Raw genomic sequence first — 263,668 nt, forward strand, 5'->3', positions numbered from 1 at the left:
GGTAGCACCCACTCACCAGTTATTCTACCGCCAAATAACAGTACTCAGTATTGTTGTGTTCCGGTTTGAAGGGTGAGTGAGCCAGTGTAACTACAGGCACAAGGGACATAACATCTTAGTTCCCAAGGTTGGTGGCACATTGACGATGTAAAGAATAGTTAATATTTCTTACAGCGTCATCTAAAAATTAATTAGTTTTGTAATATCCTGTAAACTACAGACTAACGTCTGTATATATTTTTTTAACGTTTTCATGGATCCTGTTATAAAAACATACAAAAAGTATTAACCATCCGTAATCGGACAATAAAAGTTACAAGCTTATACCTCGCCTTACTAACCAGTTCGTCTTACCAGTCCTACATCGAAAATACTTTTAAATTTTATGTTACAATTTCTGGATAAGTTTTTACATTTTTGTGTACAAACAAACTATTAAATATACTAAGAAAATATAGTCATTATTTCAATTTCTATTAATGGACATCTTCATTAATATTTTGGGTCCCAATTATTAATTATACCAATAGCCCCATTTTGAGAACAAAAATCGTATTTGCATCAGTTTACTCTTCTTATGCCTGCCTAAAACCGAAATACAACAATACTAATTGTTGCTAAGTGAAAGTATATGTGTTGTTTGGATGATGACCTACACAGACACTAAGGCTTGAGAGCAACTTTTCTGGCTAAAAAATAACCTTTGGGCCCTTTTTTTGCACGCATTTAACATTTGTTAATTAATTATTTTTTAATTCATAAATTTAAATGAATTGATATTTAATCCATGTTACATTTAGTATAGAAAAAGTAAATTTAATTTGAACAGGTTTCAAAGAACAAAGGCTAGGTTTGTTTTATTGTCGCTTTGCGTGTTGAGATGCAGTTAAATAAATTAGTTACCGTAAGTACGGACCGTACAACGTTTTAAACACTTAAAAATAAATTGTCATAAGACAAATCAGTTTTTAAATTAAGAACAGAACATGTTCTATTTTGTAATTATTTAAACACCAATTAAATATCAATCGTATATTTTTATTCCAATTATTTTCATAGTATTAATTTGATACTCGAAATTATAATTAAGTACTTTAAAAATCAATACAGTTATTAATTTTAATCTAACTTTATTTCGAGTAAGGATTTTTTTTTTAATTATTATTTTTGCCAATCACTTGTGTTTATTATATTTATGTGTTTCAATGTCATAAGCACATATATTAATAAACATTCCTGTAGTTCCGTTAATTTCGAGAGCAAATAAGTACCAATGAAGAGCATAAGCTGCGTTTACGCATGTACACGAAGGAGCGCGTATGTTCGAGCAAACGCGTTGTCCATTATCTCGTGCTTTTACTTGCTTTTTACGTCTCTATTCCTTTCAAAACTTTTATGTTTACAATTTTCATGTTCTAGTTGTAACCATACCTTTGGTTACTTTTAGGTTTATATTCTAATCTAGATTCAACACAGTACTCATCGGCGCCGTGGCTTAGTTGGTTAAAGCGCCTGTCTAGTAAACAGGAGATCGTGAGTTCGAATCTCACCGGTGCCTTGTAACCTTCTCAATTCGATAGTAAAATTTATTTTGTTAAAGAATGGTTCAACTTATGTTTCCTAAAATTTTTACATAATGATACGAAATTTGTACTTTGGAAAAGCAACATTGGAGCTCACCATATTTCTATTAAATGTATATTAATAGAGTAAGTCGATTTTCGTGAACCAGTGATTATGAAATAGCACATAAAAAATCGGTTAAAGTCTCATTTTAAAAAGCTCCAGCCGTAGATTTGCAGAAAATTGATGAGGATTCTTCATTGTAACTTACTTAATTGTTACAGTTTAACAAAGAATTTAATTATTTTTTATTTTAGAGAGAAGGAGAACGGTACGAAAGTCCTCAAAAAACTATATATAAACAAGATGTTTCGAGGGAAATTTTCATCATTAGTTTCTATTAAGTATAACTCTCTTTATTTAGAAAAAAAGGAAGAAGTATTATTCCACAGAGTTTCTTTTGTCAGTTCTGTTAGATATTCATTCCGAAGTGCTTGCAGAGTTTTGAGAGTGAATAAAAAGTGTAGTGCATTTATATTGAACAAGTTGTCACCCCCTAAGGGGGTAAAAAGTTGTCGTATCTTGTTAAAGCTTGCTTTAACAAATTCTATCAAATCGTTTAACTGGTTTGACTATGCGTGATAGACAAATAAACAGGCGGAATTACTTTCACAATATTAGTATACACTAGTAGATTTAAGCTCTGCTTTATACTTTATATATCTAGGAATAGTTTTAAAAATGTGTGATATAATACCACTTACTATTAAAGTTATATTATAGTCACAAGGGAAATTTTAGTTGGCAATTTTGATGGCACTTCGGCGACATCTAAGCGGTGGTAACCTTATGACACCATTTGGACCATTTGCTCATTTGTTTCTCTTTCAAACAAGACGGGACGAATTCCCAATTTTATTTCAAGAAATTATTTACAATCAAGTTTTGAACCAGGAAGCGAACACGACACACAACTTTTCTATATTTAATTAAATAACAAAACTAAACCCTAAAGATCCATCCCTTGGATAAGATAAACAATAATAAATGCTTAAAATCCACCCTAAGATAAGCCCTATTATAATTGGAAATATTGGGTATTGTAACAATTAATTCAACTTGATCCAGTAAACAGTTACAATTTTCCAGTAAACATTCGATATTTAAAAAAAAGTTTTTTTTAATTTATTTTAAATAGTATAAAGCAGACAGTTCTTACATCCAAATAAACAAGTATTCAAGATATAATAAGATGCTAATTGAAATAGTATATTAACAGTAGCATGAAGAATCAGTGAAACGTAAAATTGCATCAATCACTGGTAACGATTTTCTTATCAGCATTGATAAGAAAAATGCCCCTAAATGGGTTAAAGACTTAATTAGGGCTTGGCCTTATCTATTCTGAAAACTATTTAAAATTATAGCTTCTTGTGCGATAATTGTTGTAGCACTAAACAACATTGTTGCGATCGTTAAAATTAAATAAGGCTGGTACACACTTTTGAAAATACCTTTATAATGACACAATTGTATTATTTCAATTACTGAATCTGAAACAAAACTAGTCGCCCTTATTTTCATCCCTTAGTACATCGGCGCCGTGGCTTAGTTGGTTAAAGCGCCTGTCTAGTAAACAGGAGATCGTGAGTTCGAATCTCACCGGGGCCTTAAACTTTTATTTTCTATATTTATATATTGATTATATGGAATTCATTTTTTCTGAGATAACCAATAGCTACAATAGTAAGTTTCGAAGATTAAGAGTTGATTCTATCAAGTTACTTTGCAAAAAAATAAGCAAGAATGCAAGAAACAGGCAGGTGTCCTCACATTCTTACCAACGAGGAAGTAATGAATAACCATCGTAAATAACTCCATAAAATTACTTGTCGATTATACATTGCAATTTTTATTTGAAGTTGTAAGTGGAAGCTATTGAGTTCCAATATTGGGACTACATTTAATTAATTGCTTATCTATTCAGTGTTCGACAGTGAAGGAATACATCGTGAGGAAGCCTGCATGTGTCTAATGTCACGTGTGGATCCACCAATGTGCATACATGTTGCATGGAGTAACGTGATGAAATAACCTCTAAAATAACCTCAAATGGGAGTGGATGTATATGTGATATTGATACAATATTGGACATTCTAAATAATAACAAGAAACGTTACATGTTTTAGTATTAGTTTTATTAGATTTTCACTTATAGTTAACCCTTACTAACATTAGTAAAGCAATGTTGTTGATTGCTAGAAACTACAAATTCCGCCCCACTTTTCTTTCCTTAAGTAGTAATAAAGAATACTAAGCTATGTAAACTGAGTATAATAGATGCCCACAATTAAGCAAATTTCTAGTTTTCTGTGAAGTTCCTTGTATTTTTGTCTGTATGCCGCTCTTTCACGACCAAACCCATGAACCGAATTTCATGAATTTTGGTTGGAAGCAAACTTGAACTTCAATGAAGGACATAGGCTACGTTTTTTGCCTAACACGTGATATCCAACCCCTAAAACGCGAGCGTAGCCAAGGACGACAACTAGTATTAATTAATAATTAAAAAAATTATCAAATATCTTATATCAACAGTTTAATAACTTCAATACAAGCGTCACATTTAAAATAATAACATGCTAGGATTATCATAAAAACTAACTTTTAAAACCTATGTATAATCATGTATAGTACAAAAAAAATATATGGCATTATGACATATAAAACGACGATTCCTTTTTATTATATAAATTCTGTAACATACGTCACGCGCCCTTTCGTCGGCGGCACAAACAGCGTCGTAAAATGATAAACATATAATCCGCTTTCCAGCAACAGACGCACGATTGACTCTACACAATAAATGAGATATTCGATAGAGAGATATGAACACTGTGTGACACGGTGTTTTATAGTGTTTCACGTTGATCGTGCCCCATACCCATAACAATAACAAGGGCAATCAAAGTAATAAATGACGACCCGGAGCGGATCGCTTTTTGTTCCCAATTATTTTTAGTGATGTTCGGTTAATTAGATTCTTTGGCGAAAGCCGAGCGCGAGTTTAAGGGAACTCTCTTACTTATACACTCAAAACTGTATATTTGCTAATATTATACAGAATATTTTCATAGATAATATACAGATCAACATACTACACAAAATAAATTTTTTATTAATCACCACTTTCCATCCGTGACTTCAACCGTTTGTTAAAGGACTTAAGGTACGTTTTTCTAAGATAAAAAGTAATATATGTACAATTCCAAACTACAATCTATCTTTGTGCAAAGTTTTATTCAGATCCTTTCAGCCGTTCTAGAGTTATTGAGCAACAAACATATATCTAAACTTTCGCATTTCCAATGTTAGTAAGATTAAAATTAATTTACAAGTATTAATTATAAAAACTAACTGCCACGAAATGACTTTGCATTTATTTTTAATTAATTCTACATATTGTGCACAAATACTATTTAAATATTCATAAGTGTTTAAAAGTAAATGTTACAATTATTATTTATTACATAAAAACATTTTTATTCGATCACCTTTACCGAAAACGTAATAACAGCCGTTTAAGGCAGGAACGCACTGATCGCGCCCTTGCGTCAAATAATAATTCTGTTGGAGCCTTCGACACGCAATTCTCATAAACACACGGTCATACTACATGCTATACTATACTATATAATAAAATAAATCTATCTAAATCAGCAGAAAATAAATTCAATTCAAAAGATTTTTATGATCTTTTTGACCCATTGATTATTATATTGGTAACTAAGCTGTGTTGCTTGTCATGTGTTAGGCAAAAAAATAGCCTAAGTCCTTTCAAATTTATTTGTTTTTTCAAGTTTAAATCATACCAAATAACATCAAATTCGGTTCAGACAGACAGAGTTACTTTCACATTTATAATATTGATATTGATAATTAATTACAATGAGACTGTTTTACTTTATATTTTATATTTATATGTCATGCTTGTATCTGTGGTGTGGCTTATTCTCTATGAAAATAGAGTCTCAGACAATATTAATCAGGGTTTTAAATAAGTTTTAATCTCGTCTATAAGTTTACGTTCTATCACTAGCTTATTATTAAATACATTAACTTGTACATAAGATACAAAATGCACTATTAACAATTTTAATTTCATCTCAAGACGCATTTACGTTTAACGAGGCGAACTTAACACCCAACTATTGCAATATTATACGTAAATATATAATCAAAATATTTTAATAATAACTATTAAGATTTGGACTATAAGCTAGCCGATTAAAGATGAGTTAAATATTAGTAGCATCGCTATAGCTTCGAACCTATAATGCAGTGTCGCACATTCCTATTCAATTGAGATACAGCGTTGCACTTAAAGATCCCTTTGCGGCGTCTGATGATTAAAGCAGTTATGATCTTAAGTTGTTATTAAAAATTATTTTCTACCTAATTATCTAATTATAACTTCTTGCTATTCGATAAATGCTCATTGCAGTTGCGATGTTGTTTTCCGTTATTTAACGTTTTATGTAATTAACTTAGGGTAAAAACGGTCTTGTTTTTGCCCTAAGTTAATACCGGGCAAGTTTGTATCACACAGCTTAAAGTTAATTATCACAAACTGACGAGATGGATCAGTGGTCAGTTGTGGAAAGTGTGTTCAAGTTTTGGAATGGCCTCAGATAGTTAAGTCTATTTCATTATTTGTTACTTATTCTATTGCATTGTTTATTACTATAATATGTCTTATATAGGTGACTAGCGGCCTGTCCTGACTTCGCACCTGACTTACTGACTGGATTTTACCCGTTATTTATATATTTTTTTGCTTTTTTTCGACATGTTGGACAATTGTCGTACTATTTAAACTGTTCTTAAAAACATTAATAATATTATATACCTAAACCTTCCTTAGGAATCCCTCTATCTATTAGTGAAAACCGCATGAAAATCCGCTCTATAGTTTTGGAGTTAATTGCGAACATACAGACAGACGACGCGGTGACTTTGTTTTATAATATGTAGTAATGAAAATTATCACAAGGAAGGTATGAGCTGGAAGAAGTTATGACGCTTTACATAAACCCATGTAGTAGACCAGGTTGATGACCAGTTCAGTGTTCTTTACCTTTAACTTGGAATATACACCTATATACGTAAGTACTTATATAAAATTCTAATCAGAACTATCTTTATAAAGTAAAAGCCTTAAAAAGCTCGTCAAGTCTCTTGAGAGCTAACTCCACCAATACGATTTATTGGATCTTTCTATTTCCTCTATGATTTCAGCTTAAACGAATCCTGATTGAGAGAATTACAAAAATGGATATGAGTTTCTAATATATACATACACATATCCCCAAGTTCAATCAACATAGACGTTATCGAGGCAACAGACTCCTCGTAAATATTGTATCGTTAATTGACTGGCGCCATTTACGGATTGATTTAATTACGTACGGTATTCTAATACACCATGAAATACCATCATATCGAATTCAAAGTCATTAGATTGATACCTTAACGAAGGGAATCGTTTGATTATATGAAGGAACAAATTTTATTAAGTGGCCTTATTCGATTCGACGAGATGATGTAATTGTAGTATTTTATTTGATAAATATAATTAAGCGAGGTTTATTGCTTAATATAATTGAATTTGAATTTGGAAAATATGTAATATGTATAATAAGTTGATTTCTCTTTGCAATGTTTTTCAAATTTTGTTTTTGGAAAATTATTTGTCCGATGCCATAAAATGAAATTAAAACCTATTACTGCTGGTTTTCACGACCAATAGAAATAGCTCCCTATCGCACTATTCGACGCTATTCGTCGCTATAGATTCCCGCGTCAGTACAACCCGAGACAGGAAGTGCATGTAAATCGACGTGTCAAATTGACAAATATATTAGGTCATATAATATTACAAGTTTTGTGTAAAGATCATATTCACATAAGAAATAAATATTGATAATTTGGGATAGCGTACTCAATTCGGATGTGATCGGTTTTACGAATTTAGCCGATGCTACATCTAAGTTATGTAGTACTATACATATATAATCGTACAATATTTCTATCTGCGTATGTTTTGAGGTCCAATAGGATAGGTTTCCAATATCAGAAATTCCCAGAAATAATTATGTATGTGTTCATAAATATTATATCATAAAATTGATATAGATGAAATCGCCTTGGAAATGAAATGATCCCCTTCAGGCTTATTACATATAAAATATTTATTTTATAATTTCAATGAAATCGATAATTTTTATTCGTTCGACAGTCCTTCTCGGATTCGTTGTATTTATTTCCGAACTTCAGATATTTGGCGAGAGCTGATTGGCCCAGTGGTTAGAACGCGTGCATCTTAAAAGATGGTTGCGGATTCAAACCCAGGCAAGCAACACTACGTATATGTGCTTAATTTGTGTTTGTAATTCATCTCGTGCTCGGCGGCGAAAGAAAACATCGTGAGGAAATCTGCATGTGTCTAATTTCATCGAAATTCTGCCACATGTGAATTCCACCAACCCGCATTGGAACAGCATAGTAGAATATGTTCCAAGCCCTCTCCTTAATGGAAGAGGAGGCGTTATCCCAGCAGTGGGAAATTTACAGGATGTTACTTTTTACTTTTTTACTAGATATTGGGCGAGCAATAAGCAAGTGTAACTTTGACTGAGATCGTTCAGTTTGTTTGTAATATTTAAATTTCAACCCTTCTTGAATGTAAAATAAGTAAAAAATATAGATATTCATTTCAAAATCAAAATATTCATTAGACAAGTAGGCTCATACGCTTTTATTAGCATACACGAATATTTCGTTCAATTAAAATGGTCATGTTACAGTATTGAATTAATTTTAAAGCTACCAACGTTTCGGAAAGTATATTCTACCAGAAGAACCGACAAGAAACTAAGTAGATGAAAGTCTAAATAATACCTACATATAATACGACACAAGTCGCTTGTGTCGTATTATATGTAGGTATTATTTAGTAGCTTTTTTTCAACGAATGATTTAAATTTATGAATCGGCGAAGAAAAAAAATAAATATGTATCGCATTGAGTCTCAAAACTCCATCTATACTAATATTATCAATGCAAAAGTAAATGTCTGTTATCTCTTTATGCTTAAATCGCTGAACCGATTATGATGTGATTTGATATGGCGATAGTTTCAGTTACGGGATAAGGAAGTTTATTTTATTCATTTTCGAGTGGGTAAAATTGAAGATAACAGTTTGCATGCCATTGGTTTTATAAATTACACGGCTAAAGCCGCAGGATCAGTTAGTAAAATACAATTTTAAATAATTATTAATGTTATTAATTTCGAGATATTTACCATGTTATTTATTTTTGTTCGGTAGAGTCTCGTAAACAAGACATTCGTAGACAATGTCGAAATATCGAGCTCCCGAAATTAATAACTTTAATAATAAAAATAACAATGTTAATTTAAAATCTTATAATTTAAATGACATTGATAACAATTAATTTTCTCAAATTTCTTATATTGAAACCTAAAATATTATGTAAGTAATCATCAGAACGATTGACATCCAACAAAGCAACCGTTTCATCCAATTAGGAGACTATAAAATTAATAATAAACTCATTTCAAAATTATTCTCCAAACTTGTTATATTTTATATACCTTATTTATATATAATTAAAGTTTAAAATAGAATGAATCAATTTATGAGCCGTAATACATTTTTGTAGTAGGCAATAGTAATACGTAGCGTTGTCCTCATTAGGAAAAACAAATCACAATAATTAGACTATAAAACCGGCCATATCCCCATTGTGATATAATTTCATAGATTGAGTTTTATTACCGATTTGATTGTTACAAATTTGTTTATGGGCGCGGCGTTTTGTGAATGTGTTTTTATACTTAATGCCCTCTAATTTCGTGTTCTTCGGATTTCGGAGATGGGAATATGTCGCTTTTGATTTTTTTTGTGCTGAACTATACTTAGTTATAATTTATAATTATTTGATATAATTTTTTTTTAATTCATACCAAAAAAAAATTAGTAGATTCTAGTTCTAGATTCGTTACTTTAAAAATATTATTTGTATTAAATAAATAAAACGATATATCTTATTGTAGGACCCCAGGTACCACCCACTCATCAGATACATATTTGTTTTTCGGTTTGAATTTCGGATGAGTGAGCCAGTGTAACTAGGGGCATAATGGACATAACATCTTTGTTCACAAGGTTGGTGGCGCATGTAAGGAATGGTCAATATTTCTTATAGCGTTTTTTTAGGGGTAGTGGTGACCACTTGCCATCGGGTGGCTCACTTGCTATTTAAAAAAAATAGTATTTCATTTTTTAATGATTGAATAAAATTAAGCATTTGGAAAGTAATCGTTATAAAACAAAACAATTTGAAGTAGTTAGCTACACGCTTTCAATAGTTGTTTCTTAATGACAAGATAACAGTTTATATCTACTAGTATAATTTAAAGTCAAAACATTTCTTCTATTTCAACACTGTGTGTGTTAAAATGTGGCCTAAAATATACATTTCAAGGCCAATATTGTTGATCTGCTAAGTATAGGCTTTCATGTTAAGCTTAAGTATTAGTATTAGTATTTTCAACGCGATGCTACACTGCTATTTGGTACACATTACAAAACAGAACTTCATTCAACATATTTAAGTTCAATTAAATTGCTTTTTCTTGCAGCCCAGAATGATATCAATAATTTATGCAAATTAATCAGGAAATTAAAAATATTTATTAAGTCTAGTATTATACGAGGATATTTATTTTGCTTCCGTTTTCTCAGATACATTACTACGGATCGATAAAGAAGTATAACAAACTACTTGAAGTTGTAAAAAATCATTATTATCATTTTGATTAAGAATATATAATAATTAAATCGGGCTAAATGTGATTGCATCTATGTACTCTTAAACTCAATTAATTATCGAGTATTATATAACTTTCACAGATTTGTAAGCACGATTTACCATTATAACTGAACTATTACGACTTACGTCTGTAATAATGAATTAAATCACAACGATTATTTTTTAGAATGTATAACAGGTGCTGCCTAATTATAGTAAATAAATAACTACTAGTAACCTACTCGCGTTTAGTCAAAACATTTTTTTAGGAATTTCGTAACCTATTGTTTTATAATTACTTTGTATGGGTCACTCACCTTTTGTTTCGCCATCGTATGAATTCGTATTAAAATGAAAATTTTCAATCAAACATCATAAATTTGTCGTTCTTTAATTTATTTTTTTACAGCCGCAGAACTGCTCTCTAACCGGCCAGTAACTTTGTTCCGGTCTCTAAAATTAATTATCTGTTAAATTGTAGCAATTTCGTAAATTACACTTGAGAATACACTTTAATTTTCTGCACGTCCAAAGCTGAAGGTCTTCAAAATGAGACCATAACCGATTTTTATGTGCAACTATCGTCCGATAATCAGTGGGATAAAAATCGGCTTACTCTATTAATAAATAATTCAAATATAACTAGAATCAAATAGCTTATATATGTGTCAAAATGCTTAATTAAATTCGTTAATTGACGATGTAAGGACTACTTAATATTTCCTACAGCGTCATTGTGTACGGGTGATGGTGACCACTTACCATCAGGTGGCCCATATGTTCGTCCGCCAACTTATCCCATAAAAAAGGGTGTGTTCAGACAAAAGTGCCACGTGATAATAAGTGATTACACAGCCAATGCGCTAACAACCTAGGGAAATAGGATGTTATGTATTGTGTCTTTAGTTACATCGGCTTACTCACCCTTTATACCGGAACGATACAAATGTAAGTATCGCTGTTTAATATTTTGAAATATTACTAGAATCAAATAGCTTATATATGTGTCAAAATGCTTAATTAAATTCGTTGATTGTCAATGCAAGGCGTCCCGCCCAGTACGCCGCCCATCCGCCCACCGCCTCCAGCGACTCATTTTATTAATTCAAAAAGTATTATTGCGTCCGGAAGTGGTTTTTATAAAACTTTTTATATAGTGATGTATCTATGAATCGGTATTTGAAAAAATATGCAAGTTTTTTTAAGACTGTTTTGTAGCATTTTATAAATATTAAGTAATTATATTAATAAAAAAATTAAAAAAAGAAATAACGAGAAATAAAATTTAACAATAGGATGTAAGTACATAAGATAACTTTATAAAACTAAATTAATTATATACAGGTATTGAATTAATTAACATTTACTTGATAGTAGCGCTTCCAGCCTGAGTAGGTTTATTGGGGCATTTAGACATTTGCGGTGTCAGAAATGGTTATTTTTTTGTCAAACTATTATAAGTATACGTTACGTTAACATATTTTCTCAGTGTTTCATGTATTAATTATTACTGAATATGAAAAATATTTTCTTCTAAACACAAAATGAATTAAGTAGATAAAGCAATGATAATATATTATGAATTATTATAAAATTAATCTAACTGAATTAGGTACATTATACATAACAACAACAGCCTGTAAATTCCCACTGCTGGGCTAAAGGCCTCCTCTCCCTTTGAGGAGAAGGTTTAGAACATATTCCACCACGCTGTTCCAATGCGGGTTGGTGGAATACACATGTGGCAGAATTTCTATGAAATTTGTCACATGCAGGTTTCCTCACGATGTTTTCCTTCACCGCTGAGCACGAGATGAATCATAAAGACAAATTAAGCACATGAATCAGCGGTGCTTGCCTGGGTTTGAACCCGCAATCATCGGTTAAGATGCACGCTTTCTAACCACTGGGCCATCTCGACTCTATCTATCACGTGTGTTTCACATTATACATGCTAGCCAGAAATTACACACAAATTAAACCTTACTAAACTATTAAAACAAATGTTAGCTTCGTGTAGCCATTGCTATAGCGCGTTATTGCCACAACTGTACCGAGGTGCCACACTCGTATTTCAGGTCGCGTCTGATTGTGGTTCCGTAATGAGGGGCTTATTAAACAATTATTAATCGCCGGCGACCCGCTGAGCGCTCCGATTGCATCCTCCGAGTATCGCTTACGATCCACGAATCATCTCAGCGATCTTTTGACACGAAAACGTTATTGATGCTGTGTGTAAAATGTTAAGGCGCGCTGATATACCTGTTACTTGTACCGTTTTTAGTGATATATGTTAACATAAACATAATAAGTAATTAGCTAGTAATAGCTGGACTAACAATATTGTTTTTATTTTTAAATAAAATTTGGATCATATTTTGAACCAATAATATTTCAAATAAAATGTTACGTATTGCGAACATAACAAATTAAAAAAAAGAATCAGTCTTGAAAAACAAAATTACTGGCAAGTAATAAATACTAAAATTTATTCTTTATCTGGATTACGCGTAGTTAGTTGTAGGTACATATGTAGGTATATACAGTTTCATAAACTTGTTTTAAATTGTCGAATATAAATAACTCCTGATAAAAATCGACATCGATTCTCGCTAGAGAAATATAATTTAATATGTTTTAGTTAACAAAGAATACTTATTACATTTAAATATGTATTATGCATATAGTTTGAAACTATATGTAGAGTATACATAGAAACCATTAGTTTCTAGACATTTAAGAGCTGTTTGACAGTGACAGTTAAAATGTTTGTGATATCTTTTTATTTTTTCGATTTGAATTGAACAATTGGTAATGCCCTTATTATGAATTGAACAGTTTCCAGTTCAATTAAAAATTCTGGGTCTAACATTATTTTTTGGAGTGTTTTAACAATACTATTACAATTTTATATTACCTGTGTTTACTGTTAATGAATGTATCCGCTCCATAATAATGCCTCTTTGGGCATTCCTTGATACCTAGTAAATTATGGCCGTACATTCATACACAATACAAACCAAAATATGTATCACCCATTACAGTCATACACACAAAAGCAGACACTCACACACATAGACAATCTATATCCACTATTTAGATTGAGTAGCAATAACCTTTTTCACACATTGTAATACAATCTACATCTTCTTTTATAATACCAATTCAAATGTTTCTATTTCTCCTTTGGTGAAGTCGTTAAGTCGTGAAGTCGTTTGGTGTAGTCGTTGAAGGTACCGTTAAGTTAGACATCTTATGCTCAGTGGTAGGCTTTGAGCAAGCCTGGCTGGTTCGGTACCACCAACTCATCATACTCTACCGCCAAGCAGTGATACTTAGATTTGTATTGTTCCGGTATGAAGGGTGAGTAAGACAATGTAACTAAAGTCATAAGACATAACATCCTAGTTCCCAAGATTTTTATCGCACTGGCTGTTTATAATGTTTGTTTGTTTTCATTGTATATGCACTAGAAGTAAGGATAAGCTTATAATGCCAAGTTTCCGACACCGCAAAGTCAATAAATCTTTCTTGGGGCAAGGTATCCATTTCTATAATAAAATTCCGCAGACATTTTTAACTTTGCCGTCTCGTAAATTCAAATCGTTTATAAAAAATACATTGGTAAAAAAGGCGTATTATTCGATACAAGATTTTGTAGATGATAAAAAAGCGTGGAATTAATACGTGTTGACTTCCAGGCAGGACATATTAATTTAAATAATTGTATTAACTAACATGACTGTACTTTTTTTTAAATGTTGAAAAAGAGTAACTACTGAGTTTCTTGCCGGTTCTTCTCGGTGGAATTTACTTTCCGAACCTGTGGTAGCTTCACTTAATTGTTATATGACCATTCAAAAGTGCTTGGAAAAGCCCACTTGAATAAAGTACATTTTGATTTTGATTTTGATTTTGATTGGTGGTGAGTCCACCAATAAAAAAAATTAAAAAATCCTACGTAAAACGATCTACGTTAGCCTTTATTCCCTCTCGTAAGTTTTCATCTGCATAAATATTAATGATATTAATTTAACACGTACGATTCTTTGTGTAAAGATCAACTGTAATTAGATGTTGATGAATTTAAAAATTACTATCAAATAATCGCGACGAACGATCATTTTCATCTGAAATTTAAATATATTTTTATATTTATTTAATTTCTCTTACTTTTAACACTCTGAGTGATATTTATGTGCATCATTCATTTCGTAGAAGTAATAACTTTTTGAATGTTTTTTTTTTAATTAACGTTTTAATAATAATTAGTTCTATACAGCCAGTGTGAAGTCTATTTGTTACGGTTAACTTGCTTGGTCATATCGTAGGTGTGGTCGTAGCGCTAATTCCGCAGTGCCTAATTAAAAATGTCTATTATACATTGAAATTTGTGTACTCATGTACCCGATAAAATAAGTAGTGAAACTTTTTAGTTATATATTTTTAGACAGGATGTTGGTAGAAATTTTGTCGCAGTGACGTATAGAATCTTGTTCCGCGATTTTCCCTAAAAAATAATCCATAAGACTTAGTTACTTAATCAAAAATTTTCAACAATTTTGTAAACAATAAAGATTTTAACTACTTTCGTTACAATCTTGTCCTCTAGTGTAGAAGCAGTCTTTGTCCAACAGTACTTGGTGGTAGGACTTTGTCTAGCCCGTCTGGGTAGGTACCACCCACTCATAAGTTATTCTTCCGCTAAATAACAAAACTCAATATTGTTGTGTTCCGTTTTGAAGGGTGAGTGAGCCAGTGTAACTACAGGCACAAGGGACATAATATCTTAGTTCCCAAGGTTGGTGGCACATTGACGATGTAAAGAATAGTTAATATTTCTTACAGCATCATTGTCTATGGGTGATGGTGACCATTTAACATCAGGTGGCCCATATGCTCGTCCGACAACCTATACCATAAAAAAGTGGGTTTTAGCGTACTGTTACTATACTTAAGATATTCTTACCTCACATTCTAAATTGAATGGTTTAAAAACATTTATAACGTAAACCGTTTTAAGTTTCGTAACAAATCTGAATACTAAGAATAAAACACGCGTCAATTATCTTTCGAATTAACGACGAAGCAGATTCAAACAAATAATTTAAACCAACAAACCCGATAAGTTTTAAAGATGACATGTGTGCTCTTAAAATAGGGCTGGCACTTACAACAATACATAAAAAAAACAAATAATATCGCTCCTTAATTAAAGAAAAAGTTATATGTATAAGGAGGACATTATTTCATTAATTAGGTACCATTTGTTTGGAATTATATACAATTTTTAAAATTTAAGTGCAGTTATAAGTTTCTATAGATGTTCAATTAAATTTAAATTAAAGATTATCAATTTAATTTTTTTGGTTTTATAAATTATAATCAATTTTTTTATGATAATTGGCAACCCTATTGAGGCGAGTTCTCAAGTAAGGTATTGGCCGTCCGAGCAGACGCCATTTTGTATTGAAATTTAACCACAATATATTACGTTTGTTTGTTAAGTTAATTGCTAAATGGAGTTCGTTGTATCAAGCATATTTTATTGTGTCGGCGCTTGCGAGTCGAATAAATTCTTTGATTGTGAAGGATGCGCCCGCTACGAATATACTCACAGCCTCCGGCCATGTGCCGGACACGGGTTCATTCTTTTTCATTACTTATACAAATTATATTTAGAATATTGTAAAATAACGAATTTTCTATTTTGAATAATGATTCGAGTTTATAAATATCTGTGATTGCCCCTGAGGCGATAACGGAATTGAAATTCAATAATGAAGCGAGGCATTCGTTAATTATATTTTTATTAATGTGCGTAATATATCTTTTGATTTAATATACAAATACAAATTGGTAACTTTGCCGATTCTCAACAGAATTTTTCAATGAATATTTCTTTGAAGCGTTAATGAAACTTGGGTTATTTTCGTTCTAGATTTAATAATTAATTCCTTTGAACAATGTAGTTTGTATATGTGCGTAACCTTTTACATTTGTAATGTTGTCTTAAATTTTCGCGATTACACATTGAAATAAAACTAGCTATAACGGATTTGAATCGCGTATATTAATTATTATTAACATCCCCGTTTCGAGCACTTTACAGCGTTCGTGGTCACGGGTAGACTTTTACATTTGTTTTTTATGATATCTGTATTTATATTATTAATCTACGTAGTGTTACAACGCGCAAATCTCAAGAAATACCAGTGTGATTTGACTAATTCACAGTACGTTAAATAGTCCGTTTATTGAACAAGTTACAGGCTACATAACGCCACGATACGAGCATTATTAGCGAAGCTGTAACCACAAACGTCATCCAATCTAGCAAACTCCAGGAAAGTACTTATTACGTGTTCTATCATCTCGTGTAAAACCGCGTGGCACATGTTATACTATATGTATAGCAAACATATACATTTAAACGAAATAAGCAAGATAAATAATGTATTGTAATAAATGTGAATTTGTTACGGTCTATAGAATTAAAAAAACTAACTTCCTAATCACATAAAACATTTACAAATAGTATCCAAGCAATACGCCCGAGGCACTTGTTTAATTATTTCTTAAACTCGCTTCGTATCATTTGCATAAAACAACAATAATTTATCTATATAAGAAAATTAACCTCTTACCTCAGACTCTATTAGGGTTAACCGACACCGCATACTAAAAGAGCTTAATGCTTTATGCTTTTTTTTCAATATATAATCATTTGTCAAACTATCAGTTAGTCAAAACAACTGCTGAAAACTTCATGCATTTATTATTGATAAAACTTATTGAAATAACTTCTTTACAAAGCCATTATTTATATACAATATTGAATATTGAATTATTGACTTAATAATGAGACATCATTCAATGAATAAAACTGATCTTCTTAATTAAGATCGAGGTTTAATATCTAACAATTTTAACCTATAATTAGTTTTTTTTCAAGTAACGTTATTCTCAGCTACTGAAAAACATGAAATGAATTGTTATTATAGACAATAGTTTCCTATTATTAATAATATATCACGTTACGTTATTAGACGAAATTAATGATTACTAATTTAAAATATAATTTCAAACATATCTCAGAACGAAATACCGATATGATTTTTGCACCGAATACAATATAAGTATTTGTGTTTTATCAACTTAATTGAGTTGAAATGCAATTAATATGTAATAAACAATTAATAAGTAATACTGAAGAATCATATGAAATATGTATGATAATAATGTTTAAATTTTAAATGAATACAAAAATATGATCAATAAATAAATTAGCAAGGACTCAAAACAAATTTTATTTAAAAAAAAAAACCTTTAAGAGCATATGTCTAGTATCAATGCATATTGTTGCTGTGTTGGGCTATTAGTGAATGCGGCGACTTTGCCCGTACGATTTGAAGTGGAAACGTAATTGGAAAGGCCCGAGGCACGTTATTTATGAGGCAATACATCAGGTGCGGAAAACAAACAGAACAATCACGATGCAAATGTGCCGAATGCGCTTGCGCAGCTTGTGTTGTCTTCATACGATACAATTGTAAGTTAGACAAATTCATTGCATTACTTATAAATGATAAATGTTTCAATTTAATTCAACTTGGATGTTATGCTGAGTGAATTTGATACGGAGCAGTATGTAGCCTAAATGATGTACGTATAGATACGCACTTAGGGTACGTATGTGTGTGTATCTTTTAAATATATTGATACAAATACATTTGCATATTTTAATGATTTTGTCAGCAACAGCATGTTGGTGATGTTTTCTTTCAATGGTCAGGACCGAAAGTACTACGTATTCATTTTCAAATTTATTTTGTTTGTACATGTATTACATTTAAAATGCAAATGGTGATTTCCTATTCGTTCAGCGTTAATAGCAAGGGATATTTAGGCCACGAAATAAATATAGAAATGATTGAAGTATAAAATGATAAAAAACATCGAATATAGTTTTTAAATATCTGTAATAATTTTTAATAGATGACGTTTATCAGGATGTATTATGACATTTTTCATCAAAAGTTAGTTGCTGAACTTTGAGCCTCTCTCATCTAGAGAAAATTTAGCAATAAAATAGCTTTTTAATAATATTTATTTATGTAAAATAGAACAAATATACCTGCGTCATCCTAACGCCTAGGCGTTAGAATCTAAGTTCGAAATTAGAGAAACAGCTATACAGCATTTATGGTCTGCTGGATATCCTTCTGCAGATGTTGATAAAACGCAGAAAGTTTTGGGACCACTCGGATGTTTTAAATAGAGCTGGATTCATGTAATTTAACGTGGAACAAATATTTCACCACGGTGACAATTATTCCATAGCAGCTAACCCAAATGAAATGTTATTTGTAGCCGGCATCAGATTTTCTGTTAGTCTTTTGTATATAGGCTTACCCAAACTAGTAAATACTCGCTACGGGTCACAGCTTGAGGATGAGGATCAAGTTTATCAGGTCACTTCAGGCTTAAGGCGGGTCGTTTTAGAACAGCCAGAAGGCCCGTCTGTTCAGAGTAATAGTCAGACTAATAGGGCATTTTAGAAACGTTATACTGTGACATATGTTTTGCTAAGCATTATTTACTCAATTATTTAAACTACAGTTGTCGTTCGAACTTAAAAATAACTTAAATGTAAATTATTTATTTAAACACAAGTACGCACCGACAAAGGAGTTTATTATTAAGATAATTGATCAGTTATGCATATGTGTCGTTGTATCTATTAACATATTAAATAAAATCATCCAGCAGCGACAAGTTTAATGGAATTTAACTTAAATGTCGCGACCCACGTATGGTAATTGTGACAATAGGAGTGCGCGAGCGACGCGGCTCCACGCTGGGTGCGCGTGCGCAGATCAATGAAGTTATGGCCATTTTAAGGGTGACTGTAAATGTGTCCTTATTTTAATATTATAAACATCTTCAATTTATATCGAAAATTAAATAAACATAATGTTTTAATTTTATTATTTAAATTAACGTCTGTTTTAACTTTTTTTAATTTTTATGACATTATCATACCGCATCAACATATTAAAATTAACTACTAAGTCTCATAAAAATGACAGCATTATTAAATGTAAAATAATATTAAATATAACAACTATGTTTGAATTAAATCAAGAAAAAGCACTTATATATAAGAGTTCGTTAATCTATTTTTATGCAAATGTTTGTGCACACAGATCCGCTCTCTATTTCCTCAATGAGAGTAATCAAATCCGAAGAGACTAGTTTTACGTGTTATCTCATACAAAAGAGTTTCCATACAAGAGCATGAATGTACGACTAAAATCCCCTACTAACATTTTAACCTAATACTGATAAGGTCGTATCAGAAAATTCCAGTAAACTATTATGTGCCCGATTTGTACGTAATTTTTATACAATTTACAATATGCTCACCTCCAAGACTTGTGTACTTATAAGTTATAATAAATATATATATTTTATTAAATCCTGTATCGTAAAATGTTGTCACAATAACTAGACAGTCCATATTGTGGCAACAACCGAGACATACCCTTTTATCTCCTACATTGAATAAGCAATCGTTTGCAGGAATTGTATTATTTGTGTTGTGTTATAATTTAACAAATTTATAACTCATATAATTTCTAAATACAATAAAGTTATATCTAAAGGTGGACAGGCAATAAAATTGCTTGACGCTTGTATTCTAAATCGAACGATTATTTCTTTAATTTATTAGTCAGGCATACCTTAATAAAATTTTAGTTAAGTAATTCTATTTTAGGTATTAAACATATGTAAATAAAAATCAAAAAAAGTATTTACGGATATTTAATTAAAGTCTTGATTTTGATTCCTTAAACTATTTGTAGCTTATTTCATAGTGGTTTTATCTTTATTCAGTATATTTAGTTTTTATTCATACTGAGAAGCTTACTAACTTCTTCGTAGTAAATAGTCAGCTTAGTGCATTTATACAGTAAGAAATATAATATATGAGGAACAGATGAAATGCCAATATGCTATCAAATATAAGATCTAAGATGTTACGATTACTGGCGTGTGTTATTACAATGGGTCAATAACCTTTCCGTACATAGAAATGCAAATTATTTATATAATATATAAGACTAACTGATCATTAGTGATACGAGAGAAGTCCGTAGGAAACCCTTTTAAATGGAATTTTCTACGTTTTTAATTACATCGACAGCTGAAGTTTTATCCGAGTTCCAATGTTAAAGCAGGATATATTAATAAATAGTTGTATTTAACTAACTTTGTATTTTTTAAATATTGAAAAAGAATAACTACTGAGTTTATTGCCGGTTCTTCTCGGTAGAATACTTTCCAAACCTTACCTAATTGTAAAAAGACGATTAAAAAGTGCTTGTACAAGCCTACTTGAATAAAGTTTATTTTGATTTGATTTAAAAAAATTACGTCATACTAACATATATTCGTAAGTATATAGAGCTCTAGTTCTTGTATTTGGTGGTGTTGGACTATTTTATTGGTCTGAGATTTGATTAATTTAGTGAAAATAAAGCAACACCAATAGATAATTTAATTTGAAACTATAGGCAGCTTCATTAGAGTAGCTTGCACACACTACTCAGACTAAACCGCATGTTTTTTTATTCATGGGTAAATATATTTTCTATACCTTCTTTGTATGCACTACATTACCTACTATATGTAAGTACTATGAGATAAAATCATTAGATAAGTTTGGACGATACTTAGTTAAAGATATCCTTTTAACGAAATCGTTTCCGTCACATCGTTAAAATAGAACATGGTCATTAGACAAAGGTAATTACTATGCGCCATAAAACTTTAACGCCCTCGTTCAAGCAACCCCATAGAGAAATAAGCAATTTTCCGCTCGATTTATCGAAATATAAGCCCTATCAAGAATCTCCACGTCACGGTAAAGCGGACAAAAAACCGAAGCAGTCGATTCCACCGTCGCTCATTGTGTTTAATTAATTACTTGTAAACAAGGGCGATGATTTTCGAAAAGTAAATAATAATCGTAGAAAGCTAACCGGTATCGAAATAACAATGGAGGTTGATTCTACGCCTTATTTTTGCTTTCGATGGTGAATGAACGTATTGTCCTGTTTAGGTAACTGGATGTTTCCTTTATGAAAGTTTAATACATTTTTCGAGTCAAGTAATTATGTGTTGTGGTTGAATGGACCCGGTATATCAATACAGGTAGCTGTGTTGCTTATGAAATTTTGTATTGGTAATTTTGTGGTTAATTGTTTTATTTTGATTTATTTATTTAGAAAATTACGACGTTTTTCTTAAATGTTTGTGTAAGAAATTTATTGAGATTCTGTTAAACTATTCTCATCGGTAGTTACCTAATTGTAAGACTTCTTTAGTTCTTTATATTAATGTTTGCGAAAACCTAACCTTCTCTTCAAACGGAGGGAACGCCATTAGTCCAGCAGCGGGAAATTTACAGGCTGTTGTTGTTTTCTGCGAAATACTTATACATAGGTATAATATTCTGAAAAAAAATCGTATGTAATGAAGCAAATTAACATTAACCGTTTTAATTGATACTCCTGAAAATATTGAGTAAGATAAAATGTATAAGAATTCAAGGAAATGATATAATTACACGTATTTTTTCAAGCCAAAATCTATTTATGTACTCAATATAAGTATAAACTTTCTTATTATATTATTTGGTCCTAGAATAAAGTATTTTATTATTAGGTAAAGTTTTATTACGAAAATACGTCTTAGTCTTGACTGTAGGCTTTTTTGGGGCAGTTAATATAAGAAATAACAACCATAAACTTTACTTGATTTAACAATTTTTGAACACATTATATTTTGTTCAACAATTTCTTGGGACCTATTTTTTACAGCTTACAAATAAATTCGATAATTTGATTTCCTGCCTTATAACAGTAACGGGCTTATGAAAGTCATAGCTCCTTATAATTTCTTTAAATCAATGATAACTAAAAGGTTACATCGAATAGATACAATAAACAATTTGAATGTTAACAGAAAAACCACCTGGCGCCAAGCATAATCACCCAGAGGAGAGGGCGTAGCTCCCAACTTGCTAGTCAGCGGCCACCGATTACACGCGCCCCGCCCGCCCATTTCAATGCATATAATATTGGATTACATGCAGATTTTTAATATATTTTTGTTTTCGTCATGTTGGTACTGTTTGAACGCTTCCGTCTTTGGTTCTTTGTTATGTGTAATTTAAATTATGTTACGCCTACTTGGTTATAGGTAAGACTCGAGACGGCATCGGATTACAATTTTAATAGGAAATATTTTATTTGATTTTCTATCAGACGCTTTTAGAAGTAACTATTTTCGATAACAATGCGATCGTTTTAACGAATTCGTTCAATATAATTGTGAACAAAGCAATTGAACCAAATTTAACAACCTATGTATTTCGATACCTACATTTTTTTAAAATATCTTTTTGTAATATTCATTAAATCGTTTTTGTTGAATTATTTATTTTGAATGTAAGTAACCGGTAAAGTATTATGAGCTCAAAGGCGTAATGCCGCATGCTGTACGTTCATCCATTTTATTGTGATGATATAACTATACTTTTTATAATAACCTATACTAATATTATAAACGTGAAAGTAACTCTGTCTGTGTGTCTATCTCTCGCTCTTTCACTGTGAACTCAATGAACCGAATTTGATGAAATTTGTTTTGAAGCAAATCTGAATTCCAAGAAAGATTTTTTTTTATGGTATAGGTTGGCGGACGAGCATTTGGGCCACCTAATGATAAGTGGTCATAAACAATGACGCTGTAAGAAATATTAACTATTCCTTACATCGTCAATGTGCCTCCAACCTTGGGAACTAAGATGTTATGTCCCTTGTGCCTGTAGTTATACTGGCTCAGTCACCCTTCAAACCGGAACACAACAATACTGAGTACTGTTATTTGGCGGTAGAATAACTGACGAATGGGTGGTACCTACCCAGACGGGGTTGCACAAAGCCCTACCACCAAGTAAAAAATATAGGCTACTTTTTTGCCTAACACATGACAAGCAACCCCCAAATGCAAGCGAAGCCGCGGACAACAATTAGTATATTATAAAATTAATTTGTTTGCTTTCCGGTCAACTACATACAACACATCAGTATTTTCATTTTAGAAAAGTAAATTGATATGTAAACGAATGCCTTGTTTTTAAGGAGGACTGTTATAAGAATATATAACAGATGAGAAATATTTTTTTCTTCTATTAGTTATATTATGTTAAACCTTTTTTTTCCTCGCTGGAAAAACGCTTTACGCGCTTCCCATACGTGATGGAAAGTGGGGGTAGGGTTTGGTTCTCCCCGGAGCTTGGACGCCGAATGCGCCCAAATACGTCGGATTTACCCACTAAAAAACCAGCGGAACCCTCTCCGTCTTTCGGCGGACGCCACGGGATCGCTTACACATGCTACCGTGATATTATGTTAAACCTAAAAAACCATAATAGCATACATATATATTTGTTTTTTTTTGTTTTAATAGTTATATTATGTTAAAATTTAAAAATCATAGTGGCTTGCATACGTATTTCTATATCATCATTATTATAAAAAAAAAAACTTTTCGAATCACAGCATCCTAAAAGTACATAAATGTTTTAGCAGAGCAAAACCATGTCTTATTCGTGCAGCGGATTCAAACAAAACCCAGCCGTCTCAAGTTGGGATCGCCTCGTTGATAATTATCAGGTCTAAGACCATCATTAAAACGGCCGAGAAAGTCTAAAAATCTTTTTGAAGTGACTCATTATCAAGCGCTAACACACTGTGTGTTGGCGCTTGATGTGCTTAAAACAGGGCTGATAACAAAAATTGTATATATATGTATATATGTTTTAACTTATAATATTGTATTGAACGTTTTACCTAAAGGGGCAGACTCTCTAAATTAAATAAATAATATACACAATCCTTAGCTTTACATTTTCTATATGATTACTATTAATAGCTATAATATGCTAATAGTTATAATACGCACTACAAACAATTTCTGAAAAAGAAATAATTCTTCACTGGTAGAATAAAGGCTATTTTTATTTTTATTTTATTTATTTTTATTTGTACCTCCAGTGTATGGATGGGCTTCGTTAATTCAAAATTGGAATCTATTGGACTATTTGATTATTTATGATCAATCAATAACCACAGATAATCTAACTATAAACAGTTAACTAATCTTAATAGTGACAATCAAAATATATGTTTAGCTAATTTCTTTAACCTTACATAAGTTCATACTCATTCCCTTTATGGGAAATTATAACTCACCGAGATTAAGTTAATAAAAGATTCGCTTCCATTGTCAATAAAATATTCCTCATGTAAATTCTAAAAATGAAAAAAATAAAACAATTATCTAAAATGTATAAGTATACTTTTATTTGTATCTACATATAAACACGTGGGTACGATACGATATTGCTACATCATACTTAAACTAAGAGACCAGTGCATTACACGGAAAATTTACTATTTTACAATTAAAAAAAAAAACCTTCAACCATAGTCTTTGGCACATTATCTTTGAAAAGGACAAAGACTCGACTCTACATTTCATCTCCTTTATAGTTTCAGTTCTTTTCCTAACTACTTTATACACACCAATTTTCAATACACAGGTGATAAATGAACATAATTCTTTTTAATATGCACAAACATTTATAGTGCTAATATAGAAAAAAATAATTGAAATAATGTTATACATGATGAGTACACAACATTGATATTTTTTTTTAAAGTTGATATTCTGATGAAAAATCAATAATCATAAACATTCTGTATTACATATAATATGTAAAAAATATTAACGCGATATGGTAACACCATTATAAAGTATATCATTAAAGTAAAACCTACATTGTGATGATAAATCATTAAATTAAAATTACATAGATATCATATAAACTAAAAGCACTTGTCCAGCTTATATTACAATCACAAAATAACACAAAATAATCACATTCAAATAATTTATATTACTATCGAATTGACTATATTTATAATGACGAGAATAAAATTTATCCTAATTACAAGAATACAAAATAATTATGAGTATTATCTCAAATCACCGAAACGGTGGTGAGTTATGAATTATAATAAAATGTGTGTATTTTCTTAATATATACAAATATAGTTTAAGTATCGAACGCCCGAATAAAAATTGCTCATAGATGATAGAGTGCGTTATATGACATGTCTTGTCTATAGTAGGAAATATTGACATAATCTATGCTTTTATCGTTCTAGTAGAACTAAATATCATGGTCATTTGAGAGGCAAGCGTGCACTCAAATGATTTTAAATGAAACAGTTATTCATTTATATATCTGAAAAATGATTATGATTGGCACAAAGAAGTATATTTTTAAATAAAATATGATTCAACATTTATTAATAAAATCTTGATGAATAAATATGAGCACAAGCTTTCTATTTAATATTTTGTCATGGTAATCGTAAAGCTTAAAAATTACTATCGAAGTAATTTTAAACACGATCATATTCGTGTTACAGATTGTCAATATTTTCACGGTCATGGACTTTCAGAGTTAAAGATAATACCTGTTTAGTGTGACAGGGTATCACGTGCACCTAATATAGGACGTACAATCTTTTTTTTTCCAGAGTGAGTTTTGTGAGAAAATGCATACTGCATCGGCAGACTTTACTTGCAAATATTGTTGCAAAATAATTGGTATCTCATGTTAAAATATTCGCACAATTAACCTAATAGATACACTATATAAAATATAGCTTTTTGCAAATGGTCTGAGTCAAACACTCATAAGGTACACTTAATGTGAAAAAAACTACTTCTACCTTCATATCTAAAAAGCTCATAATTGTTGGCTGGTTCTAATTTGACCATATTTGATTGAAGTATCAATGAGTCTAAATTATTGACAAAAATGGCACTATTTTTTTTACGATGAAGCACGTAATATCAGTCTCAAGATCCTATCAAATCGACATTCTAATAAACTTGTAAGCTATCACAAAACCTTTCTTACTTCTTATCCTCAAAGTTTTTATTTAAGTTGATCAACTATTTCATCAATTTCTCGTATATTTCAACCAGTTTAGAATAGTGAACTTTATTGCAAGGCACTACAGATGTTTATTTGAAATTAGTGCTGGATGTTCTTATGACGTTTTAGTCTATCTATAAAAATACGAATTAAAGCATATCAATGGCGTTTGTGCGCTTTGTGAAGCTTCGACGCACAACTATGGTCCATACATCCAAACTCGATGAAAAACGAGATTACGTGAGAATTAAGGCAACGTGAAGTGATGTCTAGATTATTACGACAAAAAGTCCTAAGTGCCTATAACTAACGTGTGTAAATGTACCGAAAAACTCACTAATATTAAATTCGTGATTTGCGTAAAGCACTGGATGGTATATGACATTTATGACATTTACTTTCAAAATTATTTTTTTACTATTCCTGTGATATTTAATTAAATATTGCTGGTTTGTCATTGCTATAGTTGTGTTATTAATATCGTGCATAAATGCAGACAACTTGTACTTCAAAAAATTAAACAATCACAGCAATTCATTACAGTAACTAATGCGATAACAATTATTTTGTGTAAGAGTGCATTAAATAGAGAATATACTATAATCCAATTTGTTAAGTGATTTTCATTAAACACCAATCACACTTATAATAATCAAAAAATTGTGATAAAAATACAACAACATTAAATTTTAGTATGTGCGCAAACTTCACTACAGTTAGTTAACTGCAACTCGTCCAACATTAATCAATGTTAAGGACTAATTAAATTATAATTAATTTGTATCTAAAGCCTAATTATTTAAGTGCATTACGAATTTCAAATTTTTTTTATTTCAATTTAGAACATGTTTCAAGGAAAGTGCATTTACGGTTATAACGACAAAATAAATCAACATGATTAGTTGCTGAAATAAGTTGGAATTTTTTTTTGCAATACATCGGAAACTTATTTTCATTTATTTTCACTACTCGGAAGACGTTTCAATCAATCATCTTATTCATTCATCGCTATAAATGCATGACATACGTTGCCGTCGTAAGTGACCGCACCACGCAGTACCAAATATAATATCAGTATTTCTATTGACTAGTAATAACATTTACCGATCATTAACGTACGAACTTAGGTAGCACGAATATGAATCACTCGTCAAAAACCGACCTCCCCGGAAAGTTTACAAATGCTCGCTTCGAGAGACAGCATGTACAAGTCAAGCACAGAACAGTACAGCACACGTCACCGGCAGACGGAACATCGGTCAAATCGGACATGGTCCTTCGAGCCGGATGAGCCCGGGCGGTCTACAGAGTGAGCGAGAGCGGCGCGAGTGCGAGCGGGCGGCGCTAGGTGGCGGCGGGGGGCGCGGGGGCCGCGGGGGGCGCGGGGGGCCCGGGGGCGGGGGCGTCGCGCAGCGCGTTCTGTCGGCGCTGCAGCTCCGTCACCGTGATGGCCACTTGCACAGTGCCCTTGCCTTCCAGCACGTCAGCCGCGCAGCACATCAGCTTCTGAGCACAAAGTAAAGTAAAGTAAAGTAACAGCCTGTAAATTTCCCACTGCTGAGATAAGGCCTCCTCTTCCATTAAGGAGAGGGTTTGGAACGTATTCCACCACGCTGCTCCAATGCGGGTTGGTGGAATGCACATGTGGCAGAATTTCGATGAAATTAGACACATGCAGGTTTCCTCACGATGTTTTCCTTCACCGCCGAGCATGAGATGAATTATAAACACAATTAAGCACATATATATAGTGGTAATTGCCTGGGTTTGAACCCGCAATCATCGGTTAAGATGCACGCGTTCTAACCACTGGGCCATCTGTCTGAGCACAGGGGAATGTCAATTGTACTCCAAGTCTATAGTCACCTTCGACGACGATTCACTATGTAAATTAGTAATACTTGGGGTCATGGACGTATGGGATTCGAGACACGAGGTCCGCTGGAGGAAATTAAGGGTTCAATAAAACGAGTGTGATGCCAATGAGAAATTTATTTTAATATTCAGAAAAAACATTGTAAGTACATACAAAAGAAGTACATTTCGTAAATACTTTAGCCGAAAATATATCGAAACGCATTCATACACTAAACACAATAAAACATTTTAAAAGTACTGTAGTAACTAATAAAAAAATATTACCCACGATACAGTGTGCTTATTAAAATTATAAACCAATCGAACAACATAAAATAATTAATAATTTAAATAAACGTCTTATATTTGTAATGGAATTGATCGGCAGACTGGTTTTAATGGAACTAAATAGGCAAGAAATTACTAAAGCCAATACACAACATGCTGCCGACCCGCGGCGCACTGTCTTTTTACAATCAGTCATATAATGCCATGAGCTTACAACGAACCATCTACAATTTGCAATTAAATCATTAAAACCAGCCATATGATAAACATATACCCAAGCACCACAAGCTAATAAATATATTATATTTATGGATAAATTATATATTAATCTATATAATAGTATGTATGTACTTAAGTATATAAAAATGTTGTACTTGAAAATTTAAAGCTCAATAATAATTAATTTTTAAAAAGCTTTCCAAAATATTATATAGAAAGATCAAATATGAAAAGTCTGAAAATAATTATAAGTTAATCTAGTATATATAACACGGCTATCAATGTATATAATGCGAAAGAATTATTAATAACTGTGCGTTACACACTTAAATATTGTAATTAAAGAAAAATTATAAAATAAATGGTTTAAATAATAATTGATGTGGCAGCTCTAACTTTTCTTAGTAAATGCATTAAGTATACACACTTGAAAGCTAATTGAAATGAATATACTTAGTCTAGCTTTATTGTAAAGGATATATTGATAGCCATCTTTAAAAATAAACCTTTCATACATATACACAAAAATAATGAACAATAAGATATAGAAACAAAATTTAGAATCAAAACATACAAATACTATTTATATAATACAAAGACTATAGTCTTTTAAAATATTAAAACATCTTTGGAATGCAAGTTGTTGACTCGAACGACCAAAAATGTAGAAATCTACTTTATATTGCATTAAAAATAATTGTAATAGTAGTAATGGTTTCGAAAAAACTGTAAATTTGGCAACATTTTTAAAAACACAGTCGCACAATTATTTACTCTGTGTTCTTAAAAAGTGTAAGTGTGAGCGAGCAGCGCCCCTAGCTGTTGCATTACGAACTTCAAACAAACTTAGAAATTGAAACCAAACATTATAATTTACGATTAATATTTGCACTAGAGGAATAAGATTTACATTGAAAGTCGCCAAGTCACAAATATGTAAGTACATACATTTAAAACACCTCATAAATGCAAAATCACCGAAGTTGTTGGCAACACAGGTTAGGTTGGCATGTTTAGGAATATACGTTAGTATTGATTGAATTATAAAAATGTCTTTTTAGATTATCTTTTATCCAATAGTTATACGAAAAAAAGCCTCAAAATATAAGTCTAAATATCACTACGCACTAAAGAGAACCGTTTACAGTCGAAAGAATAATAAAACCCTGCTATTGTGTATATTTTTAATGGATGGGCGAACTGTCAAGTTTCCTACCTTGTGGTAAGAAGTCAGAACCGTCCATAGATATTAGCGCTGTTATAAATATTAACCATTGTTTACATCGCCTACTATAATGGGGATAGCATAAGAAGATTAGATATGATATCCCTTTTGCCTGTAGTTACACTGGCTCACTCACCATAACCCGTCACAACAATACTACGTATTGGTGTTCGGCGGTAGAGTATGTTATAAGTAAGCTTAAGTCATACTACCAAAGAAATTGCAACAGAAATTTAGTTACGAAATAAAATATGAATTGTAAGCTTGTTGCTAAATATTTCGAAACTGTAAACGGCCCACGAATAAATATTATAATTACGCGTTTGCATTAAAAATACAATAACGATATGAAATTTCGATTAAGGCATACGATTCTTATTTTATAAGAAATATTCGACTGGGTAGCACTACGTTTTAAATTAATTCGTACGTTACAATTAAGATCTTAATTATTAATAAGATTAATGCACCAATATTTTCGTGAAACATTGTACTTTCGAACTGATTTTATTATCATTTTCACAAACTTCATATATCTTTACGCATTGCACCGCAGTATTTCATCTACGTCTTAAGACTATTCCACGTGGTGTCGTAATATATCAATATATTGAAAACAAAGTACGAAATAATTTACATGTGTGCAATGACACACAATTACATTTTTACATACGTATAGTACGACACAACTTAGATGTCGCATCGGCAAAATTCGTAAAACCGATCACATCCGAATTGAGTACGCTATCCCAAATTATCAATATTTATTTCTCATGCGAATATGATCTTTGCATAAACGTAATAACTTGTAATATCATATGACCTAATATATTCGTCAATTTGACGGGTGGATTTACATGCGCTTGCTTTCTCTGACGCGTGAATCTATAGCGACGAATAGCGTCGAATGGCGCGATAGGGAGCTATTTCTATTGGTTGTGTAAATCGGCAGTAATCGGTTTTAATTTCATTCCATTGCATTTTCCAATGCTACATCTAATTTGTGTCCTACTATATTTAACTTCATTTTACACAAATAAAGTTACAATACAATTTCGAATATAACTACACTATAATTTAAAAAAAAAAGATTATAATATCTAAGCGTTATATTAATAAGTGCAATAGTTATTAAGTCATTGTGATACACAAAACTTAATGCAATATAATCTTAACGGTATTTATACAACTGAAATATTATTTCGGTACAACGCAAGAATACCATTGGCACTACAAATGATCAATTTAAAAATTTTCAATATTCATATAAAAATACGGTTTTAGGAAGACAGTCACATACAAAAGTAGTTATTGTTTGGTATAATTACATCGGATTATGAGGCTAGGAATAAGGAAATCAAAATGACAGCTGTATCAATACCGCGCTTGACTTATTCTTAGATAATAAATTTTTTTTAAATAAATTAATTTATAAAATAAAACGTAAATACGTATCTATAATCATATTACATAGCAAACAAAAACTGAGATCTTCTGTAATTATATAAAAAATATAAAACACACATCAATCAACACATATTAACGAAAAAGAAAATCATCAAATAAATAGTACTTAATTTAAGCCTGAAACCTATATAACCTCACCTAAGTAATATACAATTCTTTTTTTAAAATATCAAGAAGAAAAAAGCGGAAAAAAATGAGACGCTAAACAGAACCATTCCCTTGTACTTAATAATATATTTTTAAATTGTTTGGCAGTTTATTTGGAGTGTTAGTGATTTAATGGAAATTCAAAAATATAAATTCTCTTTAGAATGCTACCCATCTAATTTAGGAGAAAGGAAATTGTTCAACATAAGTCTATCAATAACTTTAAATATAAAAAAAAAAAAAATTATATACAAAAACCATCGTAATAATTACTGGAACGCATCTTTTCATTTTAAGAACATTGGCTCGTATTAAAAATTTTGTAAATCACACCGTATTTGGTCCATCATAACATACTCCTCTAAACTCGTCTATGAAAACGACTTGTACCATAAGACAGCTGAATTTATCAACGTATACAATTCCTTAAATGTTTCAAATACTTTCAATTTCCTTTCATCAGTCTTAACAGATATAAGGAAAGCGGCACTTTTTCTATCATTTATGGATGTAAATATTCAAAAAAATATTATTAAAAATAGACAGTAATAAACGAATTTTGCTATTCAATTCCATCATTTTTAAACGACACAAGATAAGGATTACTTTTACATACAGACAGAAAAATTGTTAGAGTGACTTTAAAATAGATAATATTTTATTTTCACTACAGCTCTCAAGTAGTTTATATTACTTTGGGTTTATATTTTGTGCATATTATCAAATAGAAATATATAAAGTACCGCATTCCATCGTAAACAGCAGCCTCAATTAATTTTCGATCACAGTTTTACTGTTACATTATACAATTATAAGGCATTGTGTGCACTAACTGGAAATAACCGTGTATTTCATTACAATTAATAACAACTATTCATTTCTACAGCCTTAATTATACGACAGGGTTTTCTTTTTGCAGCGATACCGTCGCGTTACACACGAAGTCTTCTTGTATTGCATTTGCATACACAAACAAGTACATTTTTATGCGATGTCTCTAGACGATAATCCTTATTTCATGAAGTCAGTCGCCATTAACTCAATATAATGCGTGTTTATTCCTCATTCGTCTGCAACCAAGTCACTTCAAGTGAATCGGTATTGTCGCGAATTTGATATTCAGTATATAGCTGCAAAAAGTATCTGTATACATAGGGTCTTACTCTTATCATGTATCAGATCAAATATGAAAGGCAGTGGTGAATATTTAGGTATAAAGTTACCGTGTATTCACAGAGGATAGAGAATAAGCGCAATCGTAGACACGATAAAACTTCCGAGGCATAAACAAGTATAGAAAATTCTATTCTCTCTGTCTCTCGCCGTTTCCGTTTCAACTGGCGTCGTGTTAGATTCGTAATTGCCTCGTATGTCGAGATTCATCTTGCCCCTGTCGTATCTGTCCGAATCGATCGCCTCGGTCAAATCGATCGGAAAATCGACCTCGTCCGTGTCATATATTTCGAGGTGATCGCTCCTGAACACGCCGTCGCCCTTGCAGAACGGCGTCACGAACTGAATCCTATTCTTCTGGTAGTACGGGCCCCGGGCCCTCGTCTCCTCGGCGTACACCGGCGAATACGGGGGCGAGTCGGCGTCGTCGTCGAGACCGAGCTGATGCTCGTCCGCTTCGTCGAAGGTGTAGTCCTGGTCGCTGTAGTTGAAGTTGCTGATGCAGCGGTCGTCGGCGTACCGGTGTCGCGGTCGCTCGTAGTTGAGCTCGATGGCGTGTGGGGGCGGCCGGGGGGGGCGGGGCGCGGCGGGCGGGGAGGCGGCGTGTGCCAGGAGCGCGCGCACGGTGCGCACGAGTGCGGCGCGCTCGCCGGACGCGCTCAGCACGTCTGCGGGCGCGCACACGTCCTCCTGGAACACACGCCACCCCTCGCTTAGTTTTTTTTTTTTTTTATGGTATAGGTTGGCGGACGAGCATATGGGCCACCTGATGGTAAGTCACCATCACCCATAGACAATGACGCTGTGAGAAATATTAACTATTCCTTACATCGTCACTGCGCCACTAACCTTGGGAACTAAGATGTTATGTCCCTTGTGCCTGAGTGATGAATGGGTGGTACCTACCCAGACGGGCTCGCACAAAGCCCTACCACCAAGTTACAGTACATCGCCGCGCCCACTACACCCAACCACAACCGGGTTACGCGCACGCGCCACTCAAACCGACAGATCACATGTGACGTCAAGTGACGTTTTAAATACATTGAAAGTTTCCCCCGATTCGTATGTAAACATTTAGGGTTATTGATACGAGTTTTAAAAGCATTCAGTACTTAGTATATTAAAAACATAAACAAATACAACATTGAGATAATACGTAACTACGAGCAATCGATTTTAGTATATATAATAAAAAATACTAATATTTTCATACAAATACGTAATTATAGATATATATACGTATATAAAATTTAACATACCTCTTCGACTCCTATTTTCCGACACGCCTCCAGGAAGTTGTCCACGTTTCTTCTACACCTTGCCATCGTTAATTTTGGCTGAAAAAAAAAATCATAAAAATTAACATATATTTCCCATATTATCGAACATATATCCATTATCTCAGTGTTTAAGGAAATAATATCATAATAACACAAATTTTCCTTCTTCTTCGAATTCTTGATAAAGTATGTACAACATAAGGACTGTTCAAGTGTACAACATGTTCGCAAACATATTATAAGATTATATGATATCTTACATAATCAATAATATAATCAACACTATGATATAATGAGAACATTATAGGTAATTGAAAACTAAGAAATTATTATTCATTATGATTTCCCAATATAAAAAAAGCTTATTAAATTATTTTTTGTAACCTTATGAGGTTCCTACAAGAGAACAAACAATGTTGTCGCAGTAGGGTATTATAAGTGTGCGGTCACACCTGCGCGGGGGAGGGCACGTGCACGGAGGCGACAGAGCGCGGTCGCACGTGGTTGGCGAGGTGGCAGAGCACCACGCCGTCAGCCAGTACGGCCGGCAGATGCTCCGGCAGCGACATCTTCAGCCGGCTCTCGATTATCTGAATTGAAATAATTGTATTTAATTAACATGACATTGTATTTTTTAAATGTTAAAAAAGAGTAACTACTGAGTTTCTTGCCGGTTCTTCTCGGTATAATCTACTTTCCGAACCGGTGGTAGCTTCACTTAATTGTAAAATGACGATTCAAAAGTGCTTATAAAAGCCTACTTGAATAAAGTTTATTTTGATTTTGATTTTGAAAAACATTACATTTAGATACTACCATAGACAAAAATGTTTAATACATTGATATCCAACATCACATACAGTACTCTGAGCCCAATGTAAGTAGCTAAAGAACTTGTGTTGTGGCAAATCAGAAGTAAAGGCGGTACCACAAACACGCAGACGCAAGACAACATAGAAAATTATCGGAGTGGCGTATCAATGAGCATTTAGATACTACTATAGACAAAAATGTTTAATACATTGATATCCAACAACATCACATACAGTACTTTGAGCCCAATGTAAGTAGCTAAAGCACTTGTGTTGTGTAAAATCAGAAGTAAAGGCGGTACCACAATAACCCAGACGCAAGAAAACATAGAAAATTATTTTCTACATTGACTCGGCCGAGAATCGAACCCGGGACCTCGGAGTGGCATATCATGAGAAAAGGAATTAGTGTCATTTAGTTCATATTTTGGATACTGCGATACAGAATTTGATTTTGATTTAGGTATACTTTTTTGCCGTCTACATATAATGCAATATGGTGTGACATAAAATTACTTAGCATTATTAGTATGTAGAGTTTATTTTAAACGTAGATACATAACACAATTAAATGAAATAATTCAAATAATAAATGAAAGATCATTCAACTCAGTAACCGTGTCAACTCGTTATTAATAGTTTTTTATCAAAAAGTAAACGATCAGATAGAACTCTTGCAAAAAAATCGACCTAAAACATAACGTCGTATTGACTAACATAATTCTTGGTGGTAGGGCTTTGTTGCAAGCCCGTCTGGGTAGGTACCACCCACTCATCAGTTATTCTACCGCCAAATAACAATACTCGGTATTGTTGTGTTCCGGTCTGAAGGGTGAGTGAGCCAGTGTAACTACAGGCACAAGGGACATAACATCTTAGTTTCCAAGGTTTGTGGCGCATTGACGATTTAAGGAATACTTAATATTTCTTACAGCGTCATTGTCTATGGGCGATGATGACCACTTACCATCAGGTGGCCCATATGCTCGTCCGCCAAACTATACCATAAAAAAAAAAAAATTACCGTCCTCAGCTGCTGTAGTAACTCCGTTTCCTCCTTCTGCTTATCAAACTCCCTCTTCATGGTGAAGCTGAGCTTGTCCGGGGGCGTGTCCTTGTTCCAGGGTATCTTGGCCGGCTTGGCGCCCGCTCCTTTCAAGTACGACACCGTCGTCGTTAGCAGCTTCGCGTCGCCGTTGACCGTGCGCGGTATATTCGACTTGAGACTGTTCGCATAGCCCATCGTATTCGTCGGGGACTTGTTTGGTGAGGTCGGTTTGGAGTACGAATCCGTGCCGTTCAGTCGCGTGTAGTCGACGTTTCCGTTGACGGACGCGTACATTTTGTTGACGTTTCGTGACGGAACGACTTTTTGGACGGGCCGCTTCGTTTCCTCCACTTTTTCCTGATTGCCGTTCTGTGCTTGAAACCTCCGGGGCGTCGAGTGCAGGACGGGCGAGTTGGGCGAGACGATTGAAGCGTTGGGTGAGGTCGTTGAATTCGAAGACAGGGATCGGTTGTAGGGAGATATGTTACTGTATCCGTTGATGGGCGAGTGGGGGGACTTCTGGAAGTGCACGGGGCTCTGGTTGAGGGAGTGCGAGTTGGAGTCCAGCTCGGGGGAGGGGGAGGGCTGGTCGCAGCGCGGCCGGTACACGTCCTGCTGACGCTGCTGTCTTAGGGCTTCTTTGTATTGTCTGGAATTTTCGAAAATATTTCCATTAGTTTAAAGAAAATTACGAATTACTTGCGTGGTTAAATTTCTTTCTATTCAATGTTAACATTTTACTGGCAGTGTACTGAAGCTCGTGCAAAATTTTAGTAGAAGCATTTCACAAAGCTGACATAATAGCGGTATTAGTACGGTTAAAAGCCTCCCATAGATTTGCAAAGAGCCCTTATCAAATATGTGAAGGTTAAAAGAGCGATTTCAATTACAGCCCCATTCAATCCACGCAAGTGTCGGTTAAGTCGGCGTTTACAACTGGAAGCGTACACAGAGCTTTGATCACATTCACATGGTCAAATGTCTATAAAGTGCACCATCATTATTAACAATGCATAGGTAGGCAGACTGGTTAACGAGCCACCTGACGCTGAGTGGTCACCATCACCCATTAAACACTATTCCTTATATTCTTATGCACTATCGATAAATAGATCTATTTATCTAAGAACGCCCCTCCCCCCTACCTAACAGAAATAATCTAATTTACTTTGGCTGTTTTATTCTTTCATCAGTCATCTCACACACACTAAGACATCAATCTTGTAAACACGAGCACACTAACATAATCCGACAATTTAGAGTGGGGGGGCGCACTTTTGTTAGTAATAGATCTTTATCAACATTTTGAACTTAGCTTCGATGTACCACACAGTTACACTGGCTCACTCGCACTTCAAGCCGGAAACACCAATACTCAGTAATTCTTAATATATAATGAGGTATGGTTCCACCCAGATTAGCACAAAGCCCTACCACCAAGTATACGAAGTAACAAACATTTAGGTGCATTTTACATCCATTATGATACATTACAAATAAAGCAAATACATGCGACGTAGCCGGTCGGACGTCACAATAAACATATAAACATATAGTGCCGTATGTCCGTGAATGTGTATGATGTACCTGTATGTTTGCTGATGAGCTAATTTACTCTTATCCTCGCCATTTGAAATGTTCCCTTCAGGTGATATACGGAGGCTGAAAGGGACAACACCGGGGTTAATATAAAAGGGGGCGGAGTATGAGGGGTGATGATGTGAGGACGAGCCAAAACTTTTGTTTACCTCTGCATCGGCCGACGTGATAGATATAAAAAAAAAAATTAAAAATTCATATAAGCAACTAGATATATACTAGAAGAGGTCTATTAGTGTCCAAGTGTGTGAAGTGTCCAAATCAAGCGTTACGCAAGTCCCGAAATTATAAACATACTGTTCGCTTTCATGATGAAATAGTTTACATACTTAAAAAAAATAAAATTATTATGTCACATTATCTCTATGAAAATGCTCCAAACTTTTTTATTGGTCTTCTACTCGTGAGACGTTTATATGAGATTTAAATTTCGTAATAAAATGTGAAAATTATTATTTCAAACACATTCTTACTCAGATTAGAAAAGATAGTGTAGAATAGATATTTTTATTACAAACAGACAGAAAAAAATATATGGGCGAGTAGGTGTTATTTAAAATCCACCAACCATTTAACAATGAATAAAATTTAATATAATTGGAATTGACTAATAGAGTATTTCCATACGAGCCTTATTTAGAAACCCATACAACTTTATTAGTAATATTTCATCATGAAAATAAACAGCACATTGTCCGTTCAATATTAATTCAGATGACCTTTTAGACTTGTCGAACTGAATACGATATAAAGTAAATAGCATTGAATACATTCGAAGACAAAATTAAACAGGACTTTGTAACGTTCAAACTACGTAAACCCTTATCGTTTCGAAACCCTCGACTAAATATTACAAACATGTGAGAATCTATATCACAGAAGAAAATCCTTATATAATCTAATTTTGCAAAGATGAAACTTCTATAATGTTCCATATACTACAACACCCTGTGTAATTAGTTACGTACCCTGTGAGTATAGGCGTTAGGGGGGCCAGGGGAGTTTCGCTGGAGAGGGACTGCGCCCGCGACAGTGCGGCGCCGGGCGACAGCGTCGACGGAGTGCTGGGTGTGGAGCGGCCCGACCCGCCCGCCTCGCCACACGCTACACGCAAAAGATATCTTCAAGAAAACATCGCTACACAGATTGGGAAAGTGATAGATATATACAACAACAGCCTGTAAATACCCACTGCTGGGCTAAAGGCCTCCTCTCCCATTGAGAAGGTTTGGAACATATTTGGGCTGTTCCAATGCGGGTTGGTGGAATACACGTGTGGCAGAATTTCTATGAAATTTGTCACATGCAAGTTTCCTCACGATGTTTTCCTTCACCGCAGAGCATGAGATAAATTATAAATACAAATTAAGCAAATGAATCAGCGTTGCTTGCCTGGGTTTGAACCCGCAATCATCGGTTAAGATGCACGCGTTCAAATCACTGGGCCATCTCAACTCAGAAAGTAGATATATAAACTTCAATATCGCAAAGAAAAAGTGCTGATATTACGTTAAAAATTCTGCAGAATTATTTTTTCCCTAATAGTAACAAAATTATTTCCAGCATTGTAACCTTAATGAATTCAACTATGAGTGGCTTCATTATCATCTTTACATAGTATAAAAACAAAGTCGCTTACCGCTGTCTGTCCGTATGTATGCTTAGATCTTTAAAATGACGCAACGGATTTTGACGCTGTTTTTTTTTATTAATAGCGTGATTCGAGAGGAGCGTATTTGTATATAATGCATGGACAATATAGTAAAGAAACACTGGTTATTTCAGAAGTTTCTAATGTGATATCGCAAATAAACAAATTATAATATATTTAGTATCAGTATTGCACCCTTGCGAAGCCAGGGTATATACGCTAGTAAGTGTATATTTGTTTTTTATTCACCTTCCAACGGTTAAGAAACAATCTATATACCATCAATGATCTCAAGACTTACCATCGTTCGACCACCTCTTCTCGACCCCATCGGTGCAGTAGCCGCTGTCCACGACATGCCTCGGCTTGTGCCTCAAACAGTCGATGGTCGCGTTACCCGACGTGATCTGATGCGTCCCACTGTTCGGCGAGCTAATGTATGACGTGTGTTTCGCCGTCCGCCTTGTTTCGTCCACTCTTCTATGTGCCGGCAAGGAATCCTTTATTGCCATATTCTCGAGATATTTGAATATGTGCACGCGCCCGCGCATGCAAATCTGTTACGATAAAAGAAACATATATAATAGAAAAAATATCTATATTAATACTATAAACAACAACAACAACAATAACAGCCTGTAAATTCCCACTGCTGGGCTAAAGGCCTCCTCTCCCGTTGAGGAGAAGGTTTTTGGAACATATTCCACCACGCTGTTCCAATGCGGGTTGGAGGAATACACATGCGGCAGACTTTCTATGAAATTTGTCACGATGTTTTCCTTCACCGCTGAGCACGAGATGAATTATAAAGGCAAATTAAGCACATGAATCAGCGGTGCTTGCCTGGGTTTGAACCCGCTATCATAGGTTAAGATGCTCGCGTTCTAACTACTGGGCCATCTCGACAATATTATAAAACGCGCAAGTAAATCTGTTTGTTTGTCCGTTTGTTACGTTTTTACAGTCAAATCACTTAACATATTCGATGAATATGCTTTGATTGGTATGGAAAAAGCTTGAACCCCAAGAATCTAAGCACTATGTTTTATACATAACGCCTGACGACCAACATATGAAGAGGAAAACCCCGGTCGACAACTAGTATCATATTTTTATTTTCGTTACTTTATTACAATCAGTTAAACTAAAAACAATGGTTGATCACAAGTAGTCCAGTAATAATTGAGATTGAAAGAAATTCAAACATTAATTTAATAAACGAAATATACCAATTTGTAATTTTACATACAACACACATTAAGCTCTATTTACTGTTAATTCACAAACATAAAATATCCTTCAGAAGTAACATTTCGAAATATCAACTCTCAAAATCTTTGCATCACTAACGTTAAGAAATATAATTAACAAAATTATTTTTACTGTCTATTGCTTTTGTAATATTAATAACCTCATTTTCAACTTTATATCATATCTTTTAATTACAAGGATTTATAAATATCTTAGAAAGTGTAGATATAACGGGAATCTGCCCGGACGATAAATGAGTCAATATTTGCTTTTGCCTTTCACTTGGTGATAACGAGATAGCTATGAAGGAACTTACACACATGCTTGACGCAAGTCCACCTGCTCTTTTTCATATAATAAGATAACGATTCGGATAATTGGTCACAAATTCAAAAGTCCTGGGTTCAAGCCGCGAATCAGACCAATAACAAGGTCTAATTTATTGAGAAATTTTAAGGAGCAGCCCGGTGTTGTTGTGTTATGTATTTTAGGGGGCAATTTAGTTAGCATAAGGTTTTCAGGTTTTAATGATAATAACCGCTGGCTCCACGCCTTAACTCCTTCCGGTCGTGTCGAACTTGCTGTCTCATCGGATTATGGAAGTAAGAAAAGAGATACACTTATGTTCGTGCACATAATACGTTCTGCGCAGTTGTTTAGGCTCTTAAGACCGAAATCGGCTAGCAGATCGGTAAATTACACTAACGTTTTTGTTTTAATTGTTCTTAATCTATATGAATATTGTAAATGTGAAAGTAACTCTGTCTGTCTGACTGACTGTCGCTCTTTCACGGGCAAACCGCTGAACCGAATTTGATAAAATTTAGTATGAAGCAAACTTGAACTCCGAGAAAGGACTTAGGATCCTTTTTTTCTTTACACATGACAACCAACACCCTTAAACGAGAGCAAAACCACGGGCTTTCTTTTTATATATTCAAAACGCCAACAAACAAATCTGTTTTCTAATAATTTACACTTAGATATCGGATGTCCAGACCACTTCTAAAGCCGACCAATTACCAACTGTGGGGACATAATTGGCAGCTAACAAATAAGAATATAAAACATTTAAACATTAATTACTATTAATCGATACTCACTGTTGTAGGAGGGGATACGAGAGGATTATTGTCTAAATTCAATGTGATTATCGTGCTCATATTGCGGAGTTCTAATGGAAGCGACGATATACAATTACAGCTCACGTCTAAGTGCTCGAGTCGGAGGTATGTGATCTCTGAAAATATAAAAATAATTGATTAACTTAACTACTTCATCTTCGAAGACATTTGATGAATTACATACATTAATTGTTATTTTTTCTTCGGATTAAATATACCGTACATATAATAAATTCTTGAATTGTTAATGATATCCTCTAGTTTTTGAAATGGATAATCAAAGTCAATCTGAATGATCATTGGTCGGGATCAACCGATTACTATATAAGCAGCCAATCAACGATTAGATTAACACCAAATTGGTCAATGTAACTTTGACCAACGTATCAAAAACCAGGTTTAAATGTGGACGGATAACAGGCATACATAAATTCCCCCTTAACTAACTACAGGGAAATACTGGCTTCTGAGAAAAACGCGTCAGACATTGTTATGACTAAGCAAAAATTATTTTATCATTCACAAAACATTTTAACCGTAAATCAATTTACAACCGAGGTTAAGATATTATTGAAAAGTTATTTTTATTTGCTGTAATTATTTAATTCATTGATATTAATCGTATAGTATAATATTCATGGTTTTTATATGCGATCGCTTTTGAATAGATTCATTGCACTTTTGTGACAGTTCTAGGTAAAGCTACCGGTTCGGAATTTTGATTCTACCAAGAACAGATGACAAGAAACTTAGTACTCCATTAAACTCATTATAGTAACGATATACAGTAATCATATTGTAAGAATCTAACCGTAGAGTACGACCGTGTAATGTAAGAAGGTCATATGCGACATTGACTGAAATAATTGTTTATAAAGCATACAAATTAAAAACGATACATACAAATAATGTTACGAAAATGTATATAAAAGCTTAGTAACATAGTAACAGTCTGTAAATTTCCCACTTCTGGGATAGGCCTACTATTCCTTTGGGGAGAATATTTGGAGCTTTTGTTACCACATGAATACTCAATACTACGATATTCCAACGCAGGTTTCCTAAGGATGTATTCCTTCACCGAAGAACGTCAGACGTAAATTATACACAAAAACTAAGCACATCAAAATAAAGTAGTGCTTGTCTGATTTTGAACCCTCAATCATGAATTAAGAGTACGAGTTCCAACCACTAAGCCATCTCGGCTATAAGAGCTTATATGAATTAAAAATGTTTTAATTATTAGGTATAAATTTATTTCTGGTTATAATTCTTTTACTACTGTTTATATATAAGAGAAAGTATATTTTACTAATTTCACGATTATTGCTTAAGGCAAGACTGTATATCCTTCATCAATAACTTGTCATTTCTTCATACTAAGTATGTTTATATTTATCTTTAATACTTGAGTCACAATCGAGATGATTCGTGAATGTATAATGTCGTAAATACATTGAGTTCACAGTAATGACAGGCCTAGGAGGCATTACAACTCCATCTCGTGGTTGGAGGTGCATTAGCAATGCTAGAAACGACTAATGCCTTCTATATTACTTTCATTGACGAAGGTATTTAGGCTATCATTTTATATAGAAATTCTAGCCGATTATCATCGAATATTTTAAAATAATTTATAAATATTTATTATTATTTTAAATAAAAATGTACGTGTATATACATATGTATTGGTACTATTTCTCATTCGTCTCTAGAAAGATTTTTTTTTAGTTTTAACGTCGTACGAATAGGCGTAATAAATCTATGACTACATTTAATATAAAATTATTGTAAAAAGTACGTTTGTTATCTATATATTAACAAACAAAGACAATAAACCGATTAACCTGTTACAGAAAAACACGACTGCTTTTGCTCGGTAGTAGAATTAAAAAAAAAGTACAAAAAATACAAATTAATATTATGTTTTCCTCAAATTGACCACGTACCAGTGCAATTGTCATTACATAACAATCATTTTAAACAATTCATAAGCATACAATATACATATATTATTTGTATAGCACCCTATTCACTCACGAGGGCGTGCCCCTCCACTTAAAAATCTAATAAAAAATTTTATTTACTGTTTTAATTCTTACATATGTCATCTCACACATACTAAGACATTACGAAAGCAAAATTTCACTCGATTACTACATATTGAATTTATGGTGGAGAGGCGCGCCTTCGTGTATGAACAGATGTGTGTTTATGAAAACAATATGAAACTCACGTAATGGCAGCAACCCTAGCTGGTTATTACTAAGGTTCAAACATCGAAGACCAGCACAGTCTCCAAGGTTCATTGGAACTTGTGTAAGCCTATTATTTGACGCATCCAATTCCGCTAAAGATGTCATCTTTCCGATCTCCTTGGGTAGACTCGTCAGGAGATTGTCCGGTAGAAGAAGAACTTGTAACGGCATCATACATACCTCACGGGGCAATTCTGTTAGCTGGTTTGAACTGTGGACAAATAAATATACTTTAATCATTGAAACAACAACGATAAAACAACAAACTTAACTAGACATCATACAATATTTTAAATACATATAAATAAAATATTAATATTCTAAATGCTAAGACTACAAAGATATCTGATTCGAACTCTAATACTTTAATTCCAACATTTTAATTATAAATAGTGAAGTTACCATCATCATTTGGAATGTAGATGATACCGAGAAGAGACAGACAAAGAAATTAATAGTTACTCTATTAAATGCAATTAATTACATACCTATGTAAATATAATTATAGTATTGTATGACTATATAATTATAATTATTTATCATTTATACATATATAGGCATCATGCAGAAATCATGTATATGTACATGTATAAAGTAAAGGCATGTACTTACATACCTTTACACAAAATCACTATATAAATTTTTAAATAGGTAACCATATTTTAGATGAAATTTGTTCGTATAAAGTCTGCGTTGTTGCGTTTTGTTTTGTAAACGTGTCGAAAACATGTGTGAACGCACCGATCAATCCAAGCAAACTATTTTTAATCAAAGAACCTACTTTAACGTACGCTTGCGTGTAATAACACGACTTCAAACATAAATCGTTCCTCGCCTAACCTAATAGTTCGGTCGCTGCTGCTAAAATGGATCGTGTAAATATTGATGCTTTAGGGACCTTTCATACACGTGGATCACTGATAACGTTAAATGTTATCGATTTCATATTAACTAATTTCACTTTAATCTTAATAGTCACCTTTTTGTTAGGGTTTAGTGTATAATATTTTTCACTACACTATATACCTAATTCCTGATAACATCTGATATACGATATCGCATCACCACATAGATCGAAATTTACGGCGCAAGCATTCGAGACATCTACGTTTTACTGACTATTACTATGACAAAACGATGGAGCAATATTAAACTTTTTATTTTTACTAATAAACAAATGACGTCATAGAGTTCAAACGTTTCTTCAGGATATTCGGTTGAGATCCACTGGACTATTTTTGCTGTTATCTAGTAGTTGCTATCATTAACACAGTACATCCATTCTATACGAATATTGCTTAACGTACCGCAAAAAATTGTATTTCCGCTGTTTTAACATTAACAAAACATAAAAAAGCTTTCACATTTGTTGTCCGACCGTCATGTTTATCTAATTGGCATTTAACTGGAGCAGAAAAAAATGATTCCCTAATACGATAATACTGCTTAGTAAGTACTATATTGTGTTTAAAGCCGAATATGTTTCAAGGCAATTTCAAGAAACCGCGAGATCCATTACAACTTCCAATCCAGTGAATACAAAACGACCACAATCGCGGATTAGGTGACAAACCTGTCGCAGAGTTTGATTGTATCAAATACCGACATATAATGAAATAACATTCTAGAATTTCTGTAAATCCTAACGAGACTGGTTACGCACTTATGCGAGAGGTGCTGGTTTTTTTCCCGAAGACCCCATACCTCGTCTAGACGCCTAGACGTGCTTTGAAACTGGATTCAACTACGGTAGGCCGGGATTAATAATAGACGGGGTCGATGGACGATGCATTGAAAGAAATTGATACAAGAAGCCAAGCAGATCTTGTAACATTTGGAACTATCGGTAGACGGTAAAACAATGTCCATAGAAGTGTTTTATTATACAAGGTATATGTACGACACAACTTAGATGTCGCATCGGCAAAATTCGTAAAACCGATCACATCCGAATTGAGTACGCTATCCCAAATTATCAATATTTATTTCTCATGCGAATATGATCTTTGCACAAACGTAATAACTTGTAATATCATATGACCTAATATATTCGTCAATTTGACGCGTCGGTTTACATGCATTTACTTTCTCTGACGCGTGATTCTATAGCGACGAATAGCGTCGAATGGCGCGATAGGGAGCTATTTCTATTGGTTGTGAAAATCGGCAGTAATCGGTTTTATTATCATTCCATTGCATTTTCCGATGCTACATCTAATTTGTGTCGTACTATACTTGGATTGGTAATAGAATATTACATTGGCGTGTGCTTGTTATTGTAGGACCTTCATTGCACTTTTACAATCACTATGTATCATTAACAAAATCCGCGTCCACCCGCCTCTGTCTGTCTTACGTGTCAAATATGAAAAGTTCCGAACTTATTTTTGTCAATAGACGAAATTCATGAGAAATGTTTACGTGAATTTTGTTTAAAATGGTAAATTGATTGGAATATGAAAATGTTCGCTGACTACGTGGGGGAAAATTGTCGACTTAGAACTTTACTCCGTACCGTTTAAACTAATGAAGTTATGTGTACTACGATATAATTTTGTTTAACACCAATCAACAAACTCTAGCTACGATCACATAATATAACTTATAATTAATTTTCAAACAGATGTTACTTAATTTTAACAAATCCCTGACATCCTATTATCATGAATGAATTTGCAAATCGATCCCATCTTGAGGCAATAACAATATTTCTCATCGACCAATAAACGGCCGTTATCAAGAACCGTAAAAGGCTAACAATGGAGTTTCACCAGATTCTGAAGACGAACGGTATGGACGATTGCAATGTAAATACGCTTTCTACACGCGAGAAACCAGTCAAGTTTCGTTGATACTTTTATCTTCGTATACGTTTTTAATAGTATCAGATCATCGGGCAATGATATTGAACGATTACGTCATAGTTTTTTTTTTTTAAATCTCTTCTCACAATGAAACAATGGACATTATAAAATTGTATTGTAGTTTTATTTACTATTCATTTCATTCAATTGTTTAAATCGTCATCTATTTATCATTATCAGTTGCTACTTATTTTGTTTTTTTAATAAAAATGTCACAAAATCAATGTAAACTCTTGAGAAATACGATCGTAGCTATCCGTTAATCATTATGCAATTTACAATCACATTTTGTTTCCTATCTCGTTATGTAATAGGTACTGGTCTTCAACATGCAATAGGGTTTTAAAACCTGTATTACTCTGAAGTACAATTACTGTTACTGACTGGTACTCTAAACGGTTAAAATTGTTAAATTATTGAAAAGTGCGCCCACATATGATAACACTTAAGTGTGAAAAAAATACAGTAAGGTCATAGCTTCGTAGATTACCTTAGAACATCAGCTATGAGGTTTTGGAAACAATTTCGGAAGCCAAATGGCCCAATTAAGACACGATTACTATTTATTATCGCTTATCAAATATCTTTTTTGTTGTGTTATATTTTATAGATTAAGTAGAATATACTTTTCTTTTTGTATTTTTTTAATACTTTTATTAACTGTGACGTGTCCTAAATAGACCTTTTTTTCTCTTAAGTTTATATTACGGAGGTTTGGATCATGCAGGTTTCTTTCCAATTTTTTCCGTCATCACCGAACACGAGACAACATACAAATTGAACACTTCATTCATTTTATTAATTTAATTATTTAAATTATAACTGCCTTCAGCCTTAAAAGGGTATATAAAAAACAATATTTTGCATATCAGTATTTCCGATATTAACATAAATACAATATTACAAAATTTTCTCATGGATTTAACTAAACAATCTAAATATGCTGGATCCCATAGCTGATAATAAGAGATACTAAGATAAGTTACAGTTATAGCTCAGCAGACCGGAACCCTTGATTGCAAAAAGCGTTAAACACGTCAACATACCGACATAATATAATTAAGAATCATACACCTGTTCATTATACATAATCATAAAACATGCATCTTATATTACTGATATTAAATTAATCACAATAAATATTACTCAGCAATTATTATATCCGTTACAATTTTAATCAAGTTTTTATTATCCAACTTATTATGTTTGGTATGTTAGGTACATCTTTCACGCAAAAATTATTGAATATATTTTTATAAAACTTTTTAATCATAACGCATATTGAAATACGATCAAAACCGCGGGCAAAAACGAGTTTTTTATTTGTTTTAGAAGACAATAATTTTTATGGAATTAATATAATGCTGATGCTACACACAAGTCAAGAACTAACTTAAAAAAAAAACTCTTAAGAAAGTTATGTTTAATCTCTTACAGAAAAAGAATGTTAATATTTTTTTCATTTGACGAGTAAATTGATACGATAGCCAGATATTTAATGTATTAGACATTTTGAAATATTCTATACATTCATAGTTACCTCATTATTCTAGTACATGCTGTATCTGTGGTTAAATATGACCCCTACGTCTGGGTAAGCTACATTTCGCCGCAAGACAAGTATCAGGGGTGGCACCCCGAAGTGTAAACAAACCCCTAGTAAATAAATTACCATTTGATGTTTTAATTGAGAGGCCGTGTCTGTGTTTGTAGTCGTTTAATTGCATTAATTTTAATGGTTAATTTATGACAGATGTATACGTTACACTAACCAACCGCCTCACATGCCACTTTTTAAAGCATTTTTGAGAGCTACTAGTATACTTTCTCCGTGAATAACATAATTTTTTGCGTGAATTTGACAAAAAATAATAATTTATTTTTTGAAAATTTAAAGCGTACACAGGTAGCCTTATTTCTTTAAGCAATTACACCCAAACCTTCAACTAAAGAACATAAATAAGTAGGAATAGTGCAATTGCTGTAGGTACCTATTCAGTGCCGTGATAATTATTTAGTCTTACACTCAGATCACAAATTAGAACAAAAAGCAGATAGGACATAAAAGTGAAGCAACAAAAGAGGATACAAATCACGGTTTCGCACCACCTGAATTCTACAATCGCTCTTGATTTATAATTATATTGAATATTGGCTTCGGAGTCGATATTATCAACTGAATTGTTTTAAATTTGTGATAAGAAGAAGAATCACACTGGTCATATTTTTCACTGTATATTATGTAATTTGATGTCCTTCCGGCCGATTTTCCCCACGGAAGCCGACATATTAAATTGCACAAACACAGACGCAAAGGCTAGCCATCCAGGCCATTACTATCCATAATACGATAATACGGCAATACGACACAACCGTAAAGTTCCAGCGTATCATCAATAGCTTTATATGCTGATCCATACTTTATAAACACTGTCTTTCAAAGTCTGGAAAGATAAAAAAAAGTACTTGATGGAAAATTGATATCTATGATTTGAAACCACTCCTTGATGATCTAATAAGCGAGCCATTGGACCAGAAGGCAGTCAAAATTAATTCAAAAGTTCATTAAACAAAAAAATGAAATATTTTATTGTTAAATTTTCTTCTCTCAAAAATAATGATAAAAATATTTATCATCTGTTGTACGTGGATCGCGTCCCCTTTGCAAATTATTCCAGCGTTACGGTCGGACGGATCAAGGTCGATGTTATTATTGATTATTCCAAGTTTAGTTCGAGGGGTGCCATGACACGTGGAACGGTGTTAATGGGGATCGAATCACATGTTTTGATGAACATAGCTCTAGCAACACCTACACTGTGTTATCTATACAATATTAAAAATTCGAAAGTAACTCTGTTGCTCTGTGTACAAACAGCTGACGATCAGATCCTTAAACAACAGCGAAGGACGCGGTGACAACTTTCCTATATATATTGACTAAGCTGCTGATTTCCTACAGCTTACATATTAAAATAGGCGATTCCACAATAATGAGTCGCTTCATTATAATAAATATTAAATAAAAGGAAATTCATTTAGCTTTCGTTAAAGAAGGTTAGTATACATTATGCAAAATGGTATTTACTACTTTAAATTGAATGAATGTATGTATGTATGTGTGTGTGGTATATATATATTTTCTTCTAATTATAAATGTTACTTTCCAATGTTACCTTCTACTATCAGTGTTATATTTTTGAAAATTATAAAATAATATAAATAATGAACAATATATGACCTCAAATAAATAAATATACTATAATACTATAATCATGGCATGTCTATAAAAAAAGAATAAATATATATATATATATATATATATATATATATGAAAATCACCAGATTTTGATTTGTTTACTGGCTGAAGTATTTGCATTGAAGTTAAATAAATATTTTTTATTGACTCCTTTTCTCTTAGAAAGAAGTCTTGCAAGCATGAAAACTGTATGGCACTTATTTGATAAAAAGGCCGTAACTTTCTGTTACGTTATGTATCTGTTATATTTTACCCACGGTACCATCACGGCTCGATTTAATATGTAAAGATATTTAAATAATTTAAAGGTAAGATATGTACCGTATGTATTAAGAAATTAGTTTGATTGCTGGAATAGCTTTTGAGACTAAACATCGCGCTACGAGTAGTTAAGGCTATATATGTCTATGTCAATATATACCAACCCAATTACTTAAATAGTAGATTCACGGTTATTTCTGTTATACATGCAAAAACGCCTCACAGGGCTAATGTCCCAAGGTTAGTGGCAACCTTGGGAACTAAGATGTTATGTCCCTTGTGCCTGTAGTTACACTGGCTCACGCGACATTCAAACCGGAACACAACAATACTGTTGTTAGGCAGTAAAATATCTGATGAGTAGGTGGTACCTTACCAAATGAGCTTGCATAAAACCTTAACACAGAATAAACGGTACGGTTATAACATACTAGCAGTTCGTACTGGCTTTTGAGGATGTTTGACAGTTTACGCAGTGCACGCAACGGAAACTCTTAAAAGACAATTTTTCCCCGTTTTACAACAATTTTCATTTCATCGATACTCCGCTGCTTTTTTATTCGTAGTGTGTAGTAATTTAGCGTTCGTGAATTGATACTAAATCATAAAACATGGCCGAATTTTGATGATATAACCGATGTTTTAATAAATTATAGAAATAGCTTTTTTTCAATAGTACTCTACTAAACGTGAAAGTCGACTTCTATGCCAAGTTTTGTTAAAATCCGTCCAGCCGTTAAATCGTGAACGAATAACAAAAATCCAAACAAAAGTTTAGCATTCATAATATTAGAAAAAAACCAAATAAAACTGCCGTAACGTACAGGCTCCATCAAATTTGTCGATTACGCAAGTATAATTACAATAGTTTTTGGCACGCGTTCTAATTTCGAGGTACAGTACGACACAACTTAGATGTAGCATCGACAAAATTCGTAAAACTGATCACACCTGAATTAAGTACGCTATCCCAAATTATCAATATTTACTTCCTGTGCGAATATAACCTTTACACAAACGTAATTACTTGTAATATCATATGACCTAATATATTCGCCAATTGGACACGTCGATTTACATGCACTTGCTTTCTCTGGTCGAACTGACGCGAGAATCTAAAGCAACGAATAGAGTCCGCGATAGGGAGTTATATCTATTGGTTGTTTATATCGGCAGTAATCGGTTTTAATGAATTTGCCGATGCTACGTCAAAGTTGTGTCGTACTGTACCTATTATTTGTTATGGCGTCACGGATAATGCATTTACGACAATGCGTACGCACGAGTTACGGATAGAGGTTTCACGGCTGTGTTTTGCTTACTTGTTGGACCTTAACCGTGTTATGATCGGATAAATTATTTAGATTGAAGATAACATTCGGATTTCGCGTGTTGGCATTGAATGATTGACAGTGGTGACTTACATTCCTTTTAACAGTGGCAACGAGGTTTTTTATAGATGAAAATTATATTACTGCCCAATACGGCGTCACGGCTTTCATCTGCAATGTAATATTATAAGAAGGACATAATACCTTATTAGATTGACCCAAAGACCTCAAGGAACAACGGCCTACCCCCGTAGTTATTACACTCATTTTTTTTAATTTGTTAAACATTTTTTATTATATGTCTATATTCAATCAGACTTGATTAGAACATGAAATAGACGAAACTTTAGCACACTTTTTTTTTTGTCACGTGACACATTTTTTTGTCACATGATGTTTACAACGTAAATCACAAACAAATCCAAACCGTTTATTTTAAATAGTTATGTACTCGTTTTCCTTTTAACTTGTGTCACAATTAATAAGCGAGGGCTTAGATTTGATAATTACAATTAAGTAATTAATTCCACAATTATCGTAGAAGATATTGAACACCGAATGTGAGCCAGACAGTTCTATAAAAGCATGTTGACGTATACTAATGGTACATTGTTTTTCTTCGCGGAATAACGGGCTCCCACCGAGCACTTCGGACTGGGCTAAATCGATTTGCTCTGTGTAATTTTAAAGTCGAGATGGCTCAGTAGTTAGAACGCGTGCATCTTAACCGATGATTGCGGGTTCAAACCCAGGCAAGCACCGCTGATTCATGTGCTTAATTTGTCTTTATAATTCATCTCGTGCTAAGCGGTGAAGGAAAACATTGTGAGGAAACCTGCATGTGACAAATTTCATAGAAATTCTGCCACATGTGTATTCCACCGCATTGGAACAGCGTGGTGGAATATGTTCCAAACCTTCTCCTCTAAGGGAGAAGAGGCATTTAGCCCAGCAGTGGGAATTTACAGGCTGTTGTTGTAATTTTAAAGACATACACTTACAACGTAACGATGAACGTAACGATTCAGAAAACGTGATTTCAATTTCACGCAAATGTAACCGAAATATACATTCCAATCGAAGATAAAAATGTTTTTGATATGCGAATATCTCTGCAATGATGCACTTCAAACATAAACACATGATCTTGATTGTATTATCTTTATTTAAAACTGATACTCAAAACGCAATTTTTTCACGTATCCATAATGAATATCATAGATAACTTGCTCAAAATTTTTACCTTTAATTAGTAAAGGCATTTATTAATATTAATCGTACTTTTTAAAAATATGTATGTGGTTGTCCTGATAGTCCTAGTTGGAGTAAACAGTCCATAATTTTTTCGTTTTGTTCATTGATTGGTCCAATCGCTAAAGCACGTGAATATTTTCTATTGTACAAACTGTTATTTCCATATATTCCAATATGTTATGCATATTATATACATAGAACGGACTATAGTATTTAATATAACATTACAATAATTCAATAAGGTTAGACGTCACTTAAAAAAAATGAAATTTTTTAAATAATTTCGTGTCGGTCAAGCTGAGTTGTAGACAAGTGCCTTTGCCTGGAACCAATACTGGTGTAGAATCAAGTCATGATTACCACGGTTTTAAAAAACATTGTCATTCAAAAAGAACCGACGTGTAATACTCCATGGGATACCAGAAAGCGGGTATAATTCATCTTTTTTATTAAAAAAAAGTTAAATAAATAAATAAACAAACGATTACAAATACATTGCAAGTTAAGACAGTTTTAATAAAGTCGGTGCCTTTTCAACGCGACAGGTTTATCCGAGTCAAAAGCCACGTATTTACTTGCGTTTATATGATGTTTATATGACCTATTTACTTGAGTCCTGAGCCTTTGCAAATTGAGGGGTACAGCACTCTACTTAAAACGAAAATTTAAGGAGAGAAAATTTACATTAGACAGAGGTTTCCTGCAAAAATTAAATTAAATTTGCCTTGAGTTATTAAGCCATGGATATATTTATTTGTGTCTCTCAACTAATTGGAAAATCCAAGCATGTTTTGCTGGAATATTGAAAAAATATATATCTATTACACAACTCTTAATATACAGTCAATAATAATAAGTAACTTACTATATTTTGGTGACCCATATATCAGACAGTAAATTATTATCAGCGTGACACAAATAAAACGAAGATTAAATAATAAAACCAAGCAAACTTCCTTATAATACACATACATTTTACTAGACTATGTTATGTATACATACATAATATATCTAAATTATATATAACTTTTAAGTAAGTCTAAGTGGTTAGATCATAAGGCTGCTTGATTACGCTGTCTTGGGTTCGTGTCGGGTTAATGTTGGGTCGGGCCTGTCACAATATATTGGATTTATTTATCAATAAATTGTTACGTTAGAGTGGTAAAAAAATCGCGTGTGAAGCGAATGGGGATCTTTTTTTGTAATGATTGTTTAGTTAAGACGTAAACAGCAAAACAAATGTATACAGTAACACTCTGTAAATTTCCCATTGCTGAGCTAAGGCATCTTTTCCCTTTGAGGAGAAGCTTATAAACATATTCTACCACATCGCACCAATACGCGTAGATGGATTCACATGTGGCAGAATTTCATTGAAATTAGACAAACGCAGGTTTCCACACGCTGTTTTCCTTCACCGCCGAGCACGAGATGAATTATAAACACAAATTATGCACATGAAAATTTAGTAGTGCTTGCCTGGGTTTGAACCCGCAATCGTCGGTTAAGATACACGCTTTCGAACCACTCATCACTGTTCTTGGGGATTTACAATTCAAATGAAACGCAGTCAAAACTACGAAACGCAGCTAGTAAAAATTATATTAGTGGGAACTTACTTTAGATTCAATAAATTATATTTTTACGTTATGTAGCCTGTTAGACGTGAAGTTATAAATCAAAAATATACACAACTTCACGCTAAACAGTTCCGGTTATGTAGCTGAGTTGACATAAACGTCACTCAATCTAGTTTCCTATAATCATATATTTATCACAAATATTACGTAAACATATAATCAGAAGTGTACCAATATTCAAATGAAATTCCGGTGAAACCGCAGTCACAGGTATTTATAATATCATTTAAATTATGAATATTTTATTGCTCTATTTTTAAAGAGCATTCATTCATTCAATAAACCGTATTTTCTTGTTACTATTTTTTAACTAGATACTATTAGTTAGATAGGCATATTTATATACCTACATACGTACATACGTTTAAATAGAAAGGTTTACCGGCAAACAGTAAACACGAAAACAATAACTATAATATTGAATATTTAATACAATACCTACATACAAATTTATACGAATAAATATTTATAGTTGTATTATTTTTTTTTAATTTATCAAAAGCATTTCATACTCAAACCCGATTAGTCGTTGAAAAAAATATTTTTAAACATGGAACGTGCTAAAATAAATTCATAGCAAGGCTATGTTAACTCACAGCGTTCATTCCACATATAACATGGGACCGTGACATCTCGGTCGTTCACCCCGCCCACTGATCTTTATACCGACCTACAAAACGGTCCACTATCACAATGCACTCTTTTTGTTACAGGAATAAAGGTGGCAGTCACGGCTTTAATGATAAAACAACATCATTGGCTTATATAGCAATTTCGGCTTTATGGCTCAAACTAGACATAAATGGAATTAAAAAAAAGTTACGACTAGGAACTATTTTGAAAACTTTTTAATGTCGTTAAATTATTTTTGATTGAAAGATTTTAATCCTATAACTAATTATAATAATTATATTAGAAATCTTTTCCTAGATAGTGAGATACGTCTGCAATTTAATGCGGTTTGCGCTGCAGCCAGTAACTAACAATAGCAACATATATAATATAATGACACTTTCTATAAATTATCGATGCGGTAACAGCGAAAGGAGGACGTTATTGCATTAACGCAGAACATCGAAGAATGTCCATTTATTTTGATATATTATCACTTCACACGCGACAGACGAGACGGAGGTGTGGTCGAATATTTAGCGCCAAACATGGTACAAGTCAATAGCGACCTAGTTTTATAATTACATAATAAATTAAAAATAATCGCGTATACTAATAAAATATATAACGATGAAAATTTCGATTACTAGACAATAAAGCTCGTCCTATATCCATGATATATTGGACATGTCCAATCCTTACAATTTTACATTACTATTTTATTTTATCATCGTCAATGTGCCACCAACCTCGGGATCTAAGATGTTATGTCCCTTGTGCCTGTAGTTACACTGGCTCACTCACCCTTTAAATCGGAACACAACAATACTAAGTACTGTTATTTGGCGGAAGAATAACTGATGAGTGGGTGGTACCTACCCAGACGGGCTATCACAAAGCCCTACCACCGCATAAACTATAGATATACAATTGTATAACAATGACACAGATTATATACATATATAAAAAACTATTAGTCGCCCGCGGATTCGCTCGCGTCTAAGTGTGTTGGTTTTCATATGTTAGGAAAAAAAGAAAACCGCGTCCTTTCTTGGACTTCAAGTTTGCTTCATACAAAAAATTCATCAAATTAGACAGACAGAGTTACTTTCACATTCATGATATTAATATCGACTTTATTTAGCTCGGATTTAAAATCGATTTACGCGATTTTAAGGTTCACGTTTTCATCTCTGTTTAAAATATCTCTTAGTTTAATATAACTCGAGGTGTAGTCCGCAATAAAAAAACGTATGATATTACAAAGGCAAAAAGTGCTTCGCTTCAATGAACACTTACGTCTCTCTCTATTCGACGATAAGTTCACGGTCAAATATATTGCGTGGAATTAATATTCAATAACAGGCTACACGCTATATCGCAGAAGTTATATAACGAGATCGCATAGGCGATAAATCAAATAAGAATTGGGCTAGCTTTCGTAATATAATTACTGTAACGTTAATTTTAGTTAACGGTTAATTTTCACTTACGCTACACTATGATGTTTCAATTAAATACAGTCAAATATGAAGTATATGATTGATTTCACTTAGTGTATGATATATTCCGAAGAGTTTTTATTAGTATCTCAGTAATATATCATATAAAATACAATTATCAGAAAAATTGATCAGTTGATTGATTGATCATCCTTGACAACCATTAGAATACACAACAGGCGAAACTGTTGTGTAAAACTTTAAACGTAAAGTAACACATGAGTTTATCAATATAATGTTATTATAATATTAATAAAATTCTATCCTTTCAGGATACACTAATTAATTTGTAATGTCAGTAGTAGCTGTCGCTTTGGCAAGCATTTTAAGAGTGGTCGTCAAGAATAAAATATTTATTATGTCTATGTAATATTTCATCAAGTGTCGTTCAGTGATTTATTTATTTATTTACTTAGGACAACCGATGCTGTAGATGCAATAACACATTGAATACATACAATATAAGAACTTGAATCAAGGAAAATGTTCTACTAATTATTATACTTACTAATTTGATAGAGATACTTTCGCATTTACAACATTAGTATAGGAACAGTGCCGTATCAATTATTAATATTATATTAGACATTTCAAAACACGTACTGCGAGCTATAATGTTACGTATTTAATCCCAAGTGTCATCATTTGAAATTTGCCAGCGTTGCTGCTATTTCTGTCTAAAAGGGCAACGCCTTCCTGTCACTCGGATCTCAGTAAACGCTTGTAAAACACCATAAAATACATTCGTTAATTGTGTTTGTCGAATAGGCAAGGTTATATCCAGACCTTGAGTTTAATAGAAAAATCACCGTTTCTCCGAAAAAACATATTTCGTAGTCTCAATATAATGGTTAAACTCGGTCAACTTTCTATCATATTAAGTATATTATTTAAACAAACCTAATTTCATTAATTTGTTTTACAAATTAATTTCGGAGGCGTTTAAGAAATTGTATTTTTTATTCTTCTTAAAACTAAAAAATAACTTTAAATATATCAAAAATATACATTATAATTTATAATACAATAAGATACATAATTTATTGAAATATTCTAAAACTTTCTTAAATAAAAATTGTTGTAAAAATGAAAATTAAATTACCTATTAAAAAAAATTAATGATGACAAAATTTTTTTCCTGCTTTGACTACAACTCTAGTCAAAGATTAAAGCTTAAATATATATATTATATTTAATTAACCTAGTTACATACCAAACTAAATACTTAGACATAGAACAATATTAAAAATAGCTTCAAATCACGACCACTAAGAATGGTAACAAGAATGCTAACAGCATTTAGCCGTTGAATAGCAGTTCTGATTCTTTGGCCAGAAATGTCTGCCCGACATTCCTGACACCATGGGATTCAATAACACAGGGTTGTTATTATAATAATGTGTAAGCATTATTATGTATATATATAGACTATACACTAGAGAGTATCCCGTGAAACTCCTACGATTATTTTTTTGCATTTTTTTTTTTATAAATATGAAATAACATCACATACATTACTCTGATCCCAATGTAAGTAGCTAATGCACTTGTGTTAAGGAAAATCAGAGGTAACGACGGTACCACAAACACCCAGACCCAAGACAACATAGAAAAGTAATGATAATCTACATCGACTCGACAGGGAATCGAACCCGGGACCTCGGAGTGGCGTATCCATGAAAACCGATGTACACACCACTGAGGTCATCATTAAAAGATATTTTTAGGAATTTCGAGACTTAGGACACCTAATGACTTTATTTCATTGTAAACTGCAAGTCACTACAGTCGCATCTACATTTCGCGCCTAATTTATAAAACACTAATTAACATACATATTTAATGTCAATTAGTACTTATTCAGTTAGAATTGGAGTTAGTCGATAAGAATTTAATTTAGTTTACGTTTGTAATATTTTTTATTAACTGTTTTCCTCTCTCTTAAATTAGATATTTATTAAATTGCAATTTAGTAAATCAACCAAGAATCCACTTAATTTTCTGCACATCAACAACTAGAGCTCTTCAAAATAAGAACATAAACGATTTCTTATGTGCTATCCTACAATTACTGGAACAAAAGTCGGCCTACGCAATTAATAATATAAGAATTTGGGTATAATATATCGTAAACCTAAACATAATTATAAAAGATATAATAAATATATGGTAAAAATAATTATAACTAAATGATATATTTAATTAGTAAACGTTTGCGACCCAGTAAATTAACCAGCACAATTACATACAAAATGATAATGATTATTTTTAAAACGTTTTTGGTAACTAGTTACGAATGATATATATTTATCGTTATAACCGGTAATTAAACAAAGTAATATTAACGTCAACGATTATTATCATAACAATTAGTACGATAAAAACCAATCGAGTAATACCAATCAAAACAATCAAACACACATTTGATTAAAATTATGATTTATTAGATTATTTAAAATTAAGAATATTTTATATTCCTCGATACCTCGTCCTACGATACCTCTATAAGAGTCGAATTACTATTTAATATATTTCAATAATATAATATAATCTTAAGTGATAGTGTTTTTTTATGAAGCACGGTCTTTGGGACAAGGTTTGAAGCCCACTAAACATGAATTAAGATGGGATGACTTTATCCTATGCCGCCGTAACTACCCATTATACCAACCTTACATTGCTCTGTAGGGTTATTTGTTATGATTGCATATTATAAAATAAATTCTCCCGCTGCGCCTGTACTATTTACGTCAAAACTTCCTAAGGATACAGGGGTTTCACTAATGGAAGGAGTAACTTGTGAGAAAGGTGTTTAATGCATTAAGATTTTGTGCAAATTGGCTGAAATATGATGATGAATTTCTGTGCAAAATTTCCTCCTTTTACACCACGAATTGTATCATGTATGCTAGTGCCATGTCAGTTTATTTACGTACTAAATTTAAAATTTAGTAAGTAAATAAAATAATGATAAATAATGATAAAACTAAAATAATTAACAATGTAAATACTCAAATATTGTTTCTTATATTATATTAATATTTTACGTTAATTCGTTAGATTAGTACGATAAATAATATGATGTCCAACTGACCAATTTAGGTCACGACATCCGATCTTAACAGAGACTACCCAAATGTTTCTACGTACATTATTTTCTTAATTAATTTATTGACGGACGGCTTAATAGATCAACAGAAGGTAAATGATCATTACTTCACCATCTTCTTTTACAACGTCATCGCCTATGCGCCAACTTGGGACTAAGATGTCGTGCCCCTTGTAACTCAAGTTACACTGACTCACTGTTCAAACCGGAACACAATACAAGTACTAATATAACTGTTTGGCAATAGAATATCTAATACGGTTGTATCTACTCAGACGGGGCTACCACCTACCACAAAGTAAACATTCGCTCTCTATTTGATGATTTTAAAAGATTATTAATACTTTTATTACATTTACGCCAATCGAATCCGACGGATAACAGCTGCGAGTATTATATTAATAACCAGGGAAATATGTCGGTTTCACTTAAAATTATTAAAATACTATAACGTTAGGTGGTTCAATGAATCGTGTCACATATATAACCTACTTTATCAAGAGCATCATAAATAAAACTTACCGAAAATAAATCGCTGATAAGTGTTATCGTACTTCACGAATCACATAATACTTTTATTTCCAGACTTGTTTATGTACATTGATAAGTAATTAGTCTGTAAATAAGCGTGTAAAGACTACTTTTCCTTTTAAAGATAAGTTACTTACACCACACTATCCCAAAGCGGTATATATAACAAAAAATAATCGTACCCAAAAGTAATACACTTATGTCACAAATTTTTCGTCACCAATGGCCTCTATTATACTTAACGCGAACTTAAGGAAAATTCAGTGGTACTTGTTCAAGTTTGAATTTGCGATCTTTGATTGAGATCCATGTTTTCAAATCACTGGATCATAACGATACGACGACGATATTATATGTGTTAACATTTTGCTTGTTTGTTATTATTACACACTTATAGTATACCTAGCTATATACGCAATTAAAGGTTTCCGTATACAGATCAATGTGGCACATCTAGTAAGTAATTGTCCCTACGCTAGGCATAGACCTGTTCAGCGATCCCGTGGCGCCCACCGGACGTAGGAGAGGGTACCGCTGGTTTGACGGTGGACCTGGCCGGTGGACCTGGGCGCACTAGGTGTCCAGAAAACCGGGGAGTCCCACACACCCCCCACCTCCCATCACGTGGCGGAAGCGCGTAAAGAATTTTTCCAGCGAAAAAAAGGCATAGACCTGCACCTCTATTGGAAATTTCTATACAATTATTTATTTCCATTAACTGTTCGTATACGTAACAAAACGCACTGAAGTCAAATCATTAATTGCAATTGAGTTAGTTAAAAGCAGTGAAGATCCATTAGTATATAGACGAGAGTCAATAAGAAAATGATGCGCTGAATTAACAACTGGTTTATCAGCTTCGTTAATGACAACCGAGTATTCCAAATAAGGGTAGCAATGCTTCAAGTTTTATAAATACATTTTGTTGAAAATTAAAATACCAACTAGATATTTAAGTGTGCAATAATTTCTTGCTAAAGTTTATAATGTACTAGTAACCCACCCCGGATTCGCACGGTTGCAATGCTGGTACTAAATATACTACATAATTTATTTATCGACACCACATTAGAAACTTCTAAAGTTATCAGTGTTTCTTTACTATAATGTCCATGTATTTAAAATATAACCTTCCTTTCGAATCACTGTATTTATTAAAAAGAACCGCATTAAAATTCGTTGCGTAATTTGATAAACCTAAGCATACATAGGGTAAACAGTTGTAAGAACTGTGTTGTATACAATGTAAAGATAAAGATGTATTATTAGTCAAGCGGCTAGGCTTTGGATTCAAATCCATTATTAATCAATTATCACACTTTTAAAACACACATATCCTATTATCCTATATGGGTATATTAACTATATGATTATGGGAGTTCACCTGTGTATGTGAACAAACTTGTGCACCAATATTTACAACGTAGTTGCGTTATTTCCGTTGAGAATAGACGCGGTGCGTGTTCACAATTACTCATGAAGATATCATCATCATCAAGCTTAATTACGTATGCATATATTATTCTTATAACTAAATATTTATTAAAGTTAAATGAACACGTGAAAAAATATCTTTGCAACAACAGCAACAACCCACTGCTGGGATAAGGCCTCCTCTTCCATTAAGCAGAGGGTTTCGAACATATTCCATCACGCTGTTCCAATGCGGGTTGTTGGAATACATATGTGGCAGAATTTCTAGGATATTAGACACATGCAGCGTTTTCCTCACGATGTTTTCCTTTACCGCCAAGAAGATGAATTATAAACACAAATTTAGCACATGAATATTCAGTGGTGCTTACCTAGGTTTGAACCCTCATGGGTAAAGATGCACGCGTTCTAACCACTGGGCCATATCTTTGCAATGATTATTTTAATTAATGGAAGGAAATGAAATTACTTTTAACAAGAGATCAGCGTAAAATGCGATGTATTTTTGTAGATGAATGTAGCGTTTTTATTCGTAACAACGGCAGCGTTTGATGCGGTCGACCGCCGCGAATCCGCTCGTTCCCCCCGCCGCCGGGGTCACGCCGCGTCGCTCGATAGATACGAAACCACTACGATAGCGTGTCCACACGTATTCACGTTCCCGGGACAGAATATATACTTTATTCGTTCATAACAAGATCACCTAGGTTCATTTATATTAGAATTTTTCAAGCTATTTCAAAGAGTGTTATCTAAGATGGCGTCATTTTATAAAAGTATATGAATCATTATATAGATAACTTATTACAATTAGATTTAATGAATGATGGGACGTTATCCGAAAATCTGTTTTACTTTTTTAAGCTGAACCTAATCTATGTATATTTGCTACTAGACTTGCGTTCAGACTTGTACTGCGTGCATGAGCGTGTGTGTGTTTACCCCATCTTGCATTGAAATATTCGAAACTGCCTGGTTTTGTCGTGTAAATCACTTCAAATGTAATGGCTTGTGGAATTAATAAATAATAAAATGATTTTTAAACCATCGTATTTCTAGAGAGTACTCAAACGAATTCATTTTAGCGTAAAAATCAGCTTGAGTTATCGATTACATTAAATACCTGTGTATAATGGTGTTGTTATTCATATTAATATTTATTAAAACTATATGTAAGAGTAACGTAGTCCTGTTCTGTTTCGCAAGCGTTGGCTAACCTAGCAGTACACAGGCGCCATTTTGAAACACACTGCGCGTTCCCCCGCCGCGCGTCAGTCGCCCGGCGCACGCTGCTCGTATAGACAGCCAACGTTCGCACGCCCAAACACGCCGTTCAACCGAGGTCACAATGACCACTGTGCAGTTCGAATATGACCCGGAACGTCTAATCGAAGAGGTAAAAAAACGACCGGGTATATGGGACTTCGAGAATTTAGAATACAGAACGAAAAACTTAAGACACAAACTATGGACGGAGGTCGTTAACGAACTAATGACGAGCGACGTGAAGGTTTCAAAGAGCGAGATGAGAGAACTAGGTAATAACAGCATTTTGCATAAGCGTATTGTATTTTTGCTAAACTAGCATTATATGCGAACAAAATAGCTATTTGTTTCATCTAGCTAATATGGATCTCATATGAAATCATAAAAATATGGGTCAACTTTTCTAAAAACGTTTATTGGTATTTAAAATATTTAAGTTGTCAATTACTTGGTAAATAATTAAAAACATTGTTTAAAAATAAATTACTTATTTTAACAAGTATCGGATATCAATACAAATAAGAATTGTTTGTTTACTATAAAACGCAACCGTCTTAAACATAGTAGTAAAATATAATAATAAGTACGTCTTTTTTATTAAGTCCAGAAATATAGGCAACTATTACAATAACGTCTTTCGTTGAAAACCTCGCTTGGATAATATTTAATTATTCTAGGAAATCTAATATAAATTTATCAATTTCAGAACTTCAACTTCAGAAGAAATGGAAGAGCATCAGGGATTGCTTTCAAAAGTACGTCAGTCATCCTAATCGAACGAGACGTCCTTATTTATATAGTAAACAATTACAGTTCCTCTTAAAGAAACGAATAGAACAACCAGAAACTGCTTCGAGTGAATCGGACGACGGAAGAAACAAAAGACGAGCATGGAGACCTAAGAAAAAGTTAAAACTTACCAAAGAAAGTTCAGAAGAAGACAATGACAACGATAACAACGACGATTATCAACTAAATGAAGATATATCAATAGATGTGCCACAGAAACATAATATTATAAATAAATCGAACGTTATCGATGAATTTGCATTCGCAAACGTCGATTCACAGGTCAGAAGCGAATTAGAAGATCCGGATAAATTATTTCTCCTGTCACTACTTCCACATTTTAAATCGATACCCGAAGAAATGCGTCTAAACGTTAAAATGGATATGATGCAAGTTTTGAGAAATGCAAATTATCATACAGCAATAGAACATAAAATAATATAGTTATCTATCAAATGATATTAGTTTATATTTACTTAATTATATCGTTCAACGGATTTATTTATAAATGCTGTTTCGTGGAGTTGAACAATGCTCTGTCTTCTTCTATTATATGTCAAAACAGTGGTAACAGAAAGAGAAATCGGTGTTTAACCAATTAAACGCTAAACATCATTTATAAATAAGGTCGTAAATCTTTTTAACATAAATATACTCCGTTAAGCCCTATTAATATTTTATTTGTGTACTAACCTGAGATCTAAGTATGTAAGTGACTGTAAACCACCGACTGCATCTGGTATTGTTCTGATGACATTTTGTGACAACACTAACTTTTCTAAATATATATACGTGGTCACTTCCTCCGGCAATTCGCTGAACCGATTTTTTGACAAATCTGTAACAAGAGAAGCATTGTTTTAATAACATGATCCGCTAGACTTATTTTTTCTTCAAGCTCGCAAGTATTTTTAGGGTGTAATTTAAGAGTTGTTATTCTATAATAAGAAGGGGACGTAAAGGATAACGATACTTCCTTTCACGAGCATAAATTCGTTATAGCTCCACATAAATTAAATGCTTAGTACTTTGACATGCATATTTATTAGTTAGTATATAAACGATTGTCAAAGTTAAATACCCAACTGAAACAGTTAAACATTTATTTAAAACACACTTAAGAAAAGACGATATCATACAAACGACAAATATACAGATGGGTGTTAGAATCATCAAGGTCATTATAGCTTTTAACTAGAGACAATATGTTTTTTTAATTAGTAACAGAAGCTATAGATGTCCCACTGATTGTCAAAGATATCTCCTCTCGAGATTGCTTAGAGCTTATTTCACAACGCTGCTCTATTGCGGATTGGTGGACAGTGGATACACATGTGGCTCAATTTATTCCAACACATTGTAAAAACAGGTTTGACAAAACAATGTTTATGGTTGAGGTTTCCTTTTGAGTAAATATTGCTTGTTTTAGGAGACTGTAAATGTAGGTTAAGATTTATGTGTAAAATCACTTCATAATAACAGATGAAAGACATTAATTTTGAACAAAATGCAATCTTCATCAAATTATATAACTAAAAACTTGAATTAATCAAACCAATAGATAACACAAAAGTTACGAAAAGTTCGAACGCCGTATATTCTTACGGAAACCGGTTAATAGGTTCGTTGGCACCGGCTCAGCTGAGGGTTTGTTGTGGTGAGATTATATTACTCTAAGGTCTAAGCGTAACTGCAAATAGAGACTGTTTAGATATCGACTCAATAAGAGAAACAAACATATCATCATTACTAGAACATTACGTTATATTTTGGTACAAATATACCAATGGACCAGGTGAAGACGTGGACACTGTTGGCTTTTGCTATTCTTAGTCTTAGAAATTTATATCCTACTATAATATTAATAATTTCAGCATATTTCGATTTCACGGAACATTGTATCCTAAGTGATGATGATGAAATGATCGTAAAACTTAACATTTAAGACATATCCTATTAGTAACATTGAAAATAATTATAATTGTATATTTTATATAGATTTATATAATCATATTGTAATTCATGGGTATATGATTCTAAAAACTACAGCAAAACCTTTTCTTAAGTCCGAATATAATAGATGTAATATAAAATAACAACAGTGCAAATTTTAGTTCCAATAAAACTCCTCTGTGACTTTAATTCATTGCGAAGTATCTATTACGTAAAGCTCCCAAGTGGCAACTCTGGGAGGCTTTAGACAATGGAGTTCACTGCTCGAGACACGATGAGTGTTTCAAGAGAGAAATTAAATGCTGAAACTTAGTTTAAAGTTAGCGGCTTTATAGATTTAGTTCCTGTTCAACAACATTGGACGGCGTGAACGAACGTGTAATTTACTGAGACTGTGTCAATCTAGTGTCGAAATGGCCCAGTGGTTAGAATGCGTGTATCATAGCCGATGACTGCGGGTTCGAACCCAAGAAGGCACCACTGAATATTTATGTGCTGAATTTGTGTTTATAATTCATCTCGTGCTCGTCTGCGACGGAAAACATCATTAGGAAACTTGCATTTCTCTAATTTCATAGAAATTCTTCCTCATTTGTATTCCACTAACACGCATTGGAACAACGAGGAGGAATATGTTCCGAACCTTATCCTCAAAGGTAGAGGAGGCCTTAGCCCAGCAGTGGGAAATTTACAGACAGTTGTTGTTGCGTCAATCTAATTCCGAGTAAACGTACTCGGGACAAAACTCAAGACCTCGCCTTACAATAATTACACACTATAGTTTCCGCTGCGTAACGTAAATACAAGCCGGCGTTGCGAGAGACGTGACTCACATCAGACCAAGCTGAATAACCTCTTGATATGCCTGCTTGTGCATCAACTATAAACAATTCGCTTAAGGAAATCGTGTTAAGTATATTATGATAGTTAATATGCGTGGGTCATTTTAAATGGAATAAAGATGATCTACTAAACACTATATTAATATGTACACTTCAGAGATTTCTACTGTCTATCAGTATTATAGATTTTGAACCATGAACATTTTGCCAGCAGAAGCTATGTATGTGGCCTTTATAGGTGAATCAGTGAATAATAATGATTAGTTTTTCTCACAAGGCTTACGGATTAGTCCATGGTAATCACAAACAAAGCCGATTAAATTAGGCGCTATCAGTATAAAAGACCAGATTGAAAAAATATTATGTACTTCTAATCAATATAATATCATTATACAAATATAGCTGTATATTTTTTTCCTAGATTTTAAAGTAATCAGTGATCTGATGATGTAAATTGAAGTTTGGAAATTTTTATCTCAAATTTGAAGATTTTCATAACTGAATGTGACAATTACAAAGATTATATTAAATTAAGGCATCGTATAGGGAAGAGTTTACTTAACGTTTTAATACCCATTTGTAAAATAATATACGTGACCCCAAAACAAATTTCTAAATATATAATGGTTAAACGATAAATGAAAGCAGACAAAAACATTAAATAACCAAAAAAGCTGCAATTTTGATGATATAACGAAACCAGGCCCGACCGATCGTTAATCTCGGCGGTCTCAGCTATGTAAACTAACATCGTTTAGTTTTATTTTCACGTAAATTTCAGATACTATGATAAGAATATACTTAACGTAAGTGGATACATTAATGTTTCAATTAATGATGCTGATAATTATTAATATTAGAACTTCCGAGATACAAAAAAGTTATAATAAACGTCAGTGACGATTTCATCTATTGAATATCGAAACAAACCAAATTGCATTATTTTCACATACTTTTTTATTTTCCAAATCTGACAGGTTTAGTATTATAGCAAAAAATTTAATATTCAACACTGGATTAAAGTCACTGGAGTTAATGCCTCATCCTCTGATATTAATTATTATTTATTTATAATAATGTCAGATATTTTTACTTAATAGACGAAGGGCAGAAGAGGATCGGTAAAGGGCGAACAATGACAATGAACAAATGATTGGCTCGGCGAAAAGGTTAGATGGATCGAAATAGATGGCATCTAACGTGACATTATCTTAATTTTTTCAATAGACTTAGGCAGCAATTAATAAATACTTTATCGCAATGAAATTGCAAGGAAATTTAATAATAATAATCATGTTATTAAGTTTGCTTGTCAGTGTTGATGGATTTTATCTAAATATTTTTATTGATCCGACCGTTGAATGATAGATAGTTGCTGATAACTGCGAACCTATTTATGAACAAAATCTGGACATAAAACTAACAATGTGCATTTGCTCATTGACTCATTGTTTTACATCTTAATTGAGCAATAGAACGATTTAAGACTGCATTCGAGGATTATGTAAATATGAGAAAAGCAATAACAGCATTCACGTCTGCTTTGTTACTCCACAGCCTACCAGTCTATTCAATATTTTGCAAAGTTGTTGTTGAATGTTTTTCAAGCTGAAAATGGTCATAGATGATTTTCAGTTTACGGGAACCTAATCATTTGCTACTTATATCATTTAATTACAATAACAAATATTCACAGCGTAATTCTTCTGTTCAATTAAAATACTTTGCAAAACTGAACGCATCGAAATCTAAACAATCGCAATCATACTTAAAACAAAGTAACGAATTAATTCCGAAAAAAATAACTCTTATACTACACTAATAAATGATAATAGTAATTATCGCACGTACCTATAGTAAAACTGGCTTGAACAAATGATTTAAAAACAAGTCCGAGCGCTACTTTTTATGTTTGAAACGTCCTCGAAAAATAACCGCCACAAACACATGACATTAACGAATTTATTTTCAACGTTACTAGTTGACTTATCCTGTTCTAAATGTGCGACGGCCTATTTGTTAAATAGTGAATACTCAACATCTTCCTATGACTATTAAATATTAACCTACTCACGCGAGAAGTTTCCAATTTGTTGTTTTCACGGTGTCATTTTTATTAGTTTATGCATTCCTTGATTATTACGACGTATCCTAGGAATTATTTCAATGCGCAACACCAGTCGAAGTCGTGCCAAGTCCACTGCGGACTGCGGGCCTCCGAAAACCTTGACCGACGTAAATCTGATATAACGAAAATCTGCACCCAATAAATTCAAGTTTCGAGCATCTCTAAATTATACATGGCCATAAGCCGTTTTATTCATTCGCATTCAAGAACAATAACGTGAGTTAATAATAGTTCTAAATTGCGATGACCGAATTCGTCGTAATATATCTTCGTCAACGGCGTGAATTTAATTCCTTACGATATTAATGTATTGTTTGAGCATTTTGAAAATATTAAACCTCACAATTTCAGATCTAGTATCTCTTTGTAATGAACAAAAACAACATAGTACTATCCAGTATGTACTACAATGGTTTAAGAAACTGCAGAACAAAGTTTAAATGATAGTTTAAACATTGAACTACCTGATTATTCAGACTCTAGAAAGTTTTTAATTCCTAAAGTTGTAGTTCGTTTCGAAATAAAGCAAATTGAAAATAAACTGAAAACTTTTGGTACATTTCAACTTTTCCGAGATTTGTTTTTACTGTTTTTTCTTCATCGGTTTCTATACTTTAATCACCTTCATGCCAGTAACTATAAAATGACGCATATAATTAATAGTAAGTAGGCATTTAATGAAATAATTAAATCATAGAACAAATTTATGTATCATAAATGAGATGTTCATACTTTCACTGATGTATGAAAGTATAACTCAGTAGTCTTTCCTTATTAATAAATTTAAATCTTATCTTAAAAAACCACGTTAATAAAGATAAGGTTTAATAAACCATAACACATAGATGATAAAATAGCGTGACTGGTATTCGTTACGTTTCTTGTATGTTCCAAAAAAGAATTGGATATATTTTTTAATTTTGAATTTCGATAGATTAGTACACATTGATCTATTTATTCTGATTATAAAAATAATATTAATTACAATGGCAACATCTGTTTCAAAGGATCAACGTATTCCAAGAATGTCGGCAATCGACATTAACATTAAACATACGTCCACACGTCATAAAACGCTGCATGTGTGTCAGCCTTATAAAAATGTTGGTACGATTCAATTTGAGCTCGTCTGAGTGCGTAACGGTACTTTAACGTACTTCGTTGATCATAGAATCATTTAACATAGAAAGTTTGTTGATTTGATAACTATTTATTATTAATTCATTTAATGGTATATTATTTTATAGTATTAATTAATAGTCCAATAACATAAAAAATGTTATATAAGAATGTTGTTAATAATAATTTATTTTGATGATTAGAGAAATTATTACTTTTCAAAATACGTTCAACATTAAATCATTTGAAATATCAATTGTCTTTCCGCAGCTTTAGACGTTATAGCACAGACGAACAATTTTTACGTATCATTGCGACAATTGGCACGACTCGCAAAACCGCCTACGGGAGATAAGTAGCGTAAAAGTCGTTTGATGTCTTGTTATGAAAACACTGTTTATAAAAATAAATTATTATTTACGCTATAAATTAAGTAATGTTAGCAGGAAAAAGCTACATATAATGATTATTATATGTGTGTATTACTGACTACATAATATAATTATCAATAGAATTTATTCAAGCTATTCTTAGTCAAAGGAATTCGTTCCTTTTATTGGAACTTATACAGTGTTGCCAAGAAAACCTGACGGTAATTAAATATCGTCATTGTATTGCTTATTCGTACAAACATTTAGTACAAGGGGAAAATTTTCCGGAAACCTACATAATAAAATAAGTTCCACGTGCCGTCTGATCAATACGCTAGTCGGGACGTCGACCGGCGGTGTATCACCCTAAACACAGCTGATTTTACCACCCTCGCCCTCAGCTGGTGCGTTCCCTTCACCCCACACTCTCATATACCCTCGCTTTCTTTGATGCTCGGAATAACATTCGCAAGGGTCCCACACTTTTAAAAGGAAATCGTTATTTTCTTCGAATATTTGCCATTCCGTAAATGCGACAATCTGGTTGGTTACGGCGTAATAACGTCAATGACAACATGACAACAAAAAGTTCAAACAAAACGTATGGTACATTTAAAAAAGAAATGTCTTATAAACTAGCCGCTCAATCAACTTCCACGGAAGTGCGTGATGGTTACACGGAACAACAACAGCAAACATACAGAAAATATCTGCAACAACTCAAAAATGAATTCGATCAAAGATGGTGTAAGAAACAAAACTTTAACATCGAATTTTCCGACTTAGAACGTGTCCGAACGCTCGGTACCGGCGCTTTTGGAAGAGTTGTTTTATTAAAATATACTAAAACACAAAAATTCTATGCCATGAAGGTTTTAGAAAAAGAAAAGGTTATAAAGATGAAACAAGTCGATCACACGCTCTACGAGAAACGAATTCTCGAAGCGATACGATTTCCTTTTACTGTTTCGATGGAATTCAGTTTTAAAGATAATAGTTATATTTATTTTGTTATGCCATTCGTACCTGGAGGCGAAATGTTTAGTCACCTGCGGCGAATGGGAAAGTTTGAGGAACCGTTAGCGAAATTTTATGCAAGTCAAGTTATTTTAGCTCTAGAATACCTGCATTTTACAAACTTAGTATATCGAGATTTAAAACCAGAAAATATATTAATAGATAGAAACGGCTACTTAAAGATAACCGATTTTGGATTTTGTAAAGTATTACAGGGAAGGACTTGGACACTATGTGGTACACCAGAATATTTGGCCCCGGAGTTAATTTTAAGCAAAGGATATGGTTTTTCCGTAGACTGGTGGTCGTTTGGTGTTTTATTGTATGAAATGAATGCAGGTTATCCTCCGTTTTATGCAAATGATCCAATGAAAACATATGAAAAAATTGTTGCTGGAAAATACCGTTGTCCTTCGAGCTTCAACGCTGATTTACGAGATATTGTTCGCAATACACTTCAAGTTGATATAACCAAGAGATTCGGAGTAATGAGAAACGGTGTAATGGATTTCAAAAACCACAGATGGTTCAAGGGAATCGAATGGGAAGCGATTCTAAACTGTCGTTGGACACCACCGTATATCCCGAAATGCAAGCACCCTGGAGATTCAACTAATTTCGAACGATACGATGAAGAGGCAATAAAACCATCTTCACACTGTCGATTTGAATCTGAATTTCTAGACTTTTAGAATTTACTAAAACTTCAGTTAACAGTAGCTCTATCTTTCATTTTCTACTCTTTAAAATGAATGTCAAGCAGTTTGCCATTAATAAAATAATACATACAAACACACACAACTAAATTTCATTTGTAAATAGTATTATATGAGTTATTAAGGAAAAGCTTAAAAATAAATATATTTATAATTCTTGATCATATGTCTCAGTATCAATATCGTTTTGTTTGTACACGATTAGAATATGTGATTGAGCACGTGCGAGGGGCTCCGCAATATGCGCCGGCGCAAAGAGGGAACACTTAATAACTGGTGGGGGCTTGCAACGTTACTATTTTTAGACACGACTAGATATAAAAAAAATTCTATGACATGATACAAAACGAGGAATAGGAGCGTGCCTGTTCTTTTTTTTTGTCATATTAATTGACAGAGCAGTTTTTCATAACTGTTTTTAGCTAAGGCAAAGATATTCAAACTCATAGAATAGATTATAAACATACATTAAACACATTTACAAAGCATATTGGATAATCGTGTGAATACGAAAATCATGTGCGACCTAAATGCGATTCGTGTTACCAGTTTTAGCATGGATAATGAAACATCAAGTACACGTTTATAGCAATCGAACGGTAGTCTCGTCCAAATAGTTTAGAATAAATAATATGATAAATTTAGGTTAAGGTATAGATAGTCCAACATTTGTTTTTTTATTATCTATATATAATATATAAATCTTTTGTAATTTAAACTGAACTCATAAAATATTTAATCGATATCGATAAAAAAAAATGTGTGTTTGAGTAGAGTAGGTAGGTAGGTACTTTATACTGGTAGGTGGCGCAACGATAGGGAAGTAAATGAATTCTTACGCGAAGTCGGGACGGGGAGCTATCATAGTCTATCTGTAAAACATGATATGCCTCAAGGTATTCTATGAGAATAAAGATAATTAGATAGATAAGTGATCAGAATCAAGATGAATGACTCAAGACAATAGTGACCTCGCAGTCATGCAACTAAAGGGTTGTGAAAACCAACCAAGTGTAAAATGAAGGAAGCGGAGTTCCGTTTCACGTACGACGGGACATCCTCATGACGTATAGACTAACGTCTTTTAAATTACTTTTTTTATAATATTGAAAGTGATCGCAACTGAGCCCAGCAAAGATTATGTATATATTTATTTCTAAAAGAAACTTAACTGTATAATACGCATAAATCGATTTTGATCGAGTTTTGGCTTAACTCATTTTTGTTTTTTTTTATGTCAGCTAGCCGACCCACTCCAGCTTTGCATTACTAACTACATCACTTTAAAAATCTCTAAAATTATCATTGTTTTCCCTAATATATCGTGCATGTACCATACACATGAAACTTCCTCTTGAATCAATGTATATATTGAAAAAAAAATCAAAAAACGCATCAAAATCCGTTGTGTAATTTCAAAGATTTAAGCTTACATAGGGACAGCGACTACGACAGGTGTAAGCGACTTTCATACTATGTAATGATTTCGAAGACTTTATACAAGACCTTCCTAGCAAATTCAAGATCAGAGTTTCTTAACCGGAGTCCAGTTTAGACGTTGGCTGTGTTAACAAGGAGTATACATATAGCTCGGATAGTAAGTAGAGCCGTTAGTCCTGTATACGAAGTCTTTCCGGTCGTATTTAATTTACCGTCTAATCAGATTTTGTGCGAGGGAATTGAAAATTCACTTGCGTTCGCAAACATACGAAATCGATTACGGAGGACATCAGTGTGTAATAAAAAATAATACTTTAGTTTATCCGTGTTTTAATTATAATGCAGGCGTAGCATGTTGTCATCTAAATAACACCAAGCAAAAGAATTAAGATAACAAGGCGAACTTGTTATAAGTTTTGAAGTTTATTGCTGTTAACGTTTTGAAAGCTACGCCACGATGCAGTAACACTCTTTAGTGTTAGCTGATGCATAGTCACTTCAAATTATTCTGCAACATAAAATAAGTAATAAGCAATAATTTCAGTTTATCGGCTTTTTGGACATAAATTAATTTTTACGATTCAGAAATACACAATCATCATGAACACTCGTGAACTAATTCGCAGATAATGTCGAAATATCGAGCTCCAACGGATAAAAATGAAAAACATGGTAAATATCGTAGTTAATAACTGTAATAATTACACAATAATCGTTTTGAATGTGTATGTACCAATACTTAAAAACTTATAAACCTTATTACTTATTAGTTGAACCTAGGCTTTACTCGAGCGAAATTTATCAAACACATATTTCCAACCCCGTTTTACTCCCTTAGGGGTGAAGTTTCGTAAAGTCCGTTCTTAGCGGATTTACAAGTCCTTAGCTGTCGCTTTCTTAGGTTTTGTAATTAATAATTGAGTGTTATGTTGCTTTTACATGTATATACACATTAATCATTAATGTTAAATTTGAATTCACTACAATGAATAGGAAACAGATAAAAAACCGTAAAATACGTTAACAAAAGACAAACTACACAATTTCAAGTAACTCAGATTGGTATTATGTGGGAGTGCTATTTATGAGCTGGTCGAAGAATAATTTACTCGCCATTACATAATAAATCACTATATGGACCGTTTCGTTATCCTAGGAATTATTCGAAATAGCTTTTGTCTATGTGCCAATATCAAAAGGAACTTTATCGCTGGAATAGTATCGGTGGGTCTTAGGTTTAAACCTCGGACCAGGCTAATAAATAGTTTTGGGCAATTCATCGAGCAATTATCAGTGAGACTACCAAAGATTGGTTTTGACAGTGTTTACACTTCGAGTCTCATATAGTACGTAAGGACGTTATAGTGAGCCAGAACACTCTCAATTCGTGATCTCAGATCGAGTTGCATCCTGTTGGGCTTATGTAAGTGATAGAATAGATTAGATAACAGTCCTCACATTTGTGTTTACACACACTTATCTTGCAATCTTGGCCAGTCATCTTGGGGATTGGAGCCGTGACGAAAATCGGTCACCAAAAGAAAACCAACAATACATAATTGAAACAAAAAAATACGTTCATTCCCACGTGAAATTCATACTAAGCCATAAAAAGTTCTTACAGTACAAAACATATTTCAGTTATATAAAAGCCTTGCGCGAATAATTAAACAACACTTGTTAAAGCTCAGGCTATAACAATGAGGTTATATGAAAGGGGCAATATAATAATATACTTCTTTTAAGTTTTATTTGTAATTGATCCTATTTCATTTATGGTTTTAGTACCTATAATACATACCTTTAAAACCTATTTAAGATGTAGGTAATATTATTCGGCACATTTTTTATTTATTTTTAGTAATAGAAATGAACAAATGTAGAAAATAATCAGAGAATATGTGCTTCCTAATACCACTGTAAGAACTATAAAACCCTTCTTACATCATAAAGGCGCTTCCAAGTTGTCAATTGTCCTTGAGATCTAGCTCACTCACCACAAATACTGCAGTAATTATATCGTCGTTTGCCGGTAGCAAATCTGGTGAGTTTGTGATATCACACACCCGGACAGTATTATACAAACCAAATAAGCTTAAATCTAAGTTAACAGTATGAAAAACAAACAAATGGTATAATGTTTTGCTTTCAAATATACCCAAAATATATTTACTACCGTTTAAGAAGGGGGAAAAAATATTATGGAAATTAATGACACTATTAAACCATATATGTCCTCAACTTTTCCTTTCTAAAAGTTTATTTTTTGGTGTAGTAGACGAAAACGACTTAACACGTTCACTGCCACCTAAATTTTTCCTATGCTTATAGCGATGCCGGCATACATAATGCCGCGAACACGCTAAGCGTGTCCCCGGCATCGCAAGATAAATTGTATGGACAAGCGTAGCGTGTCCACTGGCACAGGAACAAAAAAATGATTATTTTTTTGTTAAAACGGTCTTTTTTAGTTAATATTTCTTGTGTTATGCAATAATTAAGGTGTTTAGAATGATGTTGTCAGTGTTTTATCCCGGAATTATGACAAAAAACCGCTTTTATGGTAACTAAACATCATAATGAATCAGTGGTTGTAAAACTTTTTAATAAATTCCCACATATCATATTTACATTGGTGTCGAATTTGATATATACTTTTTATCGCGTTATGATTTAGTTCGTATTTCAATAAAAAAATTGTTCATGATATATACTGTTATCTGTTATCTACTGTTGTATCCCTGCAAAGGACGCGGGTCAGTTTGAAATTAGAACTTTCAATACAAATTAAAACAGAGTTTAAATTTCGCTTCATAAAGTGTCCATAAAAATCCACCTTCTTTTTTTTTCTCAAATACATACTTATTAATTTCTAAAATCAATTTTTATCTCACTTGTTTCGTTCACTTTCTTTTTAGTTGCTAGAAATGTTCAAAGGTCATAGGATATCGATTCGGTGCACATGTCTTGATATAATAATAAACAAAAATTAAATAAGTAATAATTAATAAACAAATAATTAAAAAATAATCAAGCTTCTTGTAAGCTAAACTCGTTTTATTGTTTCATTACTTCAATTCTTGTAACACGAATTTGAAGTTGACATGTGTTTACATTTTTAAGGTAAATCAGCCTTATTTAGTGTTTGATTTTATATATTTGGTGTATGTATGTGGTAGTTAATGATTAATCGAACTAACATATAGGTACTTGTAATACATAATCAGTATCAGTATCAACATAACACAAAGTAAGACAATTTAGTATAAACTTTGTCATTAAATAGGAATGGCAGAATTACGGCTTATATAGTTTTACTACAAAGGTGTATAAATTTTTATAATAATAGATATTTGTACAAAAAAAAATGTAACAAAGTTCCTCAAATTTGAGAAAACAATAACAAAATTAGTTCAATTGTCAACAAATTGGTAATAAGCCATTAATAAAATGTGGTTTGTTGAAAAAACAGTTTGACAATCTATGATTATCCTTAATAAGTGAACAAGCCTAGCGTGTCGCCGGCATTACAAAAGACATTTTTTTCTAAAATAAAAAAAAAATATTATTTTTAACGGGCCACTTAAAAACTCAGTAGCTTATCGCTTGAAGATTGCACACAATTAGTTTGAATGAATAATTTAGCCTAGTTTTTAAGATATCACTGAAATTCTTAGAACAAGCCTAGCGTGTTCGCGGCGTGGCTATAGAAATTCGCATGAACACGCTAGGCTTGTCGCTGGCACTGAACGTGTTAATTAACATAAGTCTCTGCGGTTTTAATTAATTTATTAATACTCTTGCTATAAAAGAGAATCGATCAGAGGATTGCCCAACGAGTGAACATAAACACAATTACACAACAGTAAAGTGCTATGAAAGCCGACGAACACGCTTGAAGAGCCATCAAGCTATTGATAGACCACCGTGAACGGCTTATGCGATGATAGGGTTACTAACTCAATTGCTTTCATCTATAAAATATCGGATAAAAATACAGATAACAGATGTGACAAAGATAGAATTGAATATATTCGTTTATTTTTCAGCTAAACTCATCTTAGGAAACAGATACCAATTTACTTATTTATTTAATGACTGTTCGAGTATAAATGGACTTCAATAAACTGGAGTTCATCCTGTCATTAAATTTTCTCAGTTCTTTATTCAAGCTTCCTGGTCATCGTCTCGCTAATGGCGGTTATTTCTTGCGTTTATTGCAAAAATATACTATTATTGAAACAGCGAACATTTCAGAAGCGCTAAATTGCTGAGACAATCTTAAGGAAGTATATAACACAATATTGTTGTAGATGCTTTTAAGGAGATCGTAGTCCAAAGGGTATTCGTTCATAACATATCGATTGACCTTTAACATATATTGTCCATACAATTTCCAAAACACTTCTTTATTTCCATATATACTGTTTAATATTGACTTAATGGACAAGTAATATGATTAGTCTTATAGAACTACTTAATTATTAAGTTATAAGAAATCTATGTTTAACTCTTTACTTGATTGCATCTAATAATTTGCCTTCTTTCTCTTAATTTTATTCTGCCTTTGTTTTAAAAAAAAATATAAAATATATATTTATTGGTCGAGAAACTTATGAAGGGATTAAAAAGGGAAAGAGACACGGAAGGAAGAGTAAGCTGAACCAGGTCCTGATTTGAGAAATTCAAAAAAAAATCTAATAGCAATGAAAGCAAAATGGTTTAAATCCAGCTGCTTTTGAAGTTGTTAAGTACCGAGCAGTTGTTAAGCCTAATGTGGGTCACTGACGATGCAAAGGCAGCAGTACGCGATGAAGTGAAACGTTGAGGGCGAGATAAGAGTGCCGGTTATAATGGCAAACGTCACTGTATCGATCTAGATACATTTACTAGGTAGTTACTATTGATTACTTCACAAGTTCTAGTAACTACCTTGAAAATATTAATTACGAATTAAGTTTAGTACTTGTAAAACTATAATATTGAGGTGATTGTATATATGTTCATATTGATAAGTATTCATAAACCACGATAAGTAATAGACGATATAATGGCATTGTAAAATGCTTTTTCTTATAACTAACGCGTTGTATTATTATTATTCCTTTTAAATAAAATAAACATTTTCCTTCTCTTACTTAGTCTGAAACAGCTTTACAAAACCAAAACATTTCCTACACTCATCTTACATCTATTTTTATAAGTCATTACATAATTCTAACATGTCAATTAAACGTGTAAGCTCCCGCCGGTCCGGTATGTGGATTCTACTAAGAAAAATATTACCGTTTGACAGTAGAATAGCTGATGAGTATTTCGTAATGGGGTCACCGCTGGGCCTAACTACAAAAGCCAGACTCGAAAGTCGACTAGACTGGACATTTTGCCTAAAAGCTGAATATCGCTACATTGTAATCACTACATGGTATAAAACAAAGTTGCATTCTGTCATTATATCCCTTTGTATTAAATCTTTAAAAGTACGCAACAGATTATGATGCGATTTTTTATAATAGATGGAGTGATTCAAGAGGAAGGCTTTTGTATATAATACATGGTCAATACAGTAAAGAAACACTGATAATTTTGGAAGTTTCTAATGTGATGTCGTAAATAAACAAATGCTGTAGTATATTTAGTATCAGTATTGCACCCGTGCAAAGCCGGGGCGGGTCGCTAGGTATATTCTTAAAGCCGTAAAAGGTAGCTAGTTGGCAGTCTTTAAAAACATCTTTAAAGCTAGATTTAAACTTTTGTTAATATTAGTCACTGCCTCGCTCTTCCTGTTAGCGTTGTGTGCACTCAGTGTAATATGATGACAAAAAGCCTAACAAAATCCGGACAGACCGGACACGACCGAAAAAAGCCAAACATGTCTATTTTAAGCCGGATACCTGACAACCCTAGACCTACCAGTTAAAATTTTATTACGAGTACTATAGAGTCCCTACTTATGCAATTTAAAATCAAATTGGCGAAAGGGATGCGCTACTTAGATTCAGTTCATTAATTCGATATACTAGACATAAATCTTGGTTACTTATATATTTGTGTTATTATAACTTGAATGGAATAAGTGTTAAATATAAAAAATAAAAAAACTATTTCTAAAGGGGAAAAAGGAACATGTGTGTAGTAAGCTATATAATACCCGCAGACTGTAACACTGTATATAATATGTGGACATACAATTTAATAATCTGGACTGTGTAGCTTAATCTGTTAAAGGCAATATAATTGAAACTACTAACCATTTATCGGTGTGGTACGATCTGCAATGCAAACTGTTCTAAAATATAAGAAAATTAGCAGAGCAGAAAAGAGAAGACTTCCTAATCAGCGCGCCAGGCCGAAGTGATAATTCCAAACATAAGTTTTACAACTTTACCTATACACTCGTACATGTAAATTCTAGAGGACATGACCAGACAATCGACGCGAAGGAAGCTCGTACCAACCTGCATACTAATTTAATACAATAATAGTATAACCCGTACAAGTGAAAGAGCTTCGAGGCTAAAAGATTCATCATCGTGTGACAGTCTACTTTAATCGTCGGGGTAACATTATCAATATTCTCGGGACAATACCTGTCTATGAGGTGAATAAAAATGACGCGCCTATTGTTACAAACTGGCCTCGCCAAAAGTATGGTCGTGTGTAGACTTTGTTCACGTAACCGAATTAACTTCACGACTTTTATCTATTCTGGTTTTCGATTAATTAAATATTGTTACCCTTTTGTGGGTAACCTTCGGATGTAAGCCAACGAAGCGGTAAAATGGAAATATAAAGAGAGTAATTTAGATTCGCCGGCCTTAAACCCCTATTAAAAATACAGAGAGGCTGTGCACGAGAACTCAATAAAGGGTTATAATTAATTCAAGCGTTTTTCAGCTTCCCGCGAATATGGCTAACCAGGTGGAAATTATAAATAGGCATTTACCATATGTTAGCCTACAAACAGGAGAATAAGTTAAACGTGTCAAGGTTTTATGTCGTGGTCTCATTCTTTGGTTTAAGAGCACGAGTGAAGCCATAACAAGAAAACAGTTCATCTGTTGTAAGTTACAAGGAGCAGCAATCCGATAAGCCGCATTAGCGCCAACCACACGACATACGATACAACTTTCGTATTAACTCCATCACTCGTAATACCGTTTATTTAGAAGTCTAATCATTCTGAAACTTACCAATCTCGGAAACAAATTGACTTAATTGGAAAAATAGTTTTTGAGGAATGTATGTATATGACTCATAAAAAAGCACAATAAGTTGATTAAAATGAAAAGTTTCATCAACTAGTTCAGCAAATTTTAGGGGTTCTGCTAAATCTGGCCCATATCATTCAAATTTAACTCGAGTGAAACCGCGAGATGCAGCTAGTTAAACTACAACGATGGATGCATTTATCTACGATCTGTTTACATTTCTGGGACTACGCCCACAGTCCGACCACACAAAAAACAGGTTCGGTGTACCTGCGCAGTGTCACATATTGAATGGGGAGTTTCTACTTCACTCGTTACTTTCAATGGCGCCTATCATTAAAAACTATCATTTTTAATGACTTACTCTGACAATTCAGTTTTTTATAATGGGCGATAAATAAAGGTTTTTATTTGCATCTTATTGACATATTTAAGTATAATAAAGAATATTTTATATCTAAATCTCGAGATACTTAAACAGTAACGAAGATACGATATAAATACTACTACAGTAAATGATGCAGAGCTATTTGCTTTGATGGTATCGTAAAGATATTTGATTAGGATCCAATTTATTTAGTCAATATTCTATATATATAAATGCAAATAAGAATGAAGTATGCAAAGTGGTATCGATGGTGTGATCGTCCCCATACATCCGGAGTTGCAACGCTCGAGCGAGCACGGCTGTGCACCTGTCGCCATCATTGTGTGCCTTTTGTATAGAAAAGTTTCGAGAAACGACTGACGTGAATACATCTGAACAAAGTTCATGGACTATACTTTCAAAGGATATCAAACTTCAGAGCTGTTCTAATTAAAACAGATATAAAATATAACAAACAAAAGTTGAATATTTTATATGCAGTTTAATAACACATGAGCGTCGAGATGGCCCAGTGCGCAGGGCATGAATCTTATCCGACAATCGTGAGAGTTCATAATTCATCTCGTGCTCGGCGGTGAAGGTAACCTGCATGTATCTAATTTCAATGATATTTTATCACATGTGAATCCACTAACACGTATTGGAACAGTGCAGTGGAACTAGATACAAAAACATTTCTCGAAGAGAAAAGAAGCTTTAGGGCATCGGTAGGACATTTAATGGCTGTTAATTTTTTTTTTTTTTTTGTTGAACAATATTTCTACTCTTGTAAAAACGGGTATATGTCATGTCCACTATGATGACACTGCATTATTCTCGTTCGAAAATGTTGACTTGAAAAAAAAGATTGCTTTTTCTTTGTGATATTGTAAAATAAATACCTATTTTTTTTCAAAATTTGCACATGGCGGCACATTGCGGCACAGTTTTAATAAGTTCGATAAATTAAAATAGCGGAGCCAACCGGACATAAAAAAAGGACCTTCTCATAAAAAGGACCTTCTCATAATCTTGCATTTTTTGAGTAAATTTTTAAGCAGCACATCTTACCACGTACTGAGCACATTTTAGTACATCTATTCTTTTAAAAAAAATTGATTATATTTTCGAAATTATTCTTTTATACTTGTAAAATAGTAAAAAAATATTTTATTTATTTACATCTTCGTCGTAAATCGCATAACAGCACATATCGAGCACATTACGGCACAATTTTAATAAATTCAATAAAGTAAAATAGCGGAGCTAACAGGACTTGAAAAAAGGAACACCTCATAAAAATGATATTTTTTGAGTAAATTTTTTTTCAAGGGGCACATCATTGCACATACTGAGTACATTTCAGCAACTTTTTTTTTTAATGGAAATTCAAAAATTGCGGTATCGTCGCAATGGACATGTTTATTTCAATTTCCATGTTTAATATGTGTCCAAAATCTTTTCTGGAACATTCTCTTTACACGAAAATATTTTCTCATTTTACTTTGAATTAAACTTCCAGTGTCCTTGTTTAAACTACGAAGCTGAAAAATGTTTACTCCTTTTTAAAAGCACTCTATTCACCTTGTGGCTTATGCTGCATTAAAAAATTGTTTCAGCGCTTGAAATATTCTTTGTTAATTAAAAAAAAGAACGAAAAGTTTTAATTAGAATTTCGTTTAGTCACTAATTGAATTAAACATCAACTCAAGTTAATGTGCGTTTCGTAACAATTGCACCGACACAAAGTGGGACAGGCAAAAATAGACAAAAAAAAACCTTTAAAAGTTGCGTCTTTGTATTTCGATAAGTTGCATATTAAAAATACTGATTATAATTTAATGCAAACCGTTCTGTAATAAAATAAATAATAGGAAAACTGCAATAGTAATTGAAAGTGTATCGATAATACATATCGAATGGATTGTTTGCGCTGGAGCTGGTGCAAGACCAACGGCGTTACGTGATAGTTAAAGCAAAGTATCATACAACTTTGGCCTGCTGAGATTTTCTTAACAGGAAACTTATAATTGGCCCAACTTTTATTTGGAACTAGGACCTCGAAACATCCGCTTGCACGACAAAGAATTACAGATTACAAAACGTGGAAATACGGCTAAAACAAAAGCAAAGTCGAACTTCTAGGAGTGATGACATACCAAAAAACCCATTAACCCCTAAAATGCGAACAAAACCCCGAACGACTACTAGTTTATATTTGTATTATATGACTATTGTTTCATTTCAATTGTTTTATTATTCCTTTGCACACCTACATAGGTACTTTCCAGCACTTAAGGTTTACTGCTAGAAAATGCTTTTAGTTGTAAGCCAGAAATTTGTAACATTTATTATATACATATATTGTGTTTTGCAAAAAAGTTTAATAGATAGTTATTTTCCAAGAACCATCGAGAATGACTTCCAATAAGTTTCCCAGACGTAGTTACAAGATTGATACATAATCCATATCAGTAAATGTATATAAAATGAATGTATCTTTGTTAGTCCCGTAATGTTCCTATACCATTGGTCCGTTTACGATAAACTTATCGCATAATATGCCTGCGAAAGTTTCGGACTTACGTCTTACAATACGCAAACAGGTGAACACTTTCAACGAATTGAAATCACGCGAACCTATGTGAACCTGGCACCCTAATTAAGAAAATCGCATTTTTTTTAACGCATTATCGAAGAGCTTGGTATGTAGTTGATTGTAGTGAAAAAAAATTTGTTTGTAGTTTGACCAAAAAAAAAATATGGGTCATCCAAAAATAGCCATCCCCCGGATATGCAAAAAATAACTTCTAACGGTTGATTCCTATAGGAAATCGTTAGTAGCTGATTGTAGTGAACGAATTTTCGTTTGTAGTTATTTGTTGAATTTTTTTTTTTTTATTAATAATTTTTTTTTTTTTTTTTTTCGATAAAGTTAATCGTTATTGAAGCTTTTGCCTAAATTGTGCTTCAAAGTAAAAGAATTTTCGATTGTGGTAAAACAGCAGTTGATAAGGAGCAATCAACTTGAGTCAAACTCGCTTCGAAGTGATGAAGATTGAATTACTCCGGTTGTGAACACTAGACGACTACTACAAACGTCGAAAATGACTCAAAGATACTCGTTGAGGTTTGTAGTAAAGGAATTGTTGATTGTAGTTGAACGGAAGTTCATAAAAAGCGACCAATTTGAGTCTAACTCGCTTTGGAGTGATTCCGAGTGAATTACTCCTATTGTGAAGATTAGACGACTACTACAAACGTCAAAAACGACTCAAAGATACTCGTTGAGGTTTGTAGTAAAGGAATTGTTGATTGTAGTAGAACGGAAGTTCATAAATAGCGACCAATTTGAGTCTAACTCGCTTTGGAGTGATTCCGAGTGAATTACTCCGATTGTGAAGATTAGACGACTACTACAAACGTCAAAAACGACTCAAAGATACTCGTTGAGGTTTGTAGTAAAGGAATTGTTGATTGTAGTAGAACGGAAGTTCATAAATAGCGACCAATTTGAGTCTAACTCGCTTTGGAGTGATTCCGAGTGAATTACTCCGATTGTGAAGATTAGACGACTACTACAAACGTCAAAAACGACTCAAAGATACTCGTTGAGGTTTGTAGTAAAGGAATTGTTGATTGTAGTAGAACGGAAGTTCATAAATAGCGACCAATTTGAGTCTAACTCGCTTTGGAGTGATTCCGAGTGAATTACTCCGATTGTGAAGATTAGACGACTACTACAAACGTCAAAAACGACTCAAAGATACTCGTTGAGGTTTGTAGTAAAGGAATTGTTGATTGTAGTAGAACGGAAGTTCATAAATAGCGACCAATTTGAGTCTAACTCGCTTTGGAGTGATTCCGAGTGAATTACTCCGATTGTGAAGATTAGACGACTACTACAAACGTCAAAAACGACTCAAAGATACTCGTTGAGGTTTGTAGTAAAGGAATTGTTGATTGTAGTAGAACGGAAGTTCATAAAAAGCGACCAATTTGAGTCTAACTCGCTTTGGAGTGATTCCGAGTGAATTACTCCGATTGTGAAGATTAGACGACTACTACAAACGTCAAAAACGACTCAAAAATACTCGTTGAGGTTTGTAGTAAAGGAATTGTTGATTGTAGTAGAACGGAAGTTCATAAATAGCGACCAATTTGAGTCTAACTCGCTTTGGAGTGATTCCGAGTGAATTACTCCGATTGTGAAGATTAGACGACTACTACAAACGTCAAAAATGACTCAAAGATAATCGTTGAGGTTTGTAGTAAAGGAATTGTTGATTGTAGTAGAACGGAAGTTCATAAATAGCGACCAATTTGAGTCTAACTCGCTTTGGAGTGATTCCGAGTGAATTACTCCGATTGTGAAGATTAGATGACTACTACAAACGTCAAAAACGACTCAAAGATAATCGTTGAGGTTTGTAGTAAAGGAATTGTTGATTGTAGTAGAACGGAAGTTCATAAAAAGCGACCAATTTGAGTCTAACTCGCTTTGGAGTGATTCCGAGTGAATTACTCCTATTGTGAAGATAAGACGACTACTACAAACGTCAAAAACGACTCAAAAATACTCGTTGAGGTTTGTAGTAAAGGAATTGTTGATTGTAGTAGAACGGAAGTTCATAAATAGCGACCAATGAACTTTTTATGAACTTCCGTTCTACTACAATCAACAATTCCTTTACTACAAACCTCAACGATTATCTTTGAGTCGTTTTTGACGTTTGTAGTAGTCGTCTAATCTTCACAATAGGAGTAATTCACTCGGAATCACTCCAAAGCGAGTTAGACTCAAATTGGTCGCTTTTTATGAACTTCCGTTCAACTACAATCAACAATTCCTTTACTACAAACCTCAACGAGTATCTTTGAGTCGTTTTTGACGTTTGTAGTAGTCGTCTAATCTTCACAATAGGAGTAATTCACTCGGAATCACTCCAAAGCGAGTTAGACTCAAATTGGTCGCTATTTATGAACTTCCGTTCTACTACAATCAACAATTCCTTTACTACAAACCTCAACGAGTATCTTTGAGTCGTTTTTGACGTTTGTAGTAGTCGTCTAATCTTCACAATCGGAGTAATTCACTCGGAATCACTCCAAAGCGAGTTAGACTCAAATTGGTCGCTATTTATGAACTTCCGTTCTACTACAATCAACAATTCCTTTACTACAAACCTCAACGAGTATCTTTGAGTCGTTTTTGACGTTTGTAGTAGTCGTCTAATCTTCACAATCGGAGTAATTCACTCGGAATCACTCCAAAGCGAGTTAGACTCAAATTGGTCGCTATTTATGAACTTCCGTTCTACTACAATCAACAATTCCTTTACTACAAACCTCAACGAGTATCTTTGAGTCGTTTTTGACGTTTGTAGTAGTCGTCTAATCTTCACAATCGGAGTAATTCACTCGGAATCACTCCAAAGCGAGTTAGACTCAAATTGGTCGCTTTTTATGAACTTCCGTTCTACTACAATCAACAATTCCTTTACTACAAACCTCAACGAGTATCTTTGAGTCGTTTTTGACGTTTGTAGTAGTCGTCTAATCTTCACAATCGGAGTAATTCACTCGGGATCACTCCAAAGCGAGTTAGACTCAAATTGGTCGCTTTTTATGAACTTCCGTTCAACTACAATCAACAATTCCTTTACTACAAACCTCAACGAGTATCTCTGACTCGTTTTTGACGTTTGTAGTAGTCGTCTAATCTTCACAATCGGAGTAATTCACTCGGAATCACTCCAAAGCGAGTTAGACTCAAATTGGTCGCTTTTTATGAACTTCCGTTCAACTACAATCAACAATTCCTTTACTACAAACCTCAACGAGTATCTTTGAGTCGTTTTTGACGTTTGTAGTAGTCGTCTAATCTTCACAATCGGAATAATTCACCCGGAATGACTCCAAAGCGAGTTAGACTCAAATTGGTCGCTATTTATGAACTTCCGTTCTACTACAATCAACAATTCCTTTACTACAAACCTCAACGAGTATCTTTGAGTCGTTTTTGACGTTTGTAGTAGTCGTCTAATCTTCACAATCGGAGTAATTCACTCGGAATCACTCCAAAGCGAGTTAGACTCAAATTGGTCGCTTTTTATGAACTTCCGTTCTACTACAATCAACAATTCCTTTACTACAAACCTCAACGAGTATCTTTGAGTCGTTTTTGACGTTTGTAGTAGTCGTCTAATCTTCACAATCGGAGTAATTCACTCGGAATCACTCCAAAGCGAGTTAGACTCAAATTGGTCGCTTTTTATGAACTTCCGTTCTACTACAATCAACAATTCCTTTACTACAAACCTCAACGAGTATCTTTGAGTCGTTTTTGACGTTTGTAGTAGTCGTCTAATCTTCACAATCGGAGTAATTCACTCGGAATCACTCCAAAGCGAGTTAGACTCAAATTGGTCGCTATTTATGAACTTCCGTTCTACTACAATCAACAATTCCTTTACTACAAACCTCAACGAGTATCTTTGAGTCGTTTTTGACGTTTGTAGTAGTCGTCTAATCTTCACAATCGGAGTAATTCACTCGGAATCACTCCAAAGCGAGTTAGACTCAAATTGGTCGCTATTTATGAACTTCCGTTCTACTACAATCAACAATTCCTTTACTACAAACCTCAACGAGTATCTTTGAGTCGTTTTTGACGTTTGTAGTAGTCGTCTAATCTTCACAATCGGAGTAATTCACTCGGAATCACTCCAAAGCGAGTTAGACTCAAATTGGTCGCTATTTATGAACTTCCGTTCTACTACAATCAACAATTCCTTTACTACAAACCTCAACGAGTATCTTTGAGTCGTTTTTGACGTTTGTAGTAGTCGTCTAATCTTCACAATCGGAGTAATTCACTCGGAATCACTCCAAAGCGAGTTAGACTCAAATTGGTCGCTATTTATGAACTTCCGTTCTACTACAATCAACAATTCCTTTACTACAAACCTCAACGAGTATCTTTGAGTCGTTTTTGACGTTTGTAGTAGTCGTCTAATCTTCACAATAGGAGTAATTCACTCGGAATCACTCCAAAGCGAGTTAGACTCAAATTGGTCGCTTTTTATGAACTTCCGTTCAACTACAATCAACAATTCCTTTACTACAAACCTCAACGAGTATCTTTGAGTCATTTTCGACGTTTGTAGTAGTCGTCTAGTATTCACAACCGGAGTAATTCAATCTTCATCACTTCGAAGCGAGTTTGACTCAAGTTGATTGCTCCTTATCAACTGCTGTTTTACCACAATCGAAAATTCTTTTACTTTGAAGCACAATTTAGGCAAAAGCTTCAATAACGATTAACTTAAACGAAAAAAAAAAAAAAAAAAAAATTATTAATAAAAAAAAAAATTCAACAAATAACTACAAACGAAAATTCGTTCACTACAATCAGCTACTAACGATTTCCTATAGGAATCAACCGTTAGAAGTTATTTTTTGCATATCCGGGGGATGGCTATTTTTGGATGACCCATATTTTTTTTTCGGTCAAACTACAAACAAATTTTTTTTCACTACAATCAACTACATACCAAGCTCTTCGATAATGCGTTAAAAAAAATGCGATTTTCTTAATTAGGGTGCCAGGTTCACATAGGTATCACGCGAGCGTATTCTCGTCCAACAACTAATGTATATCAAATCGCATTTACATAACATATGAAAATTAGTTAGAATTCCTACACATACAATTCAAAAACGTCACACAAAACGCCTTTTTAGGCATGTTTTCTCTTTTTATGTGAATTGGATTGAACGGTTACGATGTTGTCTTACAAGTTGTAACGAAATTGGAAATCTTTTAAAGCATCGATAGAAGTTCTAGAAATCGAGTAATTGAAAGTGCAACTATTCATCGATTCGAGTGGTACCAAAGATTACCTCTTAGTATATATACGCCATCCATTCATCATTTATTTAACCCTTGAACATCGATACTTATTAGCCGGAGTTAAACAAGGATTTTAAGAGTTGACATGGATGGAACATTGGCGATGTTATAATTACCTTTTACTTCATACATCGGGTGGCCATTGTAAGCTTAGATTACAAAATGGATGCATCTGGACTAAGTATGTGAATCGTCATCTAGTAATATTATAAATGCGAATGTAACCATAAGGCCATGGATTTAAGTCAAGAGATTTCGAAATAATAGTTTTGATTAAGATACCAACATATATTATTTACATATCACATTAAAGGCAAACAACGACAACATTGTCGCGCAATCCGCTTTTACATAGATTAATGATTAATTTATTGTGCACTGTGCAAGGTGAGAATCTTACGTATTGTTATCTAATCTTTATTTCCACTTAAAAATATCATCGATATTAAATTTATTTTTAAATTTGACGTTCGATCAACAAAAAACAACAAAACACTAACACAGCTATACCTAGATATCCAATGGAAGTTGGAAAAAATATAAACAAGCCTTATATTTATGTATTTCATGCGATTTGCTAATAACTCAGCTATATTGTCCAACACAAAGAGTTTAAGTATAATATATATTTGTATGAAATATAGTATAATACAACTATATTACACTAACTACTTAATCCACTTTATTATTATTTTTTTAATTCCGATAATAATCATTTCGTCCATATTCAAAATCATAGTGAATATCATAGATTAATCAAGTTCTCAACCAATGCGATATCATTCGTTAATTTGCTGTCAAATTTTGTTTACTTGGCTTTTATGCCTGTTATGGTTGGAATAGAGCATACATACAATACATAAACGGATATGTCGCGTGAGGATAAATTGAGTTAATGCTATCGTGGTTTTTCATGTGATTAGATATATCACGCAATCATCAACGACGTTTGAGAATATAGAAATCGTAATATCATTACTTTCGCCTCATTTCACGGCAATTTATTTTCTACTTGTCTGTATGTGTTATGATACCTTTCTACTGAAATGAGCAGAACTAAAATTTACATTATATGTGGTTCCTTAGTAGGATTTTATTGTTCATGTAATTATTATATCAAGACGTTTGTAGTTAAACTATTTTTATTGTGATTCAAATTGCAAAAAGAGGTTAATTGATATTTGAAGATTGATATTTGATAGGTGAATTCATATTTAAAAAACAGATTTTAATATCAAATATGAAATTTTGTTTTAATTTATAATTTTTATGTCAAAAAATTACAATAGTTCTTCTTTAATAATTTAAAAAAATAATTTACTTAAGAAGATGAAAATTTAATATATTTTTAATAGTTGTATTATACATAATTATAAAGATAATTATAATAACAAATTAAAAATCTAGTTTAATTTATTATCTTAAAAATTTCACACAACTTACCCACACAATAAAGTAGGTTATTTAGTCTGAAAAACATCTACGCTTAAGCGGTATCTATTATATTTTTTACTAATATGTTTAAAATATTTGAATAATTAAAACTTAATTTTATTATAATTCACATTTTAGCATTAATTAACGGCATAATAAAAATTTCTGAGAGTTAAGGATTACTTTAAAGTAATTCTATGATATTTTAAAACCTTAAAAAGTTGGCTACGTATTACTTCCTCAAACTATAATTTCGATTTATCAAATTTTACTTTTCATGATAATTTTTTTTTAAGTTATTAATGTATTCATTCTTATTAACATAAGAATTAATAACATTTAATGCTTCAATATATACAAATATGAATTAAAAATGTTATTGTATAAATCTTGACCGCGTGGAATGGTGGCAAGAATGCTAGCAGCATTTCCCCGTTGAATCTCATTTCCGATCCTCTCGGCAAAAAACGAACCAGCATTTCCTCTTTACGAAGGAAATTTACTAAGATGATAATGTGTTAGATACTCAATGAGGTATTACATTCGTTTTAATTTTATACAAACTAGGTATGAGTCCAGGCTTTGCATATTTACGTAGGTACATGAGGGTCTACGAATAGTGTACATATCGTAATACATATAACTATTGGTTTACGAGGCGCATACCAGTAAAGCTTTCGGTCGACATGACGGATGATGGCTACAACAGCTGGCAATTTTTTTCCTCATTAAAGCCTCCATTGCTAACAACACTGCTGAACAATTTTGTTTTTCCTATTTATATGGGAAACATTATATTACATTCAATAGATTTATACGCATAATTTAACACTTTATCATATTAATATTTGAAAAACCCTTATTGATATATCAGATGCTGTCAATAACGTTGCCTTATCCCCGTACTGTTATCTGAGATAACTTAATATTTAGATTAACGAATGTAAGAATAGATCATAAGTCAAATAACAAAAAACAAACCAATGTTTGTTAACTTAGGCATAAACGTAAACAGCTTGGACCAAGAAAAACAAAATCCACTTATAACGATCGTAGCTCATAACTAAACTCAGAAAAGTAGCATTTCAACGATTCCGATATGTTGACGTGGATGTGTGTGGGTGTGTTAGTTTAGTATGCACTACGAGCCTGTTTCCACTACCACTGGTGTCGGACCTCTCTGAGTATCTCCGCCAGTGGTAGTGTTTACCAGTGATAGAATAATTTACCCAGAAAAAAATATTTTATGTTTTAATTGGGACACCGATAATTATTTTAGTCGTCGTTGTTTTTTCTACTATGGACTAATTATATAATATAAAATAAAGTTATCAGCGAAAAACAAATATACATATGTGTAGTCCGACTACAATTGTATCCGATATCTTACTTATTTATCTCACTGGAAAAACGCATTACGTGTTCTCTCCACGTGAAGTGGAGGAGAGCCCAAGACACTTAAATGCCAGCTATACCCTTTATTCTACATCTTTTTCTTCTTTCACTTGCTATGCTAAGATTGCATGTCTTGCTTTTCCGAACAGAACGCGACGGCGATATCCGATACAAAGACGGATCCGATAAATGGGCACGGACCATTACTGTAGAAATAGATTCGAAACGAACTCATTAGGAATCTATTTTAATTCATTACTTCCACTTCGGTCTGTCGATATTAGCTTTTATTCGTGTTAACAAGTCCTTAGCAAACAGATAGGATCGCACTTGACGGATAACATTTCATTAAAAATATAAGTAGAAGATCTCATTTCATTATTAATCTGTCTAATTAATTTATCGAATTAGCAGCAGGTGTAAAAATTTCGGAATAATCTAGACTCTAAAGCAACTCCAAAATAATTTGATAATTTTGATTGAAAATTTGATTTGAAAAATTAATTTAATAAAAATAGTAAATAAAAGCCGATAAACGTACAACTGAGCTAAACTTAAAAAAAAAAAAACAGTTTCGAACACAAAATTTAAATTGGTTAGTTGTGAAGTAGTTGCGAATACGTTACCGTAAAGTTCATTAATCGTTTTAGTATTTCTCTTTTTTTTTCTTTACTCGAGGACGCAGTTATTAATTTCAAATTAAAAAAATATATATTTCACAATTAGAGGTACAAAGTTCAAATTCTAAATTCAAAAATTCTTTACGGAGAATCACAAAAGCGTTGCCAAGAAACATTTCACGACAGCTGCTGTAAAATGAAAACATTTATAGAATCTCGCCTTTATAGCTGCGCCATAATAGTAAAATATGCCGAATATAGACGAGGAACGCAAGTTTATTGTGCTCAAATTTGGAACAATAGTTTAAGATAGACATAACACTGAACCGAAAAATTGTGTAAGACAGGTATTGGAGGCACAAAATCCGAAATGTAAATATACTACGGCGCGTCTTCATGATCCGGGGGATGCAAATTATCAGACGTAATATTAAATAACTTGGGCATGTGCAAGACATAGCTGCATCTTATCATGACGGTCAGAAGAAAGAAAGGCATATCACAACTAAACAAAAGTTGCAACTGAGGAATATGACAAAATGAACTGACTATCTGCAGAGTAATTAAGACAGAGGTGATTGTCTTAAGATTTTTTGCTCCAGTGAAGAAGAGATTCAAAAAATTGCAGACTCTCAGTAGAAAAGAAATGATACCTAATTGTTCCTCTACTACTTGTATAAAAAGTAAGTATAGTAAAATATTATTGATATATGATTTACACCAATAAGGTAAAATTGGTTGGTGTGTATGTAAAGGGTAATCACTGGAACTAATGATCCAATTAAAAAAAAATCTTTATAGGAAGCTACAGAATTATATATATGACTTTCTTTATTAATAAACTACAACCATGCATAGCCAGGGCAGGTTGCTAGTATGTTATAAGTATAATTTAAAACTATCTACTTCAATATCATCACATTACCATAAATAATATAATGTCATATTTCACGAAACACAACACAATATATAAAGTCCACATTCATAAATGGCTCCCAACCATTAGCTTCATGGCACTCCCAAATTAATTAGGTTATCAGTTAATGCAATATTTTTCAATAAACACACCTACTCCTACGGCCCTATTTATTTAATACAGATCTCAACCTACTTATTTGATATTTATAAAAGATTATTAGGTATATAGAAACAAGAAATTTCATGTCATTCAACAGACAATATTTATTTATTAAGATTATTATTTTTACTATTCATTATGTATAAATGACAAATATCAAATATAACTCAAAATAAAGTGTTTTGATATATTTTTTTATATAACTAAAATATAAACAAAGAAATAGTACTCAACAAACTTCATATTTTTGATGTAATGTTGTCTCTTTATCAGCATTTTTATCAATTGGCATTACCAAGAAAGTGCTATCTTTTATGTTGACTGACACAAAAAACTTCAACTTTCAATATAAAGTGATTAATACAATATAAAGATTCAAATAACATACCTAATTTTAATTTGGAAATAATTTAAGGTATTTACGAAATGTTTGTGTATATATTCAAGTCTTAATAACAAGTTTCCCTAACTTAATTCCAATAAGATAAAAACTCAAAAATGCATAACACTTGTAGTGTCTACGTTTTCCCTACCTAAAGGTGTGTTATAAAAGGCTCTTTTAGGGCAGGCTTTAAATTATATGAGGGGAAACTTTTCGTGCTTTTCATACATGGGATAGGGGATAAGGGTTAAGGGTCAGAATTAAGTAATAAAGAGTTGTTTCATTATGAAGATAAAATAATTAACGATGAATAAACAACAGTGTGTCTTATTTAAATATTAATAATTATTTATGTATCTTCATTGCACAAAAAGCGTTGTATTATTTTATAAAGCTTTAATTTCAGTTGTTTTGTTGTGAAAAATGTGATTCAGTAAATAAATAGTATAAATTTAATTACGATTTATTTTTTATTGTAGAATCGAAATGAATAAGTACCGTCAAAAGTGAGATAATAATTCAAGAACGAAAAAGTTTTTTGTACTTATCTACTCCGATCGATCTTACGACCACGCCGGCGAGCGAGACGCAGTGCCGGTAAATAAACAAAAATAACACTTCGAACAGTCTGACACAGTTACGGGATGACATAAAATACATATAAAACAAAATATTGAACACATATCGCATGCAAATGCAGCATGATTTATTTATAAATTCCAACTTACCAGCAACAACTGTATCACTCAAGTCATATTTCACTGGTTTCGGGAAATCTCTTAACTTACGTCCGCTTAATTTTAATTCACCACTCAAATACGCATCTTCTAAAATTCTCTCTAAAGATTTTGTTAACTGACTATGAATATTACTATGACCATTCATATTTACACTCACATTTGGCCCTAACACGGCCATATTCTTTTTAAACTGAAACTAAACTGACAAATTTTAGCCGTGAAGTTGTCGATACTTCTATTTCACCTTTTACCAACATAACGTAATTAAATCTGACTTCATAGTGGATCTATATTATGTTGTCTATAGCTATTAGCAATTATAAAAGTAGATGATAATCGAGAAAAACCTAAAAATAAGCAGATTTTATATTTTTTATATGTTACAGAAAGTTAGCTTACATTAGCCATTAGGTTATATTACTTAAAAACAAAAAAATAATCGAAGAGTGGTCTTTTATTCATGTATTTACTTATTTTTATGACAACACAATTTGATGTTAATTTATCATATTAAAGCCTTTTTGTATATCATTACACTTTGTACATATTACACTTAAAACTTTTCATGTTATTACTAATCTACATTAGTAGTGTCTATAGACTACAAAAAAATGAGACAAGGAACTAAGGGAGTGAGATTGACAATGACATTTCAGTAACCTATAAGTTTAGGAAATTTAGTTTTTATGTTTTAATTAAATTAAAATTATTATATCATGACGTTACTAAATTTATTCCGAATAGGTTCATTATCTAGTATTGCTAAAAAGTCTGCTACACTTCAAATTCAGGTAGATAAAATACAAATCTTCGTAGAATAGTTTTTACAGATATTTCATAATTTACGTAATTGAATCGCCGGAGGAATATTTCTTTTATATTCATGATAAGTGAATAATAGTAGAGATATAAAAATATATTATAGCTTAAATCATATCACGTACATAAATACAAAAAACAGGCACAAGTGATATCTTATTTAAGTATAACTTTTTTCTAGAATTTTTCTTCCTACGTTAAATATGCCGAACACAAGCAATTGGAAAAAATTAGAAACATCGGTATATCTGCTCACATTGACTCGGGCAAGACCACACTCACGGAAAGAGTATTATTCTACACAGGCAGGATAGATCAAATGCATGAGGTTAGTATTATGTTTGAATTAAATTTAACGTTTAAATAAAAGTTAATTAAAAAGTATCATGTAGACGATGAATTGTATTTTGAAGGAGAAATGAGGTTTTAATTAATTTTTATCCTATAACTTGTAAGTTAAAACAATTAAATTACTCATAAGGTACTACATTGGATTCAAGTGCACTGATTGAATAATCAAAATTCACTATAGTGTTTGTTTAAAAAATTAAAAAGTAATTTTCCTTAATATAAGTTAAATATATGGACAAATTTTAACAATTTTTTTTTATGTATTTAATAATCGTACACACATTTTTCTGTTGTAAATAAATGTTACGCAATATTTATTATAATTTTTATTTGTTTTTAAATAGTAAGTATGCCATATAAAAAAAGTGATGAAAAATTAATTTATTTTAAAATATTAATTAATTGATATTGTTTCCAGGTTAAAGGCAAAGATAATGTTGGTGCTGTTATGGATTCCATGGAGCTAGAAAGACAGCGAGGAATTACGATACAATCTGCCGCTACATATACAATTTGGAAGGATCATAACATCAATATTATTGACACGCCTGGCCATGTTGACTTTACGGTAGAAGTAGAGAGAGCATTGAGGGTGTTAGATGGAGCTGTCTTAGTACTTTGTGCTGTTGGTGGTGTCCAGAGTCAAACATTAACGGTGAACAGGCAAATGAAACGTTACAATGTCCCATGTTTAGCTTTTATAAACAAATTGGATAGGTTAGGTGCAAATCCTGAAAGGTAATTATGAGTAAAGTATTATGTATTCATTATAATACAATGTGTTAGCATGATGGCTGTTACATTGATATAATCTGTGTATGATACACACGTCATAATAACATAATAGGAGTAGCAATACTTTGTATTGTTGTACAAACTACAGATAACTGTGGTGTAGACTGTTTAGTTATTTGAAATAGCGAAAGGATTCTGATATCAGTTGTATTTTTTATTGATTAGTTATGATCAATAGTTCTTTCCAAAATTTCCTTCTTCTGTTGGATGTTATTAAGATATATAAAAGGAAAATATTTTAATAGTAACAGTAACTGTTGTATTAGATCTAACTATTGTTAAAACTTAACTTATTTATATTATTTTAGATATTTGATGCAATTTTATTAAGATATTGCATCAACTACTTATAAAATATTTTTTACCATTTGGTATATTTTATTTTTATTACAGGGTTTTGAAACAGATGCGTTCCAAAATGCATCATAATGCTGCATTCATACAGTTACCAATAGGTTTAGAGAAAGAATGCCAAGGAATATTAGATCTTATCGAAGAGAAGGCTATGTACTTTGAAGGAGATTATGGTGAAAACATTAGGTTAGATGAAATACCTCAAGACAGGAGAGCCGAAGTGAAGGAAAAGAGGCATGAACTTATCGAACATTTGTCAAATGTTGATGAAAACTTAGGTGAGAATTATTAAGCCATGTCATACACATTTGTTTTATATGTAAAAGGTGACAAAAGATCTGTATCTTATTTATGAATGGTGTAAACTCATTTTTTGTGTTTGCCCCAGTAATTTTGGGATGAGTGTATATAGAAAGTCAGTCATGGTTATTTTGATGGACACCAAAAAATCTTGACTGATGTGTTTTGCGATATAACGAAGATTTAATATTAGATAGCGGAAAAAAGTTAAACCTTTTAAAAAAACAAAAAAGTGTTATTGACAAACTCCAATAGGGAATATGCGATATTTTTATTTTTGTGTTTATTTTAAATAAATCCATATTGGATAGACCACAAGTATATTAAAAATCTAAAACATTGTATTTTACAGCAAAAAATACGGTTTAAAAATGTCAATTTAAATTTTCGCGCGGATATATATTTCGTACGACGTCCCTTCTGTTTATCACTGGCACACTGATCGTACTTGTCCTCACTGTCTTTCATACTTATGCATTTTTTTTTCTCGACCTTTGGGATACTTGGAAAAATTTAAAATGGACTATTGATACTTTGAAAAAAGGCGTTATTGACGTATGTTTTGTGCCAATGTGTTCATATACTTCAACAAAGTTTTCAAATAAATGGTTTTGTGACATGACAAATGACAGGACACTTCTGACACAAAACTGAGATAAAAGTGGTTTCAAGCTGAAAAAAGTCATCTGGAGTCTGCTTTGACAAACCTAACTTCCTTTTTAATTCGAAAAAAGCAATTAATTTTCGTTTCAATGTTCTCTTTTTTTACAACTATAACCTAAAATTAGTAGCCATAACAGGAGTGACGTCACGTCGTTTCACGTTACTTCAACTCGTAATCATTGTTAAAAAAGAAAATTATATGAAATGTAAACCTTGCAGTGGCTATTCTCTTATGTTTTTTTAATAGCAACATTTTCATAAATATTATATTTGCATGTTCCCTATTCTAACTGAACTTATGTATACTATTTGACATTAAATCAATTAAAAATTAACACAATGGCACCAATATGAGTTACTTGTACTTAAACCTGTCATACATTTCGAAATTTCTAAATATATATATATACTATGGAACTGTACCTGCCCAAATAGTAAATATATGTAGTTATAAAACTTTATCATTAACATAAATTATTTCCCATTTACTTTGAGTGGGAGTCAATGATGTTTTAGTAAACAGATATGTTATTAACGCGCAAAAAGTGAAGACTAGAAAACGTCTTAATTGGGACGTTTGCCTTTAGTCGTTTTACGCTGTAATACGTTTTAATACGTATTATACGTTATATTACGTAGTATATCATACATACGTAGTAACATCATAATTACGTAGTAATACGTTTTGCGTAATTAACACATCTAGTTATCCCTTTTACTTATTGTTTTTATCAAGCTATCCTTTTTACTTTTAACGAAATGTATAAATAAACTAAAATAAACGGTCCCCGGCGCGGCACACTTTTTTCTGTTGTTTAGTAAGGATATAACATATCTGTTTATTAGAATATCATTGGTGGGAGTTAAACATTAAAAATTAATATTAATGAAATACATATATGATAAATAGTAGTTAATAATTTAATTGCAATTGGTTTCAGGTGAATTATTCTTAGAGGAAAAAACACCAACAATCGATCAATTGAAACAGGCCATACGACGTGTTACATTAAAGAGAACGTTTACACCAGTTTTGGTAGGCACAGCATTGAAGAACAAGGGGGTGCAACCTTTACTGGATGCGGTGTTAGATTATCTGCCACATCCTGGAGAAGTTGAGAACACAGCCCTCATTGATGAGAAGAAGGGAGCAGAGGGTCAAACCATTGTCTTAGATCCGGCTAGAGATGGTTCGAAACCGTTTGTAGGTTTAGCGTTTAAGTTGGAAGTTAACAAGTTTGGTCAACTTACATATCTGAGATGTTATCAAGGAATGTTGAAGAGAGGTGATAATATCTTCAATGCTCGAACTGGTAAAAAGGTAAGATTATTTATTATTTTTATTAGACTACAACTAGAGCGTACACTTTCATCCATATAAATAGAACAAAACATATATATATCTTTTTATAATTAGTTATTTATTTTATTTATCTTTTTTTTTATCGCTACCTACGACGTGACGTAAGTAGTTACTGGCGACCACAGAATACCAGCGTTGAAGCTTATTTAACAATGGTTTCAACACAAGCTGAGTGGTTTACCAATTTGGGCATCACATTATTTTTGTCTTTTGTTATTTTATATAATTTTGTTAATGATTTGTACAACGTGTATGTCTAAATAAAGATTTATTTCATTTGATTTGATCTAATTTTTATTTACAATTAGCTATGTCAGTGACTTTGTGGACTATGAATTTATTTTTCAGTTGATTTTGTATTAGGGACTTGGCTTTTGAGATATTAAGTTGTTGGTAGAGACACCCAATGTGACATTGGAGTGGAGGCATGCGACAGTAGACATTTGCATAATTTTGAATATTTAAGTGTGGGATGTTAATAAGTCTGTAAAGCTACAAGTATATATTCATCCGTTAATCGGGCGTATATAAATTTTAAGTAATTGCTGCTTTTGCTAATGAAAACGTTTAAAAAATATTCAATAGGCTATTTGACAATGCGAAAAATAAATTGTGAATTATTGTAATCAGTTTATATTATGATTGGTTATTTACTAATGAAACTTGAAAAAATGCTTAATTTATTCAAAAATCAATAATTAAAAATGCATTTTTTCAAATATTTGTCACGTGACACAAAACGCTCCTGATTAGGCCGGGCTTATGATGAAGTCACTTTCTTGAAAAAAATCAACTTTTACTGGGTTCCTTAACCTCTACTAAATAATATAAAATGGATTTTAAAAACCAGTCCAATAGCCTATTAGTAATATCGCGCAATACATTATAAATATTTGAATTAAAAAAAATCTGCTTATAAATATGAATATATAGGAGTGAATTGGGGTGAGATGGACCTAATTTAAATTTTCTTCTTTTTTTTCAGGTTAAAATATCGCGCTTGGTGCGCATGCACTCAAACAATATGGAAGAAGTAAACGAAGTTCTCTCCGGTGATATATTCGCGTTGTTCGGTGTAGATTGCGCGTCAGGAGACACTTTCGTCAACGACGGTAAACTGCAATTAGCAATGGAGTCGATACATGTCCCAGATCCCGTTGTGTCGATGTCCATCAAGCCCAAGAACAATAAGGATAGAGATAACTTCTCTAAGGCTGTTGCGAGGTACAGTTATATGGAAAAAAAAAATTATTATAAATTTTTTTTGTATGTGTTCATTGATGCAATCATTCATACATTACATACAAAGCTATGCATGTTGATTTTATATAGGTAAAGTTAAAGAGCCAAGATGGCCCAGTGGTTACAGGTGGAACGCGTGCATCTTGACCAAATATTGCGGGTTCAAACCCAGGCAAGCACCGCTGAATATTCATATGCTTAATTTGTATTTATAATTCATCTCGTGCCCGCGGTGGTTTTCTGCCACATGGACATTCCACCAACATGGCACAGTGTGATGGAATATGTTCCAAAACTTATCCTCAAAATGAGAGGAGTCCTTAGCCCAGCAGTGGGAAAATTATAGGATGTTGTTGTGTTTTGTTGTTGAAGGTAAATTTCATACAGCTACCCCTCCCTTCTAATAAATATTTATATATAAGCTTCGAAAGGACTAACTATACTAAATTTAAAATCAATCAGATAGTTTCGGAAATTTTGTTATGACTTATGCTTCGGGCCTAAATTGTATGCTATCTTTACACATTACAGTTTTTCCTTAAGTGATGAGCATCCCTTTTTTCTTACTGAAAAAACGCATTATCCCCACATCCGTATAAAATATTACTGTTATTATCGATTTATTTGTCTGTCTAACTAAAATCAGTAATAGTTACAAATATATATGTTATGTTATTTTATCGATTCAGATTCACGAAAGAAGACCCGACATTCCATTTCCGTTACGACAGCGACAACAAAGAGACGGTCGTGTCCGGTATGGGCGAACTGCACTTGGAGATATACGCTCAGCGCATGGAGAGGGAATACAATTGTCCCGTCGATTTGGGCAAACCGAAGGTCGCATTCAGGTAAGTTAATGTACCTTGTGGTAAAACTGCCTTAATTAATATGAGACAATATCACATACATTACTCTGATCCCAATGTAAGTAGCTGAAGCACTTGTGTTATGGAAATCAGAAGTAACGACGGTACCACAAACACCCAGACCCAAGACAACATAGAAAACTAATGGTAATCTACATCGACTCGGCCGGGATTCGAACCCGGGACCTCAGAGTGGCGTACCCATGAAAACCGGTGTACACACCACTCGACCACGGAGGTCGTCAATTACCCGAACGTAATTACTCGAATTGGTTTGCAGAAAATCCTACCATCTATAGTACGACACAACTTAGATGTCGCATCGGCAAAATTCGTAAAACCGATCACATCCGAATTGAGTACGCTATCCCAAATTATCAATATTTATTTCTCACGCGAATATGATCTTTGCCCAAACGTAATGACTTGTAATATCATATGACCTAATATATTCGTCGATTTGACGCGTCGATTTACATGCACTTGCTTTCTCTGACGGGAGAATCTATGGCGACGAATAGCGTCGAATGGCGCGATAGGGAGCTATTTCTATTGGTTGTGTAAATCGGCAGTAATCGGTTTTATTTTCATTCCATTGCATTTTCCGATGCTACATCTAATTTGTGTCTTACTATACGTATGTAGCATGTATAATTGTTTGTTTGATCGCAGGCTATAGTAGTAGTAGTATAAAAAAACTAAAAATGATTTATGGTTTTTAATCTTAACGACTGGATCTGTGACTACGAATTGTTGTATGTCATTTATTTTATATTAATGTTAGTAGTCGCCCGTGGTTCGCGTTGTAGGTTGTTGTCATGTGATACGCAAAAAGTAGCCTATGTCCTTTCTTAATAAATAATAGTAATAATAAATATGAGACAACATCACATACATTACTCTGATCCCAATGTAAGTGGCTAAAGCACTTGCATTATGGAAAATCAGAAGTAACGACGGTACCACAAATACCCAGACCCAAGCGACATAGAAAACTATTGGTAATCTTCATCGACTCGGCCGGGAATCGAACCCGGGACCTGTGAAGTACCCATGAAACCGGTTTACACCCCACTCGACCACGGAGGTCTTTCTTGGAGTTCAAGTTTACTTCATAAGTTCATACCAAATTTCATCAAATTCGGTTCGGTCGTGAAAGAGCGTCAGACAGACAGAGCTACTTTCACAATTATAATATTAATATAGATGACCTTTGAAAGAAATTATGCCTAAGTGCGTAACATTTCAAGGTCAAATTAGCTTGAAACGTTCCTACATGTCGAGATGTCGAGATGAGATGGTCGAGTTAGAACGCGTGCATCTTAACTGATGATTGCGGGTTCAAACCCAGGCAAGCACCGCTGATTCATGTGCTTAATTTGTCTTTATAATTCATCTCGGGCTCAGCGGTGAAGGAAAACATCGTGAGGTAACCTGCATGTGTTAAATTTCATAGAAATTCTGCCACATGTGCATTTCACCAACCCGCATTGGAACAGCGTCGTGGAATATGTTCCAGACCTTCTCCTCAAAGGGAGGGGAGACCTTTAGCCCAACAATGGGATTTTTTTTAATATTTAATTTACAACATCCACAGGCTCGCAGATGCCCATGCCTTTTTTTACATTTTATATTAAATTAGATTTTGGCGTTTTATATTTTATACTAAACATCAGCAGATCTTCGCTGGAAATCATTTTTGTTGTCTGCTTGGGAGACGTGGCCCACACTGATATATATATTTCTTTTTAATTTTTTTTTTAAATAATATATAATAAATAATATATGATTAACAAAACAAAATTACTTTTATAACAAATTTATTGCAAGGATATAAAATAATAATAATTAACAACAAAATACTTCAATCAATTTCTGGTTTTCTAATAATATTACAAAACAGTAAAACAATGATACGCCTGACCGTATTTCGCGCCACCTCTCGCCAGTCCCGCCAAAAAGAGAAAGAATTTTAAAAGACATCTGTCAGCTTGACGCGTGGCGTTCGGAAAGTCACACTAATTGTCCTTATAATATAATAATTATTATATAATAACAGTAATATTAAATTCTTAAATATAATAATAACAAATATTTTATTAATATTTTTATTTTATTAATTTTGCATAATTACAATAATAACAGTGGGGATTTATACGCTGTTGTTGTTGTTGTTCCTACATGTAACGTGTTTTCATTAAACCGTGCTAACGTCGTGTATCTGCGCATGCGCAGGGAGACGCTGATGTCTGCGTGCTCGTTCGACTACCTGCACAAGAAGCAGTCGGGCGGCGCGGGGCAGTACGCGCGCGTCGTGGGCGTGCTCGAGCCGCTGCCGCCGCACCAGAACACCGGTGCGACCTCCCGACACATTAGGCCAATATGTTCAAGCGTCCCCATGGCCCATTCGTGCTTTAAGGAAAAAATAATTTGACTTACCTTAGGGACTAAGATTTTTTGTCTTCTGTAGTTATGCCTCAATATATATAAGAGCGAAGATGGCCCAGTGTCCGATTACGGGTTCAAACTCAGACAAGTACCACTGAAAATTCATGTGCTTAATTTGTGTTTATAATTCATCTCGTACTCGGCGGTGAAGTGACCACTTTTCGATATGGAAAATATTCCGGACCTTCTCCTCAAAACGGAGAGGAGGCCAGCAGTGAGAAATTTACAAAGTTTTCATGTTGTTCTTGTAATATTGTATGGCTCATTAATTTACTGTCGTTTTCTTTATTTAAATTCTAATACGTTCACGCCTCGAGCTGTTAAGTATTAAATTCTAATAAATAGTGTCAGTCTCTTGTAGGGTCTTACGAATGTTTCTACTTACTTTTAATGAAGGTTTTCTTTACGATGACCTTCAAGGACTACCTGTTCTATCTTTTTAGACGTCTAACTTGCTCCATCCGAGTTTTCAGTTATTGAATGATGAAACAAAATATGTAATAATTCTTTTACCATTTTCAGTATTGGAATTTATCGATGAGACGATAGGAACAAACGTCCCCAAACAGTTCATACCCGGCGTCGAGCGAGGCTTCATAGACACGTGCCAGAAAGGTTACCTGTCTGGACACAAAATATCCGGCGTCAAGTTCCGGTTACAAGATGGCGCTCATCACATCGTGGATTCTAGTGAATTGGCCTTCTTCTTAGCTGCGAAGGGAGCCGTCAAAGAAGGTGTGTTTGCCTCCATATAGTAACTAATATTATATATATGTAGATGATGTAATGAGATAAGTGAATTTTTAAATGAAAAAAAATTTTTTTTTTTTTTGAGAACGAAAACTAATGATTTTTTTTTTGTGTTTATTTATGTTAAATATACTGGAATAATTATGAGTTCTATTATTAGGAAGTATTTTAAAATATACTTAAACTTGATATAATTTTATTATTGATAGAACTTTAATAAAATAAAATAACATTTCATTTAAAATCATCTACATCAAATGCAGCTAGGTTATTAAATAATAGTGTTTCTAAATGCGTTATTGATTTTTCATTTGAAACGGTTTCTGCAATAGATGTCATAAAAGTATTTAAAACTGTAAATATTAAAAAAACTAACGATATATGGGGCATTTCGGTAAATTTTTTTAATAACATCATATACGATATTGCTCCGTATATAGCAGTAATTTTTAACAAGAGTTTGGACACGGGTTCATTTCCTAACTTGTTAAAATGTAGTAAAGTTTTACCACTTTTTAAAACTGGAAACAGAAGCGATCCCGGTAATTACAGGCCTATTTCAATACTCCCATCCTTAAGTAAAATCTTCGAAAAAATTATTTTAAATCAACTTCTCGTCCATTTCGGTACAAATGCTATTTTTCATGGTGAGCAATTCGGTTTTAGAAGAGGTCGCTCGACAACTGATGCGGGAATTGCGCTTCTCAAACATATTTACGATGCTTGGGAGAAATCACAGAACGCTATTGGAGTATTCTGTGATTTATCTAAAGCATTCGACTGTGTAGAACACGAAACGCTTCTTTATAAGCTCAAATATTACGGTGTTAAAGGTAAAGCTCTTGATCTCATCGCTTCATATTTAAGTCAAAGAATCCAGCAAGTTTTCATTAATGGAATAAAGTCTTCTGGATCTACGTTAAAAATGGGAGTTCCACAAGGTTCAATTTTGGGTCCCTTTCTATTCCTAGTATATATAAATGATCTTCCTTTCTATGTTAAGGGTATTTGTGATATAGTGTTGTTTGCTGACGATACTTCGCTGATTTTTAAGGTTGACAGGAAAAAAAATGACTATGACGATGTGAACGGTGCATTATCACAGATACACAATTGGTTTACGGTAAATAATTTAGTTTTGAATGCTCAAAAAACAAAATGTGTAGTTTTTACCCTACCTAATGTTAGCAAGCAAAATTATAATATATCTTTAAATGGTGACCGTCTTGAAGTAGCTGATACTACGGTGTTTTTAGGAATAGAATTGGATTCCAGACTTCAGTGGACTTCTCATTTATCATCCCTAACAGGAAGACTCAGCTCCGCAACATACGCGGTTAGAAAAGTTAGACAACTAACTGATATTGATACCGCTCGTTTAGTTTATTTTGGTTACTTTCACAGTATTATGTCATATGGCATATTACTCTGGGGTAACGCTGCAGATATTGAATCTGTCTTTATTTTACAAAAGAGAGCAATTCGGTTTATTTATAATCTTGGAGCTAGAGACTCTCTTCGGGATGTTTTTAACAGAGTACGAATACTTACTGTTGCGTCGCAATATATTTACAACAATATCATGTATATTCACAGTAACATTGATCCCTTTGATAAAATCAGTGATAATCATTGTATATGCACTAGAAGTAAGGATAAACTTATAACGCCAAGTTTCCGACTCCGCAAAGTCAATGGATCCTTCTTGGGGCAAGGTATCCGTTTCTATAATAAAATTCCGCAGAAATTTTTAACTTTGCCGTTTAGTAAATTCAAATCGTTTGTTAAAAATACATTGGTAGAAAAAGCATACTATTCGATACAAGATTTTGTAGATGATAAAAAAGCGTGGAGCTAATACCTGCTGACTTCCACGCAGGATATATTAATTTAAATAATTGTATTTAACTAACATGACTTTGTATTTTTAAATGTTAAAAAAGAGTAACTACTGAGTTTCTTGCCGGTTCTTCTCGGTAGAATCTACTTTCCGAACCGGTGGTAGCTTCACTTAATTGTAAAATGACGATTCAAAAGTGCTTATAAAAGCCTACTTGAATAAAGTTTATTTTGATTTTGATTTTGAATATAAAATAAGCGAAATGCTAGAAAATAAATAAATAGAAATATCATATTTTTATAAAAAAAAAATAATTACTAACCTACTCTTTATTAAGATTATTTTTAAAATTGAAATTTACGAATAAGTTTGTTTCATAATAAATTAATCAAATATCAAATCTATCTGAGTCAATAATGCCCCCCCCCTCCACATAACAAACAAGAGTATTAATACAAGTATACCAATCGTCAGTGTTCGACGACGGCGCCTGGCAGATATTGGAGCCGATAATGTACGTGGAGGTGACGATGCCGGACGAGTTCCACGGCACCGTCATCGGCCAGCTCAACAAGCGCGGCGGCATCGTCACGGGCACCGAGGGTGCGGAAGGTTGGACCACAATATGCGCGGAGGTGCCGCTCAACAACATGTTCGGCTATGCTGGCGAGCTCAGGTCGGTATAGTACTTGATCATCCTATAATAGCTCGCGTCATGTAAAAAGAACGCTAGCAGTCAACCTGCGCACTAGACTATTTATCGGTCTATTTGGTGGTATGACGTGCGGCGGGTCAAGCGTCGCAAATTGCCGGTGCGCTATTGGTTCGTCAGTCGCCCTTTGCTATCCACGCTGTGTCCACGTTACGTTTGTTCTCAAAATACAATCACGCAAAGAAGTTTTTATTACGAAATGTTTTTACATAGGAAAGAAAGAAATAATATTTATGACGTAAATTGTTTTACGAAGAGAGAGGATGATATTAATGCAGTTGATAATAATTTATAACAATCTATAAAATGGTGGTCCGTTTTATAGATTGGCACAAAATGGTTCGAATCTAAATATTAAAAGGTTCAAAAGATTCGGAATTTCTTACTGTCTTTCTAACTAGCGGCAAAAATAAAAGAACTGAACAAAGCCTGCCTATGGTGTGCCTATCAAAATTTAATTTGTAAACCCGCGAGCGAGGCTACTTTAAAAATAAACAATATGCCTAGTACTTTCTTGCTCGATAGTACACATGCGCAAGCACACCCCCTCCGCATTCTTCCAGCGTTCTTTTTACACGACGCGGTCTATATATATACTATTATAAAGGCGAAAGTTTGTATGTATGGATGTATGGATGTTTGTTACTCTTTCACGTTAAAACTACTGAATGGATTTGAATGAAACTTTACCACAATATAGCTTATACCTACATCAGATTAACACATAGGCTACAATTTTTGATGTTTCTAATGTGAGGTCGTAAAAAAACACATTTTTTGTGCTTACATTGCAAACGCTCACTGAATCCTACAAGATAGATCAAAACAATGTACTACAGTATTGTACAACTTAAAAAGGTCTACAAAAAAGTCCGTGATGGTATGTGTTTATCTCTTAGGAATAACCCACAATAACCATTTTTTATCCTTTACTTTGTACGAAAAGTAATGACTTATTTACGAAGCGATTTTAAGCGATTACTAGACTAGACGGGACGAACCTGATTTCCACGCGAACGAAGTCGCGGGCAAAAGCTAGTTATGTTATATGAACATGCTCATCTTATAACGGTATCTAGTACTGTTACTTCTATTGTAATATTATTTACTAAAACTTAATCCAAATTATTTATTGGTATTGTTTTGGTAGAAGTAAAAAGGTAAAAGTCTATTTTTGTTTAGTACCGTCAGTTAGGCTTTGCAAATAAATATTTCTTCTCATTTTATTTTTTTAATGTTATGTAATAATTTTTTAAAGGATCGTTTTAATAGTAATGAAATTAAAATGTACTTATTTAAATAAGATAAGAGTCGAGATGGCCAAGTGGTTAGAACGCGTGCATCTTAACCGATGATTGCGGGTTCAAACCCAGGGAAGCGCCGCTGATTCATGTGCTTAATATGTCTTTATAATGCATCTCGTGCTCAGCGGTGAAGGAAAACATCGTTAGAAAACCTGCATGTGACAAATTTCATAGAAATTCTGCCACATGTGTATTCCACCAACCCGCATTGGAACAGCGTGATGGAATATGTTCCAAACCTTCTCCTCAAAGGGAGAGAAGGCCTTTAGCCCAACAGTGGGAATTTACAGGCTGTTGTTGTGGTATTTAAATAATGGTGAAATATTAAGCAACATGATTATACTTATGTTATTATTATGTCACTCTACATGAAATCCTAGCTAATGTTAATTCTCTTTACCATGAATAAGCGGTTACTACGGACTCTGGACAATTTGTTAGTGACAAAAACAGTGTATGCCTTGGACTTCCATATGTAAAAGTAAAGTAACAGCCTGTAAATTTCCCACTGCTGGGATAAGGCCTCCTCTTCCATTAACGAGAGGGTTTGGAACATATTCCTTCCATATGTACAACAATAGTATTATTATGATAATAACTGTGTTAATCAATCTGACGAATTTAGACCACTGCAACTTCTTTTATATAATTAAATAATTTGCAAATCCAGAATCATATATAAAATTGAATTTTAAATAGGTCTTGTTTTTAAAGTGAAAAGAAAAACAATGGAATCCTAAGTAACATACAAATATTTTTCCACAGGTCAATGACCCAGGGTAAAGGCGAGTTCAGTATGGAGTACAGTCGATACTCTCCCTGCCTTCCGGACGTGCAAGAACAGTTGATACGGAAATACCAAGAAGAAATGGGCCTCCTGCCCGATCAGAAGAAGAAAAAGAACTAACCGCCTAGACAATTATTAGAATTATAATTTATTATTTAAGGTCGAATATTTAATTATACAAATAAATAAAAAAAACATTTTGTTTTATTTCTATAGTAGACTAATCGAAAATGTCAAATCAAACCAAATCCAAATATATTTGTTTAAGTAAACTCTTATATGAATCTTTTTAAACATCCCTTATGATTTTACTTTAAATTTCCTCTTTTCTGTTAATCTATGCAGATGTTATTAAGAGGAATCGTAAGAAACTACATACTATAATTATATTTGTTAATATCTAAGGATAATAAACAAAAGATAATGTTTATAAAAATCCATTTATTCATAACACTCCACAAAGATCTCCAAATACAATACAAATCGAGTAACAAACATATCCCACCAGGTACAATAATAATTGTTTTCCATTACAATAATACTAAACATTTATTTAGACATTCAGACTACATTGCGACTATATTTCACTAATTTAGGCAATTTAGTGTAAATTACGAATAACGAACCCGATACCCATTCTGTTTTAAATGAGCGAAACATTATTGAAACGGTAAAATAAAAATTATCAATATATAATAATATATCAATCAAATATTAGAAATTAAAAAAAAAAGAAAGAAAAATAATATGGCAACTTAAAAATCGAACGCGTTCGTTTAAACATAAAATGTAACTAATTTTTACATTTTTTATTTTATTTTTTCAAACTGGTAAGTATAATAAAATATTAATTAAGCATACGCTTACACGTGTGTCGGGTTCTTTAAAAATATAATAGTTTATAGCTATAATGGGACGACTATATTTACTACAGTTATGGGTCATAGACAATAATTATACTAAGTATGACACAGGAATTAGATTTGAATCAAGTATTATTAAATAGGAGGCAGTACAATTGCTAATTTACAAAATATTTCTAAGATAGAATGAATACACATTATTTAAAAAAAAAAACAAATATCGTGTGACGTATTTGACGTCGAAATGACACACAAAAGTAAACAAACGGATTACATTAAAACGAACCTACTTGGAAGTGAATCCAAATTAATACAGTCCAAGAGGAGATTACAGTTGGTATGACACATAAATATACTAATTATAATTAATTAATGATTGATTATTAAGTATGAATAAAGATGAAAAAATAAGTTTATTGGAGTACTATATATCATACGATTGGCATAAATGACAATTACTTCTTAAAAATATACACAAAAATATATTCTTAATAATTATAATATATTTCATTAATTATATATAATCTTATTATGGCGGAATTAACATTTGTAACTAAATATGCAGTTATTTTAACATACAACCCTAAAAATGGTGTTATGCTATTGGCACTTGGTTTTATGTAGTGGTTATTTTTTTATTAGCATCACTACTCCGTTTTTGTTATCCAAATCCATACACGATTTGATTAAATGAGTTATGTATCCTTATTTTATTACAATTAAATCGTTTAAAAAGCACTATTGTTAACATTTATTTTCGAAATTATTAAGCCTACGATATAATAGTGTTAATGGTAAGGATTATTATCACATAGGTATACTAAGATTTATTTCGGCTATTATGCTAGTAATTTTGTTACGGGAAATAATTTAAGTTTGCCTTTTTTATGTGTCAGTAAACGGCATCGCGATATTTTTGATTTTTTTTAATCGAAGGTGAAGCGTAAGGTAACGTTTGTCATAAAGTTAATTCTTTTTTATATTTTTTCCCCCTTATCTAGCTTGATTCTCAGTATTTGGCTCTTGAATAGCAGTTGTTGTTTTTCCGTTATTTAATCATGTAAATAAATAGGTGAACAAAAACAAATATAATCTCATTGAAATAAAACTAGCTACGACTAGTGCTAGTGACCACGAACGCTGTAAAGTGCTCGAAACGTCGGGATGTTAAAAATATTTAATATACGCGATTCAAATCCGTTATAGCTAGTTTTATTTCAATGTGTAATGGCGAAAATATAAGACAACATTAAATATAATCTCATTTTAATTTATATCTAAGTCAATCATTGAAAATAAAATTGATCAATAATTAATTAAGATACGCAACATGAGACTTTTCTTGAATGTCAAAGTGATAGCACTTTTATAATAAAAGTTTTATTTTTATTTTATTTAACTACTGATTTGGTATGGACCTATTAATTAAAACATCATTAACATCATCATTTCAGCAGCGACCAATTTTGAGATATTTGAATTTGTTCATGTTTTAAGCACTACAATGGAAGTATTTTAACGTCATAATAGAATTGCAATAACTGACATATATATCTAAATTAAAATGTTCATCGGATCCTGATTACACTAAACATAGACACCTCTCATTAGAATTACGTACATAAATATTATCCTAAAGTTTTGGCTATTTCTCTCTATAAAGTCGGAATCAATGGTATCATGTGAATTGATAAAATATGATACGCTGAACGCAGACCTCCTTTTATTGGAGCTTTCTCCGATATGTTGCTGAATGCGGCTTCCTGGATCCGACTGGCCGTTTATTTACGATATTTTCCTTCATCATCGAGCAAGGGATGAATACGTACGGTTTAAGCTTTGAGATCAACGAGTGAAGCCACTGGACTGATTTAAATTATCACTTATTTAACAAAAAACCGTTAACATTAAAACGTTTTCAAAATAAATTAATCTTTTTTTTTCATAAATACTGTGTTACGTTCAATTAAAATTAATCATGTGATTCAAATACCGTTAAGACTATCTTAATACATCTATGTTTTATTTGTGCCAATTGACTTTTAAAAAAAAGTCAACATTAAGGGACAATAGATATATATTAAAGAAATTAATTACTTTTTAAATATATCAAACATTTATAGGTTAGGATTTTTACACGTTAACAACTAATTACAGCACAATTCCTTTGATTGACACAATTTTATTATTTTAGGAGGTAAGTTAAAATAGTAACCACTAATTTAAAAATAACCCGAAAGCATCATATAAAAAATAACTAACGAATCTGTTTTTAATAAAACTATTTCTTGAATCCATTTTGTTGACACAAAATAAAGATAAAGAGGACTTATTAATTAGGTCTTAGACCAAACAGATGAATTAAAAAAAAAACAAAACTTAAACTGAAGTTTCAGCAGATGAATTCTTTTTAAATCCGCTACTCCACGAATCCTTGCGCCTTAGGAGGTCACTCTGAAAATCGTCCATGGGAAAAAAAGTAAGCTATTACAAAAATATAGATATCCACGTAATGATGAATTAAATTCGTGAATCTGTAGCGTACGTAAACTAGATGGAACTATTAATACATGTAGCGTAACATATTTATGATATAAACAGGATATAAAACTAATTTAATAATAAATGCAGCTTAAACAGCATGCTTAGGTTAATGTTGGTAACACTGAATTCATGCAGATATTTTTGCTTATAAATATTTTAATTTAAAAGTGACATTAAAAGCAGATAGGAAAAAATTAATATAAACTCACAATAATATTTGAAAATACAAAAAAAATACAACAACCTTCTATAGTCTATTCCAATCGAAGAAGGAATTAATGGAAACAAACCTTAGATTGACGTATTTCTTGTAATTTGCTAACAATTCTTGTTTAATAAATATTTTTTTAAATACAACGCTATTCCACTTAACTACTTACATCCACTTTAATTGTACTCCCAAAGTTCCGTTAGAAATTTCGCCGACGTTCTAACCGCCATTTTATGGAAATCCTTAATGAATATAATTTAAAAACATAGATTATACAGGCTCTAAAGTTCTAGACCAATGATGTCAATTTGCTTTCAAATGTTGTTTGTTTGGCCTTTGTCCTCTTGTGGTTGGAATAGACTATACAAATAATACTTACTAACTTAAATTGTACTTATCATTAATTTGGCTTTCCAACTCACAACAATGATTGTACTTTGAGTGTTATAATAGTGAATTTGTAATTATATAGTTTAATGACATTAATAACGACACAACCAGCCTATTTTTTTTAAATGTAGATACACAAATTCACAATACACAAACGTTTAGTTGAGAAAATTTTAAAACAATGTTGAAGTTTTTTACTGTTTTTTTCGATAAAGTATAATGTTATAAATGTAGCGTGTATTTCAAGTGACTACGTTTTTTAGCTTTGTAATGATCTAAGGAGATACAACACTGTTACTTGAATTATAATCTACGATGGTGAACTACATCTAAGGATTGCACCAGACGCCTCTTTTTCTGAACGGTTGGCTGACGAAAAAATCCTAAACACAATGTATTTGTATAAGAGTTATAAGGTAGCGATTATTTGAATACGATAAAATTATATACAAGATTTTAACGCTGGCGGCCTGACGACAACCTTTTCTTATTGTTCCCGTTACTACTCTGCTGGTTGAGGCGCTTATGTATTCGATTTGTTCACCCACAAACCCACGGCTTGAAAAGGGGCTGACTCTAATTTACTTTAGCAGACGGCACCATCCATTGAAACATAATCCATAGAACGTCCCTTCGTGGACTCATTATCAAATAAGATTGAGTCGAGTCCACGACCCAGTAATATTATAATCAAGTATATTATTATAAATATTTGTGTATTATAAGCATTCCAAACGTTTATCTCCGAAAAAAGTAAAATATCTTTGATGCATAAATAAATAAAACCACATTGAGAAATGATTGTAAATTATGATATACCCTTTGGATCTGTTTTTGGCATATTTGCAGTTGTAAAAAGTTCAGAGAAAAAAGCGCCTCATGCGTTGTGTCGGATGCGTGCCATGCCGTGCTCCTTCAGGTCATATAATGTGGTCAGATTAGAATTTTGTATCTCTGATGCACACCTTCATCGAAGGATCGTCTTCTTCTACCTCGTCCATCGTAGACAGACGTCTTTCTATTTCGGATTGTGCGTTCTTTGATATTAGTTTTTTGTGTTTAATACTGTAATGTCAATAGAAGAGTCAACGTTTTCTTTAAAATATAATGCGACACGTGAATTTGTAAAAAAATATAACAGATATGAATGTGGTAGTGCGGATTTCTTAAATATTTTTTAATCATGTTTCTACGAGGAAATTGTACTCTTCAGTTTTATGGGTATGTTTATTTTATGATCTGATATGTGATTCATGTATATTTCGTCTCTTTGGGGTTTTCTTAGACTAGCCGATGCCTGATACTTACGTCTTTTTTCCAGATTTTGTTTTCATTTCCTTACTTTCAAGTCGAGCTTTTACTTTATTGCTATTATTGACCTGTTTCCATATACCCGTTTTGTTAACTTCCTCGGATATGTTTATCGATGCCAAAGGTATATTCATAATATTGCCGTTGATAAGGGGGATTTGTAGATTTTCTTGAAACGCTGGTGGATTACTCTTGTTGTTATCCTACAATGGAACAGCCTAAGAGTTTTGTATAGTTAAAAATATTCCTGAAAACTGGTCATTTCTTTACGTTTCTATATAAATTCGCTTTCACCTTTACAAATATGTTTTTTTATTACTAGCGATATAAATTCCTAAGTATGTTTGTATAAAAAACCTACGTTATATAATTAATTATATGTCAAGACCCTTGAAACACTGCTTTTATTGGTTCCTATTTTTTACACCAAAAATATATTATTTTCGAAAAGCATCCCACCTCGACATCCCCGAGTTCGCGAAGTTCGTCTTGATTCCTTTTGGTCATTTCTGGCATGACATCATCTAATATCTTCATTTCACGTCTTGTAAAGAATATATCTAAAGATTTTCTAATGCCTATCATTACCACAAGCATGAGCGGAAACAGAATGGACGTCATCGAAAAAGATTTTATCACCCAGAGACAGACGAGGCAGGTCAATTGTATTGCAGTGAATACGTGAACACGACGAATCGGTACCTTAAAAAGGAATGCCATTAAATTGATTATACCTACATATATACATTATATTTATGATTTTATCGTTTTAGAAATACTTACTTGACGTAGAAACATGTGATCCGGCTGATATTTCTGGGGCATAAACATTATCAGGATCCTATCAAAGAACTGAAGTCCTTTTAGTGACGCTACTCCCATGTAAAGAAATACACCAAACAATACTGGCATCGGTATATGTCTTAATACTGGAGTTAAGACAACTGAGCATCCTATTGTTAGGAATATGAGGATATGTGTTACTCTCTGTTCTCTCACACCTAAAAATTGGGGTTTCTCTCCTGGTGCGGCACATTCTGATTCAACTTTCAAAGAATTTACGTGGTTAATACTCAGCACTGTAGCAGCAACGAACCACGGTAACCCCATAATGGAACATATTTGTATTAAAATCGCCAAGATGAAAAGGTCAAGATGGTAGCCGCAACCTTTCTTTAGTTTATTCTCTTTGCGATTTACTATAACCGCTGTGATTTGTTGGTCCATAAATATCAGAATTGTCCCTAGAAGAGCCGGTAGTATGGCTACTAAGGCGGACCATACAGGGTTGCCATTAAATGGGGTAATGACCCAATCCCGTGTTGGAAGGGTGGGCTTAAATTCAGAGGGAACTTCTAATTTTGGAGTCTTTATTCCAACTTTGAAATCTAGAAATGACATAGACAAAATGGCAATAATGACGGAAAAGTCACTTATTATTTGTCTGACCTGAAATATAAAAATATTTAATAGTTATAATATCGGTTATAAGACGTGGGAAATTAAGTATGGGTAACCGGAATGCTGTAGATATCAGAAAAGCTTTACCTTGGATGGGAAGAAAAGAGAATTTTTAAAGTCCTTTAAAATAATAGAAATAGTGAATGTCCCGAGAAATAAAATTATCGACATCAAAAATACATCCGGCACATACACTTTTGTATCACATCCCCCGCCAGCTAAGGTCCCATTGTATAACTGAAAATAATTTTCATTAAAGGATATCTTTCATGACCTTAACAACTAACTATGAGTAATTTGAGGTAACTATCAATTTAAGTAGTGCGTAGTTGTAACGAAATTATCAAATCAACAATGTCAATGAAAACCTATTAACATTACCTGACATGACTCCTTATCAACGGACGTCCAATTAAACTGTTCCGGTACTCGTGAGTAATTGCTCGGTAAACAATAGCACTCATAATTGAGAACTTCATCAGGGCGTGTCTTTATTGGGTTCTTTTTGCCGATGGAAATAACATTTTCCACAGCCTGTAAAATTCGCATCGTTATTAGGTTAATGGTTTTATTTTATAGAAAAAAAAAACACCATTAGTCCCTGTTAATTACCTTGTAAATGAAAATAAACGCGATCAATGTTGCAAAATTTTCTTCCGTGAATCGTGTTATGTAGCATACCAAAGCACTTGCATCAATCGCCACTAGAATGATGAGTATTATAGTTGTCCATGTACCGATACAAAATCGAAATGACATGTAATTCCATCCTATTTGTTTACAGAATTCAAAGACAATTGTTTCAAATACTAGAACCGGACCGGTTGAACCTAAAATAGTTAGCGGTTGGCCTGAAAAAAATCCGTATCCCATTCCACATACGAATCCAGATACCAATGATTCCATTGCAGCCATATTTTTTCCAGTCGCTTCACCTAATAATCCTCCAAAAGTAATTATGGGTGATAAACATGCGAAATATAAAAAAATCCAGGACGCAATACACTGCAAAGCTAATGCGTCTTTGAAATCTGACCAATACCACGGCATTTTTCGTTTTAAGTCATTTATTAATCCTCCGAAAAGTCTTCCACTTCTCGCCAAGCCAGACTCTTCTCTTTGTCTTTGTTCTTCTTCCTCCTCATCGGGTTCTTCCTTAAGATTGTTATCGGTCGGACGTTTGCGGGGATCTTGAGAGGGTATTGCAGCGGGTGGTTCAATACGAATAGCAGGATCCCATTCACCAGGCGGTAATACTGTAACTGCATCTAAGAATTCGTCTATACCTGCTAATAGATGATCACGTTTCTTAGCTCGGTAGGCTACTTCATGAAATATTTCATCGGACATTAGGGTTGCCATCGCTCGACCGATTTCATGGAAGCTTGAATTACTATTCGGTGGTCCAAGTAAGACAAACATGAATCGTGTAGGAACGGGAACTTCAGTCAAGTCTCCCATGATGGTACCAGTTTTCAGCCTAACAAAGGCAGACAATGTTTTTTCTAGGAAATCGACTTCACCGACGAGAATGTTAGATGCTTCGGCTCCAGGTGGTATTTTGCGCATAAAATGCGTATTGCTCTTATGATTAACGTCGCCATTCATTGGTAGATCACCAGAGCTATGGTTACGATGCATTGATAAGCTGCTTGGACTTTTTATCATTCCTTCATCTGGTGCAGAACCTGAAATAATAATAATTATAAAAAAATAGGCCGAGAATAATTGTCTAACACAATATAAAAGAATTAACATTGATAACATATAAGGTACATCAAACTGTGCGACATTTGAGCTAGTGTAAAAAATGTGATTCATCAAATATTAGTTTTGATGATTAATTTTATATTTCAGTTTATAAAATTACTAATTATAAATTTGTAATAAAAAAACGTGTAAATACTAAAGTAATTTAATAATAAGCCAGAGCAAAAGCCAAAAAGTAACAAGTAAATTTCAAAGATTTCGAAATCATTTAGATCAGTAGTGAAATATAAACGGACAAGAACACTGATATGAATATCTTAAACAAATAATAAAATTCAAAATGAATAGAGCGCTAAAAATATAAAACACCAACGAAGAGAGATTAATGATAAGCGGTTACCCGCACTAGAGATGCCTAGGAATCGACCGAAATCTCCTTTGTGAGAATGTCCACTTGTTGTACTGCCCTCTTCCACTGTAATATAACGCCAATTTTTCACAAGGAAGTAAGATTTTGCAGTCCAGATAGGACTAAGTGCCATATTAAATTACAAAGGAATCACACAACAACACAATAAATAAACATATATTATTATAAATTAGCTTAAAAGTGCTAGCGTGTCGAGTGTCAGTCAAAGAGCGTGATTGTAGTGAGCCTATGCACACACGTTACCGTTACACGCTTTGCTGACCTGGAACAGCTAGATAAGAGCCCCTTGAATCAGCTGCAGGAAGAAGAGCCGTGTTGAGAGATGAGGTGGGCCCCCGACAACTCCTCGGACTGGAGCGTCGAGAGCCACCATCCTGGAAATCTGGTATAATATCGCCACAATATCCATATAGTTTGACCTATTGGCGCATAAATATAGTCAAGGAGATAAGATATTTTTAAATAGGTTCAACATTAGTTGGTACTCACTTTTACAGGACGAATGATTCCTTCCGATATCTGCCAAAGACCTTATTAAAGGTAGACGTGACATGTTGTTATGGTTCCTTTTCTCGTATTGATGTCTATGTCTTCTCAACAACGCGTCTTTAACCTTTTCTCGCCTATCATACGCGAGGCCACCTTCGACAATCATATTATCCAGTACGCTTTCAGCAACTTGTTCCAGAGAATTGGCTTCTAAATCTAAAATTACTGATCCATTTAAAATGAGACTTCGAAGTTCAAACAACGAGTGTAAGGAAAGCGTGGCAACATGTGGCTTAGACCATCTATTGCCACCTTCTTCAACGTCTTCTTCAAATTTAATCCATCGTGCTGTTTCTTTCCATTCTAACTCATCTCCATCTTTAACAAGCTCTTCCATTTCAGAGAAAAGTGGATGTGATTCGAGGGTTGTGTCATCAACATCTTCCCCCAGAATGAACTGTACTCTCTGTGCGGGTGGGGTCACTGAAAGTAAACACGAATTAACTGATTTTATGGAATTTATGAAAACGCATTGATACATATATATGAGATGTCAAATGGATGTGTGAGAGGAAGTAACAGAATGACAAGACAGTCGATGCTATAAGAAATCATCTGAAACATTGATGGAGAAAGTAAAAACGGCGTCGTCAACGAATGATATTACACAGTCATGCTTGATTTGAGTTGCAAATGAGAGTAAAAAGTTTAAATAATAATTTGGAAAAAATCAAACTATGATGAGTCGCGATTTTCATCTTACATGTTTCTCCATCATCCGTTACGCTAAGTCTTCTAACTCGAGCCATTATCGCTGGGCCTACGGATCCGAATTATCAAATTTATACAAGTTTTATCAGGAAAATAAATGACTAATTTATCTATACATATAATAAAATTGGAGTGTCTGTTTGTAATATTAAAATAGCCCTTTTTACTCAATGCATACTCAAACTATACACGGTACATATACCAAAGTAACATATTTTACAATTTTTGTCTGTCTATCTGTTTGTTTCGGCTAATCTCTGGAACGGCTGGACCGATTTTGACGAGACTTTCACTGGCAGAAAACTGATATGATAAGGAGTAACTTAGGTTACAATAATATATTTTTTTGTTAAATTCAAACGCGTACAAGGTCGCAGGCACAGCTAGTAAAATAGAAATGATTATGTCACTTCGTAACATTCGGTTACGTCCATTTAGTAACATTAACGAGAATATGATTAAGATTGTCAACATTTTCCATCTGAGTCAAAGCATAATTCAAAAGACGAGTCTCATTAGCTTGTAACAACGTAAACTATTCCATCTGCTTTCATCTCAGCTAACGAGTCATTTCATAATATTTTCTTTGAATATTATCAATTTGCGAGAAAATTATAGTTATAAATGATCAATCAAGTGAGGCGAGTAATATAATCAAACGTATATTTCTGAAGAAATGTAAATCTTTTCATCTGAAATTCATCTATAAATAAAACAAACATTAAATATAGAATATGCTAATAATACTCACACATATATGAAATATAATAAACAAGATTCAATTAGTATAAGAATATATTTGACGAAATTACTTACAACGTAGCTTCAACTTTAAGTGCTAAAGTTAAAATACATTCACTTCTATAATAGTGCTCTTATATTTTCGAACTAAGTGACTATATTAAGTTTGCTAGGCAATCTTTATTAGACATATAAGTGGAAGTTTATGAGTTATATTATGTTAAGTATATATAATATGCTATATGTAAATGTACGACTGTTAAATTATTTATGAGATGGCTCATTGTTAACTCATATTGATGGATATGTATCTGTTAACAAAATATAAGGTTTAAAATTAATAGTTCAACTAGTTTTTTCGTATAAAGTATTCTTGATGAAAATAGATCAATAAGAATTCGTTGCAATAGACAAATGTATCCACTATTTCAAAATTTATAATCTATATTATTTATGATTATAAATGTAATAGTAACTTTGTCTGTCTGTTTGTCGCTCTTTCACGATGAAACCACTAAACCGAATTTGATGAAATTTGTTATGAAGCTAACTTGAACTGCAAGAAATTACAAAGGCCACTTTTTTGCCTAACCAACAAAATAAAACGCGAGCGAAACCGCGAGGGAGTACTAGTTAACAATATATTAATTAATATCGACTGTCGTTTATTAAATTTTTCAACTCACTAGGTTTCTCCGGATCTTTGCCTCCGTTGCGATGGTGATGCTTGTGTTTCCGATGTGAGTGCCGACGTGCTGGCACGTGCACGCCTACGAACACCGTGTGGGCTCGGTGACCTGTGGAAATAAACGTGTTGTAACTAAAGTTACCATTACATAGTAATAATTTTAACATTATCAATACATAGTAACATCAAACATTAAATAAAACAACGGAATTTGATGCCTTTTAATCATCATTATCATTATCATTACATAATATAAAACAACGTCGCTTACCGCTGTCTGTTCTATGTATGCTTAGATCTTTAAAATGACACAACAAATTTTGATGCGATTTTGTAATAGATAAATAGATTTAAGAGCAAGATTTATATTTATAACATTACATAGTATATAAAACCCCATTTGATGCCTTTTAATCATCATTATTATTATCAATACATAGTATAAAACAACGTCGCTTACCGCTGTCTGTTCTATGTATGCTTAGATCTTTAAAATGACACAACGGATTTTGATGCGATTTTGTAATAGATAAATAGATTTAAGAGCAATGTTTATATTTATAATACATAATATAATTAGAGAAATACTGATAATTTTAGGGGTTTCTGAAGGGATGTCGTTGTGAATTTAATATAGATTGATATGGACATTCCAGTTTTAATATTTCCGAACATATTACGAATTTAAAACGTAAGGCCATAGCGGTTTATCTTGTCTAATATCTGAAAAACTGTGAACCTTGTCAATAATTCTGTAGTGTATTTAGTATCGCGGAGGGTCGTTAGTGTATATTAATATTATAAATAGGAAAGTTACTCTGACCGTTTGTTTATCTGTCGCTCTTTCACGATCAAACCGCTGATTCGAATTTCATGCAATATTGCATGAAGCAAACATGAACTCTAAGAAAGGTCCACTTGGTGGTAGGGCTTTGTGCAAGCCGGTCTGGGTAGGTACCACCCACTCATCAGTTATTCTACCGCCAAATAACAGTACTCAGTATTGTTGTGTTCCGATTTGAAGGGTGAGTGAGCCAGTGTGAATACAGGCACAAGTGACATAACATCTTAGTTCCCAAGGTTGGTGGCACATTGACGATGTAAGGAATAGTTAATATTTTTTATAGCTTCATTGTCTTTGGGCGATGGTGACCACTTAACATCAGGTGGCCCATATGCTCGTCCGTCAACCTATACCATAAAAAAGGGCATAGGTTACTTTTTTGCCTAACACATGACAACCTTCATCCTAAAACACAAGCGAGGCCGCGAGCGACTCCTAGTATCAAAATCAAAATAAACTTTATTCACGTAGGTTATAAGCAGGTACTTTGAAGCGTCATTTACAACTTGCAAGTTAAGCCACCTGTTGGAGTTATTAACTTTTCAATGGATGAACATTTACAGTACATTGGAGTACTGAAGTAACTTATATTTACAATTAACGTTTGATACATTTGATTAAAATTACTCAATTGCGACTATGAATCGGCTGGAGAAAGTGTATTATGAACATATTCATATATACACTTGAAAATAATTCAAGTATTATTATAATTGTTACTGATATTATGAATAGATAAAATCCTGAAGAATCCATCCTAATACTATGAACGCGAAATACCTCTGTCTCAATGATGTTTTAGTAAACATATATGTTATTAACGCGCAAAAAGTGAAGACTAGAAAACGGTCTAATTGGAACATTTGCCTTTAGTCGTTTTACGTAGTAATACGTTATAATACATCATAATTACGTAGTAATACGTTTTGCGTAATTAAAACATCTAGTTATCCCTTTTTCTTATTGTTTTTATCAAGCTATCCTTTTTACTTTTAACGAAATGTAAAAATAAACTAAAATAAACGGTCCCCGGCGCGGCACACTTTTTTCTGTTGTTTAGTATGGGTATAACATATTTGTTTATTAAAATATCATTGCCTCTGTCTGCTCATGCTGAAAGCGCTTAACCGATTAAGATGTAATTTATTTAATCAATCAATATTTGTGTGCTCTAGTTTTATAAATATCACACGGATAACGGCGTGGGTTCGTCACATACATAACTTGTTAAGACAATCAAACTAAGTTTTACTTTGCTTTGTTAGTCAAAGAAATAAGTAGGGATAAGACTCGGTTAATTAGGTATATTTGTCAAGACAGACTGTCATAGCGAAGTAAGTATGAAAGTGTACAGGTTAGTTCAGAAAAATTTTGTCTCCATGTGTTAAATGTGAGCCGAGATGGCCCAGGGGTTAGAACACGCGCATCTTATCCGATGATTGTGGGTTCAAATCCAGGCAAGCACTACTGATTTTTCACGTGTTTAATTTGTGTTTATAATTTATCTCGAGCTCGATTGAAGAAAAACATCGTCTTGAAACCTGCATGTGTCTAATTACTTAGAAATTCTGCCACATATATATTCCACCATGATGGAATATATTCGACCATGGTGGAATATATTCGCCTTACGCATTGGCCTAGCAGTGGCTGTAGAATTCCTTGACGAAGTGAGATATTTCCTGTTACTTTTCGAACATTTTTATCAACAATTTTTTTGTATAAGTGTGTTGTTTGTGCTTGTAATTACAGATCCTCGTTACTATTCATGCTTGAACATAGTTATATATAGCATCGTTGATTAACTGTGGATTACCTGGCGTTCAGACGTGCCCGTACAGACAGACAGGCGTAATTAAACAATAATATTAAAACGAACTATTCGCCAGTGAGGGATTTTGGCGTAATCCCGCAATACATAGTAGCGAGGGCGGCGTTGTTTGATGGCCGTTGATTTTTTTATGTATATAGTATTTTTAAAAATGGTTTGTATGGAGGCAAATCCTTTGGGCTAATGATTCAAAGATCAAAGGTTGAGCTGGTAAAAGAGTCATTGAGTGTCTGTCAAACTAAATCATGTAAACTAAAATTGTTTTATACTAAATAGCACCATTGCACTTATTGATATCCAAAATATAGAAAAGAAAAAAAATCTAAAATTTGAATTAAATTCTGCGAAATACTGACGAAAGAAATTCTTCTTCAATTTTCGAAAAGTATGGTATCTTATCTCTGTACATGGCTGACAGATAGAGTTGAGAATGAGGATGTCATCATGAGTAATCCGTGTTTGTGCACATATACATTGTTCCAAATAAAATCTTCCTTCACTGAAATCCGTGGAATATTGTTATTTAAAACATCTTACTGAAATTCGACAGTTATTTCTTCAAGTTTCTAGAATTTATTTTTTATTACCACAAAGCTTGTCGATATTCTGCCAATAAATGTATGATATGATAACTTAATTTATAAATCCTGCCCTATCAGCTTATTAATGTATCACTTTCTTGTTTCACTCGAAGTGAGGTTTGATTAAATATATTTTTAATATATTCTGTTCACGTCTTGGAACAAGACTTGGGCATTAACTCTTTGATGGAATACTATTTAATAGATAATTGTTGCTAAGCATTTTAAAGGGGTTGTTAATTTAAATTTCAATAAGATGTATTTAAATTTATTTGGTCGCAATTTTGGCGTCTTAAATAGAAATATTTAGCCAAAACATTGTTTTAGAGCCTAAAGATTTATTTTATTTAAGTTTATTATTTTACTTATATGTATATATTTTCATAAACGGTTTGCATTGAGACTGTAATATGAATATGTTATTATTATGTAAGTTATTATTGAAAATGAATATCGTACTTGAATTGATAGTAAAAGTTATTTTTACTTAAATTACAAAGTTGAATAGAATAGAGTTTGTGCTAGTTTTTTGTATAAAACGGACGTTGACAAATCGGCTAAGTTAGTTGTGAATTCGACAACGATTTCATGTTTGTAAATGAAAAATGAACGAATCCATGGATTTTATTTCTAGTATTTATCAAGTATTAATCTAGTATTAATCATCATACCCTAATGTTTAATATTAGGATCGGTATAATGTTTAATGTTAGGATCGGTATTGCGATTCAACGGGGAAATACTGCTAGCATTCTTGCCACCATTCCATGCGGTCAAGATTTATACAGCAACTAGTTTTAGTTCACATTTGTATAAATTTAAGCATTTAATGTTACTAACAATAAAAAAAATTCATAGAATCTTAATCAAGCCCAATTATTACTAAAATCAGTTTTGATCGGTCCTCTTCCCGACCAGAAAGTGGTTTCAAAGCAGATCCTCGGGCAACAGGAGATGAGAAGGGTGAAGGGGTAGTTCACTTATATCCGAGGAAGTACTAACAGCACTCGGGATGGATTGAATCAAGTGTAAGAGTAAACTTGTAGTTAGATGTTGACCTACTGTTAAGTGGATACTTATTCAGGCCGTTTGAAAACATTTACCGATATTCTTTACTATACTTTATTTTATTATGTATCTTAAAAACGATTGAAATTCGTTCGAAATTGGTATTTTTTTTGTATAATCACGACTGATCGCCAAAATTTAAAAAAAAAAACTTGATGAGAGATTTCTCAAGATATTTTCATAATTTTTCGCTCATTAGATTCATAATTACTTTCTCAAATTCCTTTTGAGAGCAAAGGTTAATTAGATAGCTTCAGGCATTAAAGTCTTTTTGTTTGGTATAAATTGAACAAATCTGTATTTCTTTTTGGTTAATAAACATAAAGTTACTGTATATTATAATTTAAATATAACTACAAACGAAGTTGGCTTCGCTCGCCTTTTAGGCTGTCATGTGTAAAGCAAAGAAGTTATTAACAATAAAAAATCTTATTATTATTATTTTTACCTTTCTTTCTTGTCCTTTCTTGGAGTTCAAGTTTGCTTCACATCAAAATTTCTCAAATTCGGTTATCAGTTTGGTCGTGAAAGAGCGACAGACAGACAGACAGAGTTACTTTCACATTTATACTCAAACTCAAACTCAAATTCCTTTATTCAATATAAAAGCATTACACTTACTTATTGATTGTCAAATAAACACTACCACCGGTTCGGAAAAAGGAACACCCTGACCTGAGAAGAACCGGCGAAAGAAACTCAGCGGGTCAATAATTTGAATATAGATTTCCGTGACGTCACAATTTTGATAAAGGCATATTATACTGTTGCAAATTACATATGATGATCCAAGGGTTGCCTCTGATAGTAAACATTAAACGGTATCTCCAAAACACGAAATAAACAAAAGACGGATACAGTTTCGCGTTAAAATATCTCAACAGCTGAAGTATTGAATAGTAGGTCAAGTTCATGCCGGGAACTCCACTTGTTATTTTGAAATATTCTCACTTCTATTGGATGTATAAATTTTGTAAATTGTTACTATTTATTGAGTAGTTATATTTAAATATGTTGTTAAGTATTTTATACTGAACTACCTTTTGTAAAATAGCGTAAATGTGTTGTCATTTCGTTTGCTTTCTTCCTATTACTACTTACATTATCCACATGTACAAAACAAACGCCCAAAGCCTTCAAACTTAACTTATACTTGGCCTTTTTGTTACGGCTTCAATTAAGTTGACGTTTATATAAATTTTTATAAATTAAAAAAAACCGCCTTCAAAAATGAACTAAAAAGAAAAAAATAATCAGTTACATCCATATCCAATTTACGATTTTTTAATCACCTCTCAAAGTCGGTGCCAACATTGCTATATATGCATATAGGTACATAATACATACATACAAAAACTAAATCTATTTATTGTATACATGACACCATTAGACAAACCTTACTATCGATACAAATTAAATGATTTCAATATAGGAATTTATTTACTTTGTTGGCACCGCCTTCAAAAGGTGATTAAAAAATCGTAAATTGGATATGGATGTAACTGATTATTTTTTTCTTTTTAGTTCATTTTTGAAGGCGGTTTTTTTTAATTTATAAAAAATTATTTACTGCTTTTCATTGTTGTTTTGTTATTTATAATTACAATTGGTAGTGTTTGTCATTCACTTTAATGCCGTTAATCATTGAGGAGTTCTCCTGGTAGTCCACCATCAGCTAGACTTCATCATAGGCATGTTTACTAACATCAATTGCTTGACGACTATCTTAAAGAAATAGAACTAAGCGCGTAAAATAGTTACTTACTAATAGGTTCTGATTACTAGTTGTGGTCTTCATCATCAGTTCCACTTCATCAAATGTCACTTTTCGTGAGCATATGACCAAGGCACTTTGAATAAAACCGAAATCACTATAGGTGTGCCTATAAAATTTGAGGAGTTCCCTCGATTTCTCCAGGATCCCATCATCAGATCCTGATCTCCTGACAATGGGACCACCTGTAAAACATGCCCTTTCAAACAAAAAAGAATTGTCAAAATCGGCCCAGCCATCTTCGAGTAATTCGGTAACATACATAAATAAAAAAAAAAAAAAAAAGGCCCCGACGAATTGAGAACCTCCTCCTTTTTTTGAAGTCGGTTAAAAAATGCTTCATTTAAGTAACTTGTTGATACGTATAGTTTAATGTAGATTAACTGAATGGTTTAATTTCATACATATTTGTTCTTTATTCTTTGCTATATTTGCCTGTCAGGGTATTTAGTACCTAGTACCCAAAACAGCAACACTTTATATGAGTAAACTAATAAAATCCAATAACACGTTGACTGCGGAATTACTTTTTTTTCATTTCTGCGGTACGGGGAATTTAAGACGATATATAATCGACTCTTATTTCTTCAATGCAGTACATGGTCAAAGAAACCCCACATAAAATAAAATAGGTTTCTTCATAGCTTTCTGTTTTCAATAGGCTTTATATAAATATATCACTTTCCTACAATATATCAAATAGATGTTACGACCTCAACGCGACAGAGAAATATATGTTTTTCTTAGCCGTACCGTAAAGGAGATACATACAAGGCTTGATAGAACTCGCTCCGCATTGAACGTGTTAAACTATAGCTTTTCTGACATGTTAAACAACTATTGCTTAGAAAATTCTCAGCTCTTCCGTTTGGGTAAAGGATCGAACTTTGACCGCATGCTATTCTAGTTTCATTTAAATACTTTTTGTTAAAAACCTCCTTAACGGATATCGACACGACGTATCGTGACGATGGAAATGGCTGCGGTTTTCCTAGAAAATAACAAGGTTTTCTTGATAAATTAAAAATAGCAAAATTGATATTGTTATTTATATTTTGAAATATTTACATTCCATCCTTTTTATTGTTGTCTTTATTCTGAAAGAAAAAGGCTTGAAACTATTTAATTTAATTTAATATTTGTGAGTGTGGAATTGAACATGATTAAATGTTATCCGTATAAAAACTTTTTCATAAAAGACTCCTTCAAAAACTTTCTACACTGAAAGAGTTTAGAAAGATAACATTTATGTTCAGTACACAAAAACCACATTAATACTGTCAATGGTAACGTTTCAAACTGAAACACAAAAAAACGCAATTTTATCGAAGATTATACGTTTTCATTCAAGTTTTCGTATTAATATATACTCGGTATAATTCCGTGGAAAAGAAAATAAAATATAAAATGTTTTAGAATTGTCTCTCATTGCAGTTGAAAACAACATATCTTATAATTGTATGTAGTGAAATCAAATTTTTATTACTAAAGAATTAGGGTCGAATTTTGTTCAGTGGGCAATTAGTAGTTACAATAAATACCATATCTAATCTACTTACTTAAGATGTCCAATTATAAAATTTAAATATCCCTTTGGCACATAACTAGGAGGCATCGATTAGACACGCCTGGGATTCGCGCGACTTACTGAAATATGAGCTATAAATGTTAAGCTCAGCTTAAACATCGTAGTCCTACTAACCTGTGATTTATTATTCAATTAAAACGCACGACTATAATTTAATTATACCGATTATACGTTACAATAAAATTATGTTTCGAAATTTAAAAATAATGTATAATTTTTTGTATCGTTTATGTATTGTGTTATAGTTTGAAGCAAGTCCTAAGGATAGTGGCACATTTTTTAAAATTACTTATTTTCTTTTTTAAAAAAAGTAAATATTCTGAAAATCTTTGGACGTAGCTAACGTCCCTTACATTTTTGCCACGAATGTATACAAAGCCGACTTTATACGACTAAAATTAAGATTTCACTTCACGGGATTTCCAACGTAAATCATAAGATGAGTAAGTCGCGTTTTCTAAAAGAAAAAAAAGCTAGCAATGTCACTGAAAATACCTGAATATAACCATATGGATATAACCAAAGATCTTAAATAAACCAGTGTCAACAACAACAGCCTGTAAATTCCCACAGCTGGGCTAAAGGCCTCCTCTCCCTTAAAGGAGAGGTTTGGAACATATTCCACCACGCTGTTCCAATGCGGGTTGGTGGAATACACATGTGGCAGAATTTCTTTGAAATTTGTCACATGCAGGTTTCCTCACGATGTTTTCCTTCACCGCCGAGTACGAGATGAATTATAAAGACAAATTAAGCACATGAATCAGCGGTGCTTGCCTGGGTTTGAACCCGCAATCATCGGTTAAGATGCACGCGTTCTAACCACTGGGCCATTTCGACTCAGCATCAACGATTTTTTTTAAATATATCGAGAAGCATTTGTTATAAATGCCTTTACTAATAAAATATGTACTAAACGTAAAAGAAAAATACTACGGTAAAGGTAAAATCATCTCAATATGTCGAGCTGCTAACAGTATTTAAATATAGTTCCTTAAAAAAAAATAAGTCACTTCGTACAAATGAAATGATACCAGTGGCGTTGGAATTCGATACACACAGCTAAATTTTCCAACCCTTGTTGCGTCTCTCGCCTCCCCTCTTGACCTATTTACGAAACGCTAATTTATAAAGATTCCGGCAATTCGTGATGTGTTAAATTGTTTTTTTTTTTTTCGAGAAAGCTTACAAGTTACTCAATTTAGGTAATTTAGGTTGTGTCGTTAAAAGCAGTGTAATATGTATGAAACAAAGGAATTAAATAGTTAATGGTTTTCTTATATATTTCTTTGAATTAGATTGTTAACAAAGTTTTTCTCAGGGTCCATCCAATCAAGGAAATATGCAAATTTTCATATTTTAGTATATTTTTTCGTTTCATGTAGTACTCAGATAAACTTTACTCAAGTGGGGCCTTTAGTCTGGTTAAAATACTTGACATATACATGTGAAAAATGGTATCATTGTGAACAGACCTTAAGATACGTTTAGATTTAGCTACCAAAATCACCGATCACGTATTTAATTTGGATTTTAAATTTATAAAAATAAACTTTAACTACTAATAGCGTTTTGATTTCGCTTTGAGTGAATACAACAACGAATATCTTAACAAAAGTTAGAACGGTCGTTCAAAAATCTGTAGTGAGACTTCATAAGACTTCACAAGACTTCATTTCGTATGTATCCTACTTACAGTGATTTGTACATTTCAGCGAAATTAATCATTAATGTACACTGTATCAAAAACTATTTTTGCTTAAATTCATGTTGTAGGTAATCATTATTGATTATATATATAATATATTGTTCCAAATTATAGTGAATAACTCATTTGATGGTATTGATAGGGCTTTGTGCAAGCCAGGCTAGGTAGGTACCATGCTCTGCTACCAAAGAGAAATTGTATATTGTTTGAACTTAGTTTGAAGGGTGAGTAAACTGGGGTAACTACAGGCACAAAAGAGGTAACATTTTATTCTCAAAGGTTGGTGGCAAAACAAGGTGGAGTCTGGTAAGGTAGGCGGTGTAAAATTCTTGGATTAAACGAAGATACAGATTTATATTGTTATTTTTGTTATTGTTAATATACCTTCGAAATCTTGTTCGGTGTAATCATGGTGAGTGTGCTTCCTTGCCGCTGGGTCCGTGGGAGCCTCATCCTCATCAGCTCTGGTGTCCATCTTCCACGACCTATCGACAAAAAAATAAAGACTCTTTATTATACTATTATATTTCAGAGTAGTAATATTAATAACAGCCTGTAAATGCTGCTACGACTCGGCTAAGGCTCTCTCCCTCCATTGGGGGATAAAACTTGAAGCATATTCCACCATACCGCTCCAGTACATGGTAGGTGTATACATGCGAGTATATAGTAGAACACCCAAAACATGCAGTTTTTCTTAATATGTTATTCTTCACACTAAGCACAAGATAAACAAAATAGTACTTGGAACTCAGCTGTGGTTGAATAAGTTTGAACCCAAAATCATCGAATAAGATACAGGAGTTCTATTCTACGAAATGTTATGTTAATTGCTTATGAAAAACTAATCATTCAACTTTTTTGACTTTCATAATTGCTTAATTTCTTATTATAATTTATTAAATTACAAACTAGCCGGAGAAAGACCACAGTCGCGTGCACTTGGAGAGGCTTATGTCCAGCAGTGGACAAAAACGGGCTGATGATGATGATGATGATGAAATGACAAACAATATAAACATATTTTTAAATATAAAAAGCTATATTTACTTATTTGTGATATATTTTAAAGCCAGCAAATAAACTAAGCCCGCAATCTACACACGTAAAGCTCCACTAATATTCGATTCAAAGCGCGTTTCTAGTTCAGCTCTACCTCGTATAAAGTCAACAACCGGTTCAATTACACGACTATTACACAGCCAGCGAAGGCTTTTAAGCCTGCTCATCAAAGGTTATTTATCTCACTAGAAATCTAGTACTTTAATTGTTAGCCACGTTCAAACGATTGTCAGTTCATAATTTTAACTAGTTGTGTAGAAACCTTCCTGCCAATCAATCAATCAAAATACACTTCATTCAAGTAGGTTTTTACAAGCACTTTTGAATCGTCATTTAACAAATATATGAAGTGAAGCTACCACAAGTTCGGAAAGTAGATTCTACTTTACGCCTTCACGGCTACACCACTGCACCGATTTTGATTAAATTTGGTTTGAAGCAAGATTGACATCCAATAAAGACATTTACATAAGGCCATAAGGTACTTTTTGTACTTAAAAAGCAAATATTCGAGCGTATTTTACAAACGCGAAATTTTCCCATTCATATAAAAAAAAATCACATGTCGTAGAAATATAGCAGACGACTACGTGTTATGTGATATTAGAAGTGGAGGCACGTTTCCGATTTAAAGTAACCTTTTTTAAAATAGATCGCAACTTTTATTTTAACACCAGCAGTACCCGTTAATTTTGATTTTACAAAAAAAATTGTTGTAGCCTAAGTTACTCCTTATTAAATTAGTCCTCTGACGATGAAAGTCCCGTCAATATCGGTCCAGCCATTCCATAGATAAAACGGAACAAACAGACTGACAGATAGATCGTATGTGATGTTGTCTCATATTTATTATTATTAAAATGGTACATACATCAACTTTTTTTAACAGTCAGGCGAGATTTTGTTCGTGGTTATTTAAAAAAGATTAATTATACCGACACTATATATTTAATTTTACGGGTGTTTTCATTTTAAGAACCTTAAAACATACATACATATGTAACAGGTAATATATAAAAAATACTTGACGTTTCAATTCCGATTAGGTATGTCTATCGATGTCTCAATTGTCACGATGATCGCTTGTGCTATATAAGTATACGTGCTATATAAGTTGCAGTACTACCACGTTATCATGTGGTGAATTACAGAAAAGTAAGTAGCATAATATCATGAGCAATGGGCTCGTTTAAATATGTTTAATTCTTTTTCATCTCAATCAGATGTAACCAACCTCAATTTTGTATATGATATTTATTTATGTTTCGTTTTTACATACATTTGACCTATAAAAGCTGACATTTTTAAGCAAAAGCGTAGAAAATCAACTGTAGTCGAATTTACTTTATAAAATACTTGATTAAGTTACTGTCGCGACTGACGACCCTCTTTCAAGATAGTGATCTTTAAGGGTCGAATGAGGGTTTTTACGTTACACCTGGAATAAACTTAATTTATTTAAAAATGTATCTAAATATAGAGATCTTTATTACAGCACTTCTCTTTTAGAATATAAATTAAGTCTAATTTTGGTATGATTGCTTTAATAAAGAAACGAGATGGCCCAGTGGTTAGAACGCGTGCATCTTAATCGATGTCTGTGAGTACAATCCCAGGTAAGCACCACTAGATATTTGTGTGAAGGAAAACACCGTGAGGAAACCTGCATGTGCCTTATTTTATAGAAATTCTACCACATGTGTCATCAACCAACCCGCATTGGAACAGCGTGGTAGAATATGTTCCAAACCTTCTCATCAAACGGAGGAACAATAGTGGGAAAATTTCAGGCTGTTGTTGTTATTGTTGTTGCTTTAATGAATAGAAAAAATGAATATCGTGAATAAAAGCACTTTTAAAAGTAATTTTACGAGTTAATTGAACGTGAAGTTACATTTGAAATTGCAAAACGTAAATTCTACAGAGGAGAACTAGAGAAAAACAAAAGTTTTATTCGACTATGTTGAAGCAAAATATGAGGATTATAATTTTAGTAGTTTTACCCCGTGGTAGAGTTGTACGGAGGCTTGTTTGTGTGGGTTACCTTACTTGATAATTATATTTTAATCTAATATCGATATTTTGTATTATTTAGACAGGGTAAAGGTTAAGTGAATCAGTGTAATTACAGTCTCTGTGATCCTGAACAAGTCGTAACGAGGTCTAATACGCCTCTTATGTGTCTCCCTTGCGTCGCGGCTAAGAAAAACAATACTACAATATTGTAGGAAAGTGATAAACATATTTATAATATGATGCCTATTAAAAAAAAAGAAAACGCTATGGTATATATACCTTAATTGGGATCTCTTTGAGAAAGTCCGCACTGAAGAAATAAAATTCGATCACATCACATAGAGTCTTAGTTTCTTGAATATTACGGGGTATAATATGCCCCGTACCGTTATGATTGTTTTCATATGAGCTCTTAAACGCCCCGTACCGCAAGAATGGAAATGATTGAAGTTACATACTCTATCCCAAAAACTATTATTTCCAATGCTAGCTTTAAAAAAAGGACCCTATGTCCTATCCCAGGATTCTAACTAAGTTACAATTTCATCTAAATCGATTCAGTATTCTAAGCGAAAAGAGGTAGTATGCAAAGTTACTTTCGCATTCATAATATTGGTACACATTTACAATTTAATATATTTACCTGCCAGTATAATTGCATTAGCGATGTATTTGACAAATCTTGTTATGGATGTAGGCGTTAAATCCGTTTATTGGTAGCAATAAAACAGAAATTGCCTATTTGCATCTTATTGGGTTGATTGAAGCACATATACACTCGATACTCTATATGTGGAATGCTAATACTTAACATATTGTTATATAAAGCTTTTAATTAAGCTGTTTATTTGTATTTATTAGTAGTGTACTAATTTTTTTGGGCATTTATATATACCTATACTAGATCTCGATCGCAGCTACGATGGCGTTTTGGGTTGATTTTTAGAAATTGGGCATTAAAAACCTATCTTCTCACTAGAAGATCAAGCTCGGTTCATAATAAGATTCATCAAATTCGGTTCAGTATTGTAAAAGTGATCAAGCGAAAGATAGATTGATTGACATTAAAAATTTTAGTATCGATGTTGCCATTTTTTTTTTCAAAAATAATCAATATTCTTATTATCGTCTCTGTATAAAAAAAATTGAAAACCAGTTTCGATTATTTATAATTATTGTCATTAAATTAGTAATTTTGTGATTAACTACTATTTTTTATTGACATTCCACTTGCCTAAGTATATAGACACGATTGTAACTCTGATATAAAAATAATGTTTGATTTATTTCGTATTCAATGCGTTCACTCATCGTTTTAAAAATTCGAAATAAAAATATTCAAAATTAAATTCGAAATCGTGTGCAGTTATTGGCACTCGCGCGTTTAATAAAAATTGAATAACAGTCAAAACTATACATATATATCGTTCCATATCTTTTAATTAAAACCTCTTTGCAGACTTAATTTTATTACATATTATGTAGAGCAATTAAAACAGAAAATTTGTAGTAGAGATTACTCAGAGAGATACATACTCATGTAACTTTTTAACATATTATATTGTGTATATTAAACATATATGTATAAATAAATCAAAATGCTAATTTAATTTAAATTGTATCTTAATTGATGCTGTTTAATAAATTAAGAGAATGCTAGCGTGAACCTATATCAAAGAAACGTATGTATTCGTTGGAAGTTTATGATTAAAATGTCATTATAATAATATATTATAAAAAAAACATTAAAATGTTACGAATCTATATAAAGAGGATTCATTTTTTTGAAATCGATAAACCTATAATATAATAAAAATATAGTTTTCAAATAAATAACAACATTAGTAAATATATTTTAGTTTATATAATAGGATATGCTTTTAGGTAAGTATACACTTCTACAAAAACAATTTGATTTCTTCATTGTTCTAGAAATAAAGGTATAATGTCACAATAAAACAATGTTATAAAATATCTGCTTATAGATTGTAAAAAGATTTCCTAGCTACGTTCATATTCGTAAGTAGATTGGTTAGAGGAAGCTAAAATAGGTCGCCCAATAATCTAACGTTACAAATGGTATAATAATTGAATAAGTTTGGGAAAGCCTTCATACAATATGACAGCACGAATAGGCGTACTTTATATCATATTTAGTATAAATATTTTCTTCCAGAGGACAAGTCTACTTATATCAGTTACTGGCAACCCAGCCTGGCTTCGCACGGGTGCAATTCTGATACTAAATATACACATAACAGAATGTCTTCATATACAGGATTTAAATCTGTTATAACTTCGAAAATATTTACTTGAATTGCATGCTGTAAAGGACCATACGGACCTACAATTATATTAAAGGTAATAAAATGTAGGCATCATCTTAAATAGATCAAAAATTACCACCAGTATTTATCTAGTAAACTATCATGTATAATTAAAACCTTCCTCTTCAATCACTCTATGGAAAAAACTGCATCAAAATCTGTTGTTTACCTTTAAACATTTAAGTTTACACAATGACGAACGAGTCAGTAATTTCGTTTTATACAATGTAGTGATGATAATATTCAGATTATATTTCTATACATCTTCATCCCAACCGTAACTGTATCGTTTTTAGTGGAATAGGAAAACACCAACGCTATCGTTTCGATTAGTTTTCATTTGTTAGTTGAATCGCCGCCCAGCTTCGTCGACATTCAAAACGAATAAATAGTATTCACAAATCTACAGTGACTGTCATATATTATTCAAACGCTCGACCGATGAATGACATAGCGGAAGATCGAAGCTAATTTTATTTATTTGACTTTAATCTGTGGCTATGAGCAGATATGTGTTTAATTTGTGTTTATAATTTATCTCGTGCTCGGCGGTGAAGGAAAACATCGTGAGGAAACCTGCATATGTCTAATTTCATCGAAATTCTGCCACATGTGCATTCCACCAACCCGCATTGGAACAGCTTGGTGGAATATATTCCAAACCCTCTCCTTAATGGGAGTGGAGGCCTTATCCCAGCAGCGGGTAATCTACAGGCTGTTACTGTCCTGTACTTTACTGTGGCTGGCTATTTACTCCAGTAAGGATACCTACCTATCCTTATTTCATGCTGAAACTTAGCGAATAGCCCATCGTTGCCATCCGTCTACTGCCTTTTGTACTGAAATTCTTGTGGCTTACTAAAATATATTATATATGTGTGTTAATTTTAATCAGATTTATTATAGGGGTATTAAATTGAATAGCTCATCATAATCCTCCAACCTAATATTGTGTAATACAATCTTCAATGAAGTAGTTAACCCGGCTTAATTTCCGCTAATCTAAATTTTGAAGGAATATTTGGTTAATATATTATTAATCTATTTGACACAAATTAAGCTGAATTTATGTGATATCTAATAATTCAGAATTTAGGTTATGTTTAAATTTGCACTTCATTACTTGATTTGTTATTGTTAAGCACCATTTAATATCAAATAAAAGTTTAATGATTTTATAGAGAGTGTGTGTGGTTTTGTATTAAAACTTGTTTCTTGCCTGTAACTACATATGTAAATGATCAATCAATTCGCTGTTCATTTCAATTTATAAAAGGAACAGACGACCTCCGTGGACGAGTGGTGTGTACGCCATTAATGGGTACGCCACTCCTAGGTCCCGGGTTCGATTTCCGGCCGAGTCGATGTAGAAAAAGTCCATCAATTTTGTATGCTATCTTTGGTCTGGGTGTTTGTGGTACCGTCGTTACTTCTGATTTTCCATAACATAAGTGATTAAGCTACTTTCATTGGGATCAGTGTGTAAGTGATGTTGTCTCATATTTATTTATTTAAACGGTTCGTAATATAAAATGTTTTATATATTTTGTACCCATAATTACACAGGCTCACTGACTCATTCACCTTTCAGACACAGCAATATAGCGTATTCATTTTTGCGACAAAAATAGCTAGAAAAACTATTTTAATTTTAGTAGAAAAATATTCTTAAATAACGACTTTATAAAACTTATAATGAAGAAGGGGTGAAGGGGTGGGGGAGTGGGTGACATAAAGGTTTCGCGCCTCGTAATAAGATGAAGTCTTTAATCAAGGTCTTAATGACGCTTAGCGTGGGATTATAACACTTTCATAGATAAAAAACTTTTGATTGATACAGAATATATAATATGTGATATAAAAGAGCCGATATCGCCCTGTGGTTAGTACCCGCACATCTTAATCGACGATTGCGGGTTCAAACCCAAACAAGCACCGTTGAATTTTCATGTGCTTAATTTGCGTTTATAATTCATCTCGAGCTCGGCGGTGGAGAAAAACATCGTGAGGAAACCTGCATGTGTCTAATTTCAACGAAATTGTGCCATGTGAATGCACTAACCATCATTGGAGCAGCGATGTGGAATATGCTCCTTACCTTCAGGTGAAGAGGCTTATCCCAGTAGTGGGAATTTTACAGGCTGTTACTGTACTGTACTGATATAATTATTGGATTTCTCTAACAAACATTAGTGTTAATTAAAAATACATCATATACATCATGTAATAAGTTATTAATGAGTAAGTTTCCACTGACACTTCCTCTCTGAAATGCAATGTAATAGAAAACAAGATGAAGACAGGGCTCTAGAATGAACAATCAAAGTAATGGATTAAAATGAATGAATGAATGAATGTCTTTTTAGTTCCGTGACGTTCCGTTTATCATAAAGGCAAACGTTGACGCTTACAGGTAAATAGTAATAAATTATTTTTATCTTCTGTCATAACGTAAACCGATAATAAAAATCCCGTACGACAATAATAAAAGGGATTATGACATAACGTCTACGTAGCACTAGTTGTTGTACGCGGTTTTGCTCGCTTTTTAAGAGTTGGTCGTTAGACATTAGGTATAAAAATCATCTACCCTTCCTTCAAGTTTACAGTACTATGGATAGTAGAAGTAGTAGTCCATAGAGAGTGGAGATGGCCCAGTGGTTAGAACGCGTGCATCTTAACTGATGATTGCGGGTTCAAACCCAGGCAAGCACCGCTGATTCATGTGCTTAATTTGTCTTTATAATTCATCTCGTGCTCGGCGGTGAAGGAAAACGTCGTGAGGAAACCTGCATGTGACAAATTTCATTGGTGGAATATGTTCCAAACCTTCTCCTCAAAGGGAGAGGAGGGCTTTAGCCCAACAGTGGGAATTTACAGGCTGTTGGTGGTGGTGTATACAGTAGTTAGTAGCCAAAAGTTTGTATAATTTCATGTGTATTCATCAGCTTTCATTGAAACAGCGCGGTAGAATGGGCTCAAGACCTTCTTAAAAGGAATTAGGCCCAGCAGAGGGACATTTAGAGACAGTGACGTTACTTTAGAACAGTTATAGTCCACTTTGTATAATTGGCATTCTGATGCATTTCAAGGCACCAAGACAGATGTGATACTACAGATTCTTATTTCAGGCGTTTAGTTTTCATAAATAAATTAGATCATGATCATACTCCTATGACAGAGGAAGCAGACTCACTACCCATTCTACACCCATATTGATGGGAGCCGTGTATACTATATATTTCATTGCTATACCTAAGATCTAGATCCCGATGTTCTGATTCTCACACACACTTCTAACTTAAAGCCGTTGCTTCTGCATTTGAAGTCATTCTGGTTATATTGGATTCGAAGTCGAGAACAGTTAAGATGGCACGAGTCGGATCAAACGTACAGTAACAAAAAAAGGAAGGGTGCTTGCGAAATATATATTAATATATTGATATGCGTTGGTCGTTTGCAGTGTGGCTGCAGATTTCGAGGTCTGAGGTTTTAGATGTCAGGTTGGGCTGATAAAAAGTTTTTCTCAGTGACGTTTTGTCATCCTGGAATTAGAAAGTTGGAATAGTATACTCCCGTGCCCGAGGCACGTACGTTAAAGCCTTCGGTCCCAAACTCTTTTCGGTCGTGTCGGATTTGCCGCCCATCGTCTTTTGAGATTGAGGGCATAGCAGTGCGCATGTATTCATGGACACATTCGGCAGCTATAATATGTCTTGCGTAGTTTTGTGGGATTTATATATACCTAAATGTTAATTATAATTAAATATTGAAAAAGAGTAGCTATTGAGTTTTTTTCCGCTTCTTTTTGTTATCTGCATTCCGGTGGTAGCTTTACTTAATATAGTTTATTTTGATTCAAAAGTGTTTTTAAAAGGCTACTTGAATAAAGTATATTTTAATTTAGATATCTTAAAATTGGTCGCTATGATCGAAATCAATATGGACGATACAATCATATAATAAACAGAAAAAATATATTGATTAGATTTATGTATACTTATTTGTTTTTCTTTAATTAATGTTAGTCCCCAAAGTTTTATTCATTCATTTCATCAGTTTGGTTCACTTTTAATACGCCAATCAGATATAATACACAAACGAATGCAGTCTATGAAGGGAGTGAATCTATGTGTATTTTATGTTCATTATATTTAAGATTTTATTTAACGTATCGGCTCACAAAAATAGGACAATGTAATACATACGTATTTCATTCTTCAATAACAAGGAAAATTGATAAAAAAAACACATGAGGTCTTATTCCTATAACATAAATTTCTTTCCAATCTGAACAAACATTTGTGTAGAGTACTTCATATTGTAGTGTTTTTGGGGTATAGTATTATTAAATATTAACCAACTTCTTCCCTTTTTTACTACCCGTTCTGGCTTCGCACGGGTAGAATAAGGACTGTTATTAATAATTGAATATAAGGTTTAATTTTAACAAAGAGTAAAGTTATTGGTCAATGCTTTTTTTGTTTTTGCTAATAATTAATGCCTCTGTTACACGTGAATAACTTCAGCAAAATTAGATCGGATGAACAATTTAGGAATACATAAAGGAAAAACAAAAATAAACATTAATATTAATTTAACTAAATATTTATCATAATAATGACATACATACTTGTGGGACTCCTGAGAATTTCGCGTTTATTTCAAATACTTTTTAGGAATTTAGAAATCTATGTCAGATTACGTTTTGATTTCATTTCATATCAAAAGATATATATGTAAATATACTTTACTTCAGTTAGGATGTTTATGCTGGCAATTTTTTTTCTCATACAGCCGTACCACTCTCTGAGCGGCCAGTAACTTTTTTCCGCTAACTAAAATTAATTTTTAATTAAATCTTAATAATTTAGTAAATTGAAATAAATAATTATTTTTATTTTTCTACATGTCTACGGCTGGAGCTCATAAAAATGAGACCATAAACTATTTTTTACTATCGTTGTATAATCACTGGGACAAAAATTGGCTTACACTATTAACATAAAAGATTTAGACATTGTGGAAGTGTAATACTAGAAAAAAGAAATCACCCAAGCAAAGTCAAGAAATGTACACTAGAGATTTAAACAAAGAGAGATAAGAGAGGCTTACCTCGAGCGCCTTCGCAGTCAACTTAACAGTCGTGAATTCACACGTAGAAAAAAAATCACCTTCGGGATTGAAATATATTTTAATATTTCTAAGACAAAACCGATTTCATCGAATACATTGCTTGATATTTAAAACTATATTAATTTAAAACGTTTGGACTCTTTTTAGCGTATTACTTTTTGACATGAATGCATTCGTCTGCGTTTCTGTAATAATTTAACCACAATGACAGTCCGTTCGTAAGTGACTAAGTATTGGTTACGGTTCTGTCTCATGAATTAATAATCATCTACGTTTTCCCGTGTTTACTGTAAGAAATCCCCTACCATAGGTTTAAGAAAATATTTCTTATATTGTGACGTGACGAGTGACAAGTTATATATGAGCCTTAAAAAAAAACTAATGCTTGTGTTTTGTATTTATACATTTAGATTAATATATAACAGCTCATAAATGTCCTGCCTGTCCCAGGTCTGCCCTAATTACACTGAAGTCTAGGTAAGACGGAATCTTAAGATTAGAGATTTAGAGGTAAAATTTTTAGCCTTTAATTTGATTTCTTAAAAGTAAGGATTTTTGCGCGATTTATTCCGACACCTATAAGTTTACTCACGACATTTTCTGTCACCGCAGAGTACGAGATGAATTATAAACAGTCAGAGTACGTAGGCGCTTCACTCAATTCGTCGCAAGATTGTTTTTAAATCAATAGTAGACTAAAAATAAGTAGCGCCTGATGTTATTTATATAAACGATTTTTCTTCTATCTCTACAATGGGTGTCAGGCAGAGAAAAAGGCAAGATATTTTCTATTATATTTGTAACTAGTTTACGCCCCTTGTTTCACTTTAAGCATGAAAAGTAGCCTATTTTCTTTATATGAGGTTTAAGTTTACATCACAATTTGGTTAAGTGGTGTAGCTGTAAAAGTGTAACAGACAGATAGACATAGTATTCATAACATTAGTATATATATGACAATGAAATAGTAAACTTCTTATATCATTAGAAGTAAATGGTATTAAAAGCGAAGGTAATCAGTGTTTAGAAAACGTATATTTTACCCGATAGTAACATTTGTCTTCTTAGCCAGGTAAGCATTACTGAACTGTTACGAGCTTAATTTGTTTTTATAATCAACTTGTGATCGGGGGGAAAGAAAGCGTCGCTTGGAAATATTCATGTGTCTGATGAAAATCTGCCAGGTGAGTATCGCATTGGAGGAGCGTAGTGAGCGTAGGTATAGTCTATAAATGAACAAAGTTGTTACTTTACTGTACATACTAGTTAAGTAACTTTGTTTCGCCAGCATTGAAATTATAAAAGCGTATACATTGAAGCGATCGACACATGTCAGAAATCAGAGTCAGAAATAGTTATTTAATTGGACAATGCATTTGCCAGACTTTCATATGCCATAATATTTTCAAAACGCAATATAATAAAAAAGAAGAATAATATTTTAGTAGCACTTTGTTTTATAAAGAAATGGCGTCTACATTTATCAAAGTGTCCATCTGTCCTCCTTTTGTCGTTTTGCTTATTGTCTAGTTTCTAGTTTATAAGCATTCATTCAAATTGCCGAGAGCCGAGATGGCCGAGTGGTTAGAACGCGTGCATCTCAACCGATATAATTTCGGGTTCAAACCCAGGCAAGCACCACTATATATATATGTATATATATATATATATATGTATATGTGCTTCATTTGTGTTTATAATTCATCTCGTGCTCAGCGGTGAAGGAAAACATCGTGAGGAAACTTACATGTGCCTAATTTTATCAAAAATCTGCCACCAACAGGCTGTTACTTTAGTAAAGTAAATTAAAGTAAAGTAACAGCCTGTATATTTCCCACTGCTGAGATAAGGCCTCATCTTCCATCAAGGAAAGGGTTTGGAACATATTCCACCACGCTGTTCCAATGAGGGTTGTTGGACTGCACATGTGCTGTTACTTTACTTTATTCAAATTGCAGCGTTAGGCCATTTTATGCGACGAGAGTATTGCAAGGAATACATTGTTAGTTGTTTGAAATGTATTTTTTATGGCATCGGTGGGTTGTGGGCACACCTTGACGGTAATTGTCCAACAGTGTAATTGTCCAACATGTAAATTTCCCACTGCTGGGGTAATTACTATGCTCCGTTTGAGGAGAGGTTTGGGAGCATACTTCAGCACGCTGTTCCAACGCTGGTAGATAGCTCGTTTTATATTGAATTTTGTTGAAATTAGACACATGCAAAACACTGCTTAAAACTAGATGAATTATAAACACAAATGAAGTATATAATTAAGTGGTGCTTGTTTGAGTTTGAACCTGCAATCAGCGGTTAAGAAGCACGTGTTCTAACCACTGGTCCATATCGGCTAGGTTGTTAAAGAAGTGAATCTTCGCCTTAAGAAGAAGAAGGCTGTTCTATATTCACTTTACAGTATTCCATTGAGATTTAGTAGTCTTATAGTGTTCGTGTTTCATAATATTCAATGATTATTTTTGTTCTGTAAGCGATTTTCTTTTATAACGCCATTTAAGTTTCAATTAAGCCCCCGAGAGACTACAGCACTATGCAACTAAATGTTTGTTTTAATTGAATGAAAGTTAAATACAAATTTGATTAAATTAATTATGCTAAATTTAAAATTCGGATGAGTTTAATTACATATAAAAATATTATAAATGTGAAAGTAACTCTGTCAGTCTGTTCACAAACATTTTGAAGTTTTAAACGCTTAGTCAAACCAATAACAACAGTTTCAAATTTGGAATTACCGATTGAATATACTAGTAAGTAGCATGTCTGTTTACGGTGCACATATATTATTTGTGGCCGCGTGTAATTGAGTTACAACCTCCATAGTAGTCGGTGTATTTCGGCATCATGTGGTACTAAGTGCATCGAATTGAGGTCAAAACATATTTGAATATGTTAAATTGTAATTGCCTAAAATGGTAATAGCTTCCATTTGAGAGGAATTTCATTTTATAGACTATTTCACTTTGACAGTCGTATTTAATGTGTTACGTTTGTTAATTGAATCCGAATATTAGTAATAAATTAATCTATACTAATATTGTACAGGGGAGCTGAGATGGCCCAGTAGTTAGAACGCGTACATCTTAACCTATGATTTCGGTTTCAAACCCAGGCAAGCATCACTATATATATATATATATATATGTGCGTAATTGTGTTTATAATTCATCTCGTACTCAGCGTTGAAGGAAAACATTGGGAGGAAACCTGCATGTGTCTTATTTCATCGAAATTCAGCCACATTTGCATTCCACCAATCCTCATTGGAACAGCGTGGTGGAATATGTTCCAAAGCCTCTTCTTAATGGAAGAGGAGGCCTTAGCCCAGCAGTGGGAAATGTACCAGGCTGTTACTTTACTTTTATATTGTAAAGATGTTATATATATTAGTTTGTATGTTTGTCTTTAACTAATCGTTCAATTTTACAATTTGGTTTCTTGTGGAACACTATTTTTCTCTATAATTACATTCTATATCATTACATAGTATAAAAAAAGTCGCTAACCGCTGTATGTCGCTATACATATATGCTTTTTTAAAATAACCCAACGGTTGAATTGATTGGGGTTTTTTTTTATCAGATAAAATAATTACACCCGTTCCTAGCCGGGGCAGGTCGCTATGCATAATTTAATAAAGGGTTTACATTTTATTTATACAAAAAAAATTGATATTTTAAGCTACACCCGTCGAAAGCCGGGCTGGGTCATTAGCTTATTATAAAATGTAGTTGTAAAATGCTTTATTGAAGTTCATTTTTAAATTTATCGTTTCCGAATAATAATTAATATAGAAAAAAGAAAATTGAAATTTTTACTGTGAAAATGTCAAAACTTTACATTGTCCTCATGAAAAACACTTTTAAAACTTTTAGATAACATTTTGAAGTTTATATGATATATCACATCACTTTCGAGAATGTAACGAAGCACAGACAGAATGCGAACCATTCGTTATTATAAGCTTTGGAAAAATAACGCCTCCGTGAATTGTAAGCTTTTGTGAAGTTAGCTTTATAATAGCTCATAATTCACGGTCACCGGACTGTATAGAATGAGGATATTTTTATACTATTCGTCTAATTACATCCTACTGTTACAAAATAGGGAGTAGGGATGTAGAATAAACATGATCGTTAATGTAGTACTCAAATAAATATCATTATCATTACATTGTATAAAACAAAGTCATTTGCCGATGTCTGTCCATATGTATGCTTAGATCTTTAAAACTACGCATCAGATTTTGATGCGGTTTTTTTTAATAGATAGAGCGATTCGAGAGGAAGGTTTTTGTATATAATACAAGTACACTATAGTAAAGTAATACTGATAATTTTAAAAGTTTTTAATGTGAAGTCGTAAATGAACAAATTATGTTGTATATTTAGTATCAGTATTACACCCATGTGAAGCCGGGTCCTTAGTATATGATAAATAGACTTGTGTAGAAACGTTTTTTCCTCTTTTATGTTATCGATATTCAGATCGACACTTTACGAATCTGTTGTATTTAATATAACAAATTTTCTTTTACTTATTTTTATCAATTCGTGACGTGAATTCAAAATTAGAACGATGTATTTTTATGAAATTAATTCGAATCGTTTAAATAACGAGAACATTTTAATTTTATTTGGGTTGGAGTAATTTTTAATAGCAAAAAATGAAGCCTTAAATTTTATAATAATAATTACCTTAAAACCATTTTAATTGAATGATCGTTTTAAGTAGATGTTTATTTCATTTTCTTTACGAAACGTCTAAGAATAGCACAAAGTTTAATTACATTTTCCTTCAGCGAAGTTTTTCAGATTATCGATACTAAGCGCTATACTATTTCTGTGCGGCCTTATTTTTTTTTGTATCAGAGCTGATAGACTACTTTTTATCTCTTTTTATCATTAGTTAGTTTACATTAGCGAGAAAAAGACACATCATTGTATAACTATACAGTACCTATACAACGCTAATGAGTAATGTTAAAATAAAAAAATGAGACAATATCACATACATTACTCTGATCCCAATGTAAGTAACCAAAGCACTTGTGTTATGGGAAATCAGAAGTAACGATGGTACCACCAACACTCAACTCCACCAATAATGATAATCTACATCGACTCGGCCTGAAATCGAACCCGGGATTTTGGAATGGGGTACCCATGAAAACCGGTGTACACGCCACTCGACCACGGAGGTCGTCAAATTTAAAAAAGTTAAAAACGTTAGTGAGTAAAGTTGATAAGTAAATAATTAAAAATATTGTTTTGGTTCGGTGATTTATACATACATAAATATGAGGTCTCAAGTTCGATTATTTTATTTTCATTAAATTTTTCATCATTAATCTTTTACATAAATCAAGTTTCATTTTAATCACATATTTTAGTATAGAAAAACTAATCCAATAAACGGCTTAAATTTATGTTAAACAATTAAGCCGTCGGCTGTTACAGTGATTTATTCAATGTAAGTTTGTATAAATATAAAAGAGGTTAGAAGGGTCAGTGGACTAAGGTTATTTTATGTACATGGGACATGCCATCCTAGATAATATGCTTGACCCATGAGTGGTTTAACCTTTCCACCTGTGTATCGTTGAAGGTTATTGAAGGTTCACTTATTACGCGATCGGCAATTTTTTTTTAAATCTTTACATATAAAACTAGCGACCCGACCCCGGCTTCGCAATGATCTGCAATGATCTTATATCATAGTAGAAACTTCAAAAATTATCAAGGTACTAAATTGTCCACGTTATATATATAAAAACCTTCCTCTTAAATCACTCTATCTATTAAAAAAAACCGCAACAAAATCTGTTGCGTAGTTTTAAAGATTCAAGCATACATTGGGATATAGGGACAGAAAAAGTGACTTTGTTTTATACTATATATGATAGTGATAACAAGTACTGACTAACTGACTCATCATTGCCAAGCGTTTACTATTAAAGTTGCTTTGAAATTTGGTAAGTATGGTCGTTTAGTCGAGTAAACACCCACTAAGGCAGAAATTTTGGAAATTCTATCCCTAAGGGAGTTTTTTTTTCTTTGGTATAGGTTGGCGGACGAGCATATGGGCCACCTGATGGTAAGTAGTCACCATCACCCATACACAATGAAGCTGTAAGAAATATTAACTATTCCTTACATCGTCAATGTGCCATCAACCTTGGGAGCTAAGATGTTATGTCCCTTGTGCCTGTAGTTACACTGGCTCACTCACCCTTCAAACCGGATCACAACAATACTGAGTACTGTTATTTGGCCGTAGAATAACCGATGAATTGGTGGTACCTACCCAGACGGGCTTGCGCAAAGCTCTACCACCAAGTGAAGTAGGGTTTGAAATTTCAGGTAATATTATCAGTTTCCACGCGAGCAAAGCCGTGGGCAACAGCTAGAATATTATAAGTGACATTTACAGAACCATTGAGAATCGTGACTCGTATAACCAATTGAAAATATCTTTCTGCTGTAATGTTTCACGATATGACACTGGAATGTCTTCTCGCAGACGAGAATTCAATACTTCATATTGTAGGTAGGATATATGCAGGCGTTTTGTTATATATTATTTCGCTGTTATATGATTTTAAAAAAAAACGTACATTTTATAAGATAAATCATGGTATTGATGGCTGGATCATTTAGGTACCACGACAGCGATTAGCAATTACACTGGCGAGTGAGCCAGTGTAATTTCATTACTAACTTAACACAAATGTTTATAGATGGTGGCACTTTGGAAATGTAAGGTATGGTTACTATTTATTACAGCGTCACTGTATATCAACAATGGTGACCACTTACCATCAGGTGGCATCAATTATCTCGAGTGATCTGAAACATGTAACTTTATAGATATATATGCACACATATGCAGCAATGTTGAGGTAGCGTTATCACTGTGATGTGCTCTTAAGAAGGAAAATTTTTCCCCCTTCATATTACAAGGTTGTATGGAATACCTTATAAGGGACTTTCCTTTGTAGTTTACGTCGTTTGTCTATTATGTAATTAACTTATTACATAACACAAATAGTTTTGTAACTAAGACTTGAACTAACCAGTCCCATTGTATCTATATAACAATTAATGATATCTTAAGTACAAAAAAAACCTTAATTAGTAGCTTCCTTTTTGTTTTCTGAAACAATAATAACACTTAAAAAACTAAAACATTGGTAATTCTTCTAAATAAAGACAATTCGATTTTTAATTTTGTATACAACCTCTTTTATTTCGCTTTAATTCCTTTCTGTTTTAATTTAATAATTGATAATTGATTGGTATAGTCTGTATCAAATCATTATTAAAATATTAAAAGACTTACTTATATACATGTATATAAACATTTTCCACTCGTATGAGGCTTCAAAGGTGTGAGATTCGTCCATATCTATTTCCTTGACAACGTGTAAACAATATAATCATAATCGGTTGAGTTAAGATGCAAAAGCATAACAATAATACAAAAAGATGTACAGATATATTATAAGATCTTCAAATGATTGTTATTACTAAGATACGATATATTGAAAACTATAATATTGTGTAGTTTCAGATAAAAAACAGTCTGTTTTCATGATGTTACAGTTCGTATAGGAGTTGCGTTTTTTTCAGCTCTTTCATGAATAACATATTATCCATACGAGTAACGTACTCATGCCGTAACTGGGACGGCGTATAATATATTTAATACCTGGTTTACTTTCGTATGAACACAATTTCATTATCAGTGTCGAAGTAACTTTTTCATATAACTTGGTGAAAGCTCGTCTTACCTACCACCCTCTCATTTTGTATTCTTCCGCCAAGCAGCTTAACTTAGTATATTTGTGTTTCTGTTTCGCAACTGAATCGAAGCAGTAGAAACATAGTTTTGACGACCTCTATGGTCGAGTAGTGTATACACCGGTTTTCATAGGTACATTACTCCGAGGTACCACGTTCGATTCTTGGTCAAAATTGTGGTACCAACGCTACTTCTGATTTTCCATAACACAAGTGCTTTAGCTTTTTAACTTGGGATCAGAGTAATGTTTGTGATGTTGTTCAATATCATTTTATTATTATTGTATTACTATTGACAACAGGAGAAGCAAAGATCGATTAAGATCAATTTCTTAACAGACTCACAGTATGCATTTTTGGCGCGGTTCTTTATCGTCAATCTCGGAATGCAAATCTTACAGAGATTCGTCAAGAAACTCAAAAAACGACAAAGTAACATGCTGTTGACCAATTTTATATGTAATTTTTTGTTTAAATTATTTTCTAACTAATAGTAAATTAAGTAATCATTATAGGTCACGATTATGGCAAAGTCAGGAGAAGGAGAGGTCGACTCGGACGAACATGGCGTGACCAAGTAGACGATAAGCATTGACCTCGAAATCTCAAAAACATATTGAATGCAAGCAGATCTTTGCCCAATAGTGGTATACTGGCTCCCAATCATACTAATAATTAAACATAAATATTAAATATGTTTCAGTGGCTGAAAGTTGAGAAGCAACATTAAGTCGATAGGTTTATTTAAATGTTGTCCAAATATTTGTTTTCTATCCCAAACCTTTTAAATAATTGAACAGTTCTTGATAAAATTGGTGGAAAGGACAAAGGTGGGCGTAAAGTTTGTCCAATTATGTTAAATATTGGACCAAACGTCCATAATAAATGAGTTGTCTTCTGACCGAGAATCTTAGACCTCCAGTATTTTTGAAGTCAAGATCGGTCTCAATAAATTATTCACAAGGGATATTTTTACAAATAGGTGCTCGTGTTCCAAGTTTCGAGGAACGCTTGAAAAAAATAATGAAACCCCAATGTTCGCTATAGATATTATTGGTTATTAGAATCTTTGTAGACATTCGAGAATGGTCTCTACTGCCAAAAGCACTTAGGGCGAAATTGGAGTGCTTCGATTCTTCTAATTTTTTTTTATTTGGGTTCCGCAGACAATATTGAAGCTTCCATAATTTATTCTGTATTTTTTTTTATAACAATTTCTTCAATATTGAAACAATTCTTATACATATTTCCATAATGTAAATAGTGTTACGAGAGTAACCTTAGCCTTCAATACGGTGTTATGACATTTGATTTAATATCATAATTGAATCAAATGTCTATAAAATCATAATATGCAATAGTAATGTGCTATTGCATATTATGAATAAAGCAGAGGCTATTGAATTTACTTTATTATATACAATTATTATTGTAATTAATTCATCAATAATTTGTAAAACTTTAATACTGGCAACTAACATTATTTCTTATTTTAAAAATGAATAAGCTGTCATTAGTAAACAATTGGACGATAGCGTGGGATTGCAAGAAAAGATAGAGAGATTGGAGTATCATTGTAGAACGATAATATTATTTTGGCCATCCCGAATTACTGAAATTACAATAGTTAATTCAATTTGAATGGTGAAAAAATATATTAATAAATTTCTTGCTGAATTCCTCTCGAGGCATCAATTTCAAAGGTATCAACGATTCAAAACTGGTGATTGCTTAAAATTTTATTTATTAATAATTAATAACAATTCGTGTGCTTTTTCCTTGAATAAAATTAATTTTGGTTTGGATTTTAATATTACAGATAGAAAATATAAATTTGGAATTAAAAAGATAATTTTCGATGTCACCGTTGTTTGCCATCTTGTTTGGAATTTGTTTCTATTTACATTTTACTGAATCACTCAATCGATAATAATGAAATTCTATATGATGGTAACTTAAAAAACAGAGAAAATAGGTTTAAATTCTATTGTTCCATTACAACAGAATAATAATTGGCATAGACGGAATCCCGGGCGAAAGCTAGTGTTGTAAAATATTGGGTTAACTCTCCGTCTACTGCGCTTTCTCAACTTAATGTATTGAACCGTTTTTAATCAAATTTGTTACGGAAAGCTTTAGCAACGTTTTTGTAAGCATTTCAACGTTGAATGTGATTGAAAAATTTTAATGTAACTTTTGTTCCAATCCTTTTAACGGTTAATATTTTAATTATTTTGCTTTTACTACGTTTTTTAATATAAAATAATTTAAATTAACTGAAAAATATGAAATGGCCATGAAAGCTAAATAGTAAAATAGAATATTGTAATATTTATAAAATTTAAAGTACTATTTAGTTGAAATTATTTTTTTAATCTTAATTTAATTGTGTTATCTTTAAAAGAAGGTTTTATGGCAATCATGGACTTAGTGTAATTGTAGCTGTTAGGCTATTATGTGACAAGTATCTCGGAACTCATCGCAGAACACGTCAGCGCAGCTTGAAATGTCAGCATATGTTATACATCAACTTTACTAAAAAAATACGGCGTTAAAGGTAGGGCTCTTGATCTCATTGCTTCATACTTAAGTCAAAGAATCCAGCAAGTTTTCATTAATGGAATAAAGTCTACTGGATCTACGCTAAAAATGGGTGTTCCACAAGGTTCAATTTTGGGTCCCTTTCTATTTCTAGTATATATATATATGACGATGTGAACGGTGCCTTATCACAGATACAAGATTGGTTTAATGTAAATAATGAATGGTTTTGAATACTCAAAAAACAAAATGTGTAGTTTTTACCCTACCCAATGTTAGAAAGCAAAATTATAATATATCTTTAAGCGGTGGCCCGCTTGATGTAGCCTATACTACCGTGTTCTTGGGAATAGAATTGGATTCCAGACTTCAGTGGAGTCCCCATTTGTCGTCCCTAACAGGGAGACTCAGCTCCGCAGCATACGCGGTTAGAAAAGTTAGACAACTAACTGATATTGATACCGCTCGTTTAGTTTATTTTGGTTATTTTCACAGTATTATGTCATATGGCATATTAATTTGGGGTAACGCTGCAGACATTGAATCTGTCTTTATTTTACAAAAGAGAGCAATTCGGTTTATTTATAATCTTGGAGCTAGAGACTCTCTTCGGGATGTTTTTAACAGAGTAGGAATACTCACTGTTGCGTCGCAATATATTTACAACAATATCATGTATATTCACAGTAACATTGATCACTTTGATAAAATCAGTGATAATCATTGTATATGCACTAGAAGTAAGGATAAGCTTATAACGCCAAGTTTCCGACTCCGCAAAGTCAATAAATCTTTCTTGGGGCAAGGTATCCATTTCTATAATAAAATTTCACAGACATTTTTAACTTTGCCGTCTCGTAAATTCAAATCGTTTATAAAAAATACATTGGTGAAAAAGGCGTATTATTCGATACAAGATTTTGTAGATGATAAAAAAGCGTGGAATTAATACCTGTTGACTTCCAGGCATTAAGCATTAATTGTATTAACTAACATGACTGTATTTTTTTAAATGTTGAAAAAGAGTAACTACTGAGTTTCTTGCCGGTTCTTCTCGGTAGAATCTACTTTCCGAACCGGTGGTAGCTTCACTTAATTGTTAAACGACGATTAAAAAGTGCTTGTAAAAGCCCACTTGAATAAAGTATACTTTGATTTTGATTTTGATTTTTAAAAGTAAAGTAAAGTAACAGCCTTTACACTCCCACTGCTGAGATAAGGCCTCCTCTTCCAATAAGGAGAGGGTTTGGAACATATTCGACCACGCTGTTCCAATGCGGGTTGGTGGAATGCACATGTGGCAGAATTTCGATGAAATTAGACACATGCAGGTTTCCTCACGATATTTTCCTTCACCGCCGAGTACGAGATGAATTATAAACGCAAATTAAGCGCATATGTATATACCACTATATATATCCTCAATTATCGGTTAAGATGCACGCGTTCTAACCACTGGGCCATCTCAGCTCATACATCAACTTTAATAATCATAAAATGTTTAAAATACTCGAAACAAACTGGCGTATCACAATAGGTCAATTGTCGATATTTCAGAGTGGCATTGATATGCGATTCCGTAAAACTTGCTTAATATGTGAGACTTACGGAATCGCACTGCTGAAGACTGAAACTATGTATTTATATCGTTTACGAGATGATCCCTACTATATTACAACTACACTTGGACCCAACCACAAGTGAATCCTTGCGTTAGTTAAATTGGAAAACGGATAAACCGCTTCGGATAAAGTGTAATATTTTTTTAAATAAGTGCTCAGAGAGTTTTAAACATTTACGAAATTAAATTTTACAGAGCAGCACTGTTGTGCTGTAATTTATTTAAATATCATCATTAACAAAACTTAGAACTGTATTATTTTCTTTACACATATTTATATTAATCTGTATTGAAAAAAATACAAAAATCACATTGTACATATAAATTTGTTAACGGAATACTTTGCATATTTTTATCAAAACGTCAATTGTTTTGGTTTAGTTGTGTGTGGTTCCAACTAATCTCGTTGTTCAACCAACGAACGTACGGTTTATTTGAAAAACAATCGGTTCTTGATCATTGATTCTCGCAACGATTAAAAAAACAGTTGCCAACCTGATTGGTTTTTCAGTTACATTCAGTACTTTCGTTATAGAAAATGTACTGTCACTAGTCTATCCAGTAATTAATGAATAACTTTGTCTATAATTATTATTCAATATTTTTATTGCATATTTATGAACTCCATATGTGGAGTTATATGCAATTAATTTTTTTAGTAGTAATAGTGTCTTGGCATTTCTTATTACACTATCTTTCTAATATCCGCAGATCTGGGGAAAATTCTACTAACAGTTATGATAATGTCTCGATTCTATTCTGGCCAAACTTGACAAAAATAAACCTCAACTTAAACGGACCGAATTTTACTTACATCGACTACTAGCCACCCACTCCGACTTCGTACGGGCAAAAATACTGATAATAAATATACTACAAAACATGTATTTATTCACGACATAACATTAGAAACTTCTAATATTATCAGTGTTTATAAAAAAAAAAACTTTATCTCGAATCAGTCTACTAAAAAAAACCGAGTCTTAGCATACATATGGACAGACGGGACAATTTGTTAGTAGAATTGGCATCGTGTTGCTAACTTTGATGTATCTTTATATTAATTGTTGCCTGCATGCTTGCTGCAATTACGTTGTGATTTCTGGGTTAATGAATGAGTAATCATTCTAATTTATGAGAAAGACAAATTGTATACAAATCTATAAATATTATTAAACAGAAATGATATCTTAATAACATGGACAAGTTACAAAATAAAAATCCAAAATTGTTTTTGTATTTTTATATACCTACAAATGTTATTTGATTTTTCAAGTTAGTGATATACCATACAATAAAAGTTTAATAAGTATATTTGACGTTATTTAAAAGAGGAAAGACTGCCAAATAGGTTGCTTGAGTTGTGACATTAAATACTTTGGCAAATCGCCACCAATCATGGGATTTAAGATCTTCGTGCCTTTTATTAAATATCATAGCTACTTAACATTTCAATAGGAACCGCTATTGATAGTGCAATATTGAAGGAACGGGTCATATACAGAACTTCATGCTCAAAGGAAAGTACAAGAAATAATTATTTATCTGTTAACATTATTAAGATTATAATTAAAAATAAAAAGCCAGAATCTAGTATTTTCCCGTTGAATCACAATTCAGATCGTTTGGGTAAAAAATGAAGCAGCCCTTTTTACCATCAGGTCCTAGTGTTTTGACATCAAATGGAACAAAAACTTTGGAATAAGAATGTTTGTTAGCTTCAGCCTTTTTCGCAGCGGTTCCAGCTTTTAACATTGTTTCTCTTATATGAGTTTCACATTAAGGTTGGTTCGCGTTCCCATGGAACCAACGACAGTCCATCAGTACCTTCGTCGCGATTAATTTTTAATTCTTATGAATATAGTTAAAGACTTAATGTTAATAATTCTTATTTAATTAGAATGGGAATTGAAATATTGGTAAAATACCTGATACACTGACACTCGTTTCCGTCTCTACTCTCTACTCGCTTTCGTCGTATGAGTACCATCTACAATTATTTGCAAGATAAATAAATATGATACAGGCGGTCCTATTAATCATTTAACTAGCGGCGAAGAATAAAGTCAGTTGCATAAATCAGAAAAAAATATGTTCTATTTTTTATATAAGCTGTGCACACACCACCGTCACTACGCGGTAAATTTTATATTTCAATTTACCGCGCCCCGCGTTGTGCGTCACTCGAGATGACAGATTGATATCACACAGATAATATATATTCATTGAATGTTTTTATACATCTGGATGAAATCGCACTACAAAAGATCTAAAAGAAAAGACTCAACTTTATTATCTTGGTGTGCGTGACACCTGCACTTGACCGTGTATAACGTAATAACGTAACATAATATAAAGAGAATTAGTGCGACTATCCGAACGTCATACGTCAAGCTGACAGATGGATTTTTAAATTCATTCACACGCACGTGACATTGGCGGAATAATCTGTGCCTCTTTGGCACAAATAACAGTTAAAATAAAAAAAAAATAATACGGTCAGGGGTATCATTGTTATACTGTTTCTGTAATAATATTTGAAAACCAGAAGTATTTTACTGTGAATAATTATTATTTTTTGTTCTTGTAACAAATTAATTAAAATACAATTATTTTGTTAATAATGCATTGCTTTTTTCCTACTTGTCATATTTAAATAAAATAGTCTATCTTCTTTGGTATTTTGGTTGCGAACATTCATTAATTACTTATCCCTAATTTTTAATGAATTTCGATTACTTTATACAAAACTACCAAGTATAATTATAGAAAAAGGTACCTTTCGAGTAGGATTTGGACTAGTAGACAACTAAATGTGGTATCTGTAGAAGAATTAGCACGAACATCGACAACCGCATATTGAAATTCAAATTCAGAATTTACATACAGCAGTTCCCATGACTTCGATCGTGTCAATCCTATGTTATTTCGCAGTATATTTCAATGTCAAGATTCATTATGATAGGTTCAGTGGCTTGATTGATTGAAAACTAAACGAGTTTTAATATTGTATAGCAATTATTCTTTTTTTAAATATTTTTCTTCAAGTTGGTACAGCTGGTTATTAGGTGATGTTGTCAGCTTGTTTATATTATATATCGAATGCGTTGAGTTAGACATGGCAATATTGTAGCTGTATGCGTCGTGTAATTATTAATTAGTCATGCATATTATTTTGTGTGAGTGAGTATGCATGTCCTCGGAGACATTAACATTGATTAATCTATGGACATGATAAGGAATAACCATGGAATGAAAAGGCAACAGTTTTATATGTAACGTTATGTTTTTGACGACCTCCGTGGTCGAGTAGTGTACCGGTTTTCATGGGTATGCCACTCAGAGGTCCCGGGTTCGATTCCCGGCCGAGTCTATTTTGTCTCGGGTCTGGGTGATTGTGGTACGGTCTTTACCTCTGATTTTTCATAGCACATGTGCTTTAGCTACTTACATTGGGATCAGAGAAATGTATGTGATGATGTCCAATATTTGATTTTATCACACACAAAGAAATACCTTTGTATTACACAGTACAACACACTCTGCACACAGAAAGAATAATAAATTTAAACTCATTTCGGAGAAATTTATAATATATAATCTATGTCTAAAAGCTAAATACTCCTCACAGATTCTCAGAAACCATAACACCTTCAGATTTGAATTTTGGCAGTTAGGTTTTTTATACGGTGTCGATAACCAGTAAGAACGGATTTTACAAAAAACCTTTGGGGGTTAAACGGGGCTTGGAAGTTTAAATTTGATAAATTCGTAGTAAAGCTGCGGTTTCAACTAGTATTATTATATAATATACTTTCATGTTCATATATTGAATATTCCATAACAACACTTCGTAGCGGAAACGCGGAAGCGAATATGAACCGTTGAATTATATACATGAATATTGGCAATTTTCCCCATTGTTACATTTTGAGTATGAATCGTGGTTACGATAGTGCAAGCCAAGATCATAAGTAGCACTTATACATTAGTAATTGGAATTATCGGTAGTTACATACATACGGACAATAAATTAAGAAGAGCTGAGATGGCCCAGTGGTTAGAACGCGTGCATCTTAACTGATGATTACGGGTGTGTAATTTGTGTTTATAATTCATCTCGTGCTCGTGATGTACATGTGTCTAATTTCATCAAAATTGAGCCCCATCTGCATTCCACCAACCCGCATTGGAACAGCGTGGTGGAATATTTTCCAAACCCTCTCCTTAGTGGGAGAGGAGGCCTTAGCCCAGCAGTGGGAAATTAACAGGTTGTTCCTTTACAATAAATTAAATGGGAGTGAAAATATTACGAAAGACTAAAGAACTCTGTTTTAGACGAAACACATATCGATAACTATTATTTATTAAATAGATTTTCAAGTTATTTGAAATATTTTTTTTATTATCATAAGAATTAACACCATTAAATGCTTAAATATATACAAATATGAACTAAAACTAGCTACTGTATAAATATTGACCGCGTGGAATGGTGGCAAGAATGCTAGCAGCATTTCCCCGTTGAATCGTAATTCCGATCATCTGGGCAAAAAACGAACCAGCCCTCCTGTCACCAGTGGAGGCAATGAGGCGAGGTGTTATATTTTTGACGAAGCTTTTTGCACCACTACTCCAAGGGCCAAGCGTTTCGACAGCAAATGGAATAAAAAGTTATTAGATATAATATTGTATTTCAAAATAAATTTCAAAAATATAGGTAGGTATGTAAGATATTAATGTCTTGTTGACTAGTCCCAAAACCATACCCAGCTAAGCAAGCTAATTGAGTACTAAAAATTATAAATCTTAAAGAGGTTTATTTCATATCGAAAAAAAAATGTTCTCATTAAAAATAAATATAAAGTTCTTAAATTTATAAAATCTAGACTAATATGGCTTTCAGGCGTAGAAATATTACTAACATTAATATCGGAGTAAAAGAATCTCTAGAAAGATTTAGATTAAAAATTGATCACGAAGGACATCTCTTTGAAGGCGTCGAAAGAGCAATTTCATTGCAAGGTTAAAAGGAAAAGCTACTTTAAAAAAAATACGGTACTGTTTTTGTATATAATTTGTAAATTTACCACTACTGGGCTAAGGCTCTCTTTGAAGGGAAGTTTTGGAATACATTTTAAAACGTTGTTCCAATGATGTAATATACATGTGGCAGAATTTCTGTGAAATTAGACACATGCAGGTTTCCTCACGATGTTTTTCTTCACCGTCAAACACTAGATGAATTATAAATATAAATTAAGCTCACGAAAAATCTGTGGTGGATATGAACCCGTAATCATCGGTTTAAGATGCACGCGTTCTACCCACTGGGCCTTCTCGGCTATATTTCAGAGCGTGTCCGAATATATTACGTATATATTGCTCACTTGCTCTAGCGGTTTCGATTGCGTAATAATCTCTATACAACTTTGATTATTATTATACGTCATAGAAATGTTATACAACGCAAATGAATGCCTGCACAAATCTACGCAAATTTAGTTACTAGATTATACACGACGGTGGTGGCTGTGTGAATACATTTTTGTTATTGTTGGTAGAACTTCATGACTCTTTCGTAGTTTGGAGTGAACCATATTTTTTTTTATTTTATAGGTTCGCGGAGCATATAGGCCACCTGATGGTAAGCGATCACCATCACCCATAGACAATGATATAAGAAGTATTAATAATTCCTTACATCACCATCAACCTTTTGAACTAAGATGTTATGCTATTGTACCTGTAGTTACACTGGCTCACTCACTCTTCAAACCGGAACACAACAATACTGAATACTGTTGTTTAGAGGTAGAATATCTGATGAGTGGGTGGTACCTACCCAAGCGATTTTGCACATAGCTATACTACCTTCAATATATATTTCATGGTTTAGATCGTGTAACTGGCCCCAGTTCATGGTTTGGTTTCTTCTGATAAGCAGGCCAATAATTTCTCCAGTCGTTAATAGCTTGGGCTTCTAATAATACTAATTGGCCCGTATTTGGAAGGTAGCAGTTGCTATGCATACACAGCTGCCTAATCTTAAGGGACTAGGAAGGAAATTTGCCACCCTTCAGTCGGTGTCGTTCGATCGATAGCCGTGGCGTGGTGCCTATTTGGTTACAAAGATTAACCGAGGTTCAGCACTGTCAAAGTTCCAAAACTTGTAACGGAGAGTGGTCACCCTCAGGAATCGCCCAACATGACACGGATCGGATCATTTTTATGCCTCGGACAGCACGTGACATAAAAGTAAAGTAAAGTAATATCCTGTAAATTTCCCTCTGCTGGGATAAGGCCTCCTCTTCCTCCATTGTGGAGAGGGTTTAGAACATATTCCACCACGCTGTTTCAATGCTATTTCTATTATTACAGTCTAAACTCTTAGTGGGTAGAGACTCTCTACTTAAAACGTTTGGATTCAAAAAAAATAAACTGTACATCCCGTAAAACAGACTAAAAACAGTAGGTATTATTATTAAAAATATAAGTTGTTATCGTTTTATATGTATTTATAAATCTATCTATCTTTGTCTATTACCCTAGAAAGAAGAGTAAAAAAATATTTTTTCCATTAAAATCGATGTCAACTCTGTAACATTTTCCGATCTATCTCAACAATCCTTTTTCTGTTATTTATTTGCTTTTATATTTTCTGACAAGCTAACGCTAGTCTGTCAAGTCTATTTTGTGGTTGTTAAATAAAAAAGTTATATTGTAAGACTAGTTTGTTACCGCGGCTCCGGTTTATAAATTATTTCTATTAAAAGCAACGGTCAGTCATTATAGGACCAGTTAATTACAGTTTTGTATATAGAATACTAGTAGTAATGCGCGGCTTCGCTAGCGTTGTAGGGTGTTGGTTGTCATGTTGTGTTAGGCAAAAAAAGTTGGGGCCGGCTTGAGCTTGCTCGTCAGCCACGGCTAAGACTGGCGGGAGGGATGCTGCGGGCCTGCTCCTGGTACGTTCCTGGTTGGCGTCAGGGCGGACCATGTGAGTGGCCTCGTTGGCTATGAGGAAGTAGGAGGGCTCGCTACTCGAGCCTCTCAGGTGTTTTACACCGGCGGTCAGCTGCGGAGCCTACCATCTTTTTCGCCGCAGGGCGTCAGCTTTGTTGACGCCCAGCCTCCAGTGGCAGACTCGGGAGAGTTCGTAGCACTTTATAATATTAATATAGATTAGTACGTTGTTATAATATATCTACTGGAAAAAGTTATAACACGATGGGACCGTGTTATAGCTTTTTCCAGTAGGATGTATTTCTGATCGATTTCAGGTGCAAAAACAGATGTACTCTTTATTACCTCACCCTAATAATACATGTAAAATTTACTCGTCTGGTTTCTTGTTAAAGTTTTGTATGTATATACTTGTGGAGTTACAATTTAATATTGTTTCTTGTTCGCAAAATCCAATTTTGGGACTACATAAACAGCGAACCTTATCGTTTCTGAAAACTACATATTTGAGTTAGAGATTGTTTTTCCTGAGTTATAAGTATAAAACTTATAGCTACAAGAGAAAATAACTAAATATTTACATTCGTTTAAATCAGTGATTGCGGTACAACAGATGCAAAATGGGTTATAGTCTCATTTTAAAGAGAGCTGTATATGTATAAAATATTTTTTTTTTTAAATATAAATAAGGTTTTATTATAAGGCTTGTTTGATAAATGAGGTAGATGAGTGTCGGGCAGTTTAAAAAAAAATCAAAATCAAACATGTGAGAGATTTTGAAACTCAAAAAATCTCTTGAATCGTCGCAAAAATTCGCGGGAGACCACTTATATTTATAATTGATGTTCCAGTTCGATATATACTTAAATATAATTTGCTAAATATAATCCATTACTTGATAAACATAGATTATATAATATTATACAACGACTCAATAAGATTTACTTGGTATTTTTACTTGGTGTAATGGCTGTGTGTAATGGCTAAACAACAGTACACGATGCTACCGATCTTAAAGCACGCTAATAAATGCACAACAACAAAACCACGACCCTAAAATAAATTTAATAAACAAAGAACCCCATGATAATCGAATCAGTAGTTAAGACATGACACATGACATTTATAGCAAATAAACGGATACACATATTCTCTGATACAACTATAAACGTTGACGCTGTTAGAAAAAAACAACCATTCATCACACCAATGCGACAGCAATCTTGGACTAATATGTTATGTCCCTTGTGCCTGTTACACTGGCTCACTTACCTTTCAAACCGGAATACAACATCGATAGAATATCTGGTGGGCTACCCAGACGAGTTTACACAAAACCCAGCCTCCAAGTAAACCGGGTGGTTTATTTAGTAGAAGTGAAACGTCAAAATTGATGGGATTTATAAATAATCTAAATTAATTAATTATTATGGAATAAAATTATTTAATTTGTACCGTCATTAAAATACATTTATTTACCTACATATAATATTCATATATAGCAACAATATATACAGAATATGAGCCTCATAATTATGTACTTCGGTAAAGACGGATGCTTGAAAGAACCAAGCCGCTTTCCGTCACGGCAAACGAGTGCCGTACACGATTCTACCGATCTTAAAGCACGCTAATAAATGCACAACAACAAAACCAAGACTCTAGAATAAATTTAATAAACAAAGAACCCCATTAGTGTGTTGTTTGCTGAAAGATTTCATTAAATCGGTCTTATTTACCTCACCTCTGGTGCGACCACTAAATAGGGCTTAGTTTGTATGGCTTCATGGAAATATAAACCCTATTCGATTGCAATAGGGTTCAGAATCAAGTAACATGGAGCAATAATAATGAATTCTTAGTTCATGAAGGCGATAAAAGCATACATTTATTACCCAGTGATTTGAATCTGGTTCTTTATTTAATAAATAGCAATGATTTTAATTTTTTTATTATTAATATTTGTGATTCTCTTATTTATTAATTGCAGATTGATATTCTTTTAGGAGCCAGATGTTAAAAATTAACAGAAGATCATAGATTAATATCCGGACAAGCGTTCAGTGCTTAGTTGCTGGGCTTAATTTTTATTTATAATTAACTAGCGACCCGGCCCGGCTTCGCACGGCTGCAATACTGATATCAAATATACCACAGCATTTGTTTATTAATGACGTCACATTACAAACTTCTAAAATTAACAGGATTTGTTAACTAAGTATATTGTTTGTATTATATACAAAGCCTTCCTCTCGAAACAGTCTATCTATTAAAAAAAGAAAATCCGTTGCGTAGTTTTAAAGATTTAAGCATACATATGGATATAGGTACAGAGTAGCGTCTTTGTTTTAGACGATGTAGTGATTTCAAGCTCAATACTGATAGAAATACCATCACGAGGAATAGATACTTTATGCATTGCGTTTGAGTAGTATGGTGGAAAAGGTTCCAAATCTTCTCTGTAATATGAATCCAATCATGGCCAAATCAAATCAAATCCACTGCCAAGTAACAAAACTATTACGCATATACGGAGTAACTAAGCAATAATACATTATTTAATCTATACATATAATGAAATTGGACTGTCGGTTTTTATTATTTAAATAACCCCAAATTACTAAATGCATTTGTAACATTATTTTTAAATTTGTGAGTCTGTCTATTTGTTCCTGCTAATCTCTAGAACGGCTGAACCGATTTTGTCGGGACTTTTACTGGGAGATAGCTGATGTATGATAGAGTAATTTAAGCAAAAACAATTACTTAATAATATAAATTAATTATCAATTTACTTTTTTAAATTCAAACGCACACGAAGTCGTAAGCACAGCTAGTTTAATAAAGAATAAAAAAACCCATTATTTTAAGTAATCAGTTCAGTTTTTAAATTATCCATAGGTAAACTACGAAAGCAAAAACAATAAAAAATAAACTCAACATAAGCGTAAATACATTGTAATATGTTATTTTGATTGGGAAACACATAAAATTGTCTTTTGGTTTTTTCTGATATTTTCACAAAGAAAATGAGAGCATGAATATGAAACAGGGTTTTTGTACATAATTTTAACCTCAGTGGATCGGCTTATGTATAATACATTTTTATTACCACGTAAACGCTAATTTTGTTGAAGAGTAAAGGTTCGCCTTTTTGTCTAAATTTTCGGAGTATTTTCATTAATTTTCACCTATAAAAGCCCGAACGAACATTTTTTAGGGTTCCGTTCTCAATGTAAAAAACCCTATTGCTAAGACTCCTTTGTCCGTCCGTCTGTCTGTCACCAGGCAGTATCTTGTAAACTGTGATAGTTGGACTGTTAAATTTTTCAAAGTCAAAATCAAATTGAACTTTATTCAATTGAACTTTATTCAAGCACTTTTGAATCGTCATTTTACAATTAAGTGAAGCTACCACCGGTTCGGAAAATACTACTTTTTTTTATTTTTTTTATGGCATAGGTGGCAAACGAGCAGGATCTCACTCTCAGGAGGCTCACCTGATACCACCGCCCATGGACATCTGCAACACCAGGGGGCTTGCAGGTGCGTTGCCGGCCTTTAAGAAAGGATTACGCTCTTTTCTTGAAGGTTCCCATGTCGTATCGGTTCGGAAAAACCGCCGGCGAAAGCTGGTTCCACAAAGTAGTTGTGCGAGGCAGAAAATGTCTGAAAAATCGCGCTGTTGTGGATTTTCGGACATCAAGGTGGTGCGGGTGAAACTTAGAATTTTGGCGAGATGTCCGAAGGTGAAATTCAGCAGCCGGGATTAATTCGAACAATTCCTCGGAACATTCCCCGTGAAAAATTCGGTAGAAGATGCAGAGTGATCCAACATCTCTACGCAAAGCCAAAGGATCAAGGAGATCGGAAAGGGCTTGATCGTCGATAACTCGAGCCGCTCTACGTTGAATGCGGTCAAATAGAAGGAGCTGGTACTGGGGAGCACCCGCCCAGAGGTGAGAGCAGTACTCCATGTGAGGCCGAATTTGCGCCTTGTAAAGTTTTAGGCGATGGGCCGACGTGAAATACTGTCTCGCCTTGCTGAGCACACCTAGCTTTTTTGAAGCCAATTTGGCTTTGCCTTCCAATTGACCGCGGAACTGAACGAGGCTCGAAATATCAATGCCAAGTATTCCGATACTACCTGTAGCGGCTATCGGAATGTTCTCAAATTGTGGAGATACGACAAATGGTGTTTTTTTAGCGGTTAACGCGCAAACTTGCGTCTTTTTGGGGTTGAAATGGACTAGATTTAGTCGGCCCCAATTCGAGACTTCGTTTAACGAAGATTCGATTTCAGACACAAGTTTGTTCCGGTTCTCTTCGACGTTTTCCCGAGAAATATTAGCGCGGCCGGTGTATAAGGTGTCAACGGTACTGTCGTCTGCATAGCAATGAATGTTCCCGATTTGCAACAAATTATTGATATGCAGAAGAAACAGAGTGGGTGATAGAACGCAGCCTTGTGGAACACCAGCATTGACGAATTTTAAGTCGGAGCATGCACCGTCGACAACGACCTTGATGCTCCGATCTGCCAAAAAGCTGGTAATCCAATTGCATAATTTCCCGGGAAGCCCATAGGAAGGAAGCTTCGAAAGAAGCGCTTTGTGCCAGACGCGATCGAAGGTCTTCGCTATGTCCAAGCTGGCTGCTAATGCCTCCCCCTTGCTCTCAACTGCTTCAGCCCATCTATGAGTAAGGTAAACTAGAAGATCACCGGCCGACCGACCCCGACGGAAACCGTACTGGCGGTCGCTAATCAGCTGGTTCTCCTCTAGATACCGCAGGAGCTGGCAGTTAATAAGGGACTCCATTACCTTGGAGAGCAAGGAGGTGATGGCTATAGGCCTATAATTGGACGGATCTGAGCGGTTGCCTTTTTTAGGGATCGGGTACACCAAAGCTGTCTTCCAGGAGTTCGGGACGACGCCTAATGTGTAGGATTGCCGGAAAAGACGCGTTAAGACCGGTGCCAACTCGGGAGCACATGTCCGTAGCACGATTGGAGGGATGCCATCAGGTCCACTCGACTTATGAATATCCAAGGAAAGAAGTTCTTTGCGAACTGCACTTTGCCGGAATTTAACCTCCGGCATCGTGGAATTGTCGGTGGAGACTTTCCTTGGTCATCCAGAGTCGAGTTCGACGCGAAGAGAGAGCCTAAAAGATCAGCTTTCTCTTTCGCGGTATGGGCCAATGACTCACCGTCCCTGTGCAGAGATGGAAACGAAGGCTGACAGAAATTCCCTAAGACAGCCTTAGCGAGAGACCAGAACGCACGTGTTCCTGAAGGGAGGCGCACCAGTCTTTCGCCAATTCTGCCAATGTACTCCGTCTTCGCCCTAGCAATCACGTTTTTGAGGGACCTAGAGGCAGAGTTATATTCCTTTTTAAATGCGTTGGTATTTACATCACGAGACGCAGATGCATTAGCCCAGGTTTGATAGCGTTCCCACTTTCGGCGTGATGCCGTTTTGCAGAAGCGACCAAACCAAGGCTGGGACTTGCCACTGATGGGTACTGCAGAGTAAGGAATGAATAGTTCCATACCCTGAAGCACCACATCGGCAGCAGCGTTCGGATCATCCGGCGAGAAACAAATCTGCCCCCATGGGTAAGATGCAAAAAAAGACCGCATCCCATCCCAATCTGCTGACTTGTAGTGCCATACCCGGCGGCACCCAACAAAGCGAGGCCGTGAGTACCGCATAACCGGCACTGTACTCCGGACGAGACAGTGGTCCGACGAGCCCAGAAGGGGATCGACGGTAACCTGATAGCCATCTGGATGCGAAGTCAGCAGAAGGTCCAACAGGGAAGGTGTATGATCCTCCACATCCGCTATTCGCGTTGGCGAGTTGACCAGTTGTGTCAGATCATATGCTAGAGCGAAGTCCAGAACAGTTCTACCCGCATGATCGGTGGTGCGTGAGCCGAGCCATTCAGCGTGGTGGGCATTAAAGTCGCCCAGAATAATGATCTCTGCGGATGGAATCTGCTGCAGCACGGAATCTGTAGCCAATTGGACGTGCTCAACCAGTCAGTCGGTTTCGGCATTACCGCTATGGGACCTATAAAGGCACGCATAGATTCGCGGATGGTCATCGCAGTCTACACGCAGCTAGATAATCGATAGGTCCTGTCCTTCAAGGCTGCCGAGGCGTCGAGAACAAATATCATCTCTGACGTAAACGCATACCCCAGCTCGTGGTACAAAGGAATGTTCCAATTTGTACCCAGGGTACGAAAGAAAAGTCGTATCGGCAGGAGAAGATATCTGGGTCTCGGTTAGAAAGAGCAAGGCCGGCTTCGCCGTTTCCAGATGGTAGTGAACGGCGTTGAGCTTAGAGTTGAGTCCCTTTATGTTGCAGAAGTTCACAGCGAGGGTGGTAGGGGTTGCCTTATGATGCCTGCTCCGCTTGCCTCGAACAGTGGCGAGCGCAAAATTGCCCCCCCCCCCAGAATTCGGAGGGCAGCCTGGGCATCCCTGCTCAGGTGGTGTATGTCCTGAGCATGGATGCCCAGAGAGGGATTCTCCACCGCTGTCGCTGATGGTACCCTCCTGGGGTAATTTAACCATATTCTGCACAACCATCAAGTTTTGGGGGGGAGGGGGATTGGGCCTCCGGAACTCTCACTTACCGGGCGAAACGCGGTAGCATAGCTACCACTTTACGCCGATTTTAAGTGAGAGAGTGGTACTTCCCCGGGCGTGCCGGCCCATTCGGCTGTAACCCGAAGGTATACAGCGTGGCACTACTTAGCTACTACCGAGAAGAACCGGCAAAAACTCAGTAGTTACTCTTTTTCAACATTTAAAAAATACAAAGTCATGTTAGTTAATACAATTATTTAAGTTAATATATCCTGCTTGGAAGTCAACAGGTATTAACTCCACGCTTTTTTATCATCTATAAAATCTATAAAATCTTGTATCGAATAATATGCTTTTTTACCAATGTATTTTTTACAAACGATTTGAATTTACGAAACGGCAAAGTTAAAAATGTCTGCGGAATTTGTCAGATGATGTCCTGTTGCGCTATAATGACAAATACCGAAAACAGAATGACATAAGAATATACGGTGGTTCCCCATCCAAAAGATATGTTTGCTTATCGTTTTTATAGATAGTGGTACCGGAGCGTTCTAGGCCGATTTTTTAGTTAGCATATTCGTTCTGGCTCAAGTTCTCACGAGAACAATAAAATCCATAATACAGAAGACCAACTTCAGGCTGTTTATGAGAATTTTTTGATATCCTCATTCACGTTAATTCGTCACTTTTCTGCTAGGTTAAGTAAACCATCCGAGGTATATAACCATATAGGCCAATAGGCCATAATGCTAATATAGTTAGTTATAATGGGTTTTGTGAGTAAGATGGCTAATTAGCCATAAGTCAGCCCGCTGTACAAGACATCAGATATTTTTTGTATTATTTCTTTTTCTCGTCCTAAGATCTCTTATATATATTCCTAAGATAATTAATTACTTAATGAGCGTATTTATTTGTATTAAAGGCTTTTAGTGTAATAGGTTTATTGTATGTTAGTGTATTTTATGTAGTGTAAAAAACAAAATCTTTATAGAATCAATCTCATGATTCTCTTCCTTCTTTCAATCTAAGCCAAGCTGTTAATTAGTCAAATTCTGCTATCCGAGTAATATGACATATACAATATCTGTATTAGTATTATAAATGTGAAATGAAATCTGTATGTCTGTATGTCACTCATTTACGACCAAGCCGCTGAACCGAATTTTATGAATTATTGGTATGAAGCAAACTTGAACTCCAAAGAAGGACATAGGCTACTTTTTTGCCTGACACGTGACAACCAACACACTAAAACACAAGCGATGCCGCGGGCGACTACTAGTCTAGCAGTCTTTATATATAAACTCGTGAACGTATGTGTGAAATTGAACTCCTCTTAAATGATTGGTCTGATTTCTGTGAAATTTATGGTTGAGTGTTTTCCTTAGATTTGAATCTTTTTTATTTATTTTCTCGCTGGAGAAACGTATTACGCGCTTCCCCCACGTGATGGAAAATGGAGGGCGGGTTCACCCACTAAAAAACCAGAGGTATCCTCGCCGTCTTTCGGAGGACGCTACGGGATCGCTTACGCATGCTACCATGACGAACCTTAGATTTGACTCGCCAAGTGGCTATATGATCGCTTTTTGTTTAATTTTAAGCGTAATGGACAGCTCTTATATTGTTTATTTATATAGAGTAAATATTATATAATATCTACCAGGCGAGTTCGCTTTAATTCCATCTGCGTTCACAAAGTAATTAAATTAATAAGTAACAACAAAGTTAAAATATGATTAAATGAATTGAATATCATTGCTAATTAATCAATTTTACTCGAAAGCAAACTCTCAATTATATTTTGAGACAATTTCGTTTTAATGGACGCTCACATAGGTACTCGTCAGGAAATACGACGAACTAAAAGTCACGTAAAGGAGAATGGCGGCAATGAAACACAACATTGTGGTACCGTTGCTAATGAATTACTCTCTTTAGGGCTGGAGAATTTTACGATCAGCCTGAGACACATCCAAACAAAACTTTAATAGAGCATATATGACTGTAGGTATATATTTTTTATATTTATTCACCCAACTTTCAAGGACTCTTAATGTGACACTTGTATATATTTTGAAGGAATCACTAATGATCCTATTTCGTCTCAATTTAAACGTTTCACTTGTGATAGGAATAATGATGACAATAGCTTAAGCCCAGAATCGAATCTTCAACTTATCTTGAACTTTTAGGGTACTTGACGTACGGTAGCGTCCTGGTCACTTTTCTTTAACATAGACATTGGAGTTACGTCTTTTTACTGACTGATAACAAGCCTGCGTCAGAATTGGCGCTGTTGTGTCATTGAAATTAAACTCATTTGCGCGAATCGCCATCCAAAATTAAAAACATCAAACGTAAGTACATATATACACATTTTTTTATCATGAAAAATTAAACGCGTAATTCAGTACATATGGTTTAAATGAAAGCTTCAAGCTAAGGCTCGTTTTCAATGAAATGTTAAATATAAAACATCAACTCAAATACGACCTTGAAATTTTACTGGTACACACGCTCAACGAAGTTTCACGTTAATGACACTTTAAAATGAGTTACTGATAATGACGTGAGCACTGATTAGGATTAAGTTTGTATTTAATCGTTATAGTTTCAAATAATTTGTCGAAGTAACTTGCTGTTCTATAATAATAAAGTTTTGCAAACTATTTCATTAATCACGCAATGAACGTTCGCACGGCGGTTTGAACCGCACGAAGACTTGACACCGCGATACACGTTTATTGGATGTTATGTAGGATCAAGTGCCCTATTTCTGTGCGCTCGAGTTATAATTATTTGCGTGTGCTCGTGACTTTATTAATATAACTCAAATCAAAGACGAATATTCACAGTTTTCAATATTATTTTTCTTTTAAAAAGTCACACGAGGTTTTAATTTTTGTTGGTCAATTTTTACCTAGACAAGTACCACAAATACCCTATTAATGTCGTTCTAATGATAAGGTGCCTTGTCCCCAGAAAAAAATATAAATATTATATAACCTAACAATAATAAGGTTCCTTTCATACATAATGAATTAGCACTCAAGAATTGGCAACAGAAAGGGCAGGTTAAATCAAAAGGATATGTTGATGAAACAAAATTGATACAATTAATCCTTGACGAAGAATTTGCGCTAAACTGACTGAAAAGAATTATAGTGATGCAACACATGCTCTGAGTAAAAGAGATACCATGTAAAGATTACTACATTTCCGTTTCCCTTCACCGCCGAATACGAGATGAATTATAAACACAAACTAAGCACACGAAAATTCAGTGGTGCTTGCCTTGGTTTCGAGCTTTCTAACATCAGTTACGATGCATCTGTTCTAACTGGCTCATCTCGTATCGTACCAAGTTCAACATCAAATCCAATTATTTCTGACATAAAGAGATTTTTTGAAGCCTTTCCAAAGATAAATTGTCACGCTACCTCATCACCTAACACGCCAACGAGGCTTATAAAACACGTGACAACTTATCACTTCGGATGTAAAGTGCTTGATTACTATGATCGGCTCAGTGTGCTCTCTACGGGGAAGACGAGATTGCCAATATTCAGTTGCTCAGCCGCCGGTAATTCATTCTATTCCGTTTTGTGTCTTAGTTCCGATTGAAGTTACAATGTCGTTTGATTATGACTCATCGTTGTGTTGTTAACTGATTTATTGTTTTCAACCTATATTTTAATATTGTAAATGTGAAAGTAACTCTGTCTGTCGATCAACCGAATTTGATGAAATTAGGTAAGAAGCAAACTTTAACTCCAAGAAAGGACATAGGCTACTTTTTTGCCTAACACATAGTAAGTAAAGTAGAGAAGTAACAGCGTGTAAATTACCCACATTAAGGAGATGGTTTGGAACATATTCCACCACGCTGTTCACATGTGGCAGAATTTCGATGAAATTAGACACATGCAGGTTTCCTTACGATGTTTTCCTTCACCGCCGAGCACGAGATGAATTATAAACACAAATTGAGCACATATATATAGTGGTTCTTGCCTGGGTTTGAACCCGATGTATTTTTACATGCTTTTGGTGGTCGTGTGGGAAATGCACCTGATAGAAAGTAAGTATAAAGATTATCGATGTCCATAGATTCATACATACATCTGCAAAAACGGGGTTATAGATGCGTTGCCGGCGTTTGAGAAATGAGTACGCTTTCCTTGTTTGCCAAGTCATTTGTTGACTTATTTTAAAATACCTTTAACTTCAAATTCTTATTTTATTTGTCTGGCTTTACATTATATGGTCATGAAACAAATTCATCAATCAATCTAGTATGTAACAGCCTTTATAATGTATATGTTCCATTAAACTCCATTTAAAGGAGAAAGGTGGTTAGTCCACCACGCGGCTCCAATGGTATATGAATATGGCAGAATGGCATTTAATTGATTTGAATTACTTCTTTTTTTATAAATTAACTACGTATTTGTACCTTTGAATAATCACTCATCACATTATATGAAAAAAAAATATCAAAAACGTCAGGTCTTTCTGTAACGCGAATAAAAACTTACTCTATAAATGTGTTATATATAGCTGTCTGTCCGTGACCAAGGCAGATACAATCCCGTCGGAACAGCGAGCAATTTAAAAAGTATGACATTCAAGCTCGAAAAATGAAAAAATGAATCGTAGTTCGCTTTTTATTTTTAGCGTATACCTTGTATATTATTTTTAGTTCAGAGGCGATAAAGAATGCTTAAATTAGTATAATATTTAAATAGAATTTATAGTCACTGTATGTATATGTATACATAACAATATGTATGTACCTATAGAAAAAATATTTTAGGGTACTATTAAATTTTTTACGTTTGAATTATTTTATTAATGGTAAAGTACTGTAATAATATCCTATCTGTCAATTTCGTTATGTATGGCTAAAATAATAATAATAATACCTCAAAAGAAGAGAAACATTAAATGTTAAAAATGAAATAATTATAATAATGTATTTATTTAAGCATCATATTGCATCATTAACAAAATGTGAACGATAGTAAAACTGATAATAAAACAGTGGTGCAGTTATTAACGCCCGCCGACAAATCGACATTGCTTAATTTCTTACCAAATTTAAAACGAACAAATTTGTTAAGTAAATACAAAAAAATAAATAAAAACACAAAAGAAAAGCATTAATAGATCACAAAATAACATGAAAAATTAACTAAAAATTCATACTAAGTTACATACGATATAAGGGATTCTATCATCTACTGTATTGTCTCTTTTTAAGGCGACGGTTTTTTTAATCAAAACTAATTCATTTATTCAATATTGAAGCATTGCACTTATACCGGCTCTGTAAAACCGCAACACATAATACCGTAAGACATCACACTGAGAAATTAACTGAAATATACTAAGCGAGTCAGTCTGGATATCAGTTTGGAGCTTTTCCACCAGGAAATTTTCTCTTATCATTTGGTGATACATATGAGTTAGATTTACATCACATGCAAGTTTTTGGAAATGTTCCTATATCCCCGATTATAAGATGAATTTGGAACACAATTTAAAATCACGCAATTTCCGCATTGCTTGCTCAGAATCACGTGTACTACACGGTTAAGACGGTTGTAATATATAACATACTTAACCTATATATATGTAAGTTGAAAGTACTAGAGGTGTTTCTCGCGCTAAACACAGCCTTGTCCTCTAAGGCTTCATGGCGGGCTCAATGAAGTGTGATTACATCGATCGATTAGTGTGCTCACTTGATAACTTTAGATTTTCATTATAAGATTATTAGAATCAAGTAATATATTATATCATAATCATCAACAACAAACAACAACAGCTCCCTTTGAGGAGAAGGTTTGGAACATATTCCACCACGCTGTTCCAATGCAGGTTGGTGGAATACACATGTGGCAGAATTTCTATGAAATTTGTCACATGCAGGTTTCCTCACGATGTTTTCCTTCACCGCTGTGCACGAGATGAATTATAAAGACAAATTAAGCACATGAATCAGCGGTGCTTGCCTGGGTTTGAACTCGCAATCATCGGTTAAGATGCACGCGTTCTAACCACTTCGCCATCTCGACTCTAATCATAATCATCAATTTCTATAAAATGATAACGTATCGTGGTTACTAGTTAGATACTGAATTTTACTTCAGATTTTTATGTTTATGATATGGTATCTTATTATAGTAGCGATAAGACTATTTTTAAGGTGATCACTGACCAGTTAAAAAGCGTTACTACGGTTGTATAAGAGAAAAAAATATAATGAAAAGTAAAAAATTAAGTAAATTCATGTCGACCGACAGCGGCTTTTCTACGTAAATTTAGAGATAAGTCTATAATAGTAAATGTGTGCTTTTAGGACTTTTTTGGTGGAACACTTTTTAATAGAATAATCATTCATATCTCCAAGGAACGTAGATTAAAAGTCAAATTTAATATCTTCAGTTCAATTTAATCCACTTAATTTCTAAATGACTATATGCTCCCCACTTGCTCCTCAAAAAAACTTCGAGCGGTTTGATGGATTGATGAGTTACAAATTAGTGAAGATGTGTAAACTCACACACATTAGCAGTCAGGCAAACAAAATTATTCATAATCGATGCTAGAAAGCGGTCAACCATACATTGTTGCGCACTTTTTCTTGAAAGTCTATACAAGTTGACAGAAGACTGTGAATACCTATGTACAGAAGTGGATAAGGACGGGTGACAAACAGCTACCACACGTGTCTGTGTCATGTAAATGTCATGATAACTCTCATAATAGCTGATACATGACCGTGTGATATTAAAATATGTACCTATATAAATAAAAAATAATATTTGCGTTCTGCATACCTAAACCATTCATACGATTGCGATAAAAAGAAGGGGTTATTCTGTGTAAAGTTGAGTAGATTCCTGATCCAAAACAATAGAAATTTATTTGTTTTCTGCTGGTGAAACGAGACGGTATCTATCCTCATTGGAGCAGATTGGCGAATATGCTCCTAACCTTCTCCTCAAAGGGAGAGGAGGCCTTAACCAGTAATGGGAAATTTTGTTCTACTGATATGATTTTAGTAGTGACGTCACTAATGTTATAACTTCTGTTAAATGTCACATTTTCATAAAATTACTAAAGGAAGGGGTTCAGATAGATAACTTTATATTTGTTGTAATAAAAATACAAAGTTGATTCTGTTTTTAATATCAATCATTGGATTTGTTGTAAGGCTATAAAGATTTGATCTTTTACGCATGGCACAATGTTGTATTAATTGAGGTTAAGTTACCAAATAATTACAGGTAAATATCAATATGCTAATATTATTGAGAGGTACGTACTTATTCCAAATTATTTCTGATCGCCCTTTATCCCAGAAGGGTATAGATATTGATTTGTCCCTTGGCATTTCAGAAAAGCGGACTACGGAACAGTAGCCTGGAGTATAATGAGGAGTTGATCCACTCCGCTAATCAAAATCAGGCAGTAGATATACTCCTTCATTCAATGCAATATGTTAGGGTTGGTCAAGCAAGGACCTAAAATAATGATATTCAATTCAGTAGAGATTTCATAATGCACCCTAAAGTCGTGTATAATTTTATATATGTTTCTCAAATTAATAAATATTGCCGAGAACTTTGTAGAGGATTACAAACATATTAGGTAAATTAAAGAAACACGTTTTATTATAGAGGGAAATTCTACATTAAATAATAAAAAGTATTCTATAAAATAAATCTCGAAACTCGGCGTAGAACACGATCGTGAAATATTATAAAGTGTTATACGACATTGACTACAAAAATGAACCTTAATATTTAAATAATGTATCCCATATTATAATCCATCCCATATTAAATAGTAATTAGTTTTAAACATTTCAGGAATTGAATACAAAGTTAGTTACACGATAGGTTTAATTTGAACATATACTAAAGCAAAATGCTAAATTCTGAGAATATATATCACTTCAAACACAACACCTTCTCGGCATTTAGATCTTAGAACATTCAACTGTTAATAAACATACATAGTAGAAACTATGTATGATTATTAACAGATCTTAATTAATAAAATATATGTTATATGTACAATTTCACCATTGTCTTAGAATTTGTTATATAAGTATATATTGAAATTGAAAAGGGGGACCAGTTACTAAAGGTTGGTGTTCGCTTGACATAATTATATAATTCGTCGTAAATTGTGAAATTTCATGGCATTATTGACTTAAGTGGTTAAGTGGCAATCGTTGGTTTAAATTAAATTTATATTTTGTACAAACAACACTAAACAACAGTACTTATTATCGTTGTGTTCCGGTTTGAAGGGTGAGTGAGCCAGTGTAGCTACATTCACAAGTGACATACCATCTTACTTCCCAATGTTGGTGGCGCATTGGCGAAATAAGTATTTATAATATTTCTCACACTCACAGCACCACTGTCTATTGGCGAATGTGACCACTTACCATCAGGTGGCCCATATGCTCGTCTGTAAACCTATAACATAATAGAAAAAAGAAAAGAAAGAAAGATTAATACTTTTCTAAGCGAAAAATTGCAGTTCGTAAATGTGACAATGTCAAAAATGGACACGTCAAAACTCACATATCCAAGAGGCGGAGCACGTCACTAGCATTCGTCATACAAGATAAATTTCCAGTAGAATAGTAAAGCACTATGAAAGTCAGTTGTATTCAAACATTACTTTAACATCGAAGCGAGCTCGGGACGGAAATTGTCGACGCAGTAGTTCTATAAACCGTCATGTATACTCGCTAGTATATTTCGTTTACTTGTTTAATAATGCGATGGCACGTGATATATTTATAAAACATGTAACATATATATCTTAATACATAAATTAAGCTGAGATGGCCCAGTGGTTAGAACGCGTGCATCTTAACCGATGATTACGGGTTCAAACCCAGGCAAGCACCACTATATATATGTGCTTAATTTGTGTTTATAATTCATCTCATGGTCAGCGGTGAAGGAAAACTTCGTGAGAAAACCTTCATGTGTCGAATTTCATCGAAATTCTGCCACATGTGCATTCCACCAACCCGCACTGGAACAGCGTGGTGGAATATGTTCCAAACCTTCTCCTCAAAGGGAGGGGAGGCCTTTAGCCCAGCAGTGGGAATTTACAGGCTGTTGTTGTATATTTAGTATAAGCATTAGAGGACGACCAAGGAAACGATGGATGGATTGTGTGAAAGACGATATGGATAGAAATAATGTTATTTGTGAGATGACCTCTGGGAGAGAAGTATGGTAGGAGAAGACATGCTGCGCCGACCCTAAATAAAATTGGGACAAGGGCAGGAGGATGATGATTTAGTATCAGCATTGTACACGTACGAAGTCGGGGTGGGTCGCTAGCTAATTAATAGGTTGGGGAAAAAGTTTCTTCGTATTTTATATGAAAATTCAAAAAGTTTTTTTTAAAGTTTATTTACATTTGACTAAAGTATGTAGGTGCCATTTTGTTCCATGAAAAGTTACAAGACACTGCCTAAGGAATTCTGCAGAGCCCGAAACAGATGAAAATCTGAAGGTGCAAGGTCAGGCGGTAACAGCTCATAATGAATGATGCCCTTCCAATCTCACCATACACACAGCATTACCTTGTTGCGAGTTAATCCGGGTTTTGCCACAGTCTGTGAAGCTTGACCGGCCTTTGACCACGATCTTTTTCGCACGTTCTTGTCGTATGTGATCCACTTTTCATCACCAGTTATCAGCTTCTTCAAAAATGGTTCGGTTTCATTACGTCGTAATAAAGAATCACAAATGAGTACACGGTTCATTAGGTTTCTTTCAGTGAGTTCATGAGGCACCCATATATCGAGCTTTTTTGTGTATCCAGCTTTAATCAAATGAGTCAAAACCGTTTTGTTGCCAGTTCTTCAGCTACATCGTAACTACTAATATGCCGATGTTGCTCCACTTTTTCATAAATGGCATCAATTTTGTCCGTAACAGGGCGACCAGAGCGAGATGCATCTTTGATATCAAAATTTCCGGCTTGAAAACGCTTAAACCAAACTTGCGCTACTCTCACAGATACTGAATTAGGTCCATAAACATCACAATTTTTTTTCGCGGCTTGAGTTGCATTTTTACCTTTTTTATAGTAAAATTTTAAAAGGTATCGAATTTCTTCTTTAGATTCACTCATTTTAACAACAACAAAAACAAATGAAAATCACACAAATTCCTAATTTGAATTTGGAAGTGCCTTCTTTAAAATTAAAATTTTTTCATGATACCAAAACCAGCCAGATACAAATGGTATAGCCAAAGAGATTTTATTACAAGTTCATACATACTATATGCGAAAAGACTTTTTCCCCAACCTAATATATAATATATAAATATATTTTAGGTTGGGGAATATAATTTAAATAACACACAAAGTGTTGGGTATGATGGTATAAATACAAAAATACTTAAACAAAATGTAGACATTTTAGCACCATTATTAACCCATATAGTAAATCTTTCGTTGTGTTCTGGTAAATTTCCTGATGCTCTTAAGCTTTCCAAAATAATACCAATTTTCAAAAAAGGATGTCGTTATAACATATCAAACTATCGACCAGTTGCACTTATTCCGGTAATTGCAAAGGTTTTTGAAAAGGTAATATTTAATAGGCTAATTAATTTCTTAGATCATCATAAAATAATAGTACGTCAACAAAAAGGATTTCGAAAAAACAGTAACACCAATATGGCGATTTATGATTTACTAAAGTAACTTATAATATGGATCTAAGGAAACCAGTCTGTGCCATATTTTTAGATATGTCTAAAGCTCTTGTTTCTATGCTATATAAATGACATTACTGAATCGACAAAACATGAAATGGTACTTTTCGCTGATGACTGTACTGTAATAATTAAGGGCGATAAAATCGAAAGTTATGAACAAGATATAAATGACTCATTAAGAGATATAATAGATTGGATTGATAAAAATAAACTAATGATAAATTTAAATAAAACTAAAATTATGCATTTTCAACAAAGAATAAAATCTACCAATATAAACTTACGTTACGAGGGAATTACAATTCCATCTGAAAACCATACAAAATTTTTAGGTTTAACAATAGATAGGCAATTAAATTGGAAATCACATATAGAGGACACTTGTGCAAAATTAAGTAAATTCGCCTTTGTACTAAAAAAGCTAGCGCGCATTTCTAGTCTTGAGACTACTCTCATAGCATACAATGGTTATGTTGCCTCAATTTTACGGTACGGTGTCATTTTCTGGGGAAATTCTACAGACTGGGAAAAAATATTTAAAGCTCAGAAACGATGCATATGAGCTATTTGTGGTCTAAAGGTAGAAGAATCATGTAAATCACACTTTAAAAAGCTAAATATATTGACTTTTCCATCTTTGTATATTTATGAAGTAGCAATGTTTGTGAAAAATAATCCTAGCCAGTTTAATTTAGCACATTCAGTACATAATCGAAACTTGAGAAACGAGAGTAAGTTGCATCTGAGCCCCTCCCACACGGCCTTAATGCAAAAAGGAATTTTTAGAATGTCAGTAAAGATATTTAATAAATTGCCAGAATACATAAAATCATTACCTATTGGTACCTCTATTTAAGCGTAAATTAAAAGTATACCTCATTGAAAAGACATTTTACAAAGTCTCTGAATTTTTTGATATTAGTTAATGATGTTTGCCTAAGTTCGTATCTAATTTCCTAATTAATCTTATTTCTAATTATATTATATTTTGACATATTTTAATTATATTATTATTGTTTTTTTTATGTTTTAGCAGTTAATTATTTTTTTTATATTTCAATTAATGTAAAGTAATAATGTGTACCAATTTATATTTGTATGCCTAGTGGCGAAATTTTTGTTGTTTTCAAAAATTTTACAAATAAATAATTTGAATAAAAACATTGTTTGTATTGTATCAAGAAGTTATACTAAATATATAAAATATATGTATGACCGACGGCTTAAGTCTTTGAGTTAGGACTGCAAGCAGACAACAGTAGCGTAGACTACCTTCTAAGCACGAGACTAATAAGTTAAGCTGAATACAACCAGAACACAATTGCCTACCTTTGATCACACTGTGTGATAAATCTTTACACGTCTGTAACATCAAGACGGCTTAGCAATCGTATGAAACTTTAATTTTCAATACCTACGGTTATTTACTAAATAATAATAATATTATTATTACAAAAAGCAGTCATTTTCAAAACTTGTAGGATTGTGCGTTTTTTTTACCAAATGTTTAAGGAAGTTCGTTTTTGTTTTTAAAAAAAAAAACGAAAAATAAAACCTCGATAAAAATAATGACATGCCTGCAAGGTCAGATTACTACATACATTACTCAGATCACAATGTAAGTAGCTGAAGCACTTATGTTATGGAAATCAGAAGTAACGACGTTACCACAAACACCCAGACCCAAGACAACATAGAAAACTAATGGTAATCTACATCGACTCGGCCGGGAATCGAACCCGTGACCTCAGAGTGGCGTACCCATGAAAACCGGTGTACACACCACTCGACCACGGAGGTCGTCAATAATAACCTGTAGAAACACGAAAGTATCAAATCAAATTCACTTTGACCATGAAAGAGCAACAGACAAACAGAATTACTTCATAATATTAGTGTAGATGTCTAGTACAAAGCGCAGCATTCTTTTTCTTTTCTCATCTTTAATGTAGTCTGGCAGGCATCGTTCTAGTCCATCTTCCTTTATTTATAAAATGTGTACAAGTTTTATTTCTGTACGATAAAGTGATTTTTATCGTACCAACTTGTATTGTTCATTCTGCGGGAGCGAAAGAAGAAAGTTTTATGATTTTTTTTCAGTATTAAAGGAATCACTAGTTCCTCTATAATATTGGAAAAATAAAAGCTTAAATAAGCTTAAGGTAACATTTTATACTAAAGTTCAAGCGGTCGCCATTAAAATTTGCATTTATTAATATAGTACGACACAACTTTGATGTAGCATCGGCAAATACATTAAAACCGATTACTGCCGATTTATACAACCAATAGAAATAGCTCTCCATCGCGCCATTGTACGCTATTCGTCGCTATAGATTCTCGAATTCGAAATAACCCTGAGAAGTGAAGTGCAGTAACATCGACATGTCAAATTGACGGATATATTAGGTCATATGATTTTATAAGTTATTACATATGTGTAAAGTTCATATTCCCATAAGAAATAACTATTGATAATTTGGGATAGCTGAATCTAATTCAGATGTGATCGGTTTTACGAATTTTGCCGAAGCTACATCTAAGTTATGTCGTACTATAGACGATTAAGACAACGTCTTCTGGGTTTTCGTTACTGGAATAAAAAAAATCTATAAAAAAAAAGTCGAAATTCGAAAAGTATATAAGCGTGAAATGTCAAAATATGGCGACATTTCTTCCAATAATTTATTAAAGGAAACACGTGTCGAAATGTCGCATCACCGTAATTCAGTTGCATACTTTTCACGCGTGAGTTGCATAGTGAAACTAATAGAATCGCACTGCAGTTCCCAAAATATTTGGAGTGAACATTTTAATTAAAACAGATTTCGTTACTTGATAATCATGTCTGTTAGAACTAAGCTTCACAGTTTATGAATGGGACTTTAAAATAAATTTTCATTTCGGTAATTGAAATAAGTGAATCGTGTAGCGTATTTTCTTCCTTGTAAATAATTCTTATCTTAAATCACAGACGTTTTTCTTGCGGATAAAAATACTAGTATGTTATTTTTGTCCACTTTTAACGTCTTCTTCTCCTATTGTTTCAAGTTCTAGGCAACTTATCTTACTTACTCTACTTAGGCTAACTATATTATTATATATAATGATAAATCACACTAATATTACAAATGCGAAAGTAACTCAATCTGTCTGTTTGTCTGTCTCGCTTAGACGCCAAAACTATTAGACTGATTTAAATGAAATTAGCTAGAAAAATAGTCTAGATCCAAAAAACCACATAGGCTACTTTTTACTTGGAAAAAAGTTTCGTAAACAAAGACCTCTTTGAGTTAATTTGTTAATATATGTATTCCTATTCTCTACTCGAGCAATAGCTAGTAATAAAATAATTAAGATAAGGAAGATTGTGGCCCTTCAGGTTGTCAGTATCTGTTTTATATAATCGGAATATTATGCAAAACGAGTGGCACGTAACGTATGCAAATAAAATTTCCAGAGCCGAGCTCCGAGCTTGGCGACGGAAATGAGAACAAATGACGGAGGCAATACTCTTACCGAGAGCAACATATTATTCAAAATGTAAGCCATACTTCACGCTTTAAAAGATTTTCTTGCATAAACTTCATATTCTTTCTACTACACTATAAGAACTAGCGCGCACTGGTGATTTTTGTCACGGTGACTGTTTCGTCACTCTTGTCAAGGTCGTGAATATGTACAGATGCAGAAACAAATGTCACCCAATTATCACGTCGTAACGTGCGCGCACCTCCATACATATTCATGGACTCGACAAGAGTGACGAAACCGTCACCGTGACAAAAGTTACCAGTGCTCGCTAGTTCTAAGACATAAAATGTTTTCTGGTTGTTACTTTTATTATATTGTGAATTAGGTGGAATGAGCTCCTAATCTTCGCCCAGCTATGGGATAAACACTGCCTGGTACTTTACTATTTTGTGGCAAAAAAATATTGCGTTAGGTTAGGGGTTAGTAAAAGTATACAGTCTTTCCTTGGAGTTCGATTTTGCTTCATACCAAATTTTGTAAACGGCAGTGAAAAAACGACAGACAGACAGATAGAGTTACTTTCACACGTATAATATTAGTATAGATGTAACGCAGTGCGGACCCACGAGATGATAAAGAGCGTTATGCCATTTGCCGTCATGTCATAATATGTCATCTTGACCTCCGCTCTCAATGTGGATAATTGATTCAAATTAAAAAAGCACGTTTTTTATTTGAGAAAATATTTTTAAGGTTGACGGCCGAGCATATGGGCCTCCTTATGATTATAGTCACTACCACCCATAGACAATTGCGCTGTAAGAAATATTAACCATTCCTTACGTCGTTAATGCGCTACCAACCCTAGGAAGTAAGATGTAAAGTCCCTTGAGCCTGTTACACTGGGTACCCTTCTTTCCGGAACACAAAAATTCTGAATACTAGTGTAAGGCGGTAGAATATCCGATCAGATGGTGATACCTTCTCAGAGGGGCTTGCCCAAAGCTCTACTACCAAGTGAAATAAATATGTTGTTACTTGTTACTAATTATGAGTATGATAGAATGAACTCCTTGCGAAGAGAAATTTTACTGGAAGCTATAAGTTGGAGAGCGACTAACATGTCCGTATCACATCTCAAAGTTATGTGTACATAAAAAAGATGGATCGTCTGGTGTGTTTGTGTATCAAAACGGATGATGTCGGTTTTATTTGCAGTTGATTAATCGAATTCGATACTGTTTGACCGATCACCGTCAAAGTTGGCAAATATCCTGCACATATATGAAAACGTCTTCCAGGAATTGCTCGTAAGATATAGTCTTATATGTAGTGTATAACTGTTATGTATTTTATCTTCTATACATATAATAAAAATGGAGTGTCTGTTTGTAATAAAATAGCCCCTTTTTTCTCAATGCATATTTGCAATAACATTTATTACAATTTTTGACTGTCTGTCTTTTTGTTCCGGCTAATCTCTGGAACGGCTGGACTGATTTTGACGGGACATTCTCTGGCAGAAAACTGATATGATGAGGAGTAACTTGGCTACAATAATATTTTTTTGGTTAAATTCAAATGCGTTCAAGGTCGCGGGCGCAGTTGGTTTAATATAAACTAAGATTTACCGGGCTTAACCGAGTTCTATCGAAGTTCTAGAATATTCATGAGTGAAGATCGGTTTCTTGGGAATCTAAACTTGATAAGTCCGACCGCTGAGATTGCGTATTTGACGTCTGTCTGTTGATCATGAGTGTCATGATTAGTGATATACCACGTAATAAATAGTTGACATAACATTGTGCGCAATGTGGATTTATAAAAATATTGTTTTCCATATTTAAAATTGAATAATGTGCAAAATTGTAATTTATTTTAAGTTAATATTACAATATCTTTAGTGGAAAGAATAATATTAAGAATGATAACTATAGTATTGGAAAAAAATCAATAGTGCCAAAATAGTACCTTTGGAAAATAAGACTTATAATAAACGTTTTAGAATTCATTTTCCAATAGTCTCATTTTGGCGCTTTTGATCTTCTTCTTTTCCAATAGTATAGGTTTTTATTTAATTCCTTAGTAGGGAAAATTAACGATGTATATTTTCATCTTAAATTCTTCGTAACTTCAAAGATAAATCGTTCATTCGCATGAACCGATTAGGAATGAATTCATTCATTCGCATTGACTGGGCATTTGTTAAATTTGGAATTAAATATATTTCAATTATAATAATAAACAAACTTATATTGTTTCTTCTTAGCCGAGATGGCCCAGTGGTTAGAACACGTGCATCTTAACCGATGATTTCGGGTTCAAGCCCAGGCAAGCACCGCTATATATATGTGCTTAATTTGTGTTTATAATTCATCTCGTGCTCGGCGGTGAAGGAAAACATCGTGAGGAAACCTGCATGTGTCTAATTTCATTGAAATTCTGCCACATGTGTATTTCACCAACCCGCATCGGAACAGCGTGGTGGAATATGTTCCAAGCCCTCTCTTTAATGGGAGAGGAGGCCATTAGCCCAGGAGTGGGAAATTTACAGGCTGTTACTTTACTTTTACTTTATACTGTTTCTTTAACGAACGTCGTAAAGATGAAATTCTCGCTTTTCTTTAAAAAAATATGACGCTATACATATTCATGTTTTCCGCAACTAAGGGTTCCGTGAGAAAACCTAGATTTCGTGAAGGATCTGTCTTACATACTTTCAGAACTTGCTAACAAGATATACATATATATAAGTATCAGAATGATGACATATAAAGGTATTTATTCTTATAAAAAGAAAATGTCAACTCTTCTATATATTTACTAGCTGCCTGCGGCTTTGCTCACAAAAGATGAATAAGTTTACAGATTAATTTAAATTATTAAGTTACTTTAAGACGTCTTTGTATACTATTGTTACGTATTTCACCCTTTAGGGTAGCATATCCAACAAAACAACAACAACAGCCTGTAAATTCCCACAGCTGGGCTTTAGCCCAGGCCTTTAGGCCTCCTCTCCCTTTGAGAAGAGGTTCCCTTTTTGGAACATATTCCACCACGCTGTTCCAATTGGTGGAATGCACATGTGGCAGAATTTCTATGTAAATTCTGAGCACGAGGTGAATTATAAAGACAAATTAAGCACATGAAACAGCGGTGCTTGCCTGGGTTTGAACCCGCAATCATCGGTTAAGAGGCACGCGTTCTAACCACTGGGCCATCTCGACTCTAAATACGTCGAATACAGCCAAAATTTTCTTTTGTAGCTATTGCCAGAAATTATTACGGTAATAAGTTCATGATATTGTTGTCTTTTAAATGATTTTATAATTATAGTCAACGTTGGTGATTCAAGATTGCGGTCTACGGTTTTGAATTCGTTCTTACATCATATACATAAATCTCTATGCTCTCAAAATTATATGAACTTCCGTCAGTTAATTTGACTTGTTTTTGAAATACAAATATGTAACAAGAGGGCATTATTTTTATCATTTATATATTTTTCAACCTAAATCATATTTATTATTTTTATTTTATTGAAATGGAACTAAATAAGATACTAAAATTATATAAGTATACTAGATAAAACCGCGGCTTTGCCAGCGTAGAATTATTTGTTTGTAACGTAATTTCGCACAAGAACTTAAGTAGTTACAACCCTTCATATCCAACTTTACCCCTTTGGAGGGTTCAAACTTGCTTCGTACTAAATTTAAATAAAATTGGTTCATTAGTTTAGCCGTAAACATGAAACAGACAGGCAGTTAATTTCTCATTTATAATATTAGACGGTATTTATAAATGTATAAATGATATGCCTTTGGTTTTCTAATAAATTTGATATATACTATCAATATAATATCGATATTATACATGTAAATAAAAGTATATCATACTGTCTGCAGGTGGATTTAATTTTTATTTTCTGAAACATTTTTGTAACGATATTTCGTTGGTATGAAATTCAATATAAATTAAAAATATAAATTCAATTTAAAATACTCTTTGATGTTAACATTAAATTTATCGCGCAAGTATTTGCTCCAAAAGAAAGGAAAGTTTATTACAAAATAAGTATCTATAGTATAGTACATACACAGTATATTATTACTTTATATTTAACACTAGCTGTGCCCCCGACTTCGTATGAATTAAACTGAAATTTTAAATAAAACAGCCGAAGTTACTCATTCACATTACACATACACTAAAGTAATTTTTTTTTCTTCTATCTGTTTGTTCCGGCTGGCACCCTCAAACGGCTGGGCCGACTTTGACGGGACTTTCATTGGCAAATAGCTGTTTTTTTTAAGGAGTAACATAGATTGAACAATCATCTTTTCGTTAGATTCAAACGCGCACGAAATCGCTGGTCAACTTTAATGCAGACTATATATATTATATCCTGCTGACCGAATATTGTCCATGCCGGTCAATCTCAAGGAATAATTTGTGCAGGAAATATTTTCTATTCAATTCATAGTTACATTTTAGCTAAATTGTAAATTCATACATTAATTACTTGAATCGGATAAATTTAACCAAAGTAATTAACTACGTTTACGAAATAACTTTAACAATTAAGAAACTACAAACCACTTGGGTTTAAATTGTGCTTTCGTCAGTGTAATTATTATTAATTCACTCAATCCGACTACTATTATTAATGCGAAAGAAAAGGGTGTTTGTTTCTTTTTCAAGCAAAAACTACTTAGTGGATTTTGATAAAACTTTACAATAATATAGCAGAATAACACATAGCTTATAATTTTAGGACATTGCGTATGTTTCGTTAAATCTATTAGTAATTATTAAAGTAATTAATTAAAAGAAATAAAAATAAACCATAGTAGCAGGGTGAAGAGTACCTTTTCATCTTTAATGAATGCACGCCAACGAAATGCTGAACCGATTTTGATGCAAATTGGCATGGGATAAATCCAAGGAAACGACATAAGTTAGATTTTATGACATAAATCATTATCATCATCAGAAGTGTGATTGATGGACTTAAGTAGAATATACACGTGGATGAAGTAGCGGGCAAAAGCTAATATTATATATTTCAATCATTGTTTTACAAACCAATTAATTCCATTAATGAAATAATTTAAAACACGCACAAATTTAAATATATCTCTGATATATTTTCAATTGTAAACCAGGAACTAATCGACAAAGAACAATAAGTAAGTAGGCGATTGTATAAGCGCTTCTGAATCGTCGTTATCACCGACCACTTCAATATATGCGAATGTTTAAACATAATTTCATTGCATTATTTTCCTCAAATAAGTTACAAATATTGGGAACATATGGAAAAGTATGAACACTATTTAAAGCATTTAAGTCCACTCCCTCCCTATTCGTATTTAAAATGGGGTTAAAGTCCAAAAATAATTTCATTTACGTTTACCTTATTCATTTAAAATTTACGAGCAATCAAAGAGGCCTCAATAGTTCAACCTTGTCGCTTATGAACGTTTGAAGTTTATGTTTTACTTAATTTGTGGAAACTTTTTGAGATATATGTTTGGGTCTATATGTTAAATATTGACATGCTAAAACTTAAATGAACTACATTAAGATGTTATGTAACAACAACAACAGCCAGAAAATTTTCCTCTACTGGGCTAAGACATATTCCACCACGCTGTTCCAAAGCGGGTTGGTGGAAAACATATGCGCAGAATTTCACCTTCACCACCGAACACGAAATGAAATATATACACAAATGAAGCACATGAATATTCAGTGGTGCTTGCCTGGGTTTGACCCCGCAATCAAATCAAAAAGTTATGATATGCTCATAAATGTACCCTTTTAATGATCGAAAATAGAACATGTATAGTTAGCTAGTACTACTTATTTGTATTACTTGCAATCAGGCAGATCAAAATTCAATCAAGAGATAGGAAGGCGATTTGTTGTTTCATACAATTGGTTAATATTTTAGAGAATTATACAAGGTGCCTTTTCCAATTTAATTTTAAATTCAATTTCATTTAGTTATTATTGAAGAGTTAATAAGGATAATAAAAAGGAATACCGGCTGGAATTAGAAAAGACCCAGATTTAAAAAAGGAACGATAAAATAAATGTGCTAATTTTATTGTTTCATAATCGCTTTTATGTAGACTATGATTAGAATTCTTAAGAAATATTATAATTTTTAAAGTCATGTTTTATTATCTTTCTTTTACTATTTTCTTGATTCCTTTTCTTATTTAAAAACATAGTGGGATTGGATCTGTTATTCTGCTGTTAAATTGTATACAATGACTCACAAAACATTGTTTTCTGTATAGACGATTAACAGCAATCACAGAGAGTCACAATATCTGAACGATTTAATTAAAGAGTATTTATAAGAGTATAAAACAAAACTCATTTTTCCAATTTTTTTTTTCTTTTTATTTAGTTCTTTATATGGTTTTGATTTTCCGAAAAGTTATCTTAGGACAAATATCATATATGTATATGTATATAGCGCTTCCATTTGTCGAAAATGGTATGCCATTAAGACATACATGCAGAGCATTAATTCTTGAAGCTAAGCTAAGCCAATATTTAGCACCTACGTGATAACGTCGGTTAAGTTATTTTTCCTATCGGTAATTTAATTTTTTAACAGCATCTGCTGCAGTATTGCGTCTACTTGATAATATAATTAAACCGGTACAGAGTATCATTGCAATTCCGCAACGGTAATTCAAAAACGTAAGTTGATACCATTGGATCTATTGAAACTTCATTGATATAACAACTGTTTTATATTGTTATAGTTTTTCTGCTTAATATTACTATTTTTGTTACCTTATCTATACCAATATTATAAATGTGAAAGGAGCTCTGTCTGTCTGTTTGTCTGTCGCTCTTTCACTCCAAGAAAGGAAATAGGCAACTTTTTTGCCTAACACATGATAATTAAATCGCTAAAACGCGAGCAAACGCGCGGACGACAACTATTTGTTATATATACACGTATTGTCTCCTTCGTTATACTGTTAATTTATCAACAAACGATGTTAGAAAATACTTTGTAACTAAATGACCTAATTTGTTAGTTTATTATTTGACGATCGTTTGTCTTCACTAATGGCATTTACTATGACAACAACTAAGTTAGTTACAAATGTGAATAAGTAAGATAAAGGGTCTAAGGAAAGATCCCTGTGGAATCCCTATATTAACTCAGATCCCACGGCTAACTCTGATATCGAAGCAAATATCAAAGGTTAAGACAAATGGTGTTAATATTCATTAAAACTTGAACCCGTTTTGATAAGGACCATACACTCAGATGTACTACCACCAAAAGCAACACTTAGTATTTCTGTAGATTCTAGGTCTAGCTGGAAGGATGAGGGAGCCAGTAAAACCAGTTACATGGACTTTATTAACTTAGCTCTGGAAAATAGGGGCTCTTTGGCAATGTCCTGAATAGGTATTCTTTCTAACAGTGCCAAACTCACTGGGTGGTGATGGCTACTAACCATTAAATAGGTCAATTGATTTAGGATTAATAATTTCAAAGTTATATGAAATATGCTGTTTATTTACTCCAATAGGGTCAGTGGTATATGAAAAGCTCATTGAAATGTTAATATGCCGATTTACAAAGTCGCAAACGTATTCATTATTTAAGATTATAATGGCAGGTTCATTGTAATCTTAAATAAGGAACGCGTATGTATTAACTAGATTATTACTTTTTACATACTATATAATAAGTCTATTTTTACATATTTAAAATTTTGATTTATATGCTTCATTTACGAAGTTTTACGAAGAGGTCTTCGTAAAACTTGATCATGTTTGCTAGTTATGCATTTAGTAGCAAAATTCGCCCAGTTTACTAATAAGTACGAAATAATTTTGGAGATATATTATTAACACGATTAAGTGCATCGTCCTTAAAGTATTTATTGTTTGAAATAATGTCAGTGTCGAAGGTTACAAGTAACCCCAGAGATTACTTAGCTGCAACTTTTTATTGGCTTCTGCATTTCAGAGGCTTCATAAAGGTTACTGAAACGAAGGTCGGATAGATTTATTGCCGTAAGCAGTTATATAGTTCCTTACCGAATATCGGTTAAAGTTAGAAGCCTTAAAAGTTGAGCAATAAGTTATAGAATTTACAGTGCATTGCTATATCAAATAATGTTATATAATCGTTACCGATCTGATCATTCTTGGAAATAAACCAAGGATAATTTTTTTATATAAGTAATCATTCATCAAGCATTCCGGCTGATGCAGGTGCTTATTGGACATAGTATACTTGGTATAGCCAGGAGGTGACGTACATCTGCCATAATCTGCCTAAACCAAAGTGTGTCTCTCTTTGAGAGGTGGTCGCTTCAGGGCTCCAGGGTATTGTTCTAGCGATCGTTATGATTAGCGATCTTTCGCAGACGAGCGTGATAAATGTCATGATATAAGTAAAATGGTCTCCTTGTGCGAAAACCATATGTGGCAGAAAAATAATCGTTGGCTCTCTCATCTGAAAGAAAACGTGTCGACTACGCGCACCTTCTTGTAACACTGTAAGCATCCCAGAGACTAGGAGGGTCCACAAAGGCGGGCTAACCGTCAAGGTATCACGGTTGTATACACAAGCAATCCCATAGCATCTATCAAAGGGACGGAGAGGCTAACGGTTGTTTTCCAGTGGATATTTGTCGCAAAGTAAATGCGTAAACTCATTTTCCAGCTCATAATAAAATACATTCATCACATATTCTTCGTATATATATCATTGTTAGACAGTTTTAAGTGTGACTAAGCCAGTTTAATTACAGGAACATAGGTCATATATCATTCCTATGGTCGGTGGTTCATTGAAGACGGTGAATTGTTACGGACGTTGCGTATTTTTTATAGTATTATATATTTACAATATCTTCTACTTGAATTCAATGAATAAATACATTTTTGAAGCTCAGGACAAACGCGGTGAGTGTAAATTAACCACTAGATAACTTCGCGGTAAACATTAATTTTGAATGACATTGTAATTAACTAAAACGGAACATTGAGTTTAAATATAAAACCTAATTATAGAGAAACCTCTTTCGAACATAATGAGATTTTAATAAATTTAAGACTAGTTATAACTCTCACCAATTCATGTTTTTAATTAATGTATATTATTTGTTTATACGTGTTGCTCATTGTACTACGAAAAATCTGATTGTAGTGTAATCTTATAGACACTTATAATATGTGCATTCGATCCATATAATCCGTTGTTTAATACGTTAAGTAACTACTAAGTTGCTGCACGTAAATTTCAGTTCTTAGTCAAAAGACGATGGGGCGTATAATAATATTTACTTTTAGTCGCCATTAATTGAAATTCGACCGTATTCATTACTTACTAAATATATATTAGATTCGTAGAAAAAATTAGGGCCCAACTGGATACCTTGTCACTTCTAGAATAAATGACATGACGTGTGTTGTAATTAGCAATATATACGTAAGCTAAGTATGATTCATATTAAATACAAGCTATGCCCGTGACCTTGTACGCTTTTGAATATAGCAAATAAAAAAAATATTGTAGCCTAAGTTACTCGCTATTATATCAGTTATCTGTCAGTAAAAGTTCCGTCAAAATCGGTCTAGACGTTCCAGAGATTAGCCGGAACAAACTGATAGACAGAAAGACAGACCGACAAAAATTGTAAAGAATATTATATATACACGGTGCATATACCAAAATAATAACTTATGCATTGAGTAAAAAAGGGCTTTTTTAATATTACACTATACACACCAACTTTATTAATTGTATAGATTATATAGAACAACGTGTACATATGTGTTCAGTGTCGTAGTTTGCGTATTTTTTTTTTAAATATTTTATAACATGAACTTTATTAGTGCCTAGTTTATATTTATTTCATACCACCTCCGCGGGGTAGTTTTTGGTAAATAAGGGGTAAATATATAGATTATATACTGTAATTATTTATATAATATTTTAAAGGTAATATGAAAAAATATATAGCTTTAGCCTCTGCCTGTAGCATTAGCTCAAGAAAATGAAGTATAGCACGTTATTCCACTTTCATATATAAAACTCTCACAAATAGCCTGCGATGCCTCTTAACGTCCTGTCGCTGCCATAAAATCTGTTACGGTAAAAATTCCCGATTGCAATTTAAACCTTCTCACCCGTGATATCAAAGTGTGCTTAGATCAAATAATATTTAGAAATGGCATCAAATTTATCAAAAATTGAAATTTTTTTAATTGTTTGTTTTTTTGTTGTAATTTTGTCATCTGACGGTTAGTGGTCACCACCACCAACATACATTGGTATCGTAAGAAATTTTAATCAATTCTTACTCCTCCAATGCACCACCAAGCCTGGAAACTAAGTTATTATATCCCTTGTGTCTGTAGTTACACTGACTTACTCAGACTTCAAACGGGAACACAACAATATAGAGTATTGCCTGGCGATATATCATACAATGAAAGGCTCATAAACCCAACTTAAAACTTTATTATAACATAAGTTAGTTTACGATAGCTAGCACACCTTGGAAATGAGATAATGGCCTTCTGACTATTTCTTATCATATTGAATATATGTTAATAATAAAATTGACAAAAACAACCTGCTAGATTTCTTTCGCCGGTTCTATCTTTTCCGAACCTTTAGAAGTGTTTCATTTGCCAATAAATAAGTACTATTATTATATTATATAATTTTGTTTACACCTATAAAGATGTATCACCTCGAATGTTACCCATATTAAATATTTAATTTTTTTAAGTGTGTAGTGATAAGTCGATGGTGTAACTTTTTACAATAAACAATAAATAAATAAATAAGTAAGCGCAATGCTTCTAAATTGAATAAAGGAGTTTGAGTATGAATTAAATTCAGATAAATTTGTTATTTAATTTGATTACTCATCACTCGGACGTTGAATTAATTTCTCAATTATTTTGTACTCTCTAATTTAAGTAAAATATTCTTTATCTGTAATTTTTATTTTTTATTTTGTTTTACTTGTTATCTATACGTTCACGTTTCGTTCATTCTATTGAGTTGTAATGTACAATTAAGATGGCGAGCAAGTCGAGTTTAATGTCTAGTAACAAAAAAAGGAATATTGTAGCGCGAGCTGGACAATTCTACACAACTAACTATACTACAAGCTCAAGGGACATAGTATCTCAGTTCACAAGGTTGGTGGCGCATTGACGATGTAAGGAATAATTAATATTTCTTACAGCGTCATTGTTTATGGGTGATAGTAACCACTTACCATCAGGTGGCCCACAGGCTCGTCGGCCAACCTATTCTATCAAAAAAATCATATATATATGTATATCGACTATTATACCGTGTTTCTTTCGAAAGGTTGTTTGGTTTCATGGTTTGAACCACTTATATAAATGGTGGGTGACCAAATAACCCTGTAATATTGCATAGGTACTTATTATGAATAACCTACCGTCGCGTTATCTAACCAATGTTTTATATATCTAGTGCAATAAAAAATTTCACACATAGTGAACACACAAGTGACGTAGTGAACACACAATCTCGTCACACTTAGAAGTATTTTAAAACGTTATTTTTTGTACTATTAGATATTTTCTATTTACCATCACTAGCCAGTCTGTCAAAAAAGATCAAACTATATTGTACAGGGTATAGTTGGTTAAGTAGCTGGATGTAAGGCCACAGATTCCGAGGTCCGAGGGCTTAAACTTCAGGATGGGCTAATAAAAAGATTATTCTCAGTAACATCCTGGAGTTAGGAACTTGGAAGAGCTTACTCCTGTGTCCGAGGCATGTACGTAAAGCCTTTGGTCCCAAACTCTTTTCGGTCGTGTCGGATTTGCCGCCCATCGGCTTATGCGATTGAGGGCACAGAGCCCATGCGCCTCTGTTCATGGATATCTTATATCTTATCACTATAATGTATCCTGTGTGGCTATGGCTGGTTTCCATTCGGATTGGACGCCGTTACGGTCAGAAGGTAATCATCATATCTATGAATAATTTTAAACAAAGTCGCTCTCTACTCCTGTCTGTATCTCCACTTTTATTTGTATACCACTAAACCAATTTTTGTTAGGCTTTTCACTCATAAAATGGTAGCAAGGTAAGTTTGCATTATTAATTTGTAAATATTTTCAACAAAGTAGCTTAGAAATGAGGGTTTCTAAAAATTGTTGTCATAGGCTTATGTGTTTTACGCTAATTAATTTTTAGGAGATACGTGCAAACAATTAACAAATTAGGATCTTTAAAAGGATTATAGTGCTGAAAAAGGTTGGCAGAAAAGTCCTTGATAATATATATATATTTTAAAGCACGTTCGGAGGTGTGGGCTGCAAGGCTATTTTCTTCAATAAATCATTAATACTTATTAAGATATACATGTAAGTTATTTTTATATATATTCAATATGTATTTAATTAATTTGACAAAAAGACCGTTGTTTTATTCGCCGTAATGTATTTATTCGCGGTAATGTTTAATTTGATCGTCAATAAGAGGTAATACTAGCAAATTGCAATGCAAGTAAGTGTAATAATTCTATATTCTTACTATACAATAAAGGAATTTTAGTTTGAGTTCGAGTTACCTTACGCATTTGATATTGATTAAAATTTATCATTCGAAAGAGAAAACTTCTGAAGATATAAAACGGTGTAAAATTATGTGCGAAAATTTATGCCGCGGAACGGGTGTTCGCATAACTGCTCGTAGTAATAAAGGTTTGACCTTGGCAATTTAGATTATCAAAATTTGAATATATAACCCTTGGACCCATTTTTATCTATAATTATAATTAAACATGTTTCTCATTTTTATAATACTAAATAAACATAACTGCTTAATATTTTATTGATAAACACACCTTTCACTTTATTTATTTCTAGATTATATCTATAGAGCCTGGCCGTATGTACAAAAAAAAAATTGAATATCGAACTCGTGAAAATATATATTTTTTTAATATAAAATTTATTAACGCGTAAAAGATATTGTCACGTTCAGCCATGTATTGACGTTTGAGTTATATTTAGTTTAGTTTTAATCAACAAATAAATATACCATTGCTGGGCTAAAGTCTTCTCTCCTTTTAAGGAGAAAGTTTGGATACATGACACATGTCTTACAATTAAATTGAAATTAATCACATGCAGGTTTCCTTCACCACCGAGCACGAGATTAATTACAAATACATAAAGCACATGGAATATTAGTGCTTGTTTTTTGTTTGGAGCCGCAATCATCGGTAAAGATGCACGCGATTTACCTTCTAACCACGGATCATCTCGGTTTCATTTTAGTGTATGGATTCTTATATTTAGATCAAATATAATAAACAACACAACAACAGCCTGTAATTTTCCCACTGCTGGGTTAAAGCCTCCTTTGAAGAGAAGGTTTGAAACAGATTCCACCACGCTATTCCAATGCCGCTTGGTGGAATATACATGTGGCAGAATTTCTATGAAATCAGACACCTGTGCAGGTTTCCTCACGATGTTTTCTTTTACCGCCGAGCACGAGATGAATTACAAACACAAATTAAGCACATGAGTAATCAGCGGTGCTTGTCTGGGTTTGAACCCGCAATCATCGGTTAAGATGCACACGTTCTAACCACTGCACTATCTCGGCTCAAATATAATATAATACCACATTATATAAACCCCTTTAGATATGTGGGTGTAATATTACAATTGCCGTCTAATACGAAATTTACAGTTCAATAAATATTCATACGAGTAAATGACTTCCCTTTAAATACCATTCCATTTCATGAATTTAGGGGTTCACGATATAATAAAGTATATATAGATATATTACGAATACAGTAAATGTATGTATGTATATTGTTTGTTATATATGGAAAAGGTACAAATACACAATGTAAGCTGTCAAGATATTCGAATGTGCATGTATATCTGACAAAACAAAATATATTGTTTGTTTTGAAGACAAACAACATTTTAAATTCTACCACGGTTCGATAACGGTATTAAATACATCATAAATCTTTTAAATTATCTACAAAAATATTCACCTATTTTACCCTAAGTACAATTAACTTAGTTTTAAAACTTATTATATTGCAATACTATAGAAGTAATCGTTCTAATGCAATACAATGTAAATAATTGTCAATGAATAAAATACTGTTCTAATATGTGAATAATATATATAATGTTCTTATATGTGTACTGTTCTATGTAAGCAATACGCCCTGTATAAAATAGACGTTTATAAAATCTAAATTTAAAGCAATTCTTGTACAGAAACTATTTTAAAATACCCTATAAATAGGTTCACCTAGTGAGGCTTGGGTTTGCATGCAATGCATATCAAATGGTATCAGTAAGCGCTATTCAGAACAATATTAGTAAAAAGTTTAATTGAATCTAATTAACTTACCAATCAGACGATCCGGTTTGTGTATGAGCAACAATACTCAAACTTTATCAATTATTCGACACATAGAGAAACAGTTCTAACATAACAGTACATCGTCGTACATCAAAATAATCACTAAAAAGTAACAAAATTCCGCTAAATTCACGCGTTTAATTAATTTCATTCATACAATTATATTAATTATGGTTTACTTTGTTCTAAGATAACCGGAGTTGCCAGACTCGTGTGTGAAAGCGACGGGCACCGTCTGAATTTTGGAGGGGACTGTTTGTTGTCGACTTTGCGCATGCGAAACCACCCTTATAACGCTTTCCAGCTATTCAACTTGATCAGCGTTACGGAGAGTAATCTATTGCTGTGTCGACACGGAATGTGTGTGTGCATGAGTTCGAAGCGATAAATGTTCAAGCCGTTTTCATACTTTTAAAAGACTTTACGTTGACGACATAAAAGTTATATTTGGTTGTTAATTGTGATGAGGCAAGCGAGTTATATGCTGCGAGCGTTCTAGATGAGCGATACGCTCAGCTGTCAAATGGTTTACTGTTATAATTGTTTTATCAAACAATATATCATAAGAGATAAATTGTATCAATATTCTAGCATTTTTCTATAGTATTTTGTGTGTGCTTGTAATTGAAGTTCATAAATTTTCGTCATATTGTTTTATGTCTATTAAAATAGTGCTCTTCAAAGGTGTCATAACAACCGACAGTTGGTCGGTGATAGGTATTAATTTAACGTTACAACAGCTAATATACAAAATGTGTTTATTTATTAATATCTTTGCTTAATCAGTAGAATTTATTACTTACGTTTTGAATACTCGAATCACACTCTTCTAATATGGTTTTTAAGTAATTTGTTACTACGCGATTAAACATAAATATGAAGCGTTGAAGCTAGTTAGAAAAGTTATACACTACTTTTAGTACACTTCATCCCAGTGTGAAGTTTAAGGGAGTGAGTAGGTACCACCAGGCACGAGCACGAGACACCAGGCACGATACCTGTAATATAAATTATGGAATTCAACTCTAATGGCAGTGCTCACCACATACCATCAGGTATCTTATTTGCCCGCTATCTTAGAGCATGAAAACAAACGATGGTTTTAAAAGCAATCATTCAAAGATTGGTCGTAAAATACATATTAATCCTTGCGTCATCTTAGGCTAGTTGGTATGCAGTACATTGGAGCTAAGGTCTCTTAAAGGATGCACCGTCTGAACATACTGTAATGATCTCTTACGTTCAATTAGCTGATGGACCATTGGGATGTCTATCTATGACAATACATAGACACATACACAAGGTACAAAGTGGACATTTTTTCCCTACAATACTTTTGATATCATTTGCGTGTAGTTTGCTTATTGACAGTTTTGAAGAAAATTTAACTTTTAGAAGTTCGTTGTTGCCTTACTGATGGGTCCATCTGCTCACCATATTTCCTTCCACCAAACAACAACTCGATATTATTCTGTCGCGGCTTGAAGGCTGAGCGAGACAAATATATAATTCCATCTCACTATTTCATAAAACATACCAACGAGACAATTTCTTAGATTTAAAAAATTGACGTTTACGATATATTGTTTGTGAAATATTTAGTTAAACCAACATAAGCCTGCAGAAAACGGGTATTAAATGTCAGAGTGTGTTATGCGACATTGAGTATAATAGTTATAGAATTTAAACGATATACGTATCAGAATAGCATATCAACGTGAGTCGGTTCTTAAGCTATTTCAAGTAAAATACGAAGTAATTCATACAGAGACTGCTGGCCTTTAAAGTTAAATAAATATCTCTTTACCATGATTTTCCTACCATAGTGTAACATTTTAGATAGATAAAGAAAATCCCTTTTAAATTGTTGTCGTCCGCAGTTCTTCATTTAAAGAAATTGTCCTAACTTAAATATTAACTTATTTGTATAAAACAATTTTGATAAAAACAGACAAACTTTGTATAGAATAAATGCTTACTACAATAATGAATCACTTGCAAAAACAATAGAATTTTAAATAAATTTTATTTAGTTGATGTCCGTAAATATAAGTTGCCCGCGGAACCGCCAATTGAGTGCTCAATCAAAATAGACAACTTCACATCTTATCATATTTTTCAATATTTATTTCCAAATTCAAATTGTAAATGATTATCATGTATATGAAGTCTACCTAGTTAGTGTTAGCGTTGATAATCGATGTGTATAACGTTTAAATCGATTACATGAAAACGATGATGCTGTTTTGCAATAATGAGATAGCAATAGACGCCGTGATGTCATCTCATTCATACTGCTGGTGAGCAAATCTGTATTTCCTTATCTTCGATATACAATCACTTGTATGAAGCGCATTATTTTTGTTTTTTTTTTTTTAGTGTACGTGTAAACATGTTGGATTCTTTTTTTGGTTAATTTAATACTTCGATTATTAATTTTATTTTATTTGCGAGTGTCTGTTTGTAATATTAAAATAGCCCTTTTTTACTCATTGCATATGTATTTATACACGGTACATATACCAAAATAACATTTTTTACAATTTTTGTCGGTCTGTCTGTCTGTCCGTTTGTTCCGGCTAATCTCTGGAACGGCTGGACCGATTTTTACGGTATTTTCAATGGCAGTAACTGATATAATAGGGAGTAACTTTGGCTACAATAATATTTTTTTTTTTTGGTATATACAAAGGCGTACAAGGACGCCAGCTAACTAATTAATAAAGAGAATGTGCAGAGTTAAATTACTATAGCATTTTTTTAAAGATATTTCAATAAATGTGTGTATAAATTTAGCTGCAGAATCATAATTATATTTGCTTGCTAACAAAAACACGCTTAACAACTGTTTAAAAACTTAAAAACTTTTATTCCGAAGCGTAAGAATACAAGCTTTAAACAAACAGCTAACAAACTGAAACTCTATAGATAGAGCTTTATTTATGTTATTTTTATTTCTCTACAAGACAAAATGACGTCTTATTTTAAGTTTTGTGTCTCTACATGTCAGAGCATGTCATTCATTGTCATTGTTATTACATTTAATAATGTATACGCTTTCATTTACACAAACACATACATATTATACACACATACACATTTTAAATTTAAAATGTTGCCATATTACTATAATAAATTTTAAAGAATTGATCTATCTATCTATAGAGATACCTATCTATAACACCGTCGTGATTCTCTATTATTACCTTCTGAAATCATTCGAGATTTACAAAGATTACTGTAATTTTTTATTAATAATAGCCTCATTCATAAAAATCAATATTCTGTCCGTCTACGTTTGGTTTTAATATACATTGTAAATGTGTTAAATTATTGTGTCTATTTCAGACAAGTGTGTAACATATATAATTCAATTAATCCAAAAAGGGTTAATATATATTTCAAGATTAATTAATTTGTCTATATTTACTATAAATAAAATAACATGTACTGATTGATTGATTCATCATTGCCGCGCGTAAGCTATAAAAGTTAGGGTCATTAAATTTTGGTCAGTAGGATCGTTTTATTGAGTAGACCCACTAAGGAAGGGATTTCGGTAATTCTACCCCTCAGGGGGTTAAATAGGGGTAAATAAAAGTTTTGTATGAAGTCTGTTATTTTTTAAGTTAGAAACATGAAATTTAATTTTCGGGTACCCAACGAGGTCTTATATTAAAGTAATATTTTAAGTTAATCTGTAAATATATTCAAATTCCACGCGAGCAAATCTGCGGGTAATTGCTAGTAATATATAAAACAGTAAATGGTACGATTTAAAATAATTTAGTTTAAACAAGTCTTTATAAAGAAAAAAATAAAAACTACATAAATTTTTAAACGTTTTATACCTCGTGTAACTTTTTACATCTCGACCACTTTTCTGATTTTAAACATAGCTTCAGTCTGTTAGCGATATAAGGGCATTGCCTGTCTAGCCAGAGGCATACGAGACTCACCTGTAATCCTTATTACACTAGCTTTAAAGACTAGAATTGAATTACATCGAAAACTGAACGGTTTGTATCGATTTTTACAGTTTAAATGCGCTGACGACGTGGGAATATAAATTTATCACAGTTCAGTATGTTATGGTGTGATTGCCGGATATAATAAAAAAAACAACAACGCAACGTGTATTTCAATTAAAAAACAAATGAAATACGATTACTTAAGAATGAGTGGTTGTATGAAGAGTCGTAACGATCATTCCACTAATTATTTGTCAAATTATTCACCGGATAGATTTTCAGGAAGATGAACGAGTAACTAAACAAAAATAAACAAAAAAGATTCACAATTAAACGGAATGTAAATACAATTGCTTAAAATAAATAAAGAATTCAAAGAAATAATCTCGTCTGAAGGTTTTCTTAGAAACGATTGTTTGATTGTTCAATGAAGTTTGAATGTCCATAGAAAGATTTTCAAAGACAATTAGAGTTACGAGAACGACTGAGAACTGGAAGTAGGAGTGAATCTCTGAAAATTGTACATAGTCCTCAATCGTGATTGTCACACAGGAATGTGTACCTAAGCAATAAAATACATTTAAGTTGTACGATATTCAATAGTATTTTATAATTTTCGAAGGAAGATTCTATTTATTGAGCATTTATTTTGTTAAGTCCTTATAATATCCTTGTTAATAAAAAGTAATTCACACCTAATTCACAGGTCACCTATTCGTTGGAAAAAGAATCTTAGTGGAATTTAAACTATATATTTAGTATTGGATAAATTTGTTTAAAATTGTACGCAGCCATCACTATTCTAGTGACTAGCTCATATTCGTACAATATTTTAGTAAATTGTATTTACTATATTGTAAATATCAATGTTAAATTCAAAGATATTTTTATTTTAATTTATTTTTGATTTCTATTTTACGTCCATATATTTTTGAATTATTATTTTCTTTATTTATACAATAATTAATAATAAAAAAATATATTTAAATATATCTAATTATTTTCAATCGTTATCAAGTCCTTATTATGTTGTTGCATAATTATTTCATTTTGTTTCAATACTTACGAGCCAAGCTTAGCCAAGAGGAAACTGGAAATCAGATTTGCAGAGAAGATATGTTAAATTAGTTGGCAATTGCGGTTGGAGGGATAATATTGCATATTTGTATTTTGTAATCAGAGTTATTAAGTATTGGACAGTAGTGCTTTATGACAATAACATAACTTATTTGCTCTGATATTTCTTTTGGTTTTATTTCATTGCTTATTATTAAGTTATAATTAATGTAACAAGGGGATGCTACTACACAGATATTTTTGTATTTATTTTCACCTTTACCGATATCTATATTACTGAGTTATTTTATATTAATTTAAATCTAAAAATATGTGCAAAATATTAGAATGTTAATTTCTCACAAGTCAAAACCTATTAATCGATTGAGAAAAATAACACATATATAGACGAGAGATGTCTTTGTTTTCAAATTCAGCACACACACACACACACACAGAGGAAAAAATAACTTTAAGAAAAAACATTCATCCAGTTTGTTCTAAGCCTTACACGTGCAAATGAAACAATGCTGTTGACCTTCTGTACACGTTCTGTAAAATTTAAAATCAGAAAACGTTTAAAATTAATTAAATTCATTCATGTTTTTCAATTTAATACTTTTAAACTATTTTGAACGCAGTTTTTTTAATTGATTTAAAATGAATAACAAGTATGCACGTTTCGAATTAAGAATAATTGGCACTTGACAGTTTTGTGTTTCTATATAATACATAAATGGCAGCTCAGACTAATTTTATCGATGCAAAGATGAAACCGTTACACGCAAAGACTCAAAATTTCAAGGATTACTGCGCTCTGTAAAGAGGCGTATTAAGAAAGATTTCCATGTTATATGTATAGTGTTGCCAAAATTTAATTTTAAATAAGTACTGTTTTAATATGAGAAATTGTATTTTTTGTGTTTACATTTATGGTGTAGTATATTTTTTATTACAGACAAAACCGTTTTATAATGTACTATTATTTTAATGCAACGTATAAATTTTTAAAGTTATAGATATGGTATTTAAAAAAAATTGTATTTTTTAAAATTAAAGTTAAAATAGAAAGAATATTATGCAATAAAATATATAAAGTAACACTGTTATTGCTTTAGATACTTTACTATTTAAACTAATAGTTGTACAAACTGTTTATTCGATAAATATCACGGATGTAGCAACGTAGCACAGTTGGCTCTACGCCAGGGTTCATTGACCGCGTAGCTGCCATTAAAAACAATACGAGAGACATTGTATTGTGTATTTGAGAGCCAAAATTGACACAATTTCCTTCATAGATTTACATAAACGACTTACTAATAAATACTCATTGTATATATTGAATAATAAAATATTAACTTTCATGCTCAAAATGTGTACCAATAAAGTTATTGAAATTCGTAATCAACTTGTATATATACTAAAAATTTATTGTATTCAATATTCGAATTGAATTCGTTATTACAAAGAAAAATATATCAGTATTGTAGAAACAAGCCCTAGCCCTTATTGTTTTTGTCCTTTGTTTTAGTTCGTTCGCAAACAGTATTCGTTTATGAAAATAATTTAAAAATTGATGGTGAATTGTTTCAAAATATTACTAATTCTAGTCTAGTCGATTTGTAATAACAGATACAACGTGTGAAATGACATCGTTCTGTATGCTCTATGAACAAATTGGAAACTCATCACATTATACTATGATGAAAACTAATATGACTTTCTAAAATAATAATACTTAAAAAATACATGCATGAAATGATTCATCACTGTGAGTCTCCAAATATCAGAAGTGAGATACGATTTATTATTATTATGTGTCATTTAAACATGAGTCTTCTCATATTGCATTTATAAATTTTTTAAAGTGGGATACTTCAGTGTTTATAGAACCTGATAACCAAAATTTGACTATTCGTATTGAACATTATTTTTTTCATTATAAAGTCCCTTTATTGCGGTAAATAGGCTTATAGGTTTGACATGACTTTGAATTTCGAATCTAAAGAGCGCATCAATATCCATAAACGTAAATCAATATGGCAAACCCAATCAAACCAACATGTGTAATCCAGATATAACACAGGTGAAATCGCGGAACAAAATTACCTTTAGTACAAATAAATAATTTGTTGAAGGTAAATGAAATAAAATAGATATTCGTATCAACTGCCATAAATCAATCAATCTTTAAGACATTGATTCCAAAGTACATTAAATAACTTGAAACTTGAATAAATTAAAAGATATTTTATGATCTCGTTCAATTTCTCGTCGTTGCTATCAATCGTACAATTGGTCTATACAAAGTATTTTCCTTCTTACTTGGAGCTATATCTGTTGAACTAAAACAGTGAATTGAATAAAATTGTCTAAGCTTTTTAGGTATCTGAAGAAAGCGCAGATAGAATTCTCGTTTAGTCCGATCTCGCTGATCTCAGAAGCAAGTGTCTGGAGTAAGCATTTGTACTGAAATATAAGTTTATTCATACGTTATAGGTTTACGGACAGCGGTCCCGTCCGGACCACGTGCGCGCCGCGCCGCCGTTTATTGATCCGCGCCGACCGGTTTGCCAACGATGTCTAAAGTTTGGAGAAGGTATTCCACCATAATGGGGCCACTGTAATTTATCTCGTGCTCGGCGGTGAAGGAAAACATCGTTAGGAAACCTACATAAGTCTAATTTCATTGAAATTCTGCCACATGTGTATTCCATCGCGTTGTAACAGCGTGGTGGAATATGTTCCAAACTTTCTGCTCAACGGGCTCAACGGCCTTAGCCCAGCAGTGGGAATTTTACAGGCTTTTGTTGTTTGTTTGTTGGGCCACTAAATATTATAAGAAATACACTAGAATATAATGTATTTGAATATTTTATTTTGTATTCTAAATAAAGTCTCGTTAAAATTATTAGTTGATCAAATATTAAAGGTCAATATTGATACCGAAAGTATGTTCTATACTCAACTAATTTATCTTTTTATTTATTTATAAAATATATTTCTATCGATTTATGATCCTGCGTAATATGTTATATATAAGAAAATAAAATTCATGAGATGAAGTTGCATGAAGAAACATGAGGAGACACTTCACAAAACTTACTGATGTTATAATTTTTTTAGATACCTACTTATCTTGATAATACAAAATTGAAATCAACAAGAAACACTTCAAATCGAGCTGACTCTCCCCTTTGTGAGTTTAACTGATAAACGCACACCAACACAACACACACAATCACAAGCACTCACACATACTCACACACCCTAATCATAAACGACATTCGAATGTAATAGCTTAATTCTTACATCCTTGACGGATATGTATGCTGACACTCATTTGAACAGTACCAGTATTCAATCCCAACGTGACTCAAACGCTCGTACGCAAATAACTCGGACATTGTAAACAGACATATGACACTTATATGTAACATAATGTAAATATATCCTTCCATCGATAATGTAAACCGGCTTCATGAATGGGAGTAGAAAAATTGTATACATTTGGTCTGCTCTTAAAGCGTGCATATGATTGGTTAAAATGAACCAACGGTTATTAAATGTTGCATATAGAAACTGTCAGATGACGGGTCAAACCGATATCTATATAATAAAATTAGAGTATCTGTTTGTAATATACAATTTATCCAACAAAAAACATTAAATGTAAAAAAATGCCAAGTCTCTCGATGCAGTCTTTCCATCGTAAAAAGTTTTGAGATCCCATAGAAGCCAAATCCTATTCAAATTATTTTGTAGTTATAAATCAACATTTAGTAATTGTATCAATAGTTTTCTTTACATTATAATTATAGTGACTTGCAGACAGCAAAGACTGCATCGAAAGACTTGGCATTTTTTTACATTTAATGTTTTTGGTGGGATCTCATTTATTTTTTGTAAGTGTATTTCTTTATTTTTTTTAGTTGACCTCATAATTTCCTTGACTTCAGCTACTGCTTTGCTTAGAAAAGCTTTTTTTCTATGGTATATTATTTTTTAATGTTTTTATAATTTTTCCTTTATATGTGGCTAATGACCTATCTTAGTGCAAAATTTGAAGTTTCTAAGTCTACTAGAAGTACCTTAGATTTTTGATGATTGGTCAGTGAGTCAGTGTGTGACAAAATGGTGTCACTTTGATCGACCGTAAATCCTAAACTATTAATTCAATTGGCATGTACTTTCGAACTTGAGCTTGTTCTAATGCCTACTATTATTCACTGAAAACCTAAACTCCTAGCTTTGTCCAAGTCGAAGATATAGGGGGGCGAAACAGCCGCGAATCGCTTCGAAAAGTGATAGTATGGCCGTGCCCGTTTTGCTCGAGACTTGGCTGGGGCACTGCCGTGCCACCAGATGTATACACAGTACATATACCAAAATATTTTTTTTTATAATTTTTGTCTGTTTGTTTGACGGGACTTTCACTGGCAGGTAATTCTTATAATAAGGAGTACTTTAGGCTACAATTTTTTTTTTGTTAAATTCAAACGCGTACAAGGTATCGGGCACAGTTAGTATAGAAATAAATAGTGTTATCTACTCAAACAAGTCTGCAGAAAGAATAACTCTCAGTATAGCTTAATAGGTAAAACAGATAAAAAATCAAAATATTCTGTACTATTAGCACTTTTAAATCGTCATACTTCCATGAGCATTTACTAATTTGGCGTTCTATGGTTGATAGGAATGTAAATATTGTACTCTATAAGATTTTAAATTAACACGGTTATTTTTATTACTATTATTAATTGCGGGATATTTACCATGTTTTTTATTTTTATTCGGTGGAGCTCGATATTTCGACATTATCTACGAATGTCTTCACAAGACTCTCCACCGAATAAAACTAAAAAACATGGTAAATATCCCGCAATTAATAACATTAGTAATATTGTACTATTTGAAAAATGATACAATATTACTCTCGTTACGTTTACGTCTCGTTAACATAAAGTGTATTTATTTTTATATGCCATCACGCTTCTTTAGTGAAGGTTATTGGATGAGGCAATTTTCGTTGGCAATCAAGCCAACGATCTCGATGTATTCTTATCTTCAACCCCGAACTTCAGTTTATAAAAATAAATGGAAACGGAAATTTGAGTGTACCTGGTTTCAATCTGCAATCTTTGTGATTAAAATGTATCTTTATTATGTGTTCTATCTACTAGGCCATATCGGTTTATGTCTTTCGACAAACACAAGATGTATATAAAAATAATTAGTTTAATTAAAAAAAGATTCTGAATAATAAAATAATTAGATTAAATTATTTCAGTGTTCCCGTTTGATGTTGCTTCTCGTATGTTCTTTGAATCGTTACAAATACTTATAAGGTCTGTTTGTTACGACACAAGCGGTCCGCACCGGTGAATCCTAAAGATCAGCTCTAATTAGGACTTTTGAAGACATTACACTTTATTCGAGATGGTTTAGTAGATAAGAGAGATGAATCGTATGTATCCACATACTTACATACAAATATCCTTAATTATTTTTATATAAAGATTAATAGTGGTCATTTTTGTTTATTTGAAATTCGACAATTATTATTGTTATTTAAAAGAGGAATAGGTATAGATTTGTGTGGTCAGAATATATATTTAAAACAGAAGATCAATTTTTTTCCCCTCTTCAAGAATTATTAAAAAAACTAGCTGTGCCCGTGATCTTGTACGCGTTTGAAATTAACAAAAAAGAAATATTATTGTAACCCATGTTACTCCCAATGATATCTGTCAATGAAAGTCCTGTCAAAATCGGTCTAGCCGTTCCAGAGGTGAGTCGAGATGGCCCAGTGGTTAGAACGCGTGCATATTAACCGATGATTGCGGGTTCAAACCCAGGCAAGCACCGCTGTTTCATGTGCTTAATTTGTTTTTATAATTCATATCGTGCTCAGCGGTGAAGGGAAACATCGCGAGGAAACCTGCATGTGACAAATTTCATAGAAATTCTGCCACATGTGTATTCCACCAACCCGCACTGGAACAGCGTGGTGGAATTTGTTCCAAAAACCTTCTTCTCAAAGAGAGAGAAGGCCTTTAGCCCAGTAGTGGGAATTTTCAGGCTGGTGTTGTTGTTGTTGTTGGTTCCAGAGGTTAGCTGGAATAAACAGACAGACAGACCGACCGACAAAAATTGTAAAAAATGTTATTTTCGTATATGTACCGTGTATTAATACGTTGAATAAAAAAGGCCTATTTTAATACAACAAATCAAAATGATTAAATTATACATGTAACTCACGACTATACACTATTCAGTTAAAAGCAAAAATAATTTGGCAAAAACTCCGATCTCAATTAAAAATGCGAGACTTCTAACATTTTACCAATTAAGACGCTCTTCTTACCTTCGACCTTAGTCCTGAATTTAGTCTGAATTAATCCCATTCATTAATTCGGGTATAGAGTGAAACTGTAGTTACCTTAATCAATTAATCGAATTAGAATGGTTTGCTGGGCTTTAACTAATAATTATTGCCTTGATCGAAGTAATCATTATTACTTCGATCAATGGCACTAACTTACCACGCATATATACATTTATCAATACATAAAATAATTAGTTAATATATATAATTTGATTATGAAAATTAACTGCAATATTTATAAGCATTGTAATTTATGTTATACAACAACAACAACAGCCTGTAAAATCCCACTGCTGGGCTAAAGGCCTCCTCTCCCTTTAAGGAGAAGGTTTGGAACATATTCCACCGCGCTGTTCCAATGCGGGTTGGTGGAATACACATGTGGCTCAATTTCTATGAAATTTGTCACATCCAGGTTTCCTCACGATGTTTTCCTTCACCGCTGAGATGAATTATAGAGACGAATTAAGCACATGAATCAGCGGTGCTTGCCTGGGTTTGAAACCGCAATCATCGGTTAAGATGCACGCTTTCTAACCACTGGGCCATCTTTGCTCAATGTATGTTATGTTAAACATTAATTTTCTCTTCTTTTTTTATGATGTATGCAGAGAGGCAAACGATACCCACCTGATGGTAGGCGGTCACAACTGCCCACAGTTATTGGTGACGTAGCAAATATTGAACAGATCTCTTACATCAGCATTTTCACCACCAATTTTTCGACCTAAGATATTATGTCCCTTGCGCTTATAGTTACTACATTGGATTACTAACCCTTCAACACGGAAAACAAATACCGCTTGGCGGTAGGTTATACGATAAGTGGGCGGTACCTTCCAAGACAGGCTTGTACAAAACCTTACACTTTTAAATATTATTTAGTATATGTGGCATATTAGTAAACTTTCCGCTTATGTGTACAAAGTTATATTCAAAGTTAGCTATTCCCTCGGCGAATCCTATGTTTTCCTAACTGTCGTCCCAAGAATAGGTATACCCTGGCACTGTTAATGTACAGATGTATGATAATAATAGAAAACTACTTGATAGATGCCTATAGCTCTTCGTAATATTGTATTAAAAAAAATCATTTCTGAGATTGCCCCCTACATACAAATAAAGTAATTGTACCACTTTATAATAAATTATTCTTGATTTTGTAATCTAAACCAATGAGAATGCTTTAGGTATTTATTGTAGCTAGGGAGTGTTATCACAGTACACTTTCAGATTGTGTACTTTAGTTTAATTTATTCTTTTATTTTACACAGAGAAATGAATATAAATATAACAAAGATTTGAAAGAAGGATGAAGATGAAACAGGCGTACAATTTCTTACTTCTTGAACATTTCAATAACTTTTTATTGGCTATCCAGTATCTCGTAATATACAGCCCTTTAAAATGGTCACTAGACCAATGATACACTGTTAAAGCTGAGATTGTGTCAAAAAATAGCACCCAACTGTTGGTACACGCCTTCTAGTAAAGTATCAAGCTTGGCTACGTATACTTGGCTTGGTATACATGCCAGCTACTCTATGCACACACCAACGTAATAAAGTTGACAAGTTTGTTTGATTTTTTTATAGTGAACACTCTATATAGATAAAAGTAATTATCTTAAATTAATAAAATAATCTTTGGCAGAAGTAAACAATAAATAAATAAAATAATCTTAAATTAAGGTATACAAATCAAGTTTATAATATGTTATGAACAATCAAACAATAAATCAATCTCAATATTGTTTTTAAAAAACGACTAGTAACTTTTTTATGTGAACTTTTGAAAATTGTAAATGATTTTTAGCGGGAAAATCGTGACATAATTCTCGCCTACAATTTACGCGGAACACATTTATAGTTCCTATTTTTTTTTATTAAGTTAACTGTACGTGTAAGTTTTTTTGATGAAGTGAGTTATTATAATATAATGAAAAATTTAATTGGAATTTATTTTCAAAAAATATATGGGGCAATAATTTTCTATGCTAAATTTGTAATACAGAGTATAGTCTTTGTTACATCTACATCAATATTATATATAAATAACTTTGTGTTTTAGTTTGTCTGTTACATATTTCCGGTCAAGTCACTGATCCGATTTTGATGGAATTTGTTGTAAAGCAAATTAGAACTAACAACCAACCTCTTAAACGAGGGAAGTAGCGAGCGACAACTACATGTATAAAAACTGTAATAAATCTGAAGTGAAAATGATTGATGCAACACGGATAGGCAGAATTACATTAATAAACAGCAATTATAATTAATACAGTTTTACAGTCATTTTTAAAACGATCGTTGAAATCGTGTTCATATTTAAGAATGTTACAAACCTGTATACCGGTATCGTTTAAAAGATAACTCATTAGGGTTGATAACATCTCCGAAGGAAATTATATGTTTAAGTTTAATTACAGGGATTTATTTTAAGAGAAAAAGCTTTTGAAGCAAACTTCGTAATGGTGGTAATTTTTAATAAATTACGGTATTTAGTTTACCTAATAGATTATATTATCACCATAAAAGAAAAAAAAAATAGTAAAGTTCCCATTGCTGGGATAATGCCTCCTCTATAATTAAGGAGAGGGTTTGGAACATATTCCACCACGCTGTTCCAATGCGGTGTTCCAATTGTGGAATGCACATGTGACAGAATTTCGATGAAATAAGACACATGCAGGTTTCCTCACGATGTTTTCCTTCACCGTCGAGTTTGAGATGAATTATAAACACAATTTAAGCACATATATATGGTGCTTGCCTGGATTTGAACCCGCAATCACTGGGCCATCTCATGTCATTATCATCATAAGTTAAGTAAAAAAGTTCCGTTGGCTTATGAGAGACTGGTTAAAAAGTTCAATTGTTACATTTGACACATAACTATTATTACGAAGTAAAGGAAAGTGATTCTTATAAATGATTTTTCTTATTAGTATTTTAATTTGAACGCAAATATTTACAACACGCGAAATATCTATTATCTTATATTGCAACCGATATTTGATTTGTTCAGTGTTTAAAATGAATATGCATTTAAAGAATACATACACTATCTATACTTTTGGAAATCTTTAAGGTTGAAAATGGTATTCCTAAAATACGATTAATGGTACTTTATATTTTTCTTAACTTGCTTTCAATAATCACTTATAAAAAAAACACGGCTAGATGTTACTGGAAAACAATTTATATAGTAGAGCTTATTATGATAAGGAATTTTGGCGCTAAACGCAGATCTTGTTAGAAACGATTATAGCCAGCTAGACACGATAATTAAAGTTACTTACGGTGACAACCCTATACGTGAAAGAAACGTTAACTTCATTGAAATAAGGAGTCAATTATTTGTTCTATGGCACTAATGTATTTACACTGATTTCTAAGTTTACTTATACCTTTTTTGGTGAGGTCACACCCAATTTGATAAATTCATTATCTGCTACACCTTTGTTCTTTGTATGAGCTCATTCTAGAATTGCATTTAAGAACGTCATCATTGCTGCATAGATCGATCCACTAAAATACTACGATGTTATTAATCTTTCAACCATGATTACTTCTTGTGTTTTTTCCATGTTAATATTCACCATAGTTTCGATTTTTGCAACGAAGAATGTTGAAGGGTAAGTTCAAGATGGATTTAAGAACTGAAGCATTTAAGAGTTTTAGTTGGTGGTATGGATATGTGTAAATCCATCTGGTATTATGATTGGGTATCATCGGATATTCAATCGTCAAACAAAAATATTCAGTATTGTTGTATATCGATCAGAAGTGTGAGTGAGCCAGTGTAACAACAGGCATAACATCTTAGTTTCCCAGGATATTTATTACAGTTATATTGTTTACAGGCGGCGGTGATGACTTACCAGTCCAACTACGTATAACATAAAAAGATATATATTTTTAAATTTTTCTGTATTTTTGCAGATCTCAACCTGTATTACAGAAGACAGTAGAAGCCTTATTCACGGATAGATCTGACGCTATTCACCCTGGAACTTGTAAAGTGTTCACGTCTTCAAAGAGGCAGTCGAAAATGTGCAGGAAGGAACCTGGCCTTGTGAAGATTCTAGTCGCCGCTAAGCAACAAGCTATAGCGGCATGTGAAGAGAGTTTCCAATACGATAGATGGAATTGTTCCCTCATCTACAATAGAAAGGCTAAGAGGAGCATATTTAAGAAAATTTATAGAGAAACAGCCTTTGTACACGCACTAGTCGCCGCCTCGCTAACTCATGCTATTGCAAGAGGTTGCTCGTCCGGTGAGCTGTCTAGATGTTCTTGTTTGGGGAGCTTCCAAAATGTTTCCACTCAATTAAGAGGCGGCTGCGGAGACGACTTCAAATTTGGAAAGAGATTCACAAAGAACTTTCTCGAATGGAAGCAGGCGGGTACAGATCAAATAGCGGAAATATTGAAGCAAGACGTCAACGTAGGCATTGACGTTGTCGGTGAACAGCTTCGAGAAGTTTGTAAATGTCATGGTTTCTCTGGATCGTGCACGACCAAAACCTGCTGGAAAAGATTGGGCCCCTTCAATTCAGCTATGGGTTTATTGAAGAAACACTACCATCACGCGATTAAAAAGAAATTGGTGAATTATACAACGAAGAGAGCAATCACGCCAAATGTGAGAAGAAAAATGGAGGTCGATAGAAAAAAGCTGGTTTATCTGCAGAAGACGCCGAATCTGTGTGTTAGTACTAAGGGAAGGATATGCAAGGACAGGCATAACTGTGCCACGCTGTGTTGTGGGCGTGGTTTTATCGTTGGGAAGAAATCAGTGAGATCCAGGTGCAGGTGTAAAATGGTGGATTGCTGCTTTGTTAAATGTGATACGTGCGTTGAGGAAGTTGACTTTTTCACTTGCAAGTAAATGATACGTGATTTTAACTGAATTTAAGAAATATATTTCGAAACGAGTAGATGATCAGCTGTGATATAAAGTAGGTGTTAGTTTGAAAACTTTTGGAGGACACAATCTAAATTCAAGATAGGGAAAATTTATTTTCAAAATTGATGAATTTTGTATATATTTATTGCATTCGGGGCATTATTTTTTTATAATATATGTGTACTTATAATATTATTGGTATATTAAAATATATCTTTAATTTGATTTGTTTTAGATTATTTAACAATTGCTTATATTTTTTCTAATATATATAAATATCTTTATTCGATTACTACTTAATTACTTTAAAAGCTTTAAAAAAGTAGGTGGTGTACCCGTGGTAACCATTTACAGGTCTGTTTACTTCCATGCACATAAAAAAACCTTAAGCATTCTTACACATACCTCTCACTTTCTATGTGAATGTATATAATAAACAACGTAAAAGCCTCATACATTTTTGGCGCCAAATTTAAGCCTAATGAAGGTCACTTCTTATATTTTTCTGGGGAGAACAGTTTACTACGCAGGAGATGCCTATTTATATATTGAATTTTATATATTTGTAAGCAAGACAGAGACAAGACAAAGGCAGTAATCTTATAAGTCGACAAATCCAACTGGAAAGAGTTTAGTCGCAGAACCAAACAACATTATACGTATGTTTTCCGAGGCACCGGAATTTTCAAATTTCCAACATCCAGCCTGTAGGCTGTTACAGTTATTTTTTTAACTCCAACAAGTTATTATCGGCCCGACCTTGGGTTTGAACTTGAGCCTCGAACTCGGCAACTTGAAATGTAGACCATCGAGGCAATTTAATAATTGGAATAATGTTTTAATAAATTTTATTAACAAATTTGAAAATTAGCACCATTCAAAAATTAAGTTAAAATAATTTCTCTGTATAATACCGTGTATCGAATGTGAACGTGTTCTTATATCATCTAATTGGATTGACATCTAATTTGCATACATTTTAAACACAAAGGTATCAATATTCTCAAAATATAAAACGAACACGTGAGTGAAAACATAATATTTTCATTGAATAGCAATTAATTTACCCTTTAATTAACATGTAACCAAGGACATCTTACGGTGAATTTTAAGACTACAATTGAATATATAAATCCTTATTAAAAATAAATTGAACAAGCGCCATTGCTGCACTGGCTATATTTTGACTAGAAAATTCAAAATGCAAACCATAGATGGGGCTGTTCACGTGACTAGTTATCGTAACTGCTATTTTTCATATTAGTTTTACAAATGCTTCGCTAGGTGGCGCTATTCAGGAATAATGTAGATGCATTATTATTTATCGCAAAAAGAAGCCGTCATTTACGTTTTCATAATATAAAATATTTTGAAGATTCTGAAGTCATTATTCATTAAGTTCAAGCCTGGATTCCTGGTATCCAGTCGAGATTAATGCGATTCTCACATTTTGCAACGCGTGAATGAAGACGCACGCGAGATACGATCGATTTAATTCGTGGCGATTGTGAAATATTATATGCGTGGAAAACATCAACACGATACAGATTATACATTCTGTTTTCGAGTTAATTTTTTATCAAAATTTTAATCGACTTTTAAATCGTTTTTAAAACGAATTACGTAATTATTTTTGTTTATGTTAAACATAAAATAATTAAAAAACAATCAATAATATCACTTATATATTTGCAATTGTGGAGTGTAATATTTAAATAAAAAAAATCATAGTGATAATTTTAATATGACTAACGTAATCTTAAATGAATAGTTCGCTTATGTGTACCCTAAAGACGGGTCTAAGTTATAATTATGACGCCTATAATATTGACCCATAAACCATAATGGCTGACCACAAAATTGCGGTTTGTTTTCGATGCCAACGTACATAATTACGATGGCGTTATTAATCTAAAAAAAGTTAAAAAACGGCAGCGTTGAGATTTATTTATTTATTGACCTCAAGGCGATGTGGAACTACTAATGTTTCTCGACTCATTTTTATTCGAGTAACTCGATTGAACTATTGAACGATATTCATATAATTTTAATGTATGTTACCTTAAATTGTACCTATTTATTTTAACATTTTAATATATGTTTAATTTGCTGTGCATTACTTTACCAGTCTTATAACGGTTACAAAAAAAAAACAGTTCTCTGTTCCTTTTTAAGATTTTAAAAGCATGTGTAATGTAAGTGGTATGTAGATGTGTGTATCTTTAAGCTTGAGAAGACTATATAATTCGCAACTTCATTATTAAACAAACAGTATCAACAGTCGTGTGTTTCAATACCCTCTTCCTTAAAATCACAAGATCAAGATTGTCCGGGTAATAGCTCACTCATCAGTTGAATATTTTCCCAAATAAAATCAGCACTCCACGAAACAGTGTCCCTGATTGGAGAATAAGTAAGTCTCTGAAAATTCTGTGTCAGCAGAGTTTTGGGTGATAAACACTAGTAATTATTTGTTACACTATTCATGATTAATGGGTTATGGGCGACTACTACGTAATTGATATTACCCATTACAGTTTTACACTCTGTGTTTATAACTAAGATTCTGAATCGAGTTTCAAAAGTAGCGCCGCCTCATGTTACAAAGCCAATAAAAATCATGTTAGGTCGAACAATTACAGACTATTAACCGACGCCTTTATAGCTTAATGTAATATTCAGATGGAAAAAAAACGAACGACGTTTTTATTAAGTGTTTTTTATTTAACCTATTATTTCTTTATTTCGATGAAATCAATTTATATGTCTGTGTTTTTTAAAAAAATAATCAAGATCTTTGTTTAACAATCTGAATTTTGTAATCGTAACTCATCTGATTATATATGTGGGTGTAGGGTGAAGTTGAATAATCTTCTTTCTCTAAATCGAAACTAATTGAATACTAATCATAGGATAAAATTAATGAACATTAAATATATATAGTATATTATAAAGTACAATATATATTTTTTATTTGATAAACAAATAATAAAGCTTCACTTAATTGTTAAATGACGATTCAAAAGTGCTTGTAAAAATTCACTTGAATAAAGTTTATTTTGATTTTTGATTTTGATTTTGATATCGAGTCGTTGTAAGCTTGCCAAAATATTAATAGCATTATTTAAAAATAAGAATTCAAAATTTAACAATTGAAATTAAATATCCAGGAACTTCGAAAATGACATGGAGATCGGTATTTGTCCACCAGTGGATAGCGATTGGCTGATGATGATGATGATGACAGGTGTAAGAAAATTCCTATTGCTTACATTACTGTAATTATTTATATATAAGTCACATTTAACAGTTATTTTATCAAATTATGAATTTTATTTATCTCTATAATCGGTTTTTTTAAAAATCCGCCAAAACTTATTCCTTTTTCCACAGATAATGAAATCTTTGTCTAAAATATTAAAAAATGTAATGTTCGATTATATTAATATATGTATGTATATAAAAGTATTCGTTCGAAATTTAAAGTAATTAACAATTAATAGTGTATATTATGACAAATTATTATAATTTTTAGCGCAAGCTTGCAGCTGGCAAAAGCCGTCATCTTTTTTTTAAACTGGAAGTTAATTATACCACGTGGTTCGATTTCTTGAATAAATAATACATTTATTTGCGTATTCTATCCACTAATCCATTTCAGTTTACTGGGGATATTATGCGTATTGCCTAGAAAAGAGTATGTAATGATTGTAATAATACAGGCTTTCATTCATATTTTTATTTATAAAAGTAACATATAAAACCTCTTTAATGGAATCACAAGATTTCTAGTGGCTAAAACAATCAAACAAACATTATCTTAATACGAATATCGATCGGAAATCAAACGTCAAGAACGATTATTAATGTATCTTTAAACCGATGAAGTTGTCGATACGTATAAAGACGTATAATACCTTTTTGTTTTGTCCGTCTGTCTGTCGAGGAGCGCTGAGCTAATTAATTATGTTAAATAATACGATATTATGCATATCGCATCATACGGTTCGATTCACATTGAATTTGAATCGATCGCTGAAGATTTGTTTAATTTTGTATTAGGTCGTGTCGTTTTATATTTTTTATTTTGCATATTATTATTATCTTACTTTATAAATAAGTATCTTAATGCGATCGGAGTTTTATTTATCAAGTTTCCAAATTATATTGTCAGCTTAAATTGGTGAATTAATCTCATGAGCTACTATTACTACTCCATAAATATATTTTTAGATATGTTAAGCGACTTCATTGATAAACACAATCACATTTATACGTCAGAAGGAAAATGAAAATAGTAAGTATACCTATAATGATCTATACTATTATCATAAAAGCAAAAGAACCTAATTTATTTGTCTGTCTGTATATTGCCCGGAAATTGATGAGATTTAGTATTGAGCCAGCTTTAAATCCAAGAAATGCCTCTTTCAATTCTAATATCTGACGACCGATTTCTAAAACGCGAGCAAGGCTGCGGGCAAGTACTAGGTTTTTTATATACAATAAACTTCCTATAAGTGTATAGATTACTTGAGTGAAAGGAATAATCATACTGACAGCATAGTTTCTGAGCAAGTACGGAACGTACAAACAAATATACTCTTTAACATGTAAAATTGAGATTTTTATTTGAATAGTCGATTAATAATTGCCGTTAAAGAATGTGCTAATAAAAGTTTAAAGTAGCTTAGAAATTATTAATTATTATACTTTTTTATTCATTTTTTCTATGTAGAATCTTCAGCATTTGGGCGTAACAAATTAGTACATAGATTTGCATTTGCAGATGCATAAGCATTTATAGAGTATGCCATGGCTATATGAAAATTCTTTCTCTTAGAATTTGCCGATTTAAAATACAAAGTTTACATTTACCTTTATTACTCAAAGCTTCAAATTACAGATAGTATCGAAATCGGTTCGGTTATTTCACAGTGAAGATCTCATATAAGAATAAATTTATGAAGACTTAGTTCTCTTGACCGACAATGTACAACTAGCAACCTTCGCTGAAGATGAGAGATACTCGTAGAATAATTCCGAGTGGGGAGTTGTGTTAGTTTTTTTTTTTTTTTAATATGTTAAACTAACTCTTAATTAATTCGTACCAACTATAAGGAAATCTTGTCCCAAATAATAGGTATTATTATTGACTTGATATGGTATCATCATCAGCAAACTGCTGTCCACTGCTGAACATAGGCCTCCCCCACAGCACGCCACGTTGCTCGATCCTCTGCGTCCCTCATCCAGCTTCTATCGGCGATCCTGCGAATGTCGTTGGACCAGCGGGTCGGAGGTCGTTCTACATTACGTTTAGCGAGACGCGGTCCCCACTCTAGGACTCGTCTGCTCCAGCGGCCATCGTCCTTTGACAGAGATGACCAGCCCACTGCCACTTCAGCTTGCTCATTCTCCGAGCTATGTCCGTTACTTTGGTTCTCTCTTGGATCACCTCGGTATAAAGATTATATAAAGATTCGGTATACAAATGAGAAACTTCAAAATCTGTCGCCTTATAAGTCAGCCAGTAAAATATGCCACACTTTCCCTCTGGGTGGTTTATCTTGCCAAGCCACCAAATTCACTTATCCCAAGCCGTTTACAAAGGATCAGCGCAATTGATTTTAAAAATACATTCTTAAGTGATACTTAAAGGCTTAGAGAAATTGTCATCTCGGGGATTAGAAAACAATATGGGCGTTCATTTTAGAGTATTTAGAAGTACAATGAGTTAACAGTTGAAATCACATCTATAGTTAATTAGGGATAAAGACTCACATTGCGATTTCTTCAGTAGTCAAAACCTCTTGATATTTGAAAGTCGTTGAGACGGAAAATGAGTATCCATTGAAAGACAAGTTTAAACTACCGAGAGCAGGTTAGGGTCCAGTAATGCGTGCAGAATGAAAGGCCCTTTTCCAGTTAGGACATATTTAATCTATTCAAAAATCAATATTACCTTTGATATATATTATAACCAAATATTATTAATAGTTATGGAAAGGACTACTTTCGAAGATGACAGAAATTTGATAATTGGACAGAATTGGCGATTGAAAATGTGGAGCCAGTCTGTCACAAAAACGATGGACTACATTGTTTTAGTAGAGGACATGTCTTTGCTTAAACAGCTAATGAGGAAAGTCGACCTAAGGTTAGATATAGTAACGCAAACTAGGTAGTAGTTATATATAAGCCGAACATCGTCAATCAACCACGAGGGTGAGAGATCAAAGATCAATGTGAATACTCACAGGACGATGAAAGGGGGAATGTGTAGCATATAAATTAAACGTTTACATATTTTAGCAATGAATAAAGCTAACAAATTTTTTCATCGAATTATAAAGAATTCCAGCCTGTTAACAAACAAATTTAAAAAACTACAAACAATAAAGCCAGTTTCAACACAAGCCGGGTGCATTACAAAGGAGATTTTATCATCCCCCACCGAAGCGAATGCTACCAATTATCCGTATAAGGTCTTAAGTGAAGACTTACACACACCTAATGCTCACTTACCTGCCTCTTGAATGGACGTGTCCATCTAATCTCTTCACAATGGCGTTAGTATCGATAAATGTAAGTTTATTTGTTTGTAACGGAATGCACAGTTATGTTCATCTCCGTAGCTCATGATGCGGATACATACACAATACGATTGCGATGGTATAAAGAAATTATATTTCCTTTACAACGTTTTAAAAAATATGTCGGGCGCTGTATAAGCACTGGCGATAGCTCAATCTTTGACGTATATTTTAATATAAATATTTCTGATAACAGCAAAATCTTTTTTATTATTTCAATGAACGAACAATCTGTATTACAAATGTACAACCTTCTGCTGATTTTCTGTAAACAAAGAAACGTCATTTAATGTTTATTGTACCACATAGTCAATTTTTCAAAATTCCTTATTAATTCAAATTATTACCAAAACTTATATGCCAGCGCGTAGGCAAACTTAGCAAACAATAAATGAATATTAAAATATTTTTTTCCATATTAATATTTCTAGGATGAGATTAATCTACTGAATTGATTACTTATTATATGGATTTCAACACTGAACACATAGGTACAAGGGATCGTCATACTTAGTAAGGTTGGTGGTGCATTATCCATGTAAGGGATGCATGCATGGGATGAATATCTTACATTTTTAACGAATGCATATTATTCAATACAAGATTATAAATGTAATAAAAAATCTTGTAACTTGAACATAATTTTGTATTTTTAAATATTGAAAAAGATTAACTACTGAGTTTCTTGTCGATTCTTCTCAGTGGAATCTGCATTCAGTGGCATCTTCGCTTAATGTAGTTTCTTAAATGACGATTCAAAAGTAATTTTAAAAGCCTTCTTGAATAAAGTATATTTTGATTTTTATTTTACAGTAAGAGGTGATGAATACTTTCTATCAGATGGACCGATCTTTTCCGAGTAATAAATAAAGCAAACGAACAAAATCAACAAAGGATAAATCTATTTATTATTAAATTATTTATTTTCAAAATTTCGTATCATGCACCATTTATGTCTGATTATGATAATTAAAATTCTATTAAGTTATATCCGAGATGACTTGTAGGTTAATATATATGTATCAAAATAGCCTACCAAAGCTGTAATTACTTAATTAAGAGGCGCGGCTGAGAGCGTCAATAATCAGGCAAGATGTCGGCCGTATGGACTCAGTTATAATTCTAAATCGATATCAAGGGAGACGCAAGTCACTGTGACTTTATAATACTTTTATAACTCTATTTTTATCATAGATACAAGAATTTTATGGTTTTGTAATACTACATCAATTCATATTCAGCAAAATTGTTTTACGTTATTTTAAGTTTTATGACGTTCAAAACAAAGGTATAATTAGGAATATATTTGATATTATCAAAGGCAAAAACTTAAAAATATTAAGTCAAAATTAATCAATTATAAAATATGATGAAACACGTATGGACACTTATTTTTGTCTAAATTAATTTGTAATTCAGTGTATCGTGGTAAATATTCATAATTTATCGTTTTGAATATGGAACGACGATTTAAATCTAATTGAGTTTATCCCCATAAAAAGTATGTGATGACGTCACGTCGATAAAAACTAACCAAACGGTCCATGTAACCCCTTTTCACACTTTATGTGGCTGCGTCCTATACTTCTACGCTGTCAGTGTTCAATTATGTATGACCACGTTAATGTATTATTTAACACTTTTCCAAGTTTCGAGATCTTTCTGAGCAGGCACCCTGTAGAGTCCTTACACTTAGGTTACGGTCTAAGTTAAATGTTACAGATATAAACAAATTATTGTTTAGGATAATCAATTTAGTATAGAACCATATCGATTTGTAACTAAATTTCTCAGTCCAAAGCTCTGATATTTAAAGGAGATATTTTGGAGATTATTCCACTACACTACACTACTCCATTCTACATTGGTGGATGAACTAGAAGAACATCATCCGATATAATAAGGTTAAGGTTATCTTTAACTGCTAAACACAAGCTGTACTTTCGCCGCGACATATTTACAGCATATATATAAGCATGGAATTTTTACCAATAAACTTTTTTGAGGTATAGGTTGGCGGAAGAGCATATGGGCTACCTGATGGTAAGTGGTCACCATCACCTATAGACGACGCTGTAAGAAATATTAACTATTCCTTACATCGTCAATGTGCCACCAACCTTGGGAACTAAGATGTTTTGTCCCTTGTGCCTGTAGTTACACTGCTCACTCACCCTTCAAACCGGAACACAACAATACTGAGTACTGTTATTTGACAAGCTTGAATCAGATGTTCACTGATTAGAAAATTAAATCAACTCGTCTGATTCTCGTGGCTTAGACCAAACCGTTAGGTGGATATTTTTTCCCGTCTCAAGCGGATTGACAGTCGAACGGGTTCGAGACTGTCGCTGTTACTGTTTCGTCAATCAAGTCACGGATTACATTTGTGTATGGAAGAACGCTGCTGGTTTAGGAATGTGACTAATTTGCAGCAAGCGCCTGCAAGACAGATGACTTATTTAGTCGTTACGACAATTGCACTTACGTAGAACTATACAAAATGTTTTTTTTATTATTTGGAATGATTACTGACTATCGTTGGCCATTACCTTCGAAATGTTTCTTGGTGCTTTAGCTTATTTAAGATCTGTATCATAAACCTTACCATCTACACCATAAGAGCACAGAGATTCCGGGTCCAGGGACCCCAATCTTATGGGGTCTGAGAAAGGTCGATATATTTACTGTGTGCACTAGTTCTATATTTAGAGAGAAGTATTTGATGTGCTATATTGAAAATAATGGGACTCGCTTTTTCGTCTTGAGTAGAAGAAGAAGTTACGGCCAATTAAAATTGGGCAGTCACAGCCAGTAAACTGGGCCCCGTATTCTAGTGTATTCTAGGATTCCGAAATAGTCTTACAAAGCCTAAAGGATATGCATCTTGTTGTAAAGTGTGAACAACGTGTTACTTGTATTCAATTTGTAACTTTCAACTTGATTAAATAATAACCACAGGGCTAAAAAATATAAAGGAAAAATAAATTGTTTTTGAATTGAAATCATACAAACTAAAGAGGCAACGGTTACCAATATTACAATAATGTATAGATTTACGCTTTTCCGCCCAATGTCCATGGTTCCACTTCACGTGATGGCATTGTCCACGTGGGAAGGCACTTAGTAGACGTAGTTTACTGACACAGTGTTTTTTTGGAATTTTGGAGACAAGGTTTGGATAAGATCGTAGTTCATATGGGAACACAATTTAAATGTGTGCCTTATTTATTTTGGTCATAATTCATACAAGATGTTTGTCCGTGACTGCAAATTGCAGAACGGTGTGAAGCATATTATAGGTACACATATATAAGTAGTAACTAGTTGGTCTATAAGCTAGATATAGTTATTGATATATATTATTAAATTAATCTTATTGTTGAATATTTAAAAAAAGCATCAAAGGAAATGTAAGTACAAAATAAATGCGATCTTCGAGCTATCGAAAACAAATCCAACATAGCATTTATCAAAATATCTAGTGAATACTAGGTATTTAATTAGTACGTCCATTCGCCGATGATATTTAATTAATGAAAGCTTAACCAGAGTCGAGATCGCGTGCGAAATAAAACATCTGACAACTGATTGTATCTCTTCCGAATGCAATGTTTGTATCTGAATTATTTATTCGTTGCTGCTTAAAGATCATTGATATCATGAATGTGTACACTTTAAGTTATAGCAAAAAGGACAATTTTAAATATTACTATTCTTACTGTACCTATTTATCGATAATTCTACCGCCAAAGAGATACTATACAGCTTTGGCTTAATGAAGAAGACAGGCGCCTGGGTGCAAGCAATGTTCTGCCGATATCTTACACAAACAACTATTTTTAGCATACTTCTAGCACGTCGATGCTCCAAGACTTGACCTTTGGCGAAGAGGCAACAACGGGTGGTGTGTAGATCTTTTACCACCTCTACAACATGGGCTAAGAGGGGACTGATTCTATGTTTTATAGAGTTTCGCTTTTAAGGCTAATCGTGCCAGTTTGCATCTTGGTTCCATGGCTCAAGACGCATTTATGGTGTAAATATGGCAATAATTTGTGCTGAATGTCAATTGGCGGGTGTGATGGCATGGATTTTATTGGAAGTAAATTTGTTTGTTTTTTCTTTATATTATTTAGTTCTTTATTTAATGCAGCTTCAATGTGGACGTGTACCAATATCAATGATTTGTTAGAAAAGGATAATTGCGTGAATGTTGGTCAATTTTTTCAGTATTACAACAACAATAGCCTGTAAATTTCCCACTGCTGGGCTAAGGCCTCCTCTCCCCTTGAGGATAAGCTTTGGAACATATTCCACCACGCTGTTTCAATGCGGGTTGGTGGAATACACATGTGGCAGAATTTCTATGAAATAAGACACATACAGGTTTTCTTATAATGTTTTCCTTCACCGCCGAGGACGAGATGAATTAAACACAAATTAAGCACATGATAGGTATACAAAAATTTGGTTTATTTCTGGCTGCAAATATAATGATATATTTTTTTGGGAATGTCATTAAAAAGATGACTAAATAGTCCAAGGTTGCGTATGTGATGTGCGTCATTCATAAAATTATAAAAATAAAAATTCCTTGATCTTATAACTTGTATTTGTTTATGCGGAACTAATTCATCTCCGCGTCTAAAGGGTAAAAAAGGTGTGGGCATGGCAGGTTACCTAAAAACTCATTAGAGAGAAATCGGATGGTTCATATAATGTTACCGGCGGGAAATCCCATTCGGTACATTTATATTAAAAACAACATCCTGATACAAGGGTAATTTAGTTAGTACGAAGAATACAAAAAAAACCTCCCTTAATTGACCAATCGACCTGTAAAGTGGTTTTTTAGAATATTAACCTAAACCTAAATATTACCAAATTTTTGGGATGAGCCAAGCAGTTCGCGCTGAAAGCCAATATATTTTTATATGTTTTTTCCGCGAGCGGACTCATAGGAGATGTTCAAATATTTTGTGATATCCCTAAGATTACTGAGCCAGATTTTAAAGCGTAATCGTTTTAAAATTATTTCCTCTGAGCTTTAGCCAACTCGCTTCGTAAGATACCTAATCAGATATTCCCTTGCCTAACAGAAATAGTTAATATTCTTGTGGTCCGGTGTGAAGGGATAGTGAGCCAGTGGGACTACGGGCACAAGAGACAAAACGTTTTAGTCACCAAAGTTGGTTACTGATAGTCAATATTTCTTACATCTCCAATGCCTGTGGTGGTGACCACTTAAGATTTTGTGGCCCAAATACCAGTCCGCCTCAATATATCATAAAAAACAATGCTCATAGTTATTTTGATAAGGATTATTAAAAGGTTATTTTCTATGTGTTTAAATAAAAGCTGTTACATAAATAAGATATAAAATATGTTTTAGAAAGAGAAAGATGATTTAAAGTTGAATTACATCGTTGACATAAAAAATCAAGTAAAAATCACCATCAAATAAATGTAATTTCAATCAAATACGTGGTTATTTTGTTTGAAGAAAGTCATTTAAAATGGAAATATATCTGTCTGGGTGGTCCCTTGTTTTAATTATCACACCTTTCTATTTTCTTTTGTTACGCAACAGCGCCATATCATCTAACGTCCCACTGATCTTTTGTTTTACGTTCATTCACAAGTCTCGGAACACAATTTAGTAGCAATTAAAGGCCCCATTCAGTATCTTAGAACCCGTTAGGGGTAAGGAATTTATTTATTTAAAACTCACTTGTGTTTTTGTATTAGGTAAATATTGGTTATGTATATTGTGAATGTTATATTTATAAAAGCGTATGTAATGTTATCTATTTGTTTCTTCCTAAAAGCAGAATTATTTAATTGTGATTTTTATATTATACTAGAACTTGCATCTTTGAACAGAAATTTATAAAGATTGACCTATAGCTTACAAACCATCAGCCCCATTTTACTCCCTAAAGAATAATAAAAAGTAGCCTATACATTTCCTCGAAACTTCAACAATCTATATACCAAATCTCATCGAAATTGGTTAAAACATTTCGGCGTGAAAAAATTAAATGAATGAAAATTTATATATTAATATTTCGTTCTTATAAGTTTGCATTAGATTGCGGTGTTATATAATATATCCAAATTATCTTATGTATCCTACATAAAAAAGTTATTTGACAGTTGAATAACTTTAACATGACCTTTTGAACGTGAATTTAAAGAGCTGTATAGATTTAACAATTGTTATTATAGTTAATGTGTAACATATTAAATTCTGATATTTCACAGTCGAGTTCTGATATCGGTGAGATTCGAGTTTTTTGTTACTGAATTATAACAGTCCTACTGATTGTAAGCGAATTCGATATTAATTTTGATGGGTTAAGTGAAAATAAATTGGCGTAGATGTAGTCAGGGTTACAAATATTATCGTTATAATACTCTAGTGTAATAACATCACATTACTATGTACTCCATACATATATTACTTTAAAATGAAAATTAAAAAAAAAATCATTAAAAACAAATATTTAATAATGTCATAAGGAATATATGATGCTATTACTTGTAGCTTTCGTATCCTATTAATGGTACCAATACTTATTTAAATAATATGTATAACTTTAAATTCATATATGGAAAAAGACATTTTAACAAAGAATCATTTAAAAATATAACCAAAGAAAGCAATATAAATTATCTTGTCACCTACAATTATTAACTTTAACAAATGTTTAATTTTCTCATGCGAATTGTATGGCCACCATGAAAGCGCGAAATTTCGGATTGAAACACATTAATTTATTTATGTCAAGACCAGAATGAACAACACAAAAATAAATATGTATCCGAGGCCCATTACGTGAAGATACGCCTTAGAACACCTTTTAGGGACCCTTTCGTGCCGGCGCTAGCTCGCACAAAGGCTACAATGGGAAAAATAAGAAAAAAACTATGTTACGGTTTAATGCGACGCAAGTTACAAGCTATAGAGTTCGCGTTTTATTGCCAGCACATATATATTAGAACTATTTTTTAATTGCCTTTATTAAGGTGTATGTTTAATATTCTTTAATTGAGAAGACTGGTATAAGCGCTTATCAAATTGAATGATTAATAAGCTCGGATTGTGGGTCGACCAAATAGCCGGTAAGAAACTTAGTAGTTACGCATTATAGTAAGATATTACCTATATACTTTTAATAAAATAAACTTAACAAGTGTTATATAAATAAAATATGGGTGTATCGGTTGCAGAGCTTGTGCAATGAGTGTATCTACAATCAAAACAAATTAAATAAGAATATTTTTATTCTACGTGTACGTGATTGCGTACTGTTTTAGCGAAAAGGTAAGTGGTAAGACAATTATTGAAGCTTTTCAATCAATTACTTGTGATATTTGCACAAATAATCTAATAAAAATAGTATCTTGACGGATATTTATCATCGATATGAAAACCTAACCAATAACGTTTATTAAAAAATGGCAACAGAGCTATGACGTAACAATTTTCAAATTTTCAAAAATTTAGGCAAGACGGCTGGCAGGAGCTGGACGCGAGTAGCCCAAGAACGATCACAGTGGCGTGCAATTGGAGAGGCCTATGTCCAGTAGTGGACGAGAATGGCCTGATTGATTGAATTTTAAAATTATTGATTTTTAACATTTTTTGATCTCACAACACTGTCTGTTTATAAATACAGACAAGATGTACTACAAGAGTTGGTATCGTTTTATTGATTGTACAAAAACCTGACTGGCCAGTTAATAGTCGGTAAGTTCAAACACCGATGACAGTATTAAAAAAACGCTCCCGCTACCGCTACCTCTTGTATCTTACGCACAGGTCGAATAAGATGTCGGGTCCTTTAAGAAAATTTGGATGCGCCTGGTGCGAGATTTTTTTTTTATGTATTCACGTGGGAGGTGTGGTGTAATTGCCGAAATTCCTGATTTTTGACAATCAATAGACAGGATATAGTTATTATGATGCGACGGAGCGACCCCACGTCAAAAGGTAAGTGGTACATTTCATAAAATATGATTCAATCTTTTAAATGGGTTTTAAGAGGTGGTATTATGTAGACATAAGTATATTATTTACTTAATTTTTTCATGTTTTATATTGTAACGTGATATCTCTTAATCAAAATGTATTGGTGGTTTATATATATTATTATTACTGTCCTTTTTTTCAAATCAGTTTGTACATTAAGCGTTAGTCAAGTCACGTTACCTACAACCTTACCTACTTGTCAAAAACTTACTTAAAAATGTTATGTGCATGGGAAACTAGATTTCTTTCATTGTAATTAACTATTATCAATTGCAGCCACGTGGTCGTTCTAATTTTAAATACTCTATATATTTTTTTATCTTATACTTTATAAACTTAAACTATGGTAAACTCACTGTGTCAGTCCTAATTTACATATATATTTTTTATGATATAGATAGGCAAACGAGTGAATGGTCTACCTAACCTTAAGTGGTAACCACCATCAATAAACAACGCAATAAGAAATAATTATGTGCCGCTAACACAAGGAACTAAGATGTTTTGTCCCTTATTCCTGTAGTCATACTGACTCACTCACCGGACCACAACAATACTGGGTATTGCTTTTTGGCGGTAGAATAACAGACGAGTGGTAAGTACCCAGACAGACTAGCAGAAAGCCCTTTCGAATATGATAAATGAATTTATATATAAGTTTTTATCTTAGTACTAAATTTCACACAACTATTAGATGTATCATTTAACAATACATATAGAGTAAATAAATAAATAACTCTAATTTTTGATTATATATAAATAAAAACTCTAAATTTGAATTAAGTATATACTTCAGAAAGTTCTCATAAAGAAAGCATGAATGACTTAACAAAACGCAAGCGTTAGTCGTCTCATTCACACAACCAAGCAATAAACAATTCAATTTATTGACATCTCACATTGAATAGAGGAACAATCGAACAAAAAAATATATAATAATTTACACGACATAATATTGGGCGGAACATTCCGACATATTTGTATAATGGAGCGGTACAAACGAATTCTAATATAGTACATAATTTACTTTGATTGTGTATTCACTCGTGGCGTGAAGGCACTGTGGGACTCACACGTTGATAATAAAACGCTGATGTTTTAATATTCTATCTACCGTCTCTTTCCATCGTTGGTTGAGTGAAGGGAACGGATAGTATAATGCGAGACGGAGTCCTTCTTTTATCCCTTCAGTCTATGACTTCATTCGTGACGGTCATCTGATTATGTTGAAGAAATTTTTAATATTAAAATGTTGCCTGAATAGAAATATTTTAAAGGATTATTTAGTATTTTATTTAACTTAACATTCGTTATAACTTGCAACAACTATTTTATCGAATAGTGAGTACCGTTAGCTTAGAAATTATATCGATAAAGTACAATAATGCACATAAGAAATCCATAACTCCTTATATTTTGATTACTTTGTTTATTACTCAACAAAGATTATCGCATGAAATTTTAAATTAGCGGCACAGTTCACAAATTATCACTAGCTTAAAATTTCTCTAAATTTATTACACACAATGTAGTATTTGTCGGTCACATATATAACATTTGAAATAAACTAACACGAAACAAAAAAGCGCATCCAGCGGTCCCGCCCCGCATCATTAATAACAGAGGCGTTCTCAACGCGAATTTGAAGCATTTGTCGCTTAATTTGTTAAAATCTCCCCGCCTTTTCACATTTACGAAAATGAGTAAGCGATTATTATTCTCTGCGGGCTCAAGATTAATTACGTGTTACCTTTAAAGCCTTCGACTGCCGTAGTTCCGTCTACCTGGTATGTGGGGGGTGTAATGATTTGTTAAATTAATTCTTAAGAAATTTTTCAAAGTTGATCGTTCTATTATAAGCGCGGGAAGAGTTACAGAATTAATTACTTTTGGATTTGTCGACGTTGAATTGAAATGACTTTATCGTTTTTTTTTTTTTGTACTCAGAAGCCAAGAGTTTATTTTTTTGATTATTTATTCGGTATACTCTTATGGTATAAATAGTATTTATTTGATAAAACAGTTACAATGTGATCAAAACATTCATTATTGTTATATAATAGTAACATAATTAAACACAACCAACCTTTATTATATTTAAAATTTATTACAATTAAAATTGTATCTTCAGTATATAGAAAAAATGTAGAGTTATGTAAGTATGTATAGAGAGTGACATGGGTTCTATTCTCTGCGACGAGATCTATACATAAACCAAGCTTACATATACGCTGGTTGATACAAGACTTGCGGCATGGTTGACAAACATCGATGTACTCCGGGGAGCTCCTTCATAATTTCGAAAAAGGCGTAAGCCGAGGGACTTAATCATACGAAATACATTTTTTGGATTTGAATATGTTGTCTCGGTAATATGACCTTGTTCAAAAAATCGATCTTGAAACAATAACAGAAAAAAACCTGTAACAGTAAATACGAGAAAAAGTACATTTTGTCAATTATATCTTTAAAATGAAATATCAATTGTGTTCAGTAAAACATATTGAGTGTGCCAGTACGAGAAAACCTTTAATACAATTTACAGCAGGGTCATTATGTGTTAACAAGTTTATCTAGATATAGTTTTGTGTAACTGTCGAAAACAATACAAGTTAATCCTTTGTTTTGCAAATATTGTTGGGTTTCAACCTTACACTTGCATTTTCGGTTTCTATGATACTTTCTGAGAACTCTTATCAGCACGTCATGTGTTAAACAAAAGAATTGATAACGTCTGGCCCGGTTATCCGTGAACAGCAACACATTTAGCAATAATAACGCGAAACAAAAACAGACTTAAAACCATAGCATTAAAGGTCAAATTGGCAAATACAATTATCCAGTTATCGTCTCATAAGCAAGTACGGACATGAAAAATTGTAAAACTAAAGGACCACGGTTACCCACTCAATAAACTTTATGACTTTTTATGTCATAAAACAACTGTTACGTCTACTGTTAAATGCGACCGGTGGGCTTGGATTTAACTTGTTTAAAAGTTCTGTCTATTGGAAAACACGTTACACATTTAGATTTACTTCTATTATTATAAATATTGTAAAAAGAGTAACTACTGAGTTCTTCTCGGTAGAATCTACTTTCCGAACCGGTGGTAGCTTCACTTAATTGTAAAATGACGATTCAAAAGTGCTTGTAAAAGCCTACTTAAATAGTTACTTTTGATTTGATTTGATTTGACTTAATTACTTCGTATATACTTGTTTTGCTTACATTTAATTGGATTATTTATATTTAGTTTGCTTTTCTGAAAATTGATATAAGTCGAGGTCTGTATAGATTCTCTGATTTCTACATCGATGTGCTGCGATTTATAGAATAAAGAGTAATTATCAATTTAGGTCAAGTTGGGCAAATCTTTGTGATAGATTAGCTAGATGCTCAGGAGATATTATAACACTCAAGTATGGGCGGAATTGCTCGCTGTCCAAGAGTAAATATAGTTTTGAAGTATATACGAAGGTACAGGTGAAGAGTTGAGAAAGAATATTAACTGAGAAATGAATGAGAGAAAAACCCGATCACTCTTTATAGACCTGAACTCAGGATTAAGACAGACAGCGTTCTGAGACAATGTAATCTAGTAAAATACTTAAAGTGCGTCTAAAGTTTACGCTGTAAGGAAAAGTACTGTTTATTTTCAGTACTTGTTTTACTTAACTAAGAACTATTTACCAACAGACAGTCTATTACTAATTTAAAGGGAAATATTTTCATTAGACGATATTCATTCCGATTCGTATGATAAATTCATAAAATCAAGAAGATTTCTTCCTTGAACAGACATGATTGTTGAACTTTAAATCAGGTAATTGTTACTTCAGTAATAGTTACTTCTAGTATGTTCTACCATATCCGACAGATTCTTATCTATCCCCTGAATAAGACATTGTATATAAGGGGTTATTATTGCAGCATCTTCAGTGGTAAATATTGAAAGGGTAATGTTTACCATACTTCATTGTTATGGCACTAACCTAATTAGCCATTGTTTATGCAATACAAAGACGCCGGTAATATTCGTGTTTTAGGGTAAATATCGTCGTTTTTGGAAGTCGTTAAACAATAGAGATTAGTACGAACGTCGGTAAATAGTTTCTTATCCGGTTGCGACTTTTGTTCATGTCGAGGTGAAAAGTTAAAAGTGAGATGTTAACGATGGTATTATTTCAAATTGTATGGAGTTACTTACGAGAAAATCATGAGTCGATTTTCGGAATAGGTTTTGAAATATTTTTCCGTATAGAGATGTCATTTTTTCTGAATGAGTTGTGACTGAGAACCCAGTTTAATACGGTTATATGTAGCTGATAGTGTAATACGCGTCAAATTCAATATTAATGATATTCCATTGCTTATCAATGTTAGCTATTTGTCGGTCACATAGTAAACTAGTATCCGAGCGCTGCTTCGTCCACATCTAACAAGATTATTTGAGTTATTAATTAAGATGACAAAAATGTACTAGGAGCTAAATCAAGCTCCTAACTTCTAAGCCACTGACGATTGAACTGAACTATTGCATAATGTGGTGCTTGTGGTACTATCGTTACTTCTGATTTTCCATAACACAAGTGCCTTAGCTACTTATGTGATTTTGTCAAATATTTATTATTTATTTTAACTTGTTTGATTAATAGGCGTAGAAGATAGAAAATATAATTTTCAAAATAATTAATTATCTAAAGATTCAGGGACTTTCATATTTTAATTGTGTACAATTTGACGAAATAAGGTATCATAAACCCTTAGAAGTTACAAATAAGTCGAACACCCATAAAAGTAGTGAACGTGTTAACAACTTGACGAAGATATACCAAATTCGAGGTGTCTTTATGACGTCGAATTCCGAGCTTCTTGCTTTGTATAACACATTTATAAATTAAAAAAAAAAAGATTTTTAAAATGTTCGTGTTCGAATTTTAAAACAATTTTCTTCTTCATTTTACTTTACCCACAGACAAATAAAATAAGACCAAGGAATGATTGGATTTAAAAAGGTAGGTAATATATGATATTGGGATTAAAGTGACGTCGAATGTATAGAAAAATAAATACGCATAATTACGTGCCTTTAAATCGGCGATCTGTTGGTATATTGTAGACCTCTTATTGTTGCCTGCACGTGTTGTACGAATTGTCAAAAACATTGACAAGATGTCATCAATTTCAACCAATAGGAAGTGGAGAAGTGTGGTAAAATAAATATTTTTTTAATTTATGTTGATAATCCTCGCCCAAGAATCAGTAAAGTAAATGAATGTATAGGTTATTTTTTTCAAGCAATCATAACCCAGTTATTATTATTTATTAAACGAGATAATCAAATTAAATACAATAAAATCGCCGTAAAGATATTTATTATCCTCTCAAATCATACATGTCGAAGCTAAAACCGATAATTTCAACTTATTAATTTCCATAAATTGAAAGCAATTGTTTATTGAACATGTTCTTTTTTTAAATTACACAAATTTGAAATCAATGATACATTCGAAGTCAATTTGTGCACGATGTTACCTTGCATGACATACCGACTTATTATTACGACAGAAAGTGGCGCCCGCGCCGGCTCCCACAGTAACATTTCGATACATTTCATCAACGGCGGTCATCCTCGTCCTTTTTTCTTTTTTATCTCTCGAGAAAATCAAAGATTCACACGCTTCGAAGTGAGACGTTGTCGCTCTCTGTATTAAGGCATTTTTAGTTAAACGTACCTTGTAATCGGTTATTATTACGACGGATCGATCTTCGATTGATGTTTTTGATAAGTGTTTTAAGCCATTAGCCATTGTCCATATTACTGAAGAAGACAGGGGTATCAATTTAATAGAATTGGTTTTTTTTTAAATGACAAATTGAATTGGTCAGCATTTTTATTATCTGTTAATATTATCTATTAGGTTAAATATATTCGCACTGATAGATATCTGGTTAATGCTAGTTATAATTTATATAATTATAATTATCACAGTCATTGTGATCATAATTGCTATTGATTCTAAATACAGTAAATTTGAACTTTTTTTTTTAATTCTGGTAGGGCTTTGTTCAAACCTATTAGATATTCTACTGAAAATACTCACTCACAACTAACTAGCTCACTCACCCTTCAAACCGGAACCCAAGTAGTAGTACTTGGGTTCCGGTTTGAAGGGAGAGTGAGCTAGTTTAACTACAGGCAAAAGGGACAACTTTCTTAATACTAATTCTTAGCTTCAATTATTGCTGGCTCCTTGAGGATGAAAAGACTAGTTAATATTTTTTACAGCGCCAATGTCTTTGGGCGATGTTGACCACTTCTCCATATCCATATCTAAAAAAAAAAATTAACAGCCTGGTATTTATACTCTACTGGTTGAAGGTATTATTTTTGGAGTTTATTGCCTACTGGTGTAAGGGAAACACAGAGCCGAATATCACCGAAACATGCTGGTTTTTCTTTCATCTTTTCATTACCTATGAATACAAGACTTATTAAAAACACATAAGTCCTTGGAAATAAAGCGGAGCACACACAAAATCCAGCTATATTGGAGTAGGATTGACGCAGTGTGTAGTAAACATTGGAACAGTAAACATGGACTGTTATGAAACGTGTTGCAAACTTTGGCAGAGGTCAGCCAATGTTTGACGTCCAACTCCAATCAGTGAAAAGCTAAGTCCAATGTTATAATAACGAGTCCAAATATTTTCTATAAACTACGTCAAAGATGACTAATTAAAATTAAATTAAGAACTAATATTTTTTGTTTAAAAATTATTAACATGATCCCGAATCGCTGTTTTTGCGGTCAGTTAGAACCAACTACCTAATTTGGTCTTGGGTTGAGATAAAATAAGAATTTATGTAAATTCTAATGCGTGTTAACGGTCTCTGCTTAATGAATTTTGGTAATCGGAAATACCGCAAAAGGCTTATTTTGTGGTTGAATTACTTTGTTGGATGACTGAGCTTGTCACTACCTTAAAATTAATGTAGGACCTTTAAGTTTGATATATTTAGAGATATATAATTCTTTATTTTATAGCTTGATCCTTTGAGTTAATGCTTTCAATGATAGATTAGTTCACGATAAATAAACATCATATGTTTAACTTGTAAGACTGTCTAGAGTCTGTATTTGAGATTTAAACCCAGTGTCTGGTACATATGAGCTGAGATGGCCAAGTGGTTAGAACGCGTGCATCTTAACCGATGATCTCGGGTTCAAACCCAGGTAAGTATCACTATATATATATGTGCTTAATTTGTATTTATAAATCATCTCGTGCTCGGCGGTGATGTTCCAAACCCTCTCCTGAATGGGAGAGGAGGCCTCAGCCCAGCAGTGGGAAATTTACAGTTACTTAACTTTTACTGGTACATTAATAGTTATAGTACTTTTTCGTGGAAAAAATCTCAGCAACAGCCTAGCTTCAAGAATTTGGAAGTATACTCTCTCGTGTTTTGGAAAGCAGTCTTTTCAGAATAGTGTGATGGTTTTGATGTAGAATCAATTTGACACAAAGGGCGTCTATATAGTATATAAGTTTACCTTAATAATGATCTTGATTTATGAATAGTTACTTTTATTTTATTTTATGGTATAGGATGGCGGACGAGCATATGGGTCACCTGATGGCAAGTGGTCACCATTACCCATAGAAAATGAAGCTGTAAGAAATATTCACTATTCCTTAAATCGTCAATGCTCACTAACCTTGAGAACTAAGATATGATGTCCCTTGTGCCTGTAGTTACACTGGCTAACTCACCCTTCAAACCGGAACACAACAATATTGAGTACGGTTGTTTGGCGTAAAATAACTCTTGGGGGGGGGATGTATCTACCCGACGGGCTTGCATAAAGCCTACGACCAAGTGAAACCTGTTCTTGTATAAAACATTTAAATATTAATAGAATTAACATCGTAGATCTCCTCTTAATACAGTAGCCAATTTTTATTTACATATGATGTTTGAAAATCCATTAGCATAATCTAACAAAGCACGATAATATGAGTATAGTTGAGTGTGAAACATCTTTACAGGCATTTACAACAACATAATATAATAGAAATAACTGTGCATATGTTTATCTGTGTTAAACATGAAAATGTAGGTTTGTATCACTGTGGTCTGCCTCGGGCTGAAGGGATCAATTACTTCGATGCTTCACAGATTGCGCCTTCTTGCTCGTAATGCCTCAGGACGTATGAACTTTCAGCTAAAGCAAATGATTTCACATACAACATTATTGTACATAATACATACAATCATAATATCGTGGTCGAGTAGTGTGTACATCGGTTTTCATGAGTTTCACTCCGAGGTCCCGGGATCTCCTGGCCTTTTCTTAGGTCTTGGTGTTTGTGGTACCGTCGTTAGTTCTGATTTTTTTTCCATAACACAAGTGCTTTAGCTACTTACATGGGAATCAGAGTAATGTATGTGACGTTGTCCAATATTATTATTTATTACCTTCGTTTTGGTTATGCCTTCAATATACGTTCAAGAGTTTTATAATATCGAAAATAATTAAACTATTCAAGCAATCATCACATCAGTAAAATATTAATATAATAATGTGTTTCGAGAAAAAATCAAAGTTTTATTCAAATTCGATTTATTTTGGAATGAAATATTCTAGATGCTCCGATATACCTACTATTACAGATCACTACGCGATGACAGTAAAAAAAAAATTCCGATCGTCTGTCTTATAAGGCTTGTATATATTAGTTATATGTATAATAATACGTTAAGGGTATTGAGAGAGGCTTGACGAATTGTTCACGTCGTTGTTCCCATAGCCTGAGCCCGCACGCCACGCTGCCTCGGGCACGGGTGGTGAAATTTTCAGATGTACTTCCACAAGGCAATTTTGCACGGGAAATTGTTGCAAATATAACTATCGTGACTTCACGCGTGTCTGGACGAGCCAGAACCTGTTCGAATAATACAAATTCGCTCTTATATAACTTATGTTTAGATTTATTTTCGATTGTCTTACAAAATAATTTATTTGAATTGTCAATATTATTATATTTTTTTTTAATATCTCTATTTCAATACTAATGAGAAAGGAGAAGATTACTTAACACGAGCGTGTTTCGCTTTTATTAATATAATGTGAGAGATGTTCGCAATTTAGCTTTTAATTTACTCTTCTATTGTATGTGTAAATTCTACTTTCTATAATATTATAAATGCGAATATATTTGTAATTCTTTCAAACAGCAATGTACAAACAAATAGTTATCCTTTTTTCTCTTAAGATACTTTTAATGTCGGTTACATGAAATAGAACTAGTAATATATTTGAACTAAATATTTTAAATTTAGAATTAAACATTTACGTTTGAATGTTGCAAGGACGACTGCACCTTTTGACGACCTTGAGCAACACTATGATTAACTGAGATTGATGTTCAGTCAATTAGCCTAAGTGTACGAAACTAGTTTGAGCCATTATAGATTAATCATGATTTTTGTTTATTACCCGTCTCTCGAATCTGAACTAATCTTTATAGACTTTGATACATTTATTTATATTTTTAATTACTTTGTTTTAGTTTGATCAATTATTTTTTAGTGTTACTAATTAACTTAGTTTTATGCTGTCATTAAAAACTAGAGCTTGTATTGGAAACGCTTTTTGTTTTTTTTTAATGACAAAGATAACAATCGTTTTAAGTGTATGGAAGTCACTTAGAATATTCTCATTTTATATATAAAATTGAATATATTAGCTAAGTTCATTTAAAATAGGAACTCAGTACACACATATAATTTCAACACGTTTGAACCTGACCAATGAGTTCTATTAACCATGAAGTTTTCATATGCTTTAAATGTGTTTACAAATTCCCAGAACTAGAAGACACATCGTAAGAAACCTCTCAAATGTGTCCAATGATTTTCTATCCCATTTGCCTACCAACGTTTCTTAACATTTTGTATAATTTTTTATTTACTTCATTATTTCTTAATACTCTTAATTGTCATTGCTATTCAATATATTAACATATATTTTAAGACATTCAGTTAATTAATATCATTGCATAGTTTAAAACAAAGTCGCTTACCGCTGTCTGTCCCTATGTAAGCTTAGATCTTTAGAATTACATAACGGATTTTGATATAGATAGAGTGATTCGAGAGGAAGCTTTTTGTACACTAGTACATGGAAAATAGACAAACGAAATGCTAATTATTGTACAAGTTACTAATGTGATGTCGTTAACAAATAAATTCTGTAGTATTTTTAGTGTCTGCATTGCACCCGTGCGTAACCGGGGCGGTTCCTAGTGTAATATAAAACTAATGTGATGTAAGAAAATAAATTTACATAATACACGAATTACAAATATGTAAATACACATTTTATTTTTATCTCAACCTCATTCAACTCGTGTCGCTGTGTGGGCAGGAAACCGTTGTAAAACGCTACAAATACAAATGTCAAAATTGCGGAACATTTCAAGTGTTGACTAACAAAAACTACCTCCGCTTGAGACTAAATTACTCGCACTTAGAGTTTTTGTAAACGTATTATTATTGTTAATTGATTCGGCCATCGCACCGAGCATGTTAATATAATTTCATAATAATAGCCGGCTTCGATTGTGACACGGTTTTGACACAAATGACAGTTTAGTTGATTACGCAAAAAGTAAGATTAATTAATTATTGTTTGGCCACCGAGTGTGTAATTGCCCTTGGGGTGCATGACCCGGTATTTTTTTGTATTGTATTCAATGAATGTTTTTTCTTAAGCCAATGAGTTCATATACACTTCACACAATGGTATGTTTTTGTTGTACGTGTCGCTGTTAGCGTATCGCACTTAAGATATTATAGAGTCAAAGTAAGAAAAATCGTACCAATCTCTTGTGTGAAACTAAACAGGACCAACAAAATACATATGTTTTATATTATGAATGCGTTGGTATCGAGATAGTTGTTAGAATGCGTTCAAGATGCACAAACCGATTGATTACGGGTTCGAATTCAGGCAAGCACCTTTGTGTTTAACTTGTGTCTGTAATTTATCTCGTGCTCGGCAGTGAAGAAAATTATCGTGAGGAAAGCTGCATGCGACTAATTTCATAGAAATTCTATCAATCCGTATTGGAGCAGCGAAATCAGATCAACAGCCATCATATTTCTTCAAAACAAATACCTTTGAAAAAAAATCTTATTGACGTAGAATAAATATTATGTACGCACGCAAAGTTATACATACCACAGATAATAAATAATAATTTTGTCATAAAATATAAAAACTATTTAACATATCAATTCATACATTGTATTCGGACCGCGACTTGTCATTTCTAACACCCATCAGCAGTTATTAAATCCACTGAAATCGATCCACTTCTTACGGCTTGTATTTTTTGCGGCACCCCAATGACTAAGCCGTGATATTAAAACGCTATTAGTAAAGATTGAGGTACGATATATCATTTTAGGGCGGTGATTTTATCGCTTCTAAATGCGGACAGGAATTTCGATGTCTCAATTTTTTTATATGGTTTTTGCGAGGCCGAAAACAATGTTCGGACTGCCATTAACGTTTGGGACGTTGTATTAATGCGAAATGAATGCCGTTGTATGATTGTTTGTGTGAATCGCTTCGGACGTCTGACTTCGAAACGGACCTCCCTGACGTTTCTCGCACTTTGTTGGTGGCAATCATAGCTATTTTGTTTATATTTAAATAGCTTTTATTTTTTAATTTAGACTGACACAGATCTCGTAAAATATGCCAACATGATTCCTTTGATAGTCTGCTTTACCACGACCACAGATTATTAATGTTTTTTTGTGATTTTAACCATTTTGTTTTAAATGTCTTTATCTTTATAACTTTATCTTTTAAATATATAAATGTTAAAATATAAACCATTTTATTTATAATAAGATATAAAGCTGAAATATTGGTCTGTTTCGGTTAATATCCGGCCCTAATTGATCGATTTCAAAACATTTTTTCGCGTTAAATACTTCAAATAGTGTGAGAGATTATAGACGCAAGATGTGCAATACAGCATATTATAAAAACGATTTCGAAGAAATAGTTAAAATTATATAATTAATTTCGTAAAGTTATACAATAACTAAAATAAAAATATGTAAATATCAATCTGCTTCAGCTATGGGGTTAAATCTTCGTCCATCACGCCGTTCCAATGCTGGCTGGTGGAAGGATACACAGATATATATACATGATGTTTTGCTTTGCCAACAAGCACGAGATGAATTATAAACACAAATCGCTAATAAAAGTATACCATTGTTTTCCCTGAATTTGAACCCATTAACTTCGATCAAGATTCACGTAATCTTTTCATTCACATTTGATAATCGTGCATAAATCTTATAAACAAATATATAAACTCCGAATCTTCCGACGATGATATTTTATTAATTTTAAATTAAACCTACTCTCTAATTGTCAAGCATTCATGCATGAAATAACGCAGGGATTAACAAAAGATGACATCGTGTATTTTTCTCAATGACGATTATCTTAGACAGTTTTGTTAAAACCGATGATTTCCCATAAAAGAAGTCAAATCATATATAATTAAAGTTAATTTTGCATATTAATCAAAACTCTTTGGAACGTGTTCGATTTTTAAAATTTATAAAATTTTCGCCTCATTTAAGAGAACGAGAAGAGCGACTGAATTGAGCTAGTTTAAAAGTTATTCATAAACTGCCTCGTCATAGACAAATCATCAGCCGCGTGATGAATTCTATGTGGCCCAAGAATCGGCTTCCAACTTGAACTCATAAAACTTGGAAGGGGCGGAAGGTTTTTTCATACAGATCGCGCTGGGAGGCGGCCACACTCGCGTCAATAGCACCGACTTTATCCGTAAATATAATAAAAACTTAATATTTACGTTCACTCCAAACAATAGATTTACAATAAGCAAGTACTGTAAAAATGCTCGCTTCACCTTCTTCTGCTTGTCTTTGACTACATGCAATAATGTACTTTATTGTTTTGAGATAAAGTATATTTTTAAGAGACTCATTTTAAACACGTACGCTGTTCTTAATTACCTATTTCGGACTTATTTGTAGTTGCGTATTGTTTTAGAAGGATATTTGCGTTTCGTCAGAGATAAGATGGGAAAGGTTGTGTGATTCATTCGACGTTTTCATATTTATTTATCGGCGGTAGACTGTTTGTATTTCTTGGTAGTATAAGAATTGTCGACATAATTAAATCATATCTTGCGTGCGAAAGAGGAGCAAAGGGCTTACAAAACGTTTTATTGTTAAGTTCCATCGCTGGGAATCCTCACTTTGAATTTGTTGACATATTCGGCCGCTTAAAGAAAATTAACATTTTAATATATACGTTGATTTGTTTTTTTTTTTTATTTCAAAAGATATCAATTAAGAATAAGGTAAGGCGAAGCCGAATTCGAATTAATGTGAGATACGATTCGAGATCATGTGTTCGAATATTGAAAAACACTATATAAAAAAATAACAATTAATTGTAAAAGTGTTTATAACATTTTTCGTGCTTGTCAGGGTGGTCTTAAATTATGCTTTTGTCGGAAAGGGTTCTGTCACCTATAAACATATATATTGCGATTAAGGTAAATACCTATATGAAGTGAGTAAAGCATCATCTTCACTTTAACAAAGGAGATCTAGTCGTGAATAATGTACCTACTGTTATTACCTTAACGTACTCTTATTAACTTTTTACCTATTTTTAGTTGCCATCATTGGTCGAGTGAAGAAGCTTGTAAGGTGGATCTTAAGAATTAAGTACTGGAAAAACCACCTAGAGATTATCAGAAGCGGTTCGAAGTTCCAGAGCTGTCTTCTGTAGGAGTAATTATAACAGTGTATATGTGTTTGCGCAGAATTGTGCATCATAAATTTTTATCATGAACTAGAAAACGCATGACATTCGTTTGTTATTTCAGATAAGTAGGTAGCACGATTCTGTAAGAAGTCACTTCGTATCTCACACTTAGAATAATGACAAATTATATACAGTGACTTACGCCATTTTCATACTTGTATAATATACATTTTATAATTATTGTAGTATAGCTACAATATATAAAAATCTGACATTAAACATTCGTGTTCTGTGGTGAGATTCGAGTTTCTTGTTGCAGAATAACCGTAAAGGCTACAGTTTACTTTTAATTAAGAAATGTCACTGTGAGTATGTATCAATCCCAGTTATGATGATTATTACATTATTTTTATTCAATTTTATTTATTTATACTATTGATAGCCAAATGATAATAGTACCTACATATTGTTATCTACGAAATAAGTAAAAAAAATATAATGTTAAGAGTCTTCTAGTAATTTTTTCGAAATACTTTTTTGTTCTTTTAATAATAACAATTGCTAATTATTGACGCTTTTCGGGAGTCCGTAACAAATGTCTTGAATGATTGACAAAACTAACGAAAGTATACCTTATCCCTATAACTTTAAAGTCATTTTTTCCTTAACACAATTTAGCATTCTTGGAATAATGACCAGTTTCTCTAATAAAGTCCTTATTCCTTCAAAAGTCGAATTTCATGGTGTCTTTGTAAGAGCTATGTCTTCAGGGTGAAGTGTGACATTGAATGAAGCAAACGAAAACGCAATAATGAACCTTAAACAAACGAAATAAGATTCATATTGCAGTGTCGTTTATAAAAATTACAAAAACAAATAGATACCTTTAATTAGTAACACTTCTGTTTCAATGAATGGATAAATATAGCCAATATAACTTGACCTCTTGTTATTGAAAAGTGAACTTTATGCGCTTGTAATAAGAGTTGTGAAATTGACGTCATATGAGGTTGTGTTAATGTAGTTCGTTCCTTGGGGATGTATTATGAAAATTTATGCTCATCGCTGGAATGTTAAACAATACCTATTGTAAATTACTGCTAAATTGTTCCTACTGTTTAATATTGTGTTGCAATAATCTATTGATAAGTTTACAGTTGTAACTTAGATTTATTAGCCCATAAAATCATTATAACCACCAATATTGGCATAAATGCAACTCGTGTTTCTGAGATTTGATGTAACAAAAGTAAACATTATAAAATAAACAATATACTACTAGTTGTCGCCCACGGTTTCGCTCGGATTTTAGGGCTTTGTTTGTCATAATAGGCTATTTGACTGGTTTTTAAAATCCATTTTATATTATTTAGTAGAGGTTAAGGAACTCAGTAAAAGTTGATTTTTTTATTTCTAGTACATATTTGCCGAAAATATCATATTAAAATTTCCGTATTTAAATAACGCGCGAAAACGCAACTTGGACAATATGGCGCTGCAAAGGGGTCGGTGACGTCACTGTTGCTTTCACATTTATAATATTAAGTATAGATGTAAGTGATAGGTATAGATATTATGGGCAATATATACCAGGTGCCTCCGGATGAAGCAATTAGTTGTGGATACACAAGCATTTGACATCTGCTTGTAGTATAGCACCCCATACACGAATATTCAATTAACCATGACACCACTTTGTCATGTGAATGGCATATGTGTGCGCACGCGCCATTTTTTATAACAAACACTTAAGATTATAAGAAATTGTTTACAACGAGAAACATCTGTTTCTGTATTGATTAACAAAAGATATATATATATTTTTTTATAAATCATAAAATACTAACTGAAAGTCAATGAACTGATTTAAATTAAAATATGTTTCTAAATGAAATCTTGAACCTCTTAATAGAACATAATACGTATTCTGTTACATGTATTTTTATTACTTATTATGTATTAAACAACTAGAAGAAAAATTCTTCGCATTTTTTTAAAATAACTTTTCGTAACAAAACCCCTATCAGAACTATACAGTTACATTAATAATGTATAAATATAACCTTTATTGTTATGACTATAAGTTTCTCAATTGCAATTTATATACAACTTGATATGATTATGTAATTGTCAGTATTAAAGGAGACCGCACGCGTTGATGTCTTTATAACCAGAAGGATAACTGTAGAAAGGTCTTGTTTTGAAAGTTGCATGGAAACAAAACTTGTAACAATATTAAGATATTTTTGATATCCTATATCGTTTTATGTAGATATAATAATTATTAGAATAGTAATGATATTTTTGTTAATATATTTAAGTATATAAAAAAGTATTGAGTAAATATAAATATGTTCTCATTACTTACAATTTATTTAAATATGTAATTGTGTTTGTTAATTTATATTTTAATAAAACAACATTATAAGGAGCTTTCAATTTGAGGTCAAGAGTTATTTTGGAAATTATGGTTGTATAATTATAACAGTGATTTTAATTATTATAATATATTTTATCTTCTCCTATATGTGTGTATTATTAATTTTACGTATTTATTTAATAAATAATTAAAAATACAATATTCAATCGGTACACGTGGTCGCGCACTGCGGCACGCTACCGACTCAGCGATTGGTCGCCTCCGCCCCTCCCACTGCGCGCGCGCATGACTCACGCGCCCGGCCCAATACCATATCACTATTGACACCGCGAGAAAGTAAATTATCAAATTATTTATCAGCTATTAAATATTTAAAGGGAATTGTAATTTTAACATGTATTAACGACAGTTGATTATTGAATCAGTTATCGTATGTAATAAAAAACTATAATTATAAATTTAAATTATAATTATGTACGGATGTAATTTACCCACACACACACACACATATTTTAAGCGTTCGGACGAATTTTAACACGAATGTACATGTTTATTGCAGTATATATACTTATACTTGCTATTAGTATTACTTATGTATTTGTTAAATAACGTAAGTAAATTGTGTACATAGAGAATACTCCTGAAAATTATGTTTATTTTTCTCGGAATACATTAAGATAAGAATACAATGACCTTTACCCTTATTCCAGGAATATGAGCAATGTGAATACATGTACCTACCCATGTAGGACCTTCTTGCTAAACGAACTTCTTTGTTTATTTTAAAAATATATATTCGCAGCAATTTCATTTCAAGAAATCCCTTCTGTCTTATCTATGAGTTAAATGGTTCTTTAACAATCATATGTTACAAAGGATTGGCATTATATATGCTCATGTTTATGTTATAAAGACATCTTTGTGACTAATTCAAATTTTATGTAGTTCTGTATATATTGATCACTGTATCCTATATGGGTATTGCTTTGATTATTTGATCTTTGAGAAGATAAATTAAATATGGAACACCTTTGATACTTTATTAAAACTTGATAAGGATGTAAGTGTTCTAATTGTTGTATTTGAGTTAATGGAATTAGGTATGTATCACAAAATAACTAAGGTGTGAATAACTATTTAAAACCACATTTAAAATGATATTGACTTGTACTCAATGATAACTTTAAGATTTCTTATCAGTTATGTATATAAATCTATATATTAATTTGGTAAGTTTAAAAGAAGTAATCATAATAATTCAAAAATAAATTTCTCTGAAGAGAAAGTCTTACCGAGCTTAAATAGGAATTATGTGTTTTAAAAACGTGTAAAAATCCCAAACGACACCGAAACATAATTAGACATATGAATCAAAAACAAAACCACAATCCGTGATAATCCATTATCTAATTGCATAATGTTTTAAAAAAAAATATCCAACGAACGAGCAATCGGGCGGGCAAGCGCAGGTAAAACCTCCCTCCATGCGACCCCGCCTCGACGGTCGTGACGGCCGTCTTCAGAGTGTATCGTGCGGTGACCGATCGCGCTCATGCGATTGTGCGGTTCCGCCCATCGCAATGAAGTGGCTGTGTTTGTTTGTGCTGTTTATGTGTTTGAGGTGCGAAGCTGCCAACAAGCCGAGGAGAGGACGAGGCAGCTTGTGGTGGTAAGCTTACATCATCCATATAACATTCATAACTTAATAATTTAAAATTAAGTCAGCGTTATTACCCATTTGTGTCATTCGAACTCAAAAGATAAAAATGTATTGGTTTCTTATTATAATTATGTTAAAAAATTTACTAAGTCATACAAAAAATGTTGCATATTAATTACAATATTTAAGTGTATTATATGTTAACATTGTTGATCGGAACTTCATATGTAAGAGAGAAGATAATTAGCGAATCGTTAAAAAACGCGTAAACACACGCGCGCGATATTGCTAATGGTGCAGTAAACTTAATGCGTCCTAAAACCGCGTCTTAAGATCATTATATGAATTATTGCGCTATAAATAATGGTATGTCGGATTATGTTACACAAAACGTCATGATTTACGCAAATTATTACGGTTTTACAAATTTGTTTTAAAGTTATTTTTTTATGCCAAATTAATTATTTTATTTTTAAAGTCAAATTTATTGAACACTAGCCAGTGCCCGTGACCCTGTTCGCTTTTGAATTAAACAAAAAAAATATTGTTACCTAAGTTACTTCTTATTATATAAATTATCTTCTAGTGAAAGTCCCGTCAAAATCGGTCCAGCTGTTCCAGTGATAAGCCGGAAAAAACAGACAGACAAAAATTGAAAAAAAAAATTATTTTGACAAATGTATAAATGCATATGAATTGAGTAAAAAAGGGCTATTTTATCATTACAAACAGATTCCAATTTTAATATATGTATAGATTTTGTGTTAATATTTTTCAAGTGAGCGTCGAATCGGAATAAAAATGAGTTGAGAGAAGTTACGATGTGTCTAAAACTAAGCTGACGTACTTGATGGACGTCAAAACTTTATTTGCACTCGCTATCGCCCGACTCCTGGTATGCGACAGCCCTAATCCCCCGCGTATAGAGTTCACGGTCTATTAGAATTATACATTGATTTTTATTTTTAATCTGTATATTTTGAAACTAATTATAATTTATATCTTATAAAATTTACACCATTTAATTTTAATTAAAACCTTTTTTCGTAATTTGTTTTATACAGATTATTAAATTTACAATCAAAACTTACTTGATTCATATATTTTCTTGTTTATAGCTGAATTTTATTTGGATATATATTTTTAATTACCTACTTTAAAATATTTATTATAACATAAAATTCAACGCGATGAATTGAGGTTGAACGTAATGCAAATTTAATATGTTTCAAATCTTTATCAGATGCCTATTTGTAATTTATTATAAAATAACTTAAATGTTTATTCTGAAATAAATAAATTTTAAATAATAAAAAAGTACGTTTTGTATCAGTGAATAAAATACCGACGGATAAATTTTCGGTATCATTTCAATGAAAAGCGATGATTTTTCTATAAATAATTAAACAGGCGTTTATTTTTTATTCATAAACTATAGCTTAACTATAATTACAAATAAACCAACGAGAAAAAAATATAACTAACAAGATTTCAATAATAAATACGATAAATTAAACTTAAATCACACTTAAGTCTCAAAAAACAATTAAATAAAAATAATATGAACATTAATATAATAAAGAATTTTAAATATTAATACTAATATACCTAATTTAAGATAAGAACAGTAGGTGGCCGTGGGTAATCCATAATCAATCAACGTGACCGCATACGTCTATTCCTCGATAAAGATTAATTGAGTATTAAGAGATTCGAATTTATTAAATATTTAATACAAAAAAAATAATAATAGACATATAATTTATAATAAATATAATTTTAATACATTTAATTCAATTTTAATAACGATCAAGATTAATATGAAATTAGGAAGGGAATTCGTTGACTCTAATCGTTAACAATTCAGCACCAAACAGTATTATAACAGTTAAAATTACATATATATATTTTTCATGTCAAATTATTATACTTCTGATTCTATATTGAATAGAAGTATTTGTTTAGCACCGTTATATTTTCTTTAACTATATCAATGGTCAACACATAGATATGTGTATACTATATGACTTTTAACACAATCAAAATAAAACAGTTCCAATCAATTAACTTTTTCAACATTTAAAAGAACAAATGAATATTTTAATAGTATTTAATTTTGTTTAAGTTTTGTCCCTTCTAAAACTTTTAAGTATTGTAAGGTAACTTATCACTCACTATCAGTGAGATACAGCAGCGCGTGCGCATTGCATTAAATAAATATTGCTCGTTTGTTTGTTTAATCAACTAATTAGTATAATACTCTTGTTCATACTAATTTTTTTATACAAAAATATTAAATTTATAATTCATTTTTTGTTTAACTTTTTCATTCACCGTCGGAAAAACATATAAGTGTAAATTGTTAATACAGAAACTAGTTTTTTTTTCTAAATTTAAAGATTTCACTTTTCGCACACGTTTAACAGCGGAATTTGGTGTTTATGTGAGTGACACCCACATGGAAATATTCCTCCAAAATTTTATATTACATTCACTAAAAAGGCGAATGTGCACTGAAATAGACAACTTCTGGAGCGTTTCTCCGATAGTCCAAAACTTGACCAGTACTGGAGAGACACATCCAACGCTTAATCACTGCGATCTTTTGCATATTCAGAACCCTGGATTTAGGCGGTCTTGTTTGTAATTTCATTCTCATACATGAGATCTGAAATTTGAACCTAGAATTCCAACATCTAAATACTTATTTAGTCACTAGACCCACGACGGAAGCCACAATATGAAATATAAGCTGTTATTAAGAATTTGCTATTAAAATTATAGAACTCACAATAAAATCGATTACTTATTCGTTCTTGGTCCTATTCTATTGTTTATACTTAAACATAGTCAGTCTCGGTAACAAGAACAAAACGCTCATTTCACGGCAATACAAGATACAAATAAACTATACAGAAATAAAAACCACACCTTAACTAATTGTTATTCATCACACGTCTCACATATTGCATTACGTTGAAAATCGCGTGCTGGCGTCATTATATCACTGATAACCGAGTACCATCTTAGCGAGAACCCAGCTTAAGTACATCTTAGTGAGCGAACAAAACGAAAAGAAGTTAACGTTATAAGAAATTTTTGAATTTGGAACGTCCATTCCATCATTTTAATTTAAAAAATTTGGTTTAACTCCATGGATTTTCCGTTAATGCGCCAATAATAAACATTCGATTTTTCGAATAAAGAATTCTCAGGAACCCGGAGTATCTATATAAACTTATACAAGGCCTTCATCTTTATTACTTTATAAATAAAGCACAAAATAAGAAAACCCGTTGATATGTAATTATTCTTCGTAGTTTCTTGAAAGAAAACATTGTTTGAGGGTCAATCTTTATTGGTCAAACATAAGCGATATTTTGACGCCTCGTAAGAAACTAACAAATTAAATATTATAAGCCTTATTCGTATGCTGGGTGAGTACGAATCTCGTGGCCACCTACGCTTAAGGGGAAACTATATAAATTATTTAATTAGAAGCTGTATCAGGCATTTTTTTTAAATATAATCTATATAACTACAGTTTTCTTTTCTGGATTCTTTCATCATCGGGTTTTAAATATAAAAAAAATACAATATCAATAAGTTCAGTAAAATATACTAAGCAAACCTACATTTATGATTAAGAAGAATAATTATCTAACAATACGCTAAATTATAATTTAATTATTAATTTACACAATTTTATATTCTCAGTACGATTACACATTATATATTATAGTTATTATATGTCTATTAAAATATCGTTAAGCATTACCCACGTCGTTTATGACGTTCAATTAAACATAAAAGGTTCCGAAAGTCGTTAAATGAAGGCAAAACTTAATTAATGAAAAGATATTTAGGATGGAAACATACCTACTGAATGAAGTCGTTAGGAAATGCAGAAAACGTACTAAATATGAGAGATTCAATGCGTATACATTATATGCTAAGAATATTTCAAAAGTATTTAATTTCTTATTGATTATGTTCGAAAGGAAGTGTTAGGAATAACGCACGTAACTCGAACCAATCATTACTGATACTGTGAATCAACTGTGAAACAAAGTTAAAAAAACAATTATTAATAATGTTAAAATGAATAACATAATTATCCATCAACAGTTGTCTGAACATTTATTGAACGTTCAATAACGCAAGTCACAAGTACATCAAGCTCATTCAAACACATATATTAGTTCTAACAATAAAAATAAATGAATGACATTGTTAAAACATATGTAGCTTCTCATTTTCATTCATCTCCGCTTCCTGTTTAACACTTTTAAGGAAATAAATACTGACCTATGAGTTAAGTACACCTGATTGCAGTGAAATTGAATACACACAGATTTTTTAATGTTTAAAAATCGAACACACAAATTGATCAATAAATATTGCTTTCGTTTTCGTAACAATTGGTAACAAGTTCTAGACGCACGTATTAATTATTCCATTCAATCAAATCTAACCGAGACATGAATTGAAATATTCGGTCATTAGCATTCATTATCTTAAATATTACATATTTCCATTAATCATGCAGATTAAATTTTTCACTTAATTTTATATTAATGAATGATTTGTGTATACGAAAACCAATAGTTTCATCGTTTCTAGTTGAAAAATAACATTACAAATTTCACGTGTCTTCCCTTTTTCTTTTTGTTTCTTTCAATTGTAATTTTTTCAAATAGATTAATTAGTTAATCTCAGTTACTCTCGTTATGTGCTGATTCGAATAAGCAATGCTTAGTTACATCTAGTCCAAGACATCCATATGATGTGAAAAGTTAATTGATAATTAACCGTGTCTTACTTTCGTCTGTGTGAACGTCTTCGAAAAGCGAGACGTCTCGTGAAAAGACAATATTTGTCATTTTGACACATTCACACAGTCTTTATCGCTGTCCAAATATTGCGCTTGCTCGTGAAAGCTATTCATTATTTTTCCTTTAGTCCTCGTGTCTCATGTTTGGTTTCCTACCAACGTGACAAGTGTAACTTAACGGACACAAATATGGCTATTCTTTGCATTGTTTCCACTAATTAAATTAACAGGTTTCATATGTGACCTGTATTTAAAATTAGAAGAAAAGGTTTTTTATTCACCGTTGCACTGACCGATGTATTTGTTTCTGTTTAAATTAATTTGAATTCGAATCACACATCGATACCGTTTATTTTGTTATAATAAAACATTCTTTTTTTTTTAAATATAGTTTGACGTCACACTCCGTCCATGTCGGTCAGCCTCAAAGTCCGTAAACTAAAACACATGATAGTTTTAAGAGCACGAACAAACGTCGAAGCGTCTCCATGAATTTTCGAAGGAAATGAGAATTTCCGACGAACACGTTCATATTTACGTAACACTTGACTACAAAGAAAGGTAAATAGAGAAGTAATACGATTTCCAGCTCTCAGAGCGTCGCTTTTTGTGGGCCCTGCTGTTTATTATGTAACTTATCTTGCATACCATACAGTTTTAAATCGATTACGGGTTATACATTTCATCGTACTAAACAAAAGAGTTTATTTCGAGACATCTTCGCGAGCAATGTACGTGGTTTTGGTCGGTTTCGGAGCGAGTCGCTTTGGGTATGCACACAATAGGTGAGCCGTAGCAGTTCCGAGGCCGTGTCAACAGGCCGGGATGTCGATCGCTCTCGTCTCGTATTTACTCGCTCAGCCCTCGAGGATTAATGCGCGACGCAAATATTTATCTAAACGTCTGCAGATTGACAGTTCGGTCGTCAATTGTTTGTTGTCTTTACCGTCCCAAATGAGCATTTCATTTCGAGTTGCACCCATTGCCTTAAGTGGTGTTCGGGATGTTTGTTTTATTTTTTCCAAAGTTCTCAGGGTCCGTTCGTTGATGTTTGGCATTGTCTTTCGCGATGGCGATAAAGGTAAATTCTAACAAGTAGGTATTGAACGTGCTTTTTATCTGGATCGATGTTTGAGGATCGTATTTCTTTATTATTATTTACTCCTGTCACCTACATTCGTTTTAAAAACAGTATTTCAATATTAAAACCGTGGTGAGTTGAACATCTAAACAATGACAAAAAATCAACGGCACTCCCTTAATTTTTTTCTTAACCAGTAATAACATGGGACATTAAATATTACTGTGAAATTAATCCACAAATCTGTTTTCTACAGGGGCATTGCAAAAGCTGGCGAACCAAACAACCTGTCACCAGTATCACCGGGTGTGCTATACATGGATCCAGGAGTTCACGCAACCTTGAGGAGGAAGCAGCGACGTCTAGCACGGGAAAACCCTGGCGTGCTGGCAGCCGTGGCCAAGGGTGCCAGCATGGCAGTGGCGGAGTGCCAACATCAGTTCAAATACAGAAGGTGGAACTGTTCCACAAGGAACTTTCTGCGTGGGAAAAACTTATTTGGAAAAATTGTTGACAGAGGTTAGTTACGACTTTATTTACATTATAAATAAACTTTAGATGTGATATTTTATCGAATGATTTCCAAGTTACTTAACGAGCATCGTTATATGTCACTATGTGAACTTTAATTGTATGGATATTATTATAAGTAATAGCTTTGACTTTAATACGAACGGAATATTTAACGGAGATTAATACGTCTACATATTTATATAATTATCATTACATAGTATAAAACCGCGTCGCTTACCGCTGTCTGTCCCTATGTATGCTTAAGTCTTATAAAATTACGCTACATATTTTGATGCGGCTTTTTTAATAGATAGATTCATTCGAGGGGAAGGTTTTTATATAAAACACGTGGACAATATAGTAAAGAAACGCTGATAATTAGACATACAACTTATACCATATTTAGTATCAGCAATGCACCCGTGCGAAGCTGGGTTGGGTTGCTAGTCTAACATAAATAGCTCGTATATTCCCACCGCTGGGCTAGAGCCTTACCTCCCGGTGAGAAGATTTATTTATATGTAATGAAAAATATTTAGTACTCGATGAATTAAAGTCAGCAAAAATATATTTATTACACGAACTATTCGCAATGACATAAAAAATAAAAGTATAACACAGTTAACGATGTATTCAAAAGAATTCACATAAGATGCTTTTAATTTGATAATAATGTATTCAGAATATTGCGTGTTGCCTTTACCCACTGCAGAGCGTATTGCCTCAATAAACATAAAATTTTAGTTTTATAAATTGTTTATTATGGATTTAATTAAGAATAAATTTTGATAAAGACTGACAATTTAATGCCTGAGCCACGATTATCCTTTTGGCAAAGTTGAAAAAAAAAACAAGGAGCTTAAATAGTGAATATGAGAACACGCGTCATCCGTTTGTCTCAATTTTGTCCCAAACAAAAAAAAAAACAAAACATTAAAAAGAACTTAAGAAGATAATCTCTAAATACCCATCGAGGATACCAAGGAAACAGATTACGAGGCATTGAGACGTTTAAACGATATTTAAAAAACAAGATCGAATTTTTCATTTCAATATGGAATCCGTATTTTAAAAAAGTCGGATACAAAAAGATTTTGTAGACTACAAGCCCCTAATCCGAGTTACAAAGACTGGCTACAAATTAAGTGATATCTTACTTGGCAACCCTTTTAAGAGATGTTATCAGTATTCACCGGGAGGGTAGCGCGCCAGGGGCACCTATAAAGGGCTCATCAAGATAAAGCATCCTGGATCAATTACATGCGACCGAGTGACGTTCCCAATCCCGTTTGTCGATGGCCCTTTTATTCATCTTATTACGAATTCATTTCAATACCCACGATAAACGATTTAGTTTCGAACGGAAGGCGACAGTCCCAATGTCGATTGAACGTTTTGATTTTAGAATCGAAATCTTTATTATCTGTGAATTAATTCGCTCCGATAAATTTGAATAAATAAAAAGTAAACAATGTTCTATTTTTAAAAATACCAGCTCGAAATAGTATCGATTCCGTTAAGTTGACGTGAATGAAGATATTATCGATTTTAAGATAAAAATCAGCGAATACGATTTGAATGTAAACATGTAAACGATAATTTCTAGAAAAAGTATCGGTCTGTAACTGGCGAACATGCCGTATTGGGTAGGAGGCTATAATAAAGAGGCGAGATTAAATTTATAAAAGGTGCACTTACGAAAATTAAAATGTTATAACAAGGTTCTTTTCGTTTTTAAACTGCATATACACCATTTTATAGTCTCTATTATAATAACCACAAGGTCTATAATGGATTGCACGTCACTATCGCGACTATACATTTTATTTTTGCTCTTCAAATCAGGGCTGCCCTATCTCCGGTGTCCGATTTCGATGCTTTGTGCGCGATATGCCTTATTATGAGCCTGCAAACTGCGAACATCTGGTCCGTACTTCACATTATTCGCTATTAGCAAAAAAGAAGTCGTATTGTAAATCAAAACTATCTCGACTTTTTTATAACAAACCAAAACAAATGCGATTGAGATCGAACGTAACATTTTTGTTGGATCAAAATAGAATTGGAATAAAAGCTTTCCTTCATGGGTCAGGCAGTTTCGAGGGGTTATCTTGAAAATTAAAAGCGTTCGCCTCGATATCTCTGTCTAATTCGATCTCATTTCGAATTCGACGATATTGTTATATATATATGTCCGACTGTACGTGCGTGTGCCTCGGTTATTGACCCCCTGCTTCTTACGTTAATGAAACGCACAAACGCTTTCTGTAACTGATGTCTCTATTAACTTGCACTTTAACTCAGCTGAGAAGGCATGAGACGCTTTTAAATATTTAAGAAATATATATATATTTTTAAAAGTAAACATAATGAGGACATAATTTATTTTTTATATCGGACAGCTCGAAATAATTATTAAAACAAAATAAGTTGTTATACAAATATGCAAAACACGCCAAACATCGCCGAATTAAGCAAAATCATTAGTATTGTTACGATCTCCAAACAATATATTGGAGGACGAGGGCGAGGGAAGGTCACTCCAAATTAAAAGTATTACGACATATATTTTCGTAATCACTAACATAATCGACATCATTATAATATATTCATTAGTGGTAAATTGGTAACAAATCGCAATTAAATTTATATGTTTACATAACATTATTTTTTTATCGAAAAAAAAACCGTGTTTCACGTCACTAGCCGCCGGCGCATAGACGAGCACCATCAATGGACCAGTCCATTCAGTAAATCAATGGGAATCATTTAAGAGTCGAACGATTAGCTCTGTCTTATTTATGTAAGTAGAATAATGTAAATTGCTGAGACAGATCCAATTACAGCGATAAAGTTCATTAATACCAGACCGACAATTACTCAGCATTTTTTATACATACAAGAACAACGGTTCCAGCAATAAAATAATTATACCCAGACAGTAACCGAAACGCCTAGAGCAAATATAAATATTGATATATAATTCAGACACAATCTATTCACAAAGATTGTTAAACATTTTTCTAAATTAAAAGTCAGATATAGCACTGCGGACCACCGTCGTAATAATTTCCATCTGTAAAAAGAGCAAAAGGCGATACATAATTTATGTTATATGCGTGTGCATTTAGAGCATATTACTTTATTAAGGGCAGGCAGGGCGGGCGAATCGCGCGAGCCCATATTACAGACCGGCCGCAAATATCTGCCGATAAACTTTTTTAATACATTGCAATTACGTTCATTTGAGAAACGCATAAAAACGGACAAGCGATCGCGGCGGGAGCCCCATACAACGGAACTCATTAAACAAAAAAATCGTAAATATGATTTCGTATCGCTGCAACTCATCGGACACCGAAATCTTTGAATAGGGTTTGCTCGCCATAATTACACTTTCGACACACAAAGGCCCCCCGGATGGAACACGAATAATTACTAATATACACGTCGACACGCCATTGACGAGTTGACGCGACATCTTCATTTCATTGTGGTGTAAACCTCAAGGATCGAATTAACACAAATGATGACAACGGGACAATGGTCCGATCTTTATAGACCGGCTCATTGTTGACCCGAGAATAGAAAAATATATGGACCGGGTCCCCGCGGCGAGGCCTCCTGCGGCGTGGTTTGGCGATGACCATGCGACTGATCGTACACGCTCCACGGAAGCCACGTTTACACCTATCGCAGCGTCTAATGGCAGGTAACTCGGCCAATAAAACGACCTTTCTCAAAATATTTCCTGTTTTGAAGGTTTCGTATGTAGCCCCCGAGATTCCATCGTCGTGGGTGTATAAAAAGTATAAAACGTTCGACACCGAAAATAAAACGGATATAAAATGCCCTCGACGAAATATTTAATGCTCAATTAGATAATCATTTTGTGTTTGTGAAGTTTGAATTGTGTTCCAGTTATAGCAGCTCACGACATTAAAAAAGGATCGAATGAATTTTATATGCCCTAAATCTCATATGAATATCATTTATACGAGACACTCTAAATTAACGATTGTTTTATTATTTATTGAACACAGTTAATATAAATCTCAGAAGGAATTATTTAAGTGTTTTTTTTTTCATAGTTTGAAAACAAATGTCTTTGTCCTTTGTATGAATGGGAGTGGAAACGGTGGATGGTAGCGATGGTAGCCCCGAGCGCTTTGTGCCACTCACAATGAGTGATATATGAGCGACGTAATTTTGAATTGTCGCAGCGAAGTCTCGAGCTGAGGATTCAATGTGAAATTATCACCCTTACATGGCATAACGAAAATGAATTATTACTTTTATGGCCCTTTCTCGCTTCGCCCTTACGGCACAAGTTATTGTCCTCAAACATTCTCATTTTGTTTTTCTTAACGAATTGAGTCAAGTGCATTCGATTGCATTAAACGAATCTATTCATTACACGATACAAATGATTAACTAATATGCAATTAATTCGTCGTAAACTTTTGTAAAACACTTAAAAATTACTTCGACCCAGTAGACGGCCGACCTCAATAGTCTAAGCCTCGACTAAACCGGCAAAACACCGAATTATAAAACGGGTGATTTATGGTTGTTTTGAGTAATTACATCTCATCAAATTTGAATAATGCGAGTTGCCATAAATAATAAGATACACGAGGCGCGACGCGCGAAATCGTCATAAGTCAATCTTTCAAATTAATCTCTCGGAAACACCTCGGCTTGATGACTTAATGCGGACGGGAACATATTTAATTAGTGCATTAATTTCGAATTATTTAATGGTTTTCTCTGTGAGGCCAGGTGTTCATCAAATGTCAACAGTGATTAAGTTTTATTTTACGGAGCGACCGAGCGATCGTCTATAGGATTTACGAGTTTTTGACTTTTATAAATTCTCAACGCCTCGCCTTAACTGCCAATCCGACGGGATGAAATTATCGCTTGGTGCTCGACTGCTCGCGTTGTAAACCGACTTCGGGACCATTTATTATCCACACAGATAATCCACCGACAGCACTTTATTATCAGTTATAATAATAATTTACTTTTATAGATTCACATTACTCATGTTTGTTCTTATTTGACTGCGGTTTGATGCGGTGGAACTGCCTCAATAAAATAATAGCGCGCCGTAATTATAAACGCTTTATATCAGACGATCTATGGGGCTGTGATTCTAATCGTTATTTGTATTAGGGGCTTATGCGTAGCCGGTGTCAGATTAACGTTGTTTGGGTAGTTAATTAAGTCCATAGAAGGAATTTAAATATTATTTAATGCCGTGACTAATGCGTCCCCGCGAATGGAACATCTTTACATCTGTCATAATTTTTCTACGTCGCGATTTATTCACAAATCGCGACAATCCTCTTTGTTGTCCGGGGAAATCGATGGCCGGCCACGGCAACAAAATAAATTATTGAATTATTTATAAATATATATAAATATTTCTTCTCATATTAGACGAGAACAAAGAATCACTATCGAGCACGTCAAACGAGTTGGGTTCGGTCGTGAATCACTCGTACAGAAGTTTATAAACATATCGGACCAATTAAAAACGATATTTCGGTTGCCGTTTATATTCTTAATTGATGAGATAATGGCGTTCGGTTACGTAATAGCGGAGATAAAGTAAAAGTAGCGAAATAAAAATCTCAGCGGGCGGACAGCTGTTTGAAGCCAGATGTCGACAACTCGACACTCGGATATCTATGCGTTATGAAGACGCGTAGAAACCTCAGCACGTGGTAGGTACCACCTGGCTGGCGGCGGCACCCCGGGGCCGGACCTCTGACTCACTCGTACGGTACATCATATCCAGATAGCTATTTATCGAAAATTTTCCACGAAATTAATTAAATTTACAAAACAGTTTGCATGTAAGAGTACTCTTATATCACGTACGATGAGACTTCACTTCAAATATAATTGATCTACACCTATTTTTTGTAACGAGAAATATCCTTCGAACTCATTACAAAAGATGAATCCCTCAGAGCGGATTGTATTCGTAACAGTTGAATTAATTTCCCCGAGCATTGAATGATGGCGAAATTGACATTAAAATTCTGGGACGAACATCTCAAGTAATTGCTGAATAAAATACTTTTGTGTAACATCCAAAAGGGAAACACAAAAAGTGAGACGGCTACGGCGGTATGCGCTGACCGTAATTTATATCTGTGCACGATGACAACATAATAAAAAAATGATTTCATTTGCTTATTGAGTCCTTAATAACGACGGCGTGGACTCTGGGACCGTTCCATACATTATGATTTTAAATAATAATAAATATAATTTTCTTGTTATTTTTTTTTATACTACGTTTTTACCATCGGTACGTATTGCTTGGATGTGACTTGCGAGCCCACCTAAGAAGTTCGGGTTACGGAATAAGTTTTTAAGAATAATATAAAAAAGTGTTATGTTTTAATAACATGTTTTTTTTAAAATAAAAGAATGTTTAAAAAATTTTCAACTGTCAAAAGCCTAACGAATTTTTCCATGAATAAAAAAATAGCAAGTAAATTTTGGCCTCCGACAAATTATTGCGTGAAAAAAAAAACGGTTCATTTTTTAATTATGATTAAGGTAAATGGCCAGCCATCGAACTACTTTCGGTTTTAAACTCCGTGGAATTTAATTATAACCTTGAAACGGCGAGAGTCGATGACTCAGGAACACATATCATAGTCAATTTATTAATATTAATTTGCGTATCCATACTGTAAATAAAAATATCACAGAGATTAGATTATTTTCTGACATTCGAACTTTATTTAAATTTAAAATAGGAACTTGTAATAAAAATAAATTTAATTATTATAAAATTAATTTTATACTTTTTAATTAAAATAATAAAAAGTGGGACTGTGTTTATCGATAGTTATCGTTAAGATCACTTGGACATCGATATTACTGAGATTCGTTGCGCGCCACTACAACTTGTAATGATCAAATTTATAATCTCCCGGGTAGGTAAGAGGCACTTCTTTTATTTTCAATCGACGAGATATACCCTCTCTCTTTTAATTGTATTTTATGAGTATTTGATTCTAATGCCGGGCCATTAATTATTTATAGTATTCGATACGGGATGAGAGAATCGATTTATGTATTCGTTTGGGAGATGAATGTATGCATCGATCCTTTTGTGATCGTGCATTGAGTTCATTCGATAATTATTCGGGATAACGTTATGACTAAGTCAATATTCGTCGATTTTAATGTCGAGTCACTAATTGATATTAACTTGACGCTGCATAAAAACCAAATATTTATAATAATAAGTATGTAACGATCATATTTAATATTTTAAAAATCGAATGTTTTTTTTCTCTCTCGTGTATATCTCAAGCCAAATGACGGTATATATTATCAAAACAATTATTATCATTATTAATAAACACCAATGAAATCATATATTTTTTGTGAACACACCTAACCTCAAGTTTTTTCACATCTTAGCCCTAAGCCATAATAAAATTTGATTAAAATATGGGCATCTCTGTTGCTGGCACGCATTAATTATGTGAATATCAAACATGCCTATGCTAAAATACCATAAACCGAGTATTATTATTACAAAAACAACAATATTAAGCCAGAAGCGAGGTCCGATACCTGCCTTTATAAGTTTATAGCTGCCTATTATCATGATACTCCGCAAAACTGTCTTAATATAAAATATGGCTTTCCAAACAAAGAACACTAATTGTAATGGCATATTAAATGCCAAATTTTTCAATATAGGATCCGTGTTAATATCGAACGAATATTTACGGATGCAATATAATTTTATTTTTAATTCAGCATCTTTTTTTACTCGTCCTCATATGTCTTTAAATTGGAAATGATTTTTATATTTTTTCATCTGTTTTGACGCAGGTTGTCGCGAGACAGCATTCATATATGCCATCACGAGCGCCGGTGTAACGCATGCAGTATCCCGCGCGTGCGCAGAGGGCTCGATCGAGTCCTGCACCTGCGACTACTCGCATGTCGATCGAGCGCCGCACCGATCCCGCGCCGCTGCCGCCGCCAACGTACGCGTCTGGAAGTGGGGTGGCTGCAGTGACAACATCGGTTTTGGATTCAGATTCAGCAGAGAATTCGTCGACACAGGAGAACGGGGCAAAACTGTCAGAGAAAAAATGAACTTACACAACAACGAGGCCGGCAGAATGGTGAGTTGATAATGAACAGTTATACGTCAGCGATCTGTCCAATCGCCACTTAAGGTAGCTCATAAACATCCATTAAGCAAAACAATTCGAGTAGCTGTCGACAGACATGTCATCGCTCCGTGTTTACATTACCATTACGGGTGACGATCGATTGTCAGCCACTTGACGTGTCGCTTAAGTCTAAAATTAATTATGCGTCAAGCGGCTCGGCCCATCGCACGAGGACTGCGCAACAGGCACCCATTCGTTGCGCTCGCACATCTCCCTCCCACCGCACACCCACATTTGCATACCCACTGTCCGTACCTTCCTAAAATCATCAAAAAGGGACGTCGGGCGTCTCGAGCCACCCAAACACTTCATTAACCGACGCGCTTAATTCCTGTCACGACAAACACACTGGGTGTCCGTCTGATGAATATTCACAACATTCCAACAATTGTTTAACACATATTTAGACACTAGACTGTACAATGCACCCTTCCATCTACATGATAATAAAAAAATACGTCGACCATTTTCTACGAAGCGTATGCACTTGGAGGATAGGAAAATATTTACTGTCTCCGTCCTCGCGTCATTTATCTACCTTCTCAGAATGATGAATGTATCCAGAGCATGATTTATGATCGTTCCACACGCGGTGACGACCGGCCCACCTCCTCACGATTTGTAACAATTTGCTCGATCGTAAGATTCGATCGATGAAGTGTGCTGTAGAGATCATCGATCACCAGCATCGGCGCTTATCGTAGGAATTTATAGATATTTGGACATCATTATAGACCCCCTCACACGATTGAATAAATTAAGAGATTCGATGTTTTCTTGGCATATTATTAATCAATTCATTTGTCCACAGCACGTGCAAACGGAGATGCGCCAGGAATGCAAATGTCACGGTATGTCTGGGTCCTGCACTGTCAAGACTTGCTGGATGAGGCTGCCCAGTTTTCGCTCCGTGGGTGACGCGTTAAAAGATCGCTTCGATGGAGCGTCGCGGGTCATGATGCCTAACACAGAAATCGAAGCGCCCGTACAGCGAAATGACGCGGCGCCTCACAGAGTTCCAAGAAGAGATCGGTACAGGTTCCAGCTTCGGCCGCACAATCCCGATCATAAAACACCGGGGGCAAAAGACCTAGTCTACCTTGAATCATCACCGGGTTTCTGTGAAAAGAACCCGAGGCTGGGCATTCCCGGCACGCACGGGCGTGCCTGCAACGATACCAGCATCGGCGTCGACGGCTGCGACCTCATGTGTTGCGGCCGTGGTTACCGGACCGAAACAATGCTTGTTGTGGAACGGTGCAATTGCACATTCCATTGGTGCTGCGAAGTCAAATGCAAACTGTGTCGCACGGAAAAAGTAGTTCACACGTGTTTATAGACAAGCTAGCGCTAATGATGCGCGCACGTATGTGGTCGACGAGAGGACTTAGTGTCGGACTTGTGACTCGGACTTGAGTGTGGATTTTAAACAGTAAAATTATTCGGAAGCAGATATCAGACGTGTATATAATAAGCTTTAGTTTCCCCTCTATTGAAGTCTTCGAAACCGATATTCATTTTGACTTATGTAAATATTCTCTATCGCTGTTTAGTTTTCTAAAACGCTTGTAATTGATCCGCTGTGAAATTATAATAAGCGGCTACTTCATTTAATTTATTTGGCTATTAAGTGCGAACATGTGATCTAGTAGTGTTATTTTTTGTGAACGCCGATGTCGGGACACTAATGAGACCAGTTTGTCGACGCTTTATTCCTGTCAGCTTGTCATCCCGCGTTCTCTATCGAAATTGGACTTGTTGGTTTCCTGACGCGGTCAAGTGTATGAATTATTAATATTAAATAACGCGCTTATCGCTCTGACTACTCACCCGGGCGACCGAAATATCAGACTACTTTTAATGGTATTTCAATAATATCATTATAAAGTTAAAAAATTAATATTATATTATTTTAATGAAGCCATACGCTTCTCATATTGATTCAATTTCTATTTTATAGACGTCAGCGTCGGGTGCACGGTCGCATTAACTGTTGTAAGAGCTGAGAGCGAAATTATCTTGTAATTATAATTTTATATTAATTATTTGAGTTGTTAATGGAATATGTGGCTTAACTGCATTTGCATAAAGCTTCTTCTTGGGTGTTCGCTCCTAAAGGTTGCATTTGAGCCTTATCAGTGAATAAGTAGCGCCATCGTAAAAGTGTCCCACATTACGAGATAAACGCTCTCGAGAATTTTAATTAAATATTAAATGAATTAAATAATCAGTATTATACGTATATTATTGTATGCGTGCTGCGTCCGATATTCCGAGATAATGTTGCACGTAAGACCGATTGACACTTGTTATACATTTTAAACGCTCGTTCGTGCTTTTAAATTGTCCAATATTTATTAAGCATGTACAAATAAAATGTTTTTGCTTTTTATATATTTTTAATTAGTGGAGATATCGCAAACTGTTGATTCCGGCTGTTTATATTCATACATCGATATCATATATTAATATTATTAGCTTTACAAATTGTTACCTCTCATTTAACTGACGGTTTAAAAAACTCGATATTTTATATATTTAAATATATTTCGTATTAGACTGATGTTCGACAGTTTGCTAATAAGATGGAAGCTTTATTAACTATAATTATTTGTATCAACGTGAATGATATTTCATATGTGATATAAACATAGTTTAAAATATAGATATTTTTAGTGTTAGTCATACACCGAGCTTCTATATATGTATAATAAGATACGGCGCTAATACATAATATACTTTTAAGCTATTTATTAAAATTTATACTTAGTACTATTTCATTTTACTTTAAACCGTGTTTAATTTTTGAAGTAAAATGAAATATTCTTTTTAGTAATCTCATGTTAAAACTAACGGTAATTAATTATTACTACTGGTATCACAGGCTCTTGTTGTCGTCATAAGAAATTGTTCTTGGACTGAATATTGAAAAATTGTTGTTGCATGTTGTAATCTGTTTGATAAATGGCGACAATGAGTAATTATTTAATCTGTGATATGCATTTATGTACCAATCGGTATCCCATATTTAGTACATACATATTTTAACCAGCCCCTGTCGGTGAATTTAAAGACTGAAGTGATTTTTTTAACAGTTCATAGTTGTACCGTCCGTAACCGGATCATTGAACCATTTTAAATGTTAGCATCAAATCTAATGTGATAAAAATCGATTTTTAAAATATTTTATCCGTTTCATAATCGAAATTTAATCTGTACCATTCGATCTTTTATCGATGACAGTTAATCCCGAGTTTTAACATGTGTCCTTGCCCTAATCAAATTGCCAGTGTAAAAAAGAATGCACATGTAAATATTATTTTATTATGATATTTTTTAAGTTATTTATGTGAATGTAGTATTTTATTGTTAATATTAGATAACAATACGATTTAAATCAGCTGAACGTGTCTGAATCTCAAATACTATTATTGTATATTGAATTTACCTATTTGAAAAGTATTTCGTCCAGTGACCACTGTTTTGCGGTTGACGCATATTGTAATGATATTGGTTGTACATTAGTATCTATTTATGATTAAAATATTGATTAGTTGTTACTGAAAATACAAAATTGATCAAAAAATGTTTTTTATTACGTTACCCACATAATATTACCATAAACAACCTAACTGTCAGTAGACTAAAAGCTGATCGCTCATTGGTCGATATTTATCATCCGCTGCTATCGACCAATAAAAATACAGATTAAGGTAAAATTTGACATCGATTAGCTTCATAACTTGAGGTACATCTTATTAATAGCTGCTAATATCAAGTAAATAATATTGACATTAAAGATACTTAAATAATTCTTCAAACTAATAATTCGTTTTACTTTATTAATAAAACGAAGATCATTTTCCGACCAATGATTCATTTGAGCAAAATTTAATTTGAGCAATAATTAATTATTGACAACTTTAACTTATTTATTTTTTTGAAAAGCCAGACGTTTTATCGCTCAAAGATTTAAGGTAGGGTAGATTAACTAAACTTTTTAATTCTCATTCGTAATTTTTATCAACATAGCGAATGTACTGTAACCTACAATGCTGTGACAAAGACAAGCGGTGTGACGACTTCGTAATATAATAGCATTTCAATAAATGTTTCATACAGAAACAACACAATAAAAAGTTCATTTGTCTTAAAGATATAAATTAAAATCAAAGCAAACGAGAAATCATATTAAGTGAAAATTTATCAATACACGTACAATGTTAAATTGACATAAATTACTTGGATCGATTGAGCAGAAAATATCCTATCCTTAGTTTGCATAATAAAAATAGTCAATAACCATAATGTCATGTCATGTTTCAGTCATGAAACAAATTTGAAATTAAAGTTAAGCACAAATTCAAACAGCTGATTTATTATCATTAAATTTGACAAATTATGTGGTATTTAATTTCTTAATTATTATGAAATAAGTTGGGAATTATTGAAATTAAACATTATTGCTGAATGTCAATGATTCTATTTGTTATAATAAATATTAGTAATATAATATTTATGAAACCTTTGCTATAAAATACTTAGATAACAGCATGTTTATTCTAGTAAACATTAAACGCAAGATAACAAATCAAATGATTATTGGCGATCTGATACAGGGGTTTGCTTAATAACAACTATCGACGTCGGAATCGATATACGATGATGTTACCATTTCAATATTTATGCGAATGTATTTCAAAACGCGATGCGTACTGTCATATCTTCGCCATTTTGTTTTATTGTGAACGCAACCGTAGGGACTTGGATGGCGCGCAATTTTCTGAAACGGCTTTATTTTCTAACAAAGGATAGATTGTTAGCCGTAAATTATGTTTTATATTTATGTAATAGAGTCGATTTTCGCTTGGACGCAGATGTCGAAAGTGAAAAGTCGATCGGTGTTGGTGGTCGACAGTGCCCCAGGCCCGTTCCCACGAGTATCGCGCTGGGGAAAATTTATGTTTATGAACTGAGAAATATGTCATAAGAGATACGAATGGCATGTTCGGAACTGAAATAGCGTAAATAATTTTTCACGCAAAACGTATTTTGCCTTTTCAAAAGGAGGTTGTTGTCTTAATTAACTCTCTTGAAAATAAATTAATATAAATATACTTACACACACATACATACCGATTATCGAACTTGATATTTGTAACATCGACATCGAATATTATTGTTAAATAGATGAAGAGTAATAAAAGAAAGGCATATATTTATTTTAAG

At 33.1% G+C, this 263,668-nt stretch overlaps 7 protein-coding genes and 2 non-coding genes across 15 annotated transcripts; 7 read left to right on the plus strand and 2 right to left on the minus strand.

Annotated features, from left to right (window-relative positions):
• Window positions 1–1,484: 1,484 nt before the first annotated feature.
• Window positions 1,485–1,558, plus strand: Trnat-agu. Its single transcript has one exon. It is a non-coding gene; the product is annotated as a tRNA-Thr (tRNA).
• Window positions 1,559–3,160: 1,602 nt separating this feature from the next.
• On the plus strand, window positions 3,161–3,234 carry Trnat-agu. The gene has a single exon. It is a non-coding gene; the product is annotated as a tRNA-Thr (tRNA).
• Window positions 3,235–28,525: 25,291 nt separating this feature from the next.
• On the minus strand, window positions 28,526–94,734 carry LOC124530777 (leucine-rich repeat and calponin homology domain-containing protein). 2 transcript variants are annotated; one of them, XM_047105050.1, is made up of 11 exons: window positions 94,519–94,734; window positions 64,496–64,640; window positions 43,929–44,161; window positions 41,672–41,808; window positions 39,619–39,874; window positions 38,635–38,770; window positions 37,655–37,729; window positions 36,044–36,716; window positions 34,660–34,797; window positions 34,187–34,264; window positions 28,526–33,614 (listed from the first exon to the last, which is right to left on the minus strand). In XM_047105050.1, the coding sequence occupies exons 1-11, from the start codon at window positions 94,706–94,708 to the stop codon at window positions 32,982–32,984; spliced, it is 2,694 nt and encodes an 897-aa protein (XP_046961006.1). In that variant the 5' UTR covers window positions 94,709–94,734; the 3' UTR covers window positions 28,526–32,981. The 2 variants fall into 2 exon arrangements, with proteins under 2 accessions (XP_046961006.1, XP_046961007.1); XM_047105051.1 differs by lacking the exon at window positions 37,655–37,729.
• LOC124530778 lies at window positions 62,995–64,471 on the plus strand. The gene is made up of 2 exons (XM_047105052.1): window positions 62,995–63,285; window positions 63,720–64,471. The coding sequence occupies exons 1-2, from the start codon at window positions 63,096–63,098 to the stop codon at window positions 64,244–64,246; spliced, it is 717 nt and encodes a 238-aa protein (XP_046961008.1). The 5' UTR covers window positions 62,995–63,095; the 3' UTR covers window positions 64,247–64,471.
• LOC124531421 (cAMP-dependent protein kinase catalytic subunit 1-like) lies at window positions 70,791–71,924 on the plus strand. The gene has a single exon (XM_047106007.1). It carries the CDS (start codon window positions 70,791–70,793, stop codon window positions 71,922–71,924), a length of 1,134 nt encoding a protein of 377 aa, XP_046961963.1.
• A 420-nt stretch (window positions 94,735–95,154) lies between the features above and the next one.
• Window positions 95,155–109,309, plus strand: LOC124531116 (elongation factor G, mitochondrial). Its single transcript, XM_047105578.1, has 11 exons — window positions 95,155–95,321; window positions 95,531–95,677; window positions 96,119–96,438; window positions 96,889–97,127; window positions 98,754–99,133; window positions 100,161–100,399; window positions 101,107–101,268; window positions 103,522–103,640; window positions 104,257–104,469; window positions 106,799–107,000; window positions 109,106–109,309. Exons 1-11 carry the CDS (start codon window positions 95,247–95,249, stop codon window positions 109,245–109,247), a joined length of 2,238 nt encoding a protein of 745 aa, XP_046961534.1. The 5' UTR covers window positions 95,155–95,246; the 3' UTR covers window positions 109,248–109,309.
• A 244-nt stretch (window positions 109,310–109,553) lies between these two features.
• On the minus strand, window positions 109,554–195,171 carry LOC124531360 (sodium bicarbonate cotransporter 3). Of its 6 annotated transcripts, XM_047105911.1 has the most exons (15): window positions 194,925–195,171; window positions 130,515–130,615; window positions 120,735–120,845; window positions 119,300–119,356; window positions 118,537–119,019; window positions 118,310–118,429; window positions 118,018–118,092; window positions 116,520–117,595; window positions 116,289–116,441; window positions 115,995–116,144; window positions 115,230–115,895; window positions 114,906–115,148; window positions 114,444–114,649; window positions 114,101–114,200; window positions 109,554–112,444 (listed from the first exon to the last, which is right to left on the minus strand). In XM_047105911.1, the coding sequence occupies exons 2-15, from the start codon at window positions 130,603–130,605 to the stop codon at window positions 112,370–112,372; spliced, it is 3,606 nt and encodes a 1,201-aa protein (XP_046961867.1). In that variant the 5' UTR covers window positions 130,606–130,615; window positions 194,925–195,171; the 3' UTR covers window positions 109,554–112,369. The 6 variants fall into 6 exon arrangements, with proteins under 6 accessions (XP_046961867.1, XP_046961863.1, XP_046961864.1 ...); XM_047105907.1 differs by lacking the exon at window positions 118,018–118,092; XM_047105908.1 differs by lacking the exons at window positions 118,310–118,429; window positions 194,925–195,171 and adding an exon at window positions 140,651–140,880.
• Window positions 195,172–209,917: 14,746 nt separating this feature from the next.
• On the plus strand, window positions 209,918–211,329 carry LOC124531432 (protein Wnt-4). The gene is made up of 2 exons (XM_047106016.1): window positions 209,918–209,991; window positions 210,299–211,329. Exons 1-2 carry the CDS (start codon window positions 209,918–209,920, stop codon window positions 211,245–211,247), a joined length of 1,023 nt encoding a protein of 340 aa, XP_046961972.1. The 3' UTR covers window positions 211,248–211,329.
• Window positions 211,330–243,662: 32,333 nt separating this feature from the next.
• On the plus strand, window positions 243,663–262,012 carry LOC124531127 (protein Wnt-1). The gene is made up of 4 exons (XM_047105590.1): window positions 243,663–243,795; window positions 249,958–250,220; window positions 258,090–258,388; window positions 259,251–262,012. Exons 1-4 carry the CDS (start codon window positions 243,707–243,709, stop codon window positions 259,776–259,778), a joined length of 1,179 nt encoding a protein of 392 aa, XP_046961546.1. The 5' UTR covers window positions 243,663–243,706; the 3' UTR covers window positions 259,779–262,012.
• Window positions 262,013–263,668: the final 1,656 nt, after the last annotated feature.

This window comes from Vanessa cardui, chromosome 7 (genome assembly GCF_905220365.1).
Source record: "Vanessa cardui chromosome 7, ilVanCard2.1, whole genome shotgun sequence".
In the NCBI taxonomy this organism is placed as follows: Eukaryota; Metazoa; Arthropoda; class Insecta; order Lepidoptera; family Nymphalidae; genus Vanessa; species Vanessa cardui.

Excerpts from the sequence above, each read along its gene's own strand:
- LOC124530777 (XM_047105050.1), bottom strand. The coding sequence starts at position 94,708 with ATGGCCGTGTTAGGGCCAAATGTGAGTGTAAATATGAATGGTCATAGT. Across the intron at positions 64,641-94,518 it reads GAGTGATACAGTTGTTGCTG|ATTTGTCAAAAAATCGGTTC; the intron begins GTAAGTTGGAAT and ends CTCTTGTTACAG. Across the intron at positions 41,809-43,928 it reads GCTAGGGTTGCTGCCATTAC|AGATCACATACCTCCGACTC; the intron begins GTGAGTTTCATA and ends TTATATTTTCAG.
- LOC124531360 (XM_047105911.1), bottom strand. The coding sequence starts at position 130,605 with ATGGACACCAGAGCTGATGAGGATGAGGCTCCCACGGACCCAGCGGCA. Across the intron at positions 118,430-118,536 it reads GAATCATTCGTCCTGTAAAA|ATTTCCAGGATGGTGGCTCT; the intron begins GTGAGTACCAAC and ends ATATTATACCAG. Across the intron at positions 112,445-114,100 it reads AAGACGATCCTTCGATGAAG|AGTGACCTCCTAAGGCGCAA; the intron begins GTGTGCATCAGA and ends GACGATTTTCAG.
- LOC124531421 (XM_047106007.1), top strand. The coding sequence starts at position 70,791 with ATGACAACAAAAAGTTCAAACAAAACGTATGGTACATTTAAAAAAGAA.
- LOC124531116 (XM_047105578.1), top strand. The coding sequence starts at position 95,247 with ATGACGTTACTAAATTTATTCCGAATAGGTTCATTATCTAGTATTGCT. Across the intron at positions 96,439-96,888 it reads TTAGGTGCAAATCCTGAAAG|GGTTTTGAAACAGATGCGTT; the intron begins GTAATTATGAGT and ends TTTTTATTACAG. Across the intron at positions 104,470-106,798 it reads GAAGGGAGCCGTCAAAGAAG|TGTTCGACGACGGCGCCTGG; the intron begins GTGTGTTTGCCT and ends ACCAATCGTCAG.
- LOC124530778 (XM_047105052.1), top strand. The coding sequence starts at position 63,096 with ATGACCACTGTGCAGTTCGAATATGACCCGGAACGTCTAATCGAAGAG. Across the intron at positions 63,286-63,719 it reads GAGCGAGATGAGAGAACTAG|AACTTCAACTTCAGAAGAAA; the intron begins GTAATAACAGCA and ends TATCAATTTCAG.
- LOC124531127 (XM_047105590.1), top strand. The coding sequence starts at position 243,707 with ATGAAGTGGCTGTGTTTGTTTGTGCTGTTTATGTGTTTGAGGTGCGAA. Across the intron at positions 243,796-249,957 it reads GGACGAGGCAGCTTGTGGTG|GGGCATTGCAAAAGCTGGCG; the intron begins GTAAGCTTACAT and ends TGTTTTCTACAG. Across the intron at positions 250,221-258,089 it reads TGGAAAAATTGTTGACAGAG|GTTGTCGCGAGACAGCATTC; the intron begins GTTAGTTACGAC and ends GTTTTGACGCAG.
- LOC124531432 (XM_047106016.1), top strand. The coding sequence starts at position 209,918 with ATGATTACTTCTTGTGTTTTTTCCATGTTAATATTCACCATAGTTTCG. Across the intron at positions 209,992-210,298 it reads GCAACGAAGAATGTTGAAGG|ATCTCAACCTGTATTACAGA; the intron begins GTAAGTTCAAGA and ends GTATTTTTGCAG.